The 213,473-nt window shown below is 41.6% G+C and overlaps 13 protein-coding genes across 22 annotated transcripts; 4 read left to right on the top strand and 9 right to left on the bottom strand.

The window, feature by feature from the left end:
• Positions 1 to 17,330: 17,330 nt before the first annotated feature.
• myo15ab (myosin XVAb) lies at positions 17,331 to 74,265 on the top strand. The gene is made up of 77 exons (XM_040023644.1): positions 17,331 to 18,812; positions 18,900 to 18,978; positions 21,417 to 21,554; positions 21,662 to 24,174; positions 25,134 to 27,362; positions 27,459 to 27,578; positions 27,683 to 28,000; positions 28,211 to 28,408; positions 28,703 to 28,935; positions 29,252 to 29,657; positions 29,949 to 30,031; positions 30,421 to 30,484; positions 30,609 to 30,718; positions 31,969 to 32,043; positions 32,130 to 32,220; positions 32,348 to 32,353; positions 32,448 to 32,551; positions 33,064 to 33,127; positions 33,804 to 33,917; positions 35,500 to 35,661; positions 35,777 to 35,890; positions 36,001 to 36,059; positions 36,292 to 36,415; positions 36,527 to 36,622; positions 38,223 to 38,354; positions 39,072 to 39,197; positions 40,297 to 40,374; positions 40,485 to 40,636; positions 42,240 to 42,285; positions 42,425 to 42,549; positions 42,998 to 43,115; positions 43,230 to 43,405; positions 44,798 to 44,882; positions 44,998 to 45,030; positions 45,154 to 45,235; positions 45,411 to 45,541; positions 45,954 to 46,049; positions 47,662 to 47,790; positions 47,881 to 47,987; positions 48,156 to 48,334; positions 49,659 to 49,731; positions 49,852 to 50,043; positions 51,639 to 51,718; positions 51,799 to 51,872; positions 53,932 to 54,040; positions 54,183 to 54,251; positions 54,331 to 54,395; positions 54,482 to 54,859; positions 56,587 to 56,668; positions 56,757 to 56,852; positions 56,979 to 57,039; positions 57,390 to 57,483; positions 57,914 to 58,031; positions 60,258 to 60,373; positions 60,465 to 60,524; positions 60,669 to 60,744; positions 60,844 to 60,959; positions 61,065 to 61,183; positions 62,503 to 62,644; positions 62,840 to 62,951; positions 63,040 to 63,114; positions 65,694 to 65,899; positions 65,991 to 66,109; positions 66,770 to 66,839; positions 66,935 to 67,007; positions 67,294 to 67,367; positions 67,491 to 67,573; positions 67,659 to 67,789; positions 67,867 to 67,961; positions 68,899 to 68,976; positions 69,083 to 69,179; positions 70,287 to 70,447; positions 70,534 to 70,667; positions 72,557 to 72,690; positions 72,821 to 72,954; positions 73,088 to 73,228; positions 73,317 to 74,265. The coding sequence occupies exons 4-77, from the start codon at positions 21,712 to 21,714 to the stop codon at positions 73,416 to 73,418; spliced, it is 13,167 nt and encodes a 4,388-aa protein (XP_039879578.1). The 5' UTR covers positions 17,331 to 18,812; positions 18,900 to 18,978; positions 21,417 to 21,554; positions 21,662 to 21,711; the 3' UTR covers positions 73,419 to 74,265.
• Positions 67,226 to 87,022, top strand: mief2 (mitochondrial elongation factor 2). Of its 2 annotated transcripts, XM_040023655.1 has the most exons (9): positions 67,226 to 67,236; positions 79,866 to 79,927; positions 82,925 to 83,084; positions 83,702 to 83,867; positions 83,964 to 84,055; positions 84,529 to 84,705; positions 84,804 to 84,967; positions 85,142 to 85,294; positions 85,710 to 87,022. In XM_040023655.1, exons 3-9 carry the CDS (start codon positions 82,947 to 82,949, stop codon positions 86,218 to 86,220), a joined length of 1,401 nt encoding a protein of 466 aa, XP_039879589.1. In that variant the 5' UTR covers positions 67,226 to 67,236; positions 79,866 to 79,927; positions 82,925 to 82,946; the 3' UTR covers positions 86,221 to 87,022. The 2 variants fall into 2 exon arrangements, with proteins under 2 accessions (XP_039879589.1, XP_039879588.1); XM_040023654.1 differs by lacking the exon at positions 67,226 to 67,236 and having other exon boundaries at positions 79,759 to 79,927.
• alkbh5 (alkB homolog 5, RNA demethylase) lies at positions 74,430 to 78,840 on the top strand. Its single transcript, XM_040023658.1, has 4 exons — positions 74,430 to 75,776; positions 75,875 to 75,955; positions 76,056 to 76,178; positions 77,234 to 78,840. Exons 1-4 carry the CDS (start codon positions 75,064 to 75,066, stop codon positions 77,388 to 77,390), a joined length of 1,074 nt encoding a protein of 357 aa, XP_039879592.1. The 5' UTR covers positions 74,430 to 75,063; the 3' UTR covers positions 77,391 to 78,840.
• A 1,440-nt stretch (positions 87,023 to 88,462) lies between the features above and the next one.
• smcr8b (Smith-Magenis syndrome chromosome region, candidate 8b) lies at positions 88,463 to 97,770 on the top strand. The gene is made up of 6 exons (XM_040023647.1): positions 88,463 to 89,236; positions 91,674 to 92,086; positions 93,128 to 93,861; positions 94,241 to 94,702; positions 95,039 to 95,540; positions 96,361 to 97,770. The coding sequence occupies exons 1-6, from the start codon at positions 89,051 to 89,053 to the stop codon at positions 96,803 to 96,805; spliced, it is 2,742 nt and encodes a 913-aa protein (XP_039879581.1). The 5' UTR covers positions 88,463 to 89,050; the 3' UTR covers positions 96,806 to 97,770.
• A 172-nt stretch (positions 97,771 to 97,942) lies between these two features.
• Positions 97,943 to 108,628, bottom strand: zgc:112980 (uncharacterized protein LOC503706 homolog). 5 transcript variants are annotated; one of them, XR_005694760.1, is made up of 20 exons: positions 108,259 to 108,626; positions 107,725 to 107,854; positions 107,536 to 107,644; positions 107,353 to 107,446; positions 106,185 to 106,335; positions 105,961 to 106,078; positions 104,129 to 104,254; positions 103,979 to 104,041; positions 103,765 to 103,887; positions 103,530 to 103,685; positions 103,405 to 103,458; positions 102,582 to 102,811; positions 101,970 to 102,049; positions 101,726 to 101,815; positions 101,546 to 101,623; positions 101,371 to 101,475; positions 100,137 to 100,210; positions 99,724 to 99,827; positions 98,533 to 98,878; positions 97,943 to 98,130 (listed from the first exon to the last, which is right to left on the bottom strand). XR_005694760.1 is itself a non-coding variant. In XM_040023650.1 (19 exons), exons 2-18 carry the CDS (start codon positions 107,843 to 107,845, stop codon positions 99,767 to 99,769), a joined length of 1,833 nt encoding a protein of 610 aa, XP_039879584.1. In that variant the 5' UTR covers positions 107,846 to 107,854; positions 108,259 to 108,626; the 3' UTR covers positions 98,439 to 98,878; positions 99,724 to 99,766. The 5 variants fall into 5 exon arrangements, 4 of the variants coding, with proteins under 4 accessions (XP_039879584.1, XP_039879585.1, XP_039879587.1 ...); XM_040023650.1 differs by lacking the exon at positions 97,943 to 98,130 and having other exon boundaries at positions 98,439 to 98,878; XM_040023651.1 differs by lacking the exons at positions 97,943 to 98,130; positions 100,137 to 100,210 and having other exon boundaries at positions 98,439 to 98,878; positions 108,259 to 108,617.
• A 1,771-nt stretch (positions 108,629 to 110,399) lies between these two features.
• On the bottom strand, positions 110,400 to 115,431 carry ptcd1 (pentatricopeptide repeat domain 1). Its single transcript, XM_040023649.1, has 8 exons — positions 114,781 to 115,431; positions 114,462 to 114,602; positions 113,122 to 113,340; positions 112,930 to 113,031; positions 112,116 to 112,763; positions 111,756 to 111,872; positions 111,411 to 111,593; positions 110,400 to 110,854 (listed from the first exon to the last, which is right to left on the bottom strand). The coding sequence occupies exons 1-8, from the start codon at positions 115,243 to 115,245 to the stop codon at positions 110,603 to 110,605; spliced, it is 2,127 nt and encodes a 708-aa protein (XP_039879583.1). The 5' UTR covers positions 115,246 to 115,431; the 3' UTR covers positions 110,400 to 110,602.
• A 2,980-nt stretch (positions 115,432 to 118,411) lies between these two features.
• Positions 118,412 to 124,752, bottom strand: fbxl18 (F-box and leucine-rich repeat protein 18). The gene is made up of 8 exons (XM_040023648.1): positions 124,652 to 124,752; positions 124,303 to 124,518; positions 123,416 to 123,613; positions 122,932 to 123,281; positions 122,405 to 122,540; positions 121,245 to 122,323; positions 119,094 to 119,312; positions 118,412 to 118,969 (listed from the first exon to the last, which is right to left on the bottom strand). The coding sequence occupies exons 2-8, from the start codon at positions 124,354 to 124,356 to the stop codon at positions 118,813 to 118,815; spliced, it is 2,193 nt and encodes a 730-aa protein (XP_039879582.1). The 5' UTR covers positions 124,357 to 124,518; positions 124,652 to 124,752; the 3' UTR covers positions 118,412 to 118,812.
• A 1,638-nt stretch (positions 124,753 to 126,390) lies between these two features.
• LOC120728628 (actin, cytoplasmic 2) lies at positions 126,391 to 130,064 on the bottom strand. Its single transcript, XM_040023656.1, has 7 exons — positions 129,940 to 130,064; positions 128,791 to 128,916; positions 128,462 to 128,701; positions 127,705 to 127,951; positions 127,429 to 127,620; positions 127,151 to 127,332; positions 126,391 to 127,063 (listed from the first exon to the last, which is right to left on the bottom strand). Exons 2-7 carry the CDS (start codon positions 128,911 to 128,913, stop codon positions 126,920 to 126,922), a joined length of 1,128 nt encoding a protein of 375 aa, XP_039879590.1. The 5' UTR covers positions 128,914 to 128,916; positions 129,940 to 130,064; the 3' UTR covers positions 126,391 to 126,919.
• A 3,651-nt stretch (positions 130,065 to 133,715) lies between these two features.
• On the bottom strand, positions 133,716 to 144,628 carry si:ch211-14k19.8 (mucin-3A). Of its 2 annotated transcripts, XM_040023645.1 has the most exons (12): positions 144,447 to 144,628; positions 144,141 to 144,334; positions 143,465 to 143,848; positions 141,182 to 143,119; positions 140,994 to 141,082; positions 140,815 to 140,873; positions 140,063 to 140,226; positions 138,410 to 138,575; positions 138,130 to 138,321; positions 135,934 to 136,155; positions 134,178 to 134,337; positions 133,716 to 134,072 (listed from the first exon to the last, which is right to left on the bottom strand). In XM_040023645.1, exons 2-12 carry the CDS (start codon positions 144,181 to 144,183, stop codon positions 133,998 to 134,000), a joined length of 3,492 nt encoding a protein of 1,163 aa, XP_039879579.1. In that variant the 5' UTR covers positions 144,184 to 144,334; positions 144,447 to 144,628; the 3' UTR covers positions 133,716 to 133,997. The 2 variants fall into 2 exon arrangements, with proteins under 2 accessions (XP_039879579.1, XP_039879580.1); XM_040023646.1 differs by lacking the exon at positions 144,447 to 144,628 and having other exon boundaries at positions 144,141 to 144,409.
• Positions 144,629 to 155,422: 10,794 nt separating this feature from the next.
• Positions 155,423 to 167,798, bottom strand: LOC120728618 (perforin-1-like). 3 transcript variants are annotated; one of them, XM_040023643.1, is made up of 10 exons: positions 167,236 to 167,798; positions 162,895 to 163,166; positions 162,730 to 162,809; positions 161,610 to 161,655; positions 160,986 to 161,125; positions 160,779 to 160,881; positions 160,581 to 160,661; positions 157,397 to 157,893; positions 157,182 to 157,275; positions 155,423 to 156,686 (listed from the first exon to the last, which is right to left on the bottom strand). In XM_040023643.1, exons 2-10 carry the CDS (start codon positions 163,162 to 163,164, stop codon positions 156,477 to 156,479), a joined length of 1,521 nt encoding a protein of 506 aa, XP_039879577.1. In that variant the 5' UTR covers positions 163,165 to 163,166; positions 167,236 to 167,798; the 3' UTR covers positions 155,423 to 156,476. The 3 variants fall into 3 exon arrangements, with proteins under 3 accessions (XP_039879577.1, XP_039879575.1, XP_039879576.1); XM_040023641.1 differs by having other exon boundaries at positions 155,426 to 156,686; positions 160,743 to 160,881; positions 167,236 to 167,616; XM_040023642.1 differs by lacking the exon at positions 167,236 to 167,798 and adding an exon at positions 165,726 to 165,848 and having other exon boundaries at positions 155,426 to 156,686; positions 160,743 to 160,881.
• Positions 167,799 to 171,269: 3,471 nt separating this feature from the next.
• LOC120728617 (actin, cytoplasmic 2-like) lies at positions 171,270 to 178,440 on the bottom strand. Its single transcript, XM_040023640.1, has 6 exons — positions 178,315 to 178,440; positions 177,986 to 178,225; positions 172,164 to 172,410; positions 171,879 to 172,070; positions 171,601 to 171,782; positions 171,270 to 171,428 (listed from the first exon to the last, which is right to left on the bottom strand). The coding sequence occupies exons 1-6, from the start codon at positions 178,435 to 178,437 to the stop codon at positions 171,285 to 171,287; spliced, it is 1,128 nt and encodes a 375-aa protein (XP_039879574.1). The 5' UTR covers positions 178,438 to 178,440; the 3' UTR covers positions 171,270 to 171,284.
• Positions 178,441 to 188,708: 10,268 nt separating this feature from the next.
• On the bottom strand, positions 188,709 to 211,444 carry LOC120728616 (actin, cytoplasmic 1-like). 2 transcript variants are annotated; one of them, XM_040023639.1, is made up of 9 exons: positions 211,439 to 211,444; positions 205,812 to 205,818; positions 190,680 to 190,683; positions 190,464 to 190,579; positions 190,135 to 190,374; positions 189,506 to 189,752; positions 189,223 to 189,414; positions 188,955 to 189,136; positions 188,709 to 188,867 (listed from the first exon to the last, which is right to left on the bottom strand). In XM_040023639.1, the coding sequence occupies exons 4-9, from the start codon at positions 190,539 to 190,541 to the stop codon at positions 188,724 to 188,726; spliced, it is 1,083 nt and encodes a 360-aa protein (XP_039879573.1). In that variant the 5' UTR covers positions 190,542 to 190,579; positions 190,680 to 190,683; positions 205,812 to 205,818; positions 211,439 to 211,444; the 3' UTR covers positions 188,709 to 188,723. The 2 variants fall into 2 exon arrangements, with proteins under 2 accessions (XP_039879573.1, XP_039879572.1); XM_040023638.1 differs by lacking the exons at positions 190,680 to 190,683; positions 205,812 to 205,818; positions 211,439 to 211,444 and having other exon boundaries at positions 190,464 to 190,586.
• On the bottom strand, positions 197,506 to 203,839 carry LOC120729235 (perforin-1-like). The gene is made up of 10 exons (XM_040024777.1): positions 203,554 to 203,839; positions 203,388 to 203,467; positions 202,942 to 202,987; positions 202,389 to 202,531; positions 202,142 to 202,280; positions 201,975 to 202,055; positions 200,052 to 200,548; positions 199,860 to 199,953; positions 198,730 to 198,911; positions 197,506 to 197,563 (listed from the first exon to the last, which is right to left on the bottom strand). The coding sequence occupies exons 1-10, from the start codon at positions 203,821 to 203,823 to the stop codon at positions 197,506 to 197,508; spliced, it is 1,590 nt and encodes a 529-aa protein (XP_039880711.1). The 5' UTR covers positions 203,824 to 203,839.
• Positions 211,445 to 213,473: the final 2,029 nt, after the last annotated feature.

Below are 213,473 nucleotides of genomic sequence, written 5' to 3'. Positions count from 1 at the left end.
TAAGCTTTTAAAAGCCGTATTTTCCTTAATCTCATTCAAGGGAATTTATGCCTGAAAGACCTCCCTGTTGTAATTTCGGGGACGCGACCATTCTGCATGCGCACAGGCTTGAGGATGGCTGTATGGACTGCACAGTGTCCTGTGTGCAGTCTGGGTATTTAAGCAGCTGATGGGAAACCAATAGAGTTACAACAGCGTGAACACGCACCCCTGCTGATGTAATAGATTTATAACTGCCGGTCTCAGTCATCATGCATCTTTCATTGGCCAGCAGCACGCTAAATAGAAGTTACCCAGGCATGTCGTGCCGCCCAGACAGTACCGGACACACACACACACACACACACACACACACACACACACACACACACACACACACACACACACACAGCTCAAGTTCAGATCTGGCTCCCAGCATTCAAACAATGAGCCGCCTTTTGCTTCTTCATCTGTGCCCTCTGATTAAATTTCACAGGGGTGTTGCTAATAGTTCATAGCACGAGTGCGATTATAAAATATTTGAAAAACAAGGAAGAACCCATTATCACTGTGCAGTGCGTCAACAGCGTGCTAACTCTTTTGTTATCACTGTGTATAATTATTCAAGACAAAAGCTCATTTCACTAATGTTGTTTGGCTAATAGTCAAAGCCCCGCACTCTAATATTCCTGGAATGAATCAGAGGAAACGGGAAAAGGAGTCCAATTAAAGCAGCTCCAGCTAAGAAACCAGCACGCGGGCACACAAACAAACAAATAAATACATTAAAAATAATAATAATAATAAAAAATAACTAAAATAACATAAATTACAGGGAAAGGAAAGGGATTATACAAGGCCTCTGACAAAAAATGATGTGGGCAATTTTTGTATCCATGGTAACTGACTTTTTCAGTGTCACCACTTTTGCTATGGCAGACACGCCCAACACAGATATATAAAGGTTTGTGCTTTGTCACTACGAAGTCCCCATTCACAAACACCTGTGCCTGGTGCAGGACACCAGGCAACCGCTCATTCAGACCGACAGACGTCAGCCCCACTGATCGCACCTACCCGGCACGCGCAGCCCCTCTGCAGCTGCGCACCGGTGACGCAATATGGAAACTTTTTGAAGCGCGTGCTGCTGATTAGCTGCACAGCTAGCTGGCTGGTCTATTATAACCTGTAACTGTCAACTGTAAACTTGAAATTTTTTGTGTGTTTTAAATAAAAAAAACAAAACAAACTGCATTGTTTCCATGACAACAAGTAATAATGGCACACTTTGGGTTGTAATTTTTATCTTTTTTTTTTTTTTACTGTTAATGTGTATGTGCTTTCAACAAAAGCATTATGAATTTGCTTTCTTGTCTTCTTTTCTGATTGTCACACATGGTCATCTACCATAGTTCCAGCAGCCACACAGGCTTGCCCAGCTTTTTGTAAATTTAATTTAATTTAAATTTACTGGCAACTTCTTCCGAGCACAAACTAGACATTATCTGACACTCATCAACACTTTGATTGTCAGGCAAACAATATAGAAATTCCACAAAAGCATGATTCACGTGTACACTTGAAGACAAATGGATGTAAGCTGGTTGGTAAAGAAAGTAGGTGGGCTGCGTTCAGCTTAATTGGCTACACGATGAGCTCAAGGGAGAGGCAAGCATACAGGACGAATTTGTCTTTTATACAATGACTGTTCATTTTCTTCTCAGACGAGGCGCTGCCACAGCAAAGACACTTCATTGTAGCTACAGTACATGGCTTTATATAGGCTCAGGAAATGAATCACTCTGTCAATAAATGGCAACAAAATAAACTGAAATGTATTCAAGGCTCTCTATCTGGAACACAGCGATGTGATATCTGGCACTTACTGAGCTATAGATATTCCCTCTCTCTCTGGTCTGCCTTTTTTTTTACTTTGTCTCCCTCCCTCTCTTGCACTCTCCACCCTCTCTCGCTCTCTCGCCCACAGAGAGTGGGTGACCTGGAATGAGCTCTCCCACAGACGGCTCTGCTTCCAGCCAGAGAGGGGCAGTATGTGGAGCTCGGTTATGCCCGATTCTCAGCATAATCAAGCATTCGGATTTCATAGACACCTTAGAGAACCGCTCATCTCAAAAACTGATGGGTGATTACTCGCTGTCACACTGCTGATGTCAGTGAAAAGTTCATGAGTGCAGCGGCCAAATCAATTAGCCAGGAGTGATGCACTGCTGTGTCTTCTCCACTTGGCTACATCAGCAATTATCCTCAACTTGAAAAGGTCAGTCAATAATTTAACAATTAATTGCAGGTAAGAAATTAGAAAGTGCTGGAGTGCTCCAGCGATACCTGTGTTCATGAAAATAGCCCATCTTCATTTTCGCAACAAAAACTCAACCACTTCAGAAACAGTCGAACCGAATAAGCATTAATCAGGTGAGCAATTTAGACTTTTTAAACTGAAGTTCAGCCAAAGTAATTGGCACAAGTTAAGCTTGGGGATTTGAATAATTCATATTGTGAATATCATTAGAAAAGAGTAAAATATACTGTAAATGAGAAACATCTGAGCTTCCTTAACAAGAGGTTCAAAATGTATAAATTCCATGCGAAATATCCCTGCAAGTGAGGGTCTCAGCTTCAATAGTTACTGTAAATAAAAAGGAAAAAAAATAAACTCACAGCGGGGAAATTAAATAATTATTTGATTCACTGCTGAATTTGCAGTTAGCAAGACACGAAAGGTCCATTCAAATGAAACTAATATAAAAATAAGATACTGTTCATTTCTTTGTAAGTGAGCAAACTTACAAATTCAGCAGGGGATCAAAATATGGTCCCCCCCCCCCCTACTGCTAAAGACACTAGTTTGGGAAATGTGCGTATACGTCTTCTTTACTTAGTATCTATACTCGTGAATATGAAGCTACTTACTAAAAGTGCAGTGAAAAATGTGTCGCAGCATGCAGCATTATTATTAAGTCATTTTAAAAAGTTATTTACCTGCATCAACTTAGAAGCACCCTACAGTTTGCATTGAAATAATCCAATAAAAGGGCAATTACTGACCAACATCACTGCTTTATACGTATACAGAACGGTGTACACTGACTTAGGGCTTGTCTGTCCAGCCATACCTACACCAGTCAGCCACAATATTAAAACAACCAGCCTAAAAACAGCTTTGAGGTGTGAGGAATAGATTTATTTTAGTTGACAAAGGTCACATTTTCAGTGTGACGTTTGGGTCATAGTTCAAGAATTCACATGCTAATGATCACAGAAGTGAACACAAATTATTAATAAGAAAAAATGACAAAGTGATGACATTTTCCAAAAGGTCAAAGGCCAACATAATATATTAATGTTTTGCAAAAACACTTTTCTTGCCATTACTCAACCCTATATCTCAGGAACAGAAGGGAATATTGTGATCACTGAACTGGTGAGACTAATCTTTAGTGCCGATCTATTAAATTCCCATGAAGTCTTCACTACATGCAGTACATTATATAAATCTGTTTCCAACATATATGCAACTGAACTGGTTCGCAGTGGTGTAAAAAGTAAAAAAGCCGGGCTAAGTGCTATAGATTTAGTGCTTAGTACCAAAATACCATAGAATGTAAATAAAGGATGGCTGTTAGGCGCATACAGTTTAGTTGCATTGACTTCAGTTGCTAGTTTGCAGTCACAAATACAACATGATGTTCATTTTGTAAATCTTTCTTACAAGTCAATGAAAAACATTACCGGATTTCATATATTTCGACTTCCAACATCTAAAAAAACAGAGTAGCTGGTAAAACGATTGTCATGACAAGAAGATGATTTTTTTTTTTTTTTGCGTGTATTTTTGCCATGAAGTTAGTCTTTAAATCAAACACACCTCTTGCTCCCTCACTTACTCGCTGTTTAGTTCAGTTCCAGCCAAGATTACTAAAAGAGAGACCTTGTTCAACAGGATCTATACACCCGATTCCAAAAAAGGTCAATCACTGTGTAAAATGTAAATAGAAATAGAATGCAATGATCTCATCAACCTCACAAACCCATATTTTATAACATAGAAAATATATGAAATGTTTAAACTGAGACATGTCACTATTTCATTAAAATTTAACTCAGAATTTAATATAAATGTAATGGGTTTTGTCTTGTATTAAACTATGAAGCTGTGGGAGCATTACTGGGAACTTTGCAGAAATTGTGCAGCACATTTAGTTAGCAGCCTTTGGGAATGCTGGTCATTAGGCTGAGAAAACCTTTGGATACAGTATCTGTCTGAAACTATCCCTAAAACTGTTATTTGAATACATAAAGAATAATTTCCAGGTTTCATAAAGCAACCAGCAAGTTGCATCTGACAGTCAGGGGAGTCGTATAGAGGTCACAGCCTTCCTGTTCTGCAGTGTTATGGCATACAAACAGAGGAGCAGGGAGTACACCGACTCCTCAACATGGCCCACTCGAGTAACAGCCTTGAACACCTGCAAAAACATGCAGAAATTATGCAATCTAGTATATCTGGGGAAGTACATATTTAGACTGTGCTGGCTAATTTGCACTTAAAGCACCAGGGCACACTCTCTGGTACTCGGTTTGACAGCTTGGAAATCTGCAAAGCTACAGGAAATCCCATTTGTATATTGCGTGTGTCTCGAGCGTTCAATTCTCCGGGTGCTCGGAGTGTACGTTGGGTACTCAGGGCACTGCAGCCAAGAAGTTGGTGCAATAGAGCATTTCAATGTTGGAGACTGTAGCCAAATCAAACTAATTGGTCCAGTCCACAGAACAATTTAAAATAGCTCATCTTGAGGCTGTAACTTTTTATGACCTTTCTATTATCAGCGTAGCCAGAGGGTGCATTAAATCTCTTACTGGCAATAACAAAAGCCTGACCGTGAGATTGAAGCATTATTAATTTTCAGATTACCACAGATCTCCTGATGAGGACAGACAGTATGTCCTCTAAATACGAGATTTACTAAAATGCTAAAAGGTTTGTCAGAACTTATTAGCTGTTGGGAAAAAATGGAACTGGGCTGTTTTTCACTAAAGTGTTTGAGGGGCTGTTTGTGTTAGCACACGGGACTGCAAAGGACTCAGTGAGACGCTGGATAGAACTGATAATGAACATGTGAACCAGCAAATATTTACAGATGAACTATAGCACTCCAGTGATGTATTTTTAGATCCCCTTTGAACGCTTAAAAGCCACGAGAGTACTTGTTTCGCTTGTTTTCCATTAACTTTGACAAGTAAAAAAAATACATGCGATGATGTCAGTCAGGAGAGCAGCTTATCAGTTTAGTGTTGTTGATTAAGCTTCGACTAGATTGGCATAAGTTTATCTGGGGATAACTCTCCGATTATGGGGATGAATCCAATAACCAGATAATAACATAAAACCCTCAGCCCGGCCATCAGCCAACTGCTGATCCTGAGTTCTTGGTGGTGGTGGGGAATGTTAAGGTTGAATGCCGGCATCAGCAAATCGGGTTAATAGGGAGAAAATGATCGGTTACTGGCTTCTCTAGGGATAAGAAAAGATTGTGGGCTTATTTGTTTGGATGCTGTGAAGAAGAGCGAGTAAAATATTCTATTTTCAAAGTCTTAGAGGGAGCAATTATTGAAATATTAAAAAGGAAAGAATTCCTGAGGCACTGGCAGCGGGATAGACTGAACAATTACCTGAACTGCTGTCAGGAGATTTAACCATTGATCAAGTCACTTTGTGAAAGTTCAGCTTGGGCTGCATTCCCTCGTCGTGGGTTTACTGTTCCAATCGATATTCCTTGATCACAAGTGTGACAAATCACTGAGCAAGTGATTAACTAATTTTCTGCCATTAATCGCTTGCATTAAATCTTGAACATGATGATTTAAAAGGTTTAAACAACCGAACTAATAAAGGGATACAAAAACGGTTTTATAAAGTTAGTGCTTATAATTTTTTGCTGAATTTTTAAGTTGATCAATCAATCAGTTTGCTCAGACAAGTGCCCACTCAGTGTGCTGGCAAATGACTGTTTTAATCCCCGTTTGTGTCTCAGCTTGGTTATTGTGTAATTTCATGCAGATTGGTTTTTGAGACATTTTTCTCCTGAATGAGAAACTGCGGCTCTGTGAGGATATCGTCCATCTGTTGCATCTCCTGAAGGACCACAGAGGGATTGTGGGGTGGCGACATTATGCAGTCACACTTGCACACACACACACTCTTGCACACAGACACCTACCTCTTTGTAAGGTAATGCTGTAGCATTTTCTTGCACATATGGTGTGGTCGATGTGATCAGTGAAGGCCACATTATTATGGCTCCAGTGGGATCATTTGTCCCCCGTCGGTGTCGTCGGTGTTTTCCACCTACTGTGCAATCTTCTACGATGCTTTGTACTTGGGTACCAGATGGCCACTTTTATTTGTGATACCCTGCATCCATGAGAATGTCATAAACATGCTGTTATGGACTGACATACAGTTAGTGTCGCTATTACTTATTAACTGGCTGCTTCATTAACTTAACCTTGCTATTGGCGGGTTGGACCACCTGCCAGAACTGCAATAATTTTTCATGGCATAGATTCAACAAGTTGCTGGAAACACACCTCAGAGATTTTGATCCATGTTGATGACATGGTAGCGTCAAATAGGTGCTGCGGATTTGTCGGTGCCACATCCATGATGTGACACTCCCATTCCACCACATCCCAAAGGTCTTCTGCTCAATCGAGATCTGTTGACTGTGGAGACTTTTCACATTAGAGAGCTTTGTGACATGGTGTGGGTGTGTTATCCTGCTGGAAGCAGTCATCAGACCATGGGTAGGCACTCATACTCAGGCAGGTTGTGGAGTTTAAACAATGCTCAGTTAGTACTAAGGGGCTCAAAGTTTGTAAAGTCTGCACCACCATCCACCGCCGCCACTAACTGTTGATGCAAGACTGGATGGAACCATGCTTTCATATCGTTTACACCACCTAACCCTGACATCGAAATGTCACAGCAGAAATTGAGATTTGTCACAACAGGCAATGTTTTTCCAAGCTTCTGTTGTGCAATTGTTGGGAGTCCATGTGAAATCCTGCTTTTAGGGGATATGAGTAGCATCGTGCTGGGGCCAAACCAGAGTTTAGAACTTGGTTAGGTGCAGAGATTTTTCTCTTAATGTACCATATTTTAAGTGCAGCACCTGGGCTCCAACGACCAGTAGAAAAGGATGGCCTACTAAAGACACCAGGTCTTAGAATTGCAAGCAAAAGCAGAAATAGTAAAAACTGTAAAGGAATTTATTTTCTAAAGCTTCCCTCTTTTGCAGGAGAAACGGTGTGTAAAGAAATATGGAAGAAGAGAATTATGTGTTTAAAACAATTAAATACAATAACAACAACAAATACATCTTCACATTTAATCAAAAGCACAAGATGAACGGATGCTTACGCAGGGGCTCTGACCATATTGAGATGCTTGTCTGCGTACCTTGACTGCAACAAGTAGTATGTGAGTTACTGTTGGCTTGTTACAAGCTCAAAGCAGTCTGGCGATTCTCTTCTGACCCTTGACCTCAACACTCACTGGATATTTTCTCTCTTTCAGACCATTCTCTGTGAGCTCTGGCAATGGTTGTGTGGAGAAATCTCAGTAGATTATCAGTTACTGGAATACTCAGACCAGCTTGTCTGGCACCTGTCAGTAATTCAGGTGTACTTAATGAAATGACAGTAACGTCAGTGTCTGGTCACACCAGCAAATCATTAAATGTAACCGACTCCAGCTTGATGTGCCTTTTGAAATTTCATTGCAGCAGTTCACAGAGCAGTCAGTGGTATAAATCCTATTTTTTTTTTGTAGAATTACATACTTTTGATTTATTTCCACAACTATTCAATGTCTCATCATAAATTTCTTACTAAAAGTGTTAGCAGGTGCCCCTTCAGCACTTTTTAGAAATCCGTCCTCCTCAGAAGTGCCAGGCTTAAAAGTGGGCACTCCCCCAAACTGGAGAAAACTGGGACAGCTGTGATGTTACTCCGAAAAAATGTTTTGTGTGAGAAACCCCAAACTGTATCCATTACAATGAGATTATGTGGATTTTTTTCCCCCACTTTGGCAAGCTGTTTGGATTGTAAGCACATACAGTACTGTGTGTAAAAGAAGAATGGATATCATTTGCTAGAATCAGCATCCTGTCAGTGGATTCCTGCTGGTATACTTCCCTGTTAAACATGCAGATATGTACACACAAACACGGCATATGTACCAATTAGGTAATTAGTTTGGTTGGATTCACGTGACACAGCAATGTATGCGGAGACGTGTGCATATGAGTCATAAGTAAACAAGTGAGTGTGTCATGCCTTAAATGAGGTGAACTTGCTCCAGCTGTTTCTTGACATTATCGCCGACTTTCTCCAGCTGCTACTGGAGGCTACACCATGCATTTACTCTTCCCCACAGAGGGGGGTGCGACAGACAGAGACACAGAAAGCGTAAACAGCTTTGGCAAAATCTCGATGCTAATTAGTCACGTGCCAACTTCAGAGGGTTTGTGTGAGTCTATGTGGAATGGAGAATTTGCTCAAGAAATACCTTTGATGGCTCTCCTCTCCCATGCATCCTGATTACAATTGTTGCTGCCTGTGCTTTTTCTGCAACTGGCAAAAACACTGTGGCGTAGGTGGACTGACCATCATGAGTGGCCAACTGGGACCAGCAGCAAGCTGAGAGAGCCCTGTGCCTTCCCCATGCACAGAGAGGGAGGGAGAGAGAGCACAGCGTGGGATGAGGGGGCTGGGGGGTTGTTGAGGGCATCACTTGATCACTTGTCCGTGGCTCTACTTTTAGGCTCTTGTTTAAGTTCTGTAAATAGAAAAAGAGCATGCAACTAATGAACATAAAGCTCTGGTGAACTATAAACATTTACAGGCATCCTGTAAAAATCAGAGGGGGAAGGGGTCGTTTGAAAAGGATGCAATGTAAGGATAATTGCCTGCTAACCAGCCGCTGTTGTTCTACTGGGTGACTGCTTTTTCTAAGGAGTGGGGGTCCCTAAAGGCAATAGCAGGGGTTAATTTACAAATGGTTGGCAGGTGTGTAAACCTGCATATGCTTTTGTTTCATATTATGGGGTTTCAAATGTATCTTAACAAGTCATTTTGCCTTTTCACATTAGGACATGGTTACTAGTAAAATGAACAATGGTTCTCTCAGTGTGTGAAAGCGTGAATGACACCAGGACCCTGAAATCGAGGCAGCCAAACAGAATTCATCCAGAAAGTGCAACTCAGCACACAGAAGGTCAGCCTTCTCTTAAATGTTTGACCTTCACTGTACTCCATGCAGGGCTTGACGTGGGCTTTTGGGTTGTTTTTTTGTTTTTGCTTTTAGATTTCAACACTTTAAAAGTATTGAAATCCAGCTGACGGGTTACGTCGCCAGTGTTACCCCTCTGCCTCTTAGCAGATGCACTGATGATATAAACTTGAAAATTCTCTGTGATTTTCATAAAAAGTTGACTTTGACCTCGAGTTCAAAGTCACTGAGATTTGAACTTTTGTGAGATTTTTAGTAGCTGCACATATGGTATCAATTTCAAAATCCTGCATCGCCTCATTCTCGAGTTATTGCATTCACAAACTTGGGTGTCCCACCTGCCCAACGGCGTGATAACAATACCCCATCAGCCTTGTATGCATGCATGATGGGGTAAAAAAAACAAACTATAAAGCTTATTTTTTCAAAGCTTTTTTACCTGCAACCACAATTTGTGAAATTGCAACTAGTTTGGGAGCCAAGCCTAGTTCAAAATAAGCCAAGTGCATTGTGGAAACTTGAAGCTTTTACTAGAGTAACTCTTCAAAATGTGTCTTTCTGTGATGCAGTCAGACACTATGAATCCAGATCCAGTGGTGGAACTTTTGAAATTAAAACTGTCGCTTCCTTAATGTAGTTTCAGTGATCTTTTATTTTATCCTATTAACTTGTTTGTATTTATTTCTGCTGCTACTCACCAACCTGCCAGTTTCTCACATAGCCACTGCTTTTTCCAGTTAATGCCAGTGCACACTGCAAGACTTTTGCACTGATTTTCCACTCCTAAGCAAACCTGATTCTACACCTGCACAGCCAAACCTTATTACTCCAGCTGCACGGTATGTGTATATACCAGCCCAGTAATATTGCAGGTTCAGTCTCATGCTTTCAATATTTACTTACATGTTCCCCCCCTCTCTCTCTGAATTCATCACATCTGCTTACTGAAAGCATTCTCCCCTCTGTTAAATCAATCAGATCTTGCCATGACCTGTGAAACTGCTGCCGGGAGCTGTCATTTTAGTGTCAGATCAATCCAGCCCTCATCCGCCAACATTCAGCTCCAGTTTCAGAACCAGCAGCCAACGCTCGCTGGATTGAGCTCATCAGCAGCCCCACTCCATATCTTCAGATCATTCTTCACCTCTGCTCCACCACCACAGCCTAGACGCCATTCAAAGTGCAAACAGCTTGTCACAAACTAATAATAATGGATTGGATTTATATAGCGCTTTTCAAGGCACCCAAAGCGCTTTACAATGCCACTATTCATTCACTCTCACATTCACACACTGGTGGAGGCAAGCTACGGTTGTAGCCACAGCTGCCCTGGGGCAGACTGACAGAAGCGAGGCTGCCATATCGCGCCATCGGCCCCTCTGGCCAACACCAGTAGGCAAGTAGGGTGAAGTGTCTTGCCCAAGGACACAACGACCAGGACAGAGAGCCCAGGGATCGAACCGGCGACCTTCCGGTTACAGATGCGATTCCCAACCCCCTGAGCCACGGTCGCCCAAGCTTGTATAATAACGACGCTTCTAATCAAATAAATGTAATTAGTTTGGAAGCTTTTCCCTCCCTCGGCTCCATTCTGTTTGTAAAAGCTAGTCACTTCTCTATTTTCTACAGAATCCGCCCACTACCGGCTCAGTAGACAGTTTGACTTGTCATGTTGTCTGCACAGGTTCAGTTAATACAATTAAAAATGGCTGCACTGTGCATGCTGGCCTCTTTGGGACACTTGATGGAACCAAACTTAATGAAATTAGTTTCACCTGTGCTTTTTCTCGTTTGCCAAGTTAAAATGTGCAGCGTTGAAAAGGTCTGCTGCAGCCTGCTGTCTTCAGAGACAGAGACCATTACCCCAGCTAGTTTTTCTTTGGACTTTTGGCTGACTGCCTGATCCCTCCTGGCCTTGTTTGCCTCTGATGGCCGGCTACCTGTTACTGACCTAAATGCTGTCTTTTTGACAAGTAAAAGCCTATTTTTGTCCCACTACCTGCTGTGTTTGCTTGCAGGTCTCATTTCAAGTCTGCTATAGATACAACCTAATTTTTGAGGCTCCACATTTAATATGTTTTTATGAGCAGAGCACAGAAACCCTGCTGACATTAGTAGGAGTAGCACAGTTAAGTATATGAATGCACTGTATTGATTTTTAGCCACTGCCTCTTAGGATATTTCCACCTTCACTACTTAACCGAACCTGTCGACAAACCTGGACCTCATTACCCCATTAGACCCACGCTATATGTAGCTTCCTAGTAGTTCAACTTTCTTCTCCAAATTGTCTATTGCAGCCTTTTTCTCTGCATCTACCCACCTGCCAGTGTGCCTGCTTGCATTGGTAACTTTGAACCCAGCTAGTTTTTGGACTTTTGGCTGCCTGCCCGAACGCTTCTGGTCCTGTTTGCCTCTGCTGACTGCCTACCTGTTTCTGACCTACATCTTGCCTTATGCCTAGTAAAGCTTCTTTTCTCATACTTACTCCTACCCGCTGATTCTGCCTCTGAGTCTGACACCTGTTACAGTGCTAACCTAAATTTCGAGCATCCTAAATGTAGGGGCAGAGAACACGAAAACCATTCCAACAACGGCAAGAGCAATGGAGCACAGTCATAAAAACCAAACACAGTGAAAGGTTTTGTCTGAAGTATTTGTCCCAGCTAGTGAACCACGAGCTAATGAAGGGCACTGGAGGATGAAACTGTATTCTTCTTTTAATGCTCACCTGAATGTTTGATTTCACATTAAATTTCATTACATGTTATGAGTGTTTAAAATGCCAAGTCCATTTTAAAGGCTCTCTTGAAAAAAATGATTATACTGTCTCTTTGTAGACCATGCAGTACTTTAATGTCTTCTCTGTGGGCTGTGGTGTTATTGCCGATCTGTTGAAGTTAGCCCTTCTGAATATAAATTTATGGAACCTGCCATAAAAAAAAAAGTTGATAAATCACAGCTGCACATCTTCCACATATTAGGCGTAATATGAATAAATGTCTCAGATTGCAGTACAATTAGTCAAAGCAAGCAGCAAGTCTGCCAAGTCTAAGGCCACAGCTATCCCTTTTGCTAGGTGTCTCTGCTCCATGTCTAAATAAAAAAGAAAATCAACTATGGGTGGACTGCCTACTTTCCTCTACTTAAAAAGATCAGAAATTGTAATTTGGCTTCATATAACAAGCTTACAAGATGCGTCAGCTTTCATATAAATTCCAATTCTGTGCTTCCGAGTGCCAGCACAGGTGTTATCTCTGTTCCACACTACCATCCCGACATGAAAGCCGAATCTCAGAACCGAGTGGCTCCCGATGATCAAATAATCACCTGCTGTGCAGAAAACAACATGATAATTTTATCTCTGTTGCCCCTTTGCTCTCATGTTCTCAATAGTGGAGTAGATCTAAAGCTACACCAAGCGAACTTACAATGTTGTGTTTTCAAAACACCCAGAGGGGAGAGATGCTGAAGCCGAATCATGTTTTAATAGCCCTTTTCAAGAAATACAGCTAAGTGGGTTTGCTGTAATAAATGTTGTGAATGTAGATAAATACCAGAGATTTGTTCTAGTAAATGAAAGCTCATTCCCGGAAGCTGTAGAGGAGACAAATAACGTTACTTTCCATTATCTGTAAGAGATAACCAATCAGTCAGATATCACCCTGTGACGGGAGGTTGCTAGTCATTAAAATCAAAGCCAAGATTTCTCATAATAAAGCCTTAATTCATTAGGTCTACTTTCAGTAAATCCTGCTCTTTCCTCATTTATTACACTAAAACGTTCAAATAAAAACTCTAAAATGTTCAACTGTTTTGTTTTGTTCTCAAAATATTCTGAGCCGCAGATTTTTTTTTTATTTGTAAAATATTAACTTTTGGTGATAACAAACCATACAAAAAACAAAATAATAACAATAATCAGAGTACGACATGCAACTGAGAAAATCCACAGATGATGTGGTTACATGGAATCCGTCATGCACAATCATTTATCATGTCCCCATACAGGTATATTGTCACAAACTGATATTATCTGGGACATGATTGGCTGTTACTTTGAGTTTGTTTTGTTGTACATGTACAAAGACAACAAAGGGCGATAAATATACATATGCTTTAGGGATAATAAATGCATTTCTGAGTTTTCTTGATTGCTACTTGGCGTACATGCTATTCTGTGCTGTATCTTTGACCTATTAGTCCATTTATAGTGGACATGCTTTTTACTAAACTAACTGATATATTCCCATGGGTCCACACCAGTCATTTGTTTCTTTTGTGATAATTTCATTCCTTGACTTTCTTTTGTTCATCTTTCACACACATTTGATTTTTTGTAATTTTTGTAAATCTTTCCCCACACACTACAAAACAAAGCTACTGCAGTAACTGTGGAGGAATTAAATAGATTTTTATGTTTTCAGAGGCTTCAGACAGACAAGCAGTTTCATGGCCAGGTGAGAGCTGCTCCATTGTTATTTCATGACAAATTAAGTGGATAAAATATCTGGAATTGATTCCAGCTGTTGAAGTTGCATTTGGTTGTTTTTTGTTTGAAGTCTCAATAAATATGAGGTCCAAACAGATGTTGATGACACTAAACTTTGGGAACATTTAAAATGTGGTACATTCTTAAAGAAAAAGGAATGCAGTTGCCCACTCACCAACACCAACAAAAAAAGATAAATAAAGTGGGTGATCACAGAATTCTTTCCATGGTTAAGAAAAACAACTTCACATCAAATTAAGACATTTTTCAGGAAGAAGGTGTTTTCCTGTCGCATCAATCAAGAAATACCCTTGTGGGAGGAAATGTAGGAAGTTTACAGCAAGATACAAACCGCTGGTTACACTCAATAACAGGAAAGCCACATAATACTTTACCAGAACACATCTGGTAAAACACCAGAATAATGGCAGAAGTAAAGTATGGATCCGAACCATACCACATCAGTGCTCACTGTATTACTGCCAGTGGAACTGGGTCACTGGTGTTTACTGATGATGAGTAAAAACAGCCAGGAGAGTCAATTCCCACCTTAATTCTTTGCACTATTTTCCCTCTCTCTTTGAGAGACCTAACATTGACCCTGAACACCATGTCTGCTCTGTACAAGTCCAACATGAAGTTTACCACTTTAGCCTGCATCACAGTATACCAACTGCAAACTAATTTCCAACCGAGCATGCTATTATTTTCTTATTATTGAGGAAGTATCTTGATGTTGTCACCGGAGGCAATACCAAGCTGCAGCACACAAAAAGATGAACTCATTTGCAGCAATATGCAATAACCTGCCAATCAGATTTAATGGCTCATTAATTGAAGGTGCTAGAATGCTGTTCCGGCCTGTTCCGGTCCGTTCCAGCCCATTTAAACCCCCCTGGTGACTGCTGACAGAAGTAGCAGAAAGAATTCTTAAGTGTGCAGGGTTATACTCTGTGCTCAGCCAAACATTGCAAAACTGACTAGAAAGCTCTTCTTTCAACCTAACTCTTCAGTGAGCAAGTCAGCCACCTCATCTCAACCCAATAAAGCATGTCTTTCAATTACTGAAGACAAAAATGAATACAGAGAGACCCACAAACAAGCGACAGCTGAAGGTGGCTGCTGAAGACTTGGCAGAGCATCTCAAGGAGGAAGCACAGCATTTAGCGATTTCCACTGAGCCTCTAAAAATGTTGACGATATCTTGAATTAAAGCTTCAATCACATCTTGATTGTCTGATTTAAAATGCGCTATATAAAAATGTGCCATTGTTCAAATAGTCATGGACCTAACTATTATAACTTATATATAACTTAATGTCCTTCTTTTTTTAAATTTTGTTTTACAGAAAATCATGTTCTCCCTCATAAAAGATTTTCAAATTTCTCCATAGCAGGTCTTCTTCATTATGTAAGTCAATAAGTAACTGTCATACATCCTTTCTTAACCTCTCAGATGTTTTAAGACAATTTGTCATCATTAACTAACCCTCGCGTGCACACACACACACACACACACACACACACAAACTCACACTTCATTGAAGAAGGCGTTTGATTGGAAACATTGCCTGCGAGTCTCCAATCTGGCCTGTGGATGCACAAAAACAGCAGTTTTATGTGAGTGGCAGGAACAAATTCACTGCGGTTTGGAGTTCAACAGCAGGAAAGTGCGTCTCTGAACAGGAAGGGATTCAACATGTGACTCAAGGACACTTTAGCAGAAGCAGCAGGGTTTATTTGAAACTGATGGACACACAGCAGGGCCCTCGCTACTCTGACAGCCTCGCTGTCCTCCACGATCCAGCCTATCCAGGTGGAGCCTCTGTTAAGTGGATATGAACGTATGAGCCCTGCTGCTTTCCTCTCTTCCCAGCTCTCTGCTCCTCTCCGTCTCAGTCTATAGATTTGTCTCTCCTGCATGCAAACAAACACACACACATACACAGTCCTTCTGTCCCAGTGGGACTTCTCTACACTCACCCTCTGACCTGCTACAGAGACTGCTTGTCTCAGAACAGCTGTTCCAGCTCGAGACTCTGCCGACTCCTTCAGCAGGAAAACTAATGCTGGCAATCCACTCACTGCTCTTCTGCCCGTCTGCCGTTCACCCAGCAAAGCCTGGTAAGCAAGAATGGTCACGACCGCATCCGTTTCAGACTCGAAAGGTAAGTAAGCAAGGGAGGGCTTTTTGTGGGGAGCTTTTGCTTTTCATTAAGAAGCCATGCATTTAGTTTCTTCCTTAAAAAAAAAGTTTATCTCTTATATTCTTCTGCACTAATATTTCTCCACTCAAATAACAGTATATCTTTATCTTCTGATACCACTCCTGTAACTTGATGCATGACCTTCGAGTAACTGGGTTTTGCTCTATATGTTGTTCCGGAAAGGCAGCTCCAGCGTGTGGGGTGACACTGTAACTTTCCTTGACTGATTCACTCCGGAGGTGCCCAGGAACATGTCAAGCATGATTGATATTTACTGTTTTCGGGCCCAGAGCAAGCTGTTGTTGGGGAGCAACAATTTCTCGCAGCAACTTCTGGATGTAACAGCTCCAAAACAGCCAAATAATTCAAGCAAAGTTTTAATCCAAAGAGAAAAAAATAGCACAAATGCTCGAAGCTGTTGCCACCCTGTAGCTCTGTAAAAATCACTAAAGAAGCATGCAAAGAGAAAGGGACAGAGAGAGAGAGTCATACCCTCTGCTATCATTTACCAAATACAGTGGTTCCCAGTGTTTTTCTTTTTTTATTCTAAAATGAGGCAACGTCTGCTTGAAATCAATCCTCACAGGTTACAGATCAAATTAACCTTTTTCAAATTAACCAAAATTTGAAATAGATTCCTTCCCATTTGCTCAAATAATTTTTGGAGTCCTGAAATTATCCACCACTTTAAAAATGCAATTTATTTGAGGAAAGCCTTAAGACATTAAAACTACCCATTTTTCTTTTTCTCCTGGCTGCTCCCTTCAGTGGTCAGCACAGTGGATCATCCGTCTCCATTTCATCCTATCCATCCATTCCCATCACCAGCATCCTCCTCTGTCACACCAACCCTCTGCATGTCCTCCTACATTATATTTATGAATCTTCTCAGTGGTCGTCCTACATGTTCAACATCCTTTGTCCAATATAGCAATTTCCAAGCCCACTCAGCCTGGTATCTCCACTTTTTCTCAGAAACACTCAACTTGGGCTGTCCCTCTGATGTACTCACATTCACCCTTTACACTCACCTCCAAATACTCCACCCTGCCTGCACTCTCCTCTTCACTTCTCTTGTGCACCACCTGTTGCTTTGGATGGTTAACCCCAGGTATTTAAACTACGTTCGCTACCTCTGCTCCTTACGCCTTTCCACACATACTTCTCTGCCACTCCTGACTTCCTCATGCAATACCAAAGTTCCACTTTTGGCACACTATCAAATTGTTCCTCTGAGCAAAACATTTTTCACTCTTTTTATATTTTACTGGTTATTTTACATCCATCATTCAGTTCAGTTCAATTTCATTTACATAGTGCCAAATCAACAAAACGGTTGCTTGAAGCGCCTTTATATTGTAAGGTAAAGAAAGACCCTACAAAAATGGAGAGAAAATCGAGAAAACCCAGCAATTACACGACCTGCTATGAGCAAGCGCTTTGGCCACAGCGGGAAGGAAAAACTCCCTTTTAACAGGAAGAAAACCAGGCTCAGGGAGAAGCGGGCATCTGCCATAACAAGTTGGAGGTAATTCAAGACAAAAGACATGTGGAAGAGAGCCAGAGATGAATAATAACTAATGATTAAATGCAGCGCATAGTGAGTGAGAAGGTGAGTGAAGAAAAAACAGGGTGCATCATGGGAGGACCCCAGCAGCCAAGACTTATTTCAGCGCAACTAAGGAAGGATTCAGGGTCACCTGATTCAGCCCGTCATCTATGTGACACTAAATATGACATACGTCTACGAAGAGTTTAGTGCACATTAGCTGTTCACACTGAGAGCTCTGAATATGGTTTTTAAAAAACGAGCTGCGACAGCCGACTTCGCATTACCTGCGCTACCTGTTGTGTCTGGAAGCAACAACTATGAAAGATATCAACCAAAAACCGAACAAATCCGCTGACTGGCTGAACCCTATAGCATGTAAGTCACTGTTTCCTTAACAGTGCCAAAAATAGCTCCGATGTAGCCAAAGGCTTGTTTGTGTGTGTGTGGTTTTTTTTCCTTAAACACCAGCGAGGTGTTCTTGCTACGCGTCTCGCCACAGTGGGTTTTATATCAAAGCCAAGACCTGTTTTGATACAGCCGGGCCAGCCGGTCATGTGTGGAGGGGAGACGGCAAGGTCGTCTGGGTTATGGAGTGAATCCAGTGGAGATGCAGCAGTTTGTGGCTCTCTGCAGTTTGTTTGTTGTCAGGCGGGTCCATCTGGCGGGCAGCAGAAGGATTGCTCATGTGGAGACGTTAATGGCACATTTTGTGTGTGTGTGTGTGTTGTTGTTGTTGTTGTTGTTGTGGTAACTCTCACCTTCATCTGTTATGCTCCATTTCCCCCTTGAGCCATCTCATGACACACTTTCCCACCGTTGCTGAGTCCGGATGAGAGGAAGTGTTTAATGCAACAATAAAAAAAAAAAAACGCGCACTGTATAGCAGGCAGCAGGCAGGTACACTGCAGAGGAAATGAACTTTTACCCACTTAATGGTGCTCCATCTTTTGAAATAAGCGGGGGAGTTTATTAATTAGGTTCACGTCTTATTCACGTTTTTATTAAGAATGAATGTCACGTGCTTTCCTTGTTTATTTTTTACACTGCATACATCAGCGTGCATCGCCTTACATATGACTGCTGTTGCCCATCCGGGGGACCTTATCTCTTCACACCGGAGTGTGTGGAACTCAAGCCCCCGGCCGGCCGCCGAAGAATAGCGGTCGTTAAATATTCATCCTCCGTTCCCGGTGGCACACTTTTCCTCCCTGCAGACCGACCCTTACTGCTTCGAGACCCGCTAGAGCAGCAGCAAAGGCGTAAAGCTGTGTGAGTAATTAAGATTTTTTTTAATTAAAAAGGGGATTGTTTTTATTTTATTTTGATTTTAGTCTTTCGCTCTATTTTGACCCGTAGGAGGATGGTGAAACGTGAATATGGAGCTCCAGTAACGTGAGGCTGCCCGTTCCCGAGGTCTGGTGTGTGCCAGGGAAAGGTTGGTTATAGGTGCATAAATCCACACCCATTCCCCCTCCCTCCATGCCTCCCACATACAGTGCACATCTATCTGTTTCCCTGCATGCTTTGGCTTTGGTGGGTCTTATTCGCTCCTGCAGTATAATGTTTTTCCTGGAGCTGGATTGCCCCGTGTTTCTCCCAGCCCGTTATTATAAGACTAAACTAAATCATGTAAGGAAATGCAGAATTGTTAGGTAACTGCTGTGTGTTGTGCAAGCTTTTTGCCACAGGCCTGTAAACTTACCTGATATCCGACCAACTCCTGACTACAAGAAGTGCTGCAGGTGTAATGCTGCTCCACTAGATAGCAGCAGATTACTGTGTGCGTATGTGCGTGTGCATGTGTGTGTGGATGTATGTGTGCAAAGTGACAAAGATGGTCTACAGCTTCCCCTTGGGACCTGAATGCGTTTGATGAGCCTCATCAAGTCCACCTCTGTCATAACTCTGCTTTTTTTGCCCCCTCCCGGGCATTTATCCCAGTTTCTCTATGTTGTCTCTTCTCCGCAAATTCTATCAAAAGATGGAGGACCACCTGCCAGCAGCGATTGCTTTGGGAAAAGGGAGACTGGCTGCAGCTCAGAGCTTTTCACATTTGATAAGGGCTTTTCATTCTCCTTCAAAGGCGGATGTACAGTTTGAAACAAACTGTGGGAAAGCCAGGGGAAGAAAAAAAAACACTCTTTCATCACACTCTCCATCTATTTAATACACACGTGCACCCACTCAAAGGCATCTTTATGAGCAACCCTGTACACACATGCACTGCTTGTGCCCTTTCCTGGTGTGTAATGATCAGATAGACTTACATCCAGAGACCAAAAGATCAGGATCTGGCAACCCAACACCTATACTCTGTAACAGGACTGATCCAGCAATCCGACCCCTTCCCTCTCGAAGAGGAATAATTTGGTTGATGGCACTAATAATCACAGCCCTGTTACTGATCCTTCACTGGTTCTCTGTGTATGTGTGCGTGTGTGTGTGAGAGTCATTCCTCTGTCATTGATACCTAGAGGGAAGACGTCATATCTCTAGCAAGTGGGTGCTTCTCCTGCCTCTGCTCCTTCTTCTGCTGTTACGTATGTGGAAGTAGGTTGGTGGTGGCTGCATTGCTCATTTTGAGGCTGTTTAAATATAATATTTCTTGAAAAGAAGCCTGTGTGAGCAGGACACACACACACATGCACACAGCTGACAGAGTTCAGGAAACAGAGTTAGAGAATATTTAAGGTTAGATAGCATAAATGTGTGTCTGGGTGGTTAGGTCAGGGTTGTTATTACATCTTTGTGGGGATGATGACATTTTACTGCCAATCAGGCTTATCTTATGCATCCCATGTCTGTCTATCTCTCTTTATCCTTCTCTGTCTCTCTCTCACTATCTCAACCTTTTGTATTATTTATGCCCCGCCCCCTCAGCCGCCCAGAGATCTCAAGTTTCACCTGTAGAGCCAGATGACAAATTAAGACTCCTTCTACGAGCTGCCAAAAGGAACTCTTTAAACCTACACATATACACACATACACACACATTGGTTGTCACACACTCTGAGGAGGGCTTGGTGAACAGAGTGGCGTGTTGAGTGAGAGAATGTGCTGTAGTGAGCAACAGAGGACAGAGTAGGTCAGAGGAAGAAGCTCGGTGTGACCCAAAGACATTTGCCCAGAGTTTTTTGCTGAAGAAGAAACTTGCAAACAGGACGCGTCAGATTTGAAGACTGCAGACCCCAGCCAAGAGCGCAGCACTTCCTCTTTTGTGACGTTTTTTTTGTCAGTGAAGTGGAGGTGACTATGACCGGAAAGGTTTGGATGAATGATTGCGGCTTTAACTTCAAGTCTACAGATGAAGCACTGACTGGACCGTAAAGGGAGTAGAGCTGGAGCTGGTGAAACAGCTCCATATGTTGTTTGTGTGTTTTCAGTGCTTGCATCTGCACGAACGCAAACACCGTAGGGATCAAACTGTGTGGAAATGAGTAAAATCAACACAGTAACAATCTCCTTTCAAAGAGTTTGCAGTGAGGTTTACAGTCAACACCTTGCATACTAATGTAGAATTGCAATTTACAGAAGGCTTTTAGAGCTGACCTTAAAGCCTATAGTACAGCTGGACATTGGTAGATGATGGCTCTTTTCACTGAGGTTGTGTATCGCTAAGAGATTTCTGTATGGAAACTGGACATTTCTAGATGATGTCTTCATATTGTAATATAGAGATAGGAGCTCTAATCACTTTGTAAAGGATATGATATTACGACAGTATTCGTGCTAAGACAAGAACACTGACTTATCTTACTAAATGCATTTTACTCATGTTTCTGAATGTGATAGCAATATTAATGTTAGTCTTATTTGTATGTGTGAGATTGCAGACATTCATCTATCTATCTGTCTATCTATCTACCTGCACAGAAGCCTTCATGGGGACCCGATCTGGGCAGTGTCAAACTGCTTTGGCCAGGTGGACCTGTCCTTACACAGATACAGAACCCGCATATAGCTCTGGCACAAAGTCAAACAGGCACATATAAGGCTAGGAGTCTTTTAAAGGTCAGACTTTTTGGAACACAACATGCCTTTTATTGAACTTGAGACATTCTCACAGTGGTGCCTTCCAAACTCTACACATGTGATGTCTTTCTATTTTTCTTTTGAAGGTCAGCTCCATTGCATCTCGTAGAGAGGGCATGGTGTGCCCTTAGCCAAAATGCCTGGCAAGAAAGACCCCAAAAAGGACGCAAAGAAGGGTGGAAAACCTGAACCAGAGAAAAAGAAGGAGGAGGAAAAGAAAGGCAAGGATGACAAAAAGGGAGGGAAGGACGACAAGAAAGCCAGCAAGGATGATAAGAAAGGTGGAAAGGATGATAAAAAGGGTGGTAAGAAGGGAAAAGAGGAACCGCCCAAGGGAAAAGATGATGGAAAGAAAGGAAAAGACAAAGGGAAAGGCAAGAAAGTGGAGTCTGAGGAGGAAGAGGAGGAGCTCCTGAGTGATGAAGAGGATGAAGAGTTCAGTGATGAAGAGGATGAGGAAGACTCAGAGGATGATAGGAGAGGGAAGGGGCGAGGAGGCAGGGGAGCTAAAGGAAAGAAAGTGGGGAAGTCTAGACGGGGTGAAGACTCAGAGGAGGATGATGAGGATGAAGATGACGAGGATGATGAGGATTATGGGAAATCCCAAAAAAAATCCAAGGACGATCGCCACCATAAAGGAGGGAAATCCGATGCTGACGCAAAGAAGAAAAAGGGCAAAAAGAAAGAGGAAACGCCACAGATTCCAGTGAAAGAAATCCCGAGGAAAGGTCTGAAGAACATGTCCAGGATGTTCATGAAGTTTTCAGGCTTCAAGCGACGCAGGAACAGCAGGAAGAAGCTTAAAAGTACTTCACGTTTATTCCTGGGTTTGGGGAAGAGAAAGACGCGAATTGCTAAGAAGAAACGTCGCAAGTCCATGCTGAAGAACACCTCTCGTTTCATGATGAGATTCAAGGCCAGTAAAAAGAGGAAAAAGGAGAAAGAGGCCAAAGAGAAGGCAAATGGTGGGAAGAAGCCAACCTATATGCTGCTTCGCCTGGGAGGGAACAACTCCAATGAGAAGAAAGGGGGCTTCTTCAAAGGCTTATTTGGGAAAAAGGACGGTGATGGGGCTGTTGACGACTTCAAGAACAGAAGTCTACTGTTGGGGAAGGTTGCAGCGGCAACTAACTGGCTGACGAAACGCTTCCTGTCCACCAAAATGCGGGAAAATTCAGGACAGCATGGCTGGCAAGGGCGTAGAGCTCACAGTCGGCAAGCCAGCTCCCGACGTTATCTCCAGGGTTACCAAAACAATGGTTATGAGCATGATGAAGATGTGTACGGATACCAGAAAGTATATGAAGGGTATGATGACGGTTATGGAGATGAGGCAGCATATGGAAATCATGGTCACTATGGTTACTATGACAATGACAATGGGGCAGGGGGAGCAGGATATCAAGACCTTGGTTACTATGAGGATGAAGGATTCAATGATCCAAATGCAGAATATTATCCTGGTGTTCTTTATGATGAGAGCACGGGGGATTATTATAACCCTTATTCCTCTGCTGATTACTATGCTTACGAGCAGCAGCAGGCAATGTATGGTGATGAGGGTCTGGACTACTATGCAGTAATGGGTGATGACCATATGTATGGAGGAGAGGTGGATGGGTTCCTTGACCCTCAGACTCAGGGCTATTATGATGAAAATAATCAGGGAGTTTACTATGGTGGCGAACAAGTGGGCTATTATGACATTGGACAAGCAGGTTATTATGAGAACCCTTATGTATCATCTATGGGAATGCAAGGTGGATTTGCGCAGGACTATCAACTTAGCTATACTGATGTTGGCATGCCATACCAAGACTTCAGCTCCCAGCAGGCAATTGGATTCCCTCCAGGAGGCCAACAGGTGTTTGGGTTTGGAGACCAAGTTGTAGGTCAAGGACAGGACCTTTATGGAAACCAGAATGTTGGCCAGATGGATCAGTATGGAGATGATAGCAGTTTAGTTCAAGGGGGGGAGATGACGTTTAGAGTTCCCAGACCTCAAGTGCGCCTTTTCGGGAAAGAACGTCTAGATGTTACCTTGCCTCCTCCACCAACTTTGCCGCCTGATCCAGAATTTGAAGACATGTCAGAAATCCAGTACGAAGACCAGATTCCTCTCGTGCCAGGTCAGCCTGGTGGCATGATGTCATTACAGCAACAGATGGCAATGTCACCACAACAACAAATAATGATGTCTTCGCAGCAAAATCTGTTGCCCCCTCAAGAACCAATAATGATGTCCCCTCAAATGATATCACCTCAGCAGCAAGTCATGTCACCGCAGCAGCAGATGATGTTACAACAAGACCAGAGTATGTCCCCCCAAATGATGTCATCGCCAATTATGTCACCACAGCAACAAATGATGTTAACGCAGCAGCAGCCGATGTTGCCACAACAACAGATGATGTCCCAGCAAATGATGTTGCCACAGCAGCAGACGATGCCCCAGCAAATGATGTTTCCACAGCAGCAGATGTCACAAGAGATGATGTTCCCACAACAGCAAATGATGTCACAGCAAATCATGTCACCACAAGAGCAAATGATGCCACAGCAAATGATGCTGCCACAACAACAGATGATTTCACCACAGGTAATTCAAGCTGTGCTGTGTCATTGAACCTGACAACGTTCTTAAAGCTAGAGAGTCACAGGAGGGTGTCTTTGCTGACTTTCAGTGTGATTCATATTGCAATGTGAATATAAAAAAGAAAAAAGTAGGACATTCAAAAGAGTATACATGCACTGCCCTTTCAAGTTACACAGTTCTCTTGTTTTAAATAATCCCACCACACGGAGAAATGTGGCAGTAACATATTCCATAAATAAAGAAAATATTGCTCAACATTGTTCAATTCAGTTTTTCTATATAGTGCCTAATCACGATAACAGTTGCCTCAAGGTGGTTTATATTGCAAGGTAAAGACCCTACAATTGTATAGGGAACAATCAGACCACCACGACAGCGGTAAGGAAAAACTCACTTTTAACTGGAAGATACCGACAGAAGCAGGTTCAGGGAGGGACGGCCATTGGTTGGGGGTGAGGGAGGGAGACAAAATAAAAACACACTGTGCAGAGAGCCAGAGATTAGTAATAACTAAGAGAGTGAATAGCGCTGATTGAAGAAGAAACATTCTGATAATAATGAATTACAATAGTCCAGTTTAGAAGTAATAAATGCATGAACTACTTTTTCAGCATCCTGAGATGGGATGTTTCTATTTTTAGATTCTGAGTACTAAAACCTAAACATGTAACACTAAACGATTAGTGATAGCAGCATTAAACCATTTCATTTCATTTGAACTGGAAATAGCGATAGATAATCAATAAGCCAATATTAGATAGGTGTAGCTGCTTTTTTTTTTGCTTATGACCAACAATGTGATAAATAGTTCTTTGAAATAATTACTGTAACATTTTCTTGTTGAAAAATAATATTCCAGGCAAAATCAGCTTGCAAATCTGATAACTGCTTTTCACAGCCTGTAAATTACTGGGCTAAAGTCCATGTTTCCATTTTGAACATAAAGCTTTGTGCTCTTTCAGCAGCAGATGATGACTGACCCAATGATGATGCCACAGCAGCAGGGTTATGGCCCACCCTCCATCCCTACTCCAACTGCAATGATCATTAAGCAAGCGAACATGTCCCCTCTTCCGGGACGCCGTATTCAACCCTCTCCGACACCATCCCGCCGTTCTGTCATTATGCCCTCCCCACAAATGCAACGTCATCCTTCTGCTATGGCTTCCCCAGTACCCTCTCCTATGTTTGCACAAAGACGCAGTCCCTCTCCACAGCCATCCATGAGGAGTGGTTTAATTAATGCCCAAAGACCGCCCTCTATTATGCCTAGGCAACTCTCACCTCCTTCCTCGCCTATGGCCTCCCCGCTTGCTCGTCGTAGAATGCAACCTCAGAGATCACCCTCTCCCCTGGCTCGAGGTCCTTCAGCCCCCCACTCTCCCCGTGCCTCAATGATCCGGCATAGTCCCCCACCGTCACCAAGACCATCAATGAGGCGACGATCTCCACCTTCTTCACCTCGTGCTTCCATGAGAAGGCGAAGTCCTCCACCAGCACCCAGTCCTGCCCGCAGCCCATTTGAAGCTAGAAAGATTCATAGGTCACCATCCCCTACCCTCTCTCCTGCTCATGTATCTCCCCCCCTCTCTCCACAGCTCAGCAGAAGACCATCTCCTTCCCCATCTCATCGTAGCTTATCTCCTGCTGGGCCCCGGCCTCTCCTATCATCCCCTACTCTTTCTCGCCGCTCAACTCGACTGCTTAGGGATCCAACACCAGTGGCCCGGCCTAGGATGGGTGGAAATGTTCCTTTAGGTACTGTCAGACCCTCCCCTATGGGTCTCCGAGGACGTCCAGTGCCCCCACCAACCCAGAATGTGCGTCCTTTTCGTGCCTCCTCTATAAGAAGCAATAGGTCTTCTGTTCTCACAGTGGACTCCTCGCTTCACTCCTCTCCTTTCCACTCCCCTCACATGGTCCACCGTGCTCCCTTGAGGAGAAGAGAATCTGGAAGATTACCTCCTCGTCCCATTGCTCGAGGACGTCCACTTGTGGCCCAGCGGTCAGTAAGAAGTATGCATCCCCCTTCCCCACAGTTGTCCATTAAACACATACCGCACTCCGCGTCCCCGCACCTCTCTCCTCGAGTCTCCCGTCAGCCCTCCCCCCTCCTGCCCCCTCGTGCTGTCCACTCGCCTACTTACACACCAGAAATTATGCCCTATGCTGATCCTTACACTCAACAGTCACATCAATTTGTAGCTCCATCTTCTCCCATGCTTTCTGGTGCTTTGCAGAACCAGTCTCTCCGACAAGCCTCCTTCTCATCCCCCCTTGGACCTCAGGTAGCCCAAATGGTAGTGATGGAGGATATGGTTCCTGAAGTAGACCCTTATGCTCCCTTGTCCCCTACTTTGTCTGGTGCAATGCAAAACCAGGCTATTCGTGATGCCTCCTATGTCCCCTCACTCCAGAGACCAGTGTCACCTTATGGTCAGCCTATGGCACCCTCATCTCCTATGCTGTCTGGGGCTCTGCAAAATCAAGCTCTACGAGATGCATCTTATGTTTCACCTTTACAAAGGCCAGTGTCACCTCTTGAACCTTCTCTGTCCCCTTCTTCTCCATTACTATCTGGAGCTCTGCAAAACCAGGCAGTGAGAGAAGCGTCCTATGTATCTCCTATTTATAGACCTCAATCCCCTTATCCCCCATCTGTACCTCCATCTCCAGTGCTCCCTGAAGCCATGAGACATGGACAGGCACTAAGAGGCGTAGCTTCCTATCAGACACAGTTCAGTTTGCCATATGGACCAACTGTTGTTACACCATATGATTATATCTCTGAGCCTGCCCCTGCGCCACTGCTCCATGATGCACTGCAAAACCGATCTGGTTTGCAGAGTGTCTCAACTATGAGATCCCCTATGATGCAGCGTCGTAACCCGTATGCACCAGCTGGGCCTCAGCTCCACAGTGCTCTTCAGCAGAACCCAAACCTTCGTCAAGCTTCTTATCACACTCCTGTGCAACTCAGACGATCTCCATATGGACCCAAACCACCCTCTTCCCCAGCATTAGGAAGTGCCCTGCAAAACCCACAGTTGATGCAAGCGTCTTACCGTCTGCCAGATGGAACTTTGGTTTCACCATATGCAGATCCACGTTCCTCCCCATTGCTTGGCCATGCCCTGCAAAATCAGCAAGTTCGTGGAGCTTCGTATGTTTTGCCCGATGGATCGATCAGGGTACGTAAATAGAATATGTCAGTTATGTAGGCTACAGCAACAGCTGCCTCATTACATTATACTCTTCTAATTCACACTCTGCCTCTACCCACATAGGACCCTCGTATGCCTCAGAAGCCAATGTCTCCTAACCTCTCGAGAGCTCTTCAGAATCAGAACCTTAAGACTGCTTCATATACTCTTCCGGATGGGACCATTATAGATCCTAGACAGCGAGTAATCCATGTCTTATGTTCCTTTCTTAACTCATTCTTTTCATCATCTGTTTGTTCAAAATAAGGAATCTTTTAATACATTTTTCTCTCTTTTTGCTCATTCAGCAGCCCATTTCCCCAAACTTGGCTAAGGCCCTAAGCAACCCAGTTTTGCGTGAGGCCTCCTACTCTCTCCCCGATGGGACCATTGTGATTGACCCCAAGAAACAAAAGTCCCCCAATCTCGCAGCAGCACTTCAGAACCCTTACCTCAAAAGTGCATCCTACACCTTGCCAGATGGCACCATCATCATTGATCCACGCAAACCTGTCTCTCCAAACCTTTCCGGTGCCCTCCAAAACAGCGCCTTGCGGAGTGCCTCATTCAAATTACCAGAAGGGGTTCAAGACCCCAATACACCCATATCGCCAAACTTGACCAAGGTTAGTTATTGATATGTTATGTGCTATGAATTTCTCTTTCAACTCACCCTCTCTTCCCCACATAGTAGGACTTGTGTAAAAGTTAACAAGTATAAGTATCATGTCTTCAAAAGTTCTCGTGGCTCCAGTTTGTCTAATAATCACTGTTGACCTGAGGTGCCTCTTTAATTCACTGATGACTAAATCATTTTTCTCTGTTTTAAAACTTAGGCTCTCCAAAACCCAGCCTTGAAAGGAGCTTCATACATGCTCCCAGATGGAACTATTATCGTTGACCCAAGAAAACCAAAGAGCCCCAACCTGGCAGCTGCCTTGCAGAATCCTTATTTAAAGGGTGTGTCCTACACCCTGCCCGATGGAACCATCATCATTGACCCACGGAAGCCAGTTGGCCCTGATCTCTCTAAAGTGCATACCTGTTAAAAATAGTATATCATTTAGCTTTGCTACAGTAATCTATTACTATTTATTACTATTTACTATTACTATGTATACTATTCAATAAAGTATAAAGTAAACATTATTTGTATTGCTTTTATTTATGTTTTTATTGCTGTTTTAGTTGCATTTTTTTGCTTCTAAAGTTAAGCATAACATTCTAGCTATTACAGACTATTGAAATGAAGTGTAATATTGGGGACATTTTAGTGACCTAAACTGCACTCTTGAGTAACTTCTCTGCTTTTCCTCTGCCTCCTTCAGGCTCTCACGAATGCAAACCTTCGAAGTGCATCATATCGTCTTCCTGATGGGACCCTGGTAATCCCTGGTCAGCCTCCAAACCTTTCATCTGCTCTGAGGCAAAACCGGGCTCTTCGTTCTACAGGTCTCTATCATCTGTCAGAAAACTCTGTGCTGACAGGCGTGCCCAAACCTACACCTCCCAACCTATACACTGCGCTGCAGAAGGAAGATATGCGTGGCACCAGTTACAGGTAGGAAACTATTCTGTTACTGGAAACTATCACAAGTGACCTGATTAGGTTTTTCCAGGTAAATGACCTGTTAGGAAATCAATCTGCAACCTGGGGATTCATTTAAACTAACTAACAGACAAACCCAAATCATCTCCAGTTGACTTTATAAAATCTGCATATGTTGATGGTTCTTTCATACTTTGATTCTGACCATTTTGCAGCATTTAGTCTTGTATACTCCACATACTAGAGAGTAAGCCCACTTAATGTTTGTGTTCACATTTTGCCAGTGTTCCACAGTTACATGCTATTCATCAATTTTCTTGTCCATTAGGCTTCCAGATAAATCACTTCTCACACGGCGGTTCCACAATCCAAGCCTGTCTGATGCCATTCAAAACCAGCAGCTTCGTTATGCTTCATACGCGGTGCCAACAGGACTGCAGGGTGAGGACAATCGCTATGCTGTGATTCCTCCGTATGGGCCACGCTCAGGCCACTGGGCCAGAAATGCCCAAGGAGGAGGGGATGGAGGTGAGGACGTTTGGGCAGCTGAGAGGGTTTTACCACATGGCACTGTGCAGAATTTATCTAAGTGGTCGATGTACAAAGAAGATGGGGTGTTAGAAGGATATTCACCCGCACCTCGATTTGTGGATGGAAAGGCTCAGGACCCAGACTGGGCTCCGGAGAGAGAGAGAGCCAGGCCGAAAGTACCAGGTCAAAGCTGGTATGACAAGGTACCTGAATGCAAGATTAACCCATTTTTAGGAGGATTTAAGTTTCTATAATTTTTTACAATTGGTGGAGAATAGATTGGCATAGGAACAAGCGTAATGTACAGATTATTCAAGCAATAACTGAGAAGCTTTAAAGCTAAATGGCCCTAGCAGCATTTCCTCATAGAGTTCACAAACATCTGAATTTCTGCATGTTTTGCATCAGCTATGCATTGAGCCGTGACTGTACACCCCAGGCTTTGTTATTTGTGAGTGCTTGACTAATTATGTACATTTCATGTGTGTGTCCAGATCTATTCTATCCTAAGCATGCCCACAACAAGCCACAGGGTTAAACGCTGGGCGGAGGGAATGGAGGACTTGACACAGCTCCCGTAAGCACAAACCATTATTAGCAGCCTCACTTCTTATTTACTTATATCACACTCTTACAAGCAGTTTATTCCCTGAGCACAGTGTAACACAGTTTATTCTATGGCTTGTTTGTTCCCAGTGTCCCTGTAAGCTCTGAAAAGCTTTGAAACACTATAATTATGTAAATTATATGTTAAGTATGTGAGTGTTATTAAAAACACATCCAGAGCAAAAACCCCACATTAGATATTTGTTTTGTTTTTAACTGCAAGTCTTTGGAAATCAGAGAGCTCTTGAGTGTCTTTGAAAACGAATTAATGCTGGATGTCAAAGTGAGAGTGGGAGTGCTGCTTCAGCAGGACAATATGTGCTCAGGACATGAATTTTAATTTTCTGTGTTTAATTTCAGTGAGCTGAATGAGACCACTGTTCTGATGAACCTGAAGAAACGCTACGACCAGGATCTTGTCTATGTATGCTAAATCACTCATTTGCAGATTAAATAACGTAATATCATAAAATGTCACGGACACTGCCAGCTGCCTCAGTTCGTTTACCTTCCCTTTTGTCCTTCTGTCATCTCTATCTTCCACTCAGACCTACATAGGCAGCATCCTTGTGTCTGTGAATCCATACAAGTTGCTCAACATTTACGGGACAGACATGGTGCTCCTTTATGAAGGTCATGGACTGAGTGATAACCCCCCGTAAGATCTGTGTTTGTGTGTGTGTGTGTTTGGGCTTTTGCATGTGTTGGACCTGTTAGAGTTTCTGCAAAGAGGTAATGCAAGATAGGCCATTTTTGAGTATTTTACTATTAATAAACTGCACAAGATTATTAGGCTCGAAATGATTTTATTCTAACTTTGTCTCAGAAGTGTGACAAAGGTCAGGCATTTTCCTATGAATTTAGCAAGAAGTCACCCTTTCTAGACTATTTATTTATTTATTTATTTTTGTAGACTACCTGTTTTTGGATTTATCAGATGTGAAGAGGTCTGCCTTGTTTATAATATAATGAATTAGACGACACTAGCCCTGTAGTTCTAAACTGAAAAAGTCGACAGGAGCTTTTCTTTTTGTTTATAAAGCAAAAAAAGCAGGTAGCTAGCTAGCATTATAGTTCAGCTTAAAGGATGCCGTTATTTTTTACATTCGGTCAGGCTGCCACTAGCAAAGTGATACACTGAGCTGGCATAGTTCAGAATAAAGAAAATAGTTCCCTCATGAAACTTTTTTGGGGGAATAAACGGGTTGTAATTCATTGCAAGAGACATTGCTAATGACTTTTTCAAATGCAGTTTTTGGCAGTTTAATACACTTTATTCTAGAGAAAGGCAGACGTCTACACAGCTAATTTCTCCTGGTTACCTTAACCCCAAAATCTAGATGCATAAATAAAACTAAAGGCCAGAGAATGGTTCATGGTTCAGAAAAAGTTGGAACCACAATTGTTTGAAAATGGAGTGCTTATTGAAACAATTTTTTGAAAAAAGAAAAATATTAATTTGCATCTATATGAGTTAAAAAAAAAATGTATTGTGTAATTCATTTTGGTTTTCGTGGGTGAAAAAATTCACACTGATGACGCAAAAGTCTCAAAAACTCACAGAACACCACGTATCAAATGTGATACACTAGCCGTTAAAAGGTTAAACCTTTAAGTGAAACCTTTACAGCTGTGTTTGTGTGGGCATACGCTGTCCCACTACATCTGTCTACATGTGTCGTAAGCTGTGCTCTGAGATCCTGTACGGCGGTAAATAAAGGTGTTAAAGGCCAGCACTCTCAGGTGTTAGTAACAGGCTCGCCTTACACTGTTAATGGTCTGTTGCCAAGGGAGAGTTTGGTTATGGATTTCACTGCCACTTCTACACACACCAAGCTGACATGCACACAGCTGGTGTGTGTGTGTGTGTGTGTTTATTCTAATTCGACATCTTTTGTTGTGTTGCAGTCATCTCTTTGCCATTGCTAATCTCTCATATACCACCATGATGGATGCCAAAAAAGATCAGTGTATAGTGATCAGGTATGAACTGCTGATTAAAGTCTGATTAAAGGCATCATAAAACGAGCGCTATAAATCATTCATATTGGTGGTTTTTGTTATTCCAGTGGAGAAAGTGGGTCAGGGAAGACTGAGGCCACTAAATTGATCCTGCGTTACCTAACAGCCATACACCACAAACGCAATGTCACACAGCAGGTATATGTCCAGTGTCCAATTCTTTTGTATGAGTGGACAGACACAGAATGAAGCTCATATTTAGACAGTTTAAACTAACTTTTTTTTCTCTCACATCGTGGTCTTTAAATCTATCTTCTGGCTTCAGATAGAGGTAAAGTATTCTCATCGCTTCCCCCATATTTTGCTCTCTTTACCGTCATACTGAAAGTGCTCATAGTAATTTTCCCTCTGTGCTGACTGGGCAGATCCTTGAGGCCATGCCCCTGTTGGAGTCTTTTGGGAATGCCAAAACAGTGCGCAACGACAACTCTTCACGCTTTGGCAAATACACGCAGATCTACATGGACGAGTGAGTGGTAACAACATTCTTCTTCTTTCAGCTGCTTCCTTTTGGTGTTGGTGTTACGCCAAAAAGGGATTTCCGATGTTTCAGTGTGTTTTTTTTATTTGTAATATTTTTGCTTTTATTGTTAGATAGACTGTAATCTATAGCATTTATGAAGAGGCTATATATAAAATAAAGAAACGGCCTATTTTGTGACACACACACAGAAACACACACACACACACACACACACACACACACACACACACACACACACACACACACACACACAGAGAATTGGTGACACTGGGTTTACTGGGGAATATGCTAATATGTCCCACTGGCACAGTTAGATAAGGAGTTGATTTTCTGTTAGAACTGTGACAGAGAGCACATTACACATGCATGACTTGTTACTTAACTCAGCCTTACTCTGTGTTTGCATGTGTGTGTGTGTGTGTGTGTGTGTGTGTGTGTGTGTGTGTGTGTGTGTGTGTGTGTGTGTGTGTGTGTACCTGACTGTGTAATTTTACCAGGGGTGTAATCAGCGGTGCCATAACGTCTCAGTACCTGCTGGAGAAGTCACGCATTGTCTTTCAGGTGAAAAACTCTCAAACACACGTATTCACACAACAGCTCAGGTGGAGTCTTTTTACCACTGAGTCATGAGCCCCATTCAGACATGCACTCCTTTCCATTAATCTGATGCCATCTGAACCTAGCGCTACATATCCTAGTAGGCACCCTGTTCACTTTTCCTGTAAAACCTGCAACAGCAACCTTTCTTGGTACTAGGCCACTTATACATCACCGAACGGCATTTGCATTGAAGAACAGGCAAGCACAAAGTCGTAACAGTGTCTTACCTGTGTAATTAAGTTCACTGTTAATTTCAAGTAAAAGTTCAAGTAAAATTTAAACATTGCTCTGTGATGTGCTTTTGCCATCCACAGTCCAGATATACCTCTAAGCCTGGTCTAAGGGAGAATTAAATGTTCACATACTGTGGCTCTAATAACAGTGACGTATATCTGAATGGCTTTGATTGACAGACAGCTGTGTCTTACAGACAGATGTAGAGATGTAGCCCGAGACTTTCTTCGTGGTCGCTTTCATCTGGTCACACATCCTTTGAGTATCCCTCAAATATGTGTTTCTCTGTCGATGGCATTATGTGTGTCCGTTTCAGTCATAAGAGATTTAAACTGCTAAGCAGTCCTAGTGTGTGTGCGCATGTGTCAGGGTGACTTTTTTCTGTATGTGTGTTTATTTACAGGCCAAATCAGAGAGGAACTATCACATCTTCTATGAGATGTTGGCAGGCCTTCCTCCTCACGAGAAGCACTCGCTGTACCTGCAGGAAGCTGAGACTTACTACTATCTGAATCAGGTGCTCAAATTCAAACACGCAGACCTCCATCAGATATCAAAGAAAATCACAAGGACATTAACCTCCTGTAGAGTTACCATTAGCATAACTGCTACTTCAGTAAGCCTTAAGCCATTAAGTCTTGGGACTAAAATTCAATAAGAACCATACTGCAAAAGCATCCCAAGAGTTTCTTGAGGCAAAGAAATGGTACAATCTGTAATGACCAAGACAGTCACCCGATCTCAGCCCAATAGAGCATGCTTTTCAGTTACTGAAGCCTAAACTGGATGGAGAGAGACCCACAAACAAACAGCAACTGAAGGCAGCTACAGTAACGCCCTGGAAGAGCATCTGTGTCACGTTATCTATAATATATATATTTCTAAAAATGGCTTGAATTCCTAAAAAGTTAATGGAATTTTTTTGTGAAACCCATTTAATTAAAGCTGAAAGCCTGCACTTGGATTACATGTTGATTGTTTTATTTAAAATCCACTGTGGTGGCGTGTAGTGTGATCCAAAATCAGACATTGTTAAACCAGTCCTAAACAATGGATGGTCATCCTGAAAGAGATCAGACTAATGTCACAGTATTAATACAGCACAGAAATGACTATTTCATTGCTCACAGATTTTCCATTGTTTTTGAGAATTTACTGTACTAGCTGCTTTGCTTCATAGGTGTTGTTTCATTTGTTTCCACATTATTACCCTTAGTTATTGCTCCCTAGTATTACTCATCTAAAAACTATGGCTTATGCCAAGTCGTTACTTGGTTATCACCATGGTAATTACATGCTAATTAAAGGGTATTATCACACTATCACCTATAAAATGCATCCAAAATGATTTAACACAGGATGAAGTGATCACACAGAGCAACTTTATATTTAAATACCTCCCCCAGCATTACAACAGAGCAACCATATCCGCTTACAGTCAACTGTTTCTGATCTTAGAAATGTGTTGATGCTAAAACCATGAAACAACAGCCTATCCTGGTGAACAGGATTAACATTATACTTGTTGAACGTCCACTTTTCAACATTTATATTGAAACACAGGTGTGCGTAACTGCAGCCTAGCAAAGCTGCAGGCACAGCTGTAGTCTTGTTTCTTCTTTGTCATCTGTCCTGCCAACACCAAGTTTTTTTTTTCCACACAAAAAAAATTAATTAGGGCCATTTGTTCATAATTATGACATTTTCTGTTTGTTTTTGCACCTGTGGGCTTTATTTCCAAGCTGATTTGCGCTGTTGTATTTCTTTATGAGGTAGTGTTCATCTTGGACTATTTCCCACCCAGTTAGCGGTGTGTTTGTGGTAATTACAACAACATTTTTTGAAGAGTAACTTAACACCGGGCTGAGAGATAGCGTGTCATTGCTCTCCCTGACTGAAAGTGTGCTGACAAGTGAGCCCTTTTGCACTCGTAACTGCAATCGCCAGTGAGGTCACGGTGCTCTGATACACCCTGAAGTGGATCCTCTCCATCACTGCACCAAGAGACTCAAATCGCTGATAAGTTGCTCTTAAATTAGACCTAAAGAGGGTAAAAATATGTTTTTCCTAACGGTGCACGTGTGTGTCCATGCATGCAGGGAGGAAACTGTACCATAGAGGGAAAGGATGACGGGGAGGACTTCAGGCGTTTGCTGAGTGCCATGGACATCCTGTGTTTCACCCCAGAGGAGCAAAATGGCATCTACAGACTTCTTTCCTCTGTCCTTCATCTGGGGAACATCTACTTCCAGCCACACCTGGTCTGTCTTTCAAACACAAACATGTATTTAGTTTCACGACCTAATGGTGAGGATGACTTTGGCAGTAATAATGACAGTGACTCCATATGTATGTGTCTGCGACTGTGTCCCGCAGGCTGAGGGTCAGGAGGTCGCGTCAGTGGTGAGCACGCAGGAGATAAGGGTGGTGGCTGAGCTGCTGCTGGTCTCACCCGAGGGCCTAGAGAAATCTGTCACCTTCAAGCTGACAGTAAGTGGTGCACACTTTTGCAGAAACAGCCCCATGCACACACCACAGATATGATTATTTCTGTAACAAAATATAGATGTTAGATATCAGAGATGTGTTTGATCCCCCAGGATACGGTGCGGGAGAAGATCTATACTCCGCTGACAGTGGAGAGTGCTGTGGATGCCAGGTGAGTGAGTGACTAAAAGTCTCAATCTGTTAAATTAAACATGATGCACCTTGCTCTGCTTGGGGGGAAAAGCGAAGAGTCTGTGATATTCTCTTCCAATCTTTGGTAGAGGCATGTGAGGACAAAGGACGTCAGGGCTTGAAGTCGGGGGGGGGGGGTTTCAGATGTCCTCTGTTTCCATAGGAACCGGGTTTTCTGTTTCCATAGAAACCTTATTGTGCGTTTTTCATAGAGATGCTGTTGCCAAGATCCTGTATTCGCTGCTGTTTAGTTGGCTGACGGAGCGCATCAACGGACGCGTCTACCCTCGCAACGAAGCCCTCTCCATCTCCGTGCTGGACATTTATGGATTTGAGGTCACACTGAAGAGCACTCGCAGTAACGTCACATCTGTGTTTGTGTCTGAGCTGACCCGTGTGCTAAGTGACTCACATAACCCCCAGTTGTCTCTTCTGTGTGTCCTCCAGGACCTACAGGTGAACAGTTTTGAGCAGCTGTGCATCAACTACGCCAATGAAACTTTGCAGTTCTACTTTAACAGGGTCATTTTCCAGGAGGAGCAGGTCAGAGAACCACAAGTTAATGTGTTCATTTCCCATTTAGTTCACATCAGTGACATCACTGACCAGTTTGTTAGGTACACCTGTTCAACTTTTCATTAATGCAAGTATCTAATTGCCCAATCACATGTCAGCAACTCTATGCATTTAGGCATGTAGATGTGGTCAAGACCACCCGCTGAAGTTCAAATTGATTTAAGTGATTCTGAACATGGCATAGTTGTTGGTATGAAATGTGTCCGAATGGTTTAGAAACTGCTGATCTGATGGGATTTTCCCAAACAACCATCTCAAGGATTTACAAAGAACGGTCTGAAAAAGAGAAAATATCAAATGACCGGCAGTTTCTCTGTGAAAATGTTGTTTTGATGTCAGAGTTCAGAGCAGAATGGCCAGACTTCTTTAAGCTGATAGGAAGGCAACAACCAATGTATCCAAAAGAATGAATGCACAATGCCTTGAAACCTGAAGCAGATGGGCTACAGCAGCAGAAGACCACACTGGGTGCTGCTACTGTCAGCTAAACACTGAAACTGAGGCTCATTGACACGGGCTCACCAAAACTGGACAAAAGATTAGAAAAATGTTGCCTGGTCCACTGAGTTTCAATTTCTGCTGCAACATTCAGATGGTAGAATCCAAATTTGGCATAAACATCATGAAGGAATGGATCCATCCTGCCTTGTATCAATGCTTCAGGGTGCTGTTGGTGTAATGGTGTGGGGATATTTTCACGGCACACATTGGGCCTCCTTAGTGCCAGATGAGCATTGTTTAAACACCACAGCCTACCTGAGTATTGCTGCTTACTATGTCCATCCTTTTATGACAACAATGTACCCATCGTCTGATGGTTGCTTCCAGCAGAATAATACACCATGTCACAAAGCTCAAACCCTCTCAGACTGGTTTCTTGAACATAATGGGTTTCACTGTACTGAATGGCTTTCACAGTCACCAGATCTCAATCCAGTACAGCACATTTGGGATGTTGTGGAACAGAAGGTTCACATCATTGATTTGCAGCCAACAAATCTGCAGCATCTGTGTGATGCTATCATGTCACTAAGGACCAAAATCTCTGAAGAATGTTTCTGAGCAGCTTGTTCAATCTATACCATAAAGAATTAAATCAGTTCTGAATGTCAAACATGAGCACAAACTAGCAAGGTGTTCCCAATAAAGTTTTCAGTGACTGTATGTATGCAAGGCTGCCTGCAAACTATCACAATAGTTTACAGGTAGCCACAAAGCAAAAAAAACCAACAACACAAAAAAACCCGCATAGTTCACCACTGAAGCCAACAAGATAATTTAATGTAGCAACAAAAAAAGTTAAAATGACACCAGAGAAGCTTAAAGAGTTTTGTGTTAATGATACAGAAGCACAACTATGAAACCTATATTCCCATTTCACAGTAGTAGCCCCATGTCACCCGTCTAAAAAAGGAGGGATTTACAGAGGCACATTTAAACTCAGGCTATCAAATCCTTCACAAATCATAGCAGAAAGCAAGAAATAATTAGCAGCGAGTTAGTCGAGTTTTACACACACCAGCCTGACGAATCTTGCGCTTGTTTTGTGCTGAATTGTGCTGCGTAGGAGGAGTACATGCGGGAGCAGATCAAATGGCAGCAGCAGCCCTTCGGCCACAACGAGGCATGCCTCGACCTTATTGCTGCTAAGCCCCATGGGATACTGCGCATACTGGACGACCAGTGTGGTTTCCCTCAGGTAAGCCCATTCCTGTTAAACTAATAACCGTTTTCTCCAGAGTTATTGGAACTCGCTTAAATTGAATCAAAAACACATACAATATGAAAGTGAATACAATAATGGTAAACACAAGCAGTTTTTAATTAAGACAAAGGTGTTTAATGACTTATAACTCCACGGAGAGAGAAGCCCCAAGTGCGTGAAGAACAAGTGATTGAGACAGACTCAGTATGTGGAAAGCGAGCGCACTTATAATAAGCTTATATTAGATTACAGGAAACTTTGGAAGAGTTGCACTCTTTAAGCGTGCTGTTAAAAAAAACACAAGCCAACAACAGCTCTAACTTCATATTTCATATCTCAGTTTTAAAAAAAATTGAGTTAAAAAAGAAAAAAAAACCCTGCACTATTGGATTTCTCATTAACCAGGAGACTGTATTGTAGCCAGCTTCAATCAATACAAAACTATCCCACATGCTCACTTAATTGCCTACCTGCTGCTATCATTATTCCCGGGGCTCCCAGTGTAAGAAGCTGTCTGAGCTCATAGTGAGATAAATGTATTATAAGTCTCTGATGCTCGGAGTGAAATATGAACACGCCGTTACATGAAAAACCCACTGAGGCGATCTGCCAAACACACACACGCAGACACGCACAGGAAACGAGTGTTTGTGCTGTAGAGGTTTAGTTTCCATGGCTCAACAACCATTAACCATCTCCAATCATTGCTAGGCAACAGACCACACCTTCCTTCAGAAGTGCCACTATCACCATGGAAACAATCCGCTCTATGCCAGGCCAAAGATGCCACAGCCAGAGTTTACCCTGAAACACTATGCAGGGAAGGTCACCTACCAGGTACTTCCTGTCTTCCCTGTTTTCTTTCTTTCCTGCTTCTCTGTGTTTTGCTTTTTAATATTTTCAACTTTTCATTTCTCAACATTTCAATCTCTTTTATAGCCTTTTTTTTTTCAATGTTCTTCCTCTGATCATTTCCTTTTTTTCCCTTCATTTTTGCATTCTCATATAAAGTGCATCTGGAAAGTATTCACAGCTCTTTGCTTGTCCTACATTTTGTCATATTGCAGCATTATTTCAAATCACTGATTAAATTCATTTTCCACTTTTTATTCTACAAACAGTACAAAAAAGTTTGCTTGAAATTCTTGCAAATTTATTAAAATAAAAAGCTAAAATATAACATGCACATAAATAAGCATTCACACCCTTTGCCAGTGATCATCTGTCAGATGTCTGTACAACTTGATTGGAGTCCACTTGTGGTAAATTCAGACATACAAGGGCCGCAGGTCGGACTCAAGCTGGGGCTTTTGCATTTCAGCCGTATAGCATATGTGCACCTGCTCAAACACTGAGTTAAACAGGTGCCCATCAGATCCAAAGTCCACATTGTTCTTGGATGTAAAGATTTTAAACACATTTAAAATGAATACACACCAAAATCCACACATCTGACAGACTAAGAGCCACAGGTGCTGTTGAAATGACATTTTTAATTGAAAATTTAGTCGGAGTGAGTGATTTTAATATTAGTTGACTAATTGTTTAACAGCTCTAGAATTGTGTGTCCATCCATCTATTTTTTTCCATCCATTCTTGTTCAGGTTCACATGCGTGGCTTCTATTGTGAATAAATCATTGTGAAATAGTACACGGGAGTACTGAAAAACTGTGTTATAATAATGAATGAATGTGATATAGTATTGAAGGTTATTAGGTTTTTCATCAAAATGTCTTGCTTTGGCCAGTATGATTGTGAAACAGGTAGTCGCTTGAATGATGTGTGGTATGTTTTAAACATATTCTAATGTAATCTGTCAAAACCAGACTCCAGAGATATTTCCATTTCATAAAAATCTCCCTGTCGTTCATGCATGTGGCTGTAAATTTCTGGTTTGAATCAATTTGCAATAGTTTTGAATTATTTGTGATGCAGGTCTACAAATTCTTGGATAAGAACTTTGATATGGTGCGCCAGGATGTTTTGGACCTCTTCACCCAGAGCAAGAACAGAGTGAGACGTGGAAATGCTCAAAAAAATCACAAGTATTGATTCAGATACTAAAGTATGGTGAAGCATGATATTGTAACGTGGATATTATCTGTGTCTTTCTGTGTGTGCAGATGGTTTCCAGCCTCTTCTTGAAGCACTCAGAGTCTTTGTCTCAGCAGCGGTCTAACGTGCGGCGCAGCAGCGCGGCTCGCCGTTATCAGGCCAACACGGTCAGCGCAAAGTTTCAAAGCAGCCTGCAAGAGCTGCTGGAAAAGATGGAAAGGTTTTAGGCTCATTTATCTTTTTAAAACAAGAAGACTGCATCGCAGCTTTCTTTGAAATCTCTCCCTCTTTGACACTCACTCGAGTTCCCACAATACACTGAGCCTGTCATCAGTTCAGGTGGACCACAAGGTCAAGCTCAGCTACAACTGCGATGAATCAGCTGAATGTTCAGCTGACAGTCTTCTATGCATCCAGCTGACAAATCGCATAATGGGTGGGCAATTTAAGTAGCTTTATCCTAAAGTCACACAAAACAGTGGACCACAGCGCAGCCGTGTGCAGTAAAATTAAATGCTTGCTTTGAAGATGAGAATCAGGTCAGCTACTGTCTTTAAAGCGGTTTTGGTGGATCAACATGCTGATAAAATAACAATACAACTGAGCCAGTGTGCAGCTGAATGGGGTCAATCTGGCAATTATGTGAAATCTGTTTGTGATAATCTGGTGTTTAACTGTGACTAATTAGATTAAATCACAAATCTGTTGGCATCAAATTCACATTAACGACTTTCATTCAGACTCCAGACACAACCTCACAGATTTGAAACAAATATTCAGAAATTACTTGCAAACTGACCATATTACCAGCAAACCTGCTTTTATATAGACATGTAACCAGATTACAATCAAACTGAGAGATGAGTCCCCCGTTGCAAAAAGAAACCTGCATACCTATTAACCTTGACTCAGAATATAAATTAGAAAGTTACTTGCCAACTTTTACCAGTCTGTATGTGAGTGGTTGCAGAGAGTCAAGCCAGACTGCAGTTGTTTGGAGACAGGTTGCCTACCACCAGGCAACTGGTGCAGTCACCTTCCAATCAAAAGTGGTCGCTCAGAGGTCCGGTTTTTCCTAGTTGCCATGAGGTTGCCATCCTGTTTTTGCTGTAGTGTGACTGAGCCATGACTCTGCTTGCAGTTAAGAATCATCTGCAAGTCCTTTTGTACCAAGCCCCCCTCCTCCTTTTATGGTGTGTCTGACTTAATCAGTATCATGTCTGCTGTCAGTTCTGTACAGACAGTCTCGTTGGTCCTCTCCCTGCTGCCTCTAGCTTTGCACGTGTGCACATGGAAGGACGGGGAGGTGAGCAGCGCCACACCACCAAATATGAATCGCAGGTCGTGGGAAATATTAATCTCCTTTTGACTAAAGTGGTCCTGACTATCACTGGTGAAAAAAGATAATGATGCTTCATAAATGTATGAAATTGTCTGTGATGAGAGTGTCTGATGTGGGCAATGAGCAAAAGAAGGAGTGGTTTCTTTCACAGCTCTCATCAAACAACGCACACTCTATCATGGCCTTGTTCCTAAAGGCGGATTGAACAATTTGTTTTGCCGTGGTGTACCATTAGACTAAAGTGATTATCTCTGACAGCCTTATTAGCCTCAATCATGTCTCAAATAGATGAAAACTGAGGCCTCAGGAGGTCTGTCAGTCTGAAATTGTTAATAATGTAGCTCCAGCTATAAAAGTACATGCCATGCATTCTCATTTTCAGCTGGAAAGTAGACTTCCCCGCACAGTTTATCAGGTTTCATCAGCTCATGCATTTGTTTATTCACTCATCCATCCATTCATTCTCATCTATCTGTGACAGGTGTAACCCTTATTTTGTGCGATGCATCAAGCCAAACCATCTTAAGGTATATTTGCAAGTTGGATGATGTGTGCAGGCTTGCAGTGCTTTCTTGTTTAGATTTTTATTAATTTCTGTTTTTAAAAAAAAGCATATATATATATCTGTGTGTGTGTGTGTGCATGTACATTTGTGTACTGTTATAGGAGCCAGGAATGTTTGACATGGAGCTGGTCAAAACTCAGCTGCATTACTCCGGCATCATGGAGACCATCCACATCAGGAAGGAGGGTTATCCAATCAGACTGCACTTTCACAGCTTCCTATCGAGGTTGGCCACCTACTTATCTCCAAGCTGATTGTGTTTGAATCATCATTCTCAGCTTCCTTTCCTCAAATAAATTGTTTCTGCTGCCCTCCTGCTTTCAGTTTTCAAAAATTGCTCAGATGATTGGTCTTATTTTTCTGGGTAGAATACGTTTCACACACAGATTTCTTCACGCTGAAGTAGCCATCTGGCTTTTGTCACCTCCTGCAGTAGGAGAGCAGCTGAAATCAATTGATCTCACAGCGCCGTTCACTGCCAAAGTAGTCTGAGAAAAGAAAACAATGTCAGCACAGTCCAGCGTTTACAATAAGATTCACAGATAGAAGTTACCGAAGCTGTGAATGCCCAGATTCCCAATAAGCTCTCAGATTCACCACAAGTAATAAGCAAAGATACACAAGATTTAGGTGTTTTCACAGAATTCAGATTGAACTGTCACATGTCGATGCAGGTATAAAGCCCTGCTCTGCCTGAAGGATACTCCACCTGCAGACGGAGAAAACTGCGTTGCCATGCTCCAAAAACTCGGCCCAGTGAAGACCGACTCGTATCAGCTGGGTGTCAGTAAGGTGAGCGTTCTCAGAAATCTGCACACAAGTACAAATCATGAGGTCAGCTATGTCGTGCTTTAGATTTAAAAACAGATGAGTTTGTTTTTTTTTGTGTGTGTGTGTGTGTGTTAGATTTTTCTGAAAGAGGAATTGTATCAGCTGCTGGAGGGCAAGCGTGACCGTGTGCTGAACCTTGCTGCCATGACGCTGCAGAGATACACGCGCACGTGCTTCATCCGAAAGAACTTCATCAAATTCAAGCGCTTTCTGACTGTGTTTGAAGCTCGTAGCAGAGGCTACCTGGCCAGGTAACGTGCCCATCATGTTGCCTTCATCTAATGCTTCAAAGCATCATCACTTCACATTTCAAATGTCCTTATATACATATATATATATATATATATATTTCCTCCTCAAAAAATACAGAAAACAGAGAAAAACTCCAAATAGTCACAATCTTATTTCTCTATTCTAAAAATCTTAAAGCTGAACACTATCAGTATCATCGGTCTTTTCCTGGAAGTCGACTGAGCCTCGGCTTTCTTCAGCAGCCAACATGTTGCCCTGTTTAGTCTGGAGTTTCAGTCCTGCACTTGGCAATTTAGGCTTTAGGGTTTGGTTTCACAGAGTCAAACAGGTCATACCTTATCTCAGACAACCTGCTTCTTTGTCCTTGATGTGAGGAGACAAGGCCAGAGGATTCAGGCTTTACTTATCCATCAAAGGTGATAGATGTCTGATTCGCTGCCGGCCCAGCAAAGCCCATAGATGTTCCAATTTACATTTTGTTCTACTGTGTAAAAAAATCAATAAAAAAGCACTAAAACTCAAGGTCAGACATTTCAAGACATTAATTATATTTCAGCAGCGGCTGGTCTCCCTCTGATGAATTTGGGGAAATGATACATTAAATCTTGTTAAACCGGTTGCAGCATTAATTCTTATTAGAGTAAGATGTCAGACTTTTGAACAAAAACATGGCAATTTTATTCATTTCTTTATTTACATACAGTCATGATAAAAAGAAAGGACATAATAACAATGATATCAACTACTTAGCAGGTTTTAAAATTAGGTAAATGCAACCTGACATCAACAAAAGTGCATTACATATTAAACTTTGTCATTATTTTACTTTTTTTTAACAAAAATTAAAGCAAAATGCAGAAGCAGTGTGTGAGAAACTAAGTGCAGCCCATGACTTAATAGTGTCTAAAACCACATTTAGACATTTCCATACAGTAATCATTTTCTGTATGACTTTATCAATCTCTCACACCTGAATGCTCCAGAGCAGAAACGTGCAAAAGCACAACAGATGCTCACATTCGCTGATGATCCATTTGATTAACAGCACCCAGCTGCTACTTACCCTCTCAATTCCTATGGAAGCAGTAAGGGTGATCTTAGTTTTACACACACTGCTGCTGCATTTTGCTTTAGTTTTTGTCAAATAAACGCATGACAGTGTAATATGTCACATTTGTTTCCTCATCTGAGATCATATTTTTGTCATTTTAAGACCTGCTGATGATGTGATTGTTTTTATAATGTCCTAAAACATAAAACTTCCAAATTTTAAAATCTGATATGTCAGTGATTTTACCATGACTCTATGTACTGAACATTAAATCAGTGTTTTCTCTGCTCTCTGTTTGGTTCTTTTCGAATCCTTCATGGTTAATCCTTCCCCTGAAAAGGAAAAACTTTGCTCTGAGGAGGAAGTACCTAATCAGGTTACGCTCCGTCGTGCTGCTCATCGTCAATCGCCAGCGTTACATGAGGGTAGGCGCACACGGTTTGAATAAACTGCTGGACACATTTACATATTTCTAAAAACAAGCGAACAAATAAAAAATGAACCAGCGTGTCAAGTATGATGCTGTTGTGTTTCTGTCAGACAGTGGTGGAGCCTGCAAGGAAGGCGGAGGAGGTGAGACAGGGAGGACGTAGGGAGAATACGTCAAAGGGAGGAGGGCCGCATTTTGAGTAAAAGAAGAAGATTTCGTGTACATGTATAAATGTTTGAGTGTGTGTGTGTTTGTAACGTGTGCAGGATCGCATCAATCGAGAAGTGGTGAATGTGACAACATTGCCCATTCCTGCTGAGCTGGCCGCCCTGCTACAGGCTGCTTCAGGTACACACACACACACTCATATATAACACTTGCTGATATGAAGACAGTGCTATAAAAAACCTCCATCAGAAGATGTGTTCCATCTTGTTTGCAGGTGGCCTCGAGAATATTTGCTGTCGTATTTCTGTGCTCACACACGGCCTGCTGCTTTTGTTTGTATGCGTGTGTCGTGCAGGTGGTGAGGAGCTGCATTCTGACTGCTTGGCTGTCGTTCAGGCTCCAAAGGTTCAGGTTGACCCCCAGTTGACCCTGCCCCTGGACATCAACAACTACCTCATGACACACTACATCCGGGCTATGTTTAGGGTAATAATGAAGATACACGCACAGTTATGTTCAGATCGTGTTAGAGGACATTACACTGACTTACATTTATCGCATGTAGACTTTCTGTAACCCTAAACATGCTACTGCTGCTACTTGCTGAACCATAAACCTTTTACTGTAACATTAAACCAAGTGGTTGTCATAAAATGTAATTATTTACATCAAGAGGACTTGCTTTTTGTCACCACAGGGGAAGCAGGTCTGCACAACATCACTGTCTAAACAGCTTCATGTCCCTTACAACAGGAAAAGTACAAGCACTCGGGAAATGCATGTAAATTTTTGTGAATGGTTTAAATAAATGGGAAGCGTCACAGGACTCATTTATATGAGGGTTGTAAATGGTAACTGCATATATCATTTCTCACGCTGAGTGTGTGTGTGTTTATAGGAGCCGTTGTTTGGGATGGTGACAGCCCCGCTGGAGAATTCCCTGATTCGAATGGATGAGGAGCTAAAACACGGAGCCCTCAACGTTTTCCTTCTGGTATAGTTGCATTCAGTTGTTGCTGGGTAACTCTGGTATCTACAGTGTAAATGAAAACCTTGCGGTGCTGAAAGGTCAAATCTAATGTCAGGAAATGAAAAGCAATCAAATGAATGTGTCCTCCAGTTTTTGGCACTTTAAAAATCCCTCAGCTACAGTTAAGTCCACAGGTTTTTGGAAAATGATACTTTTCTTTTTTTTCTTGTAATGTTGCCTCTGCATGACACTTCGGTGGATTTTAAATCAAACATTCAAACAAGCAGGTGACCAGGTGAAGCCGGGTCTCTTGTTATTTCATTAAAGCTTAGGCAGATAAAAGATCTGTGGCTGAAGGTGCATTTGCTGGCTCTTCAGCTCTCAATACGAGGTCCCAAGACATGCAAGGGAAGGAGGCTGTCAGAGAGGTGGCAAAAACTTTAGGAGTGGCCAAATCAACCCGCACCAGAGTGATGGGAAGAGAAAAGTATGGAGAAGGAGAGAGACAGCTCACCATCCAAAGCATATCACATTATCTGTCAAACATGGGGGGACAATGTTACAGCATGGGCATGTATGTATGGCTGCCAGCGGAACTGGGTCACTGGTATTTATTGATGTTGTGACTGCGGATAGAAGCAGCAGGATGAATAGTGAAGTGTGCAGGGCTACACTCTCTGCTTAGACTCAGCCAAAAGCTGCAAAACTGATTGGACAGTGCTTCACAGTGAAAAAGGATAGTGACCTAAAGGAACCCAAGAGTTTGTCCAGGCGAAGAAAGTAGAAAATATTATTCAGTGACCAAAGTCAGTCACCCGATCTCAACCCAGCCGAGCATGCTTTTCAGTTAGTGAAGGCAAAACTGAATGCAAAGGGACCCACAAACAAGCAAGCATCAAGCAGCTACTGAAGCTTTCCTTTTTTATGGAGCTTATAGTTGGGGCTGGATCAGGTGACCTTAAATCCGCCCTTAGTTATGCTGCAATAGGTCTAGGCTCCTTCATGGCTTCCCATCAAGTACTGACTGTTTCTTCTTCACTTACCTCTTTTCACTCACAGTGTGTTTTCACACCACTCTGTTATTATTAATTAGTTATTATTAATCTCTAGCTCTCTTCCAAAGTGTGTCTTTTGTCCTGTCTTCCTCCCCTCACCCCAAACCGGTCATGGTATTCTGCTGGAGGTTTCTTTCTGTTAAAAGCGAGTTTTTCCTTCCCGCTGTCACCAAGTGCTTGCTTATAGGGCGTTGTTTGATTGCAGGTGTTTTCTCTCTATTATTGTAGTGTCTTTACCTGACAATTCAGTTTTTGGTGTTTTAAAAATAAAACTATATAAATTGAGGGAAATATGCATAAACATAGCTGTAGTTCCTAAATAGTTCATATAATATTTATATGAAACCACTTAATTAAAGCTCAAAGTCTGCACTTCCATCACATCTTAGTTGCTTGATTTAGTATCTGTCCTGGTCCAAACACTTGTGGTTCTAACTGTATCTGTGTTGATTTAACCATCAGTTTAATTGGACGTCAACTGTTCAAAATCAGTAAAACCTTTTTTGACCAAACCTATAAATTTGGGGGCTTGAGTTTTACTTATGCATGTCTTAACTACCAACTACCCGTGCTTTTAATAGATACTTAGGTTCATGGGTGACCCAAACTTGAACGGGGCTCAGGAGAATCTGTTTGGGAACTACATCATCCAAAGAGGACTGGCCAATCCCAGCCTCAGAGATGAGATTCTGGTTCAGGTGGCAAATCAAGTAAGAACCACTTTTTGTGTCTACTAATAAACTACATTACTAATTAAATGTTTTCTTAATTTACTTCATTGCTGTCTTTTGTACCACTAGGTGTGGAGGAATCCTAACATCCTAAATTCAGAGCGTGGCTGGCTCCTGCTTTCTTCCTGCCTTTCTGCCTTCCTGCCCTCTCAGAGGCTTGCAAAGTACCTGCTGAAGTAAGACGTGAGCCTGCAACATATAAACCATCCATCACTATTAGCAACAGTTTATTGATCTTTATGCTCTAAATTAATTTGTTCTTTTGAAGTATTTTGCTCCTTGGTATATTTTTGCTGTGGTTGTGCTGATACTTGTGTTTGTTCATGCTTGTTGTTGTTTTGCAGGTTCGTGTCTGACTATGGGCCGGAGGGCTATGACTGTGTGTGCCAGCACCGTCTGCTTCAGGCCCTGCAGAGGCTCAGTGTCGGGCCAGAGTATGTCAGGACGTACCCACCCTGCCTACTGGAGTGGACCGCCAATCGCAAGAAAGCTCACACGGTTCTGCACGTGCACTGTTTCGATGGTGAGAAAATGAACAACACACAATGAAAACCTTTATGAAAGAGAATGCAAGCATTTTCTTTTCTTTTCTTTTTTTTGCTTTGTTTGTTTGGTTTTTTAGAGATGTGTCAAAGTGCCCCTGAGCCTGAGCCTGGGTCTACCAACTATATTTGTAGTCAGCATATTCACTTTCTTTGAATTTAGTTAAGCTCAATCCTATTTTCAAATCATTTTGTCGTTTTGTAAAACTTGCTAAGAAGCAAAAAGGGAGATGATAAAAAGAATGTTGAAAAAATTGCATTTATATATTTTTTTAACTACCCTTTGCCTTTTTGACTGAATGCTCTTAATCTGGTGCAGCAACACTGTGCAACATGTACACACATAATAACTATGAGATGCAATCAAAGGTTACCTTACCTGATATAAATTTGGAGGATCTCCATTTTCAGGATCACCTCCTTGTGTACCCCTGGTTCACTTTCTGCGAGGATGCTGCTTTTCTATTGCTCTTTGGAAGCGGGTTTTTTTTTTTACCTATTTGTAAAAGAAGATGGGAAAAGGGCAAAAACCAGGTTAAAATTACTCATGTCTCAGTCTTTACTGAGACTAGATGGTGTCAAGTATCATGTCAGGAGCATGATGTAGGAGAATGGTCCTATTTTTTCCCCACATTCAGCAGGCATTGCACTGTGAATTTATTACCCAGGATCGGTCTGTGAAAACTGAATCTTTCTGTAATGTCCTGAGATGTCCAAGGGAGATTATTCACTGCCATTATTCACACCGACACAATCATCGCTCACCACCCACAGTGTTTGACAAACGATTTTGTCCTTTTCTCCAAAGATAAATTAAAGTTGAAGCCTCGGAGTAATCTAAAATTAGCGGAAGACCATCTAAAATGTGAGATTGGCCACATTTATATCTGTATGGGAGGAGTTGTGGTCTTATTATTGAACCTATTGAAATGGTCATTTGGTACAATTTGACTCCCTGTAGCTGAGGCAACCTCGACTGTCTTTATTTCCCCCGAGCCCTGTCAATGTGTGCACTCTCCAGCATGACAGCGGTAGCTGTCTCTCTCTCTCATTTCCGCTTGTCATTCAGCTAATCTGTCCTCGAGCCTCGTGGCAAGTCCGCTGAGGATTAGACAACACCTGATACTCGCTCTGGTTCACTGGTCTTGTTTGTGTCTGTTTGCTGTACTGGTGTCTGTGGGAATCTTCCCAAACACACCAGTGAGGGCGCTGAGAAGTTTGTTTAAGCAATACAGAAGGGAGAATGGAAGACAAACACAGCATGTAGCAGTTCATTTTATTCACTCTGGGACATTTGTTCTTCAGGTGTGTCCTTTCTGTGTCCACTGCACTCATGGACAACAGGAGAAGAGATGGCCAAAGACATCTTACAACACAGGTAGCATCTTTGCACAAAATTCACTGGGTAATGTAGAAATTCTGAAAAGAGAAAAGCTGATGACAAGTGAACAGATTACAGTCTTGTATTGTGCGCCTCTGTGTGTGTATGTGTGTCTAGGGGTGTGGTGGAGGGCCGTCGAGGATGGTCGGTGCTGCTGAAAGAGCCGGCTCAGTGGGTGGAGCTAGAGGGCTCAGACTACGTTCTGGACCTGATGTCAGATCTGGAATTTCCTGCTGACTTCCCCAAACACAGCAGCTACTTCATCATCTCTGCACAGGAACCAACCAGAGTGCGGGCCAATGCCAGCATGTAAGACACACACACACATACACACCCAGAAATCTCTGCGATTTCATGAACCCATTCAGCCATTATGGGGTTGAGTTTGTCACTGTTTACATTTTAAGATGATGAAGTTAATAAGTGCATTTTCTCTGGTGCTGTACTTACTCATAACTTTGAGATACTTTTGAGATACAACTTCAGGCCTGCTGGAAATATTCAACTTTCCACTGGTAGCACAAATTCCATTTAAAAATGTACCAAGGCTCTTTGGATCCATTGTTGCAGGATTTTAAATAATTTCCCACTGGAATTTTCTTTAAATATTTCACAAAAGGCTAACATTAAGGGACACATCAACAAGGTTAATATAGATTTATTTACTGCAAATTTAGATTTTCTTCATTCTTGCCCTGTTATTGATGTCACAACCCCAGATATTTATTATTTAACAACCACTAAACCCAAATACCTAAGCATACATGATGATTTAAAAACAACTCCACCTTGACCTGATACATCTCTGAAATGTCAGTATGATGAAATAATATACAAAAAGTTTCTAGCCTCAGAGGTATTTTAACTTAAGATGCTTAAGGTTAGTATAGTTATAAATTATGCTTTCCTTTGTCTGTACCTGCAAACTGAGTGACTCAGTTAGAAACAACAGTAAATATTGTTTGTAGCTGTTCTCAGCAAAAAAAAAGAAGTAAAAAACCAAACAAACAACAAACTCCTTAAGCTGCAGACTGTATATAAAAGATGGAAGTTGCCAGCATGAGGACATCAGGGATTCATTTGTGAAGCCACGTTTTAAAAGTTAGATTTTAGCATTTTGTCTGTCGCTGTCTTACTTTTATTGAAGCTGGAAGTGGGACACTTGAGTGATTAGAATGCTGCATAATCAGCTAATGTTTGCAAGCTTGGCTAGCAAAGTGCATCTGAAAAACACAGATATTTGCTAATTAATACTGTGTAGCATACAAATAAAATGCTAAATCTCACCCAGACTTCAAAGTGTATTCTTTGTCAGATCGTTGTCAGAGAAGCTTAGCAGGTAGCTATTGGTTATGGCTCTCTGGGTTGGTATCCACCTATCATTAATGCAATTAAATAGATGAATAAGAAAACTGAACATTTGTCACGAACTGAGAAATTTGCTATGGAGACCAGAACAGGTTTTTGTTCCAGGGTGAAACATGTCGATTTCTGCTGTGAATTTGGATATTCTGGCATGTGAGTCTCTGGGGACTGACTTTCACTTTTGAATCCAGCCTCAAACACCAATTCTTTGGCTTCATTTTCCAATCGCAGAGGTTGCCCCCTGCTTAAAAGCAACTGCACACTCCCTGCTCGGCACCAGATAAAAATACAGTAGCACAAATAGTGACTCATTGGTTCACAAAGCTGAGCTTTTATTAGCTGAAGACAGTTGGTAAAGACCAAAAATGGAGCTTCCCAGAAAAACACAGACATGAAAGTTGCTTGGAACTGTTGGATGTGTACATAACTAATTGTTTGCATGTTAGTAAACCTTTAAACAACTTTAAAGGACATTTTAAAAGTCTGTAAAGGTGTCGCCACCAGTTTTAAACAGCCTTTTCTTTCTTATTGTGTTACAGAAGCCTGTTGGGGGGTGGCTTTAACACGAACGATGATGTCATATCTACAGCCATGTCTAGCTCGGATGCAATCAGCCAAGGTACGTCACTACACCAAACATATGTGTGCACATATTGATTGTGACTGGAGCAGACTTCAAAGTCCTCTCCCCTCTCTCAGACCTGGAGCCTCACAGAGGGATGGATCGTTATCTTGACAGCCTGTTTGACCCAGTGCTGTCTGACGGAGCTGGAGTAAGTTACATAATTCATTCACTCTGAAACACTTGCGCATGCGAGCAGACTCCTCCATCAACCACTTACTGTCAGTCACTGTAAATCTCTGTAGAGCTCTATTTTTAGAAAGTGGGCATGGAGTGTGCCTTCAAGGAATGAGCTGCATACTGGGTAAAAGTCAGTTAGACGTACAATGCATATAGAGAGCACTTTTGCCACTAGCATACAGACAGTTGTGAATATACCTCTGAGAGCAATTTCCAATAGAAGCACCCAGTTTCAGGTCTGTCCTATGGACGTGTAGGTCTGAGATGTTCAGAAAGTGTAGTGTTTGATCGAATAAACCTTTTTGTAATTTTGCAGCCATTTTTTTCCACAGTTTTTCCACCAATAATAGTAAAAATATAATACAAAACATAACTGGATAAGGTGCATAAAATGAGAGTAAGGACAAAAGTCATTAAAGAGAGCAAAATCTAATTAAAGAAGAACAATAATTGTTTTACATCACCTTCTCAACAGGCGTCATCGAGAGACCGAGAACATTTAAAAGGACACGAGACTCAGTGGGAGTTTGGTAGAGAGTGAATATCATAATGTGAGGCCCTAATAGCAAAAGCCTGAGCGTCTTTGTCACAAACTGTGAGCTCCAAGTTAATTACAGCAAAACTGTGACTGGGAATTAGGGCATGTTTCTAGAAAGGAGGATATTTAGTAAAGTGTGTCTGGTGATTTATGTTTTTTAGCCTGGTTGTGCCAGATAAAAGCTTTTTTCACTTGAAAATTGTTTTCTTACAGCAGTAAAAACACTTATTCTTCATCTAAAATGTGTGATTGCAAAGAATATCTGAAGACTGAGTTAAAGCCTTTTGTCAGGGCAGTGGTGCAGTGAATGCGTGACTTTGTCGGCCGGCCAGTCCTCTGGACGCCGATGTGGTGAATGTTAGTCGTGCTATCGGATGTGGCTGACAGGAATTAGCATGTATCAGATGTGTTCTACAGACCTCTCCCGGCCAGCAACCTATTCCATTACCCAGTTACCGTAACTGTCACAGCCACCAGATCGCCACGATGATTTCCCACCCAGGGGATCTGCTTACGAGGGACTGACACTCTGGCAAATGAAGGGCTTATTTTTTAATGAGACATGGCCTACAAACGCACACACTCCTGAGGATTTATGGGTCAGTGGCTGATTTCTGATGGAACGGTTGCACACTGAAGAGGGAGATTCCTCTGATCACACAGCAGACAGTCACTCGCTCTAAGATACTGTAAGCACAAATGCTGTTTCAACAAGCAGACACACAGATACATACATATATTGTATATATATTTAAATATATACACACATACAAATATACATAGAGAGTTCTGTGCAAAAGTTTTGAGCTATCCCTCTTTTCTCTACATTTGCTTACAAGCAGCCTGACCTTCTTGTGATTTTTAAAATGGACAGTTCTCCAGGCTTTCTGAAGGCCTTTCAGAGTTTTTCTTTGAAGATTGGCTGCTTTAAAAAAAAGAAAAAAAAAATCAGTTTAGACCTTGAACCTGACATTTTCAGAGGAATTATTTTTTTGTTAAGCTACTTTTAAATTGTACCTTTAGGCACTTGTTCCATTTTCTTATTTTGTATCTATGAAAAATGACAAATATAAGAGTTTGAATGGGATCAAATGGTATTTGTGCATCAACAGGTGATTACCGAAGAGCTGTTAGCTGAAAACTTTTACCTCAGCACTGTGTGCAGTGTGTCCTTAAAAAATTTGAGGAAGCTGAACTTTGCTGAAACCTCATTAGAAATGGTCTGAGTGGAAGTGTGGCTGTGGAAAAAGCCATGGAAGCAGAGAAAATGCATTTGGTTTGCCAAATTATACAAATTACACAAGAGCTGGACCGAAAATCAGTGACAACAGGTGTGATTGAGCGATTAATCCAAATTCGGAGTATTTCAAGTGTTTCTTAATACATTTAGAACAAAAATGACTTTGACTCTTTGGTGCTTGACCTCACGGTGACTATATTCATCTTTTATATACAGCCTGTGGTTTTAAAGTCTGCTTGTGTATCCTCACAGGAAGTAGAATCAGCTGGAGGACTATCCAGCCGGATGAAGGGAGCTGGGGGAGTTGGTGGTGGTTGGCATCAACAAGGAGCGTCCACGGGCCCACCGCCTCCACCTGGAGGTCAGTCACAGACATGGGCACACATGCTAAATATTTACTCCTTCGCACTCCACAGTCCTGACAGATGATTAGCGTGTGAAATAAAACAAACACACTTAACATCTGACAGAAACTGGATGGCTGTGTGTGTTTGTGTTCACAGCTGTGCGAGTACTTCCTGTGGGAGGTGTGATGTCGCCTCCTGTTGCTGCAGTGGCACCTGTAACACCTGGTTTGTATAACGAATGATGATGATGGGGGGGAATCATCAAACATGATTTTCCATCCTGTTTACTGTGTTTTTCCTCCAGATGCCCAGCAGGCTGTTTTGTCCCAGCAGCAGCAGGCGATTGTGAACCAGCAGGCCGTCATCATGGTGCGCCTCGGTTTTGGATCCGCGTCTGTTTATCTATCCCACTGCTCTCTGCTACCAATGTAATGTGTCATGTTCTTGTTTCTCAGGCCCAACAGATGACTATGCAAGCCATGGCTATGGTCGGCAGCCCGGTGTCGAGTCCGCCCACCTCCCCGATCACGAGCCCTCCCATGAGTCCTCTGTTCCATCACCCTCTGAGCCCTTATGCCCCCACGAGCCCGTATGCTGCCATACCGCCAAGCCCGTATGCAAACATGCCACCGAGCCCCTACGCCAACTTCACCCCAACTCCCTTTGCTGCAGCAGACATCCCGCCTCGCCCCCATCCTCTCTCTGCTCAGGCTCCGTCACAGCCTCAGGCTCGGCCTCCTGCCGGTCCCCAGACTCAGCCTCAGGCCTCCCCTGCCAACCCTAACCCTGAGCCAGCCTCCACAAAAACTGACAAAGCTAACCCAGCAGCACAGGTCAGTAACTCCGAGACATGTGAGGAAACAGTTCGCACTGACACGTTGCGTAATATTCCAGCACTGCCGAGTGTATAAAAGAGGCTGCCGTGAACTTAAAGCAACAGGAGACATTATCCAGGAGAAGCCGTTTATTTGAAATACAAAGAAGATATGTGTTGTCAGGATAATAAGCAGCAGCTGGTTCGAAAAAAACAACAAATATAAAAAACCAAAACACATAAATGCATCAACCAAAGATCTGCAATAGTAAACATACTAATTTCTATGCCTAATCAGCCAATCGAAATCAAGCGTATCTGAAAGTGACTCTCAATTGTTCAGACAAATGAGGGTGAAGCAGTTGTGCGACTACAGCTGCTGCGGAGGCGGCTGCAACTTTTCTTTGGTTCTGATATCTTAGTTTTACTCGTGGAGGTTACTCTGGGTCTGCAATCCTCCGTAACACTGTTTGGAAGTGGTATCTTTTTTTTCTAAGAGTAATAATTGAATATTTTGAGTTATGAAGCTGCGCCTGATATTATTAGAAAGGTTGAACCCCAGTGCTCCAAGTACCAGAGACAGAGGGGGAACATCTGGTTTCACTGGCTCTGTTATTTAAATATATATATGTGTGGTATCCACAGAAACATCAGAATCTCAGCTAAAAACTCACTAATTCATTAAAGAGCGGGTAAACAGATTCACAAACACAATGCACAGCACCCTGAAAACACAGATCTCTTTATAAGGTGAGAACAATCAGCTGTGACTGAACTTGGATGAGTGACGAAACGTTTCTTCCTTATTCGTTTCTTTATGCACAGACGCAGACGTATTATATGGTATAAAAGACAAAATAAGGTGAAATTCGGTGTCCGCCTTGGTTACTGTTTTGGTTTTGTGTTTTTTGGTTGCAAATTACAAATTTAGTTGCCAGTCTCATCCTCCCTTTGATGTGATGCCCAGAATCCCTACCTCCAAACATTTACTCTCACAGTTTGCCCATCTTTATTTCCCTGGCACACGTTGCTGAGTAAAGTGCCGTGTATTAAGTATTGTGAGGAGAAAATTTCAGACAGGTTATGGGCGAAGCAGTTAAATTGGATTGAGGCACATTCCATCAGTGCGAAATTTCAGCTCACTAGTTAAGAGCCATCCATCAGCGGCACTCAAAGACCAAACTGAATAGAATATCTCCCTCCGTCTCCGCTACATTCGCCAAGTTCATGTCAAGTGATGAGATCCTCGGGTCATCCCTTTTTTTTCCTCCGAGCTCATAAATTTCTGGGATGGCAGCTTTGATTTGTACAGTGAGATATGTAAAGTTGTTTCAGCGTCTATATGACTTTTCCTCTTACATTATTACAAATCCTCATGTTTGTAGTGGTCAAAGGGAAAATAGTTATCTGAGAGGGAAAAATGTCACCCTGTGCATTGACTGTATTGTCCTTTGATCCACCAGTTTTATACCTTTCATTTTAGACCTTCCTTCATGTCAGAACTCTGGCATGTCTATCTTTTAATGTTACAAATCAACAACAAAAACGTCCCCCAAAAACATTATGCACAGGTGCAGACTATCCACAGGTTTATCTGCACCAAAAACACTGTCAGCTTCTTTTTTCTTTGCTCCCAAACTGACTTCTCCGGCAAAATTGCAGATGACTACATTGAACATCTGCAGAATCTTGAGTGCAAACTCTCTGTTTTCTCTGTGTGTGTGTGTGTCTATGTGGCTTTTTCAGGCTCAGTCAGCCAAGGACAGCGTCCCTCTGAGAAAAGCTCCGGGCATCCCCGTGAACAAGGACAAACCAGTCAGGAAATTTGGTAAGAGAGTGAGAGAGAAGTTCGCTTCTCACAGAACTCTCATTTAAGAGAGCAGAGGAAATCTAATCTGTTTTTGCGGATGCCTCAGCCCCGGTTGTGACGTCTCCTCTGCCCCCTGCTGGAGAAGTGGTGAAGTATTCAGCTCAGACTTCAGATCATGTCGTCCCCAGCCAAGATATCCAAGGTAACTGCAATTTTTGACAGGTTCACACACACATGTGAATAAGCGAGTCTTTTTCTTGACATTCTTGAAATATTGTATAAAACTTTGAAACCACCCTCTGTTGACATGTTTTATTTCATTAAAAAGAAATCATTAAAAGATACAACTCTCCACCACCACCGCCGGACCCACTGTCACCTGGCAAGAGGTGAGGCTACACAAACACGCACGCACGCAAACACGTGTTCTGTGTTGAGGAATCAGCTCTCAGCTCGGTGATCAGATTTTCCTACAATAAACTTTGCTTGCAAATCCAGCACAGCAGTTGATGCTGTCTGCAGACACAGAAATAACTGCGCACGCTGTAAAGCTTGAGCTGGAACTAAGCACTGACAGACACCGGCTCCGATGTTAACGCCTGCATTAAGCACGCAGCACCAGAACGATCGTGTTTACACTCAGTAAACATAAACGCAGATTATACAATTTGATGTATTTGTAGTAGAAAAACCCTGCGCACCGTAATGTGTGATGTTGACACTGTGTGGTTGTACTTAGGAGACCAGAAGGGAAGTTTAAGAAGACGCAAACACCTCGCGATGAAGCTTTACAGATCCTCAAACCACAGATGGAGAACCCTCCTGCTCCACAGGTGAACACACACACACACACACACACACACACACACACACACACACACACACACACACGTTAATGCAAGCAGCATATACAGTTGTGGTCAAAAGCTTAAATCCACTCGTCATGGTAATTTAAGGTTTTTAATTTTTTTAAATTTACTTTGTTCTTTTTACTGGGTGGAATGATTTTACAGATGCAGCTTTAATGACTTAAAAAACTACAACTGGTTTAATTTAGTTTGAATTTATTTTTTTATTTTCTATAATCCACACAAGGCAAACCAGTCCCACTGGCAACAAAACAGGTCCAGAGCATAACGCTTCCACCACCGTACTTAACAGCTTTTGTTCTTAGGTCTGAGCATCACCTGCCCCTGTGTGGATGCAAACTTTTGACCACAGCTGTAAAAGGTCACATAACAACATGTTTTTGTGTCTCTCCAGCCCAAACGTCCTGCTGCTGCTTCACCCTCTGCGTCTGCAGTGAAAGAGGCAGGGTTTAAACCCACCAAGAGCACAAAGACCAGAGCGCCTGCCCGTCCCCTCCCCATACCTCCTCCAGGTATACACTGATTTGTGTACAGATGAAGCTAAATCACTTTCCCTTGTTAGAAAAATCTCAGCTTTAACCAAACAACAGTAGTCATCTCAGGACCCTATAATCCTCAGGCTCAAAGAGGATCGACCATGACCAACTGGGATGAGAGGAAAGAGGAGAGGGAACAGTTCTGTTTTGTTTAGATCAAATAGACCTTACAAGAAGAAATTACGTGCTGAAGATATTGTCTGGCTCACAGAAAACCTGCAGAACCTGATTTTAGTTCAAAACTGTGTTTCAAGGCTTATAAATGATGAATAAAAAAGAAAAACCCACATGAGCCCTTTTTTAGCTTCCCTTCACTTGGGAAATTAATTTAAAGATTTTATTAATCACATTTTAAGCGCTTTATTGCTTGGTTACGAGCATTATTACTGCTGCCCAACCAGCCAGATTCTCAGCAAGGACTCGGATGACTAGATCAAGTCTAAAGCTGAGTGTTTTTTATTTTCACCAGGGGACTCTAAGCTGTAAAACTGGTTCAGTCAGTGACGAATTTTAAATCACTTCTCAAAAAGTCTTTCAATAATGTCTCTAATTTACTTCACAGTTTATAGTATTTATTGTCAGGCTTTGTTTGCCTACTTCATTTTCAGAGGTCTGCTTTTATTCATCGTACTATATTAAATTGCTTAATCTGAATTTGCCTTTATAAAGTAACTCATAATGTATTTGGAAAAGTGCTTTATGAATAAACTGGTTGAAATTCCCAAACTTTTATTTCTCCTCCAAACCTCTATGCCACGTGTTTAGTTAATGTTTTAAAAAAATAACATATATGCTTATTGTTACATAAAGTTAAGGCCAAGCACCCAGAAAAGAGTCTCTTAACAGTTTTCAGGTATTGCTGGGTCATTATGTTGCCTCCTTGCCTCTTTTTATCTACTTCTCTGTCCTCCTGACCTCATCTAGGAAATGCCACTTTAATGGTTCCAGGCTTCTCTGAGAATTTGAAATAGATTTCTAGTAATTTGATATCTGGTTATTATAAAGTTTTGGCCTACTCACTGGATAGTTAATCTCCTTGCATTTGGGTTCATTTTCTTCTTTAAGTTGGTTATTTGTGTTCTTAGTTTCCTCAGTGTTTCCCAGTCTGTCCCTCCATCTTTCTTGTTTCTGTCTTAATGTCATGGTTCCACCTGAGTAATTTCTTTTGTTTAATGCAGAGTCTGCATTAATTCTCTTTCCACTTTTACTTAACACTTGGGTTTCTTTCCTGCCCTGCATTAGCGTTTTTCCTGCTTCCTGAATGTTTTCACCTGTGTCTAATTTCCCCTCCTGTTCCTTGTTCTCAGTTAACCCAGTGTGTATAAATAGTCTTGTCTCCTCTTAATCCCTCTCAGATCATTGGTCTCCTCCCCCTGTTTTTCTGTGATCTGTATGTTCTTTTAGACTTTTAGTATTCTTCACTTTGCCATTTAACAGCTTGCTTTTGTATCTTGACTGTCAGTTGTAATTTTCCTGACATCTCACACTACCTGCTTGTAAACACTAAGTAATAGCTGAGACAACTGTAATAGCTCTCTAAAGGTCAGGATATTGACAGCTGTGAAATGGGAGGACTGTCACAGCAAGCCGGCAGTGAGACCCCACATGACCCTGACGGCACATAGATTCTGAACTATTAGAAACGTTTGACTTTCTGTTAAAAAAAAAGGTTTACAAAATGTTGGAATGAGTTTTCCCTATTTTCTGTAGTGAACTAATAGCAGGCATAAAGATTCACTTCAATGCCTTCACATTAGCCTCCCCTATACTGTGGAGTGCTAACTAGCACAGGTTAGGGTGCTAAACAGAAATGGGGAGCATAAACACCCTTGTCTGGTTTCCCCTCCTATTCCTTGTTCCCAGTTAGCCCAATGTGTATAAATAGTCCTGTCAGATCATTTGTTTGCCTCACTCTGTGTTTCTGTGATCCACACATGATCTTTTAGATTTTAAGGTGTCTTAACATTGCAAGCAGTTGTTAAACTGCTTTCTTTTGTGTCATGCTTGCATTTTGTAACGTCAAAATAGATAACTATAATAAATTACTCTGGACGTCAGGGAAAGGAGGGCAGTGAAATGCAAAGTTTCTTTGCGTAGCTTAAAGCACAGGTTTGCCTGAGCACAGTCTCATCTCTATCCTCATGTATAAATAAGAGTGTTGACCGGAGGTAACACAGACATAATCTGACCTGTTTTATGCAGTCTCTCGAGAACTTCCAGTAGAGACACAAACTATCCAGACGCAGCTTCATCAGAGGACCAATGAAGAGCACTACACCTACACCAATGTTCCCTGGAGGCTGTATCTGAGGAAGGAAGTGAGCACATATACAAATATAAATCCTAAAAATTCCACTTATTCTGACCTGTATCTCCTCACTATTAAACCGCATTTCCTTTCCTTCACAGGTATTTTATCCCAAAGACAGCTTCAACAGTCCCCTGGTGCTGGATCTAATTTTCAAACAGGTAACTTTTCTTTTCTTTTCTTTCTTTTTTAAATTTCCAACCCATTTGAGCTCAATAAGTTTAACTAATAACACAAAGATCATAGAAAGATTCGTCTTAATAATTTCTAACAATTCCTCTTCTCTGCTCTCCTCTGTCCTCCAGATAGTAAATGACACCTTGTCAGAGGCGTGTGTTCGCGTCACCCGGGATGAAAGGCAGAAAATGAAAGCTCTTTTTGGTAGTCTGTCTGTTCTTCTGGGAGACATTTTTTAAGATCGTATGCTTGAATCTCTTTGACATTCATGAGTTTGTGTGTGTCTTTTTGTGCAAATGGCAGCTAAGCACGGCGTCAGACAGAATATGGATCCAGTGGAGGAGCACGTAAAGAAAACTGTTGTCACAGCAGCCAGGGAAACCTGGGAAATATACTTCTCCCGACTCTTCCCAGCCTCGGTGAGCCTGGCGGTGAATCCTTAGGGCAGTATGATTTCTGAGTCGGTGGGGAATTTTCATTTTTAATAACACTTTTTTATATTTTTTCTGTCTACATTTCTGCAGGGTAGTGTAGGAACGGGGGTGCAGGTATTGTCAGTGTCCCACAGTGGAATCAAACTGCTAAAGACTGTAAAAAGCAGTGCTACAGCTCCAGACTACTTCCGAGTCCTAAGACCGTACACGTATGTGCTTGTTTGTCTCTGTGTAGATTTATGTCACAGACAAATACACCAAACATACACGGAAATACAGCACATAATGCAACAAGCAACATTTGCACAATTCTAACAAACTTGACAGTCAGTATTTGGTGTGAACACCTTTAGTTGTTAACACAGCCTGAGCTCTCTTAGGAAACCTTTCTCATCCTGTCTTTAAGAAGTATTCAGGAATAGTTCTCCAGGCTCCTTTAAGGACATTCAGAGCTCTTCTTAGGATGTTGGTTGCCTTCTGTTCTCTGCTGATATGATCCCACACTGCTTAAAAGAGGTCTGTTGAGGTCTGGGCCTTGGGGAAGCCAATCCGTGACTGATAGTTTTTCACTTTTCTGTCCAGTTATGCCTTTACTTTACAGATGGCTATAGGCACTCACTGTTGTACCTCTCATTTGATCTCCTCTATACATACTGATGACCAAAAACTTTCAAATTTGGTGCTAACCCATCTCAAATGAATTAGCACTGTTGCCTCACAGCAAGAGGGGTCTTTGTGGAGTTTGCATGTTCTCCGCTGTGTTTGTGTGGGTTCTCCCAGAGTCCCGGTACTCTTGCTTCCTCCTGCAGTCCAAAGATATGCAGTTACTGGGGTTAGGTTAATTAGTAACTCTAAACTGCATAGTTGTGAATGTGAGTGTGAATGGTTGTCTGTCTCTGTGTGTTAGCACTGCGACAGACTGGTGACCTGTCCAGGGTGTACCCTGCCTCTTGCCCTAAGTTAGCTGGGATAGGCTCCAGCAGCCCTGCAACCCTAACAAGGGTAAGCGGAAGAGAATGGATGGACTCCATTAGACCTGTTGCTGCTGCTGCTGATTTTCAGTCCATGCCTCAGCCTTTTCTCCCTGTTTTCCTTCATGGCTTCTTCTTTCCACTGTCACCATTTCCATTGTCAGTGAATAGTTTTTCCTATTTATTAGGACATGACTTTCTGCTATCGATAGTTACTTACCTGACACTTCTTTTATTCTTTGGCTTCTTTTTTTGTATATGAAACTGAAGAAATCAATTATGTCTTTATATATCAGGCCGCAAAAAAGTAATTCCTCTGAAAAGGACTGAAAATGAGTGGAAAAACCAGCCAATGTTCAAAGGAAAACTTTGAATGGTCTTCAAAAAGCCTGGAGAACCAGACCACCTAAAAAATTGAGAAGAAATGACTGTTGCCTCGAGACTTTTAGACAGTACTGTATCTCCAAGCTCTCACCAATTTTTTGTCTGAGAATGTGTTTTATTTTGTTTTGTTTTTGTTGTTTGTTGTTAAAATATTTACTCCGCTTTTTTTCCAGCTATGCCGACATCCTGTTTGTGACCATCCCATCTGAGAACATGCTGGAGTTCAATCTGACCAATGAGAAGCTCATACTGTTCTCAACCAAGGCACCACAAGTCAAACACCTCATAGACATGTTCATCAATGAGATCAAAAAGGCACAAAGCACACACACACACACAATTCACCTGAAACATTCAGCTTAAGTAGGTTATGCCAATGTCCAGATACACAAAGATAAACAACAATTACACATATAAAACGTACGCAGGTATTTGAGCTGTTTAAAAAAAAAGAAAGAAAAACCAAAAATAAGCTCTTTTTTCTGTGTTTTTCCCCTTTTCCCCCTCAAGGACTCAGACTACGTGATTGCAGAGCGTAACTTTGTTACAGATGAACGCTCGATGCTCAGTTTCCATAAAGGTGACATCATCAGGCTTCAGGTTATGGATGGGCTGGAGAAAGGTGAGGCACTGGTGTGGAAGTCACGCTGTATTCTGTGTGAATCTGCGGCAGACTCATGAGCTCATATTTGCCTTTGCTCATTCTCCAGGGTACAGCTATGGCTGCGTGGTGAGGAAGAAGGTTGTGTTTTTGGAGGAGCTCAAAAGAGACACTCAGGACTTTGGTATTTATGAAATCCTGTTATTTTAATAACAAAAAACAATCAGTTTTGCACAGAGTTCCCAGATGTTGGACGAGGCCCAAATATAAACAAAGCGACAATTCAAAATGACGGTTTTAAAGGATTTACTAACCTATGCTGCGCTGTGTACCCTGGGGATGTGAGGGTATTTTTAAAGCCAGGGAAGAATAGCTCGTCAATAGTCGTGTTGACGGCGCCTGCGGCACTCTTTAAATACAATATTGTATCAGAAAATTATTTTCCAGATGGATGACTGCAATGCAGTTCCAAAACTATTGATTTATGTGTTTTCTTGAGGACATAAAAGATGAAATGGGATCACAAATGTCACGTCAAGCAGTCAGTGGATAAGACAAACTACAGCAGAAGTTTGCGCACATATTTCTAATTTAATCTGATGTATTGGTTTTGTTTTTCGGGGTCTTAAATTCAGAACTTATAAATTGCTCATATAGCACTCCATGCTCATGTTTTATTCATGTGAATTCTGCCTGCGCCATTGAGACCGCTCTCATTCAACCACAGTCTTTAAATGGTAGCATAAAAAGCTATATTTTTACATAAATTAACCTTTAATGTTAAGTTGATTTATGGGCTGCATAAAACATTTTTCATCAACTACGTGCCTGAAATGTGCGTTTGTTTTTTCTTTTTTAAGATTCATTGCGTGTGTTCTTATGAAACACAAAAAGGGACTTACTGCTGACCTTGGGGCAAAGTGCTGGTCCCTATAAGCCGACGTTTCTTTTACTTCTGCCTGAAACAAGATGATCTCCAAAGTTGAGACACAACGGTTTTCTTATCCAGTTACTTCTGTCACTTCTCTTTGAGTTGGTCCCTGGCCCTGTTTACTGCTTGAGGATGTTAAACGTGACCTTATAGCCACATGAAAAGCTAAAACAGTTTTATTTATTTTTAGAAAGGAAAGTAACATTGTTTTTGAGCACTATATCAAAATTGGAAGATTAACAATTCAGGTTTTTTTTCAGTCATATTGCCACAGGAGTATAAAATCATGCACCTAGCTATGCAGTCTGGCCATACAAAAATATGTGAAAGAATGGGTCAGTCTACAGAAGGGATGTCCAACTCATTTTATGTAAAAGGCCACATACTGCTTACTTTCATCTAAGAGTAAACCTCCCTTTCTGTCACTGTAAAGAAGTTTAACTGCACATTAAATCTGTCAAATATCGTAATATAAGCAAAAAAAGAAGGAACGTTCAACAGTTCAACTCATTTCTTTCCTGCATGATAAAGAAATTAAGTAAATAAAAGACATCTGTCAGCACGATAATCCCCAGACTGTCCTGTAATTACAAAACAAATTTTCATTAATTCACAGGAAATTCTGTTTCTTTTTATCTTGCTGTTGGTCTATTGCAAAAATCAGACTGAGATTTCTATTGTAGATAGTGGAAAAAATGGGTTTTCTCTCATTTTTTTGTTTATCTTTTACATAATTACTTTGGTGTAGTAAGAATGGCGCAGGGAGGTCTTTATCAGTGGAAAATGCTGTATTTTAAAGTACACAATTTAAACCCTCCTTCACATTTCCAAAGCCATCAGGTGGGCGGGATTGGAGTCCCTGTTGATTCTTTCCTCCGGGTCTTAAGTTTGACACTCCTGTTCTAAAGGGTTTCTTAAATTTGGGTGTGGAGCTGTCATAGGATGGTAGTTTTACTACAAGTCAGTTGGTGACATTTCTTCACTCATAGATATTTCCCAATCAACTGCAACATGTACTGTTGCAAAGTGGGAGCATTTAGGAACCACAGAAGCTTGGTGTAAACTTACAGAGCAGGTTGATGGGTTGAGCTCCAAACCTCCTCTGGCATTATCATAAATACGAAATCTGTATTTATGGAAACTGTGGCATAGGTTTCCATGGCTGTCCAGCTGCATGCAAGCTTTACATCACTGAGCAAAATGTCAACTGTCAGATGAAGTGTCTCAGGACTCTAGAGCAGTCAAAATATTTTCTGTGGATTGATTAATTTTATTTCTCTATCTGGTAGTCTGATGGATGAATCTTGGTTTGACAAATGACAACTGCATGCTTCTAACTTTGCTTCTTCTCCTCAGAAAACTGAACCAGTTTTCACATAAGTCTGAAAAAGAAAAAAACAAACAGCGTCTCTGGAAACTATGAGCCAGCTGACAGGTTAAACTACTGAATATTGCAGCATTAATTTCATCACTCGCTTAGCTTCGAGGATTGCTGCAGCACCATGTCATGTTTGGGATCAGGGTTGGAGGTTGCCCCATATCAGATAAGTTAGCCTTATGTCTCTACAATTATAGAGGAGACTGCCTTTTGTGCCAGGTTATCAGTGTGGCAGCAGAGAGGTGGGAGGGGGATCACATCTTGTAAATGAATGCAAAGCCTGCAGATAAAGATCCGACCACTTTAATTGAAAAGCTGACCTGCTGGTAGAGGAAAGGCCGATAGCGATCAGGATTTGCAGTAAAGCAAAAGCTTGTTTAGGCACAGTGAACAATCAGGTGTTTGCCCTGCATCACCTGCACCTTGTTACCCCTCTGCTCTGTCTGCGCATCAGGCTGGAAGTTTGGTGCCGTGTTCGGCCGCTCCGGCACATTCCCCGCCGAGTGCGTTCATCCCGTCGCTCCTCCTGACTTCCTGTCACTTCCACTGGACCGAAAGTCGGAGCCTCGAGGTGGAGCGGGACAGTTCGCTGTGTCATCAGCTGTCGCTGTCGCCGTAGCATCCACCATGGCCGCGCATGAGATAGATCAAACAATTGAGGTTCAGAGACACTCACACACACATACAGATTGCTTGTTTTTCTGTCAAACTGAATTCGGGTTGTTTTTCACTGTCACTCTTTGCCTTTCAGAAGGTCTCTGTTGATGGCTTTGCTGATGGAGATCTGGATGAAGGTGCCCTGCAGGACACGAAATATGACATGCTGGAGTTTGCCAAGAAGTACTTCAGACAGGCGCCCAGCGGGAAAGGGTGAGGGAAAACACAGAATGAGTTTACCGTGCTCTAACAGCAGAACAGGAAAAAGATGTGTTAGTTATCTTTTGTTCTTAGTAATCAGCAGGGAATAGACAAAGCCACCAGACTTCCTAACAATAACACTCTGTTGTAATTTTGGCTGTATTTTCATGTAAAATTATCACTGAGTGAGAACATTAGAAGCAACAGAATGTCTCCTTAATTTTAGTGCACAGTCTTCAAGTGGATGCAGCTGCTGAGCAGCAGGAACAGCGAACCTGTTGCTGTTAGAAATTTCACTAGGCAAAGATAAAAGAGTGAAATGAGGAGGTACGGCCCGAGAAGGAGCATCAGAAAGGGGCATCGAAAGTAATCAAAAATACTTGAGTTACTTTGAAAATCATTTAGGAGCTAGGTGCTCCTGTGTTCACAAGTTCTGCATTGAAATACAATTTACGATGCTAAGTCCTGCTCCAATGATAGAATATTAAAATGATGTAACACTGAGAGGTACTAATCTGCATCATAGGTACACTGAAATCAGTTGTGTCGAAAGTGCTTGCGTACTCTTGTTTAGGTACATATTTGAAGGTTGCTAATTTTCAGGCAATTCAAATAAATGCTGTTTTATTGGAACTAAAAGGCAACATGAGGCATGACTGACTGTGTTCACAGAGATTCCCTGAAGAGCAAAAGCAAGAACAGAGACTCCCGGGAGCCCATTGAAATGATCAAATTTTCCAAGGTGCCTTCTTCTTTGCTCTCAGTTTTGCTGTCGTAACACTATGGCCGCACCGAGTCGTTCGCGTAACTTTTCTTGTACCGTGTTCACCTTTGCAGACGCCTCTGACTGAATCTCTGATAGAGTTCACAGACCCGGCCATGAACAGAGTGGCAGCCGATCTCTTCCTGTGTAAGTTCTCACCTTCTGTCGTCTTCAGTTACATTAATAATTTTCTGATTTTTTTTTACAACCCGGGCTTCAAGTGATCCTCTGTTCAGAGGAGATGTTCTCATATCCTGTGCCATCTACTGCATATCTGTTCATCTCGGCAAAGCAAGAGCTGAGGTTCCTGCTTTTTCCCCGTAAAACGGATTTGAGGGGAATTTTCCATTATGTGATTTGACCATCTGAAGTTCAGGTTTAAATGTTGTTGGTGTGCGTGTGTGTGTGTGTCCTGGTTGTGTATTTTATGTAGCCATCATGCGTTTCATGGGCGACTCTCCATTAAGGGGGCTAACAGAACAGGAAGTGGTCAGCACTTTCCTCAAGGTAAACATACAGATCATTTTTCGCCTTGTCTACTCTGCTGTTTTCTCTTTGACAGCTGGCTAATCTTTTTATGCTGTTCTATGTATTTTTGTGTGTATGTGCGTGCGTCCATCCACCGCTCAGCTCATAGGAGACTTCTCCTTGATGAGGGATGAGGCTTACTGCCAGCTCCTCAAACAGCTTACCACTAACACCAGCTCCAAACCGTAAGTCCGCACACCGACACACACGGTACAAGCCTCTTTCATCACTGAGCCTGTGATTCCGAGCGTGCACTCCTGTGCTCCACAGCGACAGTTGCCAGCGAGGCTGGCGGCTGCTGTACATCCTGACTGCTTTCCACTGCTGCTCTGAAGTCCTCAAGCCCTTCCTCCTCAAATACCTGCAGCAGGCCTCTCGCAGCGCAGGAGTGCAGTATCAGGGTAACGAGCGCGCACAAACACACAGCTTTTACTGTCCCGTGAGTGTAAATGTGTAACGTTGCCTATAAAATTGGCAGGCATAGCTAAAGCGTGCGAGCAGAATCTGAAGAAGACGTTCCAGTTTGGCGGCCGCATTGTTCCACCCAACAGCATGGAGCTGAAGGCTATGATGGTCAGTGTCTCTCTTTAATTTATGTCCCGAAGTTTCCACTCACAGTTTATCACGTTTGCTGATTTGTGCATAAAATGAATAAAAAGCAAAACTATTTGCTGTAAATTGTACTAAAATAATGGTGTCAGGTTTAGGGAGCATTCAAAGCTGAAGCTACCCCAGCGCTTCAGTAGTGCTGTGCTCCTGTCTGCATTGTTTCGTTGCACCTCTGTGGGTGTGTACACTCTTTGTTCACTATATTTTTTTTGTTACAAACTGAATAAGGACAGATGCAATTTCCAAACCCAGTCTGCCTTGAATTAGAATGAAGTTTACTCCTATTATGTTATGTTACAGTACTGTTATTGATGTAAGCAGTAAGTTAATGAGGTAGCTGGCTGAACTGAATTGGCTTTTGAAAGATGAAAAGTTATATTCTATTTTATTGTAATAGGCAACAAATTGAATGAAAGACCAAACCCAGCAATGGTCGGATCCCACCAGCAGGCATTGTCTGAATAATCAAAGCTTTTTTTCTCCCCTTCCTCTTTGCCAGGGAACTCGATTGTTGTCCAAAATCTATTACACATCAGAAAGCCACAGTGTTGCAGTGGCTGACGCGCTTCTGGGGATTCTAGTGTGAGACTAATTCCCAACAAATGCACAATTTTCTCCTGTTTCAGCAATACTTGGCAAAAAGTGCAGCGTCCAGCTTTTTTAGCAAATAACTAAAGGATGCAACTTGGAAGCCACTTTAAAAGATTTATTGAGGAACCAGCAGGCTTGGGGGGCTGAATGCTACAAACAGGAGAGCCTAATGAGAGAAAAACATGCTGTTAATTTAAAAAAAAACAGGTTTCATTGGGTGTAGGATCTTGTGAAGTAGCCCCACTTATACAGTGTGTGTAGTTTAATCTCTAGCAGTGTATTACATGTGTATGTGTTCGTGCCTCCTCAGGCGGGACGGAGTTCAAAACGTCAGCTGTTCCTCTTCCCCGGGGGTATCGAACGTCACGTGAAAATCAAAACGTGCTCTGTAAGTGCTCAGCTGCCACTTTCACCATCACTGGTGTGCATCATGAGAGCGAGTGCATTCATGTGTCTGCACTGACACTGTTGTGTTTGGGTTTTGGTTTTTTTAGGTTGCCCTGGAGGTGATCGAGGAGCTGTGTTATGAGATGGGTCTGCACAAGCTGGAGGCTATGGAAGAATATGCCATATTTTTAGTGACCAATAGAGGTATGCTCATGGGCAGCTTGTCTCAAACACATACAAACACATAAATATTAAACTTTGTATTTATGCTCTTTGAGAATCTCTGTTAGTTGCTCTCTGAGGTTTAGCTGTAAGAGAAAGTCAGGGGATGGTAAAACTCATCATCTAATCCTTTGCAGGTCTTAAAATGAGGTAAATACAGCCCGCAGTGAACATAACACACGACGTATTGCATTTTTAATTTACCCAAAATTACACTAAAATGCAGAAGCAGTGTGCGGAAAAATTAATTACAACTGTCATGGTTTCTATCTGACTTAACGGGGTAAGAAGCAGCCAGCTGCTGCTAATCAGATCCACTCGATTAAAGCAGAGGTTTCGGCAGGTTGCTCATCTGCAGCATTTTGGTGTGAGTTAACTCTGGAAGGGCTTAAATTTCCAAACTATTTGACATCCACCATTCAACAGTGAGAAAGATTATTCACAAGTGGAAAACATTCAACGCAGTGCCATAGCCAATCAAGGAAACTCAGTTTCCTGGACTCAAACACAACCTGGAGACCGACAGCTTTGCAATTTCAAAAGGTTTATTAATGAGTATGCTCAGGATTTTAACTCAGGAAGACTGGTCTGCCAGAGAAGGCAGGTAAATTAGCCAAAGTGTAATATGTTATATTTTTTATTATTATGTCCTGATCTGTAAAACCTTATCATTTGAAGAAGGGGCACCTTCTTTCACATGACTGTACCTCTAAAAGTAAACATTTTTTTGTGTGTATTTAAAAACACAAGTGATGAAGAACAGCCCTATGGCTCGTTTCCTTCTGCTTTATCAATAATTTAATGTTTAAGCCCCTTGAAATGCTCTCACAGTACATATACTTTATACACAAACACCATTGTTGTCTTTTTTCTTCCCTGAGCATTAAATATCTCCACATGATAACAGCTGGCAGCTGCTCTGACTCCTGCGCTTTTCCAAAGCACAGCAGGTCACGCAGCATGGGGCTGCACAGCACATTTCAGAACACGAGTATCAATAGTTTTAACTCCTTTTTGGGGGGTGAGCAGTGGCCAGTGTGAAAATATTCACATCCACTGTGTAAAAACTTTGCATATTTGCATGTTCAGGTCAGAATGTGCGTCCTTTGAACAAGCATGAGTACATCCTGGATGTGGCGACAGAGGCCGAGTTAGTCGACACCGGCTACAGCTTCTGGTTCAGGCGAGTCGTCTGGACTCAGCCGCTCAAGTTTGACAATGAGCTCTGTGTGGCCATGCACTATAACCAGGTACAACATTTGCCGCACATACTGGGTAGCTGCTGTTTACCTGTGTGTATGCATGTGTGCATAACCCTGTTTTTGTGATTATTTAGATCCTTCCAGACTACTGTAAGGGTCTGCTGAATGTTCTTCCACATGGAAAAGTGAGCGATCAACAGTTTCACCAGATCTCCAAACTGGCAGCTTTGCAGCACCGAGCCAAAGACAACATCTTCATTCCCAGCATGTGAGGAAACAGCAGCACTGAGAAAGTGGTTACAGTTTAATTCTAATGAGCCCCAAAGAGGACTTTAAATTTAACCTGGAGTTCAATTTTACTTAATTTTACATACTTACTTTGTTCTGAACAATTTACTTTAGTGATAATCATTGTCCTGAAAACACAAACTTATTGTACTTTAACAATCCTGATGTCAAACAAATCCCAATTAAAAGAAAATATTAGCAACTAGCAATTAGCTCCAACTCTGTGCATTTAGGCAGATAAACCTGGTTGAAGAAAGTTAATTTAAATGACTGAATGTGGCATGGTTGTTCATGCCCGATGAGCTAAACTGAGTATTTCAGAAACTGCTAATCTGCTGATCTCTAGCGTTTTCAGAGAATGGTCTAAAGAAGAGAAAATATTCTGCGAGCAACAGTTCTGGTTCAGATTGGCCAGACTGTTCTGAGTTGATACAAAGTCACAGAAGGCATGCAGAAGAGCATCTCTGAATGCATAGCACACTGAACCTTGAAACAGAGAAGCTCCAGGCAGCAGATGACAACACTGGGTGGCACTCTTGTTAGCTAAGAACAGGAAACGAAATTTTTTTGCACAATTTGCCCATTATCGGCAAAATCTGGTCTGGTAAAACTAACCAGTGGCATACACTTTGTACAAGTATGGATCCATCCTGTCAACAATTTATCCTGCAGGTGTAATGGCTTATTTTCTTGCCATGCGTTTAGCCACGAGCATCCCAGCCTACCTGAATGTTGTTCCTGATCGCGTCTATCCCTTTATGGCCACAGTGTACCCATCTTCTGATGGCTGCTTCCAGCAGGATAACACACCATGCCTAAAAGCTCAGAACATCGTAAACTGGTTTCATGAACATGACAATGAGTTCACTGTACACCTTTGGGATGTGGTAGATTGAGAAATTCTCATATTGTATTTGCAGCTGACAAATGTGCAGCACCTCTTTGATACTGTCATGTTAATATGAACCAAAATCTTTGTGGAATGGTTCCAGCAGCTTGTTGGATCTTTGCCACAAACAATGAAGGCAGTCCTGAAGGCAAAAGAGATCCAGCCTGGTATTAATAAGATGTACCTAATAAAGTGTTCAGTGACTGTAGATGGAAGTCATTCATGATGTAAAAACAGTGTCAGCATGTTTCTATACATTCTTTATGTTTGTCTAACTTCGGTTTTGTTTTTGCCTTTAAATATTATAACTTGTTAACTAAGTTATTCTTGATATTTGAACGTTGAATGAACACTTTCCCCAGGATTTCTGGATGGGTTAGACTTTAAAATGAAAAAATTCTGTTCCCATCAAAAACTTTGGTAATACACCCTACAATGACCAAATTTGTTGTGGTCTTTTATATCTATAATGTAGTATTAATGCTCATTTTAGTGGTGAGAAATTACAGCAATTAAAGTGTGAAATAAAGGAACGAGAATTTAGTGTCAAGCTGAAAAATTAAGAGTAAAGACCTCATAAAATGGCCTGCATAAAAGAAAACAGAGTAAAATCTTGTATAATGTGTAATGTGTAATGTTTAAGTGGAGGATTCTGACTCGACTTGCAGCAGTTTAGTAAATGCAGGCACAGACTGTGGTGCAGTCACCAGTTATTGTGTTTAAAAGGCATGACTGCTTTTCTACTTTCTCAACTGTAAAAACTCTTATATGACTTCTTGCTCTAACCGCTGTTATCCTCGATCCTTCCTCCCCCATACACAGACACACACACACACAGACACACACAGACACACACAGCCTAAAGCGGAGAAGAGCAGCTCACTGAGTTGTAAAACTCTTCTGGAGAAATGTGGGAAATCACAGAGTGAAACAGACTGCTGTTTATTTGATACTCTGTTTCTGTTCTCCCTCTCCTGCAGACACGAATTATCGGAGTACATCGCCACACCTCTCTTCAAAAAGCAGCCACCCCAGCAGTGGGTTACCATGGCGACACAGCATATGCAGCAAGTACAGGCACTGAACCCGCACCAGGCCCGAGCACAGTTTCTGGGTAAGATTGCTGTGGACATTAAGAAGCGCTGCAGGAACACCTGGTGGTCTACAGTAATGTGTTAAACTAAAACTCAACTGCTTCACCCCAAGATTGAAAATTTACTCAAATTTTTCTTGTGCGCTTTCAGGCCTGGTCAGTGCATTCCCCATGTTCGGCTCTTCGTTCTTCTACATCCACAGCAGCAGCTCCACCACCTTTTACGCTCCCTGTATCGTTGCTGTCAATCAACACGGTCTCCACTTCCTCCACAAAAATACCCATGTAAGGAGTGCACACACACACACACACACCTTTGGTCGGCTTATGACTCAGCGCATCGTGACGAGAAGATGAGCTCATATGCAGAGCTGTAATTTCAGCAGACAGCTGTAAAAGTTTAGTCTCTGTCATGCAGGAGATGATGGCACTGGTCCCCCTGGCGGATATACAGTCCACCCGCACCCAGAGACCCACTGCTGGGACCAGTTACCCTTATGTAGACCTCACCTTAGGGGATATGAACGCACAACGTGTCATTCAGCTACAGCTGGAGCAGGTATTATGCAAACCACACATCTAAAGAATCTTGATCATCTTTAGCCAGTCAGCTTTCGGGCTCTGATCCACTCTTTCTTCATCCTCAGGGCCTGGAACTGTGTCGAGTCGTCGCCATGCAGGTGGAAAACATGATGTTGGTGCGGGAGAAGAGACTCACTCTGCCACCCAGCGAAATCACCATGCTGTAACGCACAAACTTTCACGAGTGCACATGCTCTCGCTAATGTACATGAGACCTTCATAAATAGCCTACCTCTTCTCAGCTTAAGGTGTTTGCTATATGTATCTCACACACACAAATGTGAGGTCACTTTCTATGAGTGCAGAACAAGAATGGATCTCAATACTGGACGAATTTTCTGTTTTTCTATCTGTGTGACTCATTAATAATTGCACTTAACTGTTTTATGTGTACAGAAGCTGTAAATGAAATGTGAGGAGGCTTTGCAGGGCCGGTGTCGTGTCTTCACAAAGTTTTATAACTGATAGGCTACATGTTTTATATTTTTTTATAAGTACAGTTGACTGTACTCTTTATTGTTATATTCAGCCCTTGATAATGCACATTTTGTTAAAAAAAAAATCAAAACAAGAAACATTATATATAAATCACAATAAATCAGGGTTTTTAAAAACAATTGTGAACTTCTTCAGTGATTATTATATTACGTGCATAACTATACACTGCTGGGGAAAAAGTGAAATATTTAACCAGCAACCTTCCTCCTAATCAGGTATTTACTGACTTCATTGTTTACACACACAATATTAAAAATATACATTGTTTCAGTGTGCGAGAGTTAAGCCAAATACTGCTTGCTTCCAAACTCTATAGCGGCCGGCAAGTAGTTATTTTTACTGTATAACAACACTTTTTTATTCCACTATATTCACTGTTTTATTCTACTTCGTGATATGTAATGAAATAAAAAGTTTGCATAAAACTTTAAAAACTATTTTTTAGTCGTACAGTTTTCTTTCTTTGTATATCTGCTATATAAACTGAGAACCAGAGGAGTTAATAAAATAAAAAAACAGAGCTATCTGGATGTAAAGTGTGGACTCAGTGGAGGTAAATAAGAGGTAAGTGGGACAGAATTAGCAGCAGCGGACTAAAATGTGTCCTCCGGGTTCCCAAAATGGATTTAGCCCCGCCCCACACTGTCAAATCGTCACCGAGCATGCGCAGACTTCTGGCAGGTTACACGAGTTTATTTTCAGCCTTTTTCTTGGAGACGGTTTGTGCTGGTGTAAACTAAGAGGAGGTCAAGATTCGTGCACATATAGCAATGCGTTTCCCAGGCTATTGGAGTTAAAACCTGACTCGTCTGCGGAGCTCTGAGGTCTGGAGTTTAACGGCGACATGTGAAATGTTGCTGCGTGGTTTGTCTGTTTTTCCAGGCGGCGACGGACAGACCCAGCCAGGCTAGTGGAGCTAACTAACTTACTAGCTTGCTTGCTCGCTAGCTGGTAGCCAGGCCGCTCAGATAATATTTTTTCGCGTTTCTGCTGGCCGAGCGTGCTGCATTTGCCACGGCTCTGTTTTCCTGAGAGAGTCCGGTAAGGTCATCTCCAGACTGTCAACTGCCACACCACATCGTTACTTCAATGCAGACGCGGGGTGGCCCACCAGCTTAGCTAATGGTAGCTACTTTATGCGCTGCGGGAAAGTAACTGGACCCTTTAAAGCAAGTGATATTCATCTGTTAGACGTCTAGTCCGGTCACGCTAACAAGACCCCGAGTAATTGGTGCTGAAATGCAGCGCTGATGCGTGCTATCTGTTAGCTAGCAGCCCTCGTCGCAGCACGCCGGTCATCTTGTTTTGGCTGATATGGCAGCCAGTGGATACTCCGACCTGAGGGAGAAGCTCAAATCCATGACTCCGCACAGAGACGACTACGAAAACAAGTGCGTGGACGAAACGAGCAACGGGAAACACCGAAAACGCAAGCACCGGGAATCCGATGACGACGAGTACGAGCACAGCGATGACAGCACGGACCTCCGGGAGCAGGAGGCCCGCCGGGTGAAGAGCAGCATCCAGCAGAAGACCATCTTCACGCCGGAGGAGTGCGCCCTCATCGAGAAGAAGATCGACGAGGTGGTTGCACAGGCAGAGGCCGGACATTACCGCGAGCACACCGTGGATAGAGCGCCCCTTCGGAATAAGTACTTCTTCGGGGAGGGCTACACGTATGGAGCCCAGCTGGAGAAGCGTGGTCCGGGTCAGGAGCGGCTGTACCGCAAAGGAGAAGTGGACGAGATCCCGAGCTGGGTGCACGAGCTGGTGATCAATCGGCTGGTGACAAACGGAGTCATCCCAGAGGGGTTTGTCAACAGTGCAGTCATCAATGACTATCAGCCAGGTGGCTGCATCGTGTCACACGTGGATCCTTTGCACATCTTTGACCGGCCCATCGTGTCCGTGTCCTTCTTCAGTGACAGCGCTCTCTGCTTCGGCTGCCGCTTCCAGTTCAAACCGATTCGGGTGTCTGAGCCTGTGTTTGTCTTGCCTGTGGGAAGAGGAAGTGTCACCGTGCTTAGGTGAGTATAGCTGTGTTTGCTATCATGTTTTGTGTTTTTGTGTAGTTCCCACGGGCTGCAGAGAGCAGTCACTAAAAGCCTCTTTCCCCCTCTCTCAGTGGCTATGCAGCAGATGACATTACCCACTGCATCCGACCGCAGGACATAAAAGAAAGGCGTGCAGTAATCATTCTCAGAAAGTGAGTCAACACACTGTGATTTTGAAAAATTGACAATCCTAATTTAAACCTCTCTCTCAACCCCAGTGTTTCTTATTCTGCTTCTTCTTCTTTTTGGCAGGACTAGACCTGACGCTCCTCGACTGGGCTCTGACAGCTCGTTAAGAGCTTCTTTGGCACAGAAACCAGGTCGCCTGAAAGCCAAACGTTCTCATCGCAAAGCAGACCCTGATGCTGCTCACAGGTATCCACCTGCACGTGCTAACACACCAGAGGTCTTCATGGTACAAACTAAACTGAGAAAAGTCAGACTAGCTTTTAAAAACAGCGCACGAGTATTTCATCTGATGAGAAACTGGTCAAAATGTAATTGGAAAACATAGAGGCTGCAATCAGTGAGTGCTAGGAAAGGGTACCAGAGTTTGGCATTAAATTCGTACTGATTCCAGTCTCCTCTAAACTGAAGCATTGATAAGTGTCTGGACAAGTGGTGCCACTCTCAGTATTTATGTAACATTAATTCATTCTAACAAAGCCGGTGTTTAGAAATTCACAGCTGCCCCCTGAAAATGAGGCTGCTAGTCTCAAGCAGATTGTCTGCCCCTCAAGTCACAGTAACTAGGGCTATTAATGAGTCTTTTATGAAATGCACAGTTGGCATCGGCGTGAGTACTTCTTTAAGTGGCCCTAATTAATTCTCAGGCAAACAGCACAACAAACGCTTTCTCAATCAATAAATGAGGCAGAAAGCCTTGGCCAAAGATATTGTAGGGTTAAGTTTGTTGACATGGCAGTACAAGCAATGCTTGTTTTTGCCAGCATAATTAGATGTGTGGAAAGTGTGATGTGTACAAACAAAAACGTATACCTATTTCTGCCAAAGGAAAAAAAAAAAGATTCCTGTCAGGATGACAGGCTGCGCAGCAGAGTAGGTGATCCCATGTTGGGTCAAGATGATGTGTGTAAACACCAGTGAGTGGTATTCATCATACAGTCTGTTCAAGTTTAAACATGTAGAAAAGAAATCAAAAGTAAAAAAAGATATAGAGGGTGTCACATCTTGCTTTTTAAGTTGCTGTGACAGAAAAGCGTCTTCCACTGAGGTCAGGGATGATACTAGCCTCTGGTCTCGCTACCCACTTGGAAAACTGGGCAGCACTTAAGCAGAACTCTAAGCTGTAATATTTTGTCATGGCTCAGAGGTGGTGAATCTGCAAGAATAAACGTGAGGTGTGTTAGTAAGATAACTCTGTGCGATGAAAGGGTTTGTGATGAATGACCCAAATGTGACTCCACCAGGCCAAGGGTTCTGGAGATGGATAAAGAGGAGAACAGACGTCCTTCACTGTCCCGTCATCGTCACAGCATCACCTCAGAGAACTACAGGAGACGCGGCCAAGACTACGACAAAGAGCAGGAGAGTTCAGGGCGCAAAGTCAAAATGAGGCGCCACTGAGGACTCCTTTCACATGTGAACATATGAATATCTGGTTGTTTTTTTTGTTTTTTTTATGTAAGCCCATCAGCCACAACATGAAAACTACTGACAGGTGAACAGGATCATATCGATGATCTCATTACAGAACAGCGTCGCTTGAATCCTCGGGGTCCTGGCGTTCATGTCAAAGTTACTCGGGCCAGCTAAACACTGGAGCACAGCAGGACAAACAGCAATGAGGAAAACATCTTAGCAGGACACACAGGCAGCCAAAGAATCTGCTGCTAGCATCACAGCGCCATCAGAGACACCCCTACCCCTATGGCATGATAGGTCAAATCTGTTTTGGCAACACTGAGTGCAGCCTGCACCGTTTTGAGCAGGTGGTTTTAATGTTATGGCTGATTATTATATTTCAGTATTATATTATTTGTTCATTCAAACTTGCTCCTTTTGTTTCAGTTTGGCACAGGGAGGGCAGTTATCATACTGTTGCTTTTTGATTTGAGTCTGGATTAGTTTTTGGCAGACAAAGCTTACATCTCTGCTACTTATTACAGCACTTGGAGTTATTCACTACAGTTAGGCTCTGTTGATAAACTGTTCAGTTAAATTAAACTTTTTGTTTGTATGTTCATAGATACCTAAAACTGGCATGTTTTGTTTTTTTTGTAACCAAGATGTACAGACCTTGAGAGCTGAAAGGAGTATGGACTTGTAAAAAGGAAACCCTGGGCTGTAATCTAACTTGTTATAATGTACAATATGTTTATATAGTGTTTGATTGGAGGACTTTTATGGAGCGTTTGAGTTTTAGCACCTACGTTTCTGACCTGTAACTTCACTCAGTTCACTTTAGCCTCCATTTTGCAGTTTTAAGTTGCAGCAGACGTGAAACCTGGATTTCTGTTTTACGATTCAACTCGGCCGCATGGCTTCTCTTGCTGGTCTGTCAGCTGGAGTGATGCACCGTTTCAGGAGCAATGGAAAAACTCAGGTCTTGTTTTACACTCCTGTTTCATTCTGACGTTGTTGCTGTCCTGTGCTAGATCTAAATTTTTTTCTTTTAAATAAGGTGAAATTGGGGTCAGTCAGAACTTTAATTTGAGCAGAATGACCTCCATTATGTCCTGTTTAGTTTGGGTCTGAGCAGAAACAATTTCCTTGCGGTTTGCTGTGTAAACATAAATTTGTTGCTTGCTTCCAGTCAACCATGTTTGGCAGAGGTACTCATTAGATGACTGCTTAGTATGGAGTTACATATGAGCAAAAATAACCTTGGTTCAGAGGAGAAATTGCTTTCTAAAAACAGGACGTGGGGTGTTCATGGCTCTGTGTAGCTCGGCTAAAGTTGAAATGATTGTGTGGACAGTGAAGGAGCATAAAATGGTTTCATGGGTTTTTAGTTGTCATTTGTTTTGACTGACAAAGGTCCTCGCTAAATGAAATAAAGCTGAATTTGCCTCTCCCGAGTCTATTTATTCTGCCTGCCATACTGACAAATATGTATTTGTTACATTTTTAAGTGCAGAATTTGAGATTAAATGATCAATTGAGAAATCTTATTTTATATCTAATATCAGTAAGAATAGAATAGAATTCAACTTTATTGTCATTGCACATGCACAGGGCAACAAAATGCAGTTTGCATCCATCCAGAAGTGCTTTAGCCATAATAGAGAAGCTGAAACATATAGCACTATAATTTAATGCAAACTTTCCAGCCACTGCAAACTGCTAAACAAATGCAGTTATGAACATTTTTTTTTTTAATGGTCTGATTCTGTGGTATCAGAAATACAATTTCTTCTGGAAACTTCAATCTAGAGTACTCCCATTTTATCATTTCAAAGCAGAAAGCTGACGTAAGCAGTTTCCTCACAAGCTCCACCTCATGAACTAAGCCAGGGTATTCATCTAAAGTTTCCTCTACAAACTGCTGCAGAATTTAACATCTGATCCAAATGAGCTGTTTATGTTTTTACACTATGTTGAACTGATGAAATTTAACTTCAGTGAAGGCTTGCTGAAAAGCCTAAAAACCTTCTTTCTTGTCAGCCACTTTGAGTAGGAGAGAACTTTCATCTTCACTGAAATCTCATCTTATAGCTTTGGAATAGTTAATTATTAAGTGATGATTTAACTTAAAGGGAGAACCACAAAAAGGAAAAAAGCTGTCCACATATATATATATGTATGTGTGTATATATATATTTGTTACATTATTTTTGGAAATTCAGATAAATGTATAGAAATAACCCGATTAGTTAGAACAACTGTACAGAAGAGAGCCGGACAGTTATTGAAGGTCTGTTGTGCCAGAGCGTCACCAGGGGGCGCTAATGCACCTTTAACGATGATTATCATATCCGAAATTTTTAAAAAAAAAAGACGAAGAAGAAGCCACCAGCTGTTAGCTACTGTTTATGGCATATTTATGGCAGCAAACGACAGTCGACAGGCTTTTTTTATTTGCCAAAAAAGCATCAAAAGACGTGTTCTGTCAAACTCCAATGGTTCTGAACCTGAATATCACATTTTCTTCGCACTGAGTGGTAAGCATATTTATCAGGAGGGTGGAGAGATAACTTATATAATGGACTGCTAACAAGGCTAACCAGCTGGCTAGCTGCTAACAATGAGAAACGCTTTGTTTTTGTCTGCGTTGTTATTCGGAAAGCTGTGTAACTTTACTGTCTGTCAGTATGTTACTCGTTTCCGTCGACGTATTTTTCGACTGTTTTTGTAAGGCTAGAGATTAGAGGGGAGGTCGGCGCTAAAATACTGTCACAACTCGTTAGTAGTGAGACCTTCAAAAGTTTGAGTGATTCCAGATGTTTCACAGAAACACTTAATTGAAGTCTCCTCTCTTAAATTTCCAAGTCTCCCTTTGGGAAAAATGCCTCAGCAATGTATTTGGAGGCTGTTAAAGGACCAGTTATGCAAGCAATTAGTTCGTTTGGATATAACCCAGAGCATGACTAAAGCAGTAACCGCAATAATATAATATTATTTGGAGGTAAAAACAGAAACAAGATAACAAAACAGATAAAACTAGGTGAGTGATTAGCAGACTCTAAAAGTTGTTTCTGAAGAGGAGAGTTAAAGAGGAGTAAGAAAAGTTGAAACAACACCATATGCTTCTGTCATGACCTGCTTTCCACACTCTTTCTCAAAAGCACCAAGAGACAGATAAAAGAAACGGACTAAACAGGGGGTTAATCAAACCTTAAGCATGGTTAAGGTTCCTCAAAGTCTGGAGCCACATTCTGCAAACTTGACTAATTTGGTCCAAACACATTGTCAGTGAAATGCTGAGAACGCATTGCACTGTTCTGCATCGTGACATCACATGAAAACAGGCAAAGAACTCTCTTTAGCAAGCAGCAGAATCAGAGCATCTTGGATTCATGTAAAGACAGTCGACTCTGAGAGAAATTAAACATTCAGAAGACTTGTGGAAAATTCTCCAAGATGCCAAATATCTTGAAGGCTTGTTTTAAGGGCAAAAGATCAGCACACCAAGATTTTTTCTTTTCAGTTTACTACTCTTATTATGAAGTCAATTAACATTAGAAACTTTTCCACAGTACTCTTACGGTGAACATACTGGCAGTCCAGTCAGCAGGATAAACTGCAAATCCTTTAATCCTGTGGGAGAAGTCTAACTTTGCCCTTTCTACATTTGCCATGTGATATGTTTAGTATTTGGTCAGTAATCTATCACACAGATGGAAAAGAAGAAAATTGCATTTTATTTGTATAATGTCTTTGTTAGTGTCATATATAATGGCAATGGCAGGTTTATATATATTAAGATAAAAACCTAAGAATCTGTGCAGGTTTGCAGTGCTTTAAAGTGAAAATGGCAAAAATAAAACTTTACAACCTCCCATTCACACACACTCACAGCTATTAAATGTAGAGTTTGTTTTTGAATGTCGGCAAAGACGGAGCGCTGCCTGTCCTCTGTCAGTTGAAGTCTAGTAGGATATCCTGCTGCTGCTGATGGTGGTGCTAATGTGTCTGTAATATAGTGTTTTTATATATATATATATATATATATATATATATATATATATATATATATATAATTTTTTTTTTTTTTTTTTTTTTTCTTCACGCTTAAATTTGCAGTTTGAATGCGGTGGTATAATTAAGCACTATTGTGACAGCAATCAGGATATTGATGTAAGTATTGACCTGATGGTAACAGAACAGTGACCTCTGTTCTGATAGTCAAAGTGACACCTCCATGCTGTACGTGCTGTAACTAGATGACTCAGGGATGCACCGGGTCTATAAATAGAGCGCTCCTTTGGTTTTGGGACCCTGTGCCTCTTGCAGGGAGCGAGGACACAGAGTTGTTTGAAATGGTTTTGAGTAATATCTTATAGCTATTTGTGGATATCAGGCATCTGGAGCTAAACGCGATAAGCTCAACAAACTTTCGGCTTTGTACAAACTAAAAATACATTTCTATCACTGTCATGTTGAGTTATAGACGCTTACAATCAGCTTAAACAAGCTCCTTAACTGAAGTTTTGCAGTGCACTGGATCATAGACCTCATAGTGGGAGGGATGTTTTACCAACAGACTGATGTATCACAACAGGAAAATCCCAGGTGTCATCAGTAAGGGCTGGTGTACTGTAATGAGCTTAGGAGCGCAATTAATGGGATTGATTACATCTGTGGAAAAAGACCATGACACAAAAGTCTGCTTTAAATTAGCTTGCCTTTCTATAACACCTAGCTATGAAAGAAAAAAGAAAGGAATATCGTTGTATCAAGCCCAGTTAGGCGAATGCATGTCAGACATTGATCCTTACTTTTTTTTTTAAACAGAACCTTTATTGTGGCTGTTTCAGGTCTAAAATATGACCTTAGTTGCACCATATTCAAGGCAACCTTTGCAGACATATTTAGTTCCTGATACTAAAGCAGTGAGCAGAGCCCTGAATGGTGTAGTCAGCTACACCAGTCTGTGAAGCTCTCTTCATGTAACTACATCACTATTAACTCAGTGACAGTTCTGAAGCATGTCAAAACTGAGCTGTCAGGATTCCCACTAACAATCATAGCCATGTTTGTTTATGTAACACTGTTTCTGCCAGCATTTTCTGACATGTTTAGTTGTTCTTTAACTGGGAAGGGATGCTGCTTTAAGAAAGATGAGAGCAGGTTTTGTCATTCTAAGAAATACTCTGTGGCTCATAGAAGTATTGACATAAAGAGTGCTGAAAGATTAAGAACCGAGCCCTTCATTCAAGGTATAAAAGCTTCAGTTTATTTCTTTAATGTGTCCACACATCTTTGAAGAATACTCTGCTCGATGTGTGTGAAGTTATTCATCATATTAAATAGAAATGTTGCTGTGCACACTATTCCACTTTCATGAATTATTCAGACTTCAACACTTTAGAGTGCTGTTGCATACAATTATTTCTAAACGAAGAGAAACCCCCAAAATGTTGTTTTCCCTCTGACAGTCAGTCATATCTTGTGTTGCCTTCTGCTCTTCCAAATGCATGCCGTCTCCTTTTCCAAAGGCTGACCACGAAAAAGGAGAAGATGAACTTCCAGAGCAGTCGGAGGCGAGGAGAGGAAGGCATCGCTGTAGTGATTGACTTTCTGCTGTCTAATGCCCGGCTGGTTCTGGGAGTTGGAGGTGCGGCTCTGCTGGGGATTGCTACACTGGCAGTGAAACGGGTGAGTGCTTTTTGAGTTTGTTAGTACCACATCACAACATCTTTCCCAAGCCCAGTGAGTATGGAAATATTGTGTATCTAAAGGGATGAATGACAGATTCCTCATCATTTGTTCATCATTTTTGCCTTTTCTCGCCTTTATACATCACTCTTGTAGCTGCCAGTAACAATAATTTTAAATTCTGATCTAATAATATAATATAATGTATGTGATTCTGAAAAATATCATTATGCACAATGAGTACTTTTACTTAATGTACTTTAACTGTGTTGCAAAAGGGATGAAACAAGTAAAAGTAATAGTGCAAAATCTGAATTTTGCACTATTACACATGGATCTAAAAATCATGCCTTATGGCATCTCTCCCCATTTTCTTTGCTGTTTTTACGTCAGTGTTAAATATTATAATCTCTTATGATTCTTTCACCCTCATCTATGCTAAACCATTTTAAAAAATAAATAAATAAAAATCTTACATGCACTTTGGACTGCACAGGTCCTGAGGATGGTTCTGTCTATCAACGTTTATTTGCCTGTGGGTTGTGATGGTGTATGTAATTGTATTTGTGGAGTGTACTCATGGCTGCACGTCTGTGACAATGAGTGTTTTCATTCAGCTGATAGAGCGCGCAGGCCGCGCAGCAGATGACGAAAAGGTGGAGCAGAAGATGGCTGAGAGCTGGGAGGAGTTGAGTTTGGTCTCTGCTTCCCCAACACTCATCAGGAAGGGCATAGAGGGTGTGGTGATGAAGCATGTCGCCAAGGCAACCAAACAGCAGAAAGGTATTTGAGCGACTGAAAGTGGGCACACAAATACACAGAACGTATCCTGTGTGACACCTTCTGTTATTATATCACAGCTGTTCTCTTTTCACTCAGCTGATCTCTGCCAGCAGCCTCAGATGCTGGACGTGCAGACTAAACCGGAGTCAAAGTCCAAGAGGCTCCAGCTGTGCGCCCTGACTTTGCAGGTACACTCTGACACTTCACCTCTGAGCCCTTGAAGAGAGAGAATATGAAGTCTCAGCAACTGCTCTGTAGTTCCTCTGCTGCTGTTGGCTCATTTATGTATGCGCGTCCAGCATGTTTTGTTAAGTGCAGTGCTTAGGGGATACATATTTATTATGCACTATTAGGCTGACAGAGCCCCAAGAGCCCTGCCAATTCAAAAAACAGTGTGTGCTGGGCAAGCAGAAGATACAGAAGAAGTCAGACAAGCATGACATTGCTCTGAGGTATTGTGCATAACATCCACATAAGCAGAGAAATTAGTATAAGATAATAATTTCTTCAGTAAATGTTAGCAGTGCTTTTAAATGGTCAAATCAAGAGTTGCAGTATGAACTTTGGGAGTTTCCTTGCATGATGACTATAAATAGACATAGATGTGTTAGAACAAAGTAGGGAGTATTAAAACTGATTTTAAATCATGTGAACTGTTCAGGAGCGTCTGCAGCAGTACTACCACACAAGGGCGGCGCTCTCTCCCCAGGAGGTGCAGAGGGCTCAGTCTGTGGCTCTGGACATCTGCACTGAGATCCAAGGTTTTCTGCACAGCCGTCACCCAGACATGCCTCTGGGTGATATGACACTCGGCGGTTCTCTGCTGGATGATTTGCAGGTATACACAACAGAAATATATTTCCCGCTGATGGGAAACGAGCCTCTGATTTTGTCTAGCAACATCTTGGAATTGTTTTGTTATGTGCTGGTCTTTAGGTGGTCAGTGCAGACCATGCGTGCCTGCTGGTGCCTCTACAGCTGGAGTCTTCTCTGTGGCGTCTCATCCCAGGAGAGGAAACGTTGCTCACACATCCTCTGCACTGGATGGTCCGACGGATCAATCTAGAATATTTTCCCAAAGGACGCAGCTACTGGGACAGGTGATAACCACACATTTTTTTTTTTATGTCTGTATTAAATCAAACACATGTGTAGCATATTAATATAGTGTATTGGCCTCCACTTTCCATTTTAGAAGCAAAATTAATAGAATTTGGGGTTTTTTGAGACGCTGTTAAATGGATGAAACAAGGGTCTCTACTTGTGTCTTGCAGGTATTTGGTGGGCGGCTATCTGTCTGCAGAAGCTGTTGTGAACATGTTCAGTAAGGCTGTCATGGAAACTGTGAACTGGCCGTCAATCAGCAGCACTTTGGACTGTGTCGTCAGACCTGTACTAGGAGGACCTGACCTGAGATTGGAGATCCGGTGTGTGCCCATGCTTAACTGCTGATTTGTTGAAAATTGTGGGTTTTTTTTTAAATAGTAACATGTTGTATTTAATGGTTCACTGCTTACATTACTTAATTAATACAGTTTGATATTGTATGACGAAGCGCACACACCATTCTTGAAATGAGCCTCGGGATCTAGAAAGATGTATTAGTCCAGATTAGTTTGTGATATACGCTCAAAAAGTATAAATATTTATAAATATTTATATTTGATGCAAGATAGACCTAGCTTCACCCTCAGTATAATTTTCATTCAAACCTGAGTTTATGAGTAATCTAACCAACAAACATACTAACAAACTGAGTGATGGGTATAACTAAGAAAATAATAAACTCTACAGAAATGTCTGTTTGCATTGAACTGACACTCCTCTGTTGTCATGCTGCAGGCCTGGAAATGCAGTCGAAGGAGCAGAGAGCGACTATCAGCCCTTGTTTGTCTCTATGTTGCCTCTGTTGAGCGAGGGCGATGTGGTCCTGACTGCCCAGCCAGAGTTTACGTCTCCTTGGGTGAACGCCTGGCGCCTCTCTCTCTACCCGTGGGAAACTCAACGTCTGGCTCAGCTTGATGCAGCCGACAACGGCTACCGCAAACGCACCCTTAAAATCCTCAAAGCGGTGTGCAGACAGAACCCTGCCCTGCGACCGCTCAAAGCCACCCCGCTGGCCAATCTCATCCTGCACCTTAGCGACTCCGAGAGCGACTGGTCCGAGACCAGCTTGGATGTAAGATTCCAACAATGTATCACAGAGCTAATTGGCTACCTCGAGCAAGGGGCGCTACACAGTTACTTTAAACCAGCCGTCAATCTGCTGAGTGGCTTGTCAGAGGACCAGGTGGACCAGATGGGCTTCATGTTCTACTGTGCTGTGTCAGAGCCGGAAATACTGCTTATTTAACGCTGCACACCCACAGCATGTCAGTTCTCTCAAGCTCTGACATGCAGAGATCAAAGGAATAATCTTATCTGTGATGTCTGGTTCAAGGCTCCTTGTCTAGCGCCTCCATATTTGACACAAATGAAAAGGGCACAGTTGCTGTGGCATAATGGCAGGCACCATGGTTTGATGTCTACGCTGGTGGAGGAGACGTTACAAGGAGGCTGCAGATTTGCCAATCAGGCTAAACAAGGCACTCTGAGGAAAAGAGACAGGCAAAGAGTTGAAAAAATATTTGTCAGAATGTCTGAAATGGTGTGTCAGACCTTTAGATTTGTGTGGTATCTTTCCCAATTACACAGCTCAATATATCAACAGCAGAAGAGGAGAATGGCTTGTTCCTTTATCCTCTGATTAACGGTGTGTGCCCTGAATCATCTTCTTAGATCACTGAAATGTTCTCTATGCAGATCAATAATAACATGATGAAAACCACCAGCTGTTGCTGCACTATCCAGTGTATCTGAGTTGGGCTTATTTAACTCATTGTGAACATTTAAATATAATGATGGTTTGAAGTGCTGAGCATTTTTCTTTGTCTTGTTTAGTCATCTGTCTGTTGTGAGTCGTTTCTGGGTATAATAACCCTTTAAATTATGCTTTGAACCTTCCTAATGATTTTATGCAGTTTTTTTTTTTTTTTTTAAATACAGAGTGAATGTGGTGGGAATATTTTAATTGTGTGCTTTGATGGTTGTAAGAGAAATAGTTTTTCTGTGAGTGAACAGCAAAACTGCAAATAAAAATGAAAAGCTTTTATTTAGATTCCTGTAACCTTGTTACATTAAAAAGTGTTTTACGTTTATGAACCTATAAGGTGGCATGTATTGTGAATTTCAAATGAGTCATGGGGGTACCTCATTGCATAAGAAACTTGTTAGGCCTCTTACAATATATTCATTCAGCGAGCTGTGAGCACTGAAGCCCACTCACCTGTGGTTCAAACCCTATGTTTGTGAGGAGCAGCCTCAGAAGAAAGTTGGTTTAAGAGAAAGGTGGATTTAAAGGATAAGGGACTAAAGAGGGATGAACTTGGAGGCGGCACCAGTGCCCAGAAAAGATTAAATAAAGATAATTTTGACCTGTGTGTCATGCAAAGCTGCTCCAGTAAAACAATAAAAATATGGAGCTGGAAATAAACATAACAGGTGTCCTTTGAAATAATTTGACATGCTCTTATGTATTAACTTGTCTTTTATTTAATTCGTTTCTTTGTTAAATCCAGAAACGAATTAAACATCCTTTTCCACATATAAAATAATCAGGTCCCATCATGCCTTAAAGACCTCATAGTACCATATCACCTCAGCACAGCACTTTGCTTTCAAACTACAGACTTACTTGAGGTTCATATGGACTTTTTGATAAAATTGACAAACAACTCTCTATTAGTTATGCAGCAAAAAGCTACGCTGTGTTTTTAACTGGAAACTTCCTTTTAAAAGGAGGTTTTCTTTTCCACTGTTGCCAAGTGCTTGTTCATAAGGGGTCATCTGATTGTTAGGGTTTTCCTGTGGTAGGAACTGTTTCTAAGATTTGGTGCCAAAAAAAACCTGAACTTAATAGGATTAAAAAAACAAATATATTCTAACAAGGTTTCTGTAGGCTGAACTACTTCAGTCAAATTAAGTGTCAATCCTCTGTTTTTAAGGTAGTATTTCTAATATGAGCAAGCTGACTTCTATTTTAATATCTACGTATAATTTTCTAAACCTAATGCAATGTCTTAGTTTTATTGTTCAGATTCAGCCGTGTTTTGTGTTGGGTGTAGTGTGATGCAATTAACTAGAGTAATAATAGTGATAAACATTATTTATGTAAGACCTTTAAGTCCTTTGACAAATACACAAAATTAGAAAACAAAATTAGGCTAAAACCAGCCAAATATTAAAGACACACAAAAAAGTGCAGTAGACAATACAACAAAAGACACTGCATTATTGTGTAGACATGTTAAGAAAAAAAAAAGTGTGCTTCCATTAAAATAAACTCAACAGATAAATAAAATGACTGGTTAGTATAATATAATTCAGGCTTTAAAACAATCAGAGCGTTAAATCAACACTGTACCACACACCGATAATGACAAGCTTCATGAACACGAGTTCATTTTGCAGCTTGTATTTGTCTGTAGGTGCCCTCTTGAGTTGAAACCAATGACCGGAAGTGTTCATTATCGAGTCTGGCTGCAGTGCGGACCTCCCGCGGGGCTTCACATTAAAAGCACCCACTTTGACGTCTCAAGGAACGGGAGCGTCTCGGCGTCTCTCCCTGCGGCTGCCCGTCACAAGGTTAAATATTTGCAAAGAGGCACAGGTCAGATATGCGACAGCGAGGCATATGTTTTAGACTCAAAGTTAGCTTGCTAATTGCGAGAAAAAGAGGAACACGTATCCCGGGAGAAGGTCAGCAAACCGTGTGACTTGAGCCCGCAGGGAACTTTCGCTTCTCCGTCGACTTTTCTGTGCTGCGTGTTTGTGGAAACGCCGCTTGTTTGCGCTGAAACGCAGTGGTTAGGAGGACCCACACTGACGTTTCAATCTGGTTAACTTTCAATAACATTATTATTATAACATTAACAATTGCGCAACCGTTTTTATTTATTTTTTTGCCTCCTTGGTAGCGGTTGTTGTTGTTGGGTCCCGTGTGAACAGCTGACTCACGGACTGTAGGCTGGGCGGCACCGGGACATGGCGGTGTTTGAGCCCGTAGCCTGCTCTTCCTCCCCTGCGGAGTAGATCAAAGGTACTCGCTGATACCCTCCTGGGGGCTGACCCTTCACCGAGTCAAGATGATCGGGTCACCGGACCTGCTGGCCTTCACCAGCACGGAAGGCTTTGGGGGAGAGGAAGACGAGCAGGAGGCTCAGGGTCTACCTGAAGAGCTCTCTGTCCCTCGCTTCCCCTCTTCTCATCCCTGGAGCACAGCAGCACAGTTTCACAGAGACTTCATATTGGTGGCTGAGTTCTCAGAGCAGGTGTGTTTGCTTCATTCAAACAAAAACTGCTGGTTTCTGACTGTGATCGCACTTGTTTTAAACGGGATCCCATGTTTTTTGGGGGTTATTTTCTGTCTATATAGTTTTAACAGGGTGGATTCTCATAAACACTAAAAAAAAGGCTTTGAATAATGGGGTCAGTACACCTACAGGTAATCCCTGTGTGCTTGATATAAAGGTGTATGAGGCATTGGAGAAGGGGTAGCTTTAATATGGTCATCTTATGTACAATCAGTCAATCATGGTATGAGCTGAGGGGCTACATCAAGTGTAGGATAATGAAAGATTATTTTGAACTGTTATGTGAAGCTATTTTACAGTTAAATAATACAAATATGGAGCTTGTAAAGTGTCAAATGGGATACACCAAAGTTGGACCCCCATATTTACTGATTCTCCTTCAGAAACAATAGGTGTTGAAGTATTGCAAACCCATCTGCTAAAGATTATTTTGTAAAAAAAAAAAAAAAAAAAAAAAAAAGTTTAAGTACATTTATAAATTCCCAGAAGAAAGCTAAAGACAATCCAGGCCTAGGTTTATAACCCTGCTTTATCTGCATTAAGGTGCATAGGTATTATAATAGCACGGCATCACTTGTTACACACATATAATCAGGCTGCATTCTCTACAGTGCAACCATGTTTACTCCAATACAAACAATATATTTCCTGCTGTTTTCTAGATACTTATGCATCACTGTGTTGCAGCAGATAGTGAGTTGACGTTTATTCATTCAGGAAGTCTCTTTAAGATTAAGATCTTTTTGTCGAGACAGAACTACTGAATGTTTAACAGGAAATACTCTCCAAGTCAGTCACACAAATGAGCCACCTCTCACACAGAGGGACGCCGAATCAAAAAGTTACAAATATTAAATTAGCAAGTGCAACTTCCCACATTGTTGCGTATCTGTAACCGGAAGGTCGCTGGTTCGATCCCCGGGCTCTCTGTCCTGGTCGTTGTGTCCTTGGGCAAGACACCTTACCCTACCGCCTACTGGTGTTGGCCAGAGGTTCTGTCAGTCTGCCCCAGGGCAGCTGTGGCTACAACCGTAGCTTGCCTCCACCAGTGTGTGAATGCACGACTGGATGAATAGTGGCATTGTAAAGCGCTTTGGGTGCCTTGAAAAGCGCTATATAAATCCAATCCATTATTATTGCTGGGGTTCAGTGATGAAGGATGAATAAAACACATGGCATGACATGAATACACAAAGGCAAGGAAAGACATAATATTAAAACAAAAACAACAAATGAGAAACCAGGTTTAAGCATTTATGGTAATATTAGTCTTAATTTTGTCATCATTCTTTATTTCTGAAAAAGCATAAAAATCATCTGAAAACAGCTTTCTTCTGTTTATAAGGCCGTCCCTTGTAAACAAGTACATTTTAGGATGTCTGCTCCCAGCGGTATCATACAGATACACGTTCGGCAGTTTGCACCTCAGGCATGTTAAAAGTTCACGACAGTAAAATTAGAAAAAGACTCAACAAGTATTGCTTGTTTGGAAGCTTTGCCAGGAGAAAGGCTATTCTCTCTAAAGAGAACATGGCAGCAGAGCTTGTTAAGTTTGTTAGCTTTAATCTGAACAAAACGCAAGACTTCTGGGACATTTGAACAGATGAGATCAGGATGGTGATGTTTGACCATAATGCACAGCGCCATCTTTGGAGAAAACCAAACATAGGACACCTCATACTAACTGTTAAGCACGGTGGTAGAGGGGTGGTGATTTAGGTTTGTTTCACAGCCACAGGACCTGGACTCTTTACAGTCATTGAGATGCCCATGAACTCTTCTGTATATCAAGGAATTCTAGAGTCAAATGTGAGGCTGTGTGTCTAAAAGCTAAAGCTTGGTGCAAACTGGATCGTGCTACAGGCCGATAATCCCAAGCACAGCTGCAAATCTACAACAGAACGAATAAAAAACAGGAAAAAAATCAAGCTGTTTCAATGGCTCAGTCAAAGTGTGCACGTCAATCGAAATCTGTGATGGGACCTTACCATAGCTATGCAGAAATAAATGCCTGAAATTCTCAATGAACTGAAGTAATGCTGTTAAGAAGAGTGGAACAAAATTCCTACATAATGGTGTGAGGGACTGATAAAGTCATAGAGGAAATAATTACTTCATGTTATTGCTGCTAAAGACGGTTCTACAAGCTATTAAGTCATGGGGTGTGTTGAGTTTTTCTCATGACTGTGAATGGCTTTTCTGTAGACATTTTCTTCATCTTATTTAAGGCTCTAAGAACAGAGGGTGTGGTATGCTCCATATGTGGTAAAAAGCCCCTGAATCAAGTTTGTGATTTTTGGACTACCTAAATAAATCCACAAATCTAAAATTAAAGCCAGATGATTAGTGACTGATTTGATTACATCTCTACAAACCCCCTGCTCTGTGTCTCCAGGTGGGTCCATCTCCTGTGCTGACAATACCGGAGGACTCCAGAGTCCTCGGGTCATTTGACCTCAACCACTTCTCTGTTCGCATCATGTCTGTGGATTACCAAGCGTCTGGCCCCGGCCACACCCCTCCATCCTCTCCCGGCCCCCGACTCAACTTCAGCGAGGACTCCAAAGTAATCCTGGGAGATTCAGCAGAGGATGCGTTTGCATATGTTCATCACCTGACGCTGTACGACCTGGAGGCTCGGGGGATGGTGCGCCCTTTCTGCATGGCCTACGTGTGCTCGGACCAGGTGAAGCTGATGGAGAACTTTTCTGAGCTATCGACACGCTTCTCTGAGGCAGCTGAAAGCCTCAAGACGGGAAACAGACAAGCATTTTCTATTGAGCTGCAGAGAAAACTACAGGAGCTTGAGTAAGAGCAGCACTTTTTACTTTGATTAAATTGGACGGTTCTGTGCAAAACTGTTTGTACTAAAATATCCAAGCCACTTACTTCTAAATATCTTTAATTTGAGCAGATTAAGAGCATGAATTGGAAGGAATAATGAAGACGGCCTGAAGAGAGTGAAAATGCTTCAATTTCTATCTCAGTGGTGAAAAGGGGAAGCTGTTAAAGAGGAAGCAGTCACAAGCTCAAGCATCACTTCATTTATCAAACAGGATGCTTCTTATTTTTCAGATCCTCCTGTGTGGCCTCTTGTTTATTTGGCACAGCTGCATTTAGTGATAATTTCACTGTAACTTTGAATTTCTAGCCTCAAGCCTAAGCCTAACCTGAAAGAGGAAGGAGCTGGATACCACCTTCCACTAGTAATGACTTGTAATGTGCAGGGTTGGTTAGCAGGTCTAACATTAGGCCCCGCCTTCCTTGATAACCTTTTGCTAACTTTAACCTTCTTTTTGTTAAAAGAACTGCATCCCCCAGCTAAAAATCAAATGGATTTTTAATGTAGGATCTTTTACTTTTACACAAATCCACTCACTTGCTTACAACACAGCTCTTCAGTCATCAAATCTCAGGGATGCTTTTATGTTTTAAAAAACATGTATAAACCCACATAAGTGTGTATTCAGAAATGTAGACTCAGAAGTATCTTGGGCATGGTTGTCATGGTAATTTTGAACTTTTAATGGTTTCTTTGAACTGTTCTTTTTTCAGGGTGGATGATTGTACAGCAAAAATATCTAATGACTTTAAAAAACAAAATTTAGCTGCGCAAGCTTGAATTTATTTTGGACTTTTGATAATCTCTGATACAAACAGATTCAAGCACTCCACTTGAAAGCCAGTGGGGTGCTTGAAACAGAAGATTATTTTGGCTAAGATTGTGGCTCGTCTTCTCAAGAAATTTAGCTTTTTCCAGAAGTTTGTAGTTCATGGCAGCCTTGAAACTGTGACACCACTGTTAGTTAATTAAGGGCTGCTCACCACATGTTACTCCCTGTGTTTCAGGTACAGACGGCTGACCCTTCGTAAGGACTCAGAACGTCAGACAACGGTAAATGGGTTGACAGAATCTGAAGGAGAAAGTGAAGAGCTCGAAGCTGTGGAGCGTTCAGTCTTAAATCACAGAGAGCTCCTTCGTCAGGTCGCATCTTACCCAAACAGGAAGCTCAAACAGCCCGACTTCTTGCCCTATGACCCAGCCACCTCTCTCACAGATCCATTGCTGTTGCCACCTTTTGAGCCATGCTTCTCGTTCTCCACCCCCTCCTGCAAGTCAGAGCACCACCTGAAGCCACTGGAGGAGCTTTGCAACGAATACTACCTGTCTCTTACGAAGGACCGGCTCAAAGACACAGAGCGACGTCTCCGTGGTGACAGAAGTGTCCTGCGAACTACTTATGCCACACAATCATTGTCCAGGAGACTAACGCTCACCAACTTCCTGTTTGAGCTATGGAGCCCGGACGATGCTGATGAAGAGGGCACTGAGGTGGAGCTGCCGAAGGACACGGGGAGTAATAGGACTGGCGGGGCGTTTCAGCCAGAACCACCAAGCATGGAGTCGTTCTTCTCCTGTGTGGAGGAGATCCCAATCAAACTGGAGGCAGCCGAAGCACATACACTGACCCCTGGGCCTGGTCCTGGCACAGAGATGACGGGGAGTGTAAGCAGCAGTGACAGCATCGAAGTGCTCGGAACTGAGAAGTCGTACATGACGCAGCATGTCGCCGACAGCAGAGGTACGGCAGTGCGGAAACATTTCTCAAATAAATGTTTGGCGGATTGGGTATTTTTGTTAGTCAATTCATATAAGAACAAAAATAACAAATAGTGACTGGTTGTTGATCAAGAGTGCCCAAAGGTCTAATCGGGTCCACTGGGTGGCTTTCAATAACCTCTGACATGTTTGATTTTGTCTTATATTAATTAAATACCACAGGGACTCAGTTTGAACATTTGATCCTCTGCTCCTGTGTGGATGTCTGGGATTTAAGCAACAAATGACGGTTTAAAGAAATATCAATGAAAAAAAGTCTTTCGGCTTTTCATTACATATCTAGCCAGATTAAATGCTTATTTTAAAATAAAAAATGAAACAAAAACCTTTCTCTTCCACAGACACACCAGTCGGAATGACAGAGAGTTGCAGCAGGCGTGCAGCAGTAGACATTGGCATCAGACACCCGCGAGCTTATGCAAAGCGTGCCAACAGCGAGGACAGCATTGAAGTGCTCAGCACCACAGAATCCATCCTTACTGAAGACCTCACCGCCATCACAGAGGAGGAAGCAGAGCTGCAGCCTCTAAGCAACGGCTTTGAGAATGAAGAAGAACCACAGATGGAGGATAAGTCTTACAAAGTCCTCCAAGAGGAAGAGACACTGAATGCACCTGCTGCAGTAGGCGAGGATGAAAATGATGGGCCTGATGAGGAAGATCAGTGTTGCGTTGAAAGTGAAGAGCCTTTGGAGCAAACAATGCTTACTGATAACATCATGATCAAAGAGCAGCCAGGCGCCATAAAGATGAATCAGTTTCGCAAAGACAATAGTGAAGAGAAGACCTCCAAACTACTGCAAGGTAACACGTTGTGCAACTATTCATTTCTCAAGCTCTCGTTATTACATCCATGCTATAAAACTATGAAAAACATATATTCACTTTGTCGGTATGGTTTTTATCCATTTTAAATAAAATCTGCAGCAACACAGAAATTAATGAGAAGCTATTTTAAAAATGTGGAAAATATGCATTTTGTAATCGTGGCTTAGTGCAAATTTACAGTTTGTTTTTTTTCTTCTGACATAATTTAAAATTATAACAGCTGATCATTTAATAAAGCGCTTAATTGCTAGGGAAAGTAGCTGATTACTGTAGTTTTTTTAAAACATATAAAATATTGTTATTACTCCACAGCTGACGAAGCGATGAAGCCCTCACCTGAGGTTCACCAGAAGGTGCGGCTGATGCCCCAGGACAATGCGAACTTTGCACCTGGTTCCTACATGGCCGAGGTGGATCGCTGGTCTTCCCCCCGCCCTCCCCTGAGGCTGCTGAGTGTTGATGAGGAGTCAACACTCAGCAGCATCAGTTTCACTGAATCTTCAGAGCCCCCATCCCCCATTCAAAATATCCACAGCAACATCTGCTGGGATAAGAGGAGGAGGAGAAAGGCTGGACTCAGAGCCCTCAGGTTTATCAAGCACAACTCGTTCTCCCAGCATGCAGTGTTCTGTCTCCTGAGTGGCCGGCCACTGGTTGTCATCGGAGGAGATGAGAACCTAGTCAGGAAGACGGTGGATGCTCTGACCCTCTTCCTGCCTGCTCCTGGTCCTCATAGAAGTGCTGTGAAGATGTGTTTGACCACGCCCCTTCAGCTGACTGACCTGCTCACCTGGAGACTGATGGGAGTGCACAGGTGAGGGCTATCTGCCATCCTGCTGTTTTGTTTGTTTATTTTTATGTATTTATTTTTGAGTTGGCAGTAAATATTTCGGTAACAGGGTGGCTAGTGGCTAATGCTAGGTTACTGGTCAGCACTAACCAGATACCTGCTAACGTATAAATAAAATAATACTAAGATTTCACTCGCCAAAACCAGAGTACAGACTTGTTAAAATACATTACAAGTCCTGTTTTTTTGTTTCGTAACTTCATTAAGGTAATTAAAAGTCAGCAACCTCATACCGATGAGATGTCCAGTTCATTGAGCTAAGGTTAGAGCTAGCAGGCAGCTATGGCTTATATCCACTAACCCTCAAATTGGCCAAACCATTAGTAATGCATGACTTTAAACCAAATACAGTTTAACTGGAGATCTTATAGAGAAATTTAAAAAGTATGACCCTCCCTACAGTTGTAATGAGCGAGGAGGGGACATTAGCCAAAACGTTTTTGTCCCAGACTGTAAACATGTTTGTCTGCTGTCAAGTTGGGTGCTTTAACTGTATATAAACGCTTTTAATCAGGTGGCCATTTAAGGCGAATGACTGCAGTTGTTGGTCAGACCTGGAAACATTAAGTTCTGTCACCACCTTTACAAACTGAGCAGCTGAGGTTTATGCTTTTCATTGTTTACTTGCTAAGTTTATGGGTCTAGGTATCTTCAAGTTGATCCGAAATGACAGTAAACTGACATGTGTAGAAGGCTACAGCTTATTTCTTTTTTTTCTTCTTCAGCTTCAGGTCATAAATGAAATTTATTAATGTCACATCCATGTCATGGTTTCTTGCACCAGATCATCCTCAGCTTCTTTTTCCACCATCCTTCCTTCTCTGAGTCGCTACAGTCGTTATGTGGCTCTGCTGGACCTCGACCAGAGGACGCTGCGGTGCCCGTCTTACTCTGGTTCTCTTCTCAGCAGACTGGCCAATCCTCACACTGGTATCACCCGGGGCATCACCTACCTGCAGCATCTGGAGAGCTGCCTTGCTGCGCTGGTCAATCACGTACTCGTGCACACTTTTATACCTCTTTTTAAAAATCTATGCGTTGCTAAAGAGAAGGGTAACACAGAAGAGGATTCCTGGTGTGAACGAGGACTCTGCCGCAGCGAATGTGATTTGAGAGTGATGAGCTATCTGTCTCATCTCATTAAACAGCGGTATGCGGGACGTGGACCTCCAGTGTTAAGATTTGCTTACAGCTCAGTGCAAATGCACAGAAACACAATGACATCATAGGCGTCCAGACGGAGAAAAAGAAACCCTGAATGTTTCGATGTTTCTCTAATTTTTAGGTTTGATCAACTACTGCTGTGAACATTTCAGTACAAAAAAAATGTTTTTATGTGCAGTGTTAAATATAGATTTAGGTCACATCGTTGCACTAGTGCCTCACTTGGCACCAAAACCCTTCCACATGCTGGCAGCCTTATCACTTAATGACACACGAACTTGTAATTTAAGAAAACTGAGCCTTATCTGAACACTGTGCAATGTAAGCAAGCCTGTAACCTCTATAGAGTACTGTTTACTATAGAGTACAGCACGACATCCACATGACATGTAGGTCCATTACATCATTACTTTGTAAAAACCTGTCACCCTGCCTTTAGCATGTCTGATAGTCACAAATAACTGGCAGCCTATAATTATTCTACGACTATTAATGATAATGCGGCCCATGCAGTAAACCTGCAGGTCTGTTGGATGTCAATGGGTTCTTGCTCAAGGTTAAACAGAAAGATCAGTACCATTTTGTTTGAACAGACAGGTAGTGCATTACATTGAATCACCCATCACCAAAGTCTCAAGTGAAGCATTGGTGGAGAAGTGTGCACTGTTTTGTAAAAGCTGTATGTGGTGTAAAGGTATGTGTACTTTTAAAGCACTTTACAACTGAGTACTCAGGTGCTTTTTACTGCAAGCCTCATTCAAACAAGCGCATTTTTCTGTACTGGAGCCTTGTCACACATTTGCACAAACACTGAGGGATGCAGCAGGGGCAAATGTTTAGTATCTTGCCCAAGGATATTTGATGTGCAGGCTGGAGAAGCCAGGGAGTGAACTGATCACTAATGTTTCTTGGCTGAATTGATAATGCCAACACTATAAATCCATTATTATGTCAAAATGGTTAGCTTGCATGAACACCAGATAGATTACCTTTTTTATCCCTCGATTATGAATTTGTAGAATTTTTTTTTTTCTTTTTCAAATTAAGCAGAAACAGTCTATAGCACTTAATTATTTTTTTTTTTTAAATTGATATGGTTCAGGTACCTCTTTTCCACTGTAGTAGTGCCAGTGTGGGCGCAGATTCAATTCTGCACCAGGAACCACGGATTTCCTTAGAATTAAAAAAATAACGTTTTTGTAAAAAAAAAAATCCTTACTTTTGTCTATAAAAGTACACATTACACCATCAGTTACTGTGGTAACTAGAACTCCATAAAAGCCCGTTAATCCAACCGTGATTTTTTTTTTTTTTTTTAGTATACAGCACACGATTTGAAACAATAAAGTGCCTTTATAAAATGACAGAGCAACAACTGTTGTTTATCTTGCTGTGGAGACAATAAAATCATTTTATATTCAAGCAGCGATTCAGCAATCTAATGCATAAAACTGTCTTTTTATTTATAACTGTAACATTAACATTTTACGAACATTAAAAAGGTGAATCAATATCAATTCTCTAGTCATCAGATGGTGAGTAGTAGTGCCAGTGTGGGCGCAGCTGCACCAGGAACCACGGATTTGCTTAGAATTAAAAAAATTATAACGTTTTTGTAAAAAAAAAAATTCCTTACTTTTGTCTATAAAAGTACACATTACACCATCAGTTACTGTGGTAACTAGAACTCCATAAAAGCCCGTTAATCCAACCGTGATTTTTTTTTTTTTTTTTTTTGTATACAGCACACGATTTGAAACAATAAAGTGCCTTTATAAAATGACAGAGCAACAACTGTTGTTTATCTTGCTGTGGAGACAAAATCATTTTATATTCAAGCAGCGATTCAGCAATCTAATGCATAAAACTGTCTTTTTATTTATAACTGTAACATTAACATTTTACGAACATTAAAAAGGTGAATCAATATCAAGTCTCTTGTCATCAGATGGTGAATAACAGAAGTATGTGCATTGTACCAACATGAGCTGGTGTGAGGACGCAGGTACATTCGGACATCTGTAAGACGCTGGCGACTCTCCGCAGTATTTAACCCTTTGTGGAAGGCAACAGTGCTGTAAACAGTGTTTAAGACTTCTGTAGCTCTGCAGGGGGTAAGTATGTGCAATCAGGATGCACTGGAACAAGAAGAAAAGTAATGACAATGAGATTCAGTCAGACACACGTGCAGTGCTGAAATGATCACATGGCTGTCAGAATTTTATTAAAAAAAAAAAAAAAAAAAAAAAAAAAAATCCTTTATCAGACAATATTTCATAGTTAAAAAGTCCTTGCTTGTCCCACTTGTGCTGAGGTAATGTATGAGTCGGCATAAATATGTAGCTCTAACGCTTTTAGAGCCTCTCTTCCCTCTGTCGCAGACACTTATCGCACCTGCTGCATCCACAAAGCAACTTGCATTGTGGAGGAACCGCACACACACTCTTCACCCTGCTGCCTTCTGGCAAGAGGTACTGGAGTATTCAGGCCCTCACTGCCAGACTGTGAGACAGTTTCTTCCCAAGCTGTTAGACTCCTGAACACTCAGTAACTGGACTGACACACATGCATACCTTCATACAGGTCAATACCAAGCACTTATCTGCAGAATCACACACATTCATACACCAAGTTACTTTTTGCACATTTCTATTGCACTGTTGTGTCTGTATCGTTCTGTCTCTTGTTGCACTCTGCACTTTATGTAGTCCTGTGTTGATTATCTGTTCTATGTCATATGTAGCACCACGGTCTTGGAGGAACGTTGTCTCGTTTCATTGTGTACTGCACAACTGCACATGGTTGGAATGACAATAAAGCCACTTGACATCACACTCCATTTTTATATTTACATTTAACGCACAAACTTTTTTGGGGAACTGGAATTGTATTAAATCAAAGCTTTTCTGTTTCTGGAAGTTAATTTGATTAGCTAAAGGATGCTGAGATTTGTAGTGGTTTATCTCAAGACTTGTTCACATACCTGCTGTTTTCCCTCTCCTGTGCAATCGCCTGAAAGAATCTTTTCAGATGTTCTTCACTGGAGGAAAAACTTTCACAAAGCCACCTAAAGGCCCATGAATTCTCCTGCAACACAAGAAAGCTGATTAAACAACAAACAACAGCACAGCCCCCCAGAATTCAAAGTGTGAAATTATAGAATCTTTTCAGTCAATAGTGACCCCAAACAAACAGACAAAGCATACAATTTTAAAGTTGTGGTGTCATATGTTTAACTGCGAGTAACACTCTCACCTAAGAGAAAGCATCCTGCATCCTAAGTGTAATAATGTCAGAAGAAAGACTTCTGTGAACAGCTGGAAACTACACACTAAACTTCAGCTGCTTTTATTAATTTGGAGAGTTATTTATCCATTACTGGTGTGTTAATCTGACCTGTCACAGGTGGTTTCCATCACAGATGAGACTTGAGTGAAGAGCTGGATCTTAAACATTTCTTTAGAGAGCAGCTACAAAATTGTAGATCAAAGTAAGAGTCCTGACAGGGACTAGAAAGAGAGAGCATATTTCTCCTGTTTTGGCTTCACTTCATTGGCTTCCTGTTAAATCCAGAATTGAATTCAAAATCCTGCTCCTCACAACAAGGTCTTAAATAATCAGGCCCCATCTTATCTTAATGACCTTGTAGTACCATATCACCCTATTAGAGCACTTCGCTCTCGCTCTGCAGGCCTACTTGTTGTTCCTAGAGTATTTAAAAGTAGAATGGGAGGGAGAGCCTTCAGTTTTCAGGCCCCTCTTCTGTGGAACCAGCTTCCAGTTTGGATTCGGGAGACAGAATTAACTGAGGGAAAACAGTGTGTGACTATTACAGCGTAATATTTTGCACGATATTATACATTTTTATACTTTTATATAGATATTTTTTTAGTAAGGATGCACAGTCGGGGGGGGAGTACTTTTTAGCCGGAAAAAACATTTCACTGTGTGTTGTACTAGTTATAACTACATGTGACAAATAAATAAAGAATTGAATTGAATTGACTCCAATAACCGAAGACACGTGGATTTTATGACTCTTCCACAGTGTGTCTTTTGTTTTGGTCCCCCCCCCCCACCAAGTCTTAAAAGGTAGGTTTTCCTCCCCACTGTTACCAGTTGGTTGGGTCATCTGTATTACCTTCCAATAAATCATAGCTGGAGGTGACTATTCCTGTGATTTGGTGCTATATAAATAAAAAATGACCTGTAATCAATTTGAGAAGAGTGAGGCTGAGAGTGATTCTCTAAAACAATAAAACAATCAGATCACCAAGCTTTTCCATGTTTCTTTATACTGTACTTGTCTTATTTGTTATGCACGTCTGTTGTTTTGTAATTTGAGGGGGGGGAAAGGAAAAAAAGGAAGGCCATCCAGTGCCAAATGAAAAGATGCAGATCCATCCGCTGTGGCGACGCCTTGGGAAATAAGGGAGCCGCGAAAAGTACCTTTAATTATTTCTTTAGCGAGACAAAGATGCAAGAGACACTCAAACTGTCATAGTTACACAAAATTATAGCACCGTTATTGTTGCGTGTGCCAATAGAGCCCTTTACATGATATAGCTTAAGTATGTGAAAGCACAAACAGTGGCGTGGCGTCTATGGAAGGAAAGCAAGAGTTGGCTACCTGAAAGGTGTTGAGCACAGGTAGGATCGGATACAAAACGGAATTGAGGATTCTTTGGCTCAAAGCTTCCGTCACCAACAGGAGCAAGGCCTGATCTGGATACACCTGCGAACACATTGGACTGTTTAGTTCTCGCAAATTCTAAACACTGAAGTGTAAGTGTTAATGCACTGACCTCATGCAAGGATCGTGGAATCTGCAAATTGGAGCCCTTCTGATCAAGCAATATCCCTTTCACAACATCCCGCGCTTCCTTCATCATTCAGACATCGAGGAGACAAAATACAGAATGAAACAAAGCAGAGAAACATGGAGAAAGCTGCAAGTCTAACTCTAACAATCAAGAAGTACACACCTGCAGAAACTGCATACTGGGCATGGGTAAAGCAGTGAGTGAACCGCAAGGCTTGTTGACAATCGTGAGCAAACTGGTCCAACACCGAGACTGGATCAGAGGAGTATTAGACATGCAGTCAGACATGGGACATACTAGTCAAGGTTTTAACAAGTATAAAATGTACCTAAACCAAGAAATAAAGATGGCAGATATCTAGAGACAAAAACATTTTTCAGACTTGAATGAGGAGCTTTTAACTTACATCAGCATATACAGCACTGCAGCATCCCTGAGCCCTGAGAGCAAACCTCACCAGCTCATGACGTTTCAGTGGCACAGCATCTACACACAGAGGAATCAGATTTCTTATCAATCCTTGTTTTATACTAAATCTTATCCTGAAGCTATGTTTACACTGCAAACCTCATTGCTTCATTTGGATATTTTGCGTTGATTTTTTTTGTTGAACTGTTCATATTAATGATGCAATTGTGTGGCCAAAATCAGATTCCCATGTGACCTGATTCATATGCTCTTGTTACTGTTCTTACAGTAACAAAGACTTCTCACATAGGAGGCGGTCATACAGAAGCAAGCAGAGGTCACAGTTAGTATAACTTTAAAGGGCTGTAGCTGCAATCACATGACATTATTGTGCATGTGACATCTCTATTGAGGTGTATGTGGATGCACAGTTGAAGCGGGAATGTGGTGGAGTGATGACATGAATGGCTTCAGTAATGCACTTTCAACTGAAAATTTCGTGATAATTACAGTAACACTAAGAAAAACCAGACACAAGCACAAACTGACTTGGGTCACTTCTGAACTTGGTACAAACCCCCCCAAAAAAAACAAAACATCTCTGCTGGACCTTCAATAGACTCCCACGCTGCACCAGCACAGCAGAGCTCTCCCGGTTTACTGACTGGTGTCAGCTTTGGTGCAGTCGCTGTTTCAAAGACTTTGAGATAAAAGAGGAAGAGGTCCGGAGTAAAGTGGGAAGCGGGAGCATTCACCGAGGGGAACAAACTTGTGAGAGCTGATGAAAAGTCTCCAGCCATGCACATGAAGTAGGGGATGAGGTCTTGTATCTGCTGAAACCTGACAGAGAAACAAATCCAATGCAGCAAGTCAGCAACATGTCACTGCTGGTGTCTAAATATTTAAACGTTTGATTTGAGATTTTAGTTTCTCTATAGATGGTAACTGCAGATTGACAGTCATTTCTGAACCTATATTTAACGAATTAATGAACTCCAGATGGGGTTTTAAACTATGAAATATGGAAGAGCTACAGTTTTCCCCTTTTTCAATTAAAAATGTATTATCCATCCTAGACTGGAAGAAGAAGATTGAAAATGTGAAGCAAGTGCAGAAGCGCCTCAAACCTCCCCTCTTCCTAATGGCCGTGGCGTGGGGGTGATCGGCTTATAGTTTTTACTTTGTAAATGTAGAACAAAACACGTTACACCTACGACACTGATATCCTGATCCAGGAAACTGTCTCACTCTCGCCTGCACCTGGATCAAGGATTTTCTTACAAAGTGCCGACAAATAGTCAAGCCTGGTCCTCACCTCACCCCCAAAACACCACTCAGTGCTGGTTATGTTTTTAAATCATGTACTGACATGACAATAACACAAAATGCACTTTGCTGGAAAGAAAAACAGAGGAACATGTGCATGTACTCACTGTGCGGTGTCGTCTGTCTGGACGACTCGCAGATATCGACACAGCTCTCTGTACCTGCAGACAGAAACAACACAGTTAGACAGCTGTCTACACACAGCAAAGTGGATGAGTTCACGTATACAAACCTGCGCTGATGCTGCAGTAGCGCCGTCCTCAGCAGAATCACAGAAATCTGTTCAGCCAGGACGTCTTTCTTGCCTTTGTCCTTACGCACGCCTGACACGTTCTGCCCCTTCATCACAGACACGAGCAGGACGTCATTCCAGGGGCGAACACACAGGCTGGAGCACACAAACATCAAGTTATAGCAACAACATATACATGTAACAGGTAACCCTGGAGGTTAAAGGGCGAGCATACCTGTTTCTCATGTTCCTCAGCTCAGCTGGGAAATGCAGTTTCTTGCAAAACTCCTGTAGTTTGTTAATGAAGTCTGGAGTAAAATTAGCCATCACCATCTGTCTCTGTACCAATGCTATTACCCTGGTAAGCACACACAAACACAAGTAGAAGATGAATATCCAGGTGAATGAGCTACAGGTATAACACAAGAAGTGAACGTGCATGCATTTACCTCTGCAGTAACATCGTTTTAGCTGTATCAACATTAGCCATTGGAGAAGCAAAGATGAAACCCCTGTAAATGGAATAAAAAATATTGAAAAACATTTGAAAATTAAGAAAAAAGGAATGTGTGTAGAAGCAGAAATGCTGCAGTGAGTACCCTGAGAAATGGAAATGTCTAATAAAGTCCTCAGCAGCCCCCAGACTCATGATGACTGCCGCTCTGCTGTCCTGTTGATCTGCCTGGTTCAGGAACGAGGACACAAACTCAAACACCGGTGAGTAACTGGAACAAACACAACAAAAAAACAAAGGAAAGTTAAAGAGACGTCTTAATATACAAGTGTGTGGACTCGTTCCAGCACTGCACTCCTAAAATTAACAGCTGACCTCACTGAAACGTTACGTCAGACTTTTTCAATTTTATATCATTTTAAATAATTACTTACAGCAGATCACAAACAGCGTGTCTACAGTTTAGAGCAGCGGTTGAGGCTCAGGTGTGAAATGTATGGTTTTCAGGATTTTTAGCGGTTTTTAGCGTTATTTTGTTATCGTTTTTATCGTTAACTCTGTTTTCCTTGGTCTTTTCACGTGTGTTATGAATAAATCTTCTTTTTTATGGTACCGGTACTAGTTTTATTTTGTTGTATTTATCCGCGACACCTTAAAGGCCGGTCCGTGAAAATATTGTCGGGCACGAACCGGTCCGTGGCGCAAAAAAGGTTGGGGACCGCTGGTTTAGAGGAGAAGTCAGTAATGCATCAACAGAACAAGCAATAAATAAAGAAATACTTTTAAAACAAATAATTAAATCAAAAATATAAAATCACAGATTTACAACCAGGCAGTCCTATGAAAAAAACTGAAGCTTTTATAACACTACCTCCAAATACGTCACTAAAAGCAAAGAAAAGTGTGCACCCTTTCTCCAAGAATGGCTGATGTTAAGGCATCAGCTGTGTTAAACAATATTGGTCACCAGGACTCAGGGAACCAAAATGACCTCAGATGGTCTAAAGGGACATGTTTTTGAGGTGAGCCTTGGTGATCTGTAGGATGAATAGCTGGTCTTTCCACAGGTTTAAGCTCATTACTGGGAATGTTCAAGGCAAAAATTGTCACAGCAACTTCCATGGACCTGATCCATAACAAGATATGGCAGACTTGCCCCCAACCGGTCCCAGCAGTTAGCTGCCCCTTCCTGAGCTCTGTTTTGCTGCAGGTTTCTCCTGCAGTGTGAGTTTTTCCCTTCACACTGTCACCAAGTACTTGGCTCGAGAGGGGTCGGCTAACTGTAGGATCTTCACCTTACAATCCAAATCACTGTGAGGCACTTGTTGATGTAATTTGACACTATATAACTAAAGTTTATTGAATTGACCACAATTCAAGCCCAAGTGAATATAAAGACCACTGATGGCTACTTTCTTCTTCTTTTTTGTGTGGGTTTCACAAAAAACTGTACCAACCAGATTAGAAAGACCTCCTACACCTGATGGAGCTCATGACATGTGATGCTCTGACCAATGACCAGAAGGAAGTGCTGAACAAGGTGATCCACGACAGTGGTTCACACTTCAATGTTGGCCTTCTGTCAAATGTCTAAATAATTATACAAAGTTATTGTGAACTGGACTGTACATCAAAGCAGAGCATTAAGTGATTTACGAGCCAGCTGCTTGATGTATACCTGCAAGCTCAAGAAGCTTAAAAAGCCTTAAAAAGTCTGACTTGGGGAAAGTGATGAAGTTCCATGTTGAAGGTGGTGGCGGCAGTGCAGCAAAGGCAGAGGGTAGAGACAGCGGACAGCTATGACCGTGCCCATCCCGTAGACAGTGTAAAAACACTGACCTGAATAATCAATGTAAATGCTCCACATATTTATAGACATATTGGGAATCTCTTACAGCTATGGATGTGTAATTGGTCCAGATGTGGCTCCTAATCATTGCAATATAGAAATCAAAATCTGAGTGTTATGAAACATACTTGTAGATGAAGCCTTGTTGGTTCTCTTGGCTCAGACCATATTCCTTTAGTGCCTCGCCTTTCATGTAGGACGAGTAGAGCGCAGAGAGCTCTTGTCTGAACTGCTGCAGCAACGTCGCTGGACATGAAGTGAAAATAAATAAATACATTAGTAAGATATATTTAAAGTCACAGTACAAGAGGTTCATCTCAAGTGTCTCCTCGCATGAATTTGTTGTTTGCACCTGCTTGTCGGAGGTGCGAGTCCATTTCTGACAGGGTGAGGTTGAAAGCAGTCAGTCCTCCCAGCAGCTTATGGTTTCTGAGGTTGCTCCAGAAGGCGCTCCTCTTGTGGCTGTTGCAGTGACAAATGCCGCTCACGCACCACATTTCACACTGAAAAACCAGCGAGAAAAGCACATCAATCACTATTTTGTAAGAGACCTCCCCATGACTTCAAGGACCTGCTGAGGACATAGGGATGTAAAACTTCACTGACATAAGCTGGTGCTTGTTCATGAAGAGCTCTAAAAATCAAAACCTGAATTTTTTTTAATCGACTCTGAATTTAATCTGGAGTCAGTGCAGCTGGGTCAGCAACAGTGTGCCATGAGAGCTCTTGGAAGACTTAGCACTCTGACCAACCTTCAGACATTCCGGGGAGTTGTGTTTACTTAGACAACAATGAATTACAGCAATCCAGGGGTAAAGAAATAAATGCATAAATAACAATCTCCAGGTCAGAGTGTGACACAATGGGACTTGACAATATGTCTTTAGTGATAAAAACAAGTGTGAACCACAGATCAGACATGAACACTCAAAGTGATGTTCATGTCAAATCCTGATAGAAATTTAGCAAACAAGGCAAGGCGACCAAGAGCTTCTATTTCCTTAGGCAAAAATAAGTCAGGGGCATAAACAAGGACTTCCTCATTAAATTGGAGAAAGCTGTTTGCCATCCAACTCTTCATAGACCTATTCAGGATCTGTAGCTTAAAAAGAGAGATGTATAACTGAAGGTCATCAGCATAGCAGATAGCAGCGATGACAGTCATGTCGTTAAAGGTGCCCAAAATGTGCTGAAGAGGGAGCAGATACAACGGAAACAATAAGAGCCCAGTACAGAACCTTATGGCACACCACAAGTAAGAGAAGTGGAAGAGGACCTGTATTCAAAATTAGCTTAAAATGAGCTGATAACACTACAAAAAAATCTTTAATTCTTTATTTCCCCCCCATACTGTTTCTTGATACACTGTTTTTTTTTTTTTTTAATAAACAAAGTATGCATTTATTTAATTTTTGAGTAGGCAAGAGCAAAAACAAGCAAAAAAACCAGATGAATACAGTTTGGTGAACCCTCCAAACTGCTGGTCAGATACATTTTGTCCTGTTAACATTAACACCTACCAATGATGCCAGCTTATCGCAGATGTAGCAGAAGCACTGATCACAAATGAGCTGGTTACTGTCTACTGGCATGTTAGTCTCCAACTCTGTAGGCCTGAGCGTGCCAAAGAAAAGCAGTGTGAGCACCTGACACAGTAAGACGGGGGTAAAGAGCACTGATGGTCATTTCAAATTGTATCTCACGTAAAAGGGTGTATGGGACAGTCGTAGCGAGCATGAGGTAGCACATCAGCGTGGCGGGAGAAGGTCACGACCAGGTCTTCCTCCAGAGTGCTGGGAGAGGACACGCAGTCTGGAACACAGAGGCTGTTAGTGATTAGTCATAAGATCATCCACAAACACATGGAGCAAACAAAATAAAACCGCTGTCACCTTTTTCCTTCACATCCACCACCTCCACGATGAGGCAGGACATGTCTCTGTCATCCTTATGATCATCGTCATCATCACTACTCAGGATGATTATATCTCCACTGTCTGCTGGCGTGCACATCAGAAATGCCTGGTTAGAAAAAAGAAACAGAAAAAGGAAAACCAGCCATCAGTTAGTTCACAGATGCAGACCTGCAGTATGAAATGCGTGCATGAATGTAGACTTAACCCTGCAGTCATGCACCAAGGCTGCTAGCCCACAGGCTCAGCTGTGTGCTTTGTTGTGAATTTCTAAACTTTAGAGGTCATACTTTCTCAATAACACTGTGTTATTCTGCAGCATGAACTGTTCCAGCCAGGCCTAACAAAGGGACAGTACGGTTTTCTTACTTTTAAGAGGACAGTTATTTATTTTTACAACTTTAGAAACGCGTAGAAAAAAAAGTCGACCTCGCGCTTTATTAGTTGCAGGCGAACGTGTAACGTAAACCACATAAATGACCGCGTCGGTACCGTAAACCATAGTTTTCTTACCTTGTTCTGTTTTACTGTTTGTGTCTAAACCGAAGTACGCTTTCCTTCGCGCCTGGCGACTGAAATTTCTGCGTCACCGGATGTGATGGCGTCGCTTCCTCTGCTGCTGTTTCTTTCTTCTGTTTTTTGCGGCTGTGTAACAGCTTCGAGTTGCATTACCGCCGCCTCCCGCATAGAAGAGAGAAAACAGTCTAATTAAGGTGAAAATCATCATCTTGTTAATACATTGCTCCTAAAAAGGAAGGGAACACTTGGTCACTCGGTCGAGTCTCTTCAACTTTGTCAGTTAGGAAGTAGAAAGCATGTAAGCCACTTCTTCAGGTTAACATCAGTGTTAAGCCTGGGTTTGAGGTATGAGCTCACCACCTTCTGACCAATCAAATGTTCGTCTTCCCTCCTGTCCGACCTCTATGCTCGGACGGGACCATGTTTAAATCCAGTTTTTCTATGTACTCTTTACTTCCTCTCTGACAGTCAAACACCACTGAAGATAACATGTATTAAATTAAATACTCAATAATAATCTGTCAGATTTTACCAGAATTGTGATATTGGTAAATCTGTTTACTAACACTTTCCTTCCTTTCTTTCCTGGGATCAAATAGACCTTAATGATATATTCAAAACCCATTCATTAAACACTTTTAATACACAGCTACTGCACTCTGTCCTCTCATAGCAGGTTACTTTCAGTATGCATAAATTATGTGATTTATCAGATGCTGCCAACATCAATAAACCGTGGGACTTCAACCTATATGCTGACTGCTGTTGTTAGGGTGAGAGAATCCCGATGGGGAAAAGAGACCCGGGTATTATGAACTTCCCTGTCAGTACAGGGCCCAGGTGACCTGGAGAGGCAACACCAAGACAATTCCCCCAAAAAGGAAGTGACTTTGCAGGTGATGGCTGCAGATCATTGCTCTCTCCTTATCGCTCCCGACTGACTTTTTTCTCTGGTTTTGATCTTTGTTCGTGTCCTTGTCACTGCTGGTAACATAAGATGGTACTTGCAGCCAATTTAGGTTGCGCAGAGAGTCCAGCTCCTCCAGGAAGGTATGTGCTCCGTATGTGCCATCACAAAATTTGCCATGTTTCACAACACAGACTAAAAAGCATGAAGGAGTACCAGGAGATTAGCAAATACACAAGCATACCTAGATAGAGCTGTAGAAAGTCATCAACCCAGCAGCTGGACTGGTTTGTGGAAGAAGTAAAAGGAGGAACACTGCCAAATTTCTACAAAATGACCTCTAGCAGACTGCTCATGTGAATGTTACAGACCAAAATGTCAGATAGAGAATCAATGAGCATAGTATGAGATCCTCCTTTAGCAGACCTGCACTCACAGCCCTTCACTTTGCAGCTTGACTGCCAGAGAACACAAATCCCTTACAGGTTCACCACTGTTAGTGATCAGTATAAATATATAACCGATATGGATGTATTCATGTTACTGATTGTTTTAAAGATTGCTTGTATAAAAGTAAAGTACATGTTTACATTTTTCCCTCCAAATGAAAATTTCAACTTCTGGTAGGTAATTTTCACATATACAGCCCACACACCGAGCCAGACACCTCTCCTCTCCTCCTCTGTGCTTCGGTCTCGTCCAGCAGTCAGCACAGGAGGAAGGTTGAAACTGAATGGAAATATAAGCCATTTCTGCAGAATCAGTCTCAAGCAAATCCACAGGAGATCAAACTGAATCCATTAAAACACAAAGTAGTACAGTCCTGTACTGATTAAAGGTTTGAGTGGGCTGAAGCAGCGAGTCTGAGAATAGCTGGGAATAGAAATCAGAAATGCGTTTGCCTCTTATTGCCAGATGATTTATCTTCAGCTCTGGGTCATCAGGTTCATGCTTACTGTTCGTTTGGATAAAAGTTGACTTTGAAAATGCACTCTTCATGCAAATGAACTGAGCAAACCTGACATTTAAACAAAGGCCCTCAACTTGCTTACAAATGCAGGTAATCCTCACACCAAACAACGTTATGAAACTGCTGTTTGTTTATCAAAACGCTGATCAATTTTAATAATCAGTTAACCCGAAATCCACAAATTTTATGACCAGTGTGGGTCACTGAAAGCCAATGGGTTGGTTGGGTACCTTTAAAATGACAGTATAACTGAAAAGATGAATATGAAGAAGTTTTATCATTCAATAAACAAGCCAAAAAACTTGAAACTGGAACATAAATTACAATGACATCACTGTTTTTCCAAGAATAACGCAACCACACGAGCCACTATTTTGATCCAAGCCCATCCAGGGTTATAAAGTTTATTAAAGAACAAGCAGCAGGTAAAAGAGTGGTCGTGATGATCTCCTGGAGTTCAGTCATACAGCGGACGTGCTGCTGCTCTTCCTGTCCCTGTTGCGAGTATGACACCTCCTGGCTGCTGCTCTGTGGTTCCTCTGGGCCTCCGTCAGCCCATCTGCAGCCTCTGTTCTCAGCTCTGCAGCATCTGTCTGGGACTGCAGCGCTCCCTGCTCCTCCTCAGCGCTCTGAGCAGGCATGTGCTTGAGCCACTGCTGGTAGTAACCACGGAAACCGTCAATTTGGACCAGATAGTTGTTTCTGGATTTGTACTGGGATAGAGAGAGGGGAGAGGGTGCCAAAAAGTGAGGGGACCAGAGTGAAAGGAGAAACATGAGTCATACAGTCACCTTCCAAGTTGGATCTTTGTTGTGCCACGAAATGAGAAGAAGTTGTCTGTTTACAGACTGCACTAAAGTCGGTAAACAGAGAGGCATTAAGATTGACAGCATACACACTTCAATTAGAGCAAAATAGTTTACAGTGTTTTTTATTCCCGTGTTTCCAAATTAGATTTTACTTGACTGGTCTGCCTGTGTATTTTAACATTGGCTGGACTTGCAACTTGCTTGCTTTGGACTGCAGCCAGTAATAATTGTTCTGCTCTGCAGCCTCAGTGAGCTTGCCACCAGCTGAAGTCTGTGATAAGAGACTCACTGGAGAGGCAGCTAATTATATGGTACTTATTTGTGAATTAGAAAAAAAAAAACTTATAAAGGAATATCCTAATAATTATTTGAAAAGAGCATATGCCTTCTCTAAATATGTGGGAAACACTCATGTACCAATAATTACAGATGTGCTCAGTATAGATCGGTGCATGCTGACCTGGTTATAGTTGGGAGGATATTGTGCAGCAAACTCCAGCTGTCTGATGATGACCTCATTAGGCCAGACTTTCATGTCACTCATGGTTTTAAGGATTGTTCTTAGGTAGACGTAATCCAGTTTGCGACTCGCTCGGCCAATCAGAGCAGAGAACACGTGGACGTTAGGCCTCAGTCCTGCTTCCTGAGGAAAAACGCATAGAGCAAAGTTAACTAAGATGCACAAGCACCTAAACCCTGCATTCTTTCTACTGACCAGCAGGGGGCGAGTTCTGCACTAACAATGCCAGAGACAGAATTCAGGTCAATAAACATCCAAATTTAGTGTAATAACATATGTTGTCACCTCTATGCCTTTCAGCAACTGAAGGCCATCTTTCTGTTGGTCACAGGCTAATGCAAGGCACCCAAATGTCTGCAGATCCACATTTACATTGCGCTGTCTCATTACACTCAGCACAGCCTGAAAAGTGAAAGAAGTGTGTGAAAAACAGCACGCACAGTTTAAACATTTCTAACTCCACTTTTGTTAACGTTTACCCAAGTTTAAAATTTGTGTTCCTTCCTCCTCCAGATTTACAGATACCAGATAGACAACAGTTTTTCTGAGGACTATTTCTCCTAAGAAGTTGCTCCAGGATGGGTGTCACAAACAAAAACAACAGACACTTCATACATGGCTACACACACACACACACACACACACCTTTGCCTCGTCCAAGTCCCCGGCTCGCGCTGATCTGTGAATCACAGAGTTGAAGAACGCGACATCAAGCTTCACTTGATGCCGTTTGGCGACCTTCAACAACACCTGCAGAGACTGGTAGCCTGGCTCCATCGTGTCGGCCAGTAGGGTCAGAGTCCTGAGGTTTGGACTGAGTCCGTTAGCTTCCATCCTCTCTAGAAAACCTTTAGCTCCACCAATGAGGGCGAGCCTGTCTGACATTTTATCTACAGTGCCAAGGGAGACCACAGCACCTCTTTTACCCTCAAAAAGTTCTAGTAGGTTAGGAGCAGAGGAGTTGGCGACTAACTCTCCGGGTAATCGGGCATTTACTGTTTGCCTGACCGGTATCAGATGGGCCGAGTCATGTCTGAGTCGCGTCTCACTGCTGTCTTCCTTCTGCTCAGGCTGGATAAATAACTGTCTCTCAAGTAGGTCAATGTCTATCACAGCCTTGCACCTGGACTGCGACACATCCTTGCTCCCGTTCTGACCCTCACAGTCAGTCCCCAGCAGAACAGCAGAGGCCAAGGCAGGATCGCCAAGTCCACAATCTCTGGCAGTTCTCAGGAGCAGGGTATAGTTGTGCGAGTCAGGACGAATCCCTGACTGCAGCATCTGGCGCCACACCTGAAATGAACATTACGAATGAGCTCATTTGTGTAGCAAGTATCAATATTGTTTAATGTCCACCTTATGTATCATTATCAGATTTTTAAGATCAACGAGAGCTGGCATTGGTTGGGCTATTTTAAAGTTTACTCCTAAAAACATCCCACACTTAAGTATTACGTACCTGTAACGCCAGCCTGAATCCTGCCTCTTTGTCCTTCAAGCAGCCCATCAGCAGGTAGTGAAATGTCTCCTGAGTTACAGCATGACCATTCTCCAGCATCTCCTACAAAATGCACACAAACCCAGAATAAGACACAATTTGGTGACAATGGATGAGCTTTCTCCCTTATAAACATGCAGCTGTGTGTCCGACCCTGAGCGTATAAATGCAGGCCTGAAGGTGGTTGGTGACGGCGTGCGCCTTCAGAAGAGCGTGGTACGTGATTGTGCTGAGAGGGTAGTTTTTGCGACGGAGCTCTTGCTCTAGCTTCAGCGCTTGCTGCAGGCCAGCCTGTTTTGAAGGTGACTCGGCGCAGGCGTTGAAGAGCGCCGTGTAGGTTGCATCGTTAGCAGTGAGACCGCGCTTCTTCATCTAGGAGAGAAAAAAATAAATAAACAAATAATTACAGAGAGGGTTTCTGACTGTGTATAACGATCTGTCAGAATAAAGGACAAGAATGAATAACACACTTAAATATTAAAAAAAAACAAAAAAAACATCTACAATGAAACTAAACTGATTGTGAAAGCTGGCTCTTCTATGGCATTAGTGGACTAAAGCAGTTCCCAAGCTTTTAACCCCTCTGAATTTGAAATAAGACTTATATTTATTTTAACACACAAACACATAGGAGTCTCGCATCAGTGTCTGAAGCTTTAAAAATACTCGAATCTGTTCTTTGATTATAGCCAATCTCCACAGTTTTCCTGACACAAATCTGGAGGATGGAGGGATTGGCAGCCTGCAGCATTTAAAGTAATGTTTCTCATTAAATCTTGACTGCCATACAAATAAATTTATAGTAACTTTGATGGCTGTAGTAGCTGGTATGTGGGGCAGTTCAATTGTACAAATCATTTGTATTAATCTTAGTCTCTTCTTGTGGATATTAAAAGCGAGGTCCATATTCATGCATCTTCTCTGTGGTCTTCCTTGTTTCCTGCTGGCAGCTCCATCTTCAACATCCTTTGTTCACTACATCCACCATCTCTCCTCTGCACATGTCCAAACCATTTCAGCCTTGCCTCTCTAACTTTGTCTCCAAATTGCTTCACCTGAGCTGTCCCTGTGATACACTACATTTAGAATTGTGTCCATCCTGGTCACTACTGATGAAAATCAGAGCATCTTCAACTCTGCCACCTTGAACTACTCCTATCTTTAGTCAGAGCCACCGTCTCCCAACCATACACCATCGAAGCTCTTCTAGACCTTCCCTTTAAATCTTTCACCCTGCCTGTTGCTTCGGATTGTTGACCCCAGGCATTCACCTTCTCTACTCCTTGCACATCTCCCGTCTTGCTTCCACCTGTTCCTTAGCCTCACTACATATCACAATGTCATCTGCAAACATCACAATTCAGCAACTGGAAACTGCAGCACCTGAATCAACACCACTCTAAAACTGTCAAACATGAATATTTTAACTTAGAGTTAGAGTGTACCTTGCACGCTGACATCTCATTACAATTGGTCAAATTAAATATGCTTACATCATTGTAGAGTTTGAAGGCTTTTTTCAGTTGTCCAGCTCGTCCACAGCCTCCTATCAGGACCGTGTAGTTGTACTCCTCCGGCTGCAGCCTCTCTCCCTGCAGCATGTCTCTGCTGAACACATCCAGAGCCTCCTGTAGCTGTGAGAGCACAGAGGAGGGTTATAAACACATTAGCAGGGAAGAGAAAGAACAGAATGCTCCTTTACGTTGGTTGCCAAGTTAAACACGAAGAAGAAGAAGAAGAAGAAGAACAACAACAACAACAAGAACAACAACAAGAACAGCAGTTAACATAAAACTGCTCAGCCACACTAACCTTGTTCTCTTTGATGAGCTTTTTGCATTGTAAGAAGTACCAGTACGGTGTATTTCTCCTCACGGGCCTCCTCTGAGGTTTACCGGCGTCTTCTCGCTCTTCTTCGTTCCCGGTTCCGTCTTCCCGGTACTGCAGGTCCCGGAGGCCTGGGCTGCTTTTCCTGAACGTCCTCCTGGAGGCCATGTCGGTAGACAGAGAGCCGAAGTTTTCCCATCTAAGTGGTTCAGAGGGGGAGTCCAGTGGGTCCGCGTCTCCTCGGGAGAGGGCTGACAGACACACGGGCCTAGGATGCCAGGGAGTGTGTGTGAGAAGCCTGGATAAAGGGTGCTGTGACACATCCCGTCTGCCTGTTAGAGTTAGCTGTTCTGGTGACTTCTTAAGGGTTGAAAATGTGCACAGCCTGGCAGCAGGAAGCGATATTTTCCTCCCGTTTCGCGCACACGAACAGGCAACGGACGTCAGCATGTTTGTTAGTGTTAGCGAGCTGGTTAAAAGCTAACGGATCATGTCGGGTTTCTTCCTTTTGTCAGAAAACTACAAAATGTGTTACACTTACAAGGCTAGCTAAAGGTGCACTAACTAGCTGCTGACAAGCTGAGTACAACCACGATGTTTCAATGACACAAACTTGCCCAGACCTTAATAGTAGATATACAAATATAATTATGAGCGTCTTTTTGGGGGATTATTTTTAGATCGTTGGAGTAAATTAACAAATTTAATTTAATTTAATTAAAAGTATATTTCTATTAACGGTTTACATAAATTGTTGAAAAATACCAGTCTAGTTAATTAAGGATGTCATACTTCGATCGACTACATCGACAATATGTTAGTACGCCTGTGTGGTGTTTAGGCTTCACATAATCTTTAGATAGATTGATATCGCCCCCTGCTGGCTATGAAAGTACATTTTCCGTCTTTTGAATGGGGTGAAATGAGGTGAAGGCTAAAGCCACATCTTTCTATTTACTAAACATCCAGGGAAATGTTCTAGTTAATATCTAAGTGGGGTGGGGTCAAGCAAGGCATAAATGAAACAGGTAATAAACCCTCAAGTGAATAGGCAGGATAGTTTAGTCAGCATTATTACCCTTGCAAAGAAAGCTATACAGCAGCATGTCACACTATGGTATTATTTCAGCAGAGGTCTCCAAGTTCAGTTCAATAGGCTAAAGCTTGTTAACGCATATACTTAACCAGCCAATCACATGACAGGAACTCAGTGCATTTAGGGATGTAGACGTGGTCAAGATGACCAGCTGATGGTCAAACCGAGCATTACATGACTTCCAGTGTGGCAGGTGAGATAGTTTGAGTGTTTCAGAAACTGTTGATTAACGTGGCTTTTCCCACATGATCATCTCTTTTTATTACACTGAATGGTCTGAAAAAGAGAAAATATTCTGTGAGCGGCAGAGGAGAATGAAGCTGATACAAAGGCAACAGTGATTCAAATAACCAGTCGTTACAACCAAGGTATGCAGAATCACACCAGGTGCTACTTCTGTGCGCTAAGAACAGGAAACCGAGGCTACAGTTCGCACAGGCTCACCAACACTGCACGAGAGAAGATTACAAAAACATTTTCCGAGCGGAGGAGTCTTGATTTCTGCTGTGACATTCAGATTGTAGGTTCACAATTTGGCATAAACAGATATGTTTAGTTATAACAGTTCGGACTGGTAGTGATGGTGTAAAAGTGTGGGTGAGTATTTTTTGGCAAACTTAGGGCCCTTTAGCATCAACTGAGCATCACTTTAACACAGCCTATCTGAGTATTGTGGCTGACATTGTTTTTCCCTTTGGGACTAGGCTTTACCCATCTTTTTATGGCTGCTTCCAGTAGGATAACACACCATGTAACAAAGCTCAGGTCATCAAAGTGATTTCTTGAAGATTTAGAGTTAAATTAAAGGTGAGTTGGACTTAAAATGAGTCCACAGTCACCAGATAGCAATCAAGTACAGCACCTTTAGCATGGTGGTAAAACGGGAGAGTCACATCATGGATGTGCAGCTGAATAATCTGCAGCAACTATATGATGCTGTCATGTCCACATGGACCAAAATCTCTGAGGAATGTTTCCATCACTGTGAACTCTTTATTGTCATTGCACAGTCATAGTTAGTACAATAGCACAACAAAGTTTGAAAAGTGTCCCATGTCGACACTAAGCACAACTAAACACAACACAGTAAACTTTAAAGTGGATAAAAAGTGCAAAAAATGTATGAATAATCAATGCTAGCTTTTATTTGAAATTAAGGAACTAAGTATTTTGGGTTTTTTTCTAAGTTCTGCATTTTGCTGTTATTTTGAGACAAAGCACTGAATTGTGATGTGGAAAGAAGTGCACCTGTTTCCTGTTACAATCCCTGTAGATACATATATTTGGATCTTAATTTTTAATCATGCAAATTACCCAAAACCAACAAAAGTCAAGTACTCTTGGTGAAAATAATCTGCCTTTATGGCACCCTGAAGTTGCCTTTGAAGAAAATAAAAATTCTCTCTCTTCTTCAAGTCTTTATCATTAAAAGGCCAGCATGGCACTCGCTGCTGTGGCTGATCAGAAAAATCAGAAATCTACAACCCCAGTGTACGAGAGACAGCTTCAGCAGTGTTCGGAGTGTTTTTGAGACTGCGACTGAAATCACAGACACCAAGAAGTTTGGAAAGATTTTGCAGCTGCTGGAGTTTACAGATATGTGAATGTGGACAGATCTTCATTTTTTCAGTTTTATTTCTATTTTGCCAAATTAGAACAACAGTCCCCTAAAGGTGCTGTATATCATGGTCCCATGGACCCTACAATAATACAGAGAAAACCCCAACAATCACACAACCCTCCATGAGCAAGCATTTTTCAACAGTGAAAAGGAAAAACTCCCTTTTAACAGGAAGAAACCTGAAAACGTAACCGAGGAGAGGTGGCATCCAGTCTTTTCCTTCTCATCTAGCCTTCCTACAGTACATTTTAGTGTGTCATAGTTCCTGACCAAGTCACACAGACTGATGGGTATCCATGGCTACTCACTCACTTCCTGTGTGCTTTGTTTGAGTCAGACTGATGGTGAAGGACATGATTCATATTCATGCAGCTCAAACAGCCACACAGCTTGTCAGGGTGATGACATTATATTCTCTGAGGTCATCACTGCTGTAGGTGAGCCCAATATCACACAGGAAGCTCCATCTTTAAGTGGCTTTAATAAAGGTCTGAGTAGAGCTCCTGCTGATGGCTCTGTAGGTCAAAGATTACAGGCAGTAATTAACTGTAAATGGGGTTCCATGAACATTAAATGATTCATTTTGACTTTCTGCTTCTTTCCAATTCATTTTGAACTTTGTACATGGTGTTAAAAAGTCTGGATCCCAAATATACTTTATAAAAAGGTAATTGAGTATGAATATGATAACTTATCAAATAAATCAAATCTCCACCCAATTTTATGTTCTCAGAGAATATTGAAATGAAAGAGGTGTCAATATATTATTTTGTCTCAAACTGAGTACACTGAAACACACACACAAAAAAAAAAAAAAAAAAAAAAAAAAAAAAAAAAAAAAAAAAAAAAAAAAAAAAAACAGCCTGACATGAATGGAAGAGCAGCACACAAGGGAAGGATTAAAAATTATTTATACAGACTTTATTATGATATTTGGTACAAAGTTTAAAATACAAATGCATCCTAAAATCCATTTTGGCACTTCATTTTAAAGGAACTGTAATGATTTGTGATAGAGAAGCCACAACCGTCACAGAGCCGCAGTACATCTGAAACATCCTGGAACGAACCGTGAGCCTGAGTGAGTCTATTTCCCTTGGAAAGATGATCACCGGTGTAAATGTAAACAATCGTGGAGCACACAAACAGAAATCATGGTGCTGATGACATTCAGTCTCAGCATCATTTGTGAATTTTATTTCGTGCAAGAGAAAAGAGAAAAAAAAAAAAAAAAAAAAAAAAAAATGATGAGAGCACCTCAACTGCTGAGCACCAATCACACTAAAGCATCCTGATGAGGTCACAATGGTGATAAATGTGGTGGTTGAGCCACGTGGCTCTGAAACAAAGTGATCCGGTCCAGCAGTGTTAATGGGATATCTCTGATAACTGAGGGTAGGTCTTCGTGTTGTAACGGATAGATGACCACACTGAGTGCCGGGCGCTCTGCTGAGAACCTTAAGGAAAAAAAAAAAAAAAAAAAAAGCCAGAAAATACACAAAATGAGTGAAAAGACCCCACAGGTAAAACTTTCGACAGAATATGCCCCCTAGCTTTAAATACATGAACACAGTCACCAACCTGTCCAGCAGAGCTTTCTGCAGCGTGCGACACATCACTAAGGTGCCGCCCATGAACATGTGGCACATGACGACATGGCAGCACCGCTCCATGAAAGTTTCTGTGGCTGATGGGTCAAAAGTGCCACAGCGTGAAATAAGGCAGACGCGCTGCAGTCGGGAGCAGCAGGACAAAGCCTCGAAGAACGACGCATTCGCATTCAGGTAGGGCTGCTCCAACCTAAGAAACAGATGCACGTGGTTAGTTATCCATCCATCCATCCATCCATCTTCATCCGCTTTATCCGGGGCCGGGTCGCAGGGGAAGCAGCCTAAGCAGAGAAGCCCAGACCTCCCTCTCCCCAGCTACCTCCTCTAGCTTATCCGGGGGAACACCAAGGCGTTCCCAGGCCAGCCGAGAAATAATCTCTCCAGCGTGTCCTGGGTCTGCCCCGGCGCCTCCTCCTGGTGGGACATGCCCAGAACACCTCACCCAGGAGGCATCCTTGTCAGATGCCCGAACCACCTCAGCCGGCTCCTTTTGATGTGGAGGAGCAGCGGCTCTACTCTGAGCCCCTCCCGGATGGCTGAACCTCTCACCCCATCTCTAAGGGAGAGGCCAGCCACCCTTCGGAGGAAGCTCATTTCTGCCACTTGTATCCGCGATCTCGTTCTTTCGGTCACTACCCACAGGCTCGTGGCCATAGGTGAGGGTAGGGACGTAGATCGACCGGTAAATTGAGAGCTTCGCTTTTATACTCAGCTCTCTCTTCACCATGATGGACCGGCAGTGGGCAACTGCGGCTGCAGCACCAATCCGTCTGTCGATCTCCGGCTCCCTTCTCCCATCACTCGCGAACAAGACCCCGAGATACTTGAACTCCTTCACTTGGGGCAGGAACTCATCCCCGACCCGGAGTGGGCACTCCACCCCTTTCTGGCTGAGAACCATGGCCTCAGATTTGGAGCTGCTTCACACTCTGCTGCGAACCGTTCCAGTGCGAGCTGGAGGCCATCACCTGATGAAGCCAACAGAACCACATCATGCACGAAAAGCAGAGATGAGATTCTGAGGCCACCGAAGTGAAAGCCCTCTGCCTAGAAATCCTGTCCATAAAAATTATGAACAGAATCAGTAACAAAGTGCAGCCCTGGCGGAGCCCATCACCCACCGGGAACGAGTCCGACTTATTGTCGGCAATGCGAACCAAGCTCTTGCAACGGTTGTATAGGGATCGAATGGCCCGTAGCAATGGGCCAGACACCCCATACTCCCGCAGCACCTCCCACAGGACACCCTGAGGGACACGGTCGAATGCCTTCTCCAAGTCCACAAAACACATGTAGACTGGTTGGGCAAACTCCCATGCACCCTCAAGTATCCTTGAGAGGATAAAGAGCTGGTTGGTTATATAAAGACAAAAATCTGAACAGACATGTCTTCAGTCAGAATTAAAAGTAGAAACAGTCTGTTTGAGATTTGTTCCAGTTCAGAGTAAAATATAGAGCAGGAGTGGGCAACTCCAGGCCTCAAGGGCCGGTGTCCTGCAGGTTTTAGATCTCACCCTGGGTCAACACACCTGAATCAAATGATTAGTTCATTACCAGACCTCTGGAGAACTTCAAGACATGTTAAGGAGGCAAGTTAGCCATTTGAATCAGCTGTTTTGGATCAAGGACACATCTAAAACCTGCAGGACACTGGCCCTTGAGGCCTGGAGTTGCCCACCCCTGATATAGACCAATTGGACAACTGGAAAGTGAAAATCCTATTTGTTTAAAAGCCTCTCAAAACCAAAACATAATTCACAAATTACACTTGACCGGTAATTAACATTAAATGCTTTGATTGAAGAGAGTCAAGGGCAGGTCAATTTGGTCAACTTTAAAATGTTGGGCAAATTTTATTTCCTTAATGTTTTTTCTCCAAATTAACATAAAAAAACTGAGCCAACTGTCTGCTGGACAGTCATACAGGTTAGTGCTTCTTAGATGAGATCCTCTCATTTGCATATATGAACCTAACAGTCTATAGGGGACAAAAAGAAAGCTAAATACGAATAATATTTAAGTGATGTTAATGTTCTTGCTTCAGGTGTATGAAATCAGACAGTTTTAAAGCACATTTTCATACTATTATATAAACAAAGCGAACACAAAGTCATCTTCTTACCTGAGCTCCTGTAGCTGCGTGCACTGTTTAAGTGTGTCCAGCAAGGCAGCGGTGTAGTTCATGGTTTTCAGCGAACCCAGATTGGCGAGGGATAATACTCGCAGGTCTCTGCACTGCTTTGCCAGCTGTACCAGTCCCGTTCCCCTAAGAACTCCAGGAAGACCAGCCAGAGTCAGGCGACGCAATTGAGGCAAAGCCTCAAGCACCGCCAAATGTGCGTCTCCAATTCCTCGTGCCCAAGCGCACATGCCACGAGGCTCCACGCTTGCACGAGTGCACGGCTCAAGCCGAGGCAGTGTGGAAGCAAAGCCTGGACCGATAAGCTCAAAGGTCTCTAAAAAAAGGCAGCCAGCTAACAGCAAAGCGAGCCCCGATGTGCTGTCCCCTGACACAGAGGACTCTGAGGCAGGCTTGTAATTCTGGAGGCCCACACGAGGAACCTTCTTCAATCCCTGGAAAAGCGGAGAGAGATGAGTGTTCTGCATTTGCGTGTGATTTGTATTTAAACCGTCTGACAGGGCGCAGGCAGGGAGAGTGAGAGACAGCAGGTGTCTGAATTTGGCCAAGCTGGCACACAGGTGGGTTTCCCCTTCCAGCCCAGGTGAGTTTTCATGATGATAATGTGTGTGCATCAAGTTTAGGTATTTAATGTTGGAACAGCTGTCTGCCAGCTGGCTCATTGTCCCAGCAGCCAGCTGATCTTCCACAATCCTGCACTCCGAGTAAGGAACGTGGTTGATCCCGCTCAGATTCAGACTAACCAGCTGCGTGGCGTCTCTTACACCACTGTTCAACAGCGACTGGAACACCTGTGGCCACAATGCCGGGCATCGGCTGAAGCTAAGGTGTTTGGGGCTGTTTCCTTCCAGAGCTTGCTTTAGTGATGCAGAGTCCAGCCATGACCGAGGGAGCTGCAGGGCAACCAGGTCGCCCCGCTCACCCAAGCTCTGAGCCACTGAGGGAGCAGCAGGCCAGGGAGCCGGGTTTGGGCCGGGGATGGACACAAGGAAAACTCTGAGATGCTTCGGAACGTTAACGCTGAACACTGCCAGGTATAGGAGGAGCAGGGTCTGGTTTACCTAAGAACATGACAACACAAGCGTGTTAATTAAAGCCCATATAGGAACAGGTTTCATGGACATAAGCCCCAACACACTCACCTCTCCTGGAGCCAGCCTGGCAGTGAACTCCTCAAGCTGTTTGTAATGTGGCACGCTGCTCTGACCGACCATTAACTGACAGCAAACGCCGACACCCTCTTTGGTCACATCTGGGATGTCAAACTGCAACATCAGCCTACGGTGCAACGACAAGCAAATGCACACAACACTGTATCATTTAAATATCATACATTTTTGTTTTTTTAAGCGAAAGACACAGCTGTCACATAATTTACAAATGACAGCCATTTTATAGGCTATTTATAGATTTTTTTTAATTAGACATGTTCCCTCGTAATGTCATGAAAATTAAGCAGATCAAAGAAAAATCAAAGTAAACCTATCAGAGAGTGGCTGGATTAAAGGACTGGCAGAACACCTCAAGGAAACGCAGTATGGTGGTCCAGAGAGCCAAAACCTATAAAAACTGTGACATTGTCCAAATATTTCTAGACTTTGAAGAGGGCCGCTCCTAAGCATTTGAAAGGGATCAAAAAACACAGTTGGGTCAGGGCCAACATCCTTACTTGCGGAGTTGGGCACAGCATGGCACTACACCGTAGCTTGGTGTCAACAGCATCTGCCTAAGCTCTGACAGGCGGCTCAGTGCATCCACTGCCTCTGAGCTGAGCTGAGCAGAGTTGAAGCCTGGTGCCACGTCAAAAGCGAGGGATTTGAGGAAAGCAAGGGAGGAGAGGAGCCGGGACAGGCGAAGTGAAGTGATGCGACAACCGGTGACATCTAGGTGCGTCACTCCTCTGCAGCGTGCGATGTGCTCCATGGTGGAGCCAGATAGCCAGTAGCAGCCATTCAGGCTCAGAGACTGCACATGATTGGCCAGCTGCTTTAGTATGCGTCGAACCAATGTGTCATCAGCCTGGAGAGAAATAAAGAACAGAGTCTATTTAATGTTTCATTAGAATACAACTTGCTGTTACAGAGGCATTTTCTTTTTTTTAAATACATGGAAAGTTGTACACATACATGAACTTGAATATTGCATTAAGTTACCCAATAATCCTCAGACAGGCTGACATTTGTGAGCAGGGTCTTGTCATGGCACAGCGTGTTAAGCTTCTGGCAGACATTTGCCACATTCAGCAGCAGGTCACACACTGGAATATGGCGCAGGATGCATAGCAGGATTTCATCAGACAAATCTGACATCCCCACGGAGGAAGAAGACAAGGTATCCTCATCGCACACAGCCTGAGCCAGACAGCACACAGTGTCAGTGACAGGCGCTTTTAGGCCATTTGGAGAAAATTAGTCAATTAAATTCCTCTAGAAGGAATTTAATTGACAATATAATTTATACCATGACAGTATCATTTTATGTAGCTGTTGTACAGCTCTCCTTTTAATGTGCCCTGTTTTATTGTCATTTTTGTACGTTTTTAAAAAAAACCAAAAACAATATCAGGTATGTGTTAAGGATTCAATTTACTCGATCAGATACAATCATTTCTCCATGGTTTCTTTATTCATAAAGTATGACCCCCACTATAGCTGAAGCATTATTTAGCAGAAACAAAATAAAAATGAAATATTTTTAATAGAAAATGGCAATAGTGGTCCCTGTGCTCCAGGTTATTTTTTATTTGATAATACCACTTCGGGACAATACAACCTTTTAATGGTTATAGTACCAGGGCGTTTGAGCTTAGCAGGTTTTCTCGATAAAACAAAACAAACCCACACGCGCACACAACAAAACACACTTATCTCCAACACACTGTCGACGCCGGTAAACCAAACTCGGGATTAAAAAAATAATTGTGTAAAGTGTTTGGAGCATAACCTTACCTGACCGGCGTTAACATTTTGTCGCTAACGTTACTTTGAGCTGATCTGCTCAGCAGCACCGCTAACTAACTGTGAACGCAGTCTTCACCAACCTGTAAAATCTGGTAATCCATGCCGTCTGAAACTCCGCACACATCCCCACTCATGTTTTTTAAAAAAAAGGCTCATCCACCCAGCTGGAGCTTCATGTTCCGTGAACCTGCTGCGTGAAACCACGGGCGGCTGAACGTTTGTGTTACCGTTAGCTGCACGGACGATATATGCTGCCGCACGTGTCGGACATCTTTTTGCGACGGACACACTTCCTGCTGGTTCAATTTTAAAAAGTTGCAAATTTATAAATGTACACAAAAAAATACAAATTCTTTTGTAAAAGTCATTAAATAAAGTTTTGTATTTTTTTTAATAGATGCTATTAGATAGATACAAAAAAAAATATACAGGGCGATAACAGAGCTGTCTTCTTTTTCTGGCTGCTCCCTTTAGGGGTCGCCACAGTGAATCAGGGCCACAGTGAATCAGGGCCAGTGTCCTTCAGATTTTAGATGTGTCCTTGATCCAACACAGCTGATTTAAATGGCTAAATGACCTCCTCAGCGTGTCTTGAAGTTCTCCAGAGGCCTGGTAATGAACTAATCATTTGATTCAGGTGTGTTGACCCAGGGTGAGATCTAAAACCTGCAGGACACCGGCCCTCAAGGCCTGGAGTTGCCCACCACTGCCCTAGAGGCAACATATACCAGACGAGACAGCAGGATCTTGCTGTCCACAGTATCAAAGGCAGCAAACAGGTTTAGAAGAACTAAAATGGCAGGGCTGCCAGAGTCAGCAGTTAAAAGCAGATCATTAAGAACTCTCAAAAAAGCCATCTCTGTAATGTGACCTAACACTGACTGAAACTTTTCCCACATACTGTGTTTGCTTAAAAACATTTTTTTTCCAAGGACCTTAGACAGAAATGGCAATTTAGAAATAGGTCTGTAGTTAGAAAAAACAGCAGGGTCCAGGTTATTCTTTTTAATAAGAGGCTGCACAACAGCATGTTTAAAGGCAGCTGGAATACAACCAGATGTAAGAGAACTGTTTATGAGAGGAATAGCTGGTTCCACTGAATCAAAAGCCTCTCAAGAAGACAGTCTGAGGGAGAATTCAAAAGTCTCATATGCTAAACCAGTCACAAATCACCAGTCACCAGTCCTGCTGTTTTCATACATGCCCCACCCTCACATATTACTTCTCCTGCACTCCCGACTTTGGCATGCAGATTGATAAGTATATAGTTCTATACATTCCTAATGTATAGAACTATATAACATCTTATATATTTTCTAAAGTCATTAATGTAAAAAAAAGGCTGATTGTTTCCCATAATCAGTTATTCACATGATGGCACTATAAAGAAAAGTTTTGTAGTAAAGTTATACTCAAAATCCATCTTCAGTATTCAGCCTGCCATGAAGGCTGATGACTGTAAAATTTGCTGTTTAACTCTTGACAGCAGTCAGACTGAAATGTGTGTTAAATTCTTTAAGACTGATTAAAGAAAAATCTTGAGAAAACTAAGAATCTACAGAATTCACATACAGTGTTTGGATGGAGGCTTTGATGCATCAGCATTTGTTGCATGTGCAGCACCTTATACTGACATGCAAACAGTAGCCAAATGGACTCCAGCCATCAATGTCATTTACGCCAAATGCTTATCCCATTTCTTAATTTAGACATCCTTGATTCCTTTCCTCACATGACCCCCAAGTCCTTCCTACGAGCTGAAGTGTCGTTAAGACAAAAGCAGGCTTTGGTTCTTGGATTTGTCATTTAAGACACTATTGTTTCAGTCATATTTTTGCCAAGATTAACATATACAGGTGTAGCTTATTGTTACAGCACACAACTACATTTATGACACTGAAGTCACAAGTGTTGCCCCTGAAATTAAGGGTGTAGAGTTAATCTTTTATTAAATTTAAATGTGCAAACTTAACCTACTATCCACTATGGTTTGTAACTTCCAGGTGTCACCTCTTGACCTTTGCCAGTTATACCAGCAAAGCCTCTGTCTCTTCCAGATGCATTTTACTAAATCTTACATAAGCTGAAACAACTTTACCAGAGTGCAGTTTGAGGCCAAATGATGAATAGGTTACTTTGATGCATTCAACATAAAGACCAAATCAGACTTGAGTCAGACATGTGCGCTTTATTGGGTTGTTGTGTACACCAGAGGCTTAAAGCCCTATGCACAAACCTTCATACACCTCAATACAAGGTACAAGCCTTGTCTTTTGCATGATGACAAAAACAAACTGGACCAAGTATCAGTTAAGGCTGAAAGTACAAAAACAAAACAAGTTTCAGATTACATAATTTACATATTAAGCAATACTACAGTTCTGATGGGCAGCGAGCCCACCAGAGAATAAACCTTCATAGAGGCAAATAAGGTGGTGAACAAAGACAACTGGAATGACCTACACAAACACGACAATGGATATCATGTTTCTCACACATTCACACCGCCTGGGATGCACTGTACTTCCCGCAGAGTTTCTCCCCATCAGGGGGCATGGTGCCGTAGCCAGAGTGATGAGGGAAAATGGAAGAGGTGTAGGCTCAGCATACACCAGTGTGGTGGTGTAGGCATGTATGCCGAGCTAGTTTGGGTTTGTAGCAGTGTGTTTTGGTGGTGGTGGGGTGGGGACAGTCTGTTTAGAAGCACTTTCTGTGGACGATGCTGGGGCCGGACTCATCGTACTCCTGCTTGCTGATCCACATCTGCTGGAAGGTGGACAGAGAAGCCAGGATGGAGCCTCCAATCCATACAGAGTACTTCCTCTCTGGGGGAGCAATAATCTGCAAGGGCAGAAGTAGAGTTGTCAGCAATGAATACAGTCCATTTATTATAAACTTATAATAAAACAGACAGAACAAGAATTTTACCTTGATCTTCATGGTGGTGGGTGCCAGTGAAGTGATCTCCTTCTGCATGCGGTCAGCAATGCCAGGATACATGGTGGTACCTCCAGACAGCACAGTGTTGGCGTACAGGTCCTTACGGATGTCAACGTCACACTTCATGATGCTGTTAAAGGTAGTTTCATGGATACCACAAGACTCCATACCTGTGGAAAGTTGGAAAATTAGGGGTTAAGGTTAGCATTGCTAAGGAAGACTTTTTACAAATCACAGAAATCTGTCTTAAAGCTGACGCTGCTTACCAAGGAATGAGGGCTGGAAGAGAGCCTCTGGGCAACGGAACCTCTCATTCCCAATAGTGATGACCTGTCCATCAGGCAGCTCATAGCTCTTCTCCAGGGATGACGAGGAGGCAGCAGTTCCCATCTCCTGCTCAAAGTCCAGGGCAACATAGCACAGCTTCTCCTTGATGTCACGCACAATCTCACGCTCAGCTGTGAGACAAGAAAACATTACAGTTAAGATAAGAAAAACCTGAAAGCCTCACATCATGTCTCAAAAACCATCCTCATGCTCACCTGTGGTAGTGAAGCTGTAGCCCCTCTCAGTCAGGATTTTCATGAGGTAGTCTGTGAGGTCCCTGCCAGCCAGGTCCAACCTGAGGATGGCATGGGGCAGAGCGTAGCCTTCATAGATGGGCACAGTGTGGGTCACACCATCACCGGAGTCCATGACAATACCAGTGGTACGACCAGAGGCATACAAGGACAGCACTGCCTGGATGGCCACATACATGGCAGGAGTGTTGAAGGTCTCAAACATGATCTGCAAGGAGAGCAGGAGAAAAGAGATGATCGGTGAAACTAAGAGTCAGAGTAATCTGAAATAAGTTTCCATGTGTTAGTTCAGTCTTATAGAAAGAACAGCACACTTGGTTGAGTATTATGCCAACTACAATAGAAAACTTCTTCAAAACTGCTTTGTTACACTGACTCTAAAAGTTAAAGTGCAGCAAACTGCTCTATCATCCATTGCTTCATGCAGACACCCGTGTAGTTAAACACAAGTCTCAGTCTAATTTATAAACAGCAGTGCCCATGCTGCAGCTCATTCCTGATGCATCACAGTGCAGAGATAGAAACCTGAAGCATCTGCAGAGCTGAAAAGATCAGTCGAGGGCAGAGGAAACCTGGAGGGTTGAAGGAGGATGAGGAAAGACAGATTGAGCAGGGGAAGAAACACCCGAGTGGCAACACAGTTTCCTGTTGTTGGGCACTGCAGCTCAACAGTTTCCTGACTTAGGGGGAAGTTCGTCAAGGTGTCAGCTCTTGTTACCTGCGTCATCTTTTCCCTGTTGGCCTTGGGGTTCAGGGGGGCCTCTGTGAGCAGGACTGGATGCTCCTCAGGGGCAACTCTCAGCTCATTGTAGAAGGTGTGATGCCAGATCTTCTCCATGTCATCCCAGTTGGTGACAATTCCGTGCTCAATGGGGTACTTGAGGGTCAGGATTCCTCTTTTGCTTTGTGCCTCGTCACCAACATAGCTGTCCTTCTGGCCCATACCAACCATTACACCCTAGGAATGCAAAGAGCAGTGCGATTATGAAAAGGTCAGCAGTTATGAAAAGGTTACAAGGTATGTGAGGTTTATTAAGGAATATGTACCTGATGCCTGGGGCGTCCAACAATGGAGGGGAACACAGCACGTGGAGCATCATCTCCTGCAAAGCCAGCTTTGCACATTCCAGATCCGTTGTCAACAACGAGGGCGGCAATTTCGTCTTCCATTTTCTGTATGAAGAAGAAACAAGACGGAGGAAAGGATTTTTAATCCTAATGTTCAGCAGCAGTGTGCGATACATCTGGCAGACAGCCTGGATGAAGTCTTGCCGTTATTGAGAACGGACGCTGGATGTCGCAGTGGCGCAAGGTTGAGTCCTAATCCAGAGCTGAGAAACAAAGGCAGTTTCTCACTTGGGCTGGCCATGGCCATATAAGGCAAAAGTGAATGCAGCTTAGAGACTGCTGTAGACCGGCCCGGAAGCCGCCCCGTGTGTCGCTAAACCTCAAATGACACCGACAAGCGACCACTCCCTTCACCGAGCTCACCATAACCGTTAACCACACAGAAAACCCTTTACCAGCTAAACGAACTTCTACAAATCACAGTTAAATCTGATATATCTGAACGTCGTGACTGCCGCATTTGCAAGGTTACACGAACAAAAAGCCAACTTCGCACATTTCTTTAAAGCAGACGCACCAGGATTTGCACATTAACTGATAGCTGCAGTGACACAGCAAAAACCCTTAATTTCAGAAGCTCTACTTACAAAATTAGTAAAGTCTCTATAAGCCTAATCCATCTAATCTGCATTTGCCTGGTCTGGTGTTTGAATGTTTGAAACCGGAGACGCCAGAGCTGCAGACCTGCCACAGTGGATGCTTACATGTAAGCGAGAAGGTCAAGCTTGTTTCCTTTAAACGTAGTCTTGATTTGTCGGACTGCAAAGTGATGACAGCATCGAGTGGCAAGGTTATTTCACACCCACTTAAACATAAGCGGCAACATGTCACCACATTTCTAAACCGAACCGTTACATGGTTAAAACTGTGGCGGTCAAAATAATAGGAACACTGTAAAGCCTAGCAAGTGGCTTCAGCTTGAAAGACGTCTCGAATGAGAAAAAGACTTGCTTCGTAAGCTAAGCAGTGATATATATAAAAAAAGAAAACACTCGCCGTTTAAAATGTTACATTAAAGCGTTAAAATGTGAGGAAGAAACTTCCACCGACATTCCGCAGTTGTCTTACCTGTGTGAGGGAGGTTTTTCGGTGTAGGAGAACTGTGACTGAGCGGTACACTCCGGTAGGATGTAGTGTCTGAACTTGACTGCAATGAAGGCCAATAAAGTGGAGGATTTTTATGAGGGCTCGTGCTGCAGCCCCTCTCCATAAAAGGAGAACTTTCCGCACGGCGCCCGCTGATTGGTTCGGCTCCATCCACTGGGTGTGGCGCATGCAGATCATGGTTTGTGCGCTCTGACATAGCAGTGGGGGGACAAGTTCCACTAAACTAACCCATATACCCCCTAAAAGTTATCAATCCGGGGTCGTTCAGTGTTCAGTAAACCTGCTGATTTTTTTTAAACTGTCTGCCATAATGTGATAATAATACATAAGTGGGATACAGACTAGTGGATGACAAATCCCACAACCCCTGCTGCAAAGCACTGAATGGTCCCTGAGCATGTATTAGTTATTACTTTAATAGACTGAATTAATCCAGGCTATAGTTACGTCGTTTTTACATCCTCTACATTGTGACGGTGCCAGGATCATCCTGATTATAGCCTCAGTGATATAATATACCCATGAATGAGTGCTCTTAATTTTATTCACGGGGTCAGGGAATGCTTCAGAAGAGGATTTCACCATTCTATTTCCCATTTGTTTGCAGGATGCTTGTTTGTGGTGACAGGACTGGGGATGGTGTTTAATCTCAGGGTCACTGACAGCACGGTTAACCCTCTATCTGACTCTTCTGCCCGGCACACTAGCGTCACACACACACAAACGCACACAGTGCAGACTGACAGTAATGCATGTATCCAGGCTGAGTTGCGGTAATGTTTAGGGCATGACTGTAACGAGACTATATATATATATACATATATATATATTTAGTCTGTTAGCTGTTAAATCTTTTTTCTTTTACTATATTTTATTAATATTTTGCTCTTTACTATTTTTTACTGTACCTGTCTGCTGAGTGACTATCTTCTGCTCGTCAAATACATTTCATTGCAATGTTGACCCTGTGCTAACTTGCATATGACAAATAAAACTGAAAACTGAGACTGTAAATGTCTTACCTTTGCCCCTCGCAGGAATTGCGCAATTGAGTTTACGGGGCTAATCTTGTGAATGACGTGTGATAAACAGGCGTGTTATTTTCAGAACATACTTATATTAGGTGTCAAAATAAAAACAATTAGGCCTGGATTGATTACTCAGGAACATGATTCACTTCTGGTATGCATACAGCCTACACACAGGCAGGTATTTCACACACCATTGTTTGCCTCTGGCCTGAAACTATTTCAATTCTTTGTTGATTTTTTTTTTTAAATTTTTATAATGAAAATCCTCCTCCAAGGCTCATTTTATAAGTTGACCAGAGATTAGGTGGCTGGATGGGCTTTAACTCAATAAGGGCACCGGACAAAGCCTCATAAACTTACACTCGGAATTCTCACAGGCCCTGTGTGTTCCTAATAAGGATATATGGGAGCTGGATCACCAAAAGGCACAGGAAGCAAGCTTTTAAAGTGCCTCACTTCTACAGATGGAGGAAATGACCACACAGACATGCAAACACACACACACACACACACACACACACACACACACACACACACACACACACACACACACACACACACACACAGAGCTAGGTGTAGGTAGGCGATCAGGTGATCAGAGAACTGGCTTTTCCGCTCAGCATTATCCTGCTTTGAATTGACGCTAAACACACACGCGCGCGCGCGCGCGCGCGCACACACACACACACACACCAAGTATAGACCCAGGGCACCACCATCCCTTTAAGAGTTCCTTTGGATGACGTCCATATAAGGAGATATTGGAGAGAGTCACATGGGGGGAAGAATGCGCTGCTCCGGTCATGTGACCACTCTGAGGAAATGAATGAATCTCCCTTTTTAAGGCCATGTTTGTCTGTTACCGCTCACATTTTCTTCTGTATTCTTTATCCGATTTATGTTTCAATCACAGTTTTAAATGATTAAATGTATCTTACAAAATAATCTTTTAAACTTTGTTCTCTATCCAGACAGTAGTTTCTCAATCTCACGCCTTTGCTTGAGCAATTTCAAAACTAGGCAGCGTGCATGACTCATGCACGCATTACAACACACAAATGTAGGCACTCCCTCCCTGCATTGCTCACTCACACAGTCAGAGAAACTCACAGTCCTGGGTAAGGCCAGCTCTGACTAAGACCGTATATGGAAGAAGCTGGCAGGTAGCTTCTGTCCACTTCTCACTCATCCCCTTCTCTCCCCACCCTCTTCCTTTAAACTCCCATTAAGTCTCCAATTCAGCCACTCTCTTTTTCTGCATGTGAGCACCATGTATGCTCAGTATGCATACTATACCTGTTTCAATCTTCACCATGTTTCCAGTCGTTTAATGGTCACATTTCAGCAGAGTTTCATACACAGCATTGAGGGGGCGGGGCTCGTGTATGTGTGGTATGAGAGAAACCGCATTTAGTAAATAATAGCACATTTATTACTGTGAAATAACAATGCATCTCATGTGTATAATGTAAGGCATTAGCACGAAGTCTTCTGTCAACCTTTAAGCTTACTGAATTTTTAATTCTAAAATATTATGTCCTATCTTAGAGTCACAGGGACACACAACCTTTTTTTTAGGCCCCTAACAGATGAGATACAGGGCTACAAGATTAGGAACAATAATGATATGCAGTATTATGCTTGCGTCACCTCATTTCTTTATATTTTGTTTAGGCAAAAACAGAGTTTGTACAATTCTAAGGAACTCGAAAGTCAATACTTTGTATGACAATCCTTACTCTCCAACATAGTCTGAACTCTTAGGCAAGCTTTCTCATACTTTAAGTAGTCTTCAGGAATAGTTCTGGAGGCTTTCTAAAGGACATTCAAAGCTTTCTTGTTTCTCTGTTATACTGCTTTTTGTTCTGTTCTCTGTAAAGATGATCCCACACTGCTTCAGTAATGTTGAGGTCCAGCCTCTGGGGAGGCCGATTCATAATCTTTCATTGTGTGTTTTTCTACCCAGGTATGCATTTACTGTATTAGGTGTGTTTGGATCACTGTCATGCTGAAAAATAAACTTGTTGCCAATTAGATGCTTTCCAGATGGTATTGCATGGTGGATCTAAATTTGACAGCACTTCTTCTGTGTTCATAATTCCATCAATTCTGACAAGATCTCCAACACCACTGGCTGAAATGCAGCTCCAAATCATGACAGAGCCTCCAATGTGTTTTACAGATTAATGTAGACACTCACTGTGGTAGCGCTCTCCCTACCTCCTTCATAAAAAGACAATGATGTGAGCCAAAAAAAATAATAAAAAAAAAATACATAAATTCCAGTTTGGATTTACCCCTTCATCAGACCTTCTGCCACTGATTTTCAGTACACTTCTTATGAAATTAGGCACACTTCACCCTTTTCTCCCAGTTTCCTTTCCTTAACTATGACTTCTTGACCTTTCCACTGATGGATCAACTGGATCAGGTGAAGATCCTGATGCATCTCTCCTGTCAGGAAGCAGCCAGTGTCCAAATAGGAACTTTGAAGAAAGCCTGGAGAACTATTGTTCAGGACCACTTGGAAAAATTACAAAAAAGTCCTGCTCCTTGGAAGCAGGGGTGGTAACTAAAAATATTTCAGCTAGTACTTAAATCAATTAGCCTGTACTAAAATGTGAGAACATCTTTGTGTTTTTATTTTATTATTGTATTCGTAAGTGTAAAGTCTTCAGTTGTTATTGAAAGTAAGTAGAGTATAAATATCCTTTGATGGCTTTAATTCCAAAAGTAAATACAATATATTGATGCCCTGAGTAACAGTAGAACATTTTCCAAGACCTTGTACCACACATGACAGACATGCAGTTAACATCTCAGCATCAGAAACAGATTTAATCTTTCAAAGAAAGGTGTACACATTTATACATTTACTGCCTTACTTTTTTTTATTATTATTAACAAAACACAAATATTTTAACTTTACAATGCATTAATAAACTGTAAAAACCAGTGTCAGAACAGATTGAATCCTCCATATGCAAGTCAAGCAGTCCAGCTCTTCCCCATGTCTACAAGCTCCATGCCTTCACAGTAGGACCGTGGTCGTGACACCCTGACCTGGTTTCATAGAGAAACATCGCATCATTCAAACTGTGAAACCACGCAGACATTTGTATCTTACCGAAACTCTCATGGAAACCACATGTACAGTCACACACTCACTGTGGGTGTCCTGTGAGAAGCCAGTTGCTGCAGAAGTGGAAATGGAGTCCAGTGAATGGGTTCCACTGGCCAGCTACACACTGAAAGGTCACTGGCCTTACCCGAGTCCAGCACACCATCCCCCATGCTCATCTCACTCCCCCTCCATCCATACTGGGAACTACAGGATGCAAAAGGATTATTTACATTATTTAAACACTTCAAGCTCAAATTAGTAGCTATTTTAAGCAACAGTTAGGGAAGTGAGTAGTGAAATCTTTGAATGAGTGGGTTTTTAGAGAGATTACCGTACTTATTAACATTTAAACTAGACTCAAGTGTATTTTGCATTTATGTACAAATTATTATGTTGTGTTAAGTCCTGCAGTTAATTATGGATAGTTCATTTAATTTCCTATCCAGTTCAACTTATTCCAAACTATATGAAGTGAGTTTAGTTTGGATTATTTTGGAGGCCCAGTCCACTGATGCCCTAACATCCTACTTCTTGGAGAAACCTCTGCTGCACACGATACATTCATTAGCGTTAGCTGCTGTAGGAACTGGCAATTAAAAGCACCTCACACACATTTAGAGCTCATGCTAATGCCTCACAGAGTTTAATTAGAAACTCCATTTCAACATTAACTCTCCAGGAACTGACTAGAAATTTGGACTCTGTGCTTATGAATCAAAATCTGACATTTTATTGAAACTACCATGTATTAGTGAGATGCAGAGGTGGCGAACAGAAGGCATTTGCGACTTCTGCTGAAGTGCCAAATACTGCATGCTCTCTAATGGCAACTTGAGGCTGGCTCCAAAAGCGAGTCAATGTCCACAGACTCCCATCCATGTTAAAATGGCCAGCTTTACAGCCTTAAAAAAACAACAACATGTCCACTACAAAAATAGATTGTCCCCTCTCCAAAACATCTATACGGTGGGTGATTTATTAGTTTCAATTTCTTCTTCTTATTTTAATAATTGATTTATCGAGCTACTAGAGTCTGATATTCCCCACCTGACCTGGATATATGCTGTTGATGCCATTCTGGAGCATTTGGAGAGTGACTGGGACATGAATAACTTGAGCCGATTATATAATATTTTATTACAGTGTATTTCTTACTAGGCAGCTCATTCTCTTGACAACGATTTCTTTAAAGCTATAACACATTTTGGGGTAAGACTGAAAGAAAGGCAGATTTGAAATGTAAAAGGGAAGTCAGAGGTCAAATGTTACATGATATTTGGATGCAAGCTATGATGTGAGATTTACAATCTCCATGTACCAGGATCATTTCCTAAATGCTGCCAATGCAAACACAGGCAGAAGAATTTTAAGCAGTTTTAAGATAAAATACATTTTATGAAAGTTTGACCTTAGGGTCCAAAGTAACATGGTATTTAGAATCCGAATATAGAATTCCTTATATTCCATATGCTGTCAATACAAAAAAAAAAAAAAAAAAAAATGTCAGTAAGAAACAGTTTTAGCTTTACTGGCTTTAAAACATGTAAATATTCCAAGGTGACCACAGTGACCATCACTGATAACTGTGAACCAAGCTTGTTTTTAAGCTTCAAGAGTGGCATTGGTGAGAACAGAGAAGCTTTTCACTGAAAACTCTCCCACATTTTGGAACACACAACTCACTGTCAGACAATGAACTGTGTGTGTGTGTGTGTGTGTGTGTGTGTGTGTGTGTGTGTGTGTGTGTGTGTGTGTGTGTGTGTGTGTGTGTGTGTGTGTGTGTGCGCGCGCTGTATATACCTGTGGGGGTAGATTGTGTTGATTCGTGTTCCGTGGCTGGGGCAGGTGGAAGCCAGTGACAGCGTGTCGTCGTGGTAACAGCAGGGGCGGTCAAGCGCTCGCAGATGCAGCAACTCATCGGAGCGTGTGAAGGCAGGATTGTCCAATGAGTCTGCTGATCCCGCCCACGAGCGCAACCAGAAGCGACCTGACAGCTCATCAAAGTGGTTGAATCTGCGATAGCTGCGCAAACAAAATCGTGAGAGGTCACAGGGTACAATGCTTGTTGTTGTTGTTGCTGCTTCTCTTTGCAATCTGGGTTTTCCTTTTTTTTTTTTTTTTTTTTTTTTTTTAAACAATTGTGTGCCAGCTTTAAACGTTTCACATGAACAAAATTTCGAGAAGGAAAAAAAAAAAAAAAAAAAAAAAAAAAAAAAAAAAATCAACCTAGTCGATGGGAGACAGCCCTTTTACAATGTGGGGTCATAACTCGAACCTTATCTCTGTGGTATTCATAGAAGCTCTTATTTTACCCCTAAAAAGAGTTTCTTCTTAAAAGCTCTTCACAAAGCTGCTCAGTTTCACCAAGGAACAAAGAACTCCTATGACAACAGAAAGGTCGGAGATGACCCCGCTCATACAGATGATGTTATGTTTCATGAATGAATTGATGTGTCGCAGTGACACATGACTGCTCCTTGCCAGTGAATAACTTTCCATTTACCAGAAATAGATCAACAGGTAAGAAGAAACATTAACAGATTTGTTTAAAACATTGCAGATCAAGAACAATATAAAACTATACCGCTTAATCCCCATTTAATGGGCACAGGTGATTTTTTCCAAGTTATTTTAATAGCGTAAGTTCCACTTATAAACACCTTTAAAACCCAGCCATTGCCCTGAAACCAGTAGTTGTCAGCAGTTTTGTAATGAACTCTAGTTTACAACCAGGGTTTGTGTATACTGGCAGGAGATTACTGCTCTAAGATGTATAAAGTCATAAAAGGTAAATCCTCCCCATTATTTGTATAAAAATCCTCTGGAATAACTTATTTTAGGCAAATTTTAAAATATTTTCCTGTGCTAAATTATATGCTTTGCAAAGTTTCTCTAAACTCAGGCAATCATGAGCTACTTGGGATGTTTAAAAAGATGACTCCAAAGAGGCCCCAATTTCCTGGAAAACACACATTTCCTACTCTAGACATACTGGACTTAAGGCTTAGCTTCAGACTTATTACTTCCTGTCTGATCTTTGTCTTTGTACATGCTCAATATTCAGTCAAACAAACAGTATCTTGATTAAGATCAATATGCTTTTGCCTCTTGCAGTCTCAGTTTGTTATTAAGGTTCAAATGAAAAGTGCTTCGACACAAGAATCCTTGTAGGTAGACTTTCATGAAGCTGAATCCAAGTCTCTGCACGCCATCATATTAGAACCATCCAAAACTACAAGGTCATTTTTTCCCAGACTACACTTGGAGGAACACCCGTGGTTTAAAAACAAACATTAATATGAAAAGAAAGTACACAGAATTGAGATTGCATTTATGCTGGATTTTCTAATATTACCATGCATACACCTCTAATATTAGTTGTGTAGGAGGCATTTCCATTCAGGAACATCTTGTCTAATAGGTTTCCTCATCTCCTGGCCCAGCACCCTAATGAAACACGTCACAGTATCAATGACTGTGTCTGTGTGCTCAGCTGTCAGCATATGTGGAGGTTAGACATTCAGATTGAGCCAGCAGTCCAGTTCCAGCTTCATCCTTAGTATGTGCGTTGTCAGCTAGACTGTGCCACCTAGTGGCAATGAGTGTTTACAGTTACTGAAGAGCATGTGCGTTTATGTCAGTCTCTGGTTTTTCTCTCGTGGATCACAACAGAATACTTTCACCTATTGTGACTACTGCGATTTACTGTACGTCACAAATATGCACGTTTTTACTATAAATTTTAAGGTTTATGGAAATACTTATCGTCCAGAAAATATGTAACCTTTGCAGTGAAAACCACAATGGATCTAAAAGCAAACAAGATGTGACTGAAGAGCAATCTTTCAGTTTTAATTAATATACAATATATAAATATAATAATAATAAAAAATCCACTGTGGTGGTGCAGAAAGGCAAAATTAGAAAAATTGTATAATTAACAAAATATGCATACGCCTGAACTGTAGGTGTGTCTTAATAAAAGCCTTTTCCTACCTGCTGCGAGTCTGGTCTACTTTGGCCTGAATCAGAATTGCTCGATAGCGTCGCACTGCCACAAATGCCAAAATGATGATCACTGTCACTATGATGAGTAAGATGGCAAGGCACGCACCAATGAGACGTGCGCGGGTCATCCTGACATCGCACCTCTCACCCATGAACCAGAAATCGTCACCTGCAAGGCAGCTAATGCCCAAATACAAGTCATTTACACATGCAAACAAAATATGCCTTGATGAACAAAAAGATTTGCTTTTCCTTTTAACGTTCTTACCGGCAAACTGGAAGCTGGTGTGGATGGTGTGTGCAGATGCCGTGATGGTGGCAGTAGTCAAAGTGGCAGACTGAGGAACAGCTGTAGTTGGCAGTTCCAGGCTGGGAAACACACTTATATCCTGCAGAGCACTGCAGCAACCAGTCACAGATGTCGCCCTGCAGACCTGAGGGGAAGGCATGTTTAAAAAGAATTAAAGAAAATAATAAAAGGTGGTGCCATTTTTTTATTTTCTTATCATAAAGTGATCTCATTGTAATAATATATGCATCCAAAAATCAGACAGGCACTGAAGTTTTTAGTAGTCACGTGAATATCATGCAATTACACATTAAGCTAATGTGTCACAAGGCTGAATTTTCAGTTGTACTTGAGATACTTGAGACTTAACTTAACAATTGTTGATTAGGTTCTCCATTAACCAGCTGATAATGTTTCTTATTTGGTCTAAACAGTAATCCGTATTTCAAAAATTGTTACAAGTATGTGCACTGTATGGACAAAAGGTTACATCGCTTGATCTTTGAGCTCAGGTGTTTTCAGTCCTGTGACCACAGGTGTGGCCCTGGACTGAGTTGTGAAAAGAAAACAAAAAAAACAAAAACGTGTCTTTCTAAAGAGTTAACTGAATTCAAGTGTTGTACTGTTATTGCAAGGATGGTTTCATTGCAATAGTTCAATTTGTCAAATCTCTTCCGTCCAAGATTTCCACCATTTAAAAGGGATCTCCACACCAGGTAGTTGTAACAGTCACCAAAGTAACAGATCACATAAAGTCACAAAGTGGTGAGGTACATAGTGTGTAAAAGTCACCAACACTCCGACTCCAAACTTCCTCTGGCATTAACGTCAGCACAAGAAATGCGCATCAAGTGCTTCATGACATGAGTTTCGATGGCTGAGCATCCCCTGAAAATGGAAATGAACCGGCCACATTTTCAGTATCTTAAAGGTTTTACTTTATCACCTGGAGAAATATAAAAAATTTATTATAAAGTTTCCCCACTTTTAGAATAATTCTCATCTTAAAGCTACATGACATCACTCTTGCTTTTCTGGTGAAGATGTCTGTAGCATGTGCTCTCCTCACATGTTATGCCTCTAACAAGCTTGCAGTACAAAAACGAATCACTGAACCTACTGCGTTTCTCACCAAATGACTATTTAAACTACACTGCAGCACTTCTGCATTTTAGATTTTTTCTGATGCCAAACATTAAAATGGAAACAAATAAAATGACTCCACGCTATAGTAAAGAAGAAAAAGTTTGTTAGACCAAGCCAGGTAGAATAATTAGATTTTTCATAATTAGATTTTGAGCTTAACTGAGTCAGGCTAACTGAGTTACAATGTTTACATCAGTTTTCCTGTATCTGGGTTAATTGAATAAAGACATTTAAAAAAAAAAAAAAAAAAAAAAAAAAAAGGGAACTTTCTCTCAGGTTAATGAAGAAACTCAGGACATCTTGGTGTCAATTTTTGACATTGATGACAAACACAAACACCCAGTCTTCTGCAGAAAGATGACAGGAAATGAACGGAAAGATATTAAGAACAATGTGCATGAAAAGGCAACCAGACTCCTCCCAAACTGCTCAGCCACCAGGGCTTCAGTCAGCTGCCTGCAGACCGGCACCCGAACACGGGCTTACCTCCGACTGTGATGTTGGTGATCCTGGAAGTCCTGAATGTCCTCTTGTTGCGAACAGCCTGGGCTAGTCCAGTACGCTCCAGCAGTGATGTGGGTTCTGTTATGCTGAGCCACTCCAGAGCTCTGCTGGTTTTGAACTCCAGCAGGCTCTGCACTGCACGGCCACTGGAACAAAAACAGAACTGGAGATTTGCTTTCTGTACCTCCTTTTACGCAACTTTCTGTGACCGATCCCAAAGCATAACCCAATTACAATTTCCACTGTGCTTTAGTTAGATCAAAACATTCCAGTTGGGAAATTACGTGAGCCCTGTTGACAAACTGAGGGATGGCTAATAAAATTAATGTCGGGAAAGCAACATAGAGGTTAGAGACCATTACATAATTTAATGGACACTGACTTTAGTTTCCAAAGTCCCATTAGCTGCATGGGTTTAAAAAAAAAAAAAAGTTAATACTTAAGAAAGGGGAGAAAAATGCAGAAGGATGATGAAGAATTTATTATGTTTTTTTCACTTTTCCCCCCCCCTAATGACGTTTAATTTTTGTGGTGTTTTAATTGTGTTTACTTATGTCTGAGAGTTTATATCTTCCCCTAGCAGAAATGATGTATTTAACTTCCCATAACCTGGGATAGGAAACACACACAACTGAGAAATGGACAGTACATATTGAGAGACAAGGTGGAGCTAATTGAAATCTAGAAAGAACCTGGAGGTGCCTTTTGTTTTCAGCTTGTCTGCACCACCTCACCTGCTCCAGACTCCCAGCAGCCGGCTGAACCCCGGGGCTTTCTGTAGGTATGGCTTCATCTGAAAGAAACCTTAATTGAGAACTCTGTAAAAACTACTCAGCTGAAGTCAAAAATACTTAATTATTTGATCATTTCTGCTTTTTTGTGCCAGTGTGTGTGTTATTGTACAATCCCTCACCCAGGTAGTAGTGTCGTTCTCCAAATTGACATTTGAAGCCAACATGGGCTCTTCTACAACTATCTGCAGCAGCAGCTCAACTGACTCCACTGGACAGAACAAGTAAATAAACTAATTTCAGGACTTCTGGATATATAATCAGGATATTTACCTAAACGTAAAACACTTCAGTGGTGTTTGGGAAGTACCTCTGATGGCAGCAGGCTGATCTGGCACGATGTAGAACTTGGGACTGTTTGTGGAGCTTCGAGCAGGTGTGGAGGTTAAAGCAGAAGAGGGCTCCTGGCTGGGATGCATGGTTGTCCGCTGTGGAGGTTGCTGTGGTAGTCCAGATGTGGGAGTGTGTGTGGTCGTGCTGCTGGGAGACCACTGCCAGAACTTATCATACTTTTCTACTTGTGCTTCTCCAGCTCCATGTCCATAATCTAATGTTACAGTAGAAGGGAGAGGAGTATGTGCAGTAGTAGTAATAATTAGGGGTTGGGATTGGTTACGTGTTGGTGACATATTAGTAGAAGTCTGAGGAGGCGGGTGATTGTGTGTAGGAGGTGACATTCGTGGAGGTGAAGGCGTGGCTTTGCTGACTGTGTGGTCCGTGGACTGAGACACAGACGAGGTTAAAGCAGGGTGTGAACTATCAGGAAATGTACTGTGTGTGTGGAGTGTGTACAAAGCTGTAGAGGACTCTGTGGATGTGGTGGAAGATGAAACAGCAACAGCAGTAGAATCTGTGGGCGAGTCATCACGTAGGAGTGTGTGAGCAGGATGCAGAGTGTATGTCACTCCAGTGGTTCCTGTGATGGCTGAGTTTTGGGTTACACCTCCCACGGTCAGCGCTGCCCCGGGTGTAGAAGAAGAATCGGTGAACCCTGAAGTCCAACTGTAAGCCTTGGTAATACCAGGTGGGGAAGAGATAGTGTTTCTAGTCGGGTGCGCATCAATGATATTTCCGCGTGCACTTTCTACTGCCGTTTGTGTCTCTTTGTCTGTCTGTGTAAATGAAGATGACGTGTAAGCAGAATGTGTGGGGCTCTCTGTGCTTTGAGGAGAGTCTGTTAGACTCCTTGAGGAAGATGGGAGCGTCATCTCAGTTTGTTCAAACTTATCAGGCAACTCAGATGTGACAGTCTGAGCAGCAGCAACAGATACAAATGAGTTAATTTGACTTATGTTTGGATGAACTGGATCAGCCTCCACAGTGCTAACAACGTTGTTGAGCTCTGTGAAGTGGGTGTTGAATGAATGAGTGCCGCTGTAAACTTCTGAAGATGATGATGATGCAGTGGGTTCAGTGTGGGTTTGTGCACTGAAGTCATCCTGCAGTGTTTTGATGGAGGATTTTAAAGGGTCAGAAGTGACAGCAAAGGTCAGGTCAGAATTATGTCTGTCTGTGCTTCTCTGGCTCCTCCAGGAATGAGGCTGTTCATCTCCAGATGTCCCACTAACACCCACACCATGTGCGGTTATGCCTGTATGACCTGTCCTGGAGGAAGATAGCTCAGCTGGAGCAGAAGTACGGAGAGGAACGCTGGCGCTGGACACTCTTTGATCCATTTGTGTGGCAACATCTTTGCCTGTGTTTTTAGATGTCTGAACGGATGTATCTTGTATAGCTTTGCCAAGCATGAGAGCTGAACTACTGGCTGTTTCCTCTGTCAATGCCATCAGAGTTTGAAGGCTTTTTTCAGTCAGGTTTGAGGGTGTGCTTGTATTGGGGCCTGCACTGAGTCCATGCTGAAAATATGGGTGTGTTGTATTTCTGGCAGCCATGGGCCCATCGGTGAGGTGAGCAGCTCCAGATGTTTCCGCTCCATTGTTTGGTTTTTCCTCAGGAAGAGGGAGAGTTTCCCTATCACTTCTCCCAGCGACAGGGAGTCCCTGCTGGGGTGAGGTGGGGTTCAGCAGTCCTTGATCCAGAGAGGAGGCACTAGACACAGACAGAGGTGCAAAACTCCTCTCCAGACCATCGTAGGTGTGATCTCCGCCCTCCTTCATGCCTCTCGCCACTTCTTGATCAACAGGAGGACTATTTGTAAAGCTGGTTCCTGTTGGAAACCATTGAGTGGGGTCTAGGTCTGGATGTTGGGTTGAGTGGTCCTCCGAGGAATTCCTCTCATCTTCCTGGACTGGAAAACCAGGAACAAACACAATAACAGAGAGAGAGACAGGGTGAGAAGAGACAGAGTGGAAATCACAACAACATAACATTGCTCTGTGTAACACCACAGAGTGAGATAAGATCTTTCCGACAGATTCCCAGCTCACGGCACAGTTGGAACAACACATTTTCACAGCATGTTAAGTTATACACTGCTCAACCTGACTCCTACTGTAAATCATGAATATATTTCATGTATTCGCTGAGAACATCAGGAGGCAGAAACAGCTCTAAATATACCAGAAATAAATGTCATTATGATTCTCGTGATAGGACTAAGCAGTGGCTGGTTATTGTAGGAATGTTTTCTCACCATAATAAGCCAGCTGAACTGCATTTAAAGAACGTCCTGCTCCTGTCCAAGTGAGGGCGGCTTTGTTCTTGTCACAACCAGACAGCAGAGCCTTGCCCCCGCTGACCAAGGCTCGATCTTCTTCCTTCCAGACACAGCGCACCGATATACTTGAACCATTTTCCAACCATACTAACTTTAAGTGTACCTGCCCTCCCAAAGGGATATCTATCACCCAAGTGCAAACTGAAACCTGTGAGGTTTTGTTAGACTGCAGAATCATGGGGTCCAGACTGCTGCTGTTAGTAAACAGTCCAGCCAAAGTGAGATTGATGTGACCAGAAGGCTTTTGGTCCAAGCTGACATTTCCACCACAGTGATGATATGAAGAGGCCAGCGCTTTATCTGAGAAGAGAAAGAGAAAAACCTTGTTAGACTTTTGCAGCTCAAACTGTATTTGTGGGAATAAGCTGAGGGAAGTACAACCAAAAGGATAATTTAAACAGAGAATTTCAGAGCTTACAGAACGTCTTATTTCCATTGACTAACCCCAATAATATTGAGGTTGATCCGAGAACAAAACGCTATTCCATACCGACAGTGTGCATAGCACTTTGATTTAGCCTAATTTAAAGACAAAAGAATAGCAAATAGCACAATAACATCTAACATGTCAGCGGCGGGCGGACGTTCTTACCTGTTGTGACGATAAAAAGCAACAGACAGGCGTGGAGCTGCATTTCCAATGGTGAGACATTTCAGTGTAGGACACCCTTTTAATCCAAAACACATGCAGTTTTTTTTTTACACTGACAACATATACATGTTACGAGGAGGACGAGCAAACTGCGCAAATGATTAATGAACTCCAGTCTTTCCTGTGGACTGTCCCTGAGAGAGAGAGAGAGAGAGAGAGCAGAGAGGCGTCAGAAACTTTCCTCCTCCATCATTTCCTTGTAACGGAAACCGCTGCGCTGTCAGGGGCACAGCGCCGTACACTCACCTAAATTAAACACACGTGTGTGTGAGAGGCAGCCTGTCCTGTACTGCAGAATGGACAGAGGCTTGCGGATGGGAAGGTTTTACGCCGCCTCCAGGCTGTTCCACACGACATTTCAGAGATGAGAGGAAGGAATCCAGTGCGTAAAGTCTACACAGGAAAATTACCGCAGGCGGCATGGAGGCATGAGAGGGAGCAGTTCATTAGAGCTTTTATACTTACGCCCCACTAGGAGTGCTCGAAAGACTAAAAATGAATGCTATGAACACGTAAACAGGTTTTAAGTCTATAGGTTCAAAAAAAGTTTAGGAAATGCAGAACAAATGAAAATATACCGGGAAAGCGGATGACACCATTTCTCAAACATGTGGGAGAAAATGAACTTTGGAGGTGTCTTTGTAATCAGAACGTGTAAGATCTGTAAACACATTAGCTTCCTCCCCTATTTTATAACACCATGACACCCCCATGGACTGACTTGTGAAGAAACGGTTGCTTTCTACAAGATGGTGACCCAAAAATCAGAACCACATTGTACAGGAGAAATTTCCACACATTTAAAAGCAAACAATCAAAAACAATAACAATCACACAGGACACAGTTTTGTTTTATTCATATAATGCCAACAACAATAATCACGTCAAAACACTTTAAAGTGTAAGGTAAAGAAATACAGTTTTATAGAGAGAATCCCAGTAAGCACGTGATGTCACTGGAGAGAAATAATAATAATAAAAAAACCCCAGAAACATCTCGTTTAAATCAGTCAGACCATCTGAATGAAAGTCTGCAAGGCTGTGATTGCTGCCAATAAAGGATTGTTTGATGAAGCAAATTTCAAATTAATATGAAAATACATTTTCAATCTTGGTACTATCATTATCCTTCTTTCATATTCACAAATTTTATAAATGACAGTATACGTTTTCCAGGGAGACCTTAAACAAGCAAATATATATATCCTGGGAGCTTGAGGGTCCTGCGCAGTATCTTTGCTGTTCCTAGGACTGCATTCTTCTGGACAGAGAACTCGGATGTTGTTCCCGGGATCTGCTGGAGCCACTCGCCTAGCTTGGGAGTCACTGCAGCTAGTGTTCCGATTACCATGGGGACCACCGTTACCTTCACCCTCCACATCTTCTCAAGCTTCTTCTCTGAGCCCTTGGTACTTCTCTAACTTCTTGTGTTCCTTATTCCTGATATTACTTTCATTCGGTATCGCTACATCTATCACTACGGCCGTCTTCTTCTGTTTGTCTACCACTATGTCCGGTTGGTTAGCTACCACTATTTTGTCTGTATCTGGAAATCCCAGAGGATCTTAGCTCGGCCATTCTTAACCACCCTAGGAGGAGTCTCCTATTTTGACCTTGGGACTTCCAGTCCATACTCGGCACAGATGTTTGTGTATACTATGCCAGCTACTTAGTTGTTGCGTTCCATGTATGCATGCGTGACAGACCCCAGCCTTGATTAATCTTGTGTTCAGAGCTTGTTCCTGTGCTGCCATGATTAGTGCCTCTGTGCTGTCTTTCAGTCCAGCTTTGTCCAGCCACTGGTAGGACTTCTGGATGTCAGACACTTCCTCTATCTGCCGGTGGTACCATGCCTGTCCTTCCATGATGGTTCCTCCTCTTCCTCGGGTTTCTGCCGGCTGAGGTATTCACTGAGCACGGGGTCGGTTGGGGCCATCTTCCTGATGTATTCGTGGATTTTCGTTGTCTCACCCTGGACTGTGGTACTGAGACTCACCAGTCCCCGGCCTCCCTCCTTCTGCTTAGCATACAGCCTCAGGTTGCCCGACTTGGGGGGAAACCCTCTATGCGTGGTAAGGAACTTCCTTGGCTTAAGTGGCTTCTATCTGCTCCTTTGACCAGCTTGTTATCCCAGCACGGTACCTGATCACAGGCAGGGTGTAGATATTCATAGCCTGGATCTTGTTCTTACCGTTCAACTGACTCCTCAGGACTTGCCTAATCCTCTGCAGGTACTTGGTGGTTGCAGCCTTTCTAGCGGCCTCTTCATGGTTCCCATTTGCCTGTGGGATCCCCAGGTACTTGTAACTGTGCTCTATGTCTGAAATGTTGCCTTCTGGTAATTATATCCCCTCAGTTCTGACTACCTTCCTTCACTTGGTTACCCGACTACACTTCTCCAGTCCGAACGACATTCCAGTGTCATTGCTGTATATCCTGGTGGTGTGGATCAGTGAATCGATGTCTCGTTCACTCTTGGCATACAGCTTGATGTCATCCATGTACAGGAGGTGGCTATGGACCGCTCATGTTTCCCACTTTGAGAGCAAAGGAGGCATCTTCAAAAGCCTTCTGCATCTGAGTTAAAGCAGAAACATACTCTAAGCCATTATCCAAATAAAACTCATACATCATCAGCACATGTGACATGCTTCTACAGAAAGTGAAATCAAAAATATTTAATTAATTCCATTTTTTAGAAAGCTTGTTAGTGCTTAGTTATAGCTTGGCTGTATGTGCATATTTTTTGCTGCAGATTTAAACACACCAGTTTAGGGAGACATGGGTGCATAGAATCGGGTCGGGTGCACAGGAGAGGTGAAGAGGAGAGTGTCAGGGGAGATGTGCAACAGAACGAGAGAAAACATTTTTATAAGATGGTAAATTGGGACACTGGAAAGTTAATTACAATGACCATTGTGGCCTCTGGCAGCGGACTCTGTGCTTGTGCTGCTAGACCTCAGTGCAGCAATCGATGCTGTTGACCATAATATTTTATTACAGTTATTAATATTTTTTAAATGGAGAGTTATCTTTACACACTGAGTTTAATTATGGAGTTCCACAGGGTTCTGTGCTAGGACCAGTTCTATTTACCTCATACATGCTTCCTTTATCATTAGAAAGGATAGAAAATATGGACCAAATATGGTTGTTTCATGGGTACCTGCTCTATCATGCTGTGTTTTTTGAACACTGTGACACAAATGCGAGATCAAATTTTTTTTATGTGAGTACACAATCCCATTGCATAACATCAGCATTATTTATATACACTATCAGTTAAATGTTTGAACATACCTTCTCATTTAATAGTTTCTTTTTTTCATGACTATTTACATTGTAGATTCTCACCAAAGCTTCAGAACTATGAATGAACACATTGGAATTGAATGTAGTAAACAAAAAATATATATTTTAGAATCTACAGAATACACACTGTCAGGGCTCTGTGTGCAGGCAGGTGGAGAGGAGGATCCAAGCGCAGGACTCAGACACTGAACTGTAACTCAAACCTCAGCTTTATTGCTGGCATAAAACAAAACATAAACTGAGCAATGGCAATGAACGTGAACCACTGCCACAAAAAACACACAGGAATAATCTGAGGGTACAACACAACACCAAGCACGGGAAAACACAGGGCTTATATACACAGGGTAGTAACGAGGGAATCGGCAACAGGAGGGCGACACAGCTGGGAGAGATCAGGGCTAATGAGACAGGGGGAACAAAGCTGCACACACTAACAGAAGACAAAGACTTTCACAATAAAACAGGAAACATGAATCACAACTCAGAGACACGGACTCAACACAGAGAGACAGACAGAAAATGACACATGGAACTGAACTGTAAGTGAAACCACAATTCCTAAAACATGGATAACAGAAACATGAAACTCTAATAATAATCATCATCATCATCATAACAAGAGAATGAGAAAACAATCCAAAACACCAAGATAACTGAAACACAAAGTACCAGAGAAACATAAAGAATTAAAGCTGCAAGCAGCGTTATAAGGGCCCTCGCACCCCCGGCGCGTCGAGCCACGCCCAACACCTTAAACCAGCACCCCCGATCTCATGTCACATTGATGGAATTCATGCATTTAACCACCAGCTAACATTTCAACTCATTCATTCATGATTAGTTAGTCGTTCCACTAGGTGGCACTCTAACCATTATGTACAAATGGCATAACAAACATTTCCGAGCTCGAGTCTCATCAAGCCTATGACCTTTGGGAGAGAATGAACATTTTGTTTTTGAGTGACAGCAGATTACTGCGTTTTGGCGAGTGATTGAAACTCTACGTGCCGCCATGACCACCCCGTTTCCCTGAATGTAAAAAGCTTCGCAATTTAACATCACAAAGGTCTTTAGATTCCACGCACTCGAGATCGCATCAATCTGATGAAATCCCTTGGAGGAGTTCATCAAAGAACGGTGCCTGAAAAGAGGGGAAAATGTTGCCAAAATTGCACATTAATTTTAAAATGGCTGACTTCCTGTTGGATTTGGGATATTGCTCCAAGAGACTTTTTTGTACATCTTGATATCTCCTATAAGCTTACCAGGTTTCAGACTCATACATAAAACACAGAGCAGGGGCTGTGGTTTTGAAATTTTGTAGGGGGCGCTGTGGAGCCATTTTGGGATATTCAATGAAAATGATCACATAACAAAAAAGCCCTCATCACATTGGAGGTATGCACCAAATTTCAAGACTTTTTAAACTTTCCAAGCCCCTCAAAAGCAACTTCATTGTTCATGGTGAACCGCGTTGCCACCAGGGTGCGCCATTCAGTTTAAAGTCACAATTTTCGCACTAAAGCATCATGAAGGACTGATGGTGATATTCACCGCTTTTCAGGTGGCCACGATGAACCTGTGAAAATCAGTACAACAAAATTAAAGCCATGACATTTCCTGTTCCCACTAGGTGGCGCTGTCCGTATTTCCGACAATGGGCACATCAATCTGTTCAGGGCGGGTCTGACATCATGCCTGTAAAGTCTGGTACTGATCAGACTGGATTTCATTGAGTTATACTAATTTGTTTCTTCATGGCGTGACATCAAAGTTCGCCATGCTGCTGGGGTCACACCCTTTTGCGAAAAGTCACAGTTTTCACTGTAACCCAAGACCAACTCCTTAAGGCTTTCCTGGAGAAATTTGAGGCTGCAGATGTCACCCATCACAATACTGTACCCCAAAGTGTAAAACATGACATTTCCTGTTCCCACTAGGTGGCGCTGTCCCTGATGTCAAATATGGCAGTTGAAATATGTTCAGGGGTGGAGCCTTATCATATGTGTTCACTTTGGTCAAGGTCAGATAATCTATGACAAAATGAGAGGCAATAAGATTTTCATGGCGAGTCATCAAAATTCGCCATGGCGCCACGGCCTCACCGTATTGTGAAAACTCAAAAGCTCCGCAATTTAACATGGCCCAGGTGTGTAGTTGAGACTGACCAAAGATGAAGCTTATACGACCAAATCCCAAGGAGGAGTTCGAAAAAGTTCGAGGCATGGAAATGGCAAAATTAGAGCCAAAATGTCACCTTCTCTTCCAAATGGCGGACTTCCTGTTGGGTTTGCGTCAATGGGCCAACAGACTTTTTTGTTCGTCTTGGCATGATACACATGTGTGCCAAATTTCATACATGTAGCTCAAACGATGTGGTCGTAGGGCTGCATTTAACAAGGCATAGGTGGCGCTGTAGAGCCATTTCCCAGTGCTCATATGTAAAACCATTAAAATACAAAATTTTTCACCAGACCTGGCATGTGTGCAAAATTTCATGAGTTTTTGAGCATGTTTAGGCCCTCAAAAAGGCCCTTGTTTTGCCTGAATAATAATAATAATAATAATAATAATAATAATAATAATAATAATAATAATAATAATAAGAAACAGAGCAGATACAATAGGGCCTTCGCACTCTCGGTGCTCGGGCCCTAATAATCCATGATGCAAAATTAAACCAAAACATAATAAACTCAAAATACTGTCCAATGGACCCAGAACCGTGACACACACACTTTGCTTTGATCACTGCTTTGGACACTGTTGACATTCACTTTTTTGGAGAGAGGTAGTCAGCCTGTAGATGAGGTAGGCACCAGAAATGGTTTTCCAACAAGTTCCCACTCCATCAGTCCTTCTTGGTCAAACAGCCCTTACACAGTCTGGAGGTGTATTTGGGTGTTGAAAAATAAATGATGGTTCAACTAAACGTAAACCGAATGGGATGGTATGTCACTGCAGGATGCTGTGGTACCCATGCTGGTTCAGTGTGCTACTGTTCAACTCCCCAACAGTGTCACCAGGAAAGCACCCCCACACAGTCACACCTCCTCCTCCATGCTTCACGGTGGGAACCATGCATGTAGAGTTCACCTTTTCTTTGTCATACAAAGACAAGGGGTGGAACCAAAGATCTCAGATTTGGACTCAGAAGAACAAAGCACAGTTTTCCAGTGGTTTTAATGTCCATTCCTTGTATTTCTTGGCCCAAACAAATCTCTTCTACTTGTTGCTTTTCCTTAGTAGTAGTTTCTTAGCAACTATTTGACCATAACACCTGATTCGTGCAGTCTCCTCTGAACAGTTGATGTAGAGATGTGTCTGTTACTGGAACCCTGTGTGGCATTTATCTGGGCCCTAATCTGAGGTGTTACTAACGTGCAATCTCTGAGACTCACATGAATTTATCCTGTGCAGCAGAGGTGACTCTTGGTCTTCCTTTCCTTGGGTGGTACTTATGTGACCCAGTTTTGTCATAGCACTTGATGGGTTTTGCGACTGCACTTGGGGACACACTGAAAATTTTACCAATTTTCCAGATTGACTGACCTTTAGTTCTTCAAGAAATGATGGACTGTCACTTTTATTCACTTAGCTGATTGGTTCTTGCCATAATATTAAGTCTAACACTTTTCATAGGGCTGTCAGCTGTATACTGCCAGGCACACCTGTGAAAGTGAAAACCAGTTCAGGTGGCTACATCATAATGCTCATTGACAAAAGACCAAGGGTTTGCAGCGCTGTCAACAAAGCAAAGTGTGGCTACTTTGAGGAATCTAAAATATAAGACATATTTAGAGTTATTTATCTTTTTTCTCTTTGCTACATAATTCCTCATATCTTGCTTAATATATTTGATGTTTTTAGTATAATGTAGAAAGCAGTTAAAAAAAAGAAAAAGAATTCAATTCAAGTCTAAAAAGAAAAATGTTTTTACTTACCTGAGAGAGCAGAGTCAGGTGGAAAGCTAAGGAGTCTCGAAAACACTGGTGCCAAACTGAAATCCTTGTGTGCTTTGAATAAAGCACTCAAAAAATAAAATTGGGTGGTTGTTACATTTATAACTTGTAATTTAAACAAAACAACTGTTTATATGGTGAACATCATTATATTGTGTAGGATCTGCATGAAATTCAGCCACTTTAATATGAGATGATATAATCTAGAAAGAGTGGTTAGTAGCCTGGACTTGCAAAATTCACGAGATCACACAAGATTTCAAACCACAGGAAAATCACTCGTGTTATAAGAGGCAGAAAAAGAAAAAAAAGTATTGCTATTTATATTAGTTTAACATGTCAAGGACAAAAATATAAATAAAAATCTGTATCAAGCCTTGTAATCAGTTATTATGTTAACCAGACTAGACTTTGTACTGACTCCAAAAAATATCATTTTAAACTTATTTTAAAAAAATCATGGAAAGGATTTCCATGTTAATAAATGCCTTTCTAGGATTAAATATTTTTGTTGGACTAAAATAATTTGAATGGGTTGGATCAACTCAATTAAATACAGTTGGACTTAACTGCAAAAAATAGGGTTATTCATCATTAAATAATTAACTTGGTGCATAATGCTAAAACAAAGCAATGTAATCATGCTGGAATTCTATAAACTCTACAAAAGAAACCAAATTCCAAGAAATCCAAACACAGAAATGTTTGCACAAATATGTGATTATGCAAAGAGGTCCCTACCAACCAACCTCAGATCTCGACGCATGCAAACATGAATACACATGACTTTGCACACAACCAGAAATGAACTCCACCAAAGGAACCAAAATTACGAAATCCAAACACAAAAATGTTTGCACACACATGTGATTATGCACAGAGGTCCACTCTACTGACCAACCTCAGATCTCCACACATGCACACATGAACGAAAATACATTTGAACACAAACAGAGACAAAACTCAACCAAAGGAACTAAATTCCAAGAAATCGAAACAGACAAATGTTTGCACAAATATGTGATTATGCACAGAGGTCCAACCCGACCAACCAACGTCAGATCTCCACGCATGCAGACATGAATGTTCTAACATTTGCACACAACCAGAAATGAAGTCCACCAAAGGAACCAAATCCTAAGAAATCCAAACACAGAAATGTTTGCACACACATGCGATTATGTGCAGAGGTCCACTCTACCAGACCAACCTCAGATCTCCACGCATGCACACATAAATGAAAATACATTTGCACACAACCAGAAATGAACTCCACTAAAAAAACAAATTCGAAGAAATCCAAAGCCCCAAATCTGTTTCAAGATGTCGCCACGGGAGAGGCTGCCAGTTACAGGAGCTCTGACCAACTTCCATTCTTTTAAATTATTTAATAATAAAAAGTAGACAACAACATACAGAGCAAGAAAAGAGCGTATGGAAAAGGATGTAACTATTGCAGTGTTTACATTGTATTAGATGGAGGAGTTGTACAGGGAGATGGCCACAGGCAGGAATGATTTCCTGTGTCGTTCAGTGGTGCTTTTTGGTAATCTCAGTCTCTCACTGAACGTGCTCCTGTGATTAGCCAGCACGTCATGGAGTGGGTGGAAGGCATTGTCCAACATTGTCTTTATCTTGGACAGCATTCGCCTCTCCGGCACCACCTTGGGAGAGTCCAGCTCCATACTCACAACACTACTGGCCTTGCGGATCAGTTTATTGAGTCTGTTGGCATCAGCAACCCTCAACCTGCTGCCCCAGCATGCAAAAGCATAGAGGATAGCACTGACCACAACAGACTCACAGAAAATCCTGAGCATTGTCCGACAGATGTTGAAGGACCTCAGCCGCCTCAGAAAATACAGATGACTCTGGCCCTTCCTGTAAAGTGCAGTAGTGTTTTTTAACCAGTTCAGTTTATTGTCTATGTATACTCCAAGGTATTTATAGTCCTCCACAAAGTCCACGTTGACCCCGTGGATTGAAACTGGGGTCAAGGGTTTCCTGGGTCCTAAACTCCACAATCAATTCCTTGGTTTTTTCCACGTTGAGCTGTGGATGATTGTGCTCGCACCACGTGACAAAGGAGTCGACCACAGCCCAGTACTCTGACTCATCACCCCTGCTGATGCATCCAACCACCACAGAGTCATCAGAAAACTTCTAAAGACGGCAGGTCTCTGTGCAGTGGCTAAAGTCTGTGGCGTAGAGGGTGAAGGGCTACATATCTCAGACCATGAAGATTTATACCAGGGTGACATGAGCTACCTATGTGAACTATGTGGGGAACCATCAACTGGAACTAGGTGGAAAAACTCAGGGAGAGGGTCATGACTCAGCAGGGAAGATCAGTGGTACTGGAATACAGAGAGAAGAGTGTCAATCATGGCGGCGATTGGTCTGGTAAGAGGAGTAATTAAACTGAGAGTGTCTTGCAGGCTTTGCAGGTGGAGGCTGGCGTGAGGGAAAGGCAGTCAAAGTGGTTTGGGTGAGTGTACAGAAGTCTAATTTAACAAATTTGCACTCAGCTTTGCAGTCTCAGATTTTGTAGCTGTCCTACGTATTTGTTTAATATGCACTTTGAAGCTCATAGATGACTTCAATGACTTCAAGATTACAGGAGCTATAATTAGCTCTATGCACTGACCTCTTTCTCTCGTTTATATATACATGCTTGATTATTTGGCTCACTGCTGCTGCAAGACCGGGGGTGGTCTGCTTGTCTCCACCCCAGAGCAAAGGGAAACATCTACTGGGTCCGGGGGCAGATTGCCCCTCTGATACCTGGACCTGGGGGTATAGAGTATGTTTGGGGAGTGTGAGTGTGTGTACAGTGTTCATTTCTGTTTGTCTCCATGTTGGGCGAGTGCTGAATATTTTTATATGTGTGCATGATGGTGGGAATGCATGTTTGTGTCTCTGTGTGCCTGTTTGTCTATGTTATGTGTCAGGTCGCGTCTTAGACTCCACCTCTCTGGAAACATCTTAGGCCCCCCCAAGATGTGGGGGCCTATCTTCCCTCACCACACTCCCTGCTAGTGGCTGATGCCCTCACCTGTTATTAAAAAACGAGTAGATCTTGCTTGCTTTATTGTCTTTGTTTTTGCCTGTCCCGTTCGGCACTGTAGCAATCACAATTATTGTCTGAGGGCCAAGAAAAATGCCCAAAAGATTTATTTTCCCAAATGCCAAAATGGATCATTACATCTTTGCCATACTGGTCCACTTGATTGATCTTTATAATGTGTGTGTGTGTGTGTGTATTTATGTATGTATTTATTTATACCTTTTAAGTTATTACAATCAGACATGACCGGGGATAGGAACGGGAAAGACATAGACAAGAGAAGTTCAAGAAAAGGAGAGGGAAAGAAAAACAGGGGGAGAGGGACAGTGAGAAAAGACACAAAAAATCTGCTACATCACTTGCCATGCAACACTCTGCAGCATGGCGCTGCAGCAACATGCCAGCTACGCCAGAGTGGACCGCCCCTGGGCCCAGAGGCCCGAGGTCCTAAGCTGGGTGCTCCTGCCGGCTGCTTGGTAGGGCCTGGCGCCCGTGGCTCTGTCAGGCCCTGCCACGCAGCCTCAGGGAGTCAGCCAGTACACATCCGAGCACCCAGCCTCAGACACTGAGTGGAAGATCTACTTGATTTTTTACTGTGAGCTGAATGGTGAATTTTACTGTTAGAAGCAGCTTTGATGGATTTGTGTTTAACTTGGTAAATAAAACAAACAAAAAAACATGGAAACCCCGGGGCCCGCTGGGGAACTGGGAGAGTACTATTGCCATTAGCACCAATGTACATCTACCTCTGCATGTCATGACTACTCTATTACTTTGCAAGCTTCTATCGATAGTGTCAGCTTTGACTGGAGGCTTTAGCTGAACTAAAAGCTACGTTGCTGCTATTTTGAATGACACTTCCTTCTCATCAATGTGCCTCACCAGCAGTGTTGTAGAGCTACATATGCTTCTTCAAATTGTAACTTGGAGACAATTATTTTCAGTCACTAGAATATATATATTTTTTATAGTAAAAAAATAATGCAGCTGGGATGCAGATACACACACATACACTCACACAACATGGATTCCCTTATAATTAGGTTTATCTGAAAATTAGTTACAATAAAACAGCAACAGTACACGTATCTTTTATTTATTTATTTTTAGTTTGTGGCAATGATTTTTTTAAACATTTTAAGAGTAATAAAAATCCAAAACATTATCAAATCCTTTGCTTGATTTGCAAATGAATTAAGCTATTTTAAGCTGTATAAAAAAAGGTAGTGGGTTCATAGTGTAATATTTTAGTTTGAGAATGGGAGGAGACACAAATTCCTCAGGGGTGCATCAGCTCTTTGTGAGTAAGGGAGCAGCAACAAGAAGCTACTAGGTGTAAAAATGTATTCTGAGTACTTCTTGTAAGAAATTACCATCAAAACCTGTCGTTACTCACCACGTTATAATTTTGAGGGTATATAACTTCATTCATACACATTTTAAAATCACCAGATGCTGAATTTAAAAATAATTTCCCCAGAAATTCCTACTTTTTAAAATCTGTATATCCAGACAAATGCACTTGTGTTTGACCTGCCCACACTGTGACATGAAGTATAATAGTCTTTTGTTTAACAAATATTATGTGATATTTTCTTGTTGTGTTATCACGTTTCTTTCTTTCTTTTTTTAATTTAACATTACCGTGCTTTTTTTATTTGTTTGAGAAGGTAAACAAAAGGGTTACATGTATTTGACAAACTGAAATCAAGTATAATCTGAAAAAAATGAAACTACATATGTATATAAAATATAAAAAATAACTGAATGACAAATGAAAAGAAGATCAAATTTAAAAAAATGGATATGTACGATATATATACGAGGAAAATGAAAGAAAAAACCCATCAGTCATGTGACTCTTATGTGATCAACAGATTTATCACAATTGATTATAGGAGAAAGACATGCAGCCCCAAAATGCATTTCTCATTATGGAGATGGTATATATTGGTGACACCAGGCTCCTGTGAGATGTGAGTCGCAGGTCAGAGTGGTCTTGAACTCATAGACGCCACTGTCAGCTGAACAGGAAAATATACGTGTCCCCTGAGTTGGACGCCGGGAACATGATCCCAGAAGATCATCATAGAACAGATCCTCATCCCATAATTCAACATACACATCACCGTGTGTGTCCACCTTCATGAGAAAAAAAGCATTAAAAATAGGATTTAATATACTGTTGTCCTACAAATAATATGCTTGAGATTTTGTACCATATACAATAGTGACAATGGTAATTCACATCTAATTCATAGAATGTAAATTCTGGTAGCACTGTTGTGTTTTTGATATATATGTCATATTGTTACATATTTTAAATAAGGAGGAAAATGTGCAGTAGCAAGATTTGCATTCAGTACTTTATGACACATGGTTGACATTGTTAAAGCATTCATATTAACCGAAATCATTACCTTAAATTGTTTAAATATACCTGATGAAAGAATTAGTTCTGCTTGAACTTAACCAAATGGAAATAAATAACCTCAGTTAAAGAACAGCTAAAGTTAACTGTATATAAAAGATGTAAGTAGCCCAAGTTCTAAAAATTGAAATCAGTACATCAAACCTGCAGTATTAAAATTCCTTCAATATGATCCTTGATCTTATATGTAGTCAGGGTTCACTGACCTGTCCAAGATCAAAATAAGCATTCCATCGGGGATAACTTGATTCAATCATGCGAGTCTGATGATTGATGGAACCAAACCTCAGTTTAACATAGCTGTGAGTAGGAGAAAGACACAAAGATGAATAATATTGCAGATTTCTAAATCTCTAAATCCTAGAGATTCGTAAATCTTTAGAAAACTCTAAATCCTAATCCCTAACCATGATCGTCTCACCTGTCAGTTGGGCCAAGATGATCTCCTTTCAGATTCCAGGCCTGGATGATTTCCACAGTTAGCTTCCCCCTCCAGGCTTGTCGTGGACAACAGTTGAAATCTAGGTTAGGATTGCCCCGCCAGCAATTTCGTTGGCTGTGTGATTGACTCACATCATTGTCTGCTATGTACTGGTCTATGGCAGCCTTCATCCCTGACTTCTTTGTGCCTTTCGGTATCAGCTGATACATTGGGCGAATGAAGTAGGAAGCAACATCTACATGATCCTTCAGACTGTTCAGCCAGTTTTTAAAACCCAGGGAGTCATCATATGCAAGTGAAAACTCTCCCAACCACCCATCACCTCCCACCACATCCGTATAGTGTTGGTGGAGACCAGAGCTATACCTAGTGGCAACATCCCGGTTTTCCAGGATGTTTTTGCAAGAACCTTGGACAGCAGATGGATTCAGCTTTCCCAAGCCAATGGAGACACCCATCGACAGGCAGGAGTGTAACTAGAAGGCAGGAGAAGACATAAGATGCAGGACTTCCATTAAATAGGAACACATGCCAAAGAGAAGCGCTTGTGATGTTAGGCCTACATGTCATGGAACTTGTGAACTAAGTGTGTCACTCAAGGGTTATTGAAAATGTCCTAAAAATATCCTGGTGTAGAGCCAATTTAAAATGTAATAAGAAAGCTTTGTTTAAACAAAGAAAGGTATTCATGTCTCATTGTTCTGGTTCTCTCTGTATTATTGAAGGTTCTTTACCTTACAATAAACACAGTTCCTTGAGACAACTTTTGCTGTGCTATATAAATCAAACTGAACTGAGCTTCTGTCACTGGACCTTTGTGCAGTATTGGCCAGTTGTGGCTTTCCTCCCAGAGGGTACACAGTGTGGTCAATTTCCCTGTGCCTGGTATGGTAACTTATTTTTCTTTGTCTTTGTCTTTTTGTATTTTCTGTTTGTTAATGCACTTTATTGATATTTGTTAAAATGCAGATGTTACAAATTACTTATACATGCATGCAGTGTTGAAAATTGTAAAAGGTTTTGGCAATGCTAACCATCACATGATTTCTTGTAAATGATGTGTACAGATACAGATACTGATCCATACTCTTCATATTATTCCAAAAGAAGTGGAAACAATTTGTAGTTGATCGTTAATTCATTAAGTCTTTAAAATGTCCGCAGGTGTTTCTCTCTCTCTCTCTCTTTTTACCAAATCCTGATGCCTGTTTCGGCTAGGAGGAGGCAAGAGTGAAATCACCATTCACCTGATTTACGCTATTCATGCCCACTGGCAGTTGAGAAATTTGAAAAACAAACTTGGAAAAAAAGAGAAAGGAGAGATAACAATGAAGAAAATGTCAAATATAAGTAAGTAAGTAAATGTAAGTAATCAGCAATTTTCAAATGGCAGTCGTTTGGATGTGGGTTCCAAAGTCTTTGCCACAAGGTGGAACTAGTCAGGCAAGTTCTTGTCACAGACAGTGGGGAGCTGACTGTGTGTAGAGAGAACACTGGATCCAAATGCAGACTAAAACGGAGCGTGAAACGTGACTTGGACAAAAAGTGAGCCGTTTCTTGTGGCTGATAAGAACAGTACACAAACAAAACAAAGGCGAGTGGGGCGAAAACTAAACTAGAACCTAAACTGGAGAAATTAAACTTTGATTACTATGACAAAAACATGAATCAGAACAGGTGCATGCAGGAAAATATGAATATAAACATGAATCATGAACTACCTGAAACTTGACATGACATGAAAGAAAGAACACAGAACAACAGGACAAAGACTGAAGGAAACACACAGACTAAATACACACAGGAGGTGATCAGGGGAAGTGGAAACACACGGGGAAACAGCTGACACAAATGAACATAACAACGTCACAGGGGAAGAGTAAAACTAAGCACATTGAACAAAGAAACACGAGACTTTCAAAATAAAACAGGAAACATAGCGAGACGTAGACATGACAACCCAGGCTTTACAATATGAAACACGTGGACAAGAAATACAAAACAACTAGCACAGAAGGCCTGGATAAAACAGACTAAACTAAAATTCACAGCCAATTAATAATAATCCCAACCTCCACATTATCTTCAAAATATAACAAAAGAGATGAAAACCAACTGAAACTGCTGGGTCACAGAACCAGCTGCTGACAGTTCTCATACAGAAGTGGCTAAAATACACTACATTTCCAAAAGTATTCACTAATCCATCCAAATCATTGAATTCAGGTGTTCCAATAACTTCCGTGATCACAGGTGTATAAAATCAAGCACCTAGGCATGCTACAAACATTTGTGAAAGACATGAAAGTTTGGTGGAGGGAGGATTGTGGTGTGGGGTTGTTTTTCAGGAGTTGGGCTCGGCCCCTTAGTCCCAGTGAAAGGAACGCTTGATGCTTCAGTACACTAAGGTATTTTGGACATGCTCCCAACTTTGTGGGAACAGTTTGGGAATGACCCCTTCCTGTTTCAACATAACTGAGTACCAGTGCAGACAGCAAGATCCATAAAGAAATGGATGAGTGAGTTTGGTGTGGAGGAACTTGACAGGCTCACACAGAGTCCTGACCTCAACCTGACAGAACCTTTGCAATGAATTAAAGCAGAGAGTTCTCATCTAATACCAGTGTCTGACCTCACAAATGTGCTTCTTGAAGAATGATCAAAAATTCCCATGAACACACTCCTAAAACTTATGGAAAGCCTTACCTGGAGAGTTCAAGCTATTATAGCTGATATCATAATGAACCCTATGGATTAAGTACGGGGTGATATGCATGTAAAGGCAGACAAGCAAACACTTTTGGCAAAATAAGTGTTAAAAGGTGTCGTGTTTATGGTTGTTGTTGATGTTGAAAATGGCAGCGACAGAAGCTAGAGGTTTTTCAGCACAGCAGAGAGAGCTCCTGATGGACTGTGAGACAATTATAGAGATAAGGTACAATGGTTTCTTTCACTTTGGTCAGTAGAACAACTGAGAGAATATCTTTTGGAAGGGAATAAGCTCCTTGCATTCATATACAAATGCAATAAGAATGATGTCACTATTCAGTTGTTGCCAAAAAACCAAACAAAAACAACTATTTAGCATCCCTTATGTTCTTATTCATATGGAGTAGAAATATGCAGTCTGGTGACTGTGTGCAGGCAAATGTTTTTCATGTACCTCATTTGAGGAGAATCCGTTTAGTCTGGACAAACAGGTTCGTACAGCTGTGACTCGTCTAAGACGGCCACCAAGACGAACCTGTAATGTAGCACAAAGTTTTAATAAAAAAGTGTTTTTACTCCTGAAATAATCTAATTAACAGTGTTTCTGTGTTTTAACCTTGCGAATGTAATGTGTGCCGTAGGTATCTATGACCTCGTTGTACTGATCTCTGGTGGAGGAGTTATAGCGACTTGGCAAACTGGCCACATCCCTGCTGAACTCAGAGCTAAGAGTCGGTCTGCTTGATACCCGGTAACTAGATAGAATGAAACTGATTAGTAAATTATTAAAAATTGAAATGATATATTGTTAATCTAAACTTGTGGTATATGTGGTAATGCCAGGATTTTCACAGCTAACCGATAGTGAGTACAGGTGACCGTGTGTGTGCTGAAGGAGTAGTGGTCCTCTTTGGTCTTTTTTGTAGCAAATGCATATGCCATGGAGTGTGTTCCTCCAATCCCCACGCTGGTAGATATGGGATTTATATTTAGTCCAGCCTGATAAATAGAAATGTAATGTCATTACCATTTTTGTTTTTAAATAATAGTCAATGTACTATAAAAGTAATAGATAAAAGTATTAGATATAATAAATACTGTCTTATTATTCATTCACTCAATTACTTTGAATATAATACTTTTTTTCTCGGGATCAAAAATATTAAATTGGAAATATTAAATGAAATAATGAGACAAGGAATTCATATTTGTATCACATTTACACAGCTCAGTGAGCCAAAATTTAATCAAATCAGCCCTTTTGATGAGAACTTACACACTAAGGTTTTTATGTTATTACAGTCTGTTTGATTCAGTGCACATTTCACTTGTAAAAGAAAAAAAAAAGAAACGAATCAGCATGCAATGTTGCTTACAAATTTTGCATTTCTATTAGTTTTAATAACAAGTAATTACAGTAACAGTATTTTGTAGTTTCAAACAGTAATTTTGAAACAAACAGTAAGTGCAAGATGCTTCCTACCTTCCAGTCGTGGATGTCCTGATCAGTGTTAGAGTTAAGTAGTGAACTGTGGACACAATTTGAAGGAGAAGAATTACTTTTTATTTACTTGTTTCATTTCTTTAAATTTTTTTACAGTCAAGCATGGAGGGGAACCATTATGTTTTGGTGATGTTTTGTTGCTAAATGGTGACTTCACCAAATTTAGGGGCCAATGGATTTTATTTACCATAAAATCTCGGTCGAGAACCCTTTTCTGTCAGCCACAACACTTAAGGCTCGTCATGGATGGGTCTTCCAACATGCAAAAGAAGCATTAAGGTGATGGCCAAGCCAATCTCCAGACCTCAGTCCTATAGAAAATGTGGAGGGAGCTGAATCTTGGAGTTGGCAAATGACAGCCAAGAAATCTAAAGGATTTAGAGAGTTTCTGTAGTGTGCCCCAGCAAATAAATATAAATTCAGTGTACGTAGTGAGACGCTGTTTCTATTCTATCAGACTGTTGTTGCCAGTATCCCCTATTTTACTGCCCTCCCCTTTTTACACTGTGATGGGAATGCAGTATGGTGAGTAAGAATAGTATGTGGCTGCACATATTACTGAAGAAGGCTGGCTTATTAATGGGCAGGACTGTGGATTCGCTGGGAATTATTGTGGAAAGGTGTATGGAGAAAAAATACTAGTCACCCTCTCCATAATATTTTGAAGGGTCAGAAATGTAAACAGCAGGCTTCTTCTCCTAAGCAGTGTAGGACAGAACACATTAGAAGTTCTTTTGTTCCTACTGCTATGAGATTTCAAAATGCTGATAATCAACACAAGAAATTTGTGACCTGGTCATCACTTTACCTTCCAGTATTGTAACAATTCACCCATCTTTGTTGTTTTATTCTACAGTTGAGGAAATATCATTTGATCCTTTTTTGAATATTAAAGTTTACTCGCAAAGAAGTTAATAGTCTTTCATTTTGTTGGTGTTTCCTTTTAATGGAGAGAGACAAAGTGCCAACCAGACATCTAAGAAAAATATGTGTCTGTCATGGCTAACTGGTATTGTGACAGACTAGGTGAAGTAATGAGATGACAATGATCTCTGGGATGAAGTCCTTTCAGCAACAAATATACTACACTATACTGTACCTAACAGTGGTGTGTGCACTGCTGGAGATATCGGTTTTGCATTGGCTGATTGCACGCCAGTCGACAACAGAGGCCGGCAGCTGAAGATAAAAAAACAGAACACCATGATTAAGATGTGCACATAACCTATCTACTATAGTTTGCTGGTAATCACAGTTTATTTACTTTTTGTAGAGTTTTGTTTTGATTGCGGTTGGTGCAGAGAGTACAGGTGCCATCTGGTTTGCGGTACGTAGCTATATCAATCAGGTAGGCTCCTTTTCGGTGCAGGGTGATGACATCAAATCCCTCCCCAATCAGGTTGTGGCCTGGTACAAATGGAGCAGACTCACACTTGCTGTTGTTCACTGTCATACAGGAAAGAACCAGGGAGTTCCATGACAGAAAGAGAAGGAGGCTCAGGTAAAGAGGAGGTGGGGTTGGACTGGAGCGCATGGCTGAAGTCAAAGACAAAACAGACAAAATGACAAAAGTTTTGCAAACAGGTTTTGTCTGGGTATCACAACAGGGGTTATCAATTCTCTTTATTTTAACTGTCACTGTTCTGACTGAGTCTTGCATACCTCAGTCAAAAGGAACAAAATGAAGCCATGAAAAATCCATTAAAAATTATTGGTAGCACTTTCTGTTACAGCTTGGAAATAATGTGGTATTGGTGAGGTCCTTAGTCAGTGACCAAGCACTCTGTGCTTACTCTGCTAGACCTCAGTGCAGTGTTGAACACTGTTGAGCTTAATATTTTATTACAGAGACTGAACACTTAATTACAAAAATATTAAATAATATCAAAGTAGTTCTTGTACATCAACAGAGGTTATAGCTAACAGATAAGAAATATGACATTGAACTTTATGTAGCTGACCAGAAACTGGAGACGATAATGTGGAAACAAAATCTTGCCTATGAGGCAAAACCCATTACTAATAGTTTAGCAATATATAGGCAACAATATGACAACCAGATTTTACCAAAATGGTCAAATCTGTGCATTAGAACTTTTGTATACTGACTTATGGTAGTTGGTTTATACTTACATTAGGATACTATTAACATATTATTAACATATTATAATGCTGGCCGGCATTCTTTTTTGTTTGAAGCTAGCAATGTAAATATTATATTTAATGTTGTGGCTAATTGTCTAAATATGTATGTGTGGTTATTCTGTGCAATAACCAGCAAACAGGGCTAAAAATTGCACAAACCTTTATTTGTGTAATGAAACAAAAATGATATATTGCAGTATCATAGGTTTTGGCTCTGGGACATCACATGTGGTGACTAATTTTTAATATTATATCTGTCTCCATTCATTTTAATGAATAAAATTTAAACTTTTTATCCTCAAATTTGATAAATGCTCATTGTTGTTCATTTCTTACTGGGGTAAATTGACATGGTAATTTATGCTATGAACCTAACCTGATCTGGAGCAGGTTAGGCTCCAGGTTAAAGACAGTAGGTCATACCTACTGACCACTCAATTCTTCAGAAATAAACATTCTTAAAGATCTACTGAACCACTGCATGGAGAGTAGGAGTAGGACAAAAAAGATAATCACAACCAAACCATTTTTTTCAATGGTATTAATATGTATGTATGTATGGTATTATATATTTCAATGGTATACTTATAATGGTAAGTTCCACTCACTTAAATTCAACAACTCACAGACACCTAAGTCAGCAGCCTCATACACAAAGAAGCCATCACACATGCAACGAAGTCTGTTTTGCAGACAGTGCAGCAGTCTCACGCTCTTACAAGTAACTCATAGATCAGTTCTTGAAACAAATACCTTTTGACGGTCTGGAGGGCAGAGCCCAAAAGAAGAGGCCTGGTCTGTTCCACAGTAGTGATGGACATGTTCAGTTTTCTGTGTTAAACTCAGTTTAACACATGAATTGCTTCTTTGTGTGAGTGGCTGCTGCTGTGTTCCTCAATAAATCAGAAGTCAGAATTTCTAGAATACCCTCTCAACTCATATTTCCCTCACTGAAAGTCAGAGCAGCACCAGCATTACTAAAATTGTTAACTTTTAATCTGTACTGACACTGTTGTGCATTTTTGACTCACTAAATAAGACATATGCAGAGGACCATATCCATGAATGCACTTTTAAAGTGCAAAAAAAAAAAGATACCTGAATGGTTCTGCCAAGAATCAAAACAAATGTTGTTTTTCTACAGTTCTACGTCCACAGGTTGTTGATTTTGCAAAACTGAAATTGTTCTGTTCAGTAGGGGTGGGTGGATCAACCCAAATATCGATAGTATCGACTTAATGCTGGTACTGACATTGAATTGTTACTATTGTGATCAGCTCAATGCATTAGTTTGTTTCTCTTATGTAAGTTCAGTATGTTGCTACTGATCATCAAAAAGGAGACATGTCTGTGCAAACTGCTTCCCTCTCATGCAGGCACACTCTTGTCCGCTCCCTCCTCCCTGCTCAGTTGTGTTTAGTTGTCCTACAGTCATATGACTCAGATGCACTAAGCAAAACCATGCAAGCTGCGGTAAGTGAGAAATTGGAAAAATATATAGAGCTACTTTACAGCTGTAAATCGAAACACTGCAAACAACGATGCCTGCTAGAAGGATGTTTTCTACTTTGGCAATCCTATGAACTTATATAAAGATATGAAGGACTATGAACAGCACAACTTTGTCCTAGAAAAGCAGCAAAAGAAATGAAGAGAGGATGAAGGAAATCGTTCAGACAGACCCAGATCCCTCGCACAGAGACAGAGCCCACTGTCACAGAGGGAAATTATAATGTTTCAGCCATGACTGATGCTGGATCTACAGTAAAAAGGATTAAATTGTGATTCGTTATCATAGCTGTTACTTTAGCAGTCCAATGCCTGCTAAAGTAATATGATTACTTATAGACTATATTCAGATAATATATTCAGCCCAACATTATTTTATTGGAAATGAAATAATATACCTTTAACATGAACTATGAAAAATGTTAATGTGAATATACTCACCTTTTTGTGTTGACTGTCAGGTTATTTTATCATGGAACACATTTAAACAACATAAACTGACCCAAAGTGCTTTAAAGCCAGACACATTTGTCTTCCAGGTCTCCAATAAAACCCAAGAACAACAAAGTGTTTCAAAATACATGAAAAAGCTGAAAGGTGTGTCTTGTTGTGTTCACGGATTATTGCGGAAAGTAAAAATCACAGATTCAGTGTTCATTAAAATTTGTTCAGAATTTAGCAAATTGATGAACTCTCTCTACACTCTGCCTTTATAAGTTAAACGTATCGGTAGTACTGGCAATACTTGTATTTACTTGGTATTGGATAGATTGTAGTATCGCAGAACAATACGAGAGTTTCGGTTTTAAATCGGTTGGAAGAGCCACGTTTTCACTGAGTCTTCACTTCGTGCTGCACTCTGCAAGGAGAATGTGTTGTGCAGCTTGTTAAGCCCTACCATACTCAAACCACCAAATGAGGCGCAAACTGCGTGTCGAATTATCACGGGAATGTGCATGTATTCATTTGGTGATTAAGAAAATACATAAAATGCGGATATACTTGATTATTATCTGCTGTTTTTCTTTCTTTCTTTCATTTATTCTACTGGGATTGCTCAACAGCACTAAGAACACCTGACCAATCAATAAAATATATTTCCATTTGGTCTGCGACAAATTAAAGCGTTTTGCGTTATTAGACTTTGGCACAGTCCATTTAAACATTTAAGTAGAGTAGGCTTAAATGTTTAAATGCCAGTTTAAAGTTTCAGAGCTCTAATGTGCAGACATCGCCTTAGGGGAAAAAGCAGCACTGAGCACGCACTCAGTGACAATAATAAGAATTAACTGCATTAAAATGTTTATTTTTGTGCCCTAAATCACCAGATTAACAGTTTGACACAGAATTCATCTTTTGTCCTTTTTACAGCGTGATATTTTACTAAACATTTATTATTTATTTATTATTTTCTTAAATTTTAATCACCATTTAATTGTTGGTGGCACTCACAGAAATTGTTTACTGTGGGCGAAAAATACATATGATCTGTGAAACAGCCATTTTAGATTAGTCAGATACTGCCAACAACACCATTTCATGTGAACGCGCAGGAGACCCCCTGGGTTAATTTGGCGAACTGATAACCAGCTTCGTGTAACTGCTCATCCCAATTTCCAATGTCAGGGAAAGTCAATCCAGGTAATGGAAAACTATCCTGTATGTTGAACTGGCATTATAGTATCGGGTTCAGTGAAACCTTAGAGCATGAAACAAAATTATGTACCGTCTCTGCTCCAGGGACAAAAGAGATTTCAAACAGCTGCAACAAACTACCACAACTACACAGCCCGTCTTTAGATCTGTGCGCAGGTGTGCAGAGATATACGCTGAGAGCATGCACAAGAACCTTGCAAGTCTATTGTGTTGTGGAAGAACGTGGCCCCAAAACAGACTAAAAAAAAACCCCCAGTAAAATAGTGAAACAGAGTAAAATAAGCAAAAAACGAACCTTTATTTAGAAGAGCAGATAATCCAAAGAACAGCCGGTAACAAAAGTCCGTTTAAACCGCAAAAACAAAAAACAAACAAAAAATTCACAAGGTACAACAAGTGCGGACAAACGCCGCAGAGAACTGAGCAGAGACAGAGGCTACAGCCAAAATACACACATGGCAATCAGGAAAAGACCAGGCAACGCCAGGGGACACAGATGAAACCAATAAGGTAAGACAAGACAGTGGAAGGAAAACGAAATATAGCGCACATGAGACAAGATGCTGTCAAAATAAAACGGGGAGTTACAAAACACCGAAACGTAGACTTCACGACACAGAACAGCAGGCCCTATTCCAGCATGCATACATTTGCACCTAAGAGAGTCAGATGAGCTGTTCAGCTTGAGTTAAGCACGTTCGTTATCAAACGACCTCCAGCACCAGCATCGCAAAGGAAAATAAAGAACATAGATTTAATTTTAATGCAGCAGATCAGGAACTAGGAACAGCTGTCAGTGCTGACCATGATATTTAACTTAAAAAACAGGAGGGGAGAAATGACTCATTTTAATCTGCTTGGTCCACTGGAAAGTGGAATTTTATTTTTGTATTTGGCTTTTAAATGTAATTATTCAGCTTTAACAAACAAACACACACACCACACACACACACACACACACACACACACACACACACACTCTCTCTCTCTCTCTCTCTCTCTCTCTCTCTCTCACACACACACACACACACACACACACACACACACTCTCTCTCTCTCTCTCTCTCTCTCTCTCTCTCTCTCACACACACACACACACACACACACACACACACACACACACACACACACACACACACACACACATTGTATCATCTATTTTGAATCCGGTGTCTTATTTTGAACACGATCTGTATTCTGTATTTATAAAACGAAACATACTTACAAAATACTACTGAACTACCTAAACACTCCTATTCGTTCTGTCACCGTGACAGAGTAACCCATGTGACTAATTTCTTCCTTCTTAAAAAATGTTTTCTTTCTTTCTTTCTTTCTTTCTTTATTTATTTCTACATAAACAGCACGATCAGTGACATATGTGAGACGTGTTCATATTTCTCGGTCCACGTGGTTAAAATGCAGGCTCTGCTCCGTAATGAAAAAAATTCTGGCAAACTGAAATGCCAGTGGAATGCTCCACAGTTTAATGTTTTGTCTCCATATAACCTTTTAATATAAAATCTCAGCTGTATAAGTTATCTTTTGCAGGAAATGTTCTGACTGTATTCTGTAAATATAGCTGCACAGGTGTGGCTCTGTTAGGTGTAGTTCTAATAGGTATTAGGCCAAAGCAGTACCTCTGACAATAATTGTATCCCAGTCCCCTAAAGCGCGCTCACGAGGAACCGCAATTTTGTTGTGTTCTGCAAAGGAGCCACTCCAAAGCAGATAGTTTCTTTTCATTCGTCGGTGTGCTGCTCATTACTGATCTATGTTCGTGGCATAAACCTAGAATGTTGGAAAACCCCGCTATTGTATCGTTTTGAAAGTAAAGTGAATACATTTTAATATCAATTTCAAGCAAAATCAGTAAAATATATTTTATTTATGTAGTTCAAGTTACTAATGCAAATGATTGTCTGCTAGATAAATAATTCCGATCTTCCTTTAATAAAATGGAAATTGGTAAACAAAATTATAACACTATAGAGAAAAATACGTTTTAGTTATATAACTGTTTTGTTACGTAACTGTTTTGCTCACCTTCGTTATCTTCTGGAGGTTTGTGGTTGGACCTATAGTGTACCAAAATCCATCTCCTCTTTGTAACCACTCTCTGTCTTACTTCAGTGTTACACATTTTATCAGGCTGTGACAGCCAAAAAGTATGTCCCCCTCTTCTATGATCCCAGTCCTTCTATAGCCAAGTGTTTTATTTTGCAAAGATTTCAAGGGACTTCTTGGTAACTTTATAAGCTTTAACAACACCATATGTTTAACTGATTGAGCTGAAGTCTTTAACATGCTCTTCTAGTAAAAAGTGACAACAAGTGAGGTTTATCAGAGCATCTGTTTAAAAGAGAAAAACCACACACACATACAGTACACTGCCTACTGCACTTGTTACATCACTCAGACAACTGCATAGTTCATTTCAACAATAATTATAAGGGTAACATTTCTGTTGTTAAAACATCAAATGGTGGCAAATGAGTTACCTGTCTCCATGATCCAAACAAAGACTTCAATCTGGCCCAAACGGCTTCCTTCAATTCCCATAGTGGCCACCTGAGGGCAGACAATCCCCACAGACAAACAGGTGAAACTGTCCAACTCAACAGTATTTTAAAGCATATTTATATGCTTTCACATACATTTACATGGCACAAAAAAGTTTTTGGCCTGTATGGATAGTTTCTGCCTTTAAAACATCTATACCATGGCTTATTTATCTTTTCTTCTTTACAACTAATCTATCTGAAGACTGGAGACTGTCTGACACAAGAAGCTTGAGCCAATTAGAGCATGCCACGTCTAATTTCTGCTAATAATCCCAATGCTGACGATGCCTTTTGGAACATTTGATACAAACAAAAAACATTACCTGAAAAAAAAAAAACCTGGTGTGAGGCTGGGACGTGGCCCCAGAGTAGACCCGGGACTGGAGAGGTTACAGATCTGCTTGGGAATGTCTCAGTGATCAGCAGGAGGAGGTGGCTGAGAGGTAGGAGGCATGAATTTCTCTTCTTAGGCTGCTGAAGCCCAGCTCCAGATGAGCAGCATAAAAAGAATAGATAAATGGTGTATCTGTATTCTGCATAGCTTAATTAGTATAAATGCTTAAGGCAGACATTAAATTTTTTTAAAGACAGATATAGAATCACCAATCTTCTGGTTAGTAGGTGACCTGCTCTACCACCTGAGCTACAGCCACTCAAAACAGCAATTATACATTTATCTATAGTGTCACGGCCGGGTGCTCCGATTGTGTTGATTTCACAACTCAGATGCAGATGCGGAGAGTAGAGTTGTGTTTGAACGAAAAGCGAGCTTTATTTAGCTGGTCACCTATATTTCTACATGCTGAGCACCTCTGATGCTTGCACTTGATTACCAAAATGGCAATCGTGAATATTTTGTCCAATACTGAGACCACGATTATTTACCACAGTTATTCACTGATTTTATTGACAAAGATGTTGTTATTACAGAAATGTAAACAGACACCGACAAAAGACAAAATGATCATCATTTACAAATATTTGCATTAATTATTTGCATTAAAATAAAAGAAACCCTCATTAATCACCTAAATACAGTGCATCTCTAAGAAAAAGAAAAGTCTGCTGATAAAAAAATACTAATACAGAAAACAAAATTAAGTCATTAGGGCACGGCTTTTACCTTAACATTGTGCTATTAATTCATCTTTATAAATCAATATTTGCAGAAAAATAAGATAAAGTCTTTCCTTCCATTCATTGTAGCAGATGGCTATGAATAAAACTAGCAAAGTACTCAGAGGAAATGCCTCTCTACTTTCAATCAGTGTTCAGTGTTGTGTTTTACACCCCAAAATTTGTCAAATACATCTTCACGAAGCTTAACCCAATCTCTGCATTTCACTATATTATAAAATTGTTCAATCTGTAAGATGTAGATTTTCCAGATTTCACTGGGAAGAACACTCATAGTTAATAAGAGCATTAGTGTGAAAGCATATGTGTAATAATAAAGTAATAGTGAAGCAAAAAACAGAAGTTGTGCAAATTAGGCAGAACAAAAAAAGTAATAGAATTTTGCTTGATTTATGAATTTATTAATGTACTGAGTGTTATCATACAAACTTTTCCAATATCAATGGGCTTAATTTTGGAAATAAATTCAGGCGGAAGAATTTCTCCCCATCAGGGTGCATGGTACCATACCCAGAGTGATGAATTAAAAATGGAAGAGGTGTAGGCTCGGCATACATCATTCTGGTGATGTAGACATACATGCAGAGCCAGTCACTATGGGGTTTGTAGCAGTGTGTGCTTTGGTAGGTTGAGGGCAGTCTATCTAGAAGCACTTTCTGTGGACGATGCTGGCGCCGGACTCATCGTACTCCTGCTTGCTGATCCACATGTCCTGGAAGGTGGACAGAGAAGCCAGGATGGAGCCTCCAATCCATACAGAGTACTTCCTCTCTGGGGGAGCAATAATCTGCAAGGGCAGAGATGAAGAGGGTTCAGCAATGAAGACTTTTAGGAAGTGCACTTACATTCTGCCAGACATACAAATTCAGCACAGTGTTAATTACCTTGTTCGTGTGAAAGTGAAGCACCTTTAAAAAAAGAGTGAGTATGAAAGAGTACATAAGAAGCAATAACTTTACCTTGATTTTTAGGTTTTTGGGTGCCAGTGAAGTGATCTCCTTCTGCATGCGGTCAGCAATGCCAGGGTACATGGTGGTACCTCCAGACAGCACAGTGTTGGCGTACAGGTCCTTACGGATGTCAACGTCACACTTCATGATGCTGTTAAAGGTAGTTTCATGGATACCACAAGACTCCATACCTGTGGAGAGTTGGAAAATTAGGGGTTAAGGTTAGCCTTGCTAAGGACTACTTTTTACAAATCACAGAAATCTATCTTAAAGCTGATGCTGCTTACCAAGGAATGAGGGCTGGAAGAGAGCCTCTGGGCAACGGAACCTCTCATTCCCAATAGTGATGACCTGTCCATCAGGCAGCTCATACTTCTTATCCAATGACGAAGAGCAGGCAGCTCTTTCAATCTCTCTCTCAAAGTCCAGGGCAACATAGCACAGATTCTCCTTAATGTCACGCACAATCTCACGCTCAGCTGTGAGACAAGAGAACCCCCAACCTTTTATTGTGATTTTTAAATTTTTTCCTAGTTTTACACATCTTCTCTTGACTGTGTCCATGTGCTCACCTGTGGTGGTAAAGTTGTGGCCCCTCTCAGTGAGGATTTTACCAAGGTAGTCTGTGAGGTCCCTGCCAGCCAGGTCCAATCTGAGGATGGCATGGGGCAGAGCGTAGCCTTCATAGATGGGCACAGTGTGGGTCACACCGTCACCGGAGTCCGTGACAATACCAGTGGTACGACCAGAGGCATACAAGGACAGCACTGCCTGGATGGCCACATACATGGCAGGAGTGTTGAAGGTCTCAAAAATGGCCTGCAGGAGAGCAGGAGAAAAGAGGTCATCAGTGAAACTAAAAGCCAAAGTACTCTGAAATAAACTCATATTGGTCATTCTGTCTCCAACCAAACAATTATTGTCCTCAACTATCTCCAATTTGCATATATTGTATGGTGGAAAATGTTAACGTTTATATGTAAGGGTAAGAAAGGCATTACTGACAAAAACAAGACCCCCCTTCCCCAAAATCTTTTATTTACAATGTTTGGTTAAAATGTTCCGATTGTTCAAATATGTTATTTTCTTTATTTGTTGTAAAATAATGTGTGCCCCTGTCTCTAATGAGAGATAGTGCTGGAAGGGTAGTTATTCCTCCGTTACACCACAAGAGGCAGTATCTCCTGAAATGAGCACCTCTAGCAGGCATAAATATGCCAGGCCACTCACCATAATGCAGTGTGCCCAACAAGAGCTGTGTGAGACTATGTGCAAACGTGTAACCATGAACCATGTCTATATATGTACAGAAGATAAAGGCGGACTCACGAAGCTACACTGGTTTCAATTTCTTTTAATCCAAGTGTGCAACATATAATAATTCATAATAATTTTAGCTTCACATATCTAATAAGTTTAAGATATATATATATATATATATATATATATATATATATATATATATATATATATATATATATATATAGGTCCGTTCAAGTTTTTTTTCAGCTTTTCTTGGCTCTTGACGGAGGCGGTCGCATTTTCTCCTTCTCCCTCTCCCTCCCTTATCTTTCCTGCTTGGCCTTTCATGTCTTTTGTACAGTCTTGCCTATCTATAACCCTCAGAGTCTCCCAGACATGTTCTCTAAAAACCCAAAGAAGAATTATGGATTTGATCAACTGGTCCCTTAACCCTTAACCAGTCTCTCGTCAAGAAGACGAGAGGCTTGGGAGAGCGCAATTGTCCTGTGGAGACGTTTGCTGCCGGATACTCGATGGTTGGTTGTGTCGTGTGTCTGGCAACACTCTCGATGGAGGACATTGAGCGACATCTACCAATTCGGAACCACGATAACAGAGTTCTGGCTGAATGGAGCTGGCTCAGACCTGGCTTATCGAAGAACAAAAAGCGGGTAGACCTGTTCAAAATCCCACAAGGCTGGCCGACATGATAGACAATGGGCAGAGCTTTGAGTACTCAGACTGTGTTTATTGAAGGCAATATGGATAAGACCTTGGAGAAGCTCATGGCTCTGCAACGGGAACTGAGAGACCTGTTGACCAGTGACGGACATTAGACTACTGTAAAATTGGATGTAGTTTGTTCGCACTAACCAAAACAACTTCCATCTTCATCTCATGCGGCCCCCCTGGCGCCAAAAGCTGACGGGAATAACAAAATTCTCCGTTAGATAACAAGACTGTTGTTGTGACTCGCTTCCCCCTCCTTCAAGGCCACCTGCTTTGACCAAAGATTGTTGACTTTTGCCTAACCGAGTGAAGGGACACTTTTTCTCGGCTGAACACAGAACACACACACACACACACACACACACACACACACATGTACACTGACACGGACCTACACTCACCCCCCCCCCCCCCCCCCCCCAAACCCCTCCAAATGCCTTTGAAGCTTATGTCTTCTGTGTTGTGAGATGTGATGATTCATGTGATGATGTGCTGAGGTGTTTTTTTCTGTTCTCAAACTGATCTCCCTGTTGGAGCTCAGTCTGGGGGGAGTTATTTTTTCTCCTTGAAATGTTGTGCATTTTCCATTGTTATACCTCTCTGACCTGTCTTCCCCATGTGATGTTTGTGTAATGTATGCATGGTCGGAAGGGTAAGATGGTGCTGGCACAAGGCCGGCAGCCTTAACCCAATTTCCTTCGGGGCCAATCTTTGAGATCAATAGTTTTGTTGAGTTGAACTGAATTGATTTGAACTGAATAGCTTGAAATGGTACAAATTTAAGTATTGAACTGCCAGGGGTAAAAAAAAGAAAAAAGAAAAAGAAAAGCTAAGGTTATCCAAAACTGAATAATTATGTACATTTCAGAATTACCCAAAAAGGCCTTTTTCAGGGAACACAAAATGGGTTAATGATTTAAAGCTTTTTGTTTCCCTGCACTGGGTCAGAGACCTAGTGGTTTGTGTTTTGTGTTTAATTTATATTCCATGATTTATGTTATTCATGGTTTTGACTTGTCTTGATGGTTTTCTGTTCATGTTAAATTTGTTGCTTTTTTCTAGCTTCTAGTTTCAGTTTTCTGTACCTTCTCTGTGTTCCACGTCTGGTTAGTTTTTGTCTCTGTGCTTCATGTTTCCTCTGTTTCCAGGTCTGTCATGTTTCCACATCTTACTGTCTAGTCTGCATCTTTGTGAATTGTCTAATGTTTCCTCTTTTACTTTGACAGTCTGTGTCCTTTGTTAATGTTTTGCATCCCTTTGGTCTTGTTATGTCTGATTAGGCTCAGCTGTGTTCCCTCCTGTTTCCTATTCCCCCGTTTCTGCCTCTTGTATTTAAGCTCTTTGTTTTCCTTGTTCTGTGTCATGTTTTACATTCTCACTGCTGTGTTTCTCTCATGTTTCTGATTTAGTTTAAGTTCCTGGGACGTTTCCCTAGTTCATGTTTCTTAGTTTCTTGAGTCCAGTTTGGTCCTAGTTTTAATGTTCAAGGTTTTGGTTTTGGTTTCTAGTTGAAGTTTATTTTTTCCAGTTTAGTTTTGTATTTAATGCTTAGTGTGTGTGTTTAATGTTTCCCAGCAATAAAGGCTGTCGTTTTGAGTTTATTCCTCCATCTGAGTGTCCTGCGTTTGGGTCCTACATCCTGCCTGCCACACAGCACCAACCATGACAGTTTGCAGCAATGGAGGTTGATCAAGCCTTGAAAGCTGGTGCTACTAATTCTTACAGGTGTTCCAACTTTTCCGGATTACAAACAAAACAAAACAAAACAAAACAAAACAAAACAAAACAAAAAAAACAGTGTTGGAACACACTATGGTACCATACCCTCGTTAGCATCAGCTGAACAGTACTGTACTGCAGAAAGTAGTGTGTTACTACAAAAATGATGAGAAAAAGACAATTAACAATAGAATAAAGACCATCAACACACTTAAAAATGCAGGTCTTTCCTACAGAGAAATTGAAAAGAAAGTCAAAAGCTGTGTCTCAATTCAAGGGCTGCATCCTTCAGAGACCCCATTTAAAGGCCGATTACGTCACAGCGATGAAGGCTGTCCCAATTCGAAGACTGCTCTAAATGAGAAATGTGTCCTTCATCTCCCCGAATTTAAAGGATGGGTCAGGTGTATCCTTCATGGCCCAGAATTCAAAGTGCAGCCCAGTCAATTCCAGTTTCCAACAATGGTGACAGATACTTAGTTGTAATATTACTCTTATTACTCTTTTCAATACTTTATTAATTAAATTACTATTTATAATATTTTTATAATATTAAAAAATACTTTTCAAACATGGCAATGGCAGAGGAGCGCGGATAAAGAGTTTGAAAAATTACTCTTTCTGGGTCACAAAATTTTAACATATTTTCAGGTGAGAATGTATGTGTGGCAACTTCAAATATCGGCTCGGTTTATCAGAAAGTCACATATTTATAAAAGTGCTATGATGAATTCGGAGATGTCTGTTACCCACCAGCTCGATAGCTGACCAGGTGATCAAGGCTCACTAGAGCCAGCAAGAACACTGGACTCCTGGAACATCGTTTTCAGATCCTGCGCTGTCTATCGCTACTCAGATTATACATGATATACAAGTCACTTAGATAACTTGTTATTGTTTGGGGTTTTTTTCAGTGTTTTATTTGTTCCTGAGTAAATTGGTTTGGCTGAGATTAAAGTTATAGTTTTCACACAGCTGAATAAATGTCAAACAGAAAACTGATTACACAAAAGTGTGAGATGGCAGAGAATTTACTCCAGTGTCCTGTTATATTTTAGATAACAAGGAAACTCCACCGGGACAGCCGTGACACAGATCTGAAGGCTAGACCGTCCCATTTCACAGCCTCGCACTTCCGGCCTTCTAGGTTTTTGGAGAACCCGGCCACGTAGACCGCAAAGTCTTCACCATCAAAAGGCACTCAGAAACGTTGGCAATTTCTGACAGGAAGAGGTCTGGCAGACTCAAAGCCGAAACTGAGTGAGAGGATACGTTTCTGAGAGTTCACAGCTTGTATGATAGGCAGCTCACAGGACAACAGCTTCAATCACAGCTCAATAGTCATCATAGTAAGCAAGTCTCAGTTTCAACTTTGAAGAGAAGACTGAGCTGCAGGTTTGATAGGACGAATTGCAGCAAGAAAGCCACTGCTAAGACATCAGAATAAGACAAAAGAGGCTTGCCTGGGCCATGAAACACCACCATTGGACTACTGAAGACTGGAAGAAGGTATTATTGACTGAATCAAAATTTGAAATCTTTGGTTCATCACACAGAATCTTTGTACATCGTTGAGTAGGTGAAAGGATGATTCCACAGTGTGTGGCATCAACTGTCAAACATGGAGGAGGAAGTGGGATGTTCTGGGGCTTTTTAGCTGGATCCAGGGTCGATGACTTGTATAGACTAAGAGGCATCCTAACCAAAATGACTACCACAGCATTCTGTAGCACTATGCAATACCTTCTGCTATGCACCTAGTTGGTCATGGGTTCATCCTACAGTAAGCATAAGTCCAAGCTATGCCAGAACTCCCTCAGGAAAAAAGAACAAGATGCTAAGCTTGAAAACATGGTCTCCAGCACAGTCTCCAGACTTAAACCCTCTTGAGCTGGTTTGAGATAAACTGGACCGAAGAGTGAGAGTAAAGCCACCTACAAGTGCCACACATTTATCGGTACTTTTGCAAAAGATATGGAAAGAACTTTCTGAACAGTATTTGATTTCTGTTTCGAAAGAATGCCACATGTTCAGCTGCTATATCTGCTAAAGGTGGCTACTTTGATAAGTCAAAAGTTAAGAATACATTTTGGTCTATAAATTGATTCCATGATTTATTTTTTAACTGCAATTGCTTATTTATAGCTGTCATTTCAGAGTGCAATGAGACATTAAACTACATAATTTTCAATAAAAAACTGGAAAAATTGGCGCGTTCTTTTGACGGGTAGTGCAACTTGAAAAGTAGTTGATGTATGAAGATAAATTTTCACAACAATCATATAAATAAATCTAATTTTTGAACCATAAAATCATAAAATTCATCATAGGAGATGGTTGAATAGAAAATGTGGTCTGAGATGAAATGTACCATATGTGTTTAGTCATACAGAAACAACAGCATGAATACTGTAATAAAATGACTCTTTTGCTATACTGACTGTATAAGTCTGAGTGCAGTAATTTGCACTGCTATTAACAGTTACTTCACGCAGACACCAGTGTAGTTCAACATTTGTTTTCTACTTCAGCTTAAGTCTGATGAGTCTAATTTATAAACAGCAGCGCCCATGCTGCAGCTCATCATTTCTGATGCATCACAGTGCAAAGATAGAAACCCAAAGCATCTGCAAAGGCAAAAAAAAAAAAAAAAGTTTAAGGTAGGTTGAAGGAGTAGGAGGAAACTGGTGTCAGCCCTCATTACCTGTGCCATCCTTTCCCTGTTTATCTTGGGGTTCAGGGGGGCCTCTGTGAGGAGGACTGGGTGGTCCTCAGGGGAAACTCTCAGCTCATTGTAAAACATGTGATGCCAGAGCATCTCCATGTCATCCCAGTTGGTAACAATACCGTGCTCAATGGGGTACTTGAGAGTCAGGATTCCTCTTTTGTTCTGTGCCTCGTCACCCACAAAGCTGTCTTTGTGGCTCATACCAATCATTACACCCTGGGAAACAAAGAAAAAAACAATTGTTACAAAATTTACAGGGTATTTGAGGTTTATAAAGTACTCTTGAGGAATATGTAATGGAATACCTGATGTCTGGGGCCTCCAGCAATGGAGGGGAACACAGCATGTGGAGCATCATTTCCTGCAAAGCCAACTTTGCACATACCGGACCCATTATCTATGACAACGGCAACAATTTCGTCTTCCATTTTCTGAACGAAAAAAAAAAGGTAATAGAGGTTTTTTAGACTTGATGTTAAGCAGTAATCTGGGTTAAATCTAGCAGATAGCCTGGATAAAAAGTCTTGTTGTTATAGAGAACGAATGCTGGATGTCGCAGTGGCGCAGTGTTCAGTGTTAAGTGACCTTAAATGACAATTTTCTTCATAGGTCCAATGACAGCAAAAATGTTAATTTTACTTGTTCCTTCTACAAAATTAGTTGGACCTGCAGTCATCAGCCAGCACTGCAGGCCTTGCCAAAGCAGATGCTAACTGTAAGGAAGAAAACTTTTCCACACATACTGATTTGTTAGACTACAAAACTGAAAACATCGATGACCATAGTTATTACATACCATCAAAAATCCACTCATCAGCTACTTTGTTAGGTATAAGTGTTTAAGTGCTTGTTAACACTAGAACCCCTCGCACAAAGGTAACATGATCCTCTGATTAACAGAGGCCATACCAGATAGGCTTGAACAGAATTTGGATTGAAGGTGATAATTTAAGTAAAAAATAAAAACTCTAAAGATTTTACTTTCCAGAAATTGTCCTGATCTCCACCAAAATTTGGCAGGTCTACCAAATATGAATGACCTAAACCTTGGTTCAAGATAAGTTACATTTTCAGTTCTACAGTATGTTGTGTTAAAATTATTGTATAGTTTCTTGTCAAAATCTGGAAATACTGATACGACTCATCTGATTTTAATTTATACTATAATCAAAGTTATTTACAGTTAAAGTTACCTATAACTGTAAGTGTAATAGAGGGTAGGGGAGAATAGGTGCTGAGTGCCAGGTAGTTGATTAGTTGATTGTGTTCATCTGGATGTTCATCTGACAGCAGAGCTCCCCAACATATATATGTGTATATATATATATATATATATATATACAGGGTGGGCCATTTATATGGATACACCATAATAAAATGGGAATAGTTGGCGATATTAAAGTCCTGTTTGTGGCACATTAGTATATGTGAGGGGGCAAACTCCTCAAGATGGGTGGTGACCATGGTGGCCATTTAGAAGACCACCCATCTCCCATGCTACAGTTAGCAAACTGCTTACTAAGTTTCGTGAAACTGGTTCAGTGTTGGATTTGCCAAAATGTGGACGCAGGAAAACTGTCACTAATGAAGAAACATCAGTGGCTGTCCTAGCTTCATTCAGCAAGAGCCCACAGCGTAGCACTCGCCGCATGTCACTGGAGAGTGGCATTAGTCGAACATCCCTTCAGCGGATATTAGCTACTCACAAATGGCACCCTTACAAACTCCAGCTACTGCAGCATCTCAACGAGGATGACCCAGATCAGCGCACAGAATTTGCAGAATGGGTAAAACAAAAATTGGAGCAGGACCCTCAGTTCACGCAGAAGATTTTGTTTAGTGATGAGGCAAACTTTTATGTGAATGGTGAAGTTAACAAACAAAACCACCGCTACTGGTCTGACACTAACCCACATTGGATGGATCCCTCCAAGACTGTTGGAACAACAAAAGTGATGGTTTGGTGTGGTACATGGGGTACAACGATAGTGGGTCCATTCTTCATCAATGGAAACCTCAAGGCCACTGGATATTTGAAATTGCTACATGATGATGTGTTTCCTTCTGTATGCACTGAAGCTGGCACGTTCCCTGAGTTTTTCCAGCAGGATGGTGCACCACCACATTATGGCAAGGCAAGGCAAGGCAAGTTTATTTGTATAGCACAATTCAACAACAAGGTGATTCAACAAGGTGCCAGGTCCAAGCATTCCTAGTTGAACAGTTTCCTGGAAAGTGGACTGGTCATTGTGGGCCAGTTGAATGGCCCCCAAGGTCTCCCAATCTGACCCCCTTAGACTTTTATCTTTGGGGTCATCTGAAGGCAATTGTCTATGGTGTGAAGATACGAGATGTGCAGCACCTGAAACTACGGATACTGGACGCCTGTGCTGGCATTTCTCCTGCAGTGTTGCTATCAGTGTGTGAAGAGTGGGAGAAGAGGGTTGCATTGACAATCCAACACAATGGGCAGCACATTGAACACATTTTATTAGTGGTCAGAAACTTGTAAATAACTCATGAAAGAATAAAGTTACGTTGAAACCAAGCACACCATTGTTTTTCTTGTGACATTACCAATAAGTTTGATGTGTCACATGGCCCTCTTCCTATTGAAAAAAACAAAAGTTGTATCCAAGATGGCCGACTTCTAAATGGCCACCATGGTCACCACCCATCTTGAGGAGTTTGCCCCCTCACATATAATAATGGATTGCATTTCTATAGCGCTTTTCGGGACCCCTCAAAGCACTTTACACTATTCATTCACTCTCACATTCATACACTGGTGGAGGCAAGCTACAGTTGTAGCCACAGCTGCCCTGGGGCAGACTGACAGAGGGGAGGCTGCCATATGCCTCTGGCCATCACCAGTAGGGGGTAGGTGTCTTGCCCAAGGACACAACGACCGAGACTGTCCGAGCCGAGGCTCGAACCGGCAACCTTCTGATTACAAGACGAGCACCGAACTCTTGAGCCACGATCACATATACTAATGTGTCACAAACATCACTTTAATATCACCAACCATTCCCATTTTATTACGGTGTATCCATATAAATGGCCCACCCTGTATACAATATACTCAAATTTTCAATTGAATCTGCAACTGAAGCAGTTGGTTAGTATGATTTTGTCTTTTTGAATTCCAGATGTTCGACTCTTGTCTAATTTAAAATAATGACAAAAGTAAGGAATAAATATTGAGTTTGGCTCAATGACTCCACTGTGCTTGTTCCTTAGTTATGTTATGTCTATATGATGGAAAGCTTTAAGTATCTGTTACTGAATATTTTTTAATTTAACTTTTAAACATGTTAGTTTTATTGTTGTTAAAATGTACAAGTACATAAATGTCATTAACTTAAAAAAATAAAAATAAATTGGCCTTAATTTTTTTAAAGTTCTGCTGACATCCTCGGGTTTACAGTGTGTGTATGGAGGTGTTTTCATTATATTCTTTTGCTTCTTTTTCTAAAAGATAAAATATTTCATCACTTGTCTTTGTCAGCTATTAGAAAATCATTTTTGGTAATCTAGTAGATATTTATTTAACTATTAAAACAATATTTTTTTTACAATTCTTAAGTCAAAGTCATGTCTATTCAGAGTTCAGACAGGCATTACAAATGGTATGATTTAATGGGATTTATTTGCTTAGTCAAAACTTTCTGTTTCTGTCTTTCTAAAAAAGTCATCACATACCACTGTGTTGATGTCAAAGGAGAATAGCTGGACTGCTTTGATGTAACAGCACGGCAACATTAACTAAAATAATCACTTTTTAGAACCAAAGAATGCAGCAGAGCATTTCTGAACATGCAAGACTTTGAAGTAGGTGGGCTACAGCAGCAGAAGAACATGCCAGGTGCCACTCCTATCAGCTAAGAACAAAAAAAGTCTCCAAAACTGCAAAATAAGATTGGAAAAAGATTGTCTCATTGTCTCATCCGATGAGTCTCATTTTCTGGTGTGACATTTCACTGGTAGTGGTGTGTTTGCATGAAAGTACAGATGCAACCTTTCTTGTTTCAGTGGTTCAGGCTGGTAGTGGTGTAATGGTCCTGGGGATATTTTCTTGGTACACTGGGTATCAGCCGAGCATCATTTAAACATCAAAGTCTGCTTGAGAGTTTTTGTTAAACCGTGTCCCTTTATAGCCACTGTATACTCATCTTCTTATGACTGCTTCCAGCAGGATCCCTCACCATGTCACGAAGCTCAAAACATCTCAAACTGTTACTGGTACTCAAATGACCTTCACAGTTCCAGATCTGAATCCAAGACGGCACCTTTGAGATGTTTTGGAATAGGAGACTTGCATCATGATGACCTGTTGCTTCACAGTAAGAAGGTCCTGGGCCTTTCTTTGTGGAGACTGAAAGTTCTCCTTGTGCAATCGTGGGTTCTCTGCGGGTACTCTGGCCTCCTCCCACAGTCCAATAACAGATGAGGCTTCATCATTAGGTTATTCTTAATTGGCTGTAGATGTGAATGTGATGTGGATGTCTGTCTGTCTTTCTTTGCCAACCCTGTGAGAGACAGCTGACCTCTCTAGGGTGTATCCTGCCTCCGGTAAAGTCTGGAGCTTGAATCATGTAGGAAGAATTAAGGCAGTTCTGAAGGCAAGAGGTGGTCTACGCATAGCTACCAACACATTTCTACGAAAGCTGTCAATGTATAACAAGTATGATTTAAATGGTTATTTCAACTAAAATGAGGACTTATAGAAAACCTGATCTTTTAACTTAAATAGTGAAAAAAACCCACTTCCCGGTGTTTAAAATACAAAGCTTAAAATGTCAAATGAAAACATTTTATACATGAAGAAAACTTCCATTGGCATTTAGCACTTGTCTTACCTGTGTGAGGGAGCGTATTCAGTGTAGGAGGACTGGCAGTAAGCACTATACACTCCAGTGGGATTTAGTATCTGAATTTGACTGCAAATGAAGGCCAATAAATTGGAGGATTTTATCAGAGGTCGTGCTGCAGCCCCTCTCCATAAGAGCAGAACTTTTCACATGAGTTACTCTGATTGGCTCAGACACATCCACTGGGTATGGCATATACAGTCACTGGTTCTGCACTTTGGCAACACGGGGGGAGAAGTTCCAGTAAACTAACCTATGTACTGTCAGTGTTAACTATCTGGGGCAGTGTTCAATAAATCCTATTTTTATCATCTGTCCAAATTATCGCAGTGTGCACAACTTTGATAGGCATTATAAGTATTGTGAATGGGGCCAATAAATCCTGATTCTGTCCATTATTCATATAACATACTCATATAACATACCCTTTCATATTTGTGCACTGGAAACCTAACAGAATAATTAATTTATATAATTTAATTAATGGGATAAATGTGATTTCACCAGTGCATTTACCTGTTGCTCATTTGCAGATACCAGGACACTGGGTCTTGGGGCCACATGCACTGGAGGCACAGACCACATGGCACTCTGTGCCAGAGATGCATGTGGTCCGACTTAGGGGGGCTAATGTTTACAGCATGATTGTAATGAGACTATAAATTTCTTATCTCCCATCTTCACCTAACCTATGGTGCATGTGATTTTCAAGGACTCATTAATCTTGTAGGCCTGAATGAGATATGATTAACAGTTGTGGAATTTCCCATACATACCTAAGTTTGGTATCAAAATAAAGCTATTACCCCTGTTATCAATTTATTACACATGAACACATGAACATTGTAGTGGAAAACTTGTATTTCAACACACTTAACCTTTTGTATACTAATGATATATGATTGTAGCCTTCTTGTAACCTGATTGTGTGTGCAGTGACAAACAAATTACTGTAAGCTGCAAGGTCATGAGACGTTTTATGTCTTTGTTATCAAGCAGGTGCCTATAAGACCGTGATAATAAAGTTCCCTAGAGCTGATGAGACAAAGTTTATATGCACACAATAAGTATAAAAAAGCAGTTTTCTTTCTGTATTAATACTGGTGTTACGACTGTCCGTACTATATTGGTACATTTATAAAAGAAAGTAGGGACAAGCAGCGCGAAAAGATTGTTACTAATCAAGTGTCTCAGTGTTTAAGTGTCAAAAGCAAGATAGAAACCAGATTAACCTCCTGTCACAGCAGTCACTGCACAGCAGCTTACAACATCTCAGACTGCAGGATGGATAGATGCCCCTTAAATCAAAAACTGGTTAGTTCTGCAAGATCATTTTATGAAAATACTAAGATGTCATGGTCCTGGGTCTGTGACACAGTTTTTATGTGTTTGGACTTTTGATTCTGTTTATTTAATATTGTGAAGTTAAGATTCTGTTCCAAGTTCTGGTTATTATGATTGAGATCCCTCTGTTTAATATTTGTTTTCTCAGGTCTTCTTAGTTTTGTTATCTAGTCTTTAGGTTTTGGTATCAAGCCTCTATACCCCATACTCGTGTCTCTGCAGTCTCAGTGTCAAGCTTGAATGTCTTTTTCTGAGATTCTGAGGCAGAGAACGTAGAGGGAGAAATAATGAAAGGTGTTTTCAGTGTGGGGCCACAGCACATTGGTTTAATGATTGATCTGAAAAGGCAGGAACTGAAACTGTTTGACTCGGGTCGGAGGGTGAGAAGGGGAAGATGTCATAGCCCAAAGTATTTTCATATTAACCATTCACCCAGACAGTAGATGAAAAGGGGGGGGGGGATACATGACATCCGTTTTGTCCCTGGAGGATGGGAAATGACCACGTCCAGTGGCATATATCTCTGTCTCACTGAACTCAGTGGCTGGAGGCCTTAGTTAGTTTGTGTGCAGTAGGTGTAGCGAAAAGAACAGTTCTAACTTTGTCTGACTTTGTAGGCTACTCAGATTTAATCCTTTTGGTACATGTTCCTGCCATAATGGCTTCTCCAACACACATACATAGTCACCAGATGCTGGAAATTATCAAGTAAAAATACTTTTTAACTTTACTGGAAAAAATATTTATTTCATTTAATAATTTACAGCACTACACTAAGGAGCTAAAATGGCCCCTAATAATCGGGAATAGCGTTTTGTTCAAAAGCTGTGTTCCCAGTACTTTAGCATCAAGGTAGGGACTGGTGCACAGTGGCTCTGTTAATTCAATTTAATTCAATTCAATTTTATTTATATAGCGCCAAATCACAACATAAGTCGCCTCAAGGCGCTTAATAGATACAGAGAAAAACCCAACAATCATATGACCCCCTATGAGCAAGCACTTTGGCAACAGTGGGAAGGAAAAACTCCCTTTTAACAGGAAGAAACCTCCGGCAGAACCAGGCTCAGGGAGGGGCGGGGCCATCTGCTGCGACCGGTTGGGGTGAGAGAAGGAAGCCAGGATAAAAGACATGCTGTGGAAGAGAGACAGAGGTTAATAACAGATATGATTCAATGCAGAGAGGTCTGTTAATACATAGTGAGTGAGAAAGGTGACTGGAAAGGAAAAACTCAATGCATCATGGGAATCCCCCGGCAGCCTATGTCTATTGCAGCATAACTAAGGGAGGATTCAGGGTCACCTGGTCCAGCCCTAACTATATGCTTTAGCAAAAAGGAAAGTTTTAAGCCTAATCTTAAAAGTAGAGATAGTGTCTGTCTCCCGAATCCAAACTGGAAGCTGGTTCCACAGAAGAGGGGCCTGAAAACTGAAGGCTCTCCCTCCCATTCTACTTTTAAATACTCTAGGAACAACAAGTAGGCCTGCAGAGCGAGAGCGAAGTGCTCTAATAGGGTGATATGGTACTACAAGGTCATTAAGATAAGATGGGGCCTGATTATTTAAGACCTTGTATGTGAGGAGCAGGATATTAATGGTCACAGTTAGGTTACATCAAGTGCAGAGCAGCAGAGATTAATTGTTAATTTAAACTGATGAGACACTTAGATTCATTCACTAAATTGAACATTTATACTATAATAATATGAAGACCTTTTGGCTCTCGGAGGAGGCGGACGCACTTTTTCTCCTCTCCCTTATCTTCCCTGGTTAGTTCTTATGTCCTTGTCTAGTCTTGTGTTTTTTTGTATTACTTTCCCTGGAACACTCTCTCACAGTCTGTTTCTAAAACCTAAAGAGAATTATGGATTTGATCAACTGGTCTCTGAATGCTATTGACACCCTGTTCTCAACAAGAAGTCTGGGCTCGGGAGAGCCCGAGTGCCCTGGAGGGACTTTCCCTGCCGGATACACGATGGGCAGACATGGAGGATTGTGTGCCTGGCGGGACTGTCAATCGAGGACGCTGAAGATATCTACCTATTCGGAACCATGATAACAGGGTTCTTGCTGATCGGAGCTGGCTTGGCCCTGGCTTATCGGAGAATTAAAAAAAGCGGAACCGGCTGTTCAAACCCCCCCAAGGCTGCCCGCTGGGATTGAAACGATGGGACGAGGCGTGACTTCTCAGAACGGGCTCATTGAAAGCAGCATGGTTAAGACCTTGGAGACGCTTACAGCTGCCGTGAATACTCAGAATAACACCTCTGAGCATATATTGGGTTACATCAAGGAGAGGCCTGCTCAAAATAACACCTTTGAGCGAAAGTTGGATTACATCGTGGAACAGCTCACTGCAGTCGTGAGGTCTCAGAATCGACTCTCTGAGCAAAAGAATGACAACACCATGGAACGCAAGTTTGATACCATCATGGGGAAGCTTGCGGTTCTCCAACGAGAGATTGAGAGACCAGTGTTGGAGTGTTAAAGAACAGCTTTGAAATTCTCATGAGTTGTTGCAAAAGAAAAATTACCATCATAATGCGGCTACCCCTTCGGCGCCAGCTGTGGGCTCAAGGCTGGAGCCGAACAAAAAGTCCCTGATAACAACTGTGTTGAGTCTGTTCCTTCCCATTCCCTACAAGGCCACCTGGGTTGGCTGGAAGACTGTTTACTTAGCCTGGCGGGGCGAAGGACACTGTCTCAGCTGAACTATGGACACGCACACACATACATATACTGATACTGATAAGCACTCACTGACGCATCACCCTCCCTACCCCGGATCCAACGCCACCTCCAACACTTACCTCCCCTCTGATGTGGACATCGGGTCAGCTGGAGGCGCAGTCGAAGATTGCAGCGGTCCCAGATCAGATGTACACACTGGAACACTTTCCCATGTTGCTTGTCTGTGTTTATTGTGCTATGGTGTGTTGATATCTGTGCATTCCTGCATTATCCTTTTGTGTTACACATTTCGATGTTTTTTCCTCGCTACCTAGCCTGACCTGTCTCCCCAATGTGATGTTTGTGTATTGTTTGTACGGTCGGCAAGGTCTGTCATCTCGGTTGTGGGCAAAAGACCTGCAACTGACAAATAAAGGCTATCTCATCTCATCATAAGCAGTATATTGTCAGTGTAGGGAACGAAAATCAGGGAAAACATTTTGTGAAATATTGTGTTGCATCTCGTTGAATTCAGTTGTGTAAGTCCATAAAGAGCAGTAAACCTATTCGCAGCAGCAGCTGATCACAGCTCGAACACTAAGGAAATCTGCTGGAGCCCTCAGTGTAAAGTATTGTGAGTTGTGATTCTTTTCCCCACAATGAGCCAATAAAACCGATTTAAGGGTTCCCACTTAAACCCTAAAATCGGTTTTAGGGTTTAAGTCGAATACCCCTTTAACCCCGGACTCATCTGATTTTTCTGTTTAGCTGTGGAGGCAAAGTAAAAAGAAAAGTTTTCATTCCCATGTACTAATATTATTGGTATTTTTATATTAATAGCTATACTAAAGGCTATCTCTTCACCAAAAGAGCTTCTTCTAACAGCTGCTTTTTACTTTCTTATTCTGAGTTCATTTTAGAGCCTGGACTTTATCACTTTTACTTGAGTAAAGAAGTTCGTTAGCTATTAGTAGCTTCAGTATTTTTTTCATCTAGCTGCTTATATATATATATATATATAGCTGCCTGTAGTTTTGCCTCCTTTGACAGTTGGACACATTTCTCTTGTTTTGCTTCCTTTCTTTATTTCTCTGTTTCAGTTAGAGTTGACTGTGCATTCATCTTTTCGGACAAATGCTCAGTCAACTTAGTTCATCAAGTGTTGCAGCCTCCCTGGCTACCAGTCCAAGTATACCACCGACGGTCGTGCTGTGAGAAAACAGTGCAGTTGGCAATGACCAAGAAGTAAAATATCTATAGATATAAAAATAAATAATAAACACATTCAATAAGTAAAGCAAGTGAGACCAAAAACAAAAAAAGCTAACAAAAAACTAAACTAAAGAAAAATATCACAAAACTGATAATCTTTTCTGTCAATTTTGCTAAACCATTTTAATACAAAAATCTTGGCAGATACATCTTCATGAAGCTGAAATCGCTGCATTTCAATGTTTTAGAAGAAGAAGAAGCCATAATATTTCATGTTGGATTTATAGATTTACTAATATTTATCAACACATTTCCAGTATTTTTTGGAAACATTTCTTATTTTTGAAATACATTCAAGTGAAAAAGAGTTTGTTACAGAAAAACTAAGTACAAATTCACACTGCCTGGGATGCTCTATGCTTCCTGCGGAGTTTCTCCCCATGAGAAAGCATGGTGCCATAGCCAAAGTGATGGAAAAATGGAAAAGGTGTCGGCTAGGCATGCACCAGTTTGGTGCTATAGGCATGTATGCAGAGCCAGTCATTTGTTTTTCTTGCAGTGTGTGTTTTGGTGGTGGTGGTGGTGGTGGTGGTGGTGGGGTGGGGGCAGTCTGTCTAGAAGCACTTTCTGTGGACGATGCTGGGGCCGGACTCATCGTACTCCTGTTTGCTGATCCACATCATTTGGAAGGTGGACAGAGAAGCCAGGATGGAGCCTCCAATCCATACAGAGTACTTCCTCTCTGGGGGAGCAATAATCTGCAAGGGCAGAAGTAGAGTTGTCAGCAATGAAAACACGCCACATTTAAAAATCACAGACTGAGGATTGAGCAACAAGAATTTTACCTTGATCTTCATGGTGCTGGGTGCCAGGGAAGTGATCTCCTTCTGCATGCGGTCAGCAATGCCAGGATACATGGTGGTACCTCCAGACAGCACAGTGTTAGCGTACAGGTCCTTACGGATGTCAACGTCACACTTCATGATGCTGTTATAGGTAGTTTCATGGATACCACAGGCCTCCATACCTGTGGAGAGTTGGAACGTTAGTGATCACTCAGCTACAACTGCTTAACAATTCACAGAAATCTATCTTAAAGCTGATGCTGCTTACCAAGGAATGTGGGCTGGAAGAGAGCCTCTGGGCAACGGAACCTCTCATTCCCAATAGTGATGACCTGTCCATCAGGCAGCTCATAGCTCTTCTCCAGGGATGAAGAAGAGGCAGCAGTTCCCATCTCCTGCTCAAAGTCCAGGGCAACATAGCACAGCTTCTCCTTGATGTCACGCACAATCTCACGCTCAGCTGTGAGACAAGAAAATGCATTACATTTAGGCTTTTCTGGGGTTTTTTCCTGGTGCAAACCATCTTTCCTTGACTGTGTCCATTTTCTCACCTGTGGTGGTAAAGCTGTGGCCTCTCTCAGTCAGGATTTTCATGAGGTAGTCTGTGAGGTCCCTGCCAGCCAGGTCCAACCTGACAATGGCATGGGGCAGAGCGTAGCCTTCATAGATGGGCACAGTGTGGGAGACACCATCACCGGAGTCCATGACAATACCAGTGGTACGACCAGAGGCGTACAGGGACAGCACTGCCTGGATGGCCACATACATGGCAGGAGTGTTGAAGGTCTCAAACATGATCTGCAAGGAGAGCAGGAGAAAAGAGATGATCGGTGAAACTAAGAGTCAGAGTAATCTGAAATAAGTTTCTATGTGTTAGTTCAATTGTACAGAAAGAACAGCACACTGGGTTGAATTTTAATAGTAAAACTACTTTATAGAAAAGCAATTTATTACAAAACTCCTTTGTTACACTGACTCTACAAGTTAAAGTGCCGCAACCTGCTCTATTCTTCTTTGTTTTTTCATGCAGACACCTGGAGAAAAAACCTGGAGGGTTGAAGGAGGATGAGGAAAGACAGATTGAGCAGGGGAAGAAACACCCGAGTGGCAACATAGTTTCCTGTTGTTGGGCAGTTTCCTGACTTAGGGGGAAGTTCGTCAAGGTGTCAGCTCTTGTTACCTGCGTCATCTTTTCCCTGTTTGACTTGGGGTTCAGGGGGGCCTCTGTGAGCAAGACTGGATGCTCCTCAGGGGCAACTCTCAGCTCATTGTAGAAGGTGTGATGCCAGATCTTCTCCATGTCATCCCAGTTGTTGACAATTCCGTGCTCAATGGGGTACTTGAGAGTCAGGATTCCTCTTTTGCTCTGTGCCTCGTCACCAACATAGCTGTCTTTCTGGCCCATACCAACCATTACACCCTAGGAATGCAAAGAGCAGTGCGATTATGAAAAGGTCAGTCGTTATGAAAAGGTTACAAGGTATGTGAGGTTTATTAAGGAATATGTACCTGATGCCTGGGGCGTCCAACAATGGAGGGGAACACAGCACGTGGAGCATCATCTCCTGCAAAGCCAGCTTTGCACATACCAGAGCCGTTGTCAACAACGAGGGCGGCAATTTCGTCTTCCATTTTCTGTATGAAGGGAATAAAAAGGGAGGAAAGGATTTTCAGATCAGCTGTTAAGCTGTAGTGTTTTCCATGTGGTATGTTTTATCATCTGACATCGCTGGCACATGGTTCAGTCGAAACCCAGTGCTCAGTCTGCCCATTGCTATACAAGGCTATTAAGAATACTTTTCACACAATCATCTCTAGGATTTACAGTAAGTGATCTGAAAAAGAGAAAATATAATGTGAGCTGCAGTTTTTCTGGTGAAAATGCCTTGTTGATGCCTAATGTTTGAGGCACATAATCCTTCAAGTTGATATGATGGCAACAAAGACAACGACCACACTAGCTGCAACTCCTATTAGTTGGACAACAGAAGATTGGAAAGCCAGTGGCCGCTGTGATGAGTCTCAATTTTGTGCTGTGGCATTTAATGTAGCATAAACAACACAAAGCACTGGCATTTCACAGTGAAGATCTTTGTTCCAAACCAGCCTTTCCGTGGGGAGTTTACATATTCTTCCTGTGCCTGTGTGGCTTCCCTTCAGGTTCTTCTTTGGCTTCCTCCAATCCAAAGACAGATGTGGACATGTTCAGAGTTTTTTTCCAAGATATTTTAAATAGGGTCTAGGTGTGAACTGTATAATCCTGTTAAGTCAGTATCCCCCAGAATCTCTCTGAAGAGTACGTTGTTGAATCTATTTCACAAAAAAAAACAAAAAACAAAAAAAAAACGAAGGCAATTCTTAGGGGAAAGTTGGACTGGCAAGGGGATAGGTAAGTTTTAGAACCGAAGAAGCCTCTTGGATCAAAGGTAGAATGTCTTCTAGAAACTTGAAGAAGTCTTTCTTTCCAACTCCTTAGACAATACATTTCTACAAACTACAGATGGCATCCTCTTGGAATGACTGAAACCAGCCCATTGAAGTCATTATGCAAATGTACTGTTTATAAGATTGGGGAAACCTGCAGTCAGCTGAGACTGAAGAAATCACTTGGATGAGTGACGAAACGTTTCTCCCACAAAACGCTACGTCCAGATGAACAGAATCAACTTTTGGAGATTTACTTACCTGGATGATTGAGCACACATCAAGACGTCATAACAAGAACATTATACATAACAAGTGGTTTCTAATGATCGGTTCAACTTAAGTAAGAAATTTAAGTAATGGGATTAAAAGATACTACTTTTTTGAAATGTGATGTTTACAATTTGAGAGTATTTAAAATATAAGTAAAAGACATTCAGTGGGATCTGCTGTTGTCTTACCTGTGTGAGGAAAGGTTTTCAGTGTAGGAGAACTCTGACTCAGGGCTGCACTCCCATAGGATTTAGTACCTGAACTTGACTGCAATAAAGGGCAGTAAATTGCAGGATTTTATCAGGGTCCGTTCTGCAGTCTCTCTCCATAAAAGGAGAACTTTGTGCACAGCTCCCGCTGATTGGTTCCCACTGGGTGTGGTGCATGCAGAAAATTGTTCTGGGCTCTGACATAACGGGGTGGACAAGTTCCACTAAACTAACCTATGCACAGTCAGTGTTATCAAGCTGAGGATAGTTCAATGTTCAATAAGCCTTTTTCTTTATCTGTCAGAATTATTGCAATAGTGCTGATACACAAGGCCAGTATGAGTATGAAACCAGCTGAAATATTTGCTTTTATGTATTTGTTATTCGTCCACTAGGAAGCACATTTAATAAATCCATTCAGTCTACAGTAGAATTGCTTTGCCATGAGGTTTCCTGAGAATTGGTCCATGTATCCCAATCGCAACATGTGTAAAATACCCATGTATGTTTGTACACTGGAAAATTAACAAAATAATTAATTGAGCTAATTTATTTCATGACACACAGGAATATTGTAGAAGTGGATTTCACTATTGCATTTTACCAGTTATTTGCACATATTTGGTAGTGATTTCAGTATATAGGGTTGGGCATTTACAAGGGATTGGGAGATTATAATCTTAGGGTCATTGACAGCACAGTTAACACCCTATCTGACTCATTTGCTCAGGCATACCAATGTCCCTCACACATCACCAATGTTCCCTCTAATTTTTCACGTGTCTGAGCAAACTCCCTGAGCGGTCCCTTGGACTACTGTGAGCGACATCAGACGTGTGCACTGTGGTCATGCCAGCATCGAATCCATCCAAGTTACATGGTTTATTCAAATAATCAAATTACAGCATTTATGTTAGACTACTTTTAATTAACTGCTTTAGCCCACTTACAATGAAAATGTAAAAAAAATCTAGCCATTGACCTGTGTAGTATGTTAACACTATTGGAAGTAAAAAAAAAAAACTTGAACTCCAATTTTGAAAACACAACTTTCTTTCATCCCCCCCCCCCCACTTTTTTTTTTTTATAAAGCTCTGACTTGTATTATGAGTCTGTGGTCTGGGAGAGAGTCCTGTAACTCTCTGTCTGCAAAATATAGTATATAATGACCAATGCTGGGCAATTAATTATATAGTTACTTCTTTAAAAAAGTAACTCAGTTTGGCAAACAGATTTTTTGCCAAACTGAGTGGAGATCACAAGTTTTTTTGCAGCTATTTTGTTTTTAAAATACAGCCAAGGCATTTTTAAATAAACATTTCAAACTATTTACAGAACAATCAGCTGATCTGCATCAAATTTGATGCCACACAAATTATTTGTGCCACTCCAAAAAACAATTTCTGTCCACTATGAGATAAAGGAGAACAACAGCCTGATACCTGCAGGCCTGACAGCAAGAGATGTATCACTGCTGTAACACCTGTAACATTCAGCAGTCGCCTCATTGTTCTGACACACGCAACAAAACTATTGACTACACTACACACTAACTACACAAGATTTGCGCTAAACGTCTCAAATCTCTCACATCTCAAAACACCGCCGTCACTCCTAAAACTTCCCCCCGTTTTTTAACAACTAGATGCCTCGTTGCCATATCATTTTTTGATTGGTCGACATGGTAGTTTTTTGGACGAATAGGAAAGGGAGAGGGGGGTGGAGTTTGTTTTTGCTCACAGGTGGAGAGCGCTTTCGAGCCTTTTTTCTTATAAAACGCCGTTTTTACCGTTTATTCCCGCAGTAAATATAAACAACGACAGTATTCAGGAAGAAAACCAAACATTGCATTTTTTTTTTATTATAACTCTGGTTTTACGTGGCCCATAGCTGGACTGGCCATCGGGCATACCGGGCATTTGCCCGGTGGGCCGCTGGCGATTTTTTGTTTTTATGGGCCGATGGATTTTTTTTTTTTTAGGAAGGGTATATATAATGAAAGGTGTTGGATTGGCCAATTGGTCATGATCGACTCTGGGCTGGACCAATTACAGCCGAGGAGGCTGGATGCACCCGCCCCCTTGTTTAGCAATCACGTGATTTTCGCGCATTGCATGCCGGGAACTCGTGGCAAAACAATCCAAGTACCGCATCAAATGCAAGCGTTTGCAGTACCGCAAAACGTTCATTCTCCGGTTCCAATACCTTCTTGTTTTTTCTTTGCCGCACAAAAAAGGAATGTACAAAACAAAAGGAGAACAATGCCGGTCCGTACAAAGACAGACTCGACGAAAAGACAAAGAAAAATACGAGGAAAAAATCAAAGGAGTGAAAGGGTCAGACCCTTAGGAGCACACAGAGTGGACAAAAGACGTCAGCGTGCTGCCCAACTTTCACCACGCTCATATTTATAATTATACGGCTCTTGGAGTGAGTGCATACACTCGTGAAGTTTAGTAACTTCAGGTCACTGCAACAAGCCCAGGTACAGTTTACTGACGGATGGGTGCAGGACCTTGAAATGCACCGTGTAGAACGAAAGACCATCGTACGTATCATAAGTTTACCAGTCTCACAAATTGTCTTCATAAATACACATTCGTTAACCGTTTATTAATATAACCTTTGAGCTCAACGTTAATTAATTAGTAGTGGAAATAATTTCTGGTAGCATCACAGAAATGTAGCAGTGACAATAATATTGTATGTTTTAATCGCACTGGACAATTAGTGATACAAAACAACTGTTTTATCCTGTGAATAAAAGTATATGTTTTTGTCAATGTACCATAATAACAGAAGCGAAACGCAATATTGTGTCAGGACAATTCACTATTTATGCACAATAAACAAAGGAGCATAGCGCGACAATTTCTGTTCAGCGCCAGACTTGCTTGTAACCTATATCACCAATTATGTTAAGAAAAATATGACATATTAACTACTACAAAACTCTGACGTTTGTGGGAATGCTTGGAGCAGACTAACATGTGAGCTGGAGTGTTCTGAGACGTTATATTTGGTATATCCAGACCATCCGTCGGCTCTTACTTCGGAAACATGGCTTAAAAAATTTCTCTTCAACGACGTAAAAAAAAACGATCTCTTTACCCGTCGGCTTCCCGTGGCTGTCATGCGACCAGCTATTGCAGTTAATAATACAACAGCTTCTTGCCATTTTTTGGGTTTCTTTTTATCGCTGTGTAACTGAGTTCAATTGAAAGCCTGCGTGCGCTAGTACCTCTTGCCACAAGTTCCCAGAATCCTTTGCGGTTTTGCCCCTGAATGACGTCACATTTTCAATCTTTATCCTGGTGGGCCGGTCTCTAGTCAAAATGCCCGGGCCACACTCTCATTACACATACATATAGGATCTTGGGGGTGGGCACGATACACGGAATCCAAAGTACCATCAGGGTGTACACCCCACCCCTGGCGTCGTTGCCCACCTCTCAATGTTAAATACACATAGACATTGAGGGCCAGCAGGAGGGACCATGCGCTTACCTGCTGCTCTCTGGCAGGTAGCTCCATGCCCTCCTGGGTTTTAAATGCACCTTAGAACACACATGCATCAACACTACAATGAGCGGGTGGAGGGAGGTTTGGAGTCTTCTCTCACCCCCGTTCTCTGCGACCTGCTGGAGCGGGGGGGCTAGGAGGAGGAGTTGGCCGTCCGACTGCGGTCTGGAGTGTGGGGCCTCCCTGCTGCTGCGGAGTCGGGGCGGTCTGCCTCCCCCCACCGCAGGGAAAAGGGTAACACCACCTGGGTCTGGGTGCAGTTCCCCCCCCTCCAGGGGCAAGGGTACCTAGACCCGGTTTGTAGAGTACGGTTGGGGAGTGTGATCGTGTGTACAGCGTCTCTTTATGTCTGTCTCCACGTTGGTTGAGTGTGGAGTAAGTGTATATGAGAGCATGAGGGTGGGAATGGATGTTTGTATATGTGTGTGTGCCTGTATTTCTGTGTCTATATGTCAGGTTGGGTGTCAGGCGCCACCTCTCTGGGGACATCTTAGGCCCTCCAAGGTATGGAGGCCTATCTCCCCCTACCACCACTTCCCCTGCCAGTGGCGGACTCCCTCAGACGTCGGTGCGTTGGTGGTTCTTTGTGTCCGGGGATGGGCGTCCAGGTACACACCGGCTCACTCCTTGGCGGCCGCTTATCGGGGCCTGGAGCCTGGGGCTCGCTCGGGCCACTTCGGAGGTGGGGTGCCCCCGGCCTCTCGGCCTGGGGCTCGGTCACTCAGGCACGGCTGGCTGCCGGCGGAGCTCACGGGCGCGTCACTGCAACTCCCCCTGGCTTCTGCTCCGCGGCTGCTGAGTGAGCCCTCATCTGGGACTCTCCTCAGCTCTTACTGGGACAGTGGCGCGGCTGCCCCTCTGTTGGTCTTCCTTGGTCTCTTGTGTTCTGGGGGCCTCTGGATGTCTGGAGTTTTGATCTCCTCCATACCTGCTTCATGCCCTGGAGGACGGGGCTGTGGCCCCCCACACCCTCTAGCAGATCATTACATGAAGGAACCTTTTAAAAACAAGCGCGTCCATGCTCACAGGTGTACACACGGGTGATCACACCCACAAACTACACCCTTTTTGGCTCCTACCTCAAAGCACACTGTGTTCTGTTGATCTTATGTGCTGCACAATAATGTTTAATATTTAGTATTTACTGTCATATTCCCATATATCATTGTGATGCTGGTTATTCTATTACTCTTGTTCTCTTCTGCTTGTTTTCTTTTTTCTTTCTCAGCAGGTGATCCAGGTGATTGATATATGCATTTTTTATTTCTTTTTTTTCTTTTTTTCTGCTCATTCTGTTGGTTTTTGTTTTTTGCCCTTCTCCCCCATCCCTCTTCTCAGCTGTTTCTCTTTCCCTCTTTCTTTCTCCCCTTCTTTCCCCCAGTCAAGTCTGTCCCGTATTCAGTAAGTGAAAATAAAATAAACAATAAAAGGTGAATCAAATGGACCATTACGGCAAGGCTGGGATGGTCAATTTGGTAAAGTAAATCCGTTGGGCATCTTTCTTTGCCTTTAGACAACAATTCTGATGGCAAAAGAGCCAAACGGGACAGGCCAAAAAAAAAAAATGCCCGGGCCGATTTTTTGGCCCAGTCCAGCCCTGACGTGGCCTATCAACACAATTTAAAAACTGGTATAAAGTCCACACTTTTTCCGTTAATTGTTCCGTCTGCTCACATCTCCAATGGTTTTACACATTGTCATCAACGTGGCTTCACTCCACATCGGCCACGCCGCTTTGCTAGCTAAAACACCGGTGTCGGCACATAAGGACGCTGTCAAAGCCTGTCGACGACGGTGATTAGCTGCGTATATACGAATGAATCGCATCATTGGCTGGACTATGGGATAAGGTGGCATCGTGACTAACACTGCAAAACAGAATTGTTAAAGTATTAATTTTAATTTCAATTCAGGTTAGGTTTTTTTGTGCGCAACACAGATTTTCTGTGCGCAGAGATCGTGCCAGCAGTGCGCAATTGCGCACGTTCGCAGCTTAGAGGGAACATTGCACATCACACGTGCATAAATACAGAGTGACAGCGTGACAGTGATAGATTTGGTCTGGCGGAGATGGGTTAATGTTTACAGTATAACTCAGGAGACTGTAAATTTCTAATCTTCCCTCACTTCATCTCTCCGAACCTATGGTGCATGAGACTTTCAAGGATTAACCTTTTACACCTGAAGAGATACGATAAGCACTTGCGCAGTTTTCAGAACTTACCTATACATGGTTAGGTCACAAATATTTGGACAGAGACAACTTTTTTCTAATTTTGGTTCTGTATATTAGCACAATGAATTTTAAATGAAACAACTCAGATCCAGTTTAAGTACAGAGCTTTAATTTCATATATGGAACAAAGAGACTGCATAAAAATGTGAGGAACTGAAGTCTTTTTTAGCGCAATCTCTTCATTTCAGGGGCTCAGAAGTAATTGGACAAATTAAATAACTGAAAATAAAATCTTCATTTCTAATACTTGGTTGAAAACCCTTTGCTGGCAATGACAACCTGAAGTCTTGAACTCACGGACATCACCAGATGCTGGGTTTCCTGTTTTTTAATGCTCTGCAAGGCCTTTACTGTAGCGGCTTTCAGTTGTCATTTGTTTGTTGGCTTTTCTGTCTGAAATTTAGTCTTCAACAAGTGAAATGCATGCTCAATTGGATTAAAACAGTGGTTCCCAAAGTAGGGGGCGTGCCCCTTGGTGCAGAGCCTAGCATAACGGACATAATGGACAGGTTTGGACAGAAGATTTTCTTGTAAAACAAAGGGGGGCCTAGCAAAAAAAGTTTGGGAACCACTGAATTAAGATCAGTTGCTTTGGAAACAAGATTGTACTGGCCACAGTAGATGTGGGATATCCGAAGCTTATCTGAGACTGAATATTTTTACTTGTTTAATACTGGCAGATAATAAGAATTATATATCTAGAGGTACCTCTTATAATAGAGTTGTCCCCTTTAAGGACCCAAAGAACATGTTTTTGACAGGCTTTATTTGAATCAGAAGTAAAGTGACACAACAAGGATTTGATCATTTTTACACAACTGAAATTAGACTCACATATTAGTAGAAATACACAGCAGCTGATTCAGTGTGTGTGTAATTATTTATAACTAAAAACTACTGAAAACCAAAAAAGTATGATTTTTCTATCATTTAAAAATATTAATATATGAATACAGCCCTGAACTTTAGCTTATATAAAGACTAAAAACTGAATACAGTTACCTCTTAGTGGTAGCAAAATAAATCCATAAACTGATGAGTCACATGAATTTTTACATTAATTAACTCAAAATACATTTGTTATTTTGCAGATGGTTGATAACTATCACACCGGTCTCCAGCCAGATGAGGGTCACATGTCAGAGTGTACCGGACCTCAAAACCTCCTCTTTTAGCTGGACAGGTAATTGTGTATGTCCCCTGCTGAAGATACTTGAAACATGATCCCAGACGGTCATCATTCGTTACGTCCTTGTCCCAAACTTCAACCTTCAAACCAGAGTGTGTGTCCACCTTCATAAGAAAATTAATCAAACAAGAGTTTTAATTTTCATCCTTCCAATTTTTATTTTAGGTTTGTGAATCATAAACAGTAATAAGGACAATTGGACAAATTCAAAAAAACATTTTTAAAATCATATTTTACATTTAAATTCAGATTGGAAACTTTAAAATGATTTAAAATTAATCTGTGATAGAGACACACTGGTGAATTCCTGGGGGGCACTCACATATCACTTTTTTTCTCTTAAATCTGACTCCTTGACAGATTTAATCAGTTTATTGATGACTTTTATAGGCCCATCCCCAGAATTATTTTTGTTTGGCTGCAAAACCACCTAGAAACAAGTACCTATATAGTTATGGTTAGCTGAAGAATGGCTCTGTAAATAGCAGAATACTTGATTGTTTTCCCAAAATCTATTGAAATCTGGGCACTTCGCAAATAAAATGATAAATCATGAAAAACGCCTTATCAGCAAGATCAACTTATTGCAACAGAAGACATTTAAGGCAGGATCCACATGGTGCCTTTTAACAAAATGAGCGGGTTGTAAGTATTGCAGAAGTGTTGTGCTCATTTACCTTCAGCATTTTAGTATTATAGTAAAAACTGTAGCAAATGTGTTCAAAACCACAAAACCGCTGATATTACTTTTATTGCTTGCCAAGTCATTGTGTACACTGTATCGCAGAATTTGTTGTTACAGCAGTTTTACAGGTTTTACAGCCACTAAAACTTGAAACCATAAGTTTGGTAGTAGAGTTTGGTTATTTGGGTTAATGTAAGGTAATCCTTTGCTGTCAGTTTAGGTACAAAAGTATCAACCCTTCTTTGGCAATCATGGCTTTGATTGGGACAAACCACAACAATCCTTTTTTTAGGTTTGAAAAGTAAATCAACTCTGCTGACTGTGAGCCCAAAAGACTTATGATTATCCATAGTAAGGTTTTACTGACCTTGCCCAGATCATAATTCACGTTCCACTGGGGGTTGTTTGACCGAATCCAATGAGTCTGCTTATAGATGGAGCCAAACCACATTTTTACATAGCTGTATGTAGAAACAAAGAAAGAAGAGCAACAGAAGTATTAGTAAGTCTATTTGATATACCACCTCCAAATTTGAATCCCTGACCAGAGTCTATTCACCCCTCAGTCTGGCCAGTTGGATCTCCTTTCAGGTCCCAGGCTCGCAAAATGGTAACCTTTAGCGACCCCCTCCAGGCTTGCAGAGGACAGCAGTTGGAAGCCAGATTAGGAATGTTTGAACAAAAGTTTGGCTTACTGGGTGATTTTTTCACAGCATTGTCCTCTAAGTACTGCTCAATGGCAGCTTTCATCCCTGTCTTTTGTGTATAATTTGTCATCAGCTCGTAGATTGGCCGAAGGGAGTAGGAAACAACATCTGGGTGATTCTTCAGTGTCTTCAGCCAAGTTAGATAGCCAAGGGAGTTATTATGTGTGAGTGCAAACTCTCCCAACCAACCATTGCCTCCTACCACCTCTGTGTAGTGTTGGTAGAGTCCAGAGCCGTATGTAACAGAGAGACCCTGGTTTTGAAGGACCTTGTTGCAAGAGTCTCTGTTACCAGATAGTTGCAACTTTCCCAAGCCAACAGAGAAACCCAGCGATAAACAGGAGTGGACCTGCAGGACAAGAAGGGAAAGAAAATGTCAACAAATATTTGTACTTTCTACTCTGTACATTTTCAAAACAGATATATTGTTTGATATATTTCAGGAGAGTTATTATTTTACATCAGTGCAAGCTTTCAAACATCAAACAGACTTGAGCCTGAACTGTAACACATGAAATTCAATCCCGTATTAATCACCATGTTCCAAAAAAAAAGATGAAAGAGGCAAAAACGTGTGCCATCGTCAGGAGTTAGAGTGGTTTTTATTTTAGTTTTGGTTTGTTTGTTTTTTGTTTGTTTTTTGGCACAACACTCAGAGATGGAGAAAGATAAAAAAGGCAGGACAGGAGAGGAAGAAGAAAAGTTAGATTTAAAGGTAAGGACTGCTAAGTGACGCTTGATAAACTGGAAATTTAAAGTTACGTGTCCTTACAAGTTGTCATGTTTGTAAATCTGATATTGGGTCTGTACATTTGAAAATATGTTTTTTCATATTGTGAAGCGTGCTGCAAACAAACTGAGGTAGATTAATGGTATTATACTGCATGAAAAAACTCTGCAGTTTAGTGCAGGATAAACAGGTTAGTTTGCTGTACTGTCATGGGTTTAAAACAGGGCTGTCCAGGCCGCCTCAAGGGCCGGTGTCCTGCAGGATTTAGATCTCACCCTGGGTCAGCTCACCCAAATCAAATTATTAGTTCATTGCCAGGCCTCTTCAGAACTTCAAGACATGTTGAGGAGGTCATTTAGCCTTTTAAATCAGCTGTGTTGGATCAAGGACTCATCTAAAACCTGCAGGACACCGGCCCTTGAGGCCTGGAGTTGGTTAAAAGTAAAGACCAGTGTGTGACTGGTGCACAGTGGATATGGTGCTCATGGTTACATTGAGTATATAAATAGTGTACTGTCATAGTAGAGGATTGAAATCAGCCAAGACAACTCATGAAATATCCACTGACATTTTGAATTCAGTTGTGTACATTCACAAAGAGTAATAAATCTCACAGCCGCAGGTCAACTGATCACAGCCTGTACACTAAAAAAATCTGCTGGATCCCACAATAAAAATTGTGATTCTTTTCCCTATGCTGAGCCACGACAACTTATTTTAGGGTTCCCCCACCCGCTGAATCTGACTGTGCTCATTTTCCTGTTTAGAGGCAAAGTCACCCTCTACAATGTAGAAAACAGAAAATAGAGCTATGTTTTTATTTTCCTTCTTTTTGTCTGCTCATGTTCTGCTTAACAGATTCAAGCTGAGAATATTTATTACAATTAAAAGTTGACTAAAGCAAAGTTTGTATTATAATGTACTTATTATTTTTATTGTTATATTATTACACTGTTTAATTAGTTCTGCACAACAATAGCCGGTGCCTTGAGGCAACTATTGTTGTGATTTTGCATTATATAAATAATGAACTTTATGTATGCACCTGATTTGAGGTGAGTCCGTTCAGTGAGGACAGACAGGTTCGTGCAGCTGTGACTCGCCTCAGTCGACCACCAAGGTGAACCTGCAATGTGGTGCAAAGTTGTTGTTATAAAAAAAAAAATTTAAATTATTTTAAAATAAGGTAATTCACCGTGTGTGTGTTTTAACCTGGCGGATGTAGTGTGTGCCATAGGTGTGTATGAGCTGACTGTACTGAGCTCTGGTGAAGCTGTTGTAGAAACCTGGTAGCTTAGCTACAGCCGAACTGAACTCAGAGCTGAGAGGTGGTCTGTCTGATACTCGGTAACTGGACACAAAGAGACAGATTAGTAAATGATCTCAACAGAAGCTTTTCAAACCACGATTACAGAATAACCTGAATTTATGTGAGTATTCTGAGTTATTCACAGCCTACCTGTAATGGTTGCAGGTGACCCTGTGTGTGCTGAAGGTGTGGCGGTCCTCTTTGGTCCTTTCTGAAGCAAAGTTATAGGCAGTGGATTGCGTTCCTCCCACATCCAGGCTAGCATCCACAAACTTCTCTAAATTTAGGCCAACCTGTTATAATAAATGAGACAAATGATTAATTTGTAGTCAAATACGGGACTTTACAGAAGTGTTTCATTTTATTCACATTTTAGCTCGTCAGTACTGAGACATTTTGTGATGTATTTGTCCAGATCCTAATTTATGTTCAAACATGGCCTCATGTTTGTACATAATATAAATTTATTGTGTAATTTATTATGTAATTTTCCTACTTGGGTCAAATAAATATTGTCTTGAGATGTTGAAGTGTATGAGAGTAAATGTGTACTTCGTTGATTTCTTTTCAGAACATTGGTTCTGAATTTGATGCCAAAAGGTACATTTCCTTTTTGGTCACAAGGTGGCAGTCTTGTGAAGGCATGATTACTGCACCAAGCTGCAGGTAAAATATATCATTAGTATAGTAAAATGTGCCCTACCTTCCAGTCAGTACTGTCCTGGGAGGTGTAAGTGTCAACCAAAGAGCTGTGAATACAATTCAAAGTAAACGATCACTGTAAAATCTGAAAGTTAGTATTTACAGATGAACACCTGTTATTGTAATTAGACTTTCAGCTGTGAATAATATGATGAAGAGAGTTTAGGCCAGAGAAGGTGTTTAGCAATCAAAATGCTTACTATTAAATTAGTGTGACTTTTCATTTCATCATTGCCAAAGACTGAATGAGTTTAATTAGATGGAAATCTTTAGATAAAGAGTCAACGGCTCAGCCACAAGATGCTCAGTTGTCACAACTGTTTTTCATGGTAACAGATGCGTTCCCAGTTGAGCCTGAGTATAAACAACACAATTTAACTGTGCACATTTTTCTTTGGAAAGCATGCACTAATTTTAAACAATGATAAAAATGTAATAAAACTATACCTAACAGAGCTGTGGGCACTGCTGTAAATGTCGGCACTGCATCGGCTGAATGCACGCCAGTCCACTGCAGAGACTGGCAGCTGAAAATGAAGACAGATCATGAACATGTACACATAAAGTCTGTGCTACTGATCAAATGGCTCTTTGTTGTTGCATCTTTATTTACTTTTTGCAGCACGTTGCCTTGAAGCGGGTTGGAGCAGAGAGTACATGTTTTACTTGGGGTGAAGTAGGTATTCACATCAATCACGTAGGCTCCCTTTCGTCGCAGAGTGACCACATCAAATCCCTCCCCCACCAGGTTGTGACCTGGTACAAAAGGAGCAACCGTGCACTGGACGTGGTTTCCAGTCTGACAGGAAAGAACAGCGGAGTTGCAGGACAGAAAGAGAAGGAGGCTCAGGTAGAGAGGAGGTGGGGTTAAATAAGACAGCATAGCTGCAGTGAAAATGACTGATATTTTGTAGAGGAGAGAGAGAGAGAGAGCGAGAGAGAGAGATAAAGACATAAGCGATCGTCATTTCAACAGCAGGTGATTCTCAGTAAAGTAAAGAACTCCAAATGTTTGCAAACATGCAGCCTCACCTGACTGCAGGTTTCCCCAACCTTATAAACAGTACAGGACACAGCAGTGTGTGTATTAGTGATTTGCATAATATTATAAGCTTGAGTAAACCTGCAGTCAGCTGAGACTCGATGGGTGAGGAAATGTTTCTCCCACTTAAAATTCTGTGACTAAATGAACAGAACCAACTCTCTGAAATATATAGTTTATTGTTTTAACTCTGAATACCTCTGGCAGAATATTTCTACAATTTGCTGTAGTTGTTTAGTTACTCACTGCTTAAAAAATGGCATTTTCCTTTGCCATTAAAATGTTTTGTTCACACACCGTGTTATTTAGAGAAAAACACTTTTGTGTGCACTGGCATCACATCTGATGTGATTTCTCACAACACGGTGCTTGATTCCAACTTGTCTGAGAAGGTGGAATACTTATACCAGTACTGGTGGTACTGCTGGAATTTGTTTACGTCTAAGGATTATACCTAAAAATACATTTCACATGTAAAATGACCTTGACTTAAAAGAAGAAACAATAAGAAAAAAAAGTATAAACATACACACACATACATACAGACACACACATATACAAGTATAAACATGTTCCAAGAATAGACTTTAGTCTTTGATAGTCTTTGAGCTGTTGGCTTCCAAACGTATTCATGCTCTCTGCTGTATTGTGCTCTTTTTTCTTTGAATATTAAATCTCTGACTTGTTAAAATAAAATGAACAATAACTTTGTGTAGCATTTAAAAAAATGTTTTTACCTTTTCCAAAAGGTTGCAGTTCTCTGTCAACGACGCAAATCAGACAAAAGCACAACAATGAGCCAACAAGATTTGTTCAAAAACTGACTGAGGCGCACAGCTTTTAAAGAATAAGATGGGTGCACGTGCTCAAATCAACAAAGATAAGCATCATAATAAATTCACCACCAATGACTTATTGGACCCAGGATTAAGGAAGTGTCCTTGGACTAACTTCATTGTCAATGCAGCGAAGCTGTTTGAGATTATCTGCCCTCTTAACTAGACATTAACTGTGTACGTGTAAGAGAAAGAAGGCTGTCAGCCCCCAAACCACAATAGAGATGCCACACATGCAGTTTGGTAGAAATCCCAACAATTATTAGAGTCAAGTATATTTTTAATTTCATTGCCAAATCTACTTATTTAATCAATAAACAGACGTGTTATCAATTCAGCCTGATAGGAGCCCACTGCATGTCCCATTTTTCTCCAGTGTCCAGTTTTTCTCACCAATTCCCTACACAACGCTAAGGGCAATTTTTCTCCAGGGTTTGTTTTAACACTATTGTCAACACAAACCAAAGGGTCAATTTATGTGTTGTTGTGTGTGGGTTAACTCTTTAAAAGTGTTTTTTATGTACCCGCAGACATGCACTGTTGGTTCTGCAGCCACTAGATATAAAGTCTGTCTTCATTCTGGGTAAATGTGTCACGTTTGTTATCGCTGCTCTGATTGTTTTCCCTGTTTCACTCCTTTCTTCAGTTGTTTTTCTTACACCCACAGGTGCCCTTGGACTTTAATTGCTCCTAGTGTCACTCACGTGTTTGGCATTACATGAATCAGCTTTGTGTGTAAACATACCTGAAATCTTTTACTAGTTTTTTTCAGCAGTGAAATCAAATACATTACCTATAAATCAACTTCCTTTTGCATATTTGTATTTTTTATTTGTAAACTCTTAGTGTGTACATACACCAAGTTATGTTATTCACTTTAAAACATGTTCCATCACTACCTAGGCTTACAATTTCAATTAATATCCAAACCTTTAAGTAGTCAGGCTATTCATTTTCAAACTGTAAAAACATTACACACAGACAAAGTCTCACGAAGAGACTCTCAAGAGAGACTTAGTGTTGTGTTTGAAGTAGTATACTGTGTTTGTAGATGTAAACACAAAGATCATTAAGCATGCATGTTATTAAAATATTTCCCCCCTTTTCAGCTGCTCAATAATGCAAATATATAATAAGCCAGTCTAATGGTAGCAACGGAGTGCATTTAGGCACGTAGACATGATCATCCTGCTGAAGTTTAAGTCCGTTTGAATATGGCATGTTGATGTCAGATGGTGTAATTTAGAAATTGTTTCCCATAAAATGATCTCTAGGGGTTACAGAGAGTGTCACGGGAGTGGACCGAACTCAGGCGCAGACTGAGGTAGCACAGTTCAACGACACTTTATTTATCACACTGGTGCGCTATATACACGTGAAGGGGGGGGGACACCAGGGTCCCGGGGATCAATAGGCTGGGGAGACACACTTCTTCGCACTCGCTCTGCTCCTCGTCCAAACAGTCTCCACACAAGCAGCTCACTCTCCTACTCACGGGGTCCAGGGGTCACAAAAGGGCTGATCCAGGTAAACCTGTTTACACAGACGAGGGTAAGTCGAAGGCAAACACGGGAACAGTAGAATCGCAAAGAAGCCAGGCAATACTAACGAGAGTTACTCAATATTCCAGCGACGAATAGCTCAGAGCCCCAGCCTTAAGAAGAGCCAGAGAACTGCAATTCGCTCGAGATCAGCTGCAGGTGCGTGGGCCAAGGGCAGGAGCCCAATCAGAGCTCCGCCCAGGCAGACAGGTAGGAGAGAGAGAACGAGAGAAAAACAACAAACACTTGTGGCCACACTGGGCTGGCCGGGGAGGCACAGGGACCATGACAGAGAGTGGTCTGAAAAAGAGAAAATATCCAGCTTTCTCAGTGAAAATGCCTGAGTGTGTAGTTTCATACCATGGATAATCCTCTATTTTAAGGTACAGTATGGCCAAGATTTATAAAGTAGACTTACTTTCTTTTTATTATTATTATTAAATGTGACAAAAAATTAGTGACTGAGCAGATAAGCTCAACAGAAAAGTATTTACAGAGGTCAAGATAGAAACCCATTTTCCCATAGACTTCTACAGGACCACTGCAACAACTGCTATCACCATCTACTGACCCTCAGATAGAATGTAGGTTCAATGTTTTGGCTTCATTTTTCCAACAAGGAAACTATGTCCATGTTTTATGCTGTGTACGAGGGGCTATATGAAGGTTTAGTATAAGATAAATAACATATCTTTGTTATTTATTTAGGTATTTATCAAGGAGCAAACTACTTGCTGATCACAAGGTTATGAGAATGCTCAGCTTGCTGTCCATATCCAATGCCTTCTCCAAGTTCACAAAACACTTTGTGGGGTAGTTAGACACAAACGTCAAGGAAGGTGGAAGCAGACTACGCAGACATTTCAGATTTCCAGAGGTGAGCAATTTATTTACAGTGAACTTACTTTAATGTGTAACTTAACAAAACTTCCCCCCAAATCAACTCTATTAACAAAACTCAACAGAACATGGCTCTGGTAACACGGCTCGGCTCTCCTCTCCCCGGCTCTCCTCTCCCCTCCCCTCCCCTCCCCTTGCCTTAATTTGCAGAATGTTCGATTTGCCGGCAACAGAACGCTTACACAAACAAACCCGGGATAGTGAGTGAAGCAATGTTACTTGACAAATAACAAATCATAGCGAATAAATAGAAACAGAATAATGTGTATAATGTGCAAAAAAAAGGTCAACACATATGGGACAAAGGGAGACCATTGCAACTGCTCATCCACTTTGTCACACACATGTAGACTGGTTGGGCAAACTCCCATGCACCCTCAAGTATCCTTGAGAGGATAAAGAGCTGGTCCAGTGTTCCGCGACCAGGACGAAAACCGCATTGTTCCTCCTGTATCCGAGGTTAGACTAGCGGATGAACTCTCCTTTCCAGCACCCTGGCATAGACTTTCCCAGGGAGGCTGAGGAGTTTGATCCCCTTGTAGTTGGAACACACCCTCCGGTCCCCCTTCTTAAAGATGGGGACCACCACCCCGGTCTGCCAGTCCAGGGGTACTGCCCCTGATCTCGACGCAACATTGTAGAGGCTTTTCAACCAGGACAGCCCTACAACGTCCAGAGCCTTCAGGAACTCGGGGCGGATCTCATCAACACCAGGGGCTCTGCCACCAAGGAGTTGTTTAACTGCCTCAGTGACCTCGCCTCTGGAAATTGGCGGGTCATTCCCCTCATCCCCAGACTCTTCTTCCTCCTCGGAAGATGTGTCAGTGGGATTAAGGAGGTCCTCGAAGTATTCCTTCCACCACCTGACAATTTTCTCAGTCGAAGTCAGCAGCGCTCTGCCAGCACTATACACAGTGCAGGTAGAGCACCGCTTTCCCCTCCTGAGACGCCTGACGGTTTGCCAGAATCTCTTCGAGGCAGTCCGCAAGTCTTTTTCCATGGCCTCTCCGAACTCCTCCCGCCTGCCTCCTGCCTGGTGGCAACCTTCATTTGGTTCGGGGATTACTATCACAGCAGGCACCAACCACCTTGCGGCCGCAGCTCAATGCAGCAGCTTCGGCAATGGAGATGCTGAACATGGTCCATTCGGACTCAATGTCCCCAGTCTCCCTTGGAATGCTGTTGAAGCTCTGCCGGAGGTGTGCGTTGAAGATCTCACGGACTGGGGCCTCTGCTAGACGTTCTCCACACATGATTTAAATATTTGGATTGGACGTGGATCTTTAACATGTCACCAATTATAATTCTGACTTTGAAGTAAAGCCACTTTTTGTTTTGGCTGTTTTTAATCAGTTCCAGTCGTGTTTAACCCCCATTTAGATTTACTTTCCCAAACTTTGTGGCACTAATGATTCTGTGTCCAGGTTTAAAACACCTGCTCTCTGAATTTGTACAGAAATTCTAGTGTAAGTCTGAGTTTTGTGCTGCTTTGGAGTATTAGTTGTTTTATATTACCTGAGTCCTGAGTAAAGTGTGGTATAAGTGCAGGCATGGTCTCAGTGTTTTCTTCAGTGTTCTGGCTGATGTTGTTGAAGCCACAGTGAGCATTTTTGTCCGTTCACCAGTGTGGCGGTATTTGAAAAATATACATCACGGGTGAAATGAAGATGGTTAAACTGTTACATCGCAGCTTTAATTTGAATTAACGTGTTTGTCTGTCTGCAGGCTTCTCAGCCAGACGAGCTGACCATCGAGGAGCAGGAAATCTTGGAGGTCATCGATGATGGCGACATGGAGGACTGGGTCAAGGTACAAAAATAACACAAACACAGTTATGTAGCAGAAGCACTCTCATGTTTGAGGGTTGGTTGTTTTGTGTATTAGTTCACTCTCTGGCTCTTAGACTGTTTGACAAACATTTAGTTTCAGTTTTTATAAGACCTCGCACCGGTACAGACTATCTACTGGACGTTTTAGTGTTTCTCTGGGATCAGTTGGACTGATGTGGCTTCAGGAATTAGAATAATTCAACTAAAATGCGTGCGGTGCATTGAGGCAGGTCAGGTTGGCCTGGGTGGTAGAAGCTCTGCTGAACATAAAGACAAATCAAAAAAATGTACAAATATGCAGTTCTCTGCTTCTTTTTTTGGCCCCGCAGCCGTAAAGGGCTGATGGGAGATTCTCGTCACCCAGCCGGGCAGGCAGGTGGGCGGGCATGGCACCCAAGTTTGTGAATGCAATAATTCATGAATGAGGCAGTTTTTAAATTCATACCTTAAGTGCAGCTACTGAAAATCTGGGCCAAATCCTGATTGATGGTGATCCAATCAAATTTCATTCGTACGAAATTGGCACTTGAGACAAAGCAGTTCAGGTGGCCTGCATACATTTAGTATCAGGCTTTACAAAAAAAAGTATCAACTATGTTAGGATCCATGTTCATCATGTGTGATGTGTGTTTACATTTGAAGGTGTTTGTGGATTTGTCACCTCTCTTCAAGGTGTGGTTTGTGTTTGATGCTGAAACAGATAAAGACTGCTGATTGGCTGAAGTAGGGTTCAATAAAAATTGTTTGGTTGTTGGTTTGGGCACTGCTCAGGTCCACATTAAATAAACTGCTGCTCGTGTGTTTGTAGGTTCTCAGTCATCCAGCTCATGGTTGTCTAAGGAGCCTGGAAAGAAAGCGACTTTACTTCTTTAAGGTTCTGGATGATGTTTAACTTCTGATCCAAGAAGCTTCTTCAGTTGATGTGCTTCCTTTGCTCATTTTCCACCTCTGCACAGTTTCATTTGATGACAGTGCAGTGCAGTTCTCCCAAACATACAACAGAGGGCGCTATGCACATTCACTGAAGTGCAGAAAAATACAAGTGGAGGAGGAAACAAACAGCAGCATCAAGAGAGAAAACTGAAGTGTTCAAAGCGAGTTACTTTAGTCTCTTATTGTAATATTAATCGACATCTAAACATCACGTTGATGCTTCATGTTTGAGTTCCGTGTCCTTTTACTGCTCAGTTGGAAAATATTGATGCAATTTAAAAGACGAGGAGAAGAGTAATTTCTCTGTACTACTTCAAAAGTAATTTGAAAGCACTGCCTCATATGGAAAATGAATCATGATGAAATCCTGAAACAAATAGTGTTTGTGAATATGAAGAGTTTAGTTTTCAGTTTGGTCTTAGAAGTATAAAAATGCAGGACTGAAGACAAGATGGAAATGATGTGTTATGAGAAATAAAACACATATGTCACTATGTACTATAATTTTATTTTGTTTATTTTTTGTTCTTGTAGGTTTTTTGTTTTAGTGTAAATTTTGAAAGCACTGCTTTTAGTTTGAAAATTGGATTCAGTGTTTAGAGTTTGGACAAAACAATGGACGGTTTCAAGAAATGTATTTTATCAACAAAACTTATTTTGATGGTTACTGTATTTATTTTAATGCCCTCAGTGCAGTGATTGAAAAAGTCATCTGCACCATGAGCCAACAGCCTCCATGTAAACATTTCCACCCCCAACAATCAACTCAGATTTATGAAGTTTATCATGTTCAGGCCCTGCAGCTGATTGGTGGCATGTCTGATCAGAAAGCCTTTCTGCATCTTCACAGTGTGAGTCTGAGAGTTTCTGAACAACAGGATGAGCTGCTACACACCTGACACCACATTCAAACACACACAAGCTGCAAATCTGACACAATATTTTAGACCAAAGAAAAAGGTTCACAATTTGCAGTTAACATGAAGATATTCTAGAGTAGAAACAACACACAGCACACAAGTTTCATGTAGAGATGATTGTTTATTCTGGATGTTATTTTCATTCAGTTATTTTCCATTATTTTGAGCAATTTTCTGATTTATCCAGTTCATGTCAGAACAAACATTCACAGTAACAGCTGGTCCAGTACAGACACGTTCAAAACCAGAACTGATTACACCATAAATCATGTTGTTGTAAATCACTCCACCACCAGAATCACCCTGAGAGAAGAGAAATGTAGTTTGTGCTTATTTTTTTCCCCAAAATATCTAAAACATACACAGATGATATACAGTAATATTAGCAGTCAACTAACCCCACGTGCATCTACTTGATGTTCTTCCAGACACAGCCTGTTGTTATATGGCACATATGCAGCACACTGAGAGTATCTGGTAGGCTCACAGTCAGCAACACACGTCTGCACACTGAAGATTAGGTGGTTCATCAGGGACTAGAGAAAAAGGAAAAGAACAAAAGTTATTCATAATCTTTCAAAAGCTAAAATTTTGAGTAGAATGATGTTTCATCTTTTGTTATGTTTCCAAATGATTTTTAAACAAGGAACTTGGTGCACAGTATATCTACTCCAAAATTTACAAAAAGAAAAAAAAACTTGTTCTTCATTCAGTATTAAACAAAAACATAAATGTAAGTATAAAACAGTCACAGAAACCAAAATCAGATTCTAGCATTAACTGTGAAATAATCAAACAAAATATGGTCTTACGTGTGTGGCCGGTGGCATTTACTCTATAACCACCAAGTCCTGCAACCTGAACGACGTCTCCTCTAGAAACAGACAAAAAACAAAACAATCATAAATTAATTTCACATCCATCCATGTGACATGAACACAAAATAAATCAATAAATCATATGATGTACTCTGCAGGCTGGGTATTTCCAGGTGGCTGAAGTGTTTCCAGGCTCCTTAGACAACCATGAGCTGGATGACTGAGAACCTACAAACACACACGAGCAGCAGTTTATTTAATGTAGCGGTGAGCACTGCCCAAACCAAAAACCAAAAATATATATTGTACCCTACTTCAGCCAATCAGCAGTCTTCATCTGTTTCAGCATCAAACACACAACCACAATTTGGAGAGAGGTGAGAGATCCACACACCTTCATGAGAGGAGCCACTAATGTAAACTAACAGCACACATGATAATCATGGATCCTAACATAGTTGATACTTTTTATGTGAAGTCTGGCACTAAACCTCTGTGTTCCTGTCATACTGCATGTACTATATATACATGTAGCATATACAAAGCACAATAATTAAGCTGTTAATAATTAACAATGTCTTCTGTAAGTATTTCATTTTAAAATACACATCCATTCATGCATTAATGTTTAATGTGTGAAACATTTAAAAAGTTAGTTAAATAAATAAATAAATAATAATAATAATAATGATAAAAACCCTCTGTAAAGGACTTTTGGATTTGATGCTTTATGTCTGGATCTTGCGCTTTTGCACCATCTGGTGATGAACAGTGGAATGTAGAGTTGGTTGCAGTTTTGGGTCTCCACCCAACCCCTTTTTTGCTAGCACACATGGTTAGCTCCACACATGGAAAAAGTAATGTTCAAAATTAAATAAGTGCAAGAAATAAGTTAGAAAAAGATAGTAAGGCCACAAAGGACTATTTAGCCCCTCCTGGAGGTCAGCTTACTTTGTTTGTGTTCTTTAAATGTTTTATTTTCTGTGATTAATTACGTTGTGATTGATTTACACAAAGTAGAAGAATGCATTTTGATGTGATGTTTTTAAAAAAAAATCGTTTTCTTCTTTGAGCAGTTCTCCCGGGTCGTCGAGACCAGAATAAACCCCGTTTTATAACTCTACATGGTGCCTACGTCAACCTTTGAATGCGCTACACCCTCAAAAGAATCAGCTGTACAGCACATTTGCTGCTGTTGTTACCAGACACAAATATAAATGTGCCATATTTTAGATCACAGGAAATATTTCTTAGAGCAGATTTTAAATCAGTAACTTTGCAAATTTAGAGGAAATGTTTTTGGACAACAAACGTGTCACATTTTAAACAGGGTTTAATCAGCGCTGACATACAGACATTTATGCGCTGGGTATAACAGACATGCTTACCGTGTGAAAGGACCGCGGATGTCTTGGAGCAGAGAAACATGCTGTATTGTTGTTTTTCTTTATTGCATAAGCAGCGCCCGACTGTCCGAAACGCTCTGTGCGGGTAGCAAAGTCGGCTCCAACGCACCTGCAGGCATCCATTTGAAAGAAAGGTGTCGCTGCGGCTAGGCTCTCGGGATAGTCAGGCTTTTATTTATATTTGCGGCATTCTGGTGCGTTAAAACTAGCAGCCTCTGTGTCCCGCTTGAATCACCATTCTGAAAATTCAGATATTTAAATAAAATGATGAATCGGCGAGTGATGAGAAGCCACGTAGATCCTAAAAT

The sequence above is a fragment of the Simochromis diagramma genome, unplaced genomic scaffold, assembly GCF_900408965.1.
Source record: "Simochromis diagramma unplaced genomic scaffold, fSimDia1.1 OVJJ01000302.1, whole genome shotgun sequence".
Classification (NCBI taxonomy): Eukaryota; Metazoa; Chordata; class Actinopteri; order Cichliformes; family Cichlidae; genus Simochromis; species Simochromis diagramma.
This window is presented reverse-complemented; position numbering and strand designations above follow the sequence as displayed.

What these genes read in the sequence shown, in the direction of transcription:
- myo15ab (XM_040023644.1), top strand. Translation starts at nt 21,712, where the DNA reads ATGCCTGGCAAGAAAGACCCCAAAAAGGACGCAAAGAAGGGTGGAAAA. An exon ending in TGCTGTCTGACGGAGCTGGA is followed by an intron (nt 51,873 to 53,931) that starts GTAAGTTACATA and finishes GTATCCTCACAG; the next exon opens with GAAGTAGAATCAGCTGGAGG. An exon ending in TGGAGCTGAAGGCTATGATG is followed by an intron (nt 67,962 to 68,898) that starts GTCAGTGTCTCT and finishes GTGCCTCCTCAG; the next exon opens with GCGGGACGGAGTTCAAAACG.
- alkbh5 (XM_040023658.1), top strand. Translation starts at nt 75,064, where the DNA reads ATGGCAGCCAGTGGATACTCCGACCTGAGGGAGAAGCTCAAATCCATG. An exon ending in GGAAGTGTCACCGTGCTTAG is followed by an intron (nt 75,777 to 75,874) that starts GTGAGTATAGCT and finishes CCCCTCTCTCAG; the next exon opens with TGGCTATGCAGCAGATGACA. An exon ending in GCAGTAATCATTCTCAGAAA is followed by an intron (nt 75,956 to 76,055) that starts GTGAGTCAACAC and finishes TCTTTTTGGCAG; the next exon opens with GACTAGACCTGACGCTCCTC.
- mief2 (XM_040023655.1), top strand. Translation starts at nt 82,947, where the DNA reads ATGAACTTCCAGAGCAGTCGGAGGCGAGGAGAGGAAGGCATCGCTGTA. An exon ending in GGCAACCAAACAGCAGAAAG is followed by an intron (nt 83,868 to 83,963) that starts GTATTTGAGCGA and finishes CTTTTCACTCAG; the next exon opens with CTGATCTCTGCCAGCAGCCT. An exon ending in GGACGCAGCTACTGGGACAG is followed by an intron (nt 84,968 to 85,141) that starts GTGATAACCACA and finishes TGTGTCTTGCAG; the next exon opens with GTATTTGGTGGGCGGCTATC.
- smcr8b (XM_040023647.1), top strand. Translation starts at nt 89,051, where the DNA reads ATGATCGGGTCACCGGACCTGCTGGCCTTCACCAGCACGGAAGGCTTT. An exon ending in GACCTCCAAACTACTGCAAG is followed by an intron (nt 94,703 to 95,038) that starts GTAACACGTTGT and finishes ATTACTCCACAG; the next exon opens with CTGACGAAGCGATGAAGCCC. An exon ending in AGACTGATGGGAGTGCACAG is followed by an intron (nt 95,541 to 96,360) that starts GTGAGGGCTATC and finishes TTCTTGCACCAG; the next exon opens with ATCATCCTCAGCTTCTTTTT.
- zgc:112980 (XM_040023650.1), bottom strand. Translation starts at nt 107,845, where the DNA reads ATGTGCACGCCAGCAGACAGTGGAGATATAATCATCCTGAGTAGTGAT. An exon ending in CAACAAGGCTTCATCTACAA is followed by an intron (nt 104,255 to 105,960) that starts GTATGTTTCATA and finishes TGTTTGTTCCAG; the next exon opens with TTACTCACCGGTGTTTGAGT. An exon ending in CTACTGCAGCATCAGCGCAG is followed by an intron (nt 103,459 to 103,529) that starts GTTTGTATACGT and finishes TTCTGTCTGCAG; the next exon opens with GTACAGAGAGCTGTGTCGAT.
- ptcd1 (XM_040023649.1), bottom strand. Translation starts at nt 115,245, where the DNA reads ATGCTGACGTCCGTTGCCTGTTCGTGTGCGCGAAACGGGAGGAAAATA. An exon ending in CCTGCATTTATACGCTCAGG is followed by an intron (nt 113,032 to 113,121) that starts GTCGGACACACA and finishes TGCATTTTGTAG; the next exon opens with GAGATGCTGGAGAATGGTCA. An exon ending in AGTTGCTGAAAGGCATAGAG is followed by an intron (nt 111,594 to 111,755) that starts GTGACAACATAT and finishes GTTTTTCCTCAG; the next exon opens with GAAGCAGGACTGAGGCCTAA.
- fbxl18 (XM_040023648.1), bottom strand. Translation starts at nt 124,356, where the DNA reads ATGAGTGGGGATGTGTGCGGAGTTTCAGACGGCATGGATTACCAGATT. An exon ending in CCAGGCTGGCTCCAGGAGAG is followed by an intron (nt 122,324 to 122,404) that starts GTGAGTGTGTTG and finishes TCATGTTCTTAG; the next exon opens with GTAAACCAGACCCTGCTCCT. An exon ending in ACGCAGCTACAGGAGCTCAG is followed by an intron (nt 119,313 to 121,244) that starts GTAAGAAGATGA and finishes TCTGTTTCTTAG; the next exon opens with GTTGGAGCAGCCCTACCTGA.
- LOC120728628 (XM_040023656.1), bottom strand. Translation starts at nt 128,913, where the DNA reads ATGGAAGACGAAATTGCCGCCCTCGTTGTTGACAACGGATCTGGAATG. An exon ending in CTACAGCTTCACTACCACAG is followed by an intron (nt 127,621 to 127,704) that starts GTGAGCATGAGG and finishes CTTGTCTCACAG; the next exon opens with CTGAGCGTGAGATTGTGCGT. An exon ending in CCACCACCATGAAGATCAAG is followed by an intron (nt 127,064 to 127,150) that starts GTAAAATTCTTG and finishes CTGCCCTTGCAG; the next exon opens with ATTATTGCTCCCCCAGAGAG.
- si:ch211-14k19.8 (XM_040023645.1), bottom strand. Translation starts at nt 144,183, where the DNA reads ATGCAGCTCCACGCCTGTCTGTTGCTTTTTATCGTCACAACAG. An exon ending in AGAACGACACTACTACCTGG is followed by an intron (nt 140,874 to 140,993) that starts GTGAGGGATTGT and finishes GGTTTCTTTCAG; the next exon opens with ATGAAGCCATACCTACAGAA. An exon ending in CTTCTCACAGGACACCCACA is followed by an intron (nt 134,073 to 134,177) that starts GTGAGTGTGTGA and finishes CTATGAAACCAG; the next exon opens with GTCAGGGTGTCACGACCACG.
- LOC120728618 (XM_040023641.1), bottom strand. Translation starts at nt 163,164, where the DNA reads ATGCGCTCCAGTCCAACCCCACCTCCTCTTTACCTGAGCCTCCTTCTC. An exon ending in GTCACCTGTACTCACTATCG is followed by an intron (nt 160,882 to 160,985) that starts GTTAGCTGTGAA and finishes CATTCTATCTAG; the next exon opens with TTACCGGGTATCAAGCAGAC. An exon ending in ACGGATTCTCCTCAAATGAG is followed by an intron (nt 157,894 to 160,580) that starts GTACATGAAAAA and finishes CCTGCCTTCTAG; the next exon opens with TTACACTCCTGCCTGTCGAT.
- LOC120728617 (XM_040023640.1), bottom strand. Translation starts at nt 178,437, where the DNA reads ATGGAAGACGAAATTGTTGCCGTTGTCATAGATAATGGGTCCGGTATG. An exon ending in CTGGAGGCCCCAGACATCAG is followed by an intron (nt 178,226 to 178,314) that starts GTATTCCATTAC and finishes TTTGTTTCCCAG; the next exon opens with GGTGTAATGATTGGTATGAG. An exon ending in CCACAACTTTACCACCACAG is followed by an intron (nt 172,071 to 172,163) that starts GTGAGCACATGG and finishes CTTGTCTCACAG; the next exon opens with CTGAGCGTGAGATTGTGCGT.
- LOC120728616 (XM_040023638.1), bottom strand. Translation starts at nt 190,586, where the DNA reads ATGGAAGACGAAATTGCCGCCCTCGTTGTTGACAACGGCTCTGGTATG. An exon ending in TTGGACGCCCCAGGCATCAG is followed by an intron (nt 190,375 to 190,463) that starts GTACATATTCCT and finishes TTGCATTCCTAG; the next exon opens with GGTGTAATGGTTGGTATGGG. An exon ending in CCAGCACCATGAAGATCAAG is followed by an intron (nt 188,868 to 188,954) that starts GTAAAATTCTTG and finishes CTGCCCTTGCAG; the next exon opens with ATTATTGCTCCCCCAGAGAG.
- LOC120729235 (XM_040024777.1), bottom strand. Translation starts at nt 203,823, where the DNA reads ATGCTGTCTTATTTAACCCCACCTCCTCTCTACCTGAGCCTCCTTCTC. An exon ending in AGTGCCCACAGCTCTGTTAG is followed by an intron (nt 202,988 to 203,387) that starts GTATAGTTTTAT and finishes TTGTATTCACAG; the next exon opens with CTCTTTGGTTGACACTTACA. An exon ending in GTCACCTGCAACCATTACAG is followed by an intron (nt 202,281 to 202,388) that starts GTAGGCTGTGAA and finishes CTTTGTGTCCAG; the next exon opens with TTACCGAGTATCAGACAGAC.